At 37.3% G+C, this 209,438-nt stretch overlaps 13 protein-coding genes across 18 annotated transcripts; 9 read left to right on the top strand and 4 right to left on the bottom strand.

Moving 5' to 3' along the window:
• The first annotated feature begins 17,530 nt into the window (after window positions 1-17,530).
• Window positions 17,531-19,293, top strand: LOC105445669 (muscarinic acetylcholine receptor M1-like). The gene has a single exon (XM_030999944.1). The coding sequence runs from the start codon at window positions 17,631-17,633 to the stop codon at window positions 19,029-19,031; it is 1,401 nt and encodes a 466-aa protein (XP_030855804.1). The 5' UTR covers window positions 17,531-17,630; the 3' UTR covers window positions 19,032-19,293.
• Window positions 19,294-24,281: 4,988 nt separating this feature from the next.
• Window positions 24,282-40,697, bottom strand: LOC576399 (mitochondrial coenzyme A transporter SLC25A42). Its single transcript, XM_003723733.3, has 8 exons — window positions 40,470-40,697; window positions 35,290-35,518; window positions 33,654-33,762; window positions 32,406-32,589; window positions 31,771-31,887; window positions 29,912-30,063; window positions 26,989-28,838; window positions 24,282-26,483 (listed from the first exon to the last, which is right to left on the bottom strand). The coding sequence occupies exons 2-7, from the start codon at window positions 35,440-35,442 to the stop codon at window positions 28,516-28,518; spliced, it is 1,038 nt and encodes a 345-aa protein (XP_003723781.1). The 5' UTR covers window positions 35,443-35,518; window positions 40,470-40,697; the 3' UTR covers window positions 24,282-26,483; window positions 26,989-28,515.
• Window positions 40,698-42,533: 1,836 nt separating this feature from the next.
• LOC576460 (calmodulin-like protein 4) lies at window positions 42,534-49,219 on the top strand. Its single transcript, XM_030972323.1, has 5 exons — window positions 42,534-42,636; window positions 42,735-42,765; window positions 44,276-44,416; window positions 45,612-45,794; window positions 47,589-49,219. Exons 1-5 carry the CDS (start codon window positions 42,634-42,636, stop codon window positions 47,690-47,692), a joined length of 462 nt encoding a protein of 153 aa, XP_030828183.1. The 5' UTR covers window positions 42,534-42,633; the 3' UTR covers window positions 47,693-49,219.
• Window positions 49,220-55,328: 6,109 nt separating this feature from the next.
• Window positions 55,329-89,841, bottom strand: LOC576686 (formin-like protein 6). Of its 2 annotated transcripts, XM_030973167.1 has the most exons (13): window positions 89,515-89,841; window positions 69,142-69,193; window positions 68,307-68,504; window positions 67,586-67,770; window positions 66,458-66,560; window positions 65,572-65,592; window positions 63,308-63,461; window positions 62,351-62,549; window positions 61,739-61,997; window positions 59,907-60,072; window positions 59,313-59,407; window positions 58,732-58,813; window positions 55,329-56,852 (listed from the first exon to the last, which is right to left on the bottom strand). In XM_030973167.1, exons 2-13 carry the CDS (start codon window positions 69,175-69,177, stop codon window positions 56,665-56,667), a joined length of 1,686 nt encoding a protein of 561 aa, XP_030829027.1. In that variant the 5' UTR covers window positions 69,178-69,193; window positions 89,515-89,841; the 3' UTR covers window positions 55,329-56,664. The 2 variants fall into 2 exon arrangements, with proteins under 2 accessions (XP_030829027.1, XP_782060.3); XM_776967.4 differs by lacking the exon at window positions 65,572-65,592 and having other exon boundaries at window positions 89,515-89,837.
• Window positions 69,482-82,904, top strand: LOC115919423. Of its 4 annotated transcripts, none has more exons than XM_030973164.1 (6): window positions 69,482-69,708; window positions 73,089-73,185; window positions 74,535-74,688; window positions 77,047-80,213; window positions 80,696-80,806; window positions 81,691-82,904. In XM_030973164.1, exons 1-6 carry the CDS (start codon window positions 69,676-69,678, stop codon window positions 81,966-81,968), a joined length of 3,840 nt encoding a protein of 1,279 aa, XP_030829024.1. In that variant the 5' UTR covers window positions 69,482-69,675; the 3' UTR covers window positions 81,969-82,904. The 4 variants fall into 4 exon arrangements, with proteins under 4 accessions (XP_030829024.1, XP_030829023.1, XP_030829026.1 ...); XM_030973163.1 differs by having other exon boundaries at window positions 77,044-80,213; window positions 81,691-82,903; XM_030973166.1 differs by lacking the exons at window positions 69,482-69,708; window positions 73,089-73,185; window positions 74,535-74,688 and adding an exon at window positions 75,619-75,879 and having other exon boundaries at window positions 81,691-82,903.
• Window positions 89,842-94,360: 4,519 nt separating the features above from the next.
• Window positions 94,361-106,936, top strand: LOC576756 (methanethiol oxidase). The gene is made up of 10 exons (XM_030972189.1): window positions 94,361-94,626; window positions 96,608-96,785; window positions 100,078-100,267; window positions 100,890-101,013; window positions 101,724-101,915; window positions 102,475-102,656; window positions 103,255-103,333; window positions 103,880-104,001; window positions 104,888-105,063; window positions 105,786-106,936. Exons 3-10 carry the CDS (start codon window positions 100,154-100,156, stop codon window positions 106,021-106,023), a joined length of 1,227 nt encoding a protein of 408 aa, XP_030828049.1. The 5' UTR covers window positions 94,361-94,626; window positions 96,608-96,785; window positions 100,078-100,153; the 3' UTR covers window positions 106,024-106,936.
• A 1,458-nt stretch (window positions 106,937-108,394) lies between these two features.
• On the bottom strand, window positions 108,395-115,647 carry LOC100891732 (cholinesterase 2). Its single transcript, XM_030972187.1, has 9 exons — window positions 115,361-115,647; window positions 114,294-114,579; window positions 113,550-113,627; window positions 112,944-113,062; window positions 111,950-112,117; window positions 111,062-111,421; window positions 109,788-110,047; window positions 109,175-109,341; window positions 108,395-108,546 (listed from the first exon to the last, which is right to left on the bottom strand). The coding sequence occupies exons 1-9, from the start codon at window positions 115,631-115,633 to the stop codon at window positions 108,416-108,418; spliced, it is 1,842 nt and encodes a 613-aa protein (XP_030828047.1). The 5' UTR covers window positions 115,634-115,647; the 3' UTR covers window positions 108,395-108,415.
• A 927-nt stretch (window positions 115,648-116,574) lies between these two features.
• On the top strand, window positions 116,575-124,115 carry LOC576889 (cholinesterase 1). Its single transcript, XM_777156.4, has 9 exons — window positions 116,575-117,088; window positions 117,495-117,657; window positions 118,105-118,182; window positions 118,748-118,866; window positions 119,463-119,630; window positions 120,362-120,721; window positions 121,255-121,523; window positions 122,027-122,193; window positions 122,770-124,115. The coding sequence occupies exons 1-9, from the start codon at window positions 116,699-116,701 to the stop codon at window positions 122,892-122,894; spliced, it is 1,839 nt and encodes a 612-aa protein (XP_782249.1). The 5' UTR covers window positions 116,575-116,698; the 3' UTR covers window positions 122,895-124,115.
• Window positions 124,116-124,202: 87 nt separating this feature from the next.
• LOC115917894 (carboxylesterase 5A-like) lies at window positions 124,203-132,160 on the top strand. The gene is made up of 9 exons (XM_777219.5): window positions 124,203-125,165; window positions 125,804-125,966; window positions 126,667-126,744; window positions 128,198-128,316; window positions 129,183-129,350; window positions 129,714-130,073; window positions 130,592-130,860; window positions 131,108-131,274; window positions 131,968-132,160. The coding sequence occupies exons 1-9, from the start codon at window positions 124,794-124,796 to the stop codon at window positions 132,090-132,092; spliced, it is 1,821 nt and encodes a 606-aa protein (XP_782312.4). The 5' UTR covers window positions 124,203-124,793; the 3' UTR covers window positions 132,093-132,160.
• Window positions 132,161-134,224: 2,064 nt separating this feature from the next.
• On the top strand, window positions 134,225-144,501 carry LOC763207 (cholinesterase 1). Its single transcript, XM_030999943.1, has 10 exons — window positions 134,225-134,735; window positions 135,253-135,259; window positions 135,432-135,589; window positions 136,183-136,260; window positions 137,155-137,273; window positions 138,609-138,776; window positions 139,409-139,768; window positions 140,471-140,727; window positions 142,302-142,468; window positions 144,251-144,501. Exons 1-10 carry the CDS (start codon window positions 134,372-134,374, stop codon window positions 144,379-144,381), a joined length of 1,809 nt encoding a protein of 602 aa, XP_030855803.1. The 5' UTR covers window positions 134,225-134,371; the 3' UTR covers window positions 144,382-144,501.
• A 2,182-nt stretch (window positions 144,502-146,683) lies between these two features.
• Window positions 146,684-160,303, top strand: LOC105445668 (cholinesterase 1-like). Its single transcript, XM_030972186.1, has 9 exons — window positions 146,684-147,125; window positions 147,841-148,003; window positions 148,909-148,986; window positions 149,646-149,764; window positions 155,483-155,650; window positions 156,387-156,746; window positions 157,415-157,662; window positions 158,538-158,704; window positions 159,428-160,303. Exons 1-9 carry the CDS (start codon window positions 146,772-146,774, stop codon window positions 159,556-159,558), a joined length of 1,788 nt encoding a protein of 595 aa, XP_030828046.1. The 5' UTR covers window positions 146,684-146,771; the 3' UTR covers window positions 159,559-160,303.
• Window positions 160,304-160,347: 44 nt separating this feature from the next.
• LOC581909 (cholinesterase 1) lies at window positions 160,348-169,191 on the bottom strand. The gene is made up of 10 exons (XM_030972185.1): window positions 168,753-169,191; window positions 168,060-168,222; window positions 166,894-166,971; window positions 165,784-165,902; window positions 165,327-165,488; window positions 164,322-164,527; window positions 163,528-163,778; window positions 162,388-162,550; window positions 161,875-162,044; window positions 160,348-161,328 (listed from the first exon to the last, which is right to left on the bottom strand). The coding sequence occupies exons 1-10, from the start codon at window positions 169,134-169,136 to the stop codon at window positions 161,198-161,200; spliced, it is 1,827 nt and encodes a 608-aa protein (XP_030828045.1). The 5' UTR covers window positions 169,137-169,191; the 3' UTR covers window positions 160,348-161,197.
• Window positions 169,192-174,067: 4,876 nt separating this feature from the next.
• cdk4 (cyclin-dependent kinase 4) lies at window positions 174,068-201,958 on the top strand. 2 transcript variants are annotated; one of them, XM_011681455.2, is made up of 8 exons: window positions 174,068-174,168; window positions 180,075-180,468; window positions 191,622-191,760; window positions 192,553-192,720; window positions 195,312-195,421; window positions 197,825-197,875; window positions 198,352-198,484; window positions 200,001-201,653. In XM_011681455.2, exons 2-8 carry the CDS (start codon window positions 180,236-180,238, stop codon window positions 200,286-200,288), a joined length of 1,122 nt encoding a protein of 373 aa, XP_011679757.2. In that variant the 5' UTR covers window positions 174,068-174,168; window positions 180,075-180,235; the 3' UTR covers window positions 200,289-201,653.
• The last annotated feature ends 7,480 nt before the right edge of the window (window positions 201,959-209,438 follow it).

The following is a 209,438-nucleotide window of genomic DNA, read 5'->3' as shown; positions in this document are numbered from 1 at the left end:
ATGACGGATGATGTAATAGTGACCAGTCTAAATGAATCAAAAAATTAAAAGGAAATAATAATAAACTTGCGGTGGTACTGTTTATATTATCCCTTCCTTTCTTACAGTGTAGATAAAAGTACACGTACTTAAATTATCATACAATGGGTGCTCAGATGGTAAACGAACATTACAGATAATAGTAAAATGAATACATTTGTATATTACATACATAAATAGAATAACGAAGCGAGCAAGCACACCGTGTCAGCTGTCGCACTCTCGGATTGCGAGTAAGACATGATTTCTATCATTAAAAATGCATTTTGCTTATTAATACTCCGGATACAGCGAAGTTTTAATGGAGGAGACAAGGCTATAAAATCGATGAGCATTTTTAATGTAAAATTATTAAGAGATGCAATTGTAGTTACCATGGTTACACTGGCTGACAACATTTGCCAGCAAACCATGGATATTTCGTTATAGATGTGTATCGTGTGCGAATGTGTGTTTGTGCGTATCAGGTCAATGGTTCTAGGACAATTACCCCCTGGGCAATCACCCCCCGGAAAGTTACCCCCCGGAAAACTACCCCAAGGACAATTACCCCCCGGAGAATTACCCCCCGGAGAATTACCCCCCGAGGACAATAACCCCCTAAGGACAATTACCCCCCGGAAAACTACCCCCCTAGGACAATTACCCCCCGGAAAATTACCCCCCCGGAGAATTACCCCCCGAGGACAATTACTCCACAAGGATAATTACCCCCGGAAAACTACCCCCCGGAAAATTACCCCCCGAGGACAAATACCCCCGAGGACAATTACCCCCGAGGAGAACTACCCCCGAGGACAATTACCCCCCAAGGAAAATTACCCCCCGGAAAACTACCCCTTGAGGAATTACCCCACGAGGACAATTACCCGCCCGCGAGGACAATTCCCCCCCCCCCCCCCCGGGGACAATCAGGATTCAATAGCAAAAGACGATCTGACACGTTGAGAGATGCTGTGAAGGCTACGAGCCCATAAAATCCCGTGCATGAACCCACATTCGTTCAAATACTTGCGCGTGATCTTCCTCATTACTACACATTTTTCTTTAACTATAATGTATGCAACAACACTGTGGTTGCTGTTTTCTACGAAGGATTTCTCTTGTGCAGCGTTATTTCAAATTTTTGTTCGACACGATGCCCTCTTAAGAAATGAAAAGTTTCGCCCAATCTTAAATTCTTCACAAACTATTTATTTTGCATCACTCTGGCACTCGTCAAGTGCTATGTACACACGTATGGGCACATTTGTTTCTTGATTTAGTGAACGAGCAAGAAAAACAAGGACAAGACATTTTCAAAATGGTAAAACATAATGTTGTAATCAACACACTAGCACAGATTTAAGGTATGCAGGCGCCTCGCCGCCGAATGTACACGAATATAAAGTGAAATATTCGGTCATGACCTTGATACACGAATATGAGGATATTCAGGCCTCTCGTTGCCTTGATTCATCATGTTTATAATTGTGATGAGTTTGGTAACAATGTAATGTCGAAATAAAAGATATATATTCGCAAAATATTGTCAGCGAGCGAGGAAGAAAGACATTTTATTATTTGTTTACATTTTATTTTCTCATGAAAATAAATACTCTACCCGTTTCTGATATTTGTTTTTCACAACGTTTGCCCAAAAAAATTGTCATGTAACTAACATTCTCTTGCGGGACCCCAGTTGAAAAAACGCTGCTCTGGAATTACAAAATCATTGAGATGAATGTACCCAAGTGCGGATACTTATTTTCTTTTAATATGGCACCGTACATACCATATATTTAACTTGAAGGCAATTTTTATTTCAAAATAAATTACAGTACAAGAAAACATATTTAGTTCACCATGACAACAGAAATATATATATATATATATTACATTACATTTATAAACATGAAGAGAACCTTAATTTTGGAATAGATCTTGGATGAGGGCCCATTATACATACAAAGACAAATATACGATCAGCTGATTAGAAAAGTTACAGAGGATGCATAAATAATGATATCTTACATCCTAATTTCTTTGTTGGGCCATTTTGGGGGAGACTAGCTGTACTAACGCGTACTCATCTGCGCGCAATTAATGTATTGTTAAATTTCTAAGAAATGTAAATTCCGTACTTTGATTTGAAACATGCGTCTTCTGGCAATTGAATTCGATTTGATACATGCGTCTTCTTGCAATTGAATTCGATTTGATACATGCGTCTTCTGGCAATTGAATTCGATTTGATACATGCGTCTTCTGGCAATTAAATTTGATTCAATACACGTGGCATATTAAGTCAAACTTCACAAAGGTGGAATGGATACAGAGCGAGAGGGGTGGGTGAAATATCTTCCTAGGAGGATACATGTACGTCAAGCAAAAAGATTTGGCAGATGGGTACGAGGGCTTTGAATGTGAGCTACGAATATAAATATAATTTATACACAACTCCTGTACGAAACAAATCTATTCCGTCATAAATAACTAAGAAAATGAAAGTTCACGACATTTTCTCTAAATAGCAATTTGAAGAGGAGCTCGCATTATACGTCACAGTGTTACAAATTCCCTGGGTGTGATTGTCCTCGGGCCGCGGTAATGGTGTTTCGAGGGGGGGGGGGGGGTAATTGTCCTCGGGTGGTAATTGTCCTTGGGGATAGTTATCCTCGGGGGTAATTGTCCTCGGGAGGTAATTGTCCTCGGGGGGTAATTGTCCTCGGGGGTAGTTGTCCTCGGGGGGTAATTCTCCGGGGGGTAATTTTCCGGGGGGTAAATTTCCGGGGGTAATTGTCCTTGGGGGGTAATTGTCCTCGGGGGGTAATTCTCTGGGGGGTAAATTTCCAGGGGGTAATTGTCCTTGGGGGGTAATTGTCCTCGGGGGGTAATTCTCCGGGGGGTAAATTTCCAGGGGGTAATTATCCTTGGGGGGTAGTTTTCCGGGGGGTAATTTTCCGGGGGGTGATTTTCCAGGGGGTAATTGTCCTGATACGCAGGTCAATCACCCCCTAGAAAATCGCCCCCTGAAAATTACCCCCGGAAAACTACCCCTCTCCCAAGGACAATTACCCCCGGAGAATTACCCCCCCCTCCCCCGAGGACAATTACCCCCCGAGAATAACTACCCCCCGAGGATAACCCCGAGGACAACTACCCCCGAAAAAAATGCCAAATATGATTTCATTATGTCTAGTAGATACCGTAAAGTGAGTACACTTATTACAACATTTCAAATTCTAATGAAACCTCTCATGGGTGTCGATCCCGGGGGGATGGGGGGGGGGGGGATATATCCCCCCAATATTTTAGGTGGGGGGGGGGTGGCCTGTACAATCATCCCCCCCCCAATAATTCACCATCAAAAAAAAAAAATGAAGAGAAAAATTAAAGAGAGCCCGATGAGAGTAGTTAATGGTTATTACTCGCAAGATGACCATCAATATACACATTTTGCTATCTCATTTTCATAATACATATATATATATATATATATACGAAGTTAATGAGACAACCGTATACGAGACAAGAATAAATTGAATTCTCGCTCATAAGGCTTCATCAGGAATGGATGAATTTATTCAATTTGTTCAATCAACAGCATCATAGAAATGCAGTGCGCCAAATGCAAAGCCGCAGCGTTAAAAAGCAACGAGCTAAATGTTAAGCGCGAAGCGCAAAAGTAGCAAAGTAGCAATCTGCAATTAATGCACATCAAACAATTCTGGACAGTGTAAACATAGATGAACTCTGTGACGAATTCGTGATTAGATCGGAGACAAGGAGAAAGATTTTCGGACATTAGTATGACTTATAAAATAGTTCACTAATTGCTATGTTGTTTCCGTTCACCCTTTTTAAAATTCACGTCATTGTATCTCTATTTTTATTTTTTTCACTCATTTTATTTCCTGACATTTATAAAACATTTTTCATTTTTGGAGAAAGATTACTTTGTCACATCTTATTTTTGTTTTATTGAAAAACTGATGTAGGCCTATGTCACTGGCGTAACCATGACTTATTTTAAATTTCATACAAGTGATTTATAAATGTTCGTGATATCACATGATTTTCAACAGAATTCGCATTTCTCCATTTCTGTTGCAAACTTACTGACACATTCCCAAATAGCCAGGAAGAGCATATATTTTGTATAGTCACTAATGGGCCTAATTAGTGGCCGATAACGCTAGTAGTACACAATTCCTTTCCAGAAGCTATTGCGACAAGCACTGCCGGGAGGTAACATGATACCAACCACTCGGGCTGTGCATGCAAAGATTTGCGAACGAACGTTCCATACGTACATCATGTGGGGAAACTGAATTCAGACAAGAATTAATATAGAGAACAGTACAACGAATTGTCTTCTTTCTCTAATAATTTAGTAAAACGGCAAAGCTTCCGCGCTTTTCGCGGGAGGGGGCAACTGAATTCAGACTAGGATTAAGAGTTATAATTAAATGAAACGTCAAAGTACACGACACAACGAATCGCCTTCTTTTTATGATAATTTAGGGAAACGTGAAAGCTTCCGCGCTACGCGGGGGATGGGCGAAAATCATTTCAGACGTGGATTAAGAGTAATAATAAAATGAAACGTCAAAGCTTCCGCGCGGGAAAACTGAATTCAGACAAGGACACGAGACAACGAATCGTCTTATTTCTCTATTAATTAAATGAAACGTGAAAGCTTCCGCGCTTCGCGCGGAAGGGGGGGGGGGGGGGGACCGAATTCAGGCGAGGATTAAGAGTCGAGAATGTACATCGAATCGTCTTCTTTCTTTAATAATCTAATGAAACGCCAGAGCTTCCGCGCTACGCGCGGAGGAGGGGGAACTTGATTCAAACAAGGATTAAGAGTCGAGAATGGTACATCGAACCGTCTTCTTTCTTTAATAATCTAATGAAACGTCAGAGCTTCCGCGCTACGCGCGGAGGAGGGGGAACTTGATTCAAACAAGGATTAAGAGTCGAGAATGGTACATCGACTCGTTTTCTTTCATATCTAATGAAACGTCAGAGCTTCCGCGCTACGCGCGGAGGAGGGGGAACTTGATTCAAACAAGGATTAAGAGTCGAGAATGGTACATCGACTCGTTTTCTTTCATATCTAATGAAACGTCAGAGCTTCCGCGCTACGCGCGGAGGAAGGGGAACTTGATTCAAACAAGGATTAAGAGTCGAGAACGGTCCAACGAATCGTCTTCTTTCTCTAATCATTTAATGAAACGTCAAAGCTTCGCGCTTCGCGGGGGATGGGGGAAACTGCCCCCTCCTTGCATGTACCCAGCCTCCTAGGGAGCGCGCTCTGTAAGTGATTCGCGTGCTCACTACCGCCCCCCCCTAAAATGAAATCCTGGGTACGCGCTTGGGGAGGGATGCAACCTGCCACACGCTTCTACCTCTTGGTTGCTTTGATCCATTGCCGAAAGTATTTTGGCACCTATCATCCCCCCCCCCCAACCACGGATACAAATCGACACCCTTGCGTAGGGGTGTCTCCACCATCGTTGGACATTGGCTCTGGCAGAGGCACTCCAAGGGTTTCAGATTCAGGAGGTTGTTTTAGTTCACACGAATTAAAGGGCTCTGCATCAGAGGTTTCGTATCCGACATCTATCCACAAAAATGGCCTCGACCAGGGCCATGAGTACAATAGAGTAGAAACCCTTGTAGTTGTAAAATATTGACCCACTATCCTCAGGGCACTTGATTTCAACATACTTGCCGTCCAAAGCACCAAGGTTTGAGGAGAATTCCAGCGGTTTTCGAAGCCCTGTGCGACTGCTTTTCATTCCTGTGGGCTGGTAGGTCACCTCACCAGCTCATCACCATATTCCTCCATGATGGCAGTGCATATCTCACGTACTATGAGTGAAATGGTATTGTGGAGGTACCCTGAAGCTATACATGAGTGTCTTGTAGCTGTCACCCTGGCCAGCTTCAGCACGGGCGATAGGGCTTTCCTAAAGAAGGTGTTCCACTTATCCAGTTTTTCATGTAGTCTCTGCTCTAACTCTTTAAACATTTCAGAGGTTAGCCTCAAAACGTTCGTGAATGCCTCTTGGTCCTCGTCTTCCAGCTCTCTCATCAGTAATTGGTCGAATTGTCTCTGGTCCTTCCTCCGGTAGATCCAAGACCGCACCCAACAACTCCGAGGGATACTTCGTTGAAGCAGCTCATTCAGCAGCTTCACTTGCTCATAATCTTCATTCGCCTCTCTTCTTCCAGCTGAACCAAAAGCTTAAAGACCGTCAATACTACTGGGCCAGAAGGGATTAGACCACACAGCGAGGTCACTGACAGGTGGCTATCTCATTAACTCAGCTCTCCACTAACGTAAGATAAAGAGGATCATGGGGGACCAACAGGCACCGATTGGGGAAGTTTTCTATATAGAGGGAGCTAGTAGCTACAAGTCGGACAGTGGGGCTTAAGCTTTTGCAAAGCACAGCTCTGCTGCAGGGCCATTATTGTCATCAGATTTATTGTTCTTGTAGATGTAGAATCGTCAGAAGCTAAGATGCGTATGCCCAGTCCCGCAAAATGACTAGTATTTTTACATAAATATGCCGGACCCCGAACGAGCTGGTACGCTGTAGCGCGAGCTGACACGCATCAGTACGAACAACAGACGAGCTAAAGCGAGCGAACACGCAACGAAACCAACTGGTGCGAGCGGCTAACGAACAGTAAACGAGCAGCAAACGAGCTACATACGCAACATGGCGAGCAAACTGCGTATTGAATCGTACTGCTATGAGTAACAGCGAGCTATAGCGTAGCATTAGGCAACCGTAGGCAGTCTTTGTACGAGCGGCATACGAGCTACCTACGAGCTAGATACGCAATAATGTGACTGCTACCTTCAAATTTGCTGCGTATTGCCGGGCACGGCTGCGTATTGATATACCCCGCAGAGCGCAGCAATAGGCAGCAACATACGCAAAGGTGTGACTGAGACATAAGGGACAAAATATATGTCAGTTGGTTCGATGCTAGAAGCTCCTATTACATTCATTACACTTTGCTAATGAGCATGGTTTTAATCACCTTACATCATTAGCGCAGGTGTGTGATTGTTGGTCATGACGTAACGGACGCAATGGTCTACCGCGTCTCTCATAATAATGATTCACCTAGTACCTTAATGAGAATCGTTATCGAAATATTGTTGTAGAAGGATGAAATAATTACTTGACAGTGCCCTCGCCAACCGGGTATACACGGGGGAATGTGCCCCGAACGAACGGCAAGAAGCTCCCACTATCATATACCGCGTCTCTCATAATAATGATTCACATTGCACCATAATGAAAAACATTATTGAAATAATGTTCTTGAAGGATACAATTCTTGACAGTGTCCTCACTATAGGGGAATGTGCCCTAATCGAATTGCAAGAGAGGGAGAGAGAGGGAGGGGGAAGGGGGAAAGAGAGAGAGAGAGGGGGAGGGGGAAAGAGAGAGAGAGAGAGAGAGAGGGGGAGAGGGTGCTCACTACCGCCCCCCCCCCTAAAATGAAATCCTGGGTACGCGCTTGGGGAGGGATGCAACCTGCCACACGCTTCTACCTCTTGGTTGCTTTGATCCATTGCCGAAAGTATTTTGGCACCTATCATCCCCCCCCCCCCAACCACGGATACAAATCGACACCCTTGCGTAGGGGTGTCTCCACCATCGTTGGACATTGGCTCTGGCAGAGGCACTCCAAGGGTTTCAGATTCAGGAGGTTGTTTTAGTTCACACGAATTAAAGATTCACATTGCACCATAATGAAAAACATTATTGAAATAATGTTCTTGAAGGATACAATTCTTGACAGTGTCCTCACTATAGGGGAATGTGCCCTAATCGAATTGCAAGAGAGGGAGAGAGAGGGAGGGGGAAGGGGGAAAGAGAGAGAGAGAGGGGGAGGGGGAAAGAGAGAGAGAGAGAGAGAGAGAGGGGAGAGCGTGCTCACTACCGCCCCCCCCTAAAATGAAATCCTGGGTACGGGAGGGGGAAAGAGAGAGAGAGAGAGAGAGAGGGGGAGAGGGAGAGAGAGAGAGAGAGAGAGAGAGAGAGAGAGAGAGAAGGGGGTGGGATGGGCCGGGGTAACATGACTGATAGAACGACCCCCTTTCCACACCTGTACATCGCTAGATAATCAATATTTCCCCAAATTTCATGAAATGGAACATGCTGCGGCTAACCCTTAACCCTAACCATGACCCTAAACCTGACCCTACTCCTAAACTAATCGCATTTTTAAACTTCAACTTTGAGGAAAACGCTATTATCTAACCTAACCTTAACCCTAACCAAAACACAAACCCCCGTTGCAATCGTTACCCTTGTCCCACAGGGGCGGATCCAGAGGAAGCGCACCCCCTTTTTTTCCTTCCGAAATGTTCAGTTTACGCATTCAAAAATACCTCAGTATGCGCCACAGAGCATATTAAGGTTTAATTTTTTTCCAGGGCCCTTAAGTTGGCCCCGTACCCCATGCCGTAAAGGCTTCGCGCTCGCACTTTTCGTACATTTTACGCCACCCCCTCTTTGGAAAATCTTGAATCCGCCGCTATCCTATTATTATGGCTTCGATGATAATGAAGCCAGGAGCACAATAGACCATTTTCGTACTAATGTAACTTAATTTATGTACGTGCCTTTGGGAAGCGCCCCGATACGAATTACAATGCATTGCATTCACCAGTTACGAATAAAATATGTATCTCAATTGTCAGCATGTAAATTGCATACATAGGCTGTTATTAGGTAGGACAATCCTTATGGCTTGTCCTCTCTAACGACACGTAAGAAATGCATTTTGCCTTCCGACTACTACTGAATTACAATTATTTGTAACAGGTAACGAAATATCTTCGGCGGAAGATCCTGTAATCTTTTAGGACAACGATGAACCTCTGATGTAGAGGTGTTGTGGTCGAGTGGATACGTCGCCGGACTGTCGATCACAAGGTCCGCGGTTCGAGTCCCGCCGCCGCACTAATGTCCTTTGGCAAAAAGGTTGATCTACATTTGCCACACTCCACCCAGGTGAAGTAAATGGGTACCTGGAAGGAAGTTATTCCTTGAAATGCTAGAGCGCCGTATGGCAGCCGTGCTAAAGCCAGGGTAATAATCGGGAGCGCCAGGAGGGTCAAATCTGACTGACATGAGCGCTATACAAGAACCCACTATTATTATTATTATATGTAATGTTTAGCGTGCAGGATAATCCCAGATACGATTAGATACTGCGGTGAAGAAGGCAGCGGAAAACACTTCACTATTATTCCAAGAACAATCGTTTTTTTCCTTGCCTCATCAGAGGATTTATTGATTATATATACATGGTTACATTCAAAGATACAATACTACAAATCAAATTTACAAAATCACAAAAACATTATTATTGTCGTAACAAAGAATTGAAATTAAGTTTTGCTTTGCAAAGCAATTGAATCATAATTAACATACAAAATATACTGATAGTTTTGTTTCCCTCTCTAACCAAGAACAATCATGATGAATCACAACTCTAAAGAAAAAGAAAAAGACAAAGGCGTGACGGGGGCTCGTCTAGTAACGTCACGTCACGAGGCACTTTCGAGGTTCATTCAATTTGATTACATAACGAAAAAAACCTATTGTCGCAGCAGCAAAATGGCAGACCACTGTAAAGAGTCTATTAGCCACACCCATGGTGATAATGAATTATGGCTAATGTTATTTTGAAGTACGATAACTCTCCAGGTACGGTATAGACTCTTAATGTCACTTGCATTGTGACAAAGAGATTTGCAAAAATTTAAATACGTTACACGGCGCGTTACGAAAACAACATAAGCCATAATTCATTATTGCCATGGGTTTCCTTATGATATTTTCTGTTTTTATCCATTCTTCTTTTCCTTTTTCATCCCCTTTGCATTTTGTGGTTGTTCTCCTTTTATGACCTATATCCCCCTTTTGGAATTTTCCATGGCATGTAGCCTACACAATAAACTGCTCCGTCCTAATAATCAACAGGACGTATGGTGAGTTGAACGATTTCGCGCATCGTCCTGTTTTCAAAAGCTCACTATTAATCTAGATTCTGTTTCCTTAAGGGGCTTTCACACCGGGCCTTGCGTAGAGTTGCGTAGAGTTGCGTAGAGTTGCGTAGCGACTACGCCGATCGTACGCAACCCTACGCCGATCGTACGCAACTCTACGCAACTGTACGCGGAGGGACGCAAATGGGTACGCGAGATGAACGCAAAAAATTAAACATGTTTAATTTTTTTCGCGTACCTTCGGCGTAGACTTTTTACGCAGAAACTACGCAACTGTACGCCAAGCCTACGCAACTGTACGCCAAGCCTACGCAACAATACGCTACCCTACGCCAGTCCGACGAAGCATTAAAAACGTATACAGATTTTTTGTTGTATATACCTGGATGTAAACTTGGCAGGTATTGATCATTATTTTGAAGGGAAATGCTATTTTTGTTTACATGTGTGCGTTCTCACATTTATTCTGTTCATGAAGAAATAGTGTTTCTTTGACTTTATTTTGTATTCTTGCGTGTAATTCTGTTTGTACTACTACAAGAATTTTCAGACTGACATGCTTTGCTTGTTATGGTTTATTCAATTTGTGATGTTGACATCTCAGGCTGTTGATATAATAAACAGAGATAAGACTCACAAACTGATGCCTCTTGCGAAATGTTATTATGTTTTGTGGAAATCTGTATGTATTCGTGTCGGTATTTTTGCTTGTGTGTACGTTTATCGCCCTGTTTGTATGCTTGTAAAATAATTTTGTTTAATTGAAATGAGCAAAGAAATAATTTTGTCTCACTCTGTTAGTGAGACTGAGTGAGTGTGTATGTCAGAAGTACTAAATGACTAACATTTATATCATTACATTGTCACACACATATACGCTACGGACAAAGGACAACAGCAATCGTCTTCAAACTTTCAGGAAACTGTTATGGAATGATATTTACAAATGAGTGAAAAAAGGGATATGGTCAACAAATATCAAACTTCTGTCCACATTTATTCACAAATCAGAATAAGCGCTCTTTTGTTGGCGTTTTGAGGTATCGAATCACATCACGTGACCTTGCAATGTACATCAACAGAAAGTTCCTTTATTACCCTTGTGAATGAGTATAAAAAATGTAGTACATCCACAAAAATGTCTGCATTTTTTGGAAAATAATATCTTGAACAAATTAACATTACTGCAAAATAGCCTCAGCAGTTGTTAATACCTACTAAAAAATTGAACATATAACGGTCAAAACCGTGTACCAAATGCCACTTTTGGCAACCCTACGCCAGGCCTACGCAAGCGTACGTAACCCTACGCTTGGCCTACGCAAGCGTACGTAACCCTACGCCAATTGCCTACGCCGTAGGTACGCGGTGCCTACGCACAGGGTACGTAACTATACGCAAGCCTACGCAAAACCTACGCAGGGACTACGCCGAAGCATCAATTTATTCATGAGTACGCAGCTTAACTTCGGCGTAGTCGGTACGCAACACTACGCAACTCTACGCAGATCCGGTGTGAAAGGGGCTTAATTTGTTTCTTTCGATGTGCTTTCTTGGGTGTTCTGGCTGAAGCAGCCATGTGTTAAAATGCAAAAGCAGCCAAGAGTAAAATGAAATCGGTGAGCTCGTTCCCTCACATCTGGACGAATTTGTAATCGATGATTCTTGCAGGGAAATGATAAGTATATTTGTGAGGAGAGTATTAAAAAGGGGCCTCCAAGGAATCGTAAAAAGGACGGACGAATCGCAGGAGTTTGAGCTGTGACCCAACTGCAGCTGCGGACACGTACGTGAACAAAAAAAAAACGCAAGATGAGTTATGACCATGGCATTGGGGCCCTGCTTGCAGGCAGACTTTCTTGAAGGCGGGCGACGAGTTGTGACCGAGGCATGGCTTAGTCGACCGAAAAAAATTAGATTTTGTTAAAAAAATAATATATTATCAATATTAAACAAACTCTTCCCCATCAAAATGGATTTGTGAAGAAGTCTGATGATAACATTTTTATCATTTACATGTTAATGTGTCAGTAATGACGTGTTTTATTGATGGTTTTACAAGGAATTATCTAGTTTACAGATAGCAAATGGTACTACGTCAAGAAAACAACCCCATCAAAATGGATTTGTAAAGAAGCCTGATGCAAATCTGTTTATCATTTACATGTAAGATTATGTAAGCCATGACGTGTTTGACACAAACAAGGGTTTATAAGTATTTTTACGATGGGGCTCGGGAGTTAATCGTGACAGAAATGGGATAAGAAAGAATAACCTTGTAGGGTTTTACATGCGTGTCCAATTATTGAAACTCATCAAAAATCTATTTATTAATCTGAACAACATTTGAACATGGTGCACTATCAACGGAGAGCTGGTTTCTGTCCATTCGTGTTTTAAAGGTACTATGTCCCATTTGCAGCCGATATCAAATTCTGTAGAAATTTGCAGGAATTATGATGATGAACATGTCACGTATGTCCTATCTGTCAAATTTAAACGTTAGCAGTGTCCTAATATTCAAATTATGCAATGAAACCCTTTTACTTTCTAGACTTCACCGTCTGACACTATAGTGACTGACTGACTTTTTTGTCCTTTGGTAATAACATGCATAAAATGAGCCGTAAAGGGTACATGAGCATTAATTGTTTGTCTACATCAATAACCCAATTCTTGAGATGGCCAAAATCAAACTGATTGAATCTATGCGCAGCACAAAACGTACGACCATTCGGTAAAAGGGTCTGAAAATCAGACTATTACTTTAGTGATTGCAATCACTAAAGACGATTCGACAACTAATGGTCGTTATTTTCTCACTTTAAGACAGTTTCAAGCCCTTTCATTTTGAAGGAAGTTCTAAATTAGTTTTATCTTTCAAATGCCGTTGGAATTTAACCTTTTTTATTTTCTGGCCTGCAAATGGAACATATTTACCTTGAATGCTTCTCTTCCAGACACTGGTGTACTGTTAAGGAACATTGCGAGGAACCAATTATTTGCTCTGATGTTTCATGCAAATCTCTGAGAACTCAGTGGAAAAATACTCTAAAGATCAATTCTAAGCATGAAATTATAATGTTATTGATGAGAGGCTTAATAACATAGACTACCTAACTCAGGCTGAACTGGATAGTAATAGTGGACTGCTACGTGTGACGTAGGAAGTTACACGTAGCAGTCGACTATGTCGACGTGCAAATCTAAAAGTCCCTATTGTTGATGATATGAATAATTTATGCATTGATATCGATGCAACAGAGTTTCTCGGTGTGGTTAGACTTTAGAGCCCGACCCCCACTCCGTGAACGGAGGGATACCATGCGTGTTACCAAAATGTCCGGTAAAGGGGTACTTTTCACGCACCAAAGTCCGGCTCGTAGTACACAAAAATCCGGCCGTATTGACTTTACACACCGGACTTTACTTGTTTAGGGGGTGTTTTCAAAAGGAGGGAACATGCATATGCGTACCCTAAATAACACTGAGTGGGGGGGGGGGGGGGGAGGGGGGGGGGGAGGGGGGAGGGGGGTAGAGTTAAGGGACCCTGAAGGCACACTGACACTTGCACGATTTTGGTTCGCGGATGAGGGTCAATGCGGGACAAGGCTTGAATTCGTGGCAGAATTTTCAAAATGTTCAACATTTTGGCATAAAATCACATGCATGAACCCACATTGGTTCAATTACTAGCACGTTATCTTCCTTATTTCTACACATTTCTCTTAATTATTATTTATGCAACACCAGTGCGGTTCCTGTTTTCCACGAAGGATGTACGTTTTAGGTAATTGTCCGGCGCGTCTCAAAATGCATGAAAATACATTTCTCTGGAGCAGCGTTATATCTCCCAATCCCAAATGCTTCACATGCAGACTATTTATTTTGCATCACTCTGGCACTCGTCAAGTGCTATGTACACACATAATATGGGTACATTTGCTTCTAAATTTAGCGAACAAGCAAGGATTAAAAGGGAGAAGACATTTTTCAAAATGGGAAAAACCAACATACTAGAAACGATTTAAAGTACTCTGTATGCCGGCACCTTGCCGCCGAATGTACATTAAATACAAAGTAATATATTCGGTCATGACCTTGATACACGTATATGAGGATATGAGGATATTCGGGCCTCTGGTTGCCCTTATTAATTTTTGTTCTTTTTGTAATGAGTGTGGTAACAATTTAATTTCGAAATAAAAGATATAATATATATTCGGGCGCTTTGCTATCAAAATATCTTCAGCGAGCGAGGAACAAAGACACTATTATCTTTATATTTCTTTTTTTCTCTTGAAAATACATACTCCAACCGTTTCTGATATTTTTTTTCTCACAAAATCAACGTTTTCTCAAAAAATGTTGTTATGTAACTAACATTTTCTTGCGGCACCCCGGTGTTCAAGGAGCATTAATTAATTAGAAAAAAATACACGATCAGCTGATTAGAAAAAAGGGGGGGGGGGTGTATACCCCTCCCCCAAATCGACGTCTTTGGTTCTGCTTGCAGCAAAATGTACCCATGAAACCAGTGCCGGATATTTTGATAGTGTGTAATTTTAGATGTGCATGGTGACATTCTCTTGCCCCTCCCCCTTTCTCTTCATCATACATCCTTTTTCATTCTCTTCCCCTCTCCCCTCTCTGTTCACTCTCCCGCTATCTTTTACCCGTTCATCTCTTTTCTCACACACTCTCCCTTCCTCTCTCTCTCTCTCTCTCTCTCTCTCTCACTCTCCTATCACATCTCTCATTATCACCTCTAAAGTTATCTGGAGCAGCGCACATGAGCTTTTAAACAGCCAATCAGGGGACCGGATATGCAAGTCACAAAATGAAATATCCCAGCATCTGTTGGATATCATCCATGCATCATTCTGCGAGCAGATCGCCGTACCGCACGAACCATCACAAACCACTCGAAAGGAGGCAAGGAAAGAAAGAAGATACAATCCTTTTTAATCAGCATAATCAAACGAGTTTCAGCGAAGGAAGAGAAATTCCCCGTAAGTATATATTGCAAATTGTCAACAACTTTTAGATTTACTTAACAACTTAGTGACAGCATTAACGGACTGCAAGATTGAATATGGAGATTGTGACATCTTACATTGTTGCATCCCAATTTGTAAATGTTGTTTATTTCGTATATTTCAAGACATAATACAGTTCATTAATGATGCGATAGAATGTAGTCGAGGTTTAAAAAAAAATCAACGGATTGTGGATGCGTGGTTGTGGTTTTCGAGTCCCAGGCCAGATATTGAATAAAACGGTAAATTTACTACAGCTCCCCAATGAAACCTTAAAATAAATATGTTAATTTTTTACCTGTTTATAATTATGTTAATTTAATTGACTTCTGTACAGTTTCCTCAAAGACATTGTGCTCGAGAAAGCAAGATAGTTTCAGCTAATCGCAAGACTTTTTTCTTTTGTTTTCCTCTTTAAACCGATGATATGGTGAACTCGGGGAAATTAAACTCATATGATGCAAATTTTACTTCTTCTATAGGTATAAAGAAAAGGCTTTAAGTGCCTAAGTCAGCATTTTTAACTTCTTTGTATTCATGGCACCCTTTCGAGAAATAAAACAGTTTCGCGTCTCCTTTATTCCAAATTCATTACAGAAGATTTATTTTCCATCACTCTTTTTTTATATATTTTTGTTGGTATGGTAAAAAATTTATTTTGTAAACAAAACGTACTAGATAATTATATAAGAAATATTATTATGCATGCGGGCACCTCGCTGTTCAATGTATGAACACTAAAGTCATAAATTGTTGTTGTTTGATTTTAATTTATTTCTAAACTTGTCCACATATCAATAGAAAGTGAAACACAAACTAGGTACGTATAATTATAGTCACACAATATAAAGAAATTAAATATTTATACCTTTAAAAAAAAAAATTGACGAATCATTTCAAAATTGGACAAAAAAAACCTCAATGCACGAATATAAGGATATTGAGGCATCTCGTTGTCCAGAATCATCCTGTTTCTAAATGCTCTTAGCGAGCAAAGGGAACAAACGTGGTAAAAATGAAATTTTGATATTGAAGAAAAAATATTCGAGCACCTTACTGCCCGAATGGGACGATTTTCGGGCAGCTCGCTGACTAATGATGGGGTATTCAAGCACTTCACTGCCTGAAATCATATTGTTTTTAAAAAGTTGCGAGAGAGCGAAGCGAACGAGGAAAACAAGACATTTAATTGTCTTTAAAATTGTATTTCTTCAACAAAATACATAGCGGTTTCTGATATTTTGTTTCCACGAAATTGGCATTAATTTCAAAATGGATCTAAAAAAAGTTTTTTGATTTCAGTTCCCTCACGGTACCCCGGTTGAAAAACGCTAAGCTATACAATACTTCATTGAAATATTCATAGCAAGTTTTCCACATCAAATAAAAATTTCTAGCCAAAGAAGTTGTTCTGAAATGCATAATAACAATGGCGGGCGCATAAAACATGAAATGTTGGCACCTTGGACACATTTTAAATCAAAAATCAGTCGGTGCTATCGTTTTCAGCATCAAATTTTACTGAGGTATCCGCATGAAAAAAAAGTTAACACTATTTCCCTGTTAAAGCCGTTTGTGTACCTAACTAATCATGTTTATTGTGCTACCATCTTGAAATGCTTTCCATTCAATTTTTTATTGTGAGTACTTTCGAGTGCAAAGCGGTATTACAAAGTGAAGCGACATCTCGTTAATGTTTCTGTTCTGTTCTATACTCCGTGAAAGAAAAACGCTAGGCACGATGACGCTCGTAAATCTATAGTGTAATGTTTTTGGAAATGTTCTTCAGAGTTTTTTCCTATGCAAAATATCCATAAGTACATTTTACAGCCCGTATGAAAATGAAATTATGATTTCCAAAAGTAGAAATGAATTTCCTTTTATTCATTTCTGGCCAATTTACCCTTTGAAAAGATAACAACTTACCGTACATGGGTTTATCTACAGGGCATCTACCTCATTTAAATTTAAATTCGTTTGGATTTCCTTTCTGCGGTTTCAATGCCTAGCACCTAATATTATGCTAACCCTCTTCGAGTTGTCTTTTATAGTTATAAATAGAATTCTAAAATTATTCTTCAATTATTTGTATAACTTAGGAATTATATCCCCTTTTATAACACAGAAAAGACAAAGATCTCCTGATGAGGATGATAGTAGAGTATTCAAGTGAATTATTTAAATAATAACGCATAAAATATACAAAAATACACCCTGGAACTGAATCTGCATCAGTAGTAGACGTTGGTGAAAAAGAAAGAAAAGGAGGAACACTAAAACAGAGAAAAATCGGTAAATTTTATTTAAAGATTAAAATAACTTCCAGGCCTGTAAATTTCCAGAAAACTAAAACAATGCTTTTATTATTATTAACAAAAATATTGTAACCTTATGTTCAAGATTCAAGATATGAAGATCTTATCAATTTTCCCCACAATTTACTTATATAGGAATTCTATCCGGCACAGACGTCCTTCATTCTGTGAGCTCGGTTTACTGCACATTGGACGAACGTTATCATGGAAATCTTTCTGGCATTAGGCATCGCCTTCCGAGCTTTGATCATGACAGTTGGCATCCCAGGCAACATCCTCATCGTCCTCGTGTACGCTCGTAAACGACCCAAATCCAGTACAGACGTGTACATCCTGGCGCTAGGTGTGGCAGACCTTTATGTGTGTCTTCTGATGCCTCTGAAGATATATTCGTCTTATAACCAGGAGAATTATACCAATGCAGACCTCTGCAAGCTTACCCATTATTGTTCCCTCATCGGGACATTTCTGTCTATGTTCCTAACTATATGTATCACCGTCGACCGTTACTTCGCTGTTTGTAGACCACTGAAAAGGTTTGTGACGCCCAGCCGTGCCCGTATCACGGTTGTTGTGTGTTTGCTTTTGGCGGCAGCTGTTGGTTCAGTTGCACTGTTCTCGGCTGGTATAAGGCGTTATGGCTCCGTCTCTATGTGCAGCATAGATGCTGCCCATGCAAATATCATTTATAAATACAGTTTCCTCACCCTTGGAATGTACTGTGTGTCTCTCATATTCATCATCTTTGTATACACAGCTATATACAAAACGTTACGCAATAAAGCACGGACCTTTAGGGTGTGGTCCCTCCGATACAGTGACACCAAACTCGATGAAAGTGGTCGGAAGAAAGTGCGCATCCTGGACAAACGAGGAAGTATAACTAAAATGACTGGTTCAAGAGATTCGCGGAAAATTATTCCCCATGTTGCTTTCAAAGATCACAGGATCAAACCTCAAGTCACTCGCGTGGCTTGGAAGTCAGAGGAAATCATCAGTGATCCTCATGCATCTGGACATCCAGGTGGGATGAATGAGGATGCATCGACGTCTAGTCATGAGCAACCACACCGTACCGTTAAAACTATGACATCAAACACAACGCACTCCTTCATGTTATCGGGTGATCGAAACAAAGAAAAACTTTCATCTGATACGCAAAGTAGCCCAATCAGTCCTATACCTGAGCAAGTGATAAGCACAATATACCGATCGACCCGTGATCGAGTCCCTTTTCATCCCCCATTTTTGGTGGCAGCAAATACTCACATTAACAAATACCGAGAGCGAATTAAAGCAAACAACAAAATCTCCAAGATGATATTTCTCATAACCGTCATCTACTTCGTGACCTGGGTTCCGCTCATGGTGTTTCAGTGCTTTCCAACTTGGTTAATAATGGCCCTCTTTCAAAATAAAGCTGGTTTTACGATCGTCTATTTGCTAACTCTTGCCCTGAATGTGAATCACGCCATTAATCCTATCGTCTACAGCTTTGTTAATGTGCGATTCCGAAGAGAATGTAAGGCTACGTCTGCATGGATGAAACGTGCCTGGCCAGGGAAACAGACGTTCTTAGGGGCTACGTGCGGTCCCCGAGGCTGACATGCAAGGTCAGTCTGGTGGACCTTCTACGCATTTGTTCGAGAGTTCACGAGTACCAACGGCCCACGAGACCAACAATCCCATGAGACCGACATATCGGACTCGCTGGCCTTCCGACAACTTTTCTGAGGGTTTACGGGTCGTCCGACATTGCAGATCTCGTGGGTTGTCTACGGGGATGTCCTGGTTCTGAGGAATGCAATACGAATGGTGCCATCATGGCCATCAGGATCGACCCGTGACACGCGGGCGGCCAATTCGAATTTCGGGTCTTATGCAGACAGATAGACTTTAGATGTGATCATCCGAAAGAAGCGACTGGGTTTCAAACTTCGTTCGTAGACGGGTCGCTTGATGATGCCTTGATCACAAGCTATGCTTTCCAGTAGGTTCCTGTTTCATTTCATAATTTTGATCTTACTTTGTCAACTATATTCTTTATTGTACAAACAATTGTTACATGAAATGAATAAATATATCAATCAATCACACCACTCTTGTCAAGTATTACGGAGATGATAAAGCGTCTATACGTTGTTTTAGGGATACCTCAACTTGATGTTTTAAGGTTTACCCAAAGAGGTTTACCAGCTGGTCTGGTGTGTAGCCCTATTGAATGTTGAGTATATAACGGTCATAGGCCAGTTAAGACTTAGTCCATCTTAGCCAATAAAATTGGATTTTATTAAAGCCCAACCATACTAGCTGTCAAGTTCAAGCCCTCTAAAATTAAACTCCAAGTCGGTCCGATTTATTATTACATTCAAGTCATAAATACAATTGCCTTTTATATAGCGAAAATTCCAATAAATATTGCTCAATGCGCAAAGATGACAAATTGATGCTAATTAAAAATGTGCAAATAGAAAAGAAATAAAAAACAGAATCGTTTTCCTGCATAATCATTCGGCCATTGCAGAGGTGTGTCTTTCAATTCTTCTTAAAAGAGTCAATCAATATTATTGAAAGTGGGAGTGCTGACAGAAGAAGGGAGGGTGTTCCATATTTCGGGGCCATAACAAGAGAAACTGCATATACACTCTTTGAACAACTTTGTCAGAAGGAAGATGTATTATAGTGTTTGCTCTAACATTACCGGTTTAGGAGGATGACGGAATAGGCTTCGAGATTTTTTTACGAAGCAATTTTGTTTGCCAGCTTTCTCATCCTTTTCATGTGGCACCATCTAATCAGCGACGCAAATATTATCTCTTTCTGAACGACTGTGTCGTCTTGGCATAATATTTGAAATTTAGATGATGTATATGATAGATATTAAGGGTTGATACGAAACTTCGTCCGCTCATAAACATGCTTTGGACCGAGCTAGTGAAATTAATAATTTGATCTTCTCGAGGAGTTTTGATTTCATTATGATTATATTTTATTCGGCAAATCAACGTACAAACAGAATGCATGTACAACAAAAAAGATTTGATACCACTGCTGAAACACCTACTCTCCAAGCTGTTGAATGATTATGTAGAGGACACCTATCTCACCGGTAGCATCTTTCATTGCGCGTACGCAGGGGTGGGGGGGGGGGGGGGGGGTTGGGGTTGAACCCCCCTTTAGGTATTTTTATGAGTGTATTTTTTAGGAAAACCCCCCTCCCATGGCTGACCTAAAAAAGGTGACCTTACCCCCCCCCCCCAACGAAGAAAAATGTCAAATTTTCAAATTTCGAGACCAAAAAAAAAAAAGTTCTCTTACCCCCCGCCCTCCGCTTATTCAGCAGCTGGCTGAGTCGTTGCGAAATTTCCGGCCCGATTTCAAAATGTTAACCCCCCCCCCCCCCGCCACTGGTAGGGAAATAGGGTGACCTTTCATTCTGTCAAACATTTCTAATAGTTTCCACTAAGGACACAAAAATAATCCCGTTAGTATTCTGTCGCTAAACTCATCTGACCCCAATCTTTTAAAAGGCTTTCACTGACCCACGGCGTGCAAACATGAAGATCTGACTTCGTGTAGTGATTCATATCTGAAGATGCATGAAACATATTCAGTAAACAGCGTATTGAAGAAAACATGGTTTAAACGTTGCTAAAATAGTGAAAATGCTTGAATTGTAGACCCCGCCTTTGTTCTGCTTCATTGGTTAGAAATCGCAAAGCGCAAAATCAAGCGCGTATTTTAGCGAAAGTAATTATGAGATGATAGCAAACAAGGGTGTCGATTTGTATCCGTGGTTGGGGGGGATGATAGGTGCCAAAATATTTTCGGCAATGGATCAAAGCAACCAAAGTGGTAGAAGCGTGTGGCAAGTTGCACCCCTCCCAAGCGCGTAGCCAGGATTTAATTTTAGGGGAGCGGTAGTGAGCACGCGAAGCGCGGTTCCTAGGGGGTTGGGTGCAGGGAGGGGGAGTCCCCCCCACCCCTCCCCGCGCGCAAAGCGCGGAAGCTTTGACGTTTAAGTAAATTATTAGAGAAAGAAGCCGATTCGTTGGACCGTTCTCGACTCCTAATCCTTGTTTGAATCAAATTCCCCTTCCTCCGCGCGTAGCGCGGTAGCTCTGACGTTTCATTAGATTATAAAAGAAAGAAGACGATTCGATGTACCATTCTCGACTCTTAATCCTTGTTTGAATCAAGTTCCTCTTCCTCCGCGCGTAGCGCGAAAGCTCTGACGTTAATCAGATTATTAAAGAAAGAAGACGGTTCTATGTACCATTCTCGACTCTTAATCCTTGTTTGAATGAAGTTCCCCTTCCTCTGCGCGTAGCGCGGAAGCTCTGACGTTTCATTAGATTATTAAAGAAAGAAGACGGTTCTATGTACCATTCTCGACTCTTAATCCTTGTTTGAATGAAGTTCCCCTTCCTCTGCGCGTAGCGCGGAAGCTCTGACGTTTCATTAGATTATTAAAGAAAGAAGACGATTCGATGTACCATTCTCGTCTCTTAATCCTTGTCTGAATTCATTTTTGCCCATTCTTGCGCGAAGCGCGGAAGCTTTCACAGTTTATTACATTATTAGAGAAAGAAGACGATTTGTTGTATCGTGTCCTTCATGAATTCAGTTTCCCCCCTTACCGCGCGAAGCGCGGAAGCTTTAATGTTTCAATAAATTATTACTCTTAATCCTTGTCTGTAATTATTTTCGCCCATTCCGCGCGTAGCGCGGGAGCTTTCACGTTTCATTTGATTATTACTCTTAATCCACGTCTGAATTCAGTAGCCCCCCTAACAGCTTTGCCCTGTTCGCTAAATTATTAGAGAAAGAAGACGATTCGTTGTACTGTTCTCTATATTAATCCTTGTCTGAATTAAATTTCCCCACTGAAAATAAGTTGTGTCACAAATAAGTTGTGACATAATTATCTTTCTCCAAAAATGAAAAATGTTTTAGGAAATATCAGGAAATAAAATGAGTTAAAAAAATAAAAATAAAGATACAATTTTAAAAAGGGTGAACGGAAACAACATATCAACTAGTGAACTATTTTATAAGTCATACTAGTGTCCGAAAATCTTTCTCCTTGTCTCCGATCTCATCACGAAATCGTCACAGACTTCATCTATGTATACACTGTCCAGGATTGTCTGATGTGCATTGCAGATTGCTACTTTTGTGCTTCGCGCTTAACATTTAGCTCGTTGCTTTTGACGCACTGCATTTCTATGATGCTGTTGATTGAACAAATTGAATTAATTCATCAATTCCAGATGAAGCCGTATGAGCGAGAATTCAATTTATTCTTGTCTCATATACGGTTGTCTTATTAACTTCGTATATATGTATGTATTATGAAAATGAGATAGCAAAATGTGTATATTGATGGTCATCTTGCGAATAATAACTATTAACTAACCATTAACTACTCTCATCGGACTCTCATCATTAATTTTTCTCTTCATTTTTAATTTTTTTTTTATGGTGAATTATTGGGGGGGGGGGATGATTGTACAGGCCATCCCCCCCCCCACCTGAAATATTGGGGGGGGGGGATATATCCCCCATCCCCCCCCCGGGATCGACACCCATGATAGCAAACTACTGTAGAAGAAAGTAGAAAAATCAGATAAGTATATACTGGTGAGCAGGCGCGTACGCAGGATTTTTTCAAGGGGGGGGGGGGGTTTCAACATTTATAAATCGGGCCCAAAATTTCGCAACGACTCAGCCAGCCGCTGAATAAGCGGGGGGGGGGGGGGGGGAGGGGGGTAAGAGGACACTTTTTTTTTTTTTGGTCCCAAAAAAATCGCAACGACTCAGCCGACCGCTGAATAAGCGGGGGGGGGTAAAGAGGACACATTTTTTTTTTTTTTTTTTGGTCTCGAAATTTGAAAATTTGACATTTTGCTCCGTTGGGGGGGGGGGGGGGTAAGGTCAGCTTTTTTAGGTCAACCATGGGAATTTTTTATTTAAAAAAAAAAAAATCCAAATTTAGGGAAATTTAGAGGGGGTTTACACACAAAAAATTACCAAAGGGGGGGGGGTTTAACCCCAAACCCCCCCCCCCCCCACCTCTGTGTACGCGCCTGCTGGTGAGTGGTGAAGGTTTGAATGAAATTTGACAAGAAATGAAAAAGTTCAGATTTAAAAAAAAATTTGCAATCTCTATACGTATGGGCTCTTCAAGTTGGCTTAATCGGTAATGTCTCTGTGATGTAGTGGCGGACAATTTTCCCATTTTTGGCATTAATTTGTTCCTACAGACAAAATGACTAAAATTATTCAAAAATGTATGCCTCGGGATGGTATTTCCTTTCTAGAGGACCTGTAATATTATACTATCCATAATGCATTTTGAATAGTGTCCCAAGGGTGGAGATCCTTTCAAAGTGGGGTGCATAAACGAGAGATGGGCACTTTGTGGGAAAAAAAGGGGCACCTACAAAAGGTAACCCCAAAGTGAGCAATTTGAATGTTTTAGGGGGAGATGCTAAACAACCATGTTTACGCCATGGAGCGCCTTGTTCTATTTTTACCTAATAATTATCAACTATGTTACTTAGGGATGTTGCGCTTCAAACATTTTTTGTTTATGCATTGTTCCTACTATGTATTATATATCAATGTAACCCATTGTATTTTATTATCTGTAAATAGTTATTTTACATGGTGAATAAATAAAACAAACAAACCACACCTCCCCAATAACTTGCTTTGTTCAGAATACTGGTGCCCCTCACTGTCTAAACTCATGGCACACAGCTAGGTCTAGGTACACTTGGTAACATACAAGACCTTTGAGATTTTTATATATTGATGGGATAACAAAACAAAGATTTGAACAGAGGTGAATCAATTTCACACACTTAGCATGTATCATTTATTGTCAACCGCATTTAATGTTTAACATTGTAGAAACATGTCAATATAATCTATCACATATAAACTCCATATATTTTGTATTCGCAATATATTCATAAATACGTATTGGAAGTAACATATACCATACTCTCATTTTCAATATTCAAATCAATACTTGGCCTTTGTATAATCGTCATTCAAAGGAAACCTTTTTTTTCTCAATGAAACTTATGAGATTTAACTATTGCAAATAATCATAACGAGGTCGAACATGCAATTAATTTCCATAAAAAACACAGGATGGAGGATATTTTCAATGTCAATATATGAAGCCACATAATGGCCCGAATTCACAAAGCAAGATTGACCTCAGACCAAGGTTTGAGCTCAAACCTCCTTTTGTTTCGCCAAACCTCCTTTTGTTCTTTACAAACCAGGTTTGTAAAAAACGCGTAAAACGCGTCATATGACGTACGAAAACGAAGGTTTGTCGACAAACCTCCTTTGTGAATTCGGGCCAATAAGTCTACACGTCTCTGCCTGACGAGAATAGACCGGTTTATTGACCTACCGGTATTCAACATTTATGGATGTTTCTTTCCTGGGAACCTAGTGACGAGGTATTCCATTAACCTGTTACTAATGAATGAACTACAATACTTGGATTCCAATCTCTAAATATAACTTGTTGCTATGTCAGGCAAGCATTGGGCCAGAATTGTCAAGAACAAGAATGCATAACATTTGAATATGTTAGTTAACCGGTCTACTCTCATTCACAGTTAAGTTGATGATTCCAATTCAGGTAGTTTTTCACAATGATATACATGTACACAAATCTTTCAGTACAGAGATCCAAATTGAATAAAACACATCTAGACAGTAGACAATCAAATGCCTCTGAATAATTATCAGGCCATCTGATCAGTGAAAGAACACCACCCCCCTCCCCCTCCCACACAGTGGCATATACATGTATATATTTCTTTTCTCTTGTTTTTTGAGATTGGGGGGTACAACCAGCTCATGCCCCATCGCCCTTAAACCCAATTGGCATGAGATAGGTAAATGAAAAATTGCCCCTTCTTCATTGTGTAAACCATCCAAGAAGTGTATCCCTTAAAAAAGGGTACAAAATTAGAGAGCCTTCAAGACAGATACGATTTTTTAAATAATTTAGTTGTTTGTAGTTCAATCTTGTTAAACATGAACTCTCAATATTTTAAAACTAGGGTAAGCCCCTTGCCCACTTCTTATCCACTCCCAATTACACAATCAAGTTCATGCATAATGAAATACTCTTCTATTTCAGTCAAGCTTAAAGGTGATGATGTACAGACACTAAGAGGTGTTTAAGGCAAAATAACTGGGTCATGAATGGAAAGCAGACATAAAAAAAAATCAGTGCTATAACCTGTAACAGCAAATAACAAGGGCATCATGTAATAAAGCTGCTAACCTACCGGTAAGCTCACATTTTGTATGTAACTATTAAGAGAGTCAGATATAATTTGACACTTGCATATTGTATTTATATGTGTAGCTTGAGTTCATCTTTCTGCAGCCAAATATGAAATCCCATCCTACGAATGAATACCAAAAGAAGTTGGGATAAATACTCTATAGCTTCTATTCTAATAAAATTAATTAAATCTGACAATGGACTTGGACTTTGGTTCAAAATCTGGAAGTTAGTCCCAGGTCTGAGTTTTCATTTGTTGAAGATCATATCCGAGCTGAAAAATAAACTGGACAAATTATATATCAACGAAAAGCTTATAAGCCATAGATTACAATGATATCAATCATATGCCATTTTAGTGTCTGTCAGAGGAGTATCAGCTCTCTGAAAACTCAAAATTTAAAGATTTGAAAATCGGAAGTTGTTCAAATCGACTGGATGGCATCATCTATTATGTGGGGATACGCATAATCACAATGACTTTGCATTTATTAAGCACGGCTCATCGCCTCAGCTATATAGGTGAACCGATCGGGTCCACGTGTTATCTCATCACTGTAACTTCGGCAAATTTGACCCATAATTTGGAGGGGTGCAGAAAATGAGGTTTTAATTTGCTTTTGTGCAATAATGAAAGGGTAAATATTTGTCATTCCTTTATAATTTTATTCTACATTCAACATTTATTCAGTTTTCTATTTATACCAAGTTGTATTTTCATTGGACAGGGTCTTTAAAGGTATTACAAAGTTTTGGGAAATTTTGAAAAATGGGTGGATAGTGATTCTTTACAATTTTGATATATTTGGATGCCTCTGGGGATGAATTAAAAGAACTAGAAATTTTAGCCCCTAAAACACTTCTGCTTTCGAGAAAAATTGAATATAAAGATTTACCGGTGCTCCCGGTAAATTTTGAAAAATTTCAAATAGCTCCTACGGCCGTACAATGGTAGCTGCGACCATGAAAATATCAGAATATGTAGTTGTGGTATATAATTTCCGAACGGGAATAGCTAATCAGTCGATTTCAGTCAAGAAACATTGTTTTACAGCTTAATGAATATTTGACCTTGAGAGGGAGTTATACAACATAAAGTGTTTATTATTTACAATTTAATAACTTTAGGGTCGATTTCGACCGCGACAACGATCAGTGAATATTGTAGGATCGCATATGCTTCCAATATGTTCATTTGAACCAAATTCACGACCCCATACCAAAACTTTGTATTACCTTTAAACATAAACTTAGACCCGGGATCATGTTTACATGAATTAGTAAAAAATAAAGACTAACAATCCGCATATCACATACGTCCATATTCACAATGCACTCTTTAAACAAAAAACCCGGAACTGTCTTGCATAATACAGCATTAAGATCACCAGATTAATGGGGAAATCCACCGTGATATTCATTTGGTTTTAATAAAAGTAGAAATTGAAAGAAGTAATTTAGTGAAAGTTTGAGCAATATCCAACTAAAAGAAGGAAAGTTATGACTTTTTGAAGTTGTAATCAATGGAACACAAAAGGGCGAAACTATGACATATCTTGCGAGCTCCTCTACAATTTGCTCTTTACAGAAAATGTCATAAACTTTTATTTTCTTAGTTATTGATGCAAAATAGATTTGTTTCATATAAGGGTTGTATAAAAACCATATTGGCAAAAATTATATTTAGGGTGAATGAATGATTGATAATGTTCTTAGGGAAAGTATGAAAAACATTTAGTACAGGGAAAATGGGAGGGGACCTTACTAGGTACGTCACAGAGTTGCCAATTTGTGTTTGATTGACTGCACCTTCAAAAATTCATAGCGTTTTCTTCTTTTTTTCTTTCTGTGTTCTCATTTTTCTGCTTCTAATAAAACCAACTTAATATCAGGGTGGACTTCCCCCTTAAGATGAATATTTGCTTCTAAACCCACTTTATGACAGAAAGGGAGCTTTATGACAGGAAGGTAGATTTATTAGAGTACATATGATTAGTCATCAACTTCATTGTACATGTAGCAAGATACAAAGGATGATCAAATTTTCTTTTTATTTCCTGAGTGAATAAACAAAACAAAAAAAGGAGGTGAGATATGACTTACATTCTGGTCACGGGAAAAAACTGTAAAATCATAAGGCGTCTTTGCATTCCCTTTACACACACATGTTTTAATATGAAATTGCAGTGGGGGCAGGCCAGGCACTGATATCAACATATAATCACCACATACATAACAAGGTTGCATAGATTAACTCATTGGTTATACTGGGAGGTACACGTAACAATAATCATCAAAATGAGAATAACAGATATTTTGTATTTAGACAATTTGTGCATATTTTTCAACACTAACAATCAATACAATAAACTCACATACCCAGAGTCTGTATGTATGTATGTAGCTCCACTGATGATTAGGAAACAGTATCGCCATTCAACTCACCTGATTTCATGTTCAAAATTATTTCAATTGCATACATAACTGTAAAATGAGCGATGAACATATCACGACTGCGCTTTGGGCCTCGGCTCTTTACTCCAGCGAAACTAAATTTCTATCAAATCCATGAATATTTAATGAGGCATCTAGAAGTTCTCATTTTCAATTCACCGACTGATCATTGCAAGCAGGATGGAGAGAATGTATTTACTGGTAGATCCACTAAAAAAAAGAACGAAAATTGGCAATAAAGATGGATTCACCGATGGATGGAGAGTAAACGCACCCCTATGGCTTCCTCAAGGGTCGACAGACGCGGCATCAAGGATCGTCCCTGAAGAAGTGCCTCTGAGACAGCCATTTCAAGGTCAGGTCAAAGACCGTGAAGCTGATTCCGACAGCAACAGGTCCCTTGATCCAGTTCATACTGAGCCCCTTGTACAGACCCCCAATCACTCCACCTTCTTTAACAATGTTCCTGCCCGTGTTGAGGATAGAGTCGTACGAGTACTTGGTGATCCCGGCCGTCTGCATGCGTCGTCTGATCACGTCCAACGGATAGGAAGCCGATTGACCAAACAGACCTGCTACCGCTCCAAACGCGAGCCTTTCTGACGGACTTGGTTCCTTACGGTTGGTGTACTCTATTGAAGAATAAACAAATAGAGAAAATATTAATTTTTTCTTTATTGTTTGATCAATGGTTTATGTCCTCTTACTGTGGAGAACTCAAGTATATGCTTGTATCTGGGCATTTTTTAAATCTTAAAAATCTCATGGTGCTCAAGAAAAAGAAGCTAAAGGATATCTGTGGAGGAGGTAAGAGCATTGCCACCTAATATTGCCACCAGGGGTGTGTTTCACAAAGATCCTAAGTCGAACTTAACTCTAAGTTGGACTTAAAAATAATGGAGAGCCATTTTTAGCCTTAAAATGAAATGTATTCAAAAGCGAAAAATCAAGTATTTTAGAATTTTTATAAATTCCCCATCAAGAACATGAAATTTTCCATGATAATAAAAAATATGAATCAACATTTTATGCCTTTTTAAAAAAATAACTTTTACAAAATATTTTCATAGATGCTAATGGCTTTCCATAATTGTTAAGTCCAACTAAGAGATAAGTTCAACTTGGGATCTTTGTGAAACACCCCCCAGCTCCTCATGAATATCCTCGGGCTCCTTCTTCTGGAGCACCATGAAATGCATGACTGCAGGTTGCTGAGCAACATCCATTGACATAGTCATTTTGTTTTAAAGTCCCAGGTACTCCAATTTGAACAGCTGCTCTAATACCTAGGCAGGGTGCTACTGAACTTAAAGCGTGTCTGTACTAGTTTGGCTAGGAGGCATTAGACCACCCAGGGTGGTCACTGACAGGTTGCTATCTCATCAACTCAGCTCTCAATTAACATAAGAAAAAGAGGATCATGGGGAACCAATGGTAACCGATTAGGCATTGTTTTCTATACAGAGGGAGCAAGTAGCTACAAGTAGTACAGTGGGGCTTTAAATCTTGTCACCTGCAATGGGAAACATGAAATATTCAAAGAACATAATTACGTCACCGAATACCTGCTCCTTCATAGTCTGGCTTCTAACTTATTGTTTGAACGCCCCTCGTAAGTGTTTAATCTTTCAATGAAACAATACAAAACAGTCCGAAGAATGACCTCCTTAACCTTCCCATGCATGTAAGGATCCACACCACTCACCTCTGTGCTGTTTCTTGAGGGTTTCATATGTGAAGAAGCTGATGCCGCCATAGGGGATAACACCGAGTACCGTAGGGAGAAAACCTCTGTAGAAACTGGAAGCACCGTCTATTCTGAGTGTCATCAGGAACATGGACATGATCCCTTTGTAACTGTAAGTGCAAACAGATTTGACCAGTCTCATATTAATTCAATTCAATTCAATTCAGTATTTATTGTCTATTTCTGGATATTTGATTTTCACTGGTGTAACATATACCGATTAACATTTACTAATGTATTTACAAAAATGTAGACATTAACCGTGAATAAACAAGGTTTAACATATGATTAAGCACAGATTAACAGAGGATCGAATGTTGTTTCATAAACACTAATTCAGAACAATAGTTAACATAGTAAATGAAGCAGAGCAAGAGGAGGTGTCAGGTGATCAAACGATTTAACAGGTGAGGTAAATATAAATATACTGATATACTGAGGAGGTTTGGTATCCAATCTACCCATACATGTATTTTCGTCTTAAACCAATTTGGGAATTATTAATTAGATTAAATATGATATTAAAGTACAACACTGGGTCTTTGAGACATTCCGTTGTACATATGGATGGAGTTTGCTATGAATGATTGCCGAGTTCTCACTCGTGCAGACCTGGGCACACACAAACGAAAGCCTGACCTATTGTAATTGTAATTAGTGTGAAGCGGGTGGGTGGGGTCGTTCATGATTCGTTTGACTTTAGCAACTACTCTTTCTTCATACAGTGTGGATACTACGTATAGGCTACTGCCAATTATCCGTTGTGCTACTCTCCTCGTACCGTCTAACTTCTTCTTATCTTTTTGAGTTGCATTCCCAAAATAGCATATTATGTTGTATGTAGCTACACTCTCTATCAATGATCTGTAGAATAGAGTCAGAATTGTTTAATAATGATAATGACATTATGAACTGAAATGTTACCAAAGTAACCTGCTATCACACTGTACTTTCCAATATAAATTTCTGTATTAAACAGTTCTATCTCTGTCAACAGTTCTTAGACTAAATAACTTGCAAACCATTGGTACATCTAATGGATACATCAGTAAGCTTAAAGGCATCGTTTAACAATGTAAAATCTGAGATGCACGGCCCTACGTGTTATCACTGTCTGTGATATGATGTAATATTGAAGCCCTAAAAAAATTGCGCTTCAAAATGATCATGAAGTGCCTTAAATTTTTTTAAATGTTTGAATGACCGGTTTAACCGTACTCATTTTCCCAAAAATTGACTGTAGTGTTATAAAAACGGTTAGGAAAACAGAAAATTTAATTTTGATTTCCAATCATAAATATCTTGGCTTGAAAAATTCATGGGGTTCCTGACTGACTTAAAGGTTTATCATTATCATTATCATTGCAGCATGAGCTAAATCAAGGATTTTTTTAAAGGATCTAAGACAAAGTTACCAGATCCCTTTAATAATGATAACGACTTCACATATGAACTGAAATGTTTCCAAAGTATCCTGAACAACACACTGTATATTCCGATTCAACTTCCTTGATTAAACAGTTCTGTCTCTTTCAACAGTTCTCATACTAAATAACATTAAACCATGGGTACATCTAATAGATATGTCAGTAAGCTTAAAGCCCCACTGCACTAGTTTGGCCAGGAGGAATTAGGCCTCCCTGCATGGTCGCTGACAGGTGGTTATCTCATCAAATAAGCTCTCAATTAACCTAAGAAAAAGGGGATCATGGGGGACCAATGGTCACCGATTAGGCATTGTTTGCTATATAGAGGGCGCAAGTAGCTATAAGTAGTGCAGTGGGGCTTTAATCTATGATGCTATGTGGGTGACATACCTTGTCCTATGAGTGACAGCCATTCTAGCCCTGAGAACATCTAATGGATAGGTTAAAGATGCAGCTGTTACACCAGCTAGAGAACCTGCCATGAACCGACGAGCCGGGTTCAGGTTCCTGGCAATGGAGGAATTGGGATGGTAAAGAAGATTTAGATTCCATTTCTTTCCAATAGGAAACAAGCCAAAGGCAGGCAATATAATATGGTATTTAAAAAGAAAATAACAGAATATATTAAGAGATCACATAAATAGGAATCTTTAATCAAATAGCTGCTTGTTGAAAACTCTACAAAATTTGTTTTGACAGGTTTTCAACTTGTTCCCAACAGAGGGGCAGACCCGGCAGAGGAACATATATACATGTTTTGTTTTTATCCTTAAAAATTAACATCGAAGGGGTCTTTTTCTTCTCTTCACTGCTCAAAGTTGGTCTATAATATGAGGTTCCCTTCTTTCACCAATGGATGATTTATTTGTGATAAATAATAGAAAATAAGAATAGTGTGACCTTGTGCCTTGGTACTATCCATCGTCCTGCTTGCAAGAATTATATCAGATTTATCATCCAAAATTGTAATATGCCCAACTTGCAATCATAATATGCTAGGCAACATGTGATGACAAAGCACCTACTGTGTATTGTGCGTGTTGAGGAGTTTCTTGTACTGTTCATGCGCTGCAAACTGGATCCCAGCATAGGGGATAATTCGGACCAATGTAGCGGAGTTGCCCCTCCATAACGCAACCAATCCTTCCTTCTGGTACACATCCCTCAGGACACCCACTGCGTTCCTAGCTGAAAACTGCATGTCTGATGCTAAACAAGAAACAAACAACACAGACAAATAAACAAAACGTGTAAGACCAACTGCAGTACGAATGGGGCGTTGCAAGAAAGTTGCAATCAATTGCAAATCCCCAAAATCAAGCCAAAGTCTAGCGATCAAATGCAAATTTATAATTGACCGCAACTCAACTTTCTTGCAATGCCCCAGTAGCAAGAGAGAGAGAGAGATAGAGAAGGGGAGAATAAAAGCTAGATCTAGTTAACTTAATTATATTGTTAAAACTTCAATCCTAACAAAATCCTTAGAAATTTAGGAGACTGGTGGGGCGTTGCAAAAAAGTTGAGTTGCAACCGATTGCAAATATCAGTTGCAACTTCTTGCAATCAATCACAACTTTCTTGCAACGCCCCATAAGAGTGCTAATATACATTTCATACATGTATGTGTGAATATATACATGTATGTAAGAAATGTACGCAGGTAATTTGACAGACTCGGTCATACACTTCCCTACTACTGTATTAGTGCTACATATCCAGTCTACCTGACTTACAGTGTACTCTGATAGAGAATCTTTGTGCAGATGAAAAGATCAACGACAGACTTGGTCATACCTTACTCCTCCCTTACTATTAGAGCTACATATCCAGTCTACCTGACTTACAGTGTACTCTGATAGAGAATCTTTGTGCAGAAGAAAAGATCAACGACAGACTTGGTCATACCTTACTCCTCCCTTACTATTAGAGCTACATATCCAGTCTACCTGACTTACAGTGTACTCTGATAGAGAATCTTTGTGCAGATGAAAAGATCAACGACAGACTTGGTCATACCTTACTCCTCCCTTACTATTAGAGCTACATATCCAGTCTACCTGACTTACAGTGTACTCTGATAGAGAATCTTTGTGTAGATGAAAAGATCAATGATAGACTTGTTCATACCTTACTCCTCCCTTACTATTAGAGCTACATATCCAGTTTATCTGACTTAATCTGAAATAGAATCTTTATACAAAGCAATGGAGCAACGACAGACTTGGTCAAACCTTGCTGCAACCCTATTATTTACCATAGTCTACTTGACTTACTCTGAAAGAGAATCTTTGTGCGATCCAATGGAGCGATGACGGACTTGGCCACGGCTCCTGCGGCAGCCCCAGCCAGCAGGGAAGACACAATCTTACGCCAAACATTTCCCTGAAGTGACAACAATGATATATACAATGAATACTTACTACTGTAGTTACTAGTCAGCATTTTGATCACATTACTAATCAATACTGCATCTCCATATAATACTGAATTCTAGCAACTGGTTCTACAGTATACAAAATAACAAAATTGAATATTTGGTTGATTATAATCTGTATCACACAGATGGAAAAAATTTAAAGCAGAGGGAACTGCACGTATTAAAGGTACTATGTCCCATTTGCAGGCCAAAAAAATGAAAAAGTTAAATTCCAACTGCATTTGAAAGATAATACTTATTTAGAACTTCCCTAAAAAAGGTGGGGCTTGAAAATGTCTTCAAGTGGGAAAATAATGACTATTAGTTGTCAAAACGACTTTAGGGCTATAGAGCCCAAAAGTAATAGTCTTGATTTTCAGACAATTGTACCGAATGGTCATACGTTTTATGCTGCGCAAAGATTCAATCAGTTTAATCTTGGCCATCACAAGAAGTGGGTTATTGATGTAGACAAATGCTCATGTACCCTTTACAACTCTTTTCATGTATGTTATTACGAAAGAAGAAAAAAAGCCAGTCAGTCACTCAATAGTGTCTGACAGTGAGGTCTAGCAAGTAAACGGGTTTCCTTGCATAATTTGAATATGAGGACACTGCTAACGTTTAAATTTCACAGATAGGACATACTTGACATATTCATAATTCCTGCAAAGTTCTACAGAATTTGAGGTTGGCTGCAAAAGGGACATAGTACCTTTAAAAGAAAGGATATAAATGCATCGTTTCTGGAATATGAGAATATCATGGCAAAAGTGCATTTTCATGGTCAAATACGCAGGGTGGTTTCTCACTATTCTGATAATGAATTCTGAGATTTTATTTCAGTGAGATACCGGGTAAAGAACCCTTCAAATCTTTTTGTCAAACAGTATTTCTCATCTAAGAGAAGCCCATTTGTGATGTGCAGTAAATGTTGGTCCATTTTCTTCTTGAAATGCACCATATTCAAACTGGATGCCATATTTGACATCAGGTGAATATTTCATTCTAAGAATGCCATTTCAAATTGTAATCAAAACTAATGCACAAATCTATATAAAGTGCCTCATTCAGTGATGTTAGGTAGAACAAACCATAATGTTTGTCCTACCTAGCAACAATTAATGTATGTAATATGCACTCCCAATATCAAAATACAATTACTTGTAACAGATAAATTTGATTACTTTACAAAAATGGTGTATTAATTACTAAAGAAACACACAAGAGACATTCTTTGTATCTCTTCAAATTCAACATGGAATATGAAATAAGAATGTTGTTATTATAAAAACTGTAAAATAAAGCAAAAAACATAAATCATAGCACAAAAACATAAAAATAAAGCAAAAAACGTATGATAAACCCAAAAACGTATGATAAACCCAAAAACGTAAAATAAACCCCAAAACTGTAAACTAAAGCAAAAAAACATTTAAAAAACATAAAAATAAAGCAAAAAACGTAAAACAAAGTATGAAATTCGAACTTACATGGGATGAGGAGATCTGGCTGGCTGGCCTGCCATCACCCTTGAGACTAACGGACACCTCTACCATGTGAGGATCTTCAATGAGCGGTACGCGATGATAAGGTTTCCTAGACTCACTCTCCTGAGCTCCTATGCTCACCTCTCCACCTTGCATACTAGAACACCTTACATGAAGGCAGTTTGCTGGTGACAGCTGGCTCTCCTCTCTGAGTCCCAAGTTCGCTTTCAATCTATTGTGTCATAATTGATGAGAACAACAGGGATTGGTTTGTTATCGTAACCTATCTGATGACTTTCATAATTACCTTTCATTGTTTTGGTGCCAGACAATAGGCACTAGGAGTTCACCTACAGACTATAGCACTGATATAAGGTGAAAAGGTGTGGGGGGGGGGGGAGGGTGTGAGGGATAAAAGCCCATCTCTCATCTTAAAAATACAGAGAATACCACCTCCCAGGCAGAGTACCCAAACTACAGTAATATTCAAATGAAAACAAACACTTGACAAGATGTGTCAAATGAGATTAGTATCTCAGGGACTATCTATTTTAGGAGAAAAAAAAATCATGATACAAAAGAAGAAAAAAATACAAAAAAAAATATTTAAAAAAATTCCTTTGATTACGATAGGCAACTAGATATTGGCGCTTTATAAATTCCAGGATTGGATATCACCATTGTGGCATTGTCATTTATTATCATCATCATCATCACATCACAGCTCACAAATAATAACTTAAAAAGTAGACATACCTGTAGAGCGAAAGTGATAGACCTACAGTAATTTGCATTTGAAAATCTTACTGGTTCTATTGAAATTGAGTTATTGCACCATAGTACACTTACATTTCCATAACATCTATCGGTGGACAATAGAATTCAACCATGGAGGAAATGGCCTGGTTTTCCATATATGGAAAACCAGGCTAAAAATGATTGTAGTGGAATGGGGGGGGGGGGGGGGGGGGGGGCTAATATACATGTATATATTTTTTATCAAATTGAATTTATAATCACCTTATGGTGCATTCAGTCAAACAAACCCAAGGATTAAAGGCTGTACTGTGTCATGACTTAATTTTTTATTCTCTTAAAAGTTACATCCTAAGTTATATCCTTCTATTGTGATTCTGAACTGCATGCACTATCAAGAGCAGGAAAAGCATGCCTACCTTTATAAAGATGTGTTCTCATAAATATGTAGTACAGAATCTGGCTGGTTCTTTATCTCTCTGTATATATTTCCTACACTTGCTTTTAAGCCGCCAAAGATCAATGAACTCCTGGGTGTCCTAATTTAAGGATCAGGCCATCTTTGGCTGGCAGCTAGTAAGTAGGGGGAGGTCGCATTGAGTTGGTGGAGATTGTTAAAATGAAATAATTATGCTTTATTGCTGCAATAAATCTGAGGATAAGAATTGAGAGGGCGTACATCAATGTATTCCTTCATTGGTACACATTGTAACATGTAGGTAGATGACTTTGACTTTGAGCTTCATTGTACCTCGCACGTGTTGTAAATAATGCTGATTCACTTCAAAACTTGCCATTTCAGATACAGAGAGGGAAGTGCTTTGGACCCTGGACTTGTGCAGTATCAAGGAGATACTACACTTGGACTTTTGTAATGTAAACACACTGTTTTATTTGTATGGATCTATAGCTGTTCAATACATAAAGTCGATATAGCATTGTCTTGCCATACATTACAGGTATTAGTGAGAATTGGCGAAACATGATTGAAGAGGACACAAGAATGTCACAATGGTCAAGGTCACTCAAGCAATTGACTGCTATAATCTGTGACCTGTTGCTTGTAATACAATACAAGTTGGTACAATGTATTGTATGCTCAGAGCTGCCAACCCCAACTGAACAAAAATCCTATTCTTTTCCCCCCAAAATCCTATCTTCAAAATAGAATCCTATTTTTTAACGATTACCCATAACGGTAGTACTTTCTTTTTGTTAGACTGTGCTCGTCAACATTTTGAAGAGTTATGCATGAGTACATTTTACAAACATTTTGTTGAATATGCAAGATCGTTCAATGAACCAATGAGCCAAATGAACCAATGAACGAAAAATATTTTTTAAGGACCATTGGTAATGGTTGAATACCGGTATGCATGATTTATCATTTCGTCATGACTGGTGTGTTCGATGAACCAATGAACATCCCATAATTGCTGATGCGAGATACTTGTAGAATACTTTACAGTAAAGAAAGGGCAATTTATTGGAAAAGGCACACAAAAAATACCCAAGCACATTCAAATATCATGATTTTTTGTTTGGTTGAAAATTTTATTTTACTGAAGAAAAATCGTACGGTCGTATTTACTTCTAAAAAACGTACGAAATACAATAAAATCAAAATGGTTGGCAGCTCTGTATGCTGTTGTTGAATTGATTGAGAACATCTGTTAAGACTTGAGATTTCAAGCTTTTCACTGATGCAATACTTGTACATTGTAATTAACTCCAGTAGATCTCTGTCATGTTAATCAGTAACATCTCTCTTTTCCCCTAATTTGCAGGTACTTGTATCCATGTAATTTGTGGGCTATTTTGAGAAACCTCAAGAACTCGCAGTATTGCGTTGCAGTTTTAAATCATTCATCTCCAAGCAACACTACTTGATAAACAGGCTGAATCCAATTTTGTCAAATCACAGCACTGTTGCATTATGGAATCAGAAAAGGAACACCTCATCACAATTTTAGGTAACTTGACCTCTATGACATTTGGTCTTTGATCCAAGAACTCAAATATCTTGTTATACATTGTAAATGTTAATGCATACTGGTTCCAGAAAGTTCAATACACATGGCAAGCACTGGAACTATTACAGTAAAATGTATATATATATCCGCAAACTGTAAGTAAATATTCTAGAGATTCCATACGCTGGACCATGCATGATACCTACACACTTGTGCACACTTGTGCAGTAATAATGTTGATCAACCATACTTTGTATAAACCCTTCTAAGTGGCATTCAGAGGATCCAAATATCAGAGAATTTGAGTGTTAAACAGAATGTTTGGACTTTGGACAAGGTCCACATTCTTCTTCTAGAGTAAGAAATGGTTCCCTTGATATGAAATTTATATCCATGGAAGTTACTTTGCACCTAATAAAATTCATAAATGAAACAAAGTTTTTAAGTCAAACTGTCAATATTAAAACTAAAGTTCATTTAACAAATAATGGAGCTCATGCAGTATCACAGTAGTGTCAGTAGAAAAATTGGTGTCACCAAAAAAAATTAAGTTGATCTACTTAGTACCCACACATACATGTAGCTGCATTACTATCCTGGCTGTGTATTAAAACCTGTTCTATTGATTCTCAACATTTCAAACACCACTGTACAATAACTGATTTCACTAAAAATCGGTACTTTAGTGACAATTGATGACACCTAAATAGCAGTAAAATGCAATTTTGTCAACTTACCGATGTTAGAAGAATAATTTGAAAATTAAAATCGTGAGTGTACTGACTATTCATGTGTGCAATTGATGCCTATTATTAAAACATGTGGTGCAATAATTAAAGATAAATTTGAGTTCTGGTAAAAAAAAGAAAATGAATTCTCTCAGAATCAAACAAAACATACACTGAATGTTCAAGATTACAAATAAATCTCATGTGCCAAACAATTTTGGAAGGAAATGTATATTAGCTGAGTAATGAGCATAGAAAGGTAAGAAAATCAGGTAGTACTAGCCCCGACACCATTTGTGTAGTCCCATATACATCTCTCTCTGTACAGTGCTCGTTACTTTACCAAGACTGGGCCAAATTTATTATGATTTTGATGACTCCAGAACCTTGAAGTGGACACCAATACTTACATGCTACATGATCAACTTTTCTGATCCATTCCACATCTTTTCTTTCACTGTTAACAATGCAATTGCATTACCAGAACTCACCTTTATCTTTAATGTGAAATTGTGAATTACTTCCCTGAATTTAATGAGGATCTCGATACTACCAGTAATAATACTCTTTAGTCTACAATGTATCAATTACAACATTTCATGCGACTCTGTTTTAAAACACCTGACAGCCACACATAGATATACATTGTAGGTGCATTACTATCCTGGCTGTGTATTAAAGCTTATCTGCCATAGTTTACAGGAGGGATTAGACCGCCCTACAAGGTCACTGGACAGGTGGTTATCTCATCAACTCAGCTCTCAGTTAACATAAGAAAAAGAGGTTCATGGGGGACCAATGGTCACCGATTAAGCATTGTTGTTATATAGAGGGCGCAAGTAGCTACAAGTAGTGCAGTGGGCCTTTAAAAGCTGTGCTTTTGATTCTCAACATTTCAAACACCACTGTACAAATTACAAAACCCAACTAATTTCACTAAAAATCGGTACTTTAGTGAAAATTGAAGGACACCTAAATAGCAGTAAAATACAATTTTTTCAACTTGCCGATCAGCCGCATCGGCATGATTGTGTGCATGTGTATTGACTAGTCTATTCATGTAAATATTCAAATGCTGCCTATTTGTAGTGCAGTGCTAGAGGTCAATATGCATTAGCATTGACTCTCTATGCTTTGCTGGAGTGCTCACAATGCAGCCACACATTCACAAGAACATTAAAGTTATAAACCTAGGGTCTAGGCAGATAGGTTAGGTACAAAACACACGCACATGAATATTCTCTATACTAGATCTAGACCATGTATTGTAGAAGTTTATGTAGCTTTGCCATCAGTCATCACTAGAATCTAGTCTATATACCGTAAAAAACAGGGAAAATAAAAAGATTACGCAATACCTTTTATCTACCCAGAAAATAACTCCGGGAAGCTCTGACGTCGTCGGAGCTTCCCGGAGTTGCCCAGAAAACAGCCTTATGATCGAGCTGCATTAACGTGGCTTTATCTAAACCAATTTTAAAAATACAAAGTTTGTGTTGTTTCTGAAGGACTGTTTCTTCAGCCAAACATCATTAAAAGTTAAACTGTTGAAATAAATTTCACCAGAAGTGCCTATCGTTAGACCAGGCCAGACACAGTCAGTAGTGCAACATGTCATTAACCTTTCTTGTATGTTATCCTTATTTTTTAAAATTTTAATTAAAAATAAAATCTTGAAAGTTTATTAATTATTCTAGAATTAGAAAAGGTAATTAAATTCACTTACGTTCACTCCCGTTGATTGAAGTGTGGACTCTGTTCACAATATCTGATGTAATTATGACCTCTGAATGACAATAGCAGCTTGAAAAGATGATAATTGAGTAAGATTGTCGTACACTGCACTGACAAGTTCGTTCTTCTCTGATCTTCAGTTCACGTGCACGATTTAGAAGTGCGCTAGAGCGCTAGCGCTGAAGCGAAGGTGAACGCTATACGGCCAGACGACCTTCTCATCCCCGAAGCTGTCCCTGGCATTAATTGGAGCTAGCTAGCTACGAGCGCTGTCGTTAGCGGTAGCACAAATTCCTCCAAATAACTCGCCTTCAGATAACTCGCCTCACATCATTTGGGATTGCATCATCATAAAATGAGTCGTTTAGTTTTGTTTTGTTTTGTTTTGTTTTTTTGTTGGGGGGGGGGGGGGGGGGCAAATAGGGCATTAATGGGACAGGAACATGTATCTACGCCGGTCAATATTTACCCTAGTTCATTTCAAAATAATTTGATTTGTTTTGAATGTCTGTTCTCCTTCCATCGTGATTTAGACATCGAATTATGATTTTTCGATTTGAATGGGCGTAAATATAGGGCAAGGCCCTATCCCTATTCTAAATCTGTGACCAATTTTTCAGTCTAGAAGATTGATCATATTTCAAACATGTACTTTTCTTTTCTATCCACGACGCATCGGGGGGGGGGGGAGGAGTGAAATTGTCTTGTGGACTCTTTTACCTGGGGATCTGTATCTTATTATTATCATGTTATTATTATTATTTTTTTGTTAATAGATTATCATTATGTCAATCGTGATCATGATGCGATTGCGTATGGCCTAATATAGTCTTTGGGCATGAACATCAACAGTGTGAGTAAGATGACTGCTTGACTGCTATGAGAGGCATCGCTGTTAATTTCTATAGATTTGAGAGGACAGACTTTGCTGCGTGAAAAGTACCCCTTCAAACCGGACATTTTTTTTGGGGGGGGGGGGGGATTTCGGGGAGAGGGGTATTTGTTCTCGGGGGTGGTTGTCCTTGATTGTCCTTGGGGCAGGCGCGTACACAGGGGGGGGGGGGGGGGTTTGGGGGGTTAAACCCCCCCTTTGGTATTTTTTTGTGTGTAAACCCCCCTAAATTTCCCTAAAACCCCCCCCTTTTGGCTGACCTAAAAAAGATGACCTTACCCCCCCCCCAACGGAGCAAAATGTCAAATTTTCAAATTTCGATACAAAAAAAAAAAAAAAGTGTCCTCTTACCCCCCCCCCCCCCCCCCCCCCCCCCCCCCCCCCCCCCCCCCCCCCCCCCCCCCCCCCCCCGCTTATTCAGCGGTCGGCTGAGTCGTTGCGATTTTCTTTGGGACCAAAAAAAAAAAAAAAGTGACCTCTTACCCCCCCCCCTCCCCCCCTCCCCCCCCCCCTTTATTCAGCGGCTGGCTGAGTCGTTGCGAAATTTTCCGCCCAATTTATAAATGTTAAAACCCCCCCTTGAAAAAATCCTGCGTACGCGCCTGCCTTGGGGTGTATTTGTCCTATGTTTTAAGGTGGGTATTGTCCTTTGGGGGTAGTTTCCGGGGGGGGGGGGGGTGATTTGTCTAGGGGTAATTGTCCTGCATGATACCATATATATATTTTTTGTTTAATTGTTCTAATATTTTTTTTTAGAGTAGATCTACTGTTGTGTTCATGAATCAAATGTTACCTTGAAGACAATGGACCATCTAATCACTGAGCAAATAAAAAGAAACTAAAATAATTGGATCTCTCATTAACTATAAACCCCCTATAAACAGCCTTCCCTTTTGCCTTCGGATTCAACGAAAGATATTCGCACTATAAAACTTTGGGGGTAAAAGGGGGACAAATATTATAATTCTTATATAGTGCGTATTCCCCTATATAGGCCTACTATGAATGCATTAAAGTTTTGTTCGACTGTTAACAAGTGCCCCTTCTTGACAAAAATTACAGTAGCTTCGCCCCTCACTTCATGGTAGCCATTTGTGCATATACTGTATACGTTGCATACGATTAAAAAACTGGCCCCGCGATCGCTAGCCTGAATTGTTGGGGTGTTATGTCTGCGGACGAGTTAAGAGTTCACCCGAAAGTTCATTGACACGATCATTTCCAAACGCCTTTTTCGTCTCCTCAACATCAACCATAACTAAACATGGTAAGAAAATTTCACTCTTCATGTAATTTTAATGTTTTATTCTGACAACCATTGAACATATCATATTAATTGTATTCCTTATATCTTCCTTGTTACAGGCCCAGTTATTCACGCAAAAGCAGATCGACGGTAAGTAATTTTAGTGGATTTATTGGTTAGCTAGCAGACAAGTGGTAGAAAAGTGGTAGAATGGGAATACATTGCCGAGGCGCCGCCCAGCACACGCCAGACGTACGGGGCCGGGCGGAGCAAGTTTACTCATCGTTCAGTAATGCGTATTCGGAGCCGTGTTTTGAAATTGGGCGTTGCCACTTTTTGAACATTGTCAGTGCATTATTGTCTTTGAAAAACAATTTCAGTACAATTTTGTTGTCAATAATACCGTGTTCTGAAATATAATATGACATAATTTCTTATGCTGTTCAATAATCAACTGTCCGGAGTCCGGACAGTTGATTTACAACAGCAATTTGAAGACGTTGTAACATGCAAATATGGAATGCCATAAAAACTTTAAAATGCATTAATTATGCCAAAACTTCATAAATCTTCCAGGACTTGTGTCCTTTTAATATAGTATTTATAGTACTGTTTGACAATATTATAAAGGAATAATATTCATGATGATTAGTGCTATTTGATGACTATTTTCTAATTTTCTTTCAATCCGAAGGCAAAAGAGAAGGCTTTAATAATATGTTTTAAATACCAGTAGTGTCTGGACACGGTCACCCACCCCCATCATATACTCCTATACGGTAGTCGACTAGATCTATTTCTTGTCTGAAATGTACATGTATGATGTAGTTGTAGTGTAGCAGTATTGAAAGTTTGGTGAGTTTATTCTAGCTACTCTCCAAACATTTAAAATCAATTATTTTTATTGTACTGTTTTTTTAAATCCTAAATGTGTATGTTCTGTTCTCATAATCTCTTTTTAATGAAAATTTGAATGTTTTTGCTCTTAATCCCTTTTAATGAAAATTTGAATGTTCTGTTCTCTAATTGCGTTTTAGATGAAGTTTTGATAGTTTTGTTCTCTTTTTAATAATATTGTATTTATTTGTAGGCCTAACTCATATATTAGACATGTATGCTAAGAAGATTTTATTTATTTGATTAGAGTGCACTGTGCTTGGTAAAAATTAAATAATTTTTTTGAAGACTGCGTTTGAGTGAATTAAGTGATTAAAATGTCATAGATATAGATATAGGCCTAGTTCTTGTTCTTACTTCTTAGTGGATCTTTTTATTTTCCTTGATAAAAAAGGGGAGTTTTGGGAGCAAATTGCATTCATCAAATGTTAGTTTGTGTGTGGTTGTAACTTGTGAGTGTACAATGTATGTTGTGTGGGAGGTGGCAGGGGGGTATGACTTTACTCGTTCATATTTTCTCCAGATCCATATTTCATGAATTTGTAGATAGGAGATCTTGGTGTACAGTGTGTTCCTAGCATTCTGGAAAACTTTCTTCTTTTTAGAATTTTGACATAATTTCCTTGTCCTGTTTTCCACAAAACATCCCTACATAGATGTATATGCTGGGATGATTCAATATATTGCACATGCTAAACAGATAATTGAATTATTTTCCATTTTAGAGATTGATCATCATGATGAATATTTCCTTTTCTTGCAGAATATAAGGAGTGTTTTGCCCTTTACGACAAGACAAGGAAGGGGCATATTTTTGCAGATGAACTGACAAAAGTTATGAGGTCGCTTGGTACGAACCCTTCGATAGAAGAAATCAAAGCTTACAGAAAGCAATATGAAGCAAGTGAGTACTCCATGGGCGTTGTGTAATTTTACTGGCATGTCCCAAGCTGCAATCTTATAGGAGGTACTGACGTAAACATAGAAGTAATGTATGTGTAGATCAAAAAGTTAGTAGTAAAATTTGATTTGAGTTGATCCACAATTATATGGTTATTTCTTTTTCATTTTGTACCATTTTATAAAATCCTGTTTATTACTTTAAAAGTTTCGATGTTTTCAAGTAAAGATTGACTTAATGAATTCTTTTAAAGTATAATAATAATGACTCTGGATTTACATGTATATAGTACTTCATTGTTCATACGGAATACCCTCCCTAAGCGCTTTACAGATATTATAATTTCCCCAGTCATGGGATTCAATGAGCACAGTTTCCAATCCCTGGGCAGTATTCCTACCATATGGTCACCATGAGGGTATATAATGGCAATTTCTATCACAAAGGCTTTTCTCATCCTACTGGGTTCCTATTTCTCTCCTGGTTATGGAGTGGCAAATGTAGATTAATGTTTTGCCCAAAGACATTAGTGCCATGTCAGGGATCGAACCCATGACCTTTACATTTTTAGTCCAGTGCTTAAACCACTCAAAGCCCATATCTTTCCTTGAACCCTGCTGGGCACAGCAACAAGTATTGTATTCCAAACATAGAGTGATTAGAGATCCTGTGAAGAATATCAGTTTACCCCTTAAATGCTATAGGTGTTAATCCTGCCCAAAACTTGGGAGTGTTTTTCTATGGCTTTGAATAAAGAAGACATTTTTTTCCCATAAATATTGCACATAACGCACAGTCTATCTAAGGAAGATTTTGTTTATCCAATTTATCAATTTGAAAGTTATGAAACTAAGCATTTTAAGTGAAAATTTCACTCTTGAAAGTAGGAAAGACAACTGCCAGTTTATAAAGCATGGTGGCCCAGAAGGAGATAATAATAATAATAATAATGTTTAAAGTCCACTCCAAATTTTATTAAGTTAAACCGAAAATGGAAATTATTTTTGCCCAATTGAGCCCGGCAGCCACTGAGCAGCGCCAGTACCCCTGAATGTCAACAAATTCATAAATTGGTCGTAGGTCAAGGGGTGAAAGAATTCATAGTCACCTGGATGATGTGTACATGTATGTCTCTTCCTGAAGATAATAAAGCAACAACTTAGAATTCAAATATTTGTCACATATCTTTCCTCTGCAGATGACAAGATCACATTTAGTGACTTCTTGGTGATCATGTATGAGCAGCATAAGAATGAGAACCCTTTCAAGGAGATCATGGATGCATTCAGATTGACAGACACCCAAAACAGAGGCTTCATCTTGGCTTCAGAGTTCCGCAACATCATGACAAAGTTTGGAGAGAAAATATCCGATAGAGAAGGTATGTACATGTACAGGTATCATAGTCCTGGGGGAGGGGTACTTGTCCTAGAATAAAAAATAAGATGTTATCTTAGCATGAAAATAAAGCAAAAGCATTTGTACGCTGATTATAAACACGTCAGAAGTTTGCTAGAACTGTCACGCTAAGGTTATAACGTGACATTTTAGTTTGACCATTTAATTATATCTAAGTGCTACCGAAGCACCATGAAGGAATAAGCGTAAGATGATTCCTCCAACTTGCTTGCTTTTGCACACAGCATACAGAACATACTTGTATCACAATATCAGTGGTAGGAAATAGGACATTTTGCATTCTGTAAGTTTATGAAGTACCGTAGTCAGATGTACAGTAATTGCAGGGCCCCCAGAGAGAAGCTGAGAACAGTATTTATACTGATAAGTAGGGCTGTGCACAACAGTGTAATGAGGTACCCGAGTACACTCCCAGGCTCACAGGCGAATACTCGAGTATTCGGACGCCATATTTTTTATAATTTTTTTGAATTTTTTTGAATTTTTTTGAATTTTTTTTGAATTTTTTTGATTTTTTTTTAATTTTTTAATTTTTGGATTTTTTTGATTTTTTTTTCTTTTTTTGCCACTACCATACCTCTCGGCAGTTTCTCAGGTCCCTCGCTGAAAACGCATGCAACTTTACTTTGAGTTGCAGTTGAAGGCGCCGATTTAATAAGAATAACAACAGTAAACAATGCTGTTTTAAAAACCAAAGATGGCAGAATAATCCATTTTCCTCCAAGTCCAAACAGAAATCTGGACATTTGGTCCCAGTTTCTGAAAGGTGAGTTTGACAGTGCTTGAGTTGGGAAACATTTTACCGACGGTACCATGCCAGCGGACGCTGCTCTCCCTGGCACGGGTAAGCGTGGGCCTGGACATTTTTTTTTTTTTTTTTTTTTTTTTTTTTTTTTTTTTTTTTTTGCGGCCGAATATTCGGGTACAAGAAATCGTACCCGAGTAGTTGTCAACCGTGCGGGTACTCGAGCATTCGACTACCCGTCGCAGCCTTACTGATAAGGCTACCCTGGGTAAACAAGACATATTATTATTCATATTATTCCTTAAGACCTTGCAATGATAGGATTGATTAAACAAGATTCCAATCATTATAATTGCACTGCAGGTATCTAATCTGATACCTGGAAGATATAAACAGGGATGGTAGAAGTAATCCATTAAGTTATCTTTCAACTGATGAATTTGTCTTTAGTCTAATGCTTGAATAAATCAGTGATGAATATGTTCCCATGATATGATGGATTTGTAACATGCTGTACTTTCTTTAAAGAGAAGGTTGAGTTCTGGGAAGAGGTGAAAGATAACTTGTGATCGTTATCATTGTTATTATGCAAGTGTGGGAGAACATCAGATAAAACATGTCCCCTGAAAAGCATGGCTCTTCAAATGCCTTCATATTCTAAATATGTCATGTAACAGCATAACAAACTGGACAGATTTGTATGCCACATGTTTGTGTAGTCCTACATACATCTTTCTGTGTACAGTGCTTGTAACTTTACCAAGACTGGGCTAAATTTCTTATCATTTTGGTGATTCCAGAACCTTGCAGTACACACCAATACTTATATGCAAGATGATCAACCTTTTCTGATCAATTGCACACCGTTTCTTTCACGATGCAATCGCATTTAATACCAGTACTCAACTTTATCGTTAAGGCAATGCTGAGTCCTTTATACTTAGTATGTATTTATACATGTGCAGTTCCTTATAAATATTTATTTATCTCATTTTCTCTTTTTATTTCCAGTTGATGACATGATGAGAGAGTTTGGAATACAGAAGAATGGATTTGTCAAGTACTATGATATCGTACCGAAACTTCTTGAGCCAATTCCAGATCATTATAAATGATGACGGACTTCTCTGTGACAATTAGGTATCCTTGTTCTTGGTAAACTGTTCCCCCCTCTCCCTCCTTCCTTTCCACAAAGAAGGAAAATGTGATTGACTCCTGTATGAAAAGAAATAAAATTAAAGGTCCATTTATCATCCGTAAAATTCTTTCATTGTACATCTCATGCAGACTCGCTGATCATCTGCTGTTTGTAGATTACAATTATCACAAAAGTACTGTCTGTATATACCTCGGTCATACTGCCGAACCTGAATGGCAGAGACTGATTCTAGGCCGTCCAGGGTAATTACATTTTTGGTTTGGCCTGTTGTCAGTCTGGCGTCGATTCCGTTGGTGTGGTCGTGGTAGTATACTGCTTCTCTGCGCAGTTTTTGGCTAGGAATATCTGTATATTAAAAGCTGGAGTCATGTAAAACAGGATGAACAGGACCATTTGGCTAAATAGGGATAAAAAGTGTTTTTGACTTTGTCTTCTTTTTAAAATCCAGAAATGGTTCAGGACCTTCTAGTTCATTTGGCTGATGAATGAAAAAGCAATAGAATCTGAATCTTTTCTAGGAAGAAAGATCATGTCAATTTTCCTTTTTATTTACTTATTTATTATTATATATATATTTTCTTAATCACCCAATATTACAAAAATCATTCATTCATCTCAATGACTGCGACAGTGACTGCATATGCCTGCACTTGTGATGTGGGTTATGTAGTATTTTGAAATGTTAATAATTCAATTTGAGCCAAGTATATTTTTGTTGTTGTTGTAGTCAGACAGGGGTTACTTACACACATGTACATGAATTACATGGAGGTAGGATGAAATATGCAGTTTGTTCTATTTCCATTTCCATTTATAATTGTACTTACTATCTAAGGTGTATGATGTGAAATATACCTTTGATATATAACTTTGTTACGCATTTCTTGGATCTTGGATCTCACTTGCACATAAAGAAACGGTGTGTCAGGATTAGATTCTAATGTTTATGATTGAATAAATGTTATATTATTTGCTTTTTGAGATTAACCTATTTGAACATAAAGTCTCACGTTTCCCTTTCCTCTATTACAGACATTTCCCATGAACTATTTGAATAGATTTACAGTTTGGCCTCTGAGTTCCATATTCGAGCAAATAAAAAAAGCTATTTTGTTCTCAATCTCAATAATCCTTCCTTTGGAAAAATATGGTATTCAATAGCAACACTTTGATTAAGTCTATGGCTGGTTGACTGTTATGTGAATGCAGTCGATATTGAGGAGATGGCACCCCGTATATTAGTATGTAGCCTTAATGATAATAATATTCAGCTTTTATGTAGCGCTTATTAATATATAATGTCTCTAAGCGCTTTCATTGTACATGTATCTACATGTACCTACATGTACATGTATATTGTACATACTGATTGTAAGGATTCTCTCTTTACATGAAGTGTGCGTGGGTGTTACTAGCTTTACAATAACATGCTCTATATAGGTCAAGGGCGTGCTATTCCTTCCATTGTTTTCATTAACAATAGTACAATACCCCATTGAGGTATTCATGCTTTTTGCGAATGGCCTTTTAAAAGGGGAACTGCACTACTTGTAGCTACTTGCGCCCTCTATATAGCCAACAATGCCCATTGATCCCCCATGGTTCTCTTTTTTTATGTTAATTGAGAGCTAATTTGATGAGATATAAACCACCTGCCAGTGACCATGCAGGGAGGTCTAATCCCTCCTGGCCAAACTAGTGTAGACGGCTTTAAAATCAATGTAAATGTACTTCGTACTGATTGAAAATCTGCTATTCTGTATTTATTGTGTACATTTCTAATGATTGATCTTGATATCACTATAGTAGATAAACTTTATAAGTGTTTAAGGGATTATGAATTGAAAATTTAACTTATCAAATTATGAAGAGTTAATGATTTTAATGTTATGATAGAAATGTAATAAATGTAGTTATTTATGGTTTATATTTGGCTGAATAGATGAATATTAATGCCTTGTGAAGAGCTGTTTACAAATGAACTGTACAGTGAGTTTAGCATATCGATACATGTAGGTTAGCATTGAAAATCATTGTTGTTGTAAAGAAACAAGTCTAGAGAGAATGGTTTAGCTTATGTGTTAGTTTAACAGTTAAATCCACACAAATTAATCTAAATACAGTACTATACCTTCAAACTAGTAAGGCAATCAATGTTTGATCGCTTCAGCTAGATATGCACTGTGGTAAGCTTGTAAAATCCCACAAAGGTCTTTTGCATGAAGATAAGAGTGCCTTTTTATTTTAATCATGTACAATCTTCAGTAAGTGAAGCGTAAGTGATTGTAATCCTATGTTGTCATTAAATCTATAATGATATTCTAACAGGGGCATTTAAGCTTCAACAAAAACCACTGGTTTTTCTTACATCCAAAGTTTTGTCGGAAGTTGCTAGGCAGCAACTACCCATACACACAACAAAATACCTGAATTAAAAAAAACCCACCTCTGGGGTGTGGTTTTTTAAATGCAGGTAGTCTTTGCACTGTAAATGCTTGCCTTTAAAACGCCAGTGAATTATTCCAGTTTTTTCATCACATGACTGTACTTGCTTCCATGCTAATGTACGCTGTGCAGCAACAAGTGACGCATGCGTATAACTCACACAAAAACTGATGCTTTTTACATGCATCATACAATATATCATGTAACAATTCATGCCAAGTTCGTTATGGAAATATATTTCTTAATGCTACCTGACATTTACTTATATTTATGAATATTGGTAAATATGTTATTTCTGTATTTTTGTAGTACTTACTAGTAATTAAGTGAGAAGGCTATTCCTTGTTGTCTAATTATTCTAATCATGTGATTGCTGCCTTAAAACCAGGAAGAATTATTCAAACTAAATGTGAAGATATGCACTGTCTTTCAGTAAATAAGTTACCTTGACTAGGTGTATGTGACCAAAATGATTCCATGACGAGAAGTTATGTATTTATCCAGTTGTATTCATGAATAATATATAAAACATTAGTACTAACATCTGCACTTGTAGTGTCTTTTTTGTAACAAGCATTTGTGTGATATGATTTGGGTATAATACAGCAGTACACTTCCCTATTAGTTACATTTATTTGCAGTCTATTTCACGCATACTTCAGGGACATACAAATGTATGGTTTCAAGATTTAATTGCAATCCTCCTTAATCCTTATGCACGTGTGTTACAACTTAGAAGCCACATATCATATTCTTACGAAACCAAATTGGTCCTTGTTATATGGATTATAAGATCTGAAGGCCACAAAAACCTTACAACTAATTAAGTTTGTACACACTCATGATTGAGAATGTAATGTGACATGTATACAAACCAGAAGCGGTAATTTTAACCAGAAAAATAAGACACCATACCAACCAGGGCCCTTTTCACAAAATTTGTTATCAATAACAACTGCCACAGATCTATGACAAATCTGCTCACAGCCAATCAAATGCAAGGATTTCAGTAGCTTATAAAACAATTATCGTAACTTGTTATTGATAACAAGTTTTATGAAACAGGGCCCAGACCATCAACAACAGTGGAGTAAACTTTGCTCTTTGATAAGTCCATGATATTATTTTGCAGAAATTGATGAAAATAACATTTCCTGCCATTGTGTAAATGGGTATGAACTGAAATGTTGACAATGCCAATAAGACAAGACAAAACACTAATGCTTTGGATAGAAACTACTATAAATTTATTCATGCAAAGACACTTATTAACATGTGAATATATCAAATATAAAGTAAGAATCACACACACAAAATATAAATTTCATTTGTACAATTTTCTCAAGGTATCTTCAAAGTAACAAATATAGTACATGTAAATATTTGTGTTAAAAGTGCATATGTGCAGGGCTCTGATCAAGGGCACCTAAGTGTTACATATGAGGTGAATTTTAAAAGTCAATTATAGACTGTGGCAACATTATTTTTGTAATCTGCAAACATTATGCAACATATAGCTAAAAAATCAGACCTTAACAAATTGCCGTTAAGTGGCAATCAGTAGCTAAATATCACATCATCAAAAATGTCACGTACATAACTCGGTGTCCACTTCATGCTGATATTTCCCTTATGATTTTAATTTTTCTGACAAAGTACATTAGATGTTAAAACATACTGTAAACAAAACTTAAAACCATTGCCATATCAACTTTTTTCAATTTAGTTATTAGAATATGGCCAAACCAAATGTGGACACCGAGTTATGTACAGTACATCTTATTCTCTACATGCTTTCTCTTTGCCTCATTGTCAGATATGGTTTTGCATTAGTCTAACAACGACTTCAATTGAAGGAATGATGTGTTTCCTGAATGAAACATAATTTGCAATGTGTAAATAGTTTGTAAACTACTGAAATGTAAGATTTCTGTACTTACATGTAATCGTACATAACTGTGGACACCAAAAGTAAGTAGTTCTATATTCAAATAATATTTAACTTCTTGTTCCTTAAATTCAATAAATGTTTGTTTAAATGAAAATGCAGAAGGGTGCAATTCATGCTGTATGGAATAAATAAATTTATTTATGATAATTATTTCAAATTTTTGATTGGTAGTAACGTACATAACTCGGTGTCTTTTCATAATGGTGTCTTAGTTATGTACATGACATGAAAAAGTTCAAACTGCAATATTTTGTAATATTCTTCTCACCAAATCAGATGTGTGTATGTCTTATACATTTTTTACTACCTTACCATGAAAAATAACTAAATATAGGTGGTCTTATTGGAAAAACAAAACATGGAATATGTACATAACTGTCACGTACATAACTCGGTGTCCACATTCATTGTTGATTAAATAACACATACAAGTTAAAATGCGGAATCCAATGTTATCAGTGCTCTTCATTCACCTATATACACCATTACATTATCATTTTGAAAGAATACAATATGTTTTTGTATAGATTCTGTTGCACTGGTATGTACATAACTGCAGGACACCAAACATTTTCCATTTACAGAAATCTAAATATTTTTAAAACGATGACCCAGAATGAAATGATCTGATGGGAAATCAAAGATAAAGTGAAACTAAACATTATAACATTGCAATCTTGTAAATAAATCAATTATTTATGCACCATTCTTCAGTTAGTAAAGTTTGAAATTTGCAGGACACCAAAGTTATGTACATATCACAAAAATTGTATCACATGTAAATGGAATAAGAAAGTAAAATAATAGGAATTAACTCAACAGAAATGTTAATTATTACATAGATTCTACATCAAGATAAAAAAAAAAAAAAGTTTTGCATCCCATTAGTAAAAAATCTGGTAACCAATTAGTGCATGTTTTGAATGTAACATTAAAAGTGCTGAAAATAGGCCTTTTTACATCATAAAATTGCTCTAAAATCTTTAATTTGAACTCAATGAAGCTGAAACCTTGTTTGGAGCTTCCCCCAATGGTACTTTCTAATATAAAAATGCTAATTTGTGTCTGGGTCTCATGGTTTTGGATAATTAAACAATTTCCCAGTGTTCAATCTAAGGGTACCCTTGATCTGAGCCATGCACATATACATGTACTACACGTGAAAGACAAGGTTAGAATGACATATACATACAGATTTTGAGTGATTGAATACATGAATCAAACGAGGACATCAAGGTTATAAACATCAATCATGTGATCGATGCTCTTTACTCAGCTATATGTACAAAAAGAATGTTTTCAGGCTGCACGTTTATAATGCACCTTTCACAAATATTATGCCCCAAATCAACAAATACATCATATTTCAATGTACCGGTATCAAATAATGTACTTTCCAAAGAGGTATTCAATTTCAATATTCTTTTCATCTCATGTCCATCAATAACTGATAAATAGTGGATTTTTTTCTTCAGTTTAGATATCATTTGAATTGAAGCCCTTGCCATGCAGGACGCTGTGCACAAGTTCAATCTTCATTCAGGCTCCCAATATCCCAAAAATTAACATCCTTTTAAAATACTTTTTTCCTAGATTAATGTTTGTTTTGAACAAAGTGGCTTACTACTCAACACCGATTTAGCCAAGAGGCCGTAATTAAAACATTTATTTCAACCTTACTCATGACACAGGCTTTAACATCCTTTTGAAATAATTTTTCCTAGATCAATGTTTGTTTTTAACAAAGTGGCTTACTATATCAACACCAATTCGCCAAGAGGTCGTAATTAAAACTCTTATTTCAACCTTACTCATGTCCTGGGCTAATGCTTTAAAATTAAATTGAAATAATGTCAAGGAACATAAAAAGTCCACTTTCACAAGAAGGGAACAACAGGTATTTTCTTTTGTAGAAAAGAAACATATCTTGGCACCATTTGATGATTTGGTTTAGCATTCTCATAGAAGTGGTGGGTAATAGTAACAGTATCAAAGATCACCATTCTTCTAAAAGAACATGTTGTGATTGTCACACACACATCATATCTACCGGTACTTGTATCTTGTATACTATAACCAGAAATTCCCTAATGTATCAAATCATTTTCTACTTCATTGAGTAGAAGCATTTCCAAAAATGTTACACATTACTTTTAGTGACTTTATACATAACAAATAAAGGAAACAAAAGTAGACGAAGAAAGGAAATTAAACTGTCACAATTAGTGTTGGAAATTCCAATTTTCTATCTTTCTAAAAAAAAAAAAATGTTTTTTTTGAGGGGTCAAATTACACATTTAGAATGTGAAAATTGAGTCTGCAATTCAGAACAAAGGGGGTAAATTCATATACTGATTACACTAAAAAAAATATATTTTTCAGAGTTTAGAATCAAATACAAGTATTCTCTAATCTCTGCACACAATTTTAAATCTAAATTAGGAAATGAGCAAAGCTGCAATAATACATTATGATACAAATTATGCTACAGATCTGATTATTGTACATTAGATTAGATAGAGTTATCATGCCAATCTAATCACTAATTATTTAACTGTATTTTGAAGTCTTGTTTTTCAAGGGCTTCAATCTCCACATGGAGCAAATATCAATATTTCTTTGGCCACACACATAGCATATTTTTTTGGTTTCCAACAAAAGTGATGGGAATCCTCTAATAATATATTATTTTCAGGGCAAACCAGTACCGATACTCCATGCATGTACATGAATTCCTGAAAATTCAAAAGTTTTTCTGCATAGCACACCATATTTTTAAAACAGGTAAAATAGCAGAGAATAAAAATGTACCTGTATAATATGCTGGAAATTAACTTGACATTCACTATTACATTTCTATCAACCACATATATACACTGTACAGGTGATATAGCATGAATTATTCTAGGAACATATACAAATGTTCACTTTTCTCCCTTGATTATATAGATGAATGGAATGCTTTCAAATTGACAATAATACTGAAATTATTTGGATTGTAAAAAATATATAGGTAAGATTTTTTTTACTTTCTCCAGATATATTTACACAATTCATATATTCAGAAATATATACATAGATCTCTTGTTAATACAACAATTTAGTATATATATATAAATATATATAAATATATATATATATATATATATATATATATATATATATATATATATATATATATAGTGTCCATTCATTATTTTCCTTCAGGTATTTGAATGTAACATTGGATTTTTGGATCATTTAATGAATTTACAGTATGAGGCATGTACACATGTATGCATGTAGGTTGACTCAATTCAACCTGGTTTAACTCCATCCAATGATTTATGAAGTGCCAGATGTCAAACTCATTATTCTGTGAAAATCAATATAATTCTGTGACAAAATGAAATGAATCTGGTCATGAAATGAAAATGAGAAATGTCAAAACGATATGATTTCGATTTAGTCATGCAGTAATAGAATTATGGTGATTTTTTTTCAGGACGAGGTGGTTGACAATTGGTACTCCATGAATCAGTAGGCTAACTTTACCCATTAAACCTGGAGTTAATCATCATGAATTATATATATACTGACCTTATTGTTTGTTTAATGCATCAATCATACAAATGCCTCATGAATAATCTTTTTAATCAGTGAATACAACTTTTTACATGTAGTATTGTTCTGTGATGAAAGTATATATAATTACATATATATATATATATATATACAGAATCAGAGTCAAATATCCCATCCAACAAAGTATGATTACATAGCATTGCACCAATTATATACAAGTTAAAATCATCTGTCGAAAATCACAAATCGTATCGTATAAACATACAGAAAGTCAACTATGTGAAAGACAATGCATCAGGAATGGACGGTGTATCCAATGATTACAAAATAATTAGATCAGCAAGCTGATAAAAATGTCTTTTCCATCACTGTTCGACAGTTTTAATGCCCATATAGTGACCCAGTCTTCATCCAAATCATTCTGCCAGGACGATGACTGATATTTAGGATTCATATTTTTTTTAAACAGATGAGTTTCAGAATCAAATTTTTCGAAATTTTGGTCGTTAAGAAAATATCAATTTGACCCAGAAGAGTCTTTCGCTTGTCCATGTTTGTCAACTGCTTTACAGCGCCACTAAACATGTGTCCCAATAGAGATTCTTCATCCTGATGTCAACGAGAGGCAAATAAGTTTTTAACTTTAAATGCCTACTTCCAAGGTATATTTCCAAGGTATCATATTACAAAATTTGAGCAGTTCAGAAAATAGCTGAATACAAATAAAAATAATGATGGATATATGTACAGCTGTATATGAATGTATGTGCATGCATGACTGAAGGCAGGATCAAGACACTGAAAAGGTTGGAGAGGATCGAGAGACAATTAGGTATAAATGACTCCTCTTGGGCAGCGTAAACATCCTGAATATGGAAGAATGCAGATGATTAATCAAAACCAGTCTGTCCACTGGTCAGTGCCTCTGGTCAGACAGTGCCTCTGGTCAAGACTGGACACCAGGTACTCTAGTACGGAGTGGATCCCTGCATGGCTGCTATCTCGGCTTCCTGAGCCTCTTGGCGTTGTCGCCTGGACCGACGAGCGGCAAGCTTACTCTGTAGATCCTGGTCTGCTCGGGTCTTGTTCACCTCCTGCTGGCGTTCGTATTCCTTCACCTGCTCGTCGTGTTGCTTCTTCAACTCCTCAATGTTACCTGGTGATCGGAAGCAGACATATGTAAAGGTTACAGGTCCGGGGATTAGGAGAACAATGATAATGACTTGCACTGGATTAGGAATAGCAAGGTTCCATCACCTCTTTGCAAGATTAGAATTTTACATAAAGTGTTGTAGTCGAGTGGTTTAAGCACTTGACTTGAAATGTTGAAGGTCGTGGTTCGATCCCTGACACGGCACTAATGTCCTTTGGCAAGACATTAATCTACATATGCCACACTTGACCAAGGTGAGGTAAATGGGTACCTGGCAGGAATTAATTCCTTGAAATGCTAGAGTACTGTAATGGCAGATAGGCTAAGGCCGTGGTAATAATTAATTTGTGCACCTCGGAACAGAACTGTCTAGATAGACGGCGCTATATAAATGCCTATTATTATTATTACTGGTCCGGAAATTAGGAGAAAAATGATAATGACTTGCACTTGGAGTAGGAATAGCAAGGTTCCATCACCTCTTTGCACAAAAAAAAAAAGTAGGATCTAAGGCCGGATAAGCTTGAAGTTAGCAATATGAAGAGCCAATCTCATTATACTTTTACATTTTATTCTAGAGGGCTAAAACAAAAGGATTCAAAAACATTTTAGTGCACCAAGCAATGGAAAATAGGAAATTAAACAATTGCCTTCATGCCATAATTGAAAAGAAAAGAGGTATTTATTGAGTTTAAGATGAAACAATTTTGCATTATGGTATTCATGCAATACACTTGCCACTGATATGTCTGAAATAAGAAAATAATCATCCCATCACAGTAATTTGATTGAAAACAATACATGAAAAGTCTCAAAACTCTGTATTACAGCCCCCTCCCCCCTAAAAAAAAAAAAAAAAAAATGTATGATAAAAGTTCTCATGTGATAATATTAGTTACAGGTATAATAATAATACATCATTTACCTGAGTCAATAATAATTTATACTCTCATATTGCATTGTAAACATGATAAAGTTGTTCATGTAGGCCTACATGTAAAAAAAATTAGAGTTGTACACAGACATACTCTCACACACAACTACACACTCTCCATGTAAAACTAACTGCCTCACCCTCCCTTTTGTATAGTGTATGCGTCAATCAATTATACCCATTGTGTAGCAAGCAAAGGGAGCAATTGTGGACTTTGAAAGGAGGTCAATACTCCACTCTTTTCACTATGTCTCTGAAAAACAGGTATATTCAAGGATAATAAAACATTTATTGTGTAAAGAGCATTGTTTTCAGTTCAGCAGGATATGTACTAGCAAGCTTTATGGGTAGCATCAAACAATAACTGCTGGTTTATCCCACTTGGTCATCCCTCTCATATTTGATGCATGATAGAGTATCTACTACAAGGGTCCAGATTAATAAAATTGTTACTGGATAGTTGTTCTTTTACTTGATACTCGATACTTGATGCAGTTATCTCCTCAAAAGCTTGTTTGGTGCTGTCCAGGGGGATGTTTCACAAAGACTAGGATCGACTTAAAGTTGTTCTTAACTATGGCAGGCTATTCATGCCACTGGTTGCTCTCACTATTTGTCTCTCAATTATGATCTATAGGAAATATTTTTCCCTTCAATCATCAAATATCAAAAAATTTAAATTCTGTAGATGTGTGACCACGATTGGTACGTCCCTTGAGAAACCAATGACAATAAATGGTGAGAGCAAACAGTGGCATAAACTGCCTGCTATAGTTAAGTCCAACTTAAAATCGATCTTAGTCTTTGTGAAACACCCCCCTGGAGAGGCAGTGCCAGTGGCTAGACTTTCCCAATTATTGCATCAAATAAACAAAATTGAGTTCGGTACATGCATTGTCCATCGATCCTCAAGACTGAAGAGGTTTAATTTAACAAGATGATGCTTACCAAAGATGTCATCCATGGCTGGGGTAGGAGCAAGGTCTTCAAGCCCTAGAGGAGTAGGTGCATTCATCTCAGTACTTCCCTCCTACAGATCAACCAAATAAATATAAAACAAAGAGACAAATGAGGAATAGATTTGAGAGTATAGATTGGGGGGGGGGGGGGTGATGATCCACGAATGTTTATACCACATCTAAACTAACTGATGATTCTATTACATCATATAAACACAGTCTATCTAAATTTGTGACTGGAATAATGTACATCCTGAATAAAAGTGCACTTCATTCTCTCTTTTGTTTCAGGCCAGTTTGGCAAATGCTGGTACATGTAGAACATGGTGTAAAAAACAACCTACCTAATCTCATGCATTATTTTTTCAACTAAATTTGAAATAGTCTTTCATGTACCGTATGTAGGCCTATAATTTCACTTTCAAATCGAATTCAAATTTGAACATCATTTCATAATATAAAGAAAATACAAAGAAAACTTGTGAAAATAAAATGTAAACTCATTTCCTCTGTGCAGTGTAAGCGATTGCCAATTGGATAGAAAAAAGGAGGTGAAGGGTGACAACTTACCGGGGCAACACCGACATCCCCTGCCTGTGAGACTGAGTCTGCATCGACCAACATGGCTAACTCAGGTTCATCCTTGTCTTCTATGAGCTCAGCATCTACAACATAAACAAAAGAATAAAACACACACAAGTCAACAGGCGGTGTCAAACAGAAAAATCCCTTGAAAAATCCTTTCAATGGAGAATTTTTTTGCTTCGTTAGAGGATTTTTGAAAGGATAATATTGATGACAGACAGCAATCAAGAGGATAACTAAAATCTGGATAACTAAAATCCGGATTTATGGCCTCTGTGTGACACCGCCTATTTACAGAAATTTACTTATAACGTACCGTAATGTAACGTAATGTACTGTAATGTAACGTAATGTACCGTAATGTACCGTAATGTAATGTAATGTAACGTAATGTACCGTAATGTACCGTAATGTACTGTAATCTAACGTAATGTACCGTAATGTACCGAAAGATTGGTTGTTCAAAATAGATAGTTTACTTGCATGCATAGGCTTACATTGCTAATGAACTAAGGACAAGTATGTTACAAAGCCAACTCTAGGACATACAACGTTTATTCAAAAAAGAAATCAACATACCATTGGCTTGTGACCTTGCCTGCAAGCGAGATGCGACATCTGCACCTAGTTTCTCCTTGACCTTCTCCTGAACAAGTTTCATTCTCTCCATCTTGAGTTCTTTCTGTTTTGAAGCACAGTTCTTTGCCGTCTTCTCTAAGTCTTTATTGATTGTCTTGTTGATCACCTGTTCCGAGTACAAGAATACAAACAGGTCTAATTGCAAGTATAAGAGAGGGGTGTGGGTTTGCATCCTAAACATATTTTACTATTGTAGTAACCTTTTTAGTGCACTATGTTTGTCACTCATGACCTCCAACCTCTGACCCAATAACCCCCTAATCTACTCATTTTGTCGCTCTATGTTGATACATACTTATACCAAGGTTTAGGTCAATCTTCTCAAATGGTACTTCAGATTTCATGAAAACAAGGCTAGAAACCCAACATTTCATGGAATTGACCTTATGACCCTTGACCTACTTCCCCCCAAATCTTAAGTTTGTTTCCCTAATGCAGACCTGCCAACCTCTGGAGTTCAAAAACTGTATTCTTTAGTGTCAAAAGTTGTATTTTACTGACAAAAGTTGTATTCTTGAAAATAAACACGGATTGTTACGCGGATCGATGCCTCTTACAGTTTCTACCTACAGGAAGAATTTTTTTTATTAATCATTGGTTGAATATGCATTATTTCGTCACGACTGGTGTGTTCGATGAACCAATAAACATCCCCAAATTGCCGATGTGAGATGCATGTAGGATACTTTATTGGACAGAATAGAGATTTTGCCATTGAAAATGGCGGACGCACACACAAAATATTAATTTAAAAAAAAAAAAAAAAAAAAAAAAAAATCGTCTTTTTTTTTTTTTTTTTTTTTTTTTGAAAATCGTATTTTATTAAGGAAAATCGTACTGTCGTATTTGCTTCTAAAAATCGTACTAAATACGATTAAATCGTACTGGTTGGCAGGTCTGCTAATGCCATTGCATACTTTCAAGTGTGTAAAGTTCATAGCTTTATACATGATTCTTGAGATATCATGATTAGAAAGCTAAAGCCTGTGATTTCAGAAATTAACATTTATGACCTTTAACCTTGAATGACTCCTGGCATTATTTAGAGAAATACAGTATACATATGGGCATACATGTATGAAGTAAATTCCACTGAGATAAACTGAAAAGCATAATTAATATAGAAAAAAAATTATTTTCTTAGACAAGCATATTTTATCTATGGTTGACTCTCTCAAGATGTATATATGGAGATTCAACAGAAGAAGCAGAAATTACTTTCGACCTTGAGTACAAGAAATTGTCCTTAAGCATTACAAATTCTTAACATTATCCAAAAGAACATAATTTTGAAAGTAACTACACTGATGTATATCAATGGATGTCCATTTAGCTTTTCATAAAGTTTGCAAAAGATATCACATCACTCTAAGATATTACAAGGAAATGTAGTAATCCACAGCAGAAATATACCTGATATGCAAAATGACCCTATGTGAATTTGTAGGATGGGTTCATGTCTATACTACAGGGGTGATAGTGAGCACTTTTCCTGAAGACGTTTTTGCAACTTTTCATGCTAGGAAACCCTGTGCAGTGTAGGCTACTTTTTTAAACTTAATTTAAGAGTGTAAGATGGTAAGAGTTTCTTGTTTGCTCTAGATGTCTGAAGTGGTTAATAATAGCAATATTGACTGCCTAATTCAGGGCAATACGACTTGTCATATATCACCCTCAACTTCGGTTGGGCGGTATATGTCGTATTGCCCTGAAGGCAGTCAATATTACTTAATTATGTTTACACTAAATGAAAGGAGATAACAGTGACTTACATGCTCAAACCACTGTATGAGTGCAGCCGATCGCTTGTAGACCGTTACATAACACTCCATGGCATGCTTATGCCTGTCAGGATGCATCATGTCGGAGAAGATGTTCGCGATGGCCTTGTTCAGCGTCTCTATCTCGTCCGGTGTGCAGTAAGGAAACTTGATGGTGTTCAAGTACTGCTGGGACGTCTTGATGTTCTGCGCGGCGGCCACGAGGTTGTTACGAGCTTCAGCAGCAAACTGATATCTAATCTGGGTGTTCCTGTGTGAGTAGTAATAATTAAAATGGATAAATTCTAAATTTTGTAGCAGGTACATACTTGTATTGTATGATGGTGATATTCTCCAAATGCAGATTTATGAGTTGGCTAATGAAATTCTTTTCAATTCAATTTTATTCTTCCTCGGGAGACATGCTTTCAATATATTTCACATGTTTGTTGATCAAGATGTACATGTATACATGAGGATATTGATAGCTGAAAAATTATTTTCAAAAGAACAATTAGGTTTGCAAGAATTATTATTGTACAATGTCAAAATTGAATTATAAATCTATTTCAGCTGTTGATTTTTAAAAAACCAAACATCAATGAAACACAAGATTATGCTTACTGTGCTGGTATTTGCAGAACATCTGCCCATCTTCTAATACCAAAGCTTAGCTGGCCGCAAGCATGCTTGGCCAGGGTATGTGAGTTGTTCCACTTATAGCGTGCTACGGCCACTCTCTGCTTACGTTCTAGCAGCATGTCTAGCTCAGACTCCAGCCTGTACTCGGCATCACTGCCATACTTGCCGTCAAAAATACTTGCTGTAAAGGTAAAGGTAAAGGATATGAATTGAAATAAACAATAGTCGTGCCTTCTTCCAGGTATGCTCGCCTTCTCATCTCTGTAGTTATAATAATATTAGTAGTTCTTATATAGCGCTTTTCAGGACCGAAGGCCCTCTTAGAGCGCTTTACAGATATATATTATTACCCCGGTCATCGGATTCAGGCTTACCCGCACATAATGTATGCATTCTCCACTCCCGAGGAGCATTCCAGCCAGGCGTCATGTTATGTTATGTTATGTTTGCGGTAGCATTGGCGGTTAAGGTCACATGACACAATGCATTACTGCACACAACGCCGACTTTCCTGATATCCAGTGTACGTGGTACATTCTGTTAGCTCTGCAAATGTACAGTTTCTTGTGTTACTGTAGAAACAGACTTGTTAAATTTCAATAGGGTTTACTTTATGGGACTTTTAATACCAGGTAGACAATATTGTTACTTTCCTTGTCGCCTGTAGAAAACTGATGAGAGACAAACATTTCTTAAGAGGATGTGTGAGACCATAATACCAATAAGATATCTTGAGAGAGAGAGAGTATGACATCATAATCACATGGTAGAATAATACGTTTGGACATTTTACATGATTTAAGCCTAATAATTCCATGACTTTTCCCCCCTTTTTTTAATGTATTCACAAACTCTAACTGATTTGTGTGTCTAAATATTTTGCTTTCACTCAAAGCAACATTTTATTCCTTTTACATGATCCTAGATATATCCACTCACCAAGGGTAGCATCTTGTTTCTCATATAATCCTTGAAGGCTAGTTTTGTCTGTCTTTAATGCCGTTACTTCGTTAGTGAGCAATGTGAACTGCTGGCTTAGAGCTGCCAATTGCTTCTGGTGAATCTCCTGCTTATTGAGAGCATCCATGTATTCCTGGAAACAAAAAATAATAATAATTAAATTAATTAATTTAAAAAAAAATTAAACAAAAAAATTATTTATAAAAAAAAAAAAAAAAAAAAAAAAAAATCAAATTTAAATATCGATTTATTGACCATGATATTCAAACAGGCCGATACAAATTGTACGAGAATGTAAATTATTATAAATCATTTATTCAAAGCCAGACGGATATTATTTCTGTGTAAAATTGTGAAAACTTGTAGAAGTTGACACCCTTCTGGCTCCAAACAGACAAAATTATCTATACCTTGTTATCACTAAGTATTTTCACTTGCTATACTTGTCTCAATAGATCTTCCATATTCTTACATCACCAACACCATTAGAAAGTGTCAGTGTTAGCTTCAGAATCATTAATAATCCTAGATGCATGGATATTTCTGTATTTTGTAAGGATTTTCAAACCAGAACAACCAGTAACACATTGAATATATAGTCATGTGAACAACGGTCCTTTTTCCTGGACAGGAGGACTACACAGTAACTTGCTAACTCCTTCACTTCTTTTAAAAAAAGAGAAGAAGAAAAATTAGAAAAAGAAACACTAAGAAGAAAAAAATAAAATAAAATGTACAATGCACACTGTAGGAAATATTTCTAAGTCCATTAATATACCAAATTAAGTACCGATTCAGCAAGTAGAGTCACAACAAGGCATTCATTTACTGGAGGAGAAAGTAATAAGAACTAACTATGAAGTAATGGTTTTATATAGAAAGTGAAAGTGAATAGGCCTACTAAACAAGGCAGATACATAAAAAGAACTACATGTATCAGTCACAAGATATGTATTGTGTTTTCAATGTGTAAGGAAGTATGATGAAATAAAAACTAAGTGACACTACTTCAATGCACAAAATTGAAAATGAAAGCTATGTACATTTAGTTTATACAAATAATGAATGTAAACTTGATCTGGCATTTCCTGTTTTGATTTTAACAAATTAATAATAGATCCTATGACAAAGTGATGAAATACATGTACAATTGTTTTTTAATTCTTTTAGAGACCTTTTAACATAAAAATATATGCAGCAATCATAGTGCATTATATGGATTGCAGAATATGGTAGGCAATATGTGTTTGGTAATAAGGAATGATGATGATGATGATGATAAGCATGCATACTACAATGTGTCTCAAAATAGATTAAAGTTGGAGAGTCCCCCCAAATATTAATTTGAAAAAATTCAAAATGTTAATTTTTTGAGACGCACTGTACGTATTATGACAAAAGCGGTGTATTTATGAAGTTGAGTACTTGTCTTTACAATGTTATTCCTGAAGAGGGGATTACAACGGATTTGTGTAGTCATTGTATTAGCATTATCCTTTACTTTTTGGCACAAAATTGCATTCATATTGCTACGCCATACCATCGTTGGCTCAGTCAGTAGAGCGTCCGGTCCGCCTCACAACTGGGAGGTCGTGGGTTCGAACCCCGGCCGCGTCATACCAAAAGACGTTAAAAGACGGGAGTTGCTGCTACCTTGTTTGGCGTTCAACAATAAGGGATATAGCAACTTTGATCTGGCGCTGCTCAGTGCCTGCCAGGCTCACAATCAGTTGGGCAAAAAGAATTTCCATTTTCTGTTTAACTTAATAAAATTTGGAGTGGACTTTAAAAGATTGTTATTATTATTATTACTGAAGGTCAAATCTGATAATTCTGATAGCATGCATGTCTGATGTCTAGCATGCGTAGTATGAATCTACAAGCATCATACATCTTTTAAAGGGTCTTTCTGGGCCGCATTGCATAACACTTAACATTGATGATGGTAATGGTAACTACCATGGAAAATATCATTTGATTGGCTAATGAATGATGTTGCAATGGTAGCTAACATTGATGCCAAAGTTACCATTAGTGGAAAATTTATGCAAAGGGCCCTGGCTGTTTTACATTTACTGGTATAGAAAACTGTAAAAACAGAATATCATATGAACAAAAATAAAAAATGTATCAAACATGTGTAATCCGATAAGATAGATAATAGAAGGAAAATGATCCATGCCATGCATATTTAATAGAGGGTGATGTAGAGAAATTTTATGGCTATATCTCATCTCATATACCTGTTGTTCTTGGCCGCCGAACTTTATGTTTAAAGAAGAGATCAAGACACAAAACTACATAAAAAAGGGGCAAACATCAACTTTACATGATAATAAATATAGCAATCGACACAGACAAAACAACCTACAGTGCATGTATTCAACACTGTCAGTTAAGATTAAGTCCAAATACCAGCATGTTGGTTGAGTGCATCTCATATTACAAGGGACACATAACTTGTAAACCAAACAGTTGTCTAGTGTTACAATTTCATGTGCAAGAATAGTTCTTTAATGACACTGTACAAGCATTCAACAGTAAACCAAAAATTTACTTCTATGGTTCTATCACGTTGCACACGATAGTAGAACAGACTTAAAGGGGTGTAGCATGAGGAGACTATATATCTTTCCCATGCAGTTGTCCAAAAAAAGGTGTAGATGGCGTTAAACAGTATTTGCCATGCTACACCCCCTTTAAACGTTGATACTTTTGTAATCACTGTTTGGATAGAGTCATCTTCACACATGTATAATTCACATATATACTGTAGGTAAGAAGTGTGGGGAAAACACAAAGTAAGGGATAAGTAAAACAAGCATAAACTTCATAATGTACATGCACATACATTTAAACAGATCTCTGTGGAACTTCAGATAATGATAATGAAATGACAATTAAAGTACATGTAAGACTTGCTACATTTATGCACTAATTTACACGTAAATTGACTACAATAATTAAAGGCATATTTGCATAGGCAGTGTAGATTTTTTTTATTTTCATCATTATTTTGTTTGTGTGTTATGTGTTTTGGTCATATTTGCCAATCAAATTATAGAGGTCTGTGCTCATTAAATGTATGCTAGCAAATTTTGTGTCCCACAACTTCATTGAACACTTTACCTGTTGTTCTTTGCTCATCTGTGCATCAAACTGTTGTTGAGACCACATCTGTCGCACTGATGTGTTGTGCTGCAAGTTCACCACATCTTCATATTCTTTTTTCCTATGCAAACAACAACAAAAATGTATAAAATAAGTAATATTTGTTTCTTTTTCAAAATCAAGATCATGTTTATTATCAGTTTCAATCTCTAGCACTATTATTTCTTGATTCCTTTTAAAATTTGAAGAAGAAAGCATGGTAAAATACCAGTTAAAAAAGCGGGGGATGATAAATTTGCCAGCTAACAGTACAGATCACTTGTTACGTTACTCCGGAGTAATAATAAATGAAAGTTTGAGTGCTCCTGGATTATGCTAAATATGTACCCAAACGCTGAGAAAATCATTTTTTTTATCCTTCTTCTTGCTTTGGTTTTTACAAGAGCTGTCTCTTTTCACCATCTTATTGACATTCAAGCTCCATCTACCTTTAACCTGTGAAAGCCTTTAACTCATTTTTATTCATGCCTTGATCTTCCCCTTCCACTATCTTTTTGCTCCCCCCCCCCCTATTTTATTTTATCAGTCTGTTGATTTTGTATGTATATTGTTGTAATCAAACTCTATAAGCAATGTTGTTAAAATGATATAAAGTAATAAAATGCCTCGTATGAGGAAAAGAGAAGAAGAAAAAACCTGTAACCTGTGTACTAACATGTCATGTGACATTAAAGGTAAAGACCAGTTATGGTCATGCGATTGTATTGTGAAAGAAACGTTGTGGAATGGATCAGAAAAAGTTGATCATCTAGCATATAATTATTGGTGTGTACTGCAAGGTTCTGGAATCATCAAAATGACAAGAAATTTGGCCCAGTCTTGGGTAAAGTTACAAGCACTGTACACAGAAAGATGTATATGGGAATACGGACACGTGCGCGACACGTGCGTTTATCTCTCACACACCAATAGATAAACTAATTTACCAAATATAACAATTAGTAGGCGGTTTCCCGGCAAAATTTGTATCATCATGTATTAGTCAAAACATATTCTTTCACATGATTGGTAATAAGAGCTTCCATTTCATTTTGTGAAATTGGGGCGTTTCCAATACTGGTCTTTACCTTTAATGAAAGTACTTACGTTTGAGCATCAAGTTGTTGATGCATAACCGTCATTGATTTGACCTGTCCGTCCACCTTCTGGCTCTGTTCCTTTTTCATCTGATACTGCTTGAAGACGTTACGGCTCTCAAGCATGGCAATCTGACTATCAAGCTCAAGGAGGGAGTTCACCAGCTCTTCAGTGATGTCAGCATGCTCGGGAGTCTGATAAATCAAGAACAGAAAACAGAATGTCATGAAATGTGTCTCAGTGGGTATACATGTAGAGAGAAGGACTCATAATTAGCCAGGATTTGACTGCATTTCTATGTGATGCATGTCATTTTCTTAAGATTGTATGAATATACAATAGCTGTACACAATATCAAGGTCCAAGTCATAGTCTCTAAACATCCAAAACATCTGATAAAGCTCTGAATGAGACAGTTGCAAGTACGATTATACCCAGTATTCTAAATCGTATTTTTAAATTTGAAGACTACTGGCCGTACATATAATTCAATTGTGATTAATTTTTCAATAAAAAAGATCAATCTATTGGAAGCTTGAATGCCAATTCTTAAGGCCCATCAAGAAATAGAACAGGCCATGTAATGTCAAAGAATTAAGTATATGTAAGCTACAATCCCACCAGAACTCTCCAGATAATGCCTGTATTATTTCCTTTTTTCTCATGCAGATCTATCTGAAAAAAAGTTCCAAGATCCAACAAAATGAGATGGTGCACATGAAACACTTACTGCTGTCTGTTGTGGAGGAGGAGGTGGTGGTTGCTGTTGTACTGGTGGTGGCCCTGTCGATGTACTCATCTGCATAGATTGTTGGTGTACATGTACTTGAGGTTGTGCTTGTGGTTGTGGTGGTGGAGGGTTAGCTCTCTGTGGTTGAACTTGTTGTTGCTGAGGTGGAGGTGCCTTAGGAGGCTGTTTTGGATATGCCTGTAAATTATTAAAGGTAGAGGGACAATGAGATATGAAATGAATGTGATGCCATCATGCTGATTTTTGCATTTCATTCTTATTGTACCCTCCAAAGTGCACTAATATTTCTCTCAGTAGTACATACTGTACATTCTTCAGTGTAGGAAGATTGTACAATGATAATCTGTAAAACAGATTGCCTTATTTTCATTTTCTCTTCACTTGTTTAATATCTTCTGAATATTTAAAATAAAACAAAAATAAACTAGAATTACCAAAATCATATCCCTTTCAAATGAATTAGGGCTGCGACGTGTAGTCGAATGCTTGAGTACCCGCACGGTACTCTATAGACAGATGTAATTTCAATTGACAAATACAGTGAAAAAAATAAATGGGGGCTCGGAGCGAATTAGCCCCCAAAAGTGATAAAAGAGCCCCCCCAAAAAAAATTTGCATAGAGTTCAATGCAAAACAGATTAAAGAGTGTTATTTTCATGCAAGCAAGCTTGAAAAGTATATAGCCCCCTAAATTGTTAAAGTATTTTTTCCCTGGACAAATAGGTGAAAGAGTCGAAACTAAAGACATCCACATCACCAATGCTGTGATCTCTAGAAGATCTCCAAAAGATCAAAGACTAAGAAAACAACTTACGCTTGGGCCTTGCTGAGCTGAAGATGCACAACCCATCTTGAGTCACTGCTGCCTGTTAAAAAGACAAGTTGACACATGATATAAATAATTAAAAAAAGTGAACTGAAATTTCCTACAACCTTTGCTGCAGGATTTAGGTGTCCATATGCGTGTGTGTGTGTGTGTGCACTTGTAATGACCGTCAATCGGGGAGGTTCATATGAATACACAACTTCCAACTGTGGAGACACAGCAAACCGTGGAGCTCCACAGTTGCAGAATCATTAAAACGAGATTTAAATCAGCTTTGGGACATCTCAGTAGTACCCCATCAACGTTCGGCTGCGATTTAACCCCATCCCCGGTTTCCCACTTTGGAGTCATAGCTTGCAGCCTGAATATGTGTATTATTTTCCGATCTCAAGAATAATATCAAGTGAAGAGCGCCAGCATGAGGATACACACTGCACAGTCTGTATCTTATTAGATGCAGCGCATGCGCAGTGCTGGTGCAGTGCACCTTGCGACGTGCCTGTTAACGTATATGGACATGTCATGGCGGGATTAGTACAGCCACAACTGGCAAAAGTAAGTAGAACTAGTCTAGATCTAGAAAGTTTACTTTCATTTTTAATCCAGTCTAGGCCCATTAATATTCTATCAACTTTTTAAAGAATTCCTTAGGCCTATAGATCTAGTTCTATTCATGATATTGGGTACAAAAAAACTCATAGTCATACAAAGTCTAGATCTAATCTAGGTCTAGATCTAAGTAAGATGTAGATCTAGGCCTAACGTTAGGCCTAGACCTAGACTAGTACTACTAGTCTAGGCTACTAGTAGTAGTAGATCTAGGTCTAGTATAAGTTCTTCTTAGGCCTAACTTTAGAGTTAAACTAAAGGAATATCTAGTAACGTTAGATTCGAACTCGAAGGTCTATTTCACATCAGCCAGATTTAGCCTAAATGTGTGCATGGGAAATGTGGAGCCATAGGTCTAGGCCTATCTGTATATAACTCACATGGGCCAGATGTGTATAAATGTGTGCATGGGAAATGTGGAGCCATAATAATCTGGGTCAGATGTGTATAAATGTGTGCACGGGAAATGTGGAGCCATAACTAGATAGATCTACATGGGCAATATGTGTTTAAATGTGTGCATGGGAAATGTGGAGCCATATAGGGTCTATATATATATTACACATGGGCCAGATGTGTATAAATGTGTGCATGGGAAATGTGGAGCCATATATATATATATATATTACACATGGGCCAGATTTGTATAAATGTGTGCATGGGAAATGTGGAGCCATATATATATATATATATATAAATTATAATGGGCCAGACGTGTATAAATGTGTGCATGGGAAATGTGGAGCCATATCTCTCTCTCTCTCTCTCTATATATATATATATTACACATGACCCAGATATGTATAAATGTGTGCATGGAAAATGTGGAGCCATGTTTAACTGAACTATTTAAGGTGGATTGAAGATTTATAAATGTGTGCATGGGAACTGTGGAGCAATTATACATGGGCCAGATTTGTATAAATGTGTGCATTGGAAATGTGGAGCCATATCTATATATTTTATACATAGGCCAGATGTGTATTAATGTGTGCATGGGAAATGTGGAGCCATATATATATAGATCTACATGGGCAATATGTGTTTAAATGTGTGCATGGGAAATGTGGAGCCATATATATATATATATTACACATGGGCCAGATGTGTATAAATGTGTGCATGGGAAATGTGGAGCCATATATATATATATATATATATATTACACATGGGCCAGATGTGTATAAATGTGTGCATGGGAAATGTGGAGCCATATATATATATATATATAATGGGCCAGACGTGTATAAATGTGTGCATGGGAAATGTGGAGCCATATCTATATATATATATATATTACATATGACCCAGATATGTATAAATGTGTGCATGGAAAATGTGGAGCCATGTTTAACTGAACTATTTAAGGTGGATTGAAGACTTATAAATGTGTGCATGGGAACTGTGGAGCCATTATACATGGGCCAGATTTGTATAACTGTGTGCATGGTAAATGTGGAGCCATATATATATATATATATATAATGGGCCAGACGTGTATAAATGTGTGCATGGGAAATGTGGAGCCATATCTATATATATATTACACATGACCCAGATATGTATAAATGTGTGCATGGAAAATGTGGAACCATGTTTATCTGAACTATTTAAGGTGGATTGAAGATGTATAAATGTGTGCATGGGAAATGTGGAGCCATATATATATATATATATTACACATGGGCCAGATGTGTATAAATGTGTGCATGGGAAATGTGGAGCCATATATATATTACACATGGGCCAGATGTATAAATGTGTGCATGGGAAATGTGGAGCCACATATATATATTACACATGGGCCAGATATGTATAAATGTGTGCATGGGAAATGTGGAGCCATATATATATTACACATGGACCAGATGTATCAAATGTGTGCATGGGAAATGTGGAGCCATATATATATTACACATGGGCCAGATGTGTATAAATGTGTGCATGGGAAATGTGGAGCCATATATATATATATATATATATACATGGGCCAGATTTGTATAAATGTGTGCATGGGAAATGTGGAGCCATATATATATATATTATACATGGGCCAGATGTGTATAAATGTGTGCATGGGAAATGTGGAGCCATATCTATATATATTATACATGGGCCAGATGTGTATAAATGTGTGCATGGAAAATGTGGAGCCATATATATATATATATTACAAATGGGCCAGATGTGTATAAATGTGTGCATGGGAAATGTGGAGCCATATATATATTACACATGGGCCAGATGTGTATAAATGTGTGCATGGGAAATGTGGAGCCATATATATATATTACACATGGACCAGATGTATAAATGTGTGCATGGGAAATGTGGAGCCATATATATATTACACATGGGCCAGATGTGTATAAATGTGTGCATGGGAAATGTGGAGCCATATATATATTACACATGGGCCAGATGTGTATAAATGTGTGCATGGGAAATGTGGAGCCTTATATATATATATATTACACATAGGCCAGATGTGTATAAATGTGTGCATGGGAAATGTGGAGCCATATATATATATATATATTATACATGGGCCAGATTTGTATAAATGTGTGCATGGGAAATGTGGAGCCATATCTATATATATTATACATGGGCCAGATGTGTATAAATGTGTGCATGGAAAATGTGGAGCCATATATATATATTACAAATGGGCCAGATGTGTATAAATGTGTGCATGGGAAATGTGGAGCCATATCTATATATATATTACACATGGGCCAGATGTCTATACATTTGTGCATGGGAAATGTGGAGCCATTTATATATTACATATAGGCCAGATGTGTATAAATGGGTGCATGGGAAATGTGGAGCCATGTTTATCTCAACTATTTAAGGTGGATTGAAGATGTATAAATGTGTGCATGGGAAATGTGGAGCCATATCTATATATATTACACATCAGCCAGATATGTATAAATGTGTGCATGGGAAATGTGGAGCCACATTTATTATTGCATATGGGCTAGATATGTATAAATGTGCGCATAGGAAATGTGGAGCAATCTATATCTATTGCAAATGAGTCAAATATGATAAGATGTGTGCATGGGAAATGTGGAGCCATGTATTTACATGACCCCCTTGATGTACATCATAATGGATGTGTTTCATAATACCTCATGATTTTAACAAATAATATAATAAAATTGAGCATGGATATGAGTAGCAATATTTTGGCAAATTCCAGTATGATAAGGGGGAGGATGTGGGGGGGGGGGGTGTAATATTTAGATATTTTCTTCCAGCTTGCTCACAGCTGTGTATCTGCATAATATTACTAATATTTACTTGACCTGTTTCAGAATCGGATTCTCAGAAGTCAAACCAGACAGACAGTTCCAGATATTTTTAGTGAAGTTGATCCTGAAGGATTTACAGTGAAACAGCTGCCTGACAAAGGTGAGTGAGGTTACATACATGTACATGTAGATTGTATTAATAGTGAAAATTCACTGTAGCATAGATATCTAACATTAATATGCTCAATAAAATATTGATTCAGAGCTAGACTATGCAAGGAACGCCTGGTATGGTTCTTTGATCACACCTCATCGCCTATTGTCTGAAAATCACCAGCTCTTTTCAGAGTAACTTTGATACCCTTCGCAGTTAAACAGGTCAACTTCTTTAGTAAAATCTATACCCTTTCTGTATATTTCATTAATTTCATGCAGTAGAATATTTGATATGCTTTCCCCCATATTTTTCTGTTTTTATAATCTTAATTCAACACTTAATTGCGTGAAGCAGTCTTCAATGGCAAAGTGTTGAAAATAGAATCAATTACCACTACTGCATTTTCGTCTACAAAATACTCAATAATCTAGCCCCTTATTTAGAATCTTTTGGTCATAATCGTCCAGTTTACTTTGTTACTTGTCATTCTACCTTAAATCCCTTATTTATCCTGAAACCAAAGACTGAATTTAAAAAACGTTCTTTTTCTTTCACTGCTCCAAGCATCTATAACAATCTACCGACTCATATTCGCACGGCAACTTCACTCCAAATGTTAAAAAACCAAATTAAGTCACTCCCTCTATCACTTTAATGCATGCACTGGTACCTAATGTTATATCATGACTTTTACCATAAATTAGTTTTGTTTGTTTGTCTGTTTGCAGTTGTGTAGTCTATTTTACGGCATGTGTATTTTTTAAAATATTTTTTTGGTCATTTTTCTTTGTATCAATAATATCTTAAATGTTTAATATTTAAGGCCTTCTGTTCATTTTGATCTAGTTTTTATTTTTTTAAAGCTTTTTTTAAAATGTTTTTTACAATGTATTCTATTTTTTTGTAAATATTTGTATGTACAGGGCTCTTTTGTAAAGCAGGAGGTATTAAACTTGATTTGGTTAAGTGTTTAAAGGTTAGACCTTGAAATGAATTTTAATGCCTCCTCATGGGGTTGAATGTCAAAAAGTTTTTAGAAAATCTAGAGAAAACGTCATGTTCATCATGACATGCATGACATTGTAATTTAATATCTGCAGCATACTAATATTAAATACAATGTGTTGCTTACAAGTCTGCTTGATGGCAATGTGACCAAAAAGACACACAAATGTTATTTAAAACTCAACCAATTTTGAAAATAAGTGCCTTCTTACAAGTACGAGTCCGAGTTACTTATCACACCTGAGCATTATCTTAAATGACAGACAAATATACTTGTAACATCATATTCACAATGTTCAAACTCGCATGATTGATCTCATGAAGATTATGTATTTCTTCAATCACAGGTAGAGCAGTCTTTACCACCAAAACGTTTGAAGAGGGAGAATTCCTTTTGTGGTACAGAGGAGATCTGGTAACCAGAGATGTGGGGGAACAAAGAGATGCAGACTGTGAAACTTGCTTCAGATACTTTTTCACATGGAAAGGGACGAAATGGTGGTAAGTCTACATACTATGACGACTTGATTTATTGAAAAGTATATTTTGTAATGATAGGTGTTGAAAACAAACCTAAGGGTATATGCTTATGACGTAGTCGTAAACATGTGGGTTGACAGGGCAACATATTTTCTACCAGTGGTTTTTGTTTTTTCCCTAGAGAAAGATCGAAAGCTAGTCATATCTGTCAAATTCTATTCCGTGCTTTTGAATAAACCCGTGGACTGACCACATACAGTACACATACATTTTTCTGCAGAAAGTATCAATACGGCAAGGACAGCATAGAACAAATATGCAACTTATATTCTTCTCTATCTATTCAAACCTGTTTTAGCTATCATACAAAAAACACACAATCTTACCAATGACAATTATTCAACCTTGTCAGTCCAACAGATCATATTCCATTTTGGAGAGCATAAAATGAGAATATAAAACAATATTTGGTACAAATATTGGATATAAAAGAAAGGTGCATTACACTGAAAAGTCCATGTTTTTTTTTGTACACTCCACATTTCATCTTACAGATGAAACAGATTCGGAAATTTCTATGCAACTTGCACCACCTCCCTCTCCCTCCAGTGAAGTTTTAAATGATGAAACAGATTCGGAAATTTCTACGCAGCTTGCACCACCTCCCTCTCCCTCCAGTGAAGTTTTAAATGATGCTGGTTCATCAGTTCCCTGCAATATGTCATCGGAAGACTCTTTTTCTACTCCCCCTTTCTTCTACACCTCATCTTCACTTCAGTCTGATATTACTTCATCTGTTCATTCATTACTTCCCCTAACACCTCCCCGCACCCCCCAATCAACCCCTCACACAACCCCTCCCTCAACCCCTCTCCTAACCCCTCTCCCAACCCCTCTCCCAACCCCTCCCTCAACCCCTCTCCTAACCCCTCGCTCATCAACTCATTCAACTTCTTCATCTGCTTTGTCTCCTCCTCTCCCTTCCCATCCTCCTAATTCATTTCTTTCAATGTCTGTTGTCCAGCGTCATCCTCGCATTGTAGCTGGATTTCTCATTTCGCTACTCCTGCTTGTTGTCTTTATACATCTTCTGCTTTTAATTTCTGTTATCCTTCTTTGTTAAATGTTCATCATTCATTTTGTAATTTCCCAAATTTCCTCTTCTTTATAATCTGGGAAGATGATCTGAGATGGGCCAACATATGTCAAATGGTAAGATTTATTGAAAAATCATTTGAAAACTTGAGAACAAAAATCATACAGTTGGTAAACATAATCTTCATTGAGGATGTAGTTTTCAATGCACAATTCAAACCCTGCATTGGATTTCCTGCTTTCTTTGCTCATTCTAAAATAATATAACACTGCATACATGTTTGGTCCGTTTGATATGAATTCAGGTTTGTGCTAGTAGCCACTTTTTATATTGTATTCTTTATTTGCTTTTTGGAGCTACGTTCCACTTTTAAAGATTAGATAGATTATTTTCTTCTTTCCCCCCTCATTCTACACGTCTGTTCTTGTTTATCATAATGCTTTTTTTCCTTTTTCCCATGCTATTTTTTAATCTTTCCTCATCTCTCCCTCCCTTCTTCTCCTTGGACTCATCTTTCTTCTCCGCATGTTCCTTCTCCCCTGCCGAAGCCTTCTTCCATCTCTCCCACCCGGTGTAAACATCTTGTGGATAGATATGTCCGAAATTGTACATTTTCCCTTTAGTCTGTTGCCTCTCCTTGCCCTTTCCCCAATTTGGTCGCTTCTCTCTCTTTTTTGTTATTTTTGTTATACCATGTAATGTCTTTGGCTCTTGTATTTCAGAGGGTCTTGAGAGGATATATTTTGTTCGCAATGCTGTTGCCCATGGCTTGTAGGGCGTGTCGTTATTCGACCTTTGTGTTTTTTTTTGTTTTTTTTGTTATTTGTATTTATATTGAAAAAATCTTCCACGGTTAGTTCGTCGTCTTTTTTCGCCTCGGTACTCTTGTCTGATGCACGGTGACATTTTGTAGCATTACAATTTTAAGGCAAATCTTGTTTTATGAAAAGTAAACATATGCATGTTTAAAGTTCATGATATTGGTTATGATTTCCAATGCCTATTTGTAATGTTACCTATTTGTTTCCTATGTTACTTGTATTTCAAATTTCCTCCTAAAATTAACCATGCGTTAACAAAAATCATGACTGTAACGATTCTTCTTTGAGTGATACCCTACTTGAAAAGTAACAGTTAATCAAATAATATCTGACAACAGAGAAAACCTAAAGTGAAATCACAAATTGTAACCCACATATACTTGTATGTTTCAGTGATTCATTGTAATTTTAAACATTGATGAATCTAATGTTTTCATTTTTTTTCAATTTCATTTCCAGTAGGGATGCATCAGTCGAACCAACTAAACAACAACTGGGACGACTCGTCAACCATGGTTGGAGGGGTGAAGTCAACAGCAGAATGAAGATTAGAGAGAACCCTCACAATGAACCAGAACTGGTTCTCTTCTCATTGAAGAAAATCAAAGAAGGTGAAGAAGTGTTATATGATTATGGGGTGGGAGATAATTTTGTATTCCCAAGTCCTACTCAATTACACAGTGGAGTCCAAGATGAAAAACCTGAAATTCTGCAAAATTCTGCAAACCTCCCACCAGACCCAGAAAAAGTTTGTTCACCATTCTCCGAGCCTGCCACACAAGAACTAGTGGAACCAGATGGAAACTTTTCACAGTCCAATGTTCGAGCTGATGATGATGAAACATCTGAAGATCGATGCAGAAACCCCCCTAATAACGAAACAAATTGGGAACCATCCCCTAAGCCTGCCACACAAGCTTTAATGGAATCAGATGGTAAGATTTCACAGTTCAGTGTTTCAGCTGATAATGATGACACATGTGATGATCCATGCCGGAACCCCTCTAATAACCAAGAACATTGGGAACCATCCCCTGAGCCTGCCACACAAGCGTTAATGGAATCAGATGGAAAGCTCTCCCAGTTTGATGTTCCAGTTGATAATGATGACACATGTGATGATCCATGCATAAACCCCCCTAATAACCAAGTGCATTGGGAATCATTTACTGAGCTTGCCACACAACCTTTAATAGAACCAGATGGAAACCTTCCACTCTCCAATGTTCTAACTGATGATGCTGAAACATCTGATGATCTATGCAGAAACCCCCCTAATAACGAAACAAATTGGGAACCATCCCCTGAGCCTGCCACACAAGCTTTAATGGAATCAGATGGAAAGATTTCACAGTTTAATGTTTCAGCTGATAATGATGACACATGTGATGATCCATGCATAAACCCCCCTAATAACCAAGTGCATTGGGAACCATTTACTGAGCTTGCCACACAACCTTTAATGGAACCAGATAGAAACCTTTCACTGTCCAATTTTCTTGCTGATAATGATGACACATCTGATGATCTATGCAGAAACCCCCCTAATAACCGAGAGCACTGGGAACCATTCCCTGAGCCTGCCACACAAGCATTGATGGTACCAGATGGAACCCTTTCACAAAATATTTTTTCAAGTGATAATGAGGACACATTATCTGACCATAATGATGATAGTGATGATGATCCAGACTATGTCTGTGATTCTCAAGGAGATTCTGACTCTTCAGGGAAGACTTCATTAAATAATTCTCAAGCATCATTGCCTAAGGCTAAATGTACATCAATAAATGGCATCACTCGATCACTGAAATCTCTGTCATCAGATCAGTCATTGGAGGCATCATCAAGATATGGAGGCATTGATGCTGACCATGAGGGGATAACTGTGATGAAGACCAACAATCAAGGAGGGCGAAAATATGACAAGGTAGCTTATTGCATGATGTGTGAGAAGCCCCACAAAAAACTTCCTGATCACCTGCGGTCACAACATTCCAATGAAATAAAGGTGGCTCAATACATGGCAGCAACGAATCGAAAAGAAAAGGATAAGCTATTGACATTGATAAGAAATAAAGGAAATCACATGCACAACTACAGGGTCTTCGAAAAGGGTCATGGAGAGCTTGTGGTCGTATATAGACCTTCTTGTGAAGCAAAGCCCCGTGATTATCAGCCTTGCAAAGATTGTTTGGGATGGTTTGCGAAAGCCGAATTGTGGAAACACCGCTGCATTTTGAAGCAAGAAGAGCCGGCTAAGGAGCAAAAGAAAAAACGAAGAAGACTATTAGCACAAGGTCGACTCTTGCTTCCACCAGTGCCCTGCACATCAAGAGATTCTATAACACACAAAGTACTGAGTGGTCTCAGCGATGATGAAATCAAGGCCTGCATTCTAAATGATCAGTTGATTCTAGAATTGGCCAAGGTGTACTCTAAGAAATTGGGCCATGACGAAGAACAGCACAACCACATCAGATGCAAGTTACGAGAACTAGGAAGACTTGTACTTCAGTTTAGACGTTGCAGCTGCAATGGCAAGGCAAGTCTGACTTCCCTGATATCACCAAATGGTTTTATGACTGTCTTGAGTGCTGTCAAGAAAGTGGCAGGCTTTGATGAGGAGAACCACTTGTTCAATACACCAAGTCTAGCACTTAAGCTGGGACATACCTTAAGAAAGGCTGCCTTTGTGCTCCTGAGTAAGGCTTTGATGGACAGAGATGGGGATGACATGCAGAAACTTGTAGAAAAGTTCATCAAGCTGCTGGACACTTGTTGGGGATCTGAAATCTCTACTCATGCTCTACGAACTTTGTACCAGAGGAAACGAAACCAGCCCAAACTCCTACCCCTAACGAGTGATGTTGTGGCTTTGTCAAGACACCTAGAGGTACAGGCTGAACTTTGTGTAGACAAACTGTCATCTGGGACCGCAATCGAAAACCATAGCACATGGAGAGAACTCAACAAGACCATGCTGGCTCATCTCATTGTGTTTAATAGGAGGAGACAAGGGGAAATCAGCAAGATGACTCTTGATGACTACAATAAAATCAAGAAAGGTGAATCTCATATGGTGGAAGGACAACTAGAGATGCTGAAAGACTGGGAAAAAAATCTTGTAAAGTTTCTCTGGAGAGTTGAGGTAGTAGGAAAACGTGGCAGGACAGTGCCGATCCTTGTGACAGACTCCATGAAATCATGTGTAGACACCCTTGTATCCCACAGGGAGGAAGCAGGTGTAAACCCAAGCAACAAATACCTGTTCGCTGTAGCCAATAGTGACACTACATCTCATGTTCGAGGGTCAGATGCTCTCCGTGAGCTGTCAGAAGCATGTGGAGCACAAAATCCTTCAACACTTCGATCCACAAAATTACGGAAGCATGTAGCTACCATGTCACAACTAATGAGCTTGAGGGACCATGAGATGGACGCCTTAGCAAACTTCATGGGCCACGATATTAGGATACATAGGGAGTATTATAGACTGCCAGATGCTGCTATGCAGGTGGCCAAAATATCAAAGATCCTGTTCGCCATGGAGGGAAAAGCTGGGAACCCGGTCCAGCTGATTGGCACTGCAAAAAGTCTGGATGAGCTTCAAATCAAGTTAGATGAAGGTAAATGATGAGGGTAGAATTATACAGTGGGGATCTCAATCCAAACCCTAATGAGATGAGAAACATCATGGCGAGGGATGAGTGGGATGAATAACAAACCATGTAGCATGTACTCATTTTAAGAATCAAGTATTTCTGATTTCCACTCAACTTGACAATTATCAAATACAAAATATGTAAATTGATAAACATGCTGCAACATTATTGAATTAATGAAAAGTGTTGTTTTCAAATGAACCATGCAGTTAAATATTCCTCACTATATTGTTCACTTGTTTGTTTCAATTTATTTAGATTAGGGGTAATTAAGGCATTTGTTTGACTCGATCCACACATGTGGCATATACCTGGTGCCAATTCTACCATGTTGTATTTAGAAATAATTGATTATATTCTTTTGTTTTAAATTACAAGTATGTTTTCTTTGCAGTTGACCCAGATTTTCTTTTTGGTGAATATATTGATTATTATTTTATGTACAGAGATCGACACTGGAGAACAGGGACCTGAATCATGTGATGACAATTGTGACAGCGATGTTGATTCTGGTGATCATGATGTCGAACGTCAGCTACCTGGATGCTCCCAAAAAGGTATGACTTTAAGTCCAATGAGAGCATCTAAAAAATTTCTTTTTGCAAACCTAAATGTTAATTTTGCCTATTGTACCGCACTCTCAATCATCCTCAAAAGCCAAAGTGAAACCAAACTTTTTCCTGTTGAAATCACCACGTACCAATATTTGTGCATTTTGAATTGTTAAAAATTATAGCAATTATAATTGTAATGTAGCCTCACAAAAAGGCTGTTGCCAATGACGGAGAAAATCTATTAGTGAATTTAATTGGTCTCTATATCTAAACTTCTCTAAACTAAAAAAAAATTGTGTACATACAATAATATAGACTCAGAAAGTATTATGTGATCGTGGCCCTTTTGTTCTAGACTGGGAGTCAGGGGTTGTCAAGGTAATAAAAAATGTACTTTTTTTCATGCACACAGCAATCACTACAATATACTAGGAAATGGATGAAAATGGAGGCAGCCAGGAGCCCCTCCCAAATAAACCCAAAACTGAGCTAGATTAGCAAAATAAATGACCAATAGAAACCGGGTAGAATATGTGAAACATAACCCCATCTGTCATGACACTGTCAGATAATTTAAAGACTTGTTTGTGCCCGACTCCCCTAAACGGTAGATGCCCATAATTTCACGAAATATGAGCTTTACAAAATTATATGATGGCTTTCTTCCCGCAAAAAAAAATCGTTTAAGTGTATTCCTCCCAGGATCACACTCTATTCTGCATCACTGCAAAAGAGGATTTAAATATTCTTCCTCTCCTTCCATCCTCATAACAGTAATGCACTCTTCAAGTTCATGGGTCAGAGACTCAGAGAAACAGTATGTGATACTGCATTTATTATTCTGCATAGTATAATTGCAACATTTTTTTGTTATTGTCTTTCATTAGGTACCAAAAGGCAAAGGAAAACGCAACATGTACTGGAAGAGGTTGATGAACAGCCAATAAGGAAGAAACGAAAGACAGCATGGAGCGATGCGGAAAAGTCGGCTGTCCAGAGACGTTTAGGAGCCTTTATGACTGTTCATTCTAAGCTACCTGGCAAGAGAGCGATAGACGAATGCTTGAAAGCTGAAGCTGTGCTGAAACACAGAACGTGGGTCAACATCAAAGACTACGTAAGAAACTCGAAGGTTACCAAAAGCAGAAAAACACAGCCTTGGTAAAAACATTCCCTTTAATATCAAATCACCATTTTTATATTGAATACACACATGCTTTTGTTTTGAGTCACCAAACTGCTGAAAATGCTCATAAATTACAAGGCATGTTCTTGTTATTACAGTCTAAAATGTGTATTCTTTTATATTTGGTTTCTCCATGTATTCATAAAATGTTTACCCACTCTACTGGCAAAGGATTTGTTATTTTGAGGTTTTATTATCATTTTTGTAGGCATCCGGCAATTTGTAATTGTGTTAGGGTCTTAGTGGACCTATGCTTGGCCACTCCCAGATATCAATGACAGGGAGCATATCGTTTAGGCAACATGTACTGATTACAATGAGAATTTTGCAGCATGAGTTGGAAATATCCTATTTGAACAAGAAAAAAACCCATAGATTTTTTAACGAAATAAATCAGTGGAAGTTGTAATCAAACAGTCAAGTATTTGTATTTACATACCATAATGGCAGCATAAGAAGGCAGTAGGGGAATTGACTAGTGTAATGCTTGTACATTTGTGACACAATTAAAACTTAAACAACATTTATTATGAGAACACGTTCAGTATAGTGTATTAATATCATCATCAAGGGAGAGTGCCCTTATTATGTGTAAAGGGTGCCCCTTTTCATTTTGGACAGAACTTGTGTTGTTTCTGATATTATTATGGGGTTGTACTAAACACTCGGGTCGCGGCGCGCTGAAAAACACTCGGGTCACGGCTCGTTTGGCCATCTTTTTTTAAGTGTCTTCAAATCGGCTTTTTAATATAAGGGGGAAATCTTATTTCAAATTAGCGACTGTTTTTACACTCGGGTCGCGGCTCGCTGGGCCATTTTTTCAATGATGTCTTCAAAGGGGATGCGTGGGGAAATTTACTTTAAAAACGAAGTTGTAAGTTGTGATTGTTTTTTGTTCAATGATAGACAAATAAGAAGATTATAATTAAGGCTGACATCGGAAAAGACAAATATACTAGGTGGGTAAAGTGGATTTTAGATAAAGTGTAATAGTACATAGGTATATGATCTATTAATATGATAGAAACAAGGAAGAATGGATACAGTGAGAAGATGAATTGTGGGAAATTAAGAACTACCAAGAGAGGAATACAAAAACAAAGAATGAAAGAATGAAATGAATATTTCCATCATTCCTTGTAATATCCTATCAAGTTTTATTCCTCGCTTTATTTTCATATTTGTCAGTCTTTAAAAAATATTCTTTCTAAATTTTATTCTACCCCTTTATTTCTCATCTTTTTTCTATCATGTAAATCTTTATTTCCTCCACTCTTTTCTTTATATCTTTATCACTGTTAAATCTGGCCAATGAATTCTTTCAATTCCCTTTTTATTAAATATTTGTTTTCTTTCATTCTTTGTTTATGTAATCCTCTCTTGTTAGTTCTTAATTTCCCACAATTCATCTTCTCACTCTATCCATTATTCCTTGTTTCTATCAAATATACAGTTCATTTCCCTTGTAGTATTACACTTTCTCTAAAATCCACTTTAATCACCTAGTATTTTGTCTTTCCCAATGCCAGCCTTAATTCTAATCTTCTTATTTGTCTATCATTAAAAAAATAATAATCACAACTTCCAACTTCTTTTTTAAGAAAATTTCCCCACGCATCCCCTTTGAAGACATCATTGAATAAATGGCCCAGCGAGCCGCGACCTGAGTGTAAAAACAGTCACTAATTTGAAATAATATTTTCCCCCTTAAAAACCGATTTGAAGACACCATTTTGTTTAAATGGCCAAACGAGCCGCGACCTGAGTGTTTAGTACAAGCCATTAATATGGGATAGTGTAGAGATAGAATTTGTACACTTTTGTTTAATTAGCAATGCAGTAGTTTGTGCAGATTTAGTATAATTGTGGCAAAAAATAGAGGGGGAGTCAATGATCAGTGCCCCCTTTAAAAAGTAAACCGAATGTATGTTTGTTGTGAATTAATAAGAACAGATCTGAATATTATTCTCAGATTTCCCACATACATAAAATATGTCAATTTAGTGTTTAAGCACTAGACTATAGATGATGGTTGTAATGTGAATAATTAGTTGTGATGGGGGTCGGGGACCCAAAACCTTTTTTTTTTGTAATACCTTTGCAACAAAACAAATAAAAAGGGCTATAATAAAGGGTTGGTTCCAGTATAATCATATAAACCTACAATATTAATATGATTCACCTTACTTCTTGCTGATTCAATTTCATCCCTGGTCCCTTTTTTTTGGGGGGGGGGATTTGTGATGTCAGTGAGTTCTCCTTCATTCTTCATCATTGTTCAAAAGTTGGCTTCTCCAACAAATTTGTATTGCGTCAGATTTGTGTTAAATGTATAGCACACAACTAATGATGATGCTATGATAGGAATGTAAAAAACAGATATGCTGTGTAGCTTTTTTAACCTTAGGTACTGTTAAACTCTACGTAATTATGTTCATCAAACTAATATCTGGAATCTTTTACATCCATTTTGCCCCCAAATCAAACTCCATCATGTTAAATGGTATCTTTGGAATGTACTATTGTTACCACTGACAAATATTCATATATAATATTTGAGAAACTTGGAAAAATGGATATTATTAATTTTGTCAGACTGAAAAGGGAATTATCCCTCAAATACTAACGCATTCATATTTATATGTATCACATGATTTTACAACAAAAGAAAATAAAATGGTATATAAATCAGGACTTTCTAGCAAACTGTGTGGTGTGCTAGTACTCTACCTAGGGGCTGCTATTTTCTTAGAGAGCAGTAGTGACTCTTGACCTTCAGTTTCAGTTTATTTTCATTTATTTCACACTAAATAATTTCGAAATTACATGTGAAAAAAGGAACAAAAAAGCATATAGCTTGTAGAATTTAAGTTCCTCAAAATAATGTTGACACAGTGTCATTCATTATAAGGTAGAAGTATGATGATACAAAATCAGAGTATACAGATAAAACAATGAAATGATATGGATGATGGATGTAAGAAAGAAGAGAACTAGGAAGGGAAGGTAAAGCATGGGGGTCAGGAGAAGAATGAGGAGAGAGAAAAGGAAGTTTTTAGAATAGAATATTCAAGGTCGGGAGTCACAGTCCAGAAAAAAATAGTATACTTGTGCATTACATGTACAAATTTAATACTAACAATTTGATATGTTTTTTAAAGCTGCAACAGTTCTTAAGCTATTTGAGATTCGGATCAATGGTGCTTCAGTAGTTTGGTCCTGTGTATGAAATAGTTTTTATGGCGAAAACTGCCCTGGTTAGGGAGGATGATAGTTTGTACGTGTTGCATGTCGTGTTTGGTATGTGTGTAAAGCATCATTTTTTGTAAAGCGTTCAATTATGGCTGATGGGAGTATTGCTAAATAACATTTAATTATTTTGTTTGTTTAATATTCAAGGAGACTTTGTTTGCCTGGATCCAAGAGAGGGCTTTTGGCTTTCTTGCTGTGTGTTTACAGCAGTGGGCTCTTTTTTTCTTCATTTCTAGTTATGAGTTATGTTGTTCAAAGTTGTTACAGATGTTATCTTTTGTTTTCATTAATTGGTTGCTTAATTTCTTGTTATGGTTTGAGGTGGGTTTTGTTTTTAGGTTTTAGAATTCTAGATTTTTTTTAGAATCCCTGGGGATTTTGCGGTAGTAAACCCCATTTATTTAAGTGGCAGAATTCATTTTATGCCTCAACCTTTCATATCATTCCAAACACACAAATATACTATACATGTGTATAAATTAAGGATGGCCGGCCAAGAATGAACAGTAATATGATCTGTTATTTTAACAAGACCTCAAAGAAATCATGAAATATGCGTAGGCTGAGTTGATCAATTCTCCAAGTAAATGATATCAATATCATCTATTTTGCCTTCGTTTGTATTCTAACCTCATTTTCTGTGGCAATGTCAACTTCACAATATTGCACCATTCTTTTACCCAGGTGATGTTAGAAATAATTCTTTATTCGTAATCACAATTATAAGACATTTTTCTACTACATGCATGTTTAATCTGTAGATTTTTGCAAATGTGGTGCAATGCCTGTGGTTCAATTGTATTGATTGGTACTAATGCCCTTTTTATGTACACGTTCGGACTTAACTCCTAATTGCATATCATCGCTGGACGTGTTTAACTTGTCTCTTGTAAATTTCATGATTTGCATGTGCCTTTGAAGACTGTCAAATAATTGTATCGAAATAAAGTATATTTTACAGAAATTCAAAGAAGATAAACTATTGTTTATTACAATTGGCATTTATTTGATTCTATCTCGTCTTTTTCCTCTGTAGTACAATACACCTGCTGGTGTATGAGATATTTATAGAAATAACATGATAATTCTGTGATTTTTGTTTTCCCTCTTTAACATAAGTCATATTTTAAAATTAAGAAAGAAAATGATTTGCTAGATAATACTGCATAGTTTTAAAACTGTAATTATATCCAATTTTATAGTGGCAAGTATGTATATGTTTGCAGGAGGTGTGTTAAAGAATTTAATAGAATTCGAGGATGAAAGGAAAGAAAATATTCAGGGAAAGTGGTTTGATACCACATTGATCGAGGAATTGTTAAAACATGTTGAAAAAGATGACAGTTTCGTCCTTAAATTGAATGAAGATATAGTTAGAGAGAGAGAAAGAGAGGAGCACAGGAGAAAGTTTTGCAAACTTTTTGTGTGGTGGTGTCATTAAGTTCCGTTGGTACGTACAGTGGAATTATTAAAGTTAATTTCCTTCATTATATCTTTCCCAGCTTATCTAATAATTTCAACGTGTGCAAGCACTGTAACATCATTTGCGATATAGTGATTCCTTACAGTTAAAATAATGAAGACATATCAGTACGCAATATAGTACAAACAAGCTCAATCTTTATTTTGTATATGTGTCTTCTTTCTTCAAAAGACATAAACGTTATTCACAAAACATAACATTTTCACAAGTCGATACGTCAAAATGCAAACATGTATAAGAAAAGAATAAATGTTACAAACATATTTTGATGATAGTAAGAGAACAAAAGGAATCTCATACAAAGAAGCAATGATATTAATCCAAACTCTATACCACTAGTGATAACGATTAATTTAAAAACATTTACAAATATGAATTGTATTCTTTCCTTGAATTGCCGAAATCTTCCCCCTCCCCCCGAAAACAAAAATAAAGAAATATAAATATCCCTATGATAGAATAATGGTTTTTATATACATGGGGGGGGGGGGGCTAGAAAGAACGGAACACCTGGGATCTACAATTACAACTTCATCATTGACCTAATTCTTACTTCATTAAGAAGATCATTCTTTTTCGAAATGATAAAAAATGATGTCAAGATCATCAACTTTGAGTCATTATGTCATTGTAATTGGAAATATCCGGTTTTCTTTCTTTCTGAGCCACACAATATAGTGTGACAGTTCATGGGCAATCCCTTTAAATTACCTTGATCTCTTGACACTGATAAAAGCTAAGCCAACATTTTTATTGAACCTGAGTAAGTGGAACTGATGTTGGGATTCCTAGGATTACATTTGTAATGGCTTCCATCAGGGGCGGATCCACGTAGCGATTTTTCCGGCCCGCCCCCCCCCCCCCAGCCCCCCAAAACGATAAAAAAAATAGAATAATAACGTAAAGTTAACCTTTATAAAACAAAAAAACAAAAGCGCCCCATCCCCCCCCCCCCCCGCTTATTCGCCGGCCGGCTGAGACGGCACTAAATTTTGTATTAAGATTTGGCTACCCCCCCCCCCCCATTGACGCCGGCTGGATCCTCTGCAGGCGTGGATCCACGGGGGGGGGGGGGGTGACGGGTCAACAACAACAAAATCTCACGAATTAGGTCACACACAAAAAAATAGTGGTCTCATCCCCCCCCCCCCCGCTTATCACCGCTGACTAAGTCGGCGCAAAATATTTCCTGAAAAATTGCACCCCAAAAAAATGCTTCCTACCCCCCCCCCCCCCCCCCCGCTTATTCACCGACGGCTGAGTCGCAACTAATATTTTCTCACGGATTGGGCCCCCCCCCCCCTCTTCCCGCCGGCTGGATCCGCCACTGGCTTCCATACAGTAAATCAAGATCATATTTATCAAGACTTTTTACATGATACACAACGGTCAACTGTTGACCATAACTCTTGTTTCTAAGATTGATATTATATTGTGGAAATTAAGATTTGAAAGACAGTATTGCCTTCTTTGTTTAAATACAAGCAAACATAATAATATCCTTTTTTGCATGAGTTAGTTCGAAGTTTACAAGGAAAAGATAAAAATCGACAAACTCCACGTTTGCTAGGTCTTATGCCTACTTCCCCGATTGACAATGACTAGATGCAGACACCGCACTTTCATAGCTCAAATTCAGACGAATCATGTGTAAGAAGAAGTAAACGTTTTTTAGTATCTTTTGACATGGAATGGGCTTATTGTGATTTTCTTTCCTCAAATTTGATAAAATATTGCTTATAAAGCCTATATTTATTACCTCCACAGTTTCATGGTGTTTTGCCTACCTCCCCGATTGAAGGCGTTTACATGTATGTGTGTGTGTGTGTGTGTGTGTGAGTGGGGGGGGGGGGGTAATTAACCTATTTTAAATATTTAATCAAGGAAAAATTTAAAAAATACTATGAAATTCCTTTTTTAGAAATAGATCTAAATCTAGATTTAAGTCATATAACTAGGTACGAAGAACTTTGCGCTTTGAGCGCTGTACAGTGAGTTTACGCGCTCTCGTTGGCGATTCGCTCGAGTGGCTTCGAAATTTGAGTGATAGAGGGCCTACTTAACTTAAGCACAACTTTAGCTCAATGGCAAAGTCAATACGTAATATTACGTCACACCACAGAGATTTTGATACGTCCTGCTTTAAACAGGTGACGCACTTCACACGTAACTGACGCACACATGAAATTGCACACAAATAAAATAGAAAAATCAACGAGCATCTCAGAATAAATTTCCAGTTTGAACCTTAAATATGATGAAAATGGGAATTGTTCAAACTTTAAAATAGTTAAGTAAGACTTTAACTTAAGTGAAATACTTTTTTAGGATGCTCTTAAAGTTTGTCAATAAATAGAGTCTACAATGCCTAAGTTAGGGGATTCCTAAGTTAGATAGATACATTTAGGAAGCCAAGAGTAACTAACTCAGAGTAACACATCTGGCATTATTTATCTTAATAATGTACTGATACTTAGATCTAGGTCTAGAGTCTAGTGATACTCGGTCATTCAGTTCATTCTTCAAATATGACAGTGAAAATCAAAATCAAATGCGTACTCATTCTTCTATACTTTTTTTGAATAAATCATATAGTCTGGATAATTTCCAAATAAAGTTGTACATGTAGGCCTATAGCAAGTACTATCTCCCCAATTTGCAAGCACTAATACATGTCAAAGCATATGTAAAAATAAATACTAAAGTCAATTATTTTCAAGCCAATTGCGTTGTTACAACCTAGTAACATGAGAATCAACAGGTGGGACCGTTCTGCATGGATTAACTTACCTCGACACTAGTTGACAATGTTGAACAAAAGATACAATCAAATACTCGGATCCTTATTAGTTCCTTATATCTCGATCCAATAGTACTATACACATATATGCTGTAGTTTTATTTTCCGTGGAATACAACTTTTAGTAACTTTCGAAGAATATTCTTGTCCGATTTCGCAGTCTTTGCGGCACTTCGGAATGGTAGTGCCTGGCAGATTATTTGCATAACAATGTATGACGTCACTTCACTATAGAGATGCCTAAACAGACAACTCTTTCTATTGTCAGCATCCACGAGACGAGGTAAACAGCATCAAACACTGCATGCATGTATGCCTATTACATTATACTCGAAGATAATCCAAGAGGCTGGTACTTGGATCGATAGGTTGACCAAAAGAAAGGATCGCAGACCTATATGCCTCGAAAAGCACTTTGCATGTTTCCTGCCTACACAGTATCCACAATATAATTACGTAATAGTGCTGCTGTAAATTATATGCAGGCTTTCAGCAAACCGATATAGCATTTAGGGGCCATACCATTTATTAAAGTCCATTTTCATAAATCATTGTTATAATTAGGCCTACATCAAGTCACTCAAGAAAGGTATGTCGAAGTCGAAGGCGAAGGAAAGAACAATATGGGAGTGGCCGGGTGGGGCATATGCTTATGAAAGAGACAGACAAAACGAGAAGGGGCGGCGGAGCGTCTTTCAAAGTGCGGTATACGTGCACCAGCAAAATGGGGCACCTGCAAACGGTAACCTCAAAGCGAAAGATTACTGTTTTAGACAAAGTAATTATTAAATTGTCAGGGATTATATTCAAAATGTTCTCTTTCTGTTTACACGATACTGCCGCTTGTAGCACCACTGTTGTGTGTGGTTGTCTGAATATTAAGATTTTTGAGGTCACATATTTAGATAAGAGCAATTATCAGAGACAGAAAAGTAAAATATTATTAGAAAGGGGGAAGTGGCACTTATTAAAAGGGCCACATCTTCATGCAACATTATGGAGTGGCCGGGTGGGGCATATGCTTATGAAAGAGACAGACAAAACGAGAAGGGGCGGCGGAGCGTCTTTCAAAGTGCGGTATACGTGCACCAGCAAAATGGGGCACCTGCAAACGGTAACCTCAAAGCGAAAGATTACTGTTTTAGACAAAGTAATTATTAAATTGTCAGGATTATATTCAAAATGTTCTCTTTCTGTTTTACACGATACTGCCGCTTGTAGCACCACTGTTGTGTGTGGTTGTCTGAATATTAAGATTTTTGAGGTCACATATTTAGATAAGAGCAATTATCAGAGACAGAAAAGTAAATATTATTAGAAAGGGGGAAGTGGCACTTATTAAAAGGGCCACATCTTCATGCAACATTATGCTAATTTTTGCAAAGTATAGATTATTTTATAGGCCTACCACAAATACATTGTAAATGTCAACGAACTTGTAGGTCGGGAGCTTCCAAAGCCCAAACGGCAGAAACCAGTATTGAGTTAAGTAACTGTAATTGGGTTGTGGCAGGTAAATAATATGGATATCACCTTCATTTTCTTGTGAATAAACATCAGTCATATAAAAAAAAAACATGTTCGATAACTCCTTTCAGATAGAGACTGTAATTTGTATGTGTTATTATCAAAGACTCTGATAATAAACATACAAATTACATACGAATTCCCATAAGTTATAACAATATTGTACATAAGAAATTGCAGAAAATGCACAGATGTTATCATGTTTAGACCATTCAACTTTTAAACTGTTTAATATTATGACTTTCAAACTCTTCAACTTGTAATCTTTTAAAGGTTGACACCTTCTAACTCTTCTAAATTTATAATCTTTGAAGTTGTTAACTTCTAATCTTCTAAACTCTTAATATTCTAAACTTCCAACTTCTAATCTTATCGAGTCTTAAACGTTTTTTTAACTTAAAAAACACAAACTTTCAAGTTCAACACATAAAACAATTAACCCTTTAAACAGTAAATCTATTAATCTTCTAAACGTCGATTAATTGATCCTGTATATATTCTAGTCTTCTTAAATTCTAATATTTCTAAACTCCTATGAAGTTCTAATCTGAATAGCTTCTAATCCTCTTATCTTTTAGACATTTAAACTTGTAACACTTAAACTTTCAAACTTTTACACAATTACATTTTTAATTCATTGACATTTTCAACCATTTAAAATGTGAAAATGTTTTATATTCTTAGGCTCTAAACTTCCAAACGTGTACAAATCCAAGCTTCTTACCTTCTAATCTTAACTTAAAAACTATTAAACTTGTAATCCTTTATCTTTAAAACTTTTAAATCATTAAACCTTTGAATATTGATGTTAAACCGTTAAAACGGTAAAACTTCTTTTTTATTTCATTACTCTCAAACTGTTAATTTTCTCAAAACGGTTAATTTTCTTAATTTTTAAAATTAGAACTTTTTAACTTTTAAACCAAATATAATTATGAAAATTAATATTGTTAAACTTGTAAAAGTTTCATCTTTAAACTTTTAAACTTAACTCTTAAATTTTAACACTTGTAAACCGTTAAACTTTTTAATTTCCAAACTTATGATTACCGTTATTTGTAATCAACTTTGAATTTCAAGATTACTTATCATTGATTGTACACATTTCATATTCAGCAGTATAAAAATGTTTAATTTTTCAGATAGGGAGAATTTTGATTAGACACCCATTTCACCTAATTTTTTTCTTGGAATCTCCCTTATAAATTTTGTATGACTTCCCTCAGTTATGAAAGAAAAATCATGATCTTGAATAAGCTTATAAGTAAGCTGGTTCAAGGCATGGGAAGATTCATGTTGCGTCTAGTAAGAAATTTGTGATAAAATAAATCAAATATTGAATGGAAAATTCAGGCATTTGGATGTTTTAAAAGATATATACTGTAATCTCGAGAATGTATTTTCTATAGGTTAGCTTCATAAAGAATGGGGACGTAATACATTCAAATTATATAGACCACCAAAATATGAGAATAGGCCCTTCAATCTTGGCTAAAGAATGGCTTGAGCGTAAATACAACTTATTGCAAATCAGTGTTCGAATATTCCGTAACCTATCTTAAAAAGGGGCTCTCATCAGAGATAATGCACTTGGTGGAAAGGAAAAGGGGTACTTGTCAGAATAAAGAGGCACATATTATTTCTGGATAGGAGCATTTAAAGGTACTATGTCCCATTTGCAGGCAAAAAAATAATAAGGTTAAATTCCGACGGCATTTGAAGACAATACTAATTGTGAACTTCCCTCAAAACGAAAGGGCTTGAAAATGGCTTTTAGTGGGAAATAACGACCATTAGTTGTCGAATCGACTTCAAGGGAGTGCAGCTTGGCAAATACTGGTTAACGCCATATCATTTTAGGGTCTTTCAGATTTAATTCCTGTCATAAACCATAGTTCTTTTTTGAGATTCTTATATTGCATTTTGTCAAAAGATAAAACAAATAATTTTTCTCAACTATTTGTTTGTTTGTTAATAATTGTTGATTTCAGAATCTTTCATAGATGAAGTCCAATCTGTTAATAACTCAAAACTATTATTCTTCTAAAGGAAATAGCTTGTATTTTATTTCACGTATGGAACATAATAAGTATAATACTCGAGCCTGTACGCGATGTTTCTGTACATAATATCAACGAGGTCGGGATGGGTTGTATAATTATTATCTTTATTGCCGACCAATTCTTTCAGATAGGAGCATATATTGGTTTTTTTTTCCTTCTACTATACATGGGAGAAGGCAGAGGGTATGTCATGGTAATTCGGAGCGAGAGAGAGAGAGAGAGAGGCGAATAGAGCCGGGATAGGGCGAATAGAGAGAGAGAGCGAGAGAGAGAGAGAGGTGGAAGGGTAATATCTACTTCTTCTTCTTCTTGGGGGGGGGGGGGGGGGTCTACACGCGATAGAGATGTCTTGTTGGCTGTATCTCCAAAAAGATGTTAGGTATGCGGTTAATGGTATACTTACAAATACACAAGTCTCAATCTTGGTGAATATAGGTGAACTGAACCAGAAATGATATAATGGACTCCCGATACAGACAATTTATTGGCATAAAAAGTTTGGTCCAAGTTTTCCAGGTAGTTCTTACCCCCCCCCTCCCCCCCCCCCTCCCCCCCCCCCCCCCCCCCCATTGGAGGGGGACTTCCCATGAGACTGACGGCTAATTTTAAGGCACCGACGATACAAAACGAAACTATTAGAAAGTACAATGATTAAATAGGTTCACTAGAGTATCTAGACTGATAAAACCAAGAAATGCAGAAGATAAGATAGAAATATGCTGTCGGTCCCTTTTGCATGTTTGGTCGATTACATCAGGAGATTTAGGGTTCGATTTAGTTCAGGTCAGTTCTCATGCTGATAATAAAAATCTGTTACCAGCTTATACATGTACCTTATTGCCCTTTAAACCACTAACGCAAAGACACTTTATATATTTTTCGATTTGGAAAGACACGAACAGACATTTAATCATTTCCCATAACTTATAAAGCTTTGATATAAATCGCAACTTATTAGCGACAGATTTCAATCGCAACTATGTGCGTAAGAGATACGAGACTACAATCTTGCGATTGATTTGGATCAATCACAACTCTTTATTAGACGGGGCACAGACCTGCAGAAAGAATATGACGAATATGACACAACACTGTGTACTATATTCTATAAATCAGTCCATATACCACGCCCCCAAAACACCACGACTGTATAGGCCTACGTGCTGTTCAAACTAGGTCATAACATAATAAATTTTGTTTTGCTCAGATCATCGTATCTGCCTATACGGCGTATACCACTCACGGTAAGGATACAAAGGGCATGTTTTGGAAAAGGTTTAGTAGAGACCAATTGATTGAATACTTCTTGTTTACTGGCATTCCAGGACAATTATATAGGACAGGACGTAGCACCGTAGATAAATGTCAATGAAGTAATAAATTGAAGTTATACGGTTACGCAAGTTGCTTCCTAAACTCGTTTTTGAGGAAGTAGATCTAGGAGATAGTCAGAGGTGATCTGTCGTGTTCATCGGAACGGTACGTGCTTATAACAAGGAGAAAGAAGAATGGGTGAGTTCATTGTCTTTTAATTCTAATACTATTTCTGAAGATATGGTTTAGACGTTTGAAACCTGTAGAGGATGTAATAAAGTTGCCTCTTTCTATACAAGCACTGTATAGCTTGTCTGTGTGAAATATCATACACTTGATTTTAAGAGATCATCCAGGCTTGAACAGCAAATTAAAAGAAATCTTTGGTAGCATAGATATTTACTTAATAACTAAGTCTATATTATCAACATTCCTATATAATTTATACGTACTTCTATTAACACAGTATATCACGAAAATATCACACTGAACCAGCGGTAAGTACAAAATAGTTTTATAGTTGTGAACCACGGAAAAAACCAACCAGTGAATTAAGAATGATATGCTTACAAACGATCGTGTAATATAATATGAAGAAGATCGATAAAAACTATTTTTAGTATAATGCAAAGACACCATGCGATCAATGTAATGGATACAGAGGTCCGTTCTTCCTGAAATGATAACAAGCTGAATAATGACAATGCAGATCCTACCCGACACTGATTTTTGCAGAAGACTTGCATTATGTAGTACGCAGAGATCATTTGCATGTTTTTTTGTGACAATGTGTTTTCCTAGGGGTATAACAGTCAGGCGCGTACGCAGGATTTTTTCAAGGGGGGGGGGGGGGGGGGGGGGGGGGGGGGGGGTTAACATTTTTAAATCGGGCCGAAAATTTCGCATCGACTCAGCCAGCCGCTGAATAAGCGGGGGGGGGGGGGGGGGGGGGTAAGAGGACACCTTTTTTAGGTCAGCCATGGGAATAATTTTTTTTTTTAAATTATTATATTATTTATTATTTTTTTTTTTTTAAACCAAAGAGGGGGGGGGGGGGGTTTAACCCTCCAAACACCCCCTGCGTACGCGCCTGATAACAGTAATAAATGTTGTGGTAAAGTAGTCCATTCACTTCATGTCAATCGAGAGGGTGCAAATATATCTTACAAGTGTAATTCTCTACATTTCGGGATTTCGATCTCGACCCAGGTGTATACTGTATAATTATGTAAGACTCGATTCTTCCGTTGAAATGCATTGCTTTTACGGTATATACATGTAGGCCATTTGCACCGTCTTCTTCCATAATAGTAGGGCGCTTTAGTAACGAGACGGTACGCACAGGAGACGGTAATGCGAGCGAAAAAAAAAAAAACTGCGCATGCGCGATTCTGAATTATCTCCGTCCCGTCGATTTTCGGAACGGTACTCGGCCAACATAGCGTTCGTTCCCTAAACACGACGTAAGAGAGAGAGAGCTGACAAATAAGTTGTATCTAGATCTAACAATGCAGGGCCCTACTGAAGATAAAAACAGGGAATCTACTAGTGTTTCCAATGTCTGTTCGGTATCTATACCTCAATCTACAATAAATTGATGGTTTGGCTGTTTAGGCCTACTTTGGGGGCCCTTTTCATCGTTATGCATGACGTGCCTGCACGCTGCGCACTACAGCCCACCGCCGGGTCTATTGCCCCGGCGCTCCGGCCAAGCCTCGAGGCCCAAGAGCACTAGCACCAAAATGCAGCAGGTGTGCAGTTCAGCGCGGCTTTGCGTCCCCGTCGCCTTTAGCAGACAGCGAAAGCGCTTAAACATCACGACGGTAACAAGAGTGCGAGACCCGTCACAGTTGGTTAAACACTCCGTCTCCTGTGCGTACCGTCTCGTTACTAAAGCGCCCTAGTACCCCAACAACGTAGGCCTACAAATTGATGCACCATAAACATTCCTGCGTATAACTGAAATTGTTCCAGGACATTGATGCCTAAGACCCCCGTCACACACTAAACAGACCACCACCAGACCGATACCAGACCGTACAACATGTCATTACCTCCAATGTCCAAGGATCGGTTGGTCTGGAATCGGTATGGAGACAGTTTGGCGACGTAACTGAGGGAAATGCACGATGATGATGAAATTAAAAAAGATAAATCATCATCTCTTGTATTCTCCTAGCTAACCCCAAGTCTCGAATAAGACGTTTGTTCAGTCATCCAAGTGAGGCTATGCAGGATGGCGACAGAGAGGAGATCCTCTATGTTGCCTGTTCACCTTCTAACCCGAGGAGAACAAGGGACACCCTGATGTATTGATAACCCTCGACGTCCAGTCGGATTTAGACACATACGGCAAGGTAACGTTTCCTCCACCTATATTCCCTCTATTTCAGTGACGTGGCTACAGGGAGGGGGGGGGGGGGGGCAAGCGCGTAGCCGGGATTTCATTTTAGCGGGGCGGTAGTGGGCACGCGAAGCGTGCGAATCACTTAAAGAAGCTTTGAAAGAAGCCGATTCGTTGTACCTTTCTCGACTCATAATCCTTGTCTGAATTCAGTCCGCCCTTCTGCGCATAGCGCGGAAGAGCTTTGACGTATTATTAGACAAAGAAGACGATTCGTCGTACCTTTCTCTACCCTTAATCCTTATCTGTATTCAGTCCCCCTCCCGCGCAAAGCGCGGAAACTTTGAAGTTTCATTAAATTATTAGTGAAAGAAGACGACTCGAAGTACCGTTCTCGACTCCTAATCCTTGTCTGAATTCAGTCACCCCCCTCATCCTGCGCGAAGCGCGGAAGCTTTGACGTATTATTAGACAAAGAAGACGATTCGTTGTATCTTTCCCGACCCTTAATCCTTATCTGTATCAGTCCCCTCTTTCGAAGCGCGGAAGCTTTGACGTTTTATTAAATTATTAGAGAAAGAAGAAGACTATTCTTTGTTCCATTCTCGACTCTTAATCCTTAATTTGAACTCAATTTCCCCCGTTCGCCGCGAAGCGCGGAAGCTTTGACGTTTCATTAAATTATTAGAGAAAGAAGACGATTCGTTGTACCGTTCTCGACTCCTTTCCTTTTTTTTCTTCCTACGTCCTCTTACTTTTTTTCTTCTCTTTCTCTCTCTCTTTTTTTTGGCCGGCGTTTTTTTTTTTTTTTTTGGGGGGGGGGGGGGCGACCACCCCCACCGCCCCCCTGGCTACGCGCCTGGGGGGGGGGGACAAGGGGCGTCACGATGGTTCACGATGGAGTGGTGGAAAGGAAAAGAAGAGAAAGGAAAAATGAAGAGAACAAGAGGAAGGGAAAGGGGCCCAATCTTTCCAGTGCCCCCCTCATTTGGGGGACTCATGCTACGCCACTGCCTCTTTATAAACATATATTGCGAAACGGTCATTAACTTAGAATCATAGATACTCACCTCTTGAATTTGTATTTAAAGCTCTTTTATTATAATTTATTGCACAAAGAAATCGAACGTTTGTTGACGTATATGTGACAAACTGGGTTCTTGCCCGTATTTTGACGCGCATCATTACAAATTTCATTTGTGGATAATTCTGACTAAGGAATAAAATGTGCATTATTTAAAAGTACATGTAATATCTACCAGGCTAGGGTAGTGGTCTAGTAGATCCACTTATGATCACCATAAGTTGACTAGGTGCATTATGTCTGCATTAACAACATGCAAATGCATTCTTCTCTTTACTTTATTTTTCATGACGAGTACTGAGAAACTAGATCTTTTAAATGTTGGATAATTCTGTTTTAGGCATGACACTGCAAATAAATGAAAGAGATGACAAGTGAAAGCAAACACAAAAGCTTAATATAGCATATACGATCAAAGGTTAATGTTATGGTAAGTGCGTTCGGATGCGCTTAGTTTATTATCGTTTTGTCAACTTCCTTGAGTTTGTGAGTGGGCAATGAGACAAAACGACGGTTTCAGAATAAACAAACAAAACAACAATGGGTGTGAGAAAGCATGTATGTAAGCCGAACAAACACAATCACGGTATTTGTTGAACTATTTGTAGCCTATTACTTCATGTCTCGATTATCATGATTATCATGTTAATCAGTGGCATATTTCCATGTTTGTGATTATTGTTATTTGACTACCGAAACTGTCACTCTTGTTTTGTATATTGAATAATCTCTATAATTGGATGACTGTATGGAAAAGAGTGACTGTGATACTGAGGAGACAATATTTGTTTTATATTCTGTTCATGTTTTTAACTAAAAGGCCATTACTTTGATATTAAACATGATATATCAAATTCCACAATAAGTAAACCTACTACAACTACTACTACTACTATATGCTGCTACTTCTACCTACTATATTGTACATTAATCTTTAGGGCCTACTATAATGCTACTACTCCCACTTATATTAAAGGAGAACTAACCCCAAAGAATAACTTTAGTCGTTCTGAGAGATTTATTGCATTCTTGCCCATCAATCTACAAGATTCCCCAAAGTGTATGAGAAAGGCATAAAGCAAGAATAAAGTACAGTTCCTCAGCAAGATAGTAACAATGATATTTTTTTTGACTGCCTGACGTACTGTATGCGGGGTCGTTTATCAACTAAATGTATTTAAATTTATGGATGCGCCCTTCCCAGGTGTTTATGGTGTCGAAGCACTTCATTCACCTGCTATTATCTTTGAAATCCAATCGCCAGAACGCAAATTTCGTAAATAAGTTGTTGCTGTTCTGGGGTGAAGGTTTCGCATAAATGAAATAGATTTTTTCAACCGCAATATTTTAGTATTTTTAAATAAATTATTTACAACTGTTACCCTATTATATATTTTCACCAAATGTAATTTTACCTTCTCGGCTATGATTTTCCCTCATTGAAAAGTAAAGGTTTGTAATTGAATCAAAAAGTCTTTCCAATTAAAGCTTGGTGCATGATACATGTACAACTCCACCTGCATGGTGGGTCACATTTTCATCATGCCAACAAAATCTTCATTTAATATATAATTATCTCTTGTACACGTTCGTAAGATTTATTGTACATCAAAAGGCAGAAATTCATCTCGTTTTTCAGAATACCTATGGATTTTTTCGTTGGGGTTAGTTCTCCTTTAATATCTGTATACCTCAGTAATCACTTACTCTGCTTTAGTCATTGAGCTACCTCTAGAGTGTTCTCCTTATGGGCCTCTGGTTCATATTCGTTCTTCATTTTCTCCTTCCTTTGATCATTCCAAAGCTAAATTTCCATCATTTACATCTATGTTAATGTTTACTTTTCGTTATGTCACCATACATCTACAACTCCGTTCGTTTCTACAGATGTCGCTCTGATTTGTTCCCTTTTCACTTCACTACGGGTACATTTTAGCAAGGGGATGTTGCCCTGCAAATTTAAATTATCTAAACTTAGGATGAGAGAGAGATAGAGAAAGAGAGAGGGGCATTTTATATCACCGTAACATATTATTCCGTCATCAATTTACACTATAGAAATGACATATTATTTTGAGCACCTTGGAGCCCAACTATGAAGAAGTAGTTGCCCAAATAGAGGATCTTTAAGGAGGGCTCCAGTCTCTCCACCCCCCACCTCGTACGCCCATGTTTTCTTGTTTTTGTTTTATCATTCTCCAAATCATGTGTTGCCCATGCAGTGATCCATCAGCTGAGGATGCCTCACGTTGGCGACGAGATATCCCGTCTTGGATGGAATACCTGCATGAGTTGCTATGGGGAAGATGAAAGCGCAAGTCATGGAATGTTGGTTGTCACCTGTCTGCGATCATCCAGGATATACATCATCGATGTGGCTTCTGACCCCAAAAGCTCCTGCTATCAAAAAGGTATACATCATTGTTTCGTTCCAAATAGTTTGTTTACCGATCGGATAGGGATGTTATTGGGAACGACCTATTAATAACGTCACAATCTAAAAAGACCAGACTCAGTTTCAAACCTTGAACCTTGAACCTTGAACCTTGAAGAATTACTCTCCCAAAAGCGTGAACGCTGTCATGGAGAGGGCTGTGCTGTGTTGCGTGCTGGGGTCGGTCACATTAAATGCAGAGTTAAAAACAAAGAGCCGAGCAACAGACATCTCCAAGGACGTCCCTATAGAAAAGTTTAAGGGAGGGGGGGGGGGGGGGGGGGTTCGGACCAACTGTTGCCAACTCTCATCATATGGGATTTTTTGCTATGTGTTTGAAGGGAAGAGGTTCGCTTCCCCTCATAAGGCTTCATTCAACAAGACATTATAATCATAGCCGAGGAATTATAAGACGAATTAAATGAATAGGGAAGGGGACTATATGGAGACGCTGCTCAGGGAAGACAAAATATATTTGAGATTGGAAGTGACATGACCGGGATGGCAGATCGACCATAGATCTATAATGAGCACCCAAGGCCACAAAATCAAGTAATTATTGTTTATCATTTTGTTTCATAATTTCTTTATCATGATAGGTAATAGAAGATGAAATGATCCGTGAGAGATCGGGATTGACCAGCCCAACGACTAGCCATTGCCTGGGGTTTGGTCAAGTCATGGTTAGTGCATTCGACAAAGGAGAAGACCAATGCGATAAAGGTATTTCAGATATGTTATCACTGGCGCAACTATAATGAATATACTCCTATGATTGACTACACCAGCGGGGTGATGATACATTATTGAACGAATCTCAAAATGATTTGCCAATATATTATACGAATATACAAAAATACAACTGGTATCAATAATGGTAACGTTTTCCTCTTGTGATGACCCTTGTCATGGTCCAGAAAGAACTTTAAGATTGTGTCTACATGTTTTATATGTTAGCTGGCATCATAACTAAAGGGACAAAATTATCACTTTGATTCCATTACCTGCTATTCCAGTGGACCAAAAAAAAAATGGTGGGATATTTCTAATGTTACCATTCCGAAACCATCTTGGTGAAATGCAAATTGGGAATTTAATTGTATAACTCCTATAAGTATATTTTTCCTTTGTAATTATTGTTGAATGGCTCATGTTGTCCATAGTAACTATAGCCTTGTACAGTACTTTGTTTGTTTGTTTGTTTTATTTCCGAAAATCATCATAAAAAACAATAATAACACAATATAACAAAATCAAAGACTTATATATCAATAATAGAATGATAAAACGGTTGGATAGTCCATTTCAGTGCCATTAACCTAATGGCTCTGTTCTTCCATGGACGCACGGACCATGACAATGTTGTTGTTGTTGTTTTTGTTGTTGTTGATGATGTTGATGATGTTTTTATTGTTGTCTTTGTTTTATATCAGGTGGATTCTTTGTCCTGGATGGTGAGACTCTCGATGTGAAGGAGCGTTGGGATAGTGGTCACGATTCTAATGTCTTCTGTCATGATTTCTGGTATCAACTCCTAACACATAATGTCATCATCAGCAGTACTGGATGGGGGCGTCGTGATATCTTCAACGGTCAGACATCTATCAAGGACGCCATCTCTCAAGGTATGACACCTCAAGACCGCGATATATTTTATAACTTTTACATTTTAAAATTTGCAATATTTTAAGTGGTTCGAAACAACTCTCAAGGATGTAATAACTCGAAGAATACATTGACGCAGCAGAATTTGTGATGGTATTATAACATAAAGCCGCGATATTAAATTAATGTCCGTGACAGATAATAGTAGTAGGCCTAAAACACCCCAACGCCGTGAAAAATGCAAATAGTACGAAGAGTATGTTTCAATGCCATACCCCATCATGACAATAAACATATAATCCATTTGATTGTTTCACACACACACGAATGTTATGGCTATAGTTACATTATTGTCATCCCGAACTGATAATCAAATTCTTCGTTATTCATGGTCAGTCCTCCATCTAAAAAGTAAGCCTACCGCTTTTCTTCAGTAACTGAGGATATCAAAATACTCACATGCTCATTTCATGGCTTATTCATTTCATTGCTCATTTTAAGGCTCATTTCGGAGCTACAATGTTCATAGCAGTGGAAATAATTAATGACATCACATGAATAATTCATTAAACTTTTCAGCTTCTGACAGTCGGAACCTGCACGTTTGGGATTTTGAGAAGCGAACTGTTACTCAGGCCATTGACCTTGGCGAAGATGGCGCTGTTCCACTAGCAGTAAGATTTCTTCACGATGCCGACCAGAGTGTCGGTTTTGTGTCGTCTGCTTCAGGAAGTGCTATCTTCAAGTTCTTCAAGACGAGTGTAAGATTTATTTATTATTTCACTAACATCGCTTTCAGTAATAAGACAACTTCCACTTCATCTTACAGGTTCAAGAAAAAAAAGTTATACCAATTCAAACTAAACTAAAATTGATGGTCCAATGTTCACATGATGAACAAATTTATAAGGTGAAAATATCATGATATAAATTGTTGCTGGGTAAAGCCGGGGTAATAACATGATCGCAGGGCCCTCAATGTGAACAATATTAAAACTGGAAAGGCTAACATTATTATCATTATCGTTATTATAATTATTATTATTATTATTATTATTATTATTATTGAATTACTATTATAATTTTCATTATTATTATCATTATATTAATATTATAATTGTTTTTAATATTAAATTAACTTCTACTTATTCTTGTTATTATTATCATTATCATTAGTATTGTTATTTATGATCATCATCATTATTGTTATTATTATCATTATCATTGTTACTCTTATTATTATCATTATCATTATTATTATTATTATTATTATCATTATTATTACAAATAACTAAGTAGTCAAATCAATCATTTACACAAAAAAGGCAAACTAAATCTTAATTATTTTTTTCCCCATAGGATGACAAGTGGTATGCCAAGAAAGTTATCAGCTTCACCCCTGGAGAGCTTTCACGGGATGGATATAAATCCCTACCAGGTAAAGTGCTGCTTGAGGTATGAGGTGGCGTCTGTCAGAGTATTGGTAATTAGCATATCCTCGAATGTGCTGTAGCGCCCCCACCACACCCAAGCTAACAGCTCCACTTGGTAGGCTTATGCCTGTAATACTTCTTCGTGAGCTTATAATTTAGTCAGAAAATGCATCGATTTTAAAAACAATAAATGATTAGGAATTTTTAGGGGGATGAGAAATAATGTTGGATTTAAATTATTCTACCGCAAGATAATTATACTGGCCTTCTCTTTCTTAGTCATTCTAGATATAATGAGGAGAGCCTCCAACAGAAACTCAATTTCTTCTGATGGCCTTTTTCCTGTTATTGTGTTAATTATTGTAATTCATTTTCTTGTATTCTTTGTTATTGTTATACGGGCTCCTTTATGTTCCTGGAAATGAAATTAAAAAAAATAAAAATAGCGCTTTATAACTCGTGTTTGCGCCAATGAGGGATAGATTACTGTGCAGCATTATTATTCTTAAATTGAGTATTCCATGGATTTTTCCACATCATTTCATCGACAGCTGTGACGTCCGACTTGGTATTATCATTAAACGACCGGTTCTTGTACTGTTGTAACTGGATGTATGGGGAGGTTCGTCAGTATGACGTCACGGATACGGACAACCCCAAACTCGTCGGGCAGGTCAGTCAACATTATCGTAAATACATTTCATGCAGCTTAAAGCCCTTTAAAGTGTGTGGGAGCCCAAATTCGCCAACAATTTGATGGCAAAATTTCACTTAAATTGTATCATAATGTGAAAGACACAAGGACTAAGCATGGAGTCGCCAAGAATTTTGGGAGCTTCTTGGAGGAAGACACACTTCTGCAAAGATTCCCCGGCCCCCTTAAAAACGTGTTGAAGACAAATATTGACAAAAGAATACATAATTTGGGTTGTCTGTAGCACACAGAAAACCTAAATTCATATTCTTTCATCAATATTCGACTTCAAACACATTTGTTATGAAAATACTTGCAGAAAATTAAATGACATCGTCTTTCACATAATGATACACTTTAAGTGAAATGTTGCCATCAAATTTTTTGGGCTCCCAACACCAAAGAGGGGATTTACATTTGATAAGCTCATATGTATACAATTTTGAGCGGCTCACTGAATCGCTGATTAACAAAGGGGTCTCTTTAAAAGTGTTTTGAATGGCTGATATCTTAGGCGTATGGGCATTATTTTGCTGGGGAGTTGGGGGCTGGCGTCTCTTCCTCGAATAAGGGAGCTAAAAATACACACCTTTCTAGAGTGAAAAATGTAATGTTTTCATTCAAAGTTATTGGAAGATGTAAAAAACAAGAAGGAGATTATCGCGCTCAAATACCCCGATATGCATATAATTTAAAATTTCTTGGAGCGGGGAAAGAACAGCTGCAGCCCTCAGCCCGCGCCCCATAGGCCAATGGTTGACATAATTATCTATCTGACCAAGTTTCTACCCACCCTAAGCTTCCGTGAGTATCTCAAACTCAGTTACCTTTGATTTGTAATACAAGCTATTGCTCTTAATTACAGGTCCAAATCTGCGAGGTTTATGACAAGAATGCGAATCCAGATGAAGGAGGTGTCAAAGGTCAAAGGATCCACGGCGGCCCTAGCAACATGACGCTAAGTTTGGATGGAAGACGTCTCTATGTGACGACATCGCTGTTTAGCCGATGGGATGCAGAGATTTACCCTGACACAGTCAAGTAGGTTATATATATGTGCTTATCTCGAATTTCATTATGATTTGTTTGGCCTTTCCCGTCTCTTCGTTGTCCATGGACATTAAAGATAAAGTTGAGTTCTGGTCATGCGATTGCATTGTGAAAGAAAAGGTGTGGAATGGATCAGAAAAGTTGATCATATAGCATGTAAGTAATGGTGTGTAATGCAAGGTTCTGGAGTCATCAAAATCAGAGTCTTGGTAAAGTAACAATCACTTACACAGAAAGATGTATATGGGACAACACACATGGTGTCGGGGCTAGTACTACCCTGATTTCCTTATCTTTCTATGCTCATTACTCAGCCAGTATACATTTTCTTCCAAAATTGTTTAGCACATGACATTTATTTGTAATCTTGAACAATCAGTGTAAGTTTCGTTAGATTCTGTGAGAATTCATTTTCTTTTTTTACCAGAACTCAAGTTTATCTTTAACATAACTAAAAAGTATTAACATGATACATAAAGGAGTTTTTGGAATTATTATGAACGTATCAAGATGATGCAAAAACTCTATTCTCTACTCCTTTCAAAAACAAACAAAAGAGTACATGAGGTGCTGTAAAATATTTAATGGCAAAGTAAAACAAGTTATAAAAATGATAAGGGTAAGTGCTTCATAAAAATGTTATGTCCTTAATTTCTAGTTTGATAAGGAGCATTATAAATTATCTCCCAATTTCATTATCCTTTTTGGTATAGGAATGGATCATCTCTCGTCATGATTGACATCAATCCAGACGAAGGGGGGTTGACTCTCAACCAGGGCTTCATGGCCGAGCTCACCGGGCTGGGAGATGACGGGACATCGGTGTCCCTGTTAGCCAAGGAGATGCGATACCCAGGGGGCGATTGCACCAGTGACATCTTTCTTTCTTTGTGTTCCTTACAACCTAAGAAGGTTTTTAAAAGATTAGGCTTCATTCGTTTTGATAATTAGATTGTCAAATTCGCATCCTGGTCGATTTTTTTCTTCTGTCGATTATATGATTAAAAATATGTATAGTTTCTAATTCTAATTTGATTTGAAAATATAACAAAACTGTGTTTGGTAACAACTCGAGAAAGAGGGTGTGAGAGAGAGAGAGAGAGAGAGAGAGAGAGAAGGGGGGGGGGGTACCTTGTGGTTGATTCACATTATTGTTATAAGATAATTTTATAAGTAAATATATTTGTATTAAAAAAAACACTAACACGAGCACAAAAACACATAGGTGTGAATCTACGTATGTGCCAAACTGGGTTTTACATACAGGGTAGTGGAGGAGGGAAAGGGGGCATGTGCCCACATTTCCCTTCAACCCTCAAACGCATGTACGTGTACAACGTTCGATAGAGGCATGCAAGTCAAGAAATATATTATTCTTTATATAAATATTTCGATAGAACGCTTTCACACTAGTCTTGTTACAATCATTCTATCGGAAATTCTAACGGATATTTACAAATTTTTAATTCTATTTTTTTAACATGTTGAAGAAACTGCAAATAGTAATCAAACTTCCACGTCTTAGACATCTGCTGAATGAATATCCTACCTCTTCTTTTCTATATTTCTATAGAGTCATATTATCTTGAGAAACAACTTTGCAATGTTTACAATTTTGTCTTCTTGCTTCTATTTTGTATTTTTGTTATGTTTTGTCGTTTCTACTTAGTGGAAGGTTAGTCTCATAAGGAACTACATATACTTGTTCCTTCTTGGCTCTGTACCTCACTCATGCAATATTGTGTTATGAACATGAAATCCTTTGCTTTTGTCGATGTTGATTGTCAAATTTGGTTTAAAAAAAAATTGGAGTTGTAAAAACAATAATAAATCACTATAATGGAATGTCAGCTGCTGAAAAGAATCAAGACTTTTTATCTGTGTTTTGCTTTGTAGGACCTCTCAGCATAATGTTTAATAAACCGTAGTGTAATCTGACTCACAAACTTATCTCAAGTAAGCCTATAAACTGGCTGATTAGTGATCTAGGTATACAAACGAACCAACGATCTCTGATTGTTGGGCTGTGAAAATCTTTACGCTATCTCCTTTAGCATATATGTCTTTGTCCAAAATAGAAGTATAATCCAGGTCCCTGAGCCTGTACTGTCATATTTTCTCTATTCAAATGTGTTACCTGTTTACAGCTAGGGCAAGGTGGCGGACACCCTGACATTATTGATGAATAGTTGCCAAGTTCTGCAGTACAGTGTGCATTGGTGCTAAACAACCTGTTATAGATCTTTTCTTTTTAATACCGCGATAGTGAGGGTGGTGATTTTTTTTTGTTTTGTTGATTTCGTATCATTCCAGAGAATATATTGTAAGTGCTGGCATGGTGTTATCACCTAGCTTCAGAGGTATATCTTGTTCATTGTAGGCATGTACAGCTTATACGCCTTAAACATTTATATATATATTTAGATATAGTCCATCATAAACTTAATTATATTCAATGTAAGTCAATCATAATTGTTTTAAAGGTGAAATTACGACTGATTCTTTTTTATTGTGTCTCATACATTAGATGTGAAACGAATATTATTTTGTTACCCAAACTACTTTATTGCGATTCAATTTAACTAAGTCAGGGGCTTGCCTCATACAAGCTCTGCTTTTTTAGCAAGCCCCTCCGTTTTGAATTACTTCATCAAGGTCTTTTTTTTTTTCTATTGTTCAGTACTGTTTTTTCCCAATATTTCTTATCAGCTAAATTTTGTTCTACATAATACTGAATTTACTTTGTTTATATTATATTTGACTGTATTATATTATGTCTGTTTATATTTTGTTTGTCTTGAAACGGAAATAAATCTGAATCTGAATCTGAATCTAAATGAAAGTGTACTCGAGTCTGATATTGCATGTGTACACACTACACATACATTAACAACTAGATTAGTCATACCCTTACCAAGTTTTTGATTTTTTTTCTTCAGTATGAGCAAAATCGATTTGTCAGGATTTATGTTTCTTGACAATGTAATATATTAAAGCTTAGACCTAAACGCATTCAATAAAGGCCCTAATTCAACAGGCCCATCTTTCATTCTTGAGTTACGAAACACACAAGAAACATCAATTTACAAGGGGTATATGAATAATTAGTTATTAACTGTATATGTCATGAACAGAGATGCTGTCTCTGGCATAAAAAAATAGTTCATAATTATAAAAAATATAAAAAAGATATATACATGAATTTTACACACTCCGTTCAGAAGACATAGTAAAGTGGAATGATGGCAGTGTTCGAAACGCCTGGATGACGGTCACAGCGACAGGCATGCCGTGCTCGAAAGCCAGAAAAGCACGATCATGTTGAAACCATCGTGGTCATTGATCACGGAGTATTGCAGTCATTATTGTTCTCATAATCATCAAAGACTTCTCTCCATTCTACCATGCTAACATCTCTCCAATGTTCGTAGTCTTGCTGCCAGTCGTCCTGATTCGCATCACCAGAATCATTGTCTGAAAAGGAGAGGAACAAAGTACCCCAAATAACCTCCTTGTCCTTCCAGAAGAAGACACATCCGAAGCAAATGTAGCTCTAAGAAATACTCCCTATTTTAATAATCCGTCGGCTCTCTGCATAAACGACACTAACGCCATAATTCGTGGCTGTAGCGCCTTTTTAGCTGTGAGGCCACGAATTTATGATACATCTAAAATCATTGGAATCATGGGAAACATACGTAATTATGATTTGCATGCCGATTGCTATTTTTCTGATCAGTGAATTAAATGCAACTCTAATTCTTGGTACTATAGTGGGTAACTGGGTATCACAACATGACATAGTTTTGGAAATATATTTTAATAAGATATATTCAGTCAATCAATAGCGTTACGTAACTTTATTTTCTGTTCGAGGGTGTGATATTGTCTTGACTTTATTTCGCATTTAGAATTCTTCTTCTTCCATTGGAATACATCCCTCTTACAGTGTTTTGTCGTACTTTGTCTTTGTGCAGAGAAAGGCGCGTGGTCGTAGGAACACGTGCAAGGGAGGTGCAGTGACGGACAAATTAGAAAAAATCATATTGAAAATTAATATAATATGAAAATATTAGGAATAAATATAAGGAACTTTGTTTACCATAATTGTATAAGGAAGGAGCGTAGTCCATCCAGAAAGAGCATGTGTCCATCCTCATAGCTCGACCGTTTTCCATTGTCAGAGACAAGTTCTTGTATTCTTGATCAGGTAGTGTGTATCTTGGCCAGACAGGAAGATCACTGGTTGGAGCAGGGTCGTTAGGGTCCCTGGAAGGAAATGGATTGTATATAGCATGGGTGGATCCAAGATTTTGGAGAAGGGAGGGAGCATGATTGTTGCATTGGGCTTAATCGGGGTGAAGAGCCGCTGGTCCCCCCCCCCCGAAAAAAAAAAATCGCAAATGGATTACAGGATCGTATTTCGAAAGGGGTATATGCTCGTCACCATGAACTGTTCACGATATCGTCTGTCAAGGTGTAAATTAACTGGTCCAATTAATCATGATAATACTTATTCACTTCCTTGAATTTCGACCAGTACTCGTATTGACTATCGTTTACAATTTTCAAGAAGATGTACATGATGGAAGCAATTTATTGAACCGTGGACTGGTTATAAAGAAATTATAGTCTGCAACATGTATGTGCTTCATGTAGGCCCTATAAAGAAATCACAAAGTAAGCTAACAAGAATAACTTGATAAATTCCTTACCCATTATTGATAAAATTAGTCCAATACCGCATAATTTGTATCGACATGAGTTTCTCCTCGTGCGTCTGAGTCTGATTTCGTCTGCTTTTGATGCCCCAACCGAAGACATACTGCAGCTCCTCTCCATGCCCCGCCCTCAACCATCCTGGTCTTTCACCCACGACTGAACGAGAGGGATCATGGGTCATTTCATAGCGATACACTGTGGCTTGAGTTCCTTCCAAAGCACGAGCCGTTATTTCAGTTGGACACGAAAATACCTGGTAAAAGAAGGGAATTTTTTGTTTTTTCTTCTAGATTTGTGTAACTTCGGAGTATGAACATCACATACTTATAGTCCGAAGGACTGTGCTATTGATTACTAGCTTTCTTTGTACGCCCATTGGCGTTCGGTGTTTTTTGTAATCTCTCATAGCAGAAAAACGGTATAAATAGCTAAAGGGGCTACACAAAGAAAAATTCACTACAACTGATAATTAGAACAAATTACATATGGATGGAAATATTTTCTCTTGAAAAACACGAATAAAATGCTGAGAAATCATATAGATATCATGGAAAGGCGTAAAATGCAATTTTTCAAGACCCTTCTTAGACCCCCGAACGCCCCTGAACGTAAGCTAAACACACGAGCGTAGCGAGCTCTGAATAGTGACGTCACACACTGGACAAACAGCTCAGTACCGGCCGTGTGACGTCACAAATATTGACGCTCTACAAAGGACCGCTGAAGGCAGAAAATCTGGATCTCAAAACTATCATTTTTGAGAGTTGATTACTGCGGGCCCCAAACATATTTTGAAGAGGAGAGTTGTTGTATTTGATCAGTAAGGCTTCCCCTTCGCAATGATATGAGTTTTGCATCAATTCAAAACACTTTTGATTCTTCGTGTGTCTACTTTAAGCAACCATGGATCCGTGTAACATGATAATTATTTAGTGAGCATAAATATAATCCCAAAGAAGTATCATAGGGCATATGCAGGGTGTAAAGTAGATTGTAACGAGCTAGATTACTCAGTGACAAATCAAATGTTATCTTAAAAAAAGAAGGGGGGTTCTTATAAGACGAGAGAGTAGGTTTCATTCGGGCAGAATATATGGGCAGGCCCGCATGAGTAGACCCTCTGGAAGTTACTTTTTTTCCTCCAATGCCAAAACGGGAGAGAGGGCTAAACAGCGTTTTCCTATGTTGGATACGCTACTTGATAAATTACAGGATAGCAAAACAGTTATACTTTCTTGTTCTCTAACTTATTATAGCTAGACTTTACCTGATCGGTGTTCAAACGCACGAAAGCTTCAAGCTGATCTGCTGACGAGTCGTCTGCTACCGTCCAGTCAATATACCACTGTTCGACAGCCGACGCAAGTAAAGGTGTATAGTAGTAGAGATAATCTGGTAAAAACTCTCTGAACTCCTGTAGTGTCATGGTAGGAGGGTCCTTCCTTCTCAAATACAACGGGTTAGCACGAAGGGCTATAAGGGTCCCCTCATCTTCGTTCGTACCGAGCAGGGTTGGCACGCTGTGGAACTCCTCTCGTTTTATCATGTCGATCGGGATGTCGGGAATGAAAGCGCCGTCGACCACGGGTACGAACAGGAGCTCATTGAACAGATATTTTCCAACCAGCTGCAATGGGGTGGGTGAATAGGGAATTCATTATCTTTGAAGCAAGATATTTTGACCAAAGATCACCGAACAATACTATTTTGTTGATACTACGATGAAAAGTTATGTGTATTGATCAAGGTAAATGATTATAGCTAATACATAAGGCCAAACGTGTTGTTAATAAAGTGCATTTAAAACTGATTAGATTTATCATCTATTCCAGCAAATCAAAAGCACAGCCAACTTTTAATGATATGTAACTAAGTTATTACTCATGATCATATAGGCACATGGGGTTGTATCATCGATAGAGATCGTTCCGAACTACCAATACTCGGTCGACCATCACATTCGGGCAGCAAGGTTGTATACTTAATTATAGAACGTGCGAAAAAGTGTAATGTGTCATAACTTAATTCGTTGGCAAAAGTTCAGAAACGGTGAAAGTTAAAATTCGGACGCAAGACTTTAGCGCCAGGAGGACATCATGACCATACGTCTAGGGTTTCAGTTTTCAACAAAGATTTTACGCGGACTGTTACTTACCAGAGCCTGTGTCCTTAACAAGACAATAACATCCGTATTTCTCAAGCACTCGACCAGGGCTTGGTTGTCGGTAGTGGTACAGTTGACCCTGTCTGCGATCTCATTTGTGAATCCAATCTGTCTGTCAATATTGGTATCAACGGCCCAGGGACATAGGGCGTTTCCACTCTGTCGTAATGAAGAAGAACGAGTCACAATCAGGGGCGTACGCAGGGGGGGGGGGGGGGTGTTTTGGGGTTCAAACCCCCCCCTTTGGTATTTTTATGTATGTAAACCCCCCTAAAAAAACCTAAAACCCCCCCCCCCTTTGGTTTTTTTTTTTTTTTATTATTTAAAAAAAAAAAAAAAAAAAAAATTTACCCACGGCTAACCTAAATAAGGTGACCTTACCCCCCCCCCAACGAAAAAATGTCAAATTTTGAAATTTCGAGACCCCCCCCCAAAAAAAGTGTCCGCTTACCCCCCCCCCCCCCCCCCCCCCCCCCCCCCACTGAGCGACTTTTCGACTGGCTGAGTCGTTGCGATTTTTTTTGGACCTCCCAAAAAAAAAAAAAAAAGTGTCCGCTTACCCCCCCCCCCTCCCCCCCACTGAGCGACTTTTCGGCCGGCGCGATTTTCAAATTTTCGGGAGCAAAATATTTTAAAACCCCCCTTGAAAAAATCCTGCGTACGCCCCTGGTCACAATGATACATGTACAGAAACATGGAAATCTAAATTTGATAGACTTAATTATTCAATTATTTTAATATATCTTATGAGAGAAAAATTTCAAAAAATATTTCTCCTTTATATGACGTAGTTAGTGTTCCCTAGTTTGATGTTTATTTGACATCGCTGAGTTATGTTAAGTTTTTTAAAGTGCGAATTAATTTCATTCAATTATAAGAACAAACACAAACCTCTAAACACAAACAAATTATCGGAAAATGTTATTTTGACATTATTTTCCTTCATTACAAAATATAATTTCCTAAGTGACTCCATTCTAATTACCTCCATGATGGCTTGGTGAAAGAGTCCTTGCGAAAGAGGGGATAAGAGATGAAGACCAACGCTGGCCGCCCCGGCGCTCTCCCCCATGATCGTCACCCTACTAGGATCACCACCAAACGCTGTACATAATGGTATAGATAAAAGATAAATCCAAGGTAAATTGGGCTAATTAACCTTGTAAAAGGTACATATGGTAGATAATGTTTTGCAAACTCAACACTCGTTCAGGCTTTTATTTACTCGGCGTGATTTCTTAAAGCCATGGATATTAGGTCGACATTAAAAATACTTTTGATTTAAACCCTTTAAAATTTAAACCGTTTAACGTTTGACTCATCATTAATCAAGGTTGCTAATGATCATACTAGCTAGCCAATTGCAAATCATGATGAATGATGTTCTAAACATCATAACATAACACATAACACATACACGTCGCAATCATGCTTCTAGTTTAATTTTTTTTTTAGTGAGACAGAAGCTGAAGTATAAATAAATAGCCTATTCATCCATACAGAATTGGCTAAAATCACGAATAAATGTAACTCTTAATCTTTGTATGGGTGTTTATTACTCGGTAATTAATAAACCATAAATCAAACATACCCGCGATGTTTTCCTGGACCCATTGGAGAGCCATCACCTGATCAAGCATTCCGAAATTACCAATGGAGGCACTGTCACCTGGTAGCAGGAAATTAAATTAAATTATAAGAATTATTTTAAAAAAAATACAAAACGGTAGACGGTTGAGACAAAAACAATAAATAAACAATTCAAATCTTGTCATAAACCAAGGTCACTTTTAAACCCATATTCATGTACAATTTATTATTAAGATGGTTACAAAAAATCACGATCAATGCTTCCATGAATGAAGATTTCAACGTCGTGTCACAGTAATACCAGAAATGATCAAAAATGAACTTTTTGCAAGGGTCACTCTCTTCACAATTCGTGAAACAGATTGATCTCTGGATGCTTGTAATAATGGTGATTCGTGTCTCGCCCTATTATCGATATTACCCCTTTTAATGTCAAGGATGACGATATATAAATTACTCTATTGCTTTTTAAAAGCTCAACTGTACTTCTTGTAGCTATACTTGCTCCCTCTATATAGAAAACTTCCCCAATCGGTGCCTCTTTTTCTCATGTTAATATTGAGAGCTGAGTTGATGAGATAGCCACCTCGCTGAGTGGTCTAATTCCTTCTGGCCGAACTAGACGTATACAGATGGCCTTTAAAAGAAATATCGTCACTTAGCAATATTCAGTACTCGATACAATACGTCGGATAGAAAGTCTTGACGTTTTTCACATATCCTGAATCTATTGAAGGGGCAATACCTGTGGTGAGAAAGCCTAGCACGCCGAGACGGTAGTTGACATTGACGACGACGACGTCGGGCGAGATGGCGATAAGAGGATACGGATCGTAGGCCGTCCACGTACCTCCCCCGAGTGTGAACGCACCCCCATGTAACCAAACCATTACAGGGGCACTGCTAGGCTGGAATGAGAAAAATGAAGAAAGCAAAATTAATACAAGAGCTGGATCATAGGTTGTCCACGTACCTCCACCGAGTGTGAACGCACCCCCATGTAACCAAACCATTACAGGGGCACTGCTAGGCTGGAATGAGAAAAATGAAGAAAGCAAAATTAATACAAGAGCTGGATCATAGGTTGTCCACGTACCTCCACCGAGTGTGAACGCACCCCCATGTAACCAAACCATTACAGGAGCATTGCTAGGCTGGAATAATACAGATTAAGAACGCTAATACAAGAACTGTGTAATCATGTTAGCCCTTTTGCCTCTATATTTTAATGTACGGTAGATAGTAGTTAAGTACGTGACAGAAGGATCAACAATACAAAATAAAAGGTCTGGTAAGACACCCCGGTCGTCATTATAAGTGCTTGCATTTATATGGTGTTTGAAAACACCCCATTCAATGGCAATCGGTGTAAATGGTGTTGGCAAGCATTGTGTTTAATTTAACATTTAAAAATGTACTAATATCTAGGAATATTATCATGGAACTGTCTTTATATAACGACTTTTCTTAGAGTGTCGTGTAAGTTATAATCACGAATTTCCATAAGTTTCGCATGATACTTTCACTAATATTGAAACAATCGAGTATAATTATTATACGAGAAAATCCAGCCCGGTGTAAAAGGAAAAAATGAAGGTACCTGTGATTTAGATAATTCAGTTGGATAAAACAGGTCTAAACTGAAGTCAATGAATGCACTGAATTGAGTCAATAAAACTTGACAGTGCCGTTTAAAGATTTTGGAAAGGTGCTTTCGACAACTTCAGAGTATCAAGTGAAGAATCATGGATAACAAATCATGGGGTGTAACTGAAGACCCAATCAAACGTCTTTGCATGAATGAGGACATACCCGTGGTGATGATGTATGAACTCCAAGGTAAAGACAGTCTTCATTTTCCCCTTTATTCACTTGAGGACACGTTGATCTATCCCTGTCTGCCAGATAAAACCTCCCTAGACCACCCTTCTTTACTGGGTTCTTGAACCGCAGATCTCCTACGGGTGGCTCAGCAAACGGTATCCCCAGGAAGGCTTCGATGGTAACATCAACCTTCAGGTAGTCTGATTCATTGAAGGGAATGTAGGTGCCTCTAAGGACAGTATTTGAGGTTCCAGGAAGCATCACCTGTGGCGCTTGTGCCTCTACGTGTCCTACCAAAATGGCCAGTGCTACAAGATTCACTGAGAAACGAAGCAGATACATTTTCTCCATCCTAGCTGTCGGATTAATACTGTTCTCACATCTTCTAAAATGATCACTGGTTTCGTCTGGATTCAGAATGCATTCCTATGTCAATATAAGCATTCTGCAACGATGCGATTGCTTTTCGTTGTCATGTTTAACGATGTTGTTTTCAAACGCAAAAAATCATCACGTGACAAGATGAAATCTCGAAATGTCAAGCAATTAGGGTTCCATTAAATTTGCTTACATTGCCAAGATACCCACTGGCCTCCTTTCTTTATTTGAATACGGGTAAGTCCCGTGATCTTTGGGCGGCACACGCCTTCTCTAAATCGTATCACTGAGATTTGTTAGTATAAAGTCTTATTGTGATTATCTATTGAGACACTTAGACACAAAACTATCACAGTTTAAAATTTGGACGTGACAAAGCTCAAAAGGGAGACACTATACAATTCTGAAACAAAAAAAGAAGACGCGTGGATGTTCTAAGTTAGAAACCCGATGTGTATATTAGTAATTGTTGAGACATTTCTTTTCAACTACCCCTTATCATTCACTGATTCATTATCTTAGTTATGATCCTCCACGGTGTATAGAACTTTAACTACGTTACACAACTATTGATACGAGGTGTTTTATGCATAGGTACACTTACTTGATGGGTCGTCATTTACATAAATAGTAATGTCTTGACATTTGGAGGTTGTTATCTCCTACTTATACCACATGAGGTTGTTTGAAGAGGACCGCTATCAAAATAGTACTTAGTCTGTTATCTCTTAATAGTTGAATACCATGCGAGTCCTTCAGCTCTAGCTTTACATTACGTAATCAGTATTTTCATCTGTAGTCATAAAACAATTAAGATTCTTTTACAGTACAATGTAGTTATAAAGTTCACATCATTAACATCTAAAGGTACCAAAGACTTAAGTTATTCAAACCGTATCTCAAGCAATATTACTAGAATTCTGAGGCAAGGAACTTGACAAGACGACAATGGAGGGTATGTGGATTATCTGTGCCATGTTGCTGATAACAGGACTACTGACGGGCCAGGGTGACGCCCAAAGACCCCAAACCACACTTCCAGGAACCACCACAAGGTTAACGGGTATCTACCTACCCTACAATGAATCCCAGTACCTTAACGTCGACACGAGGATGGAGGCCTTTCTTGGGATCCCGTTCGCTGAACCACCGACAGGAGATCTCAGGTTCAAGAACCCCGTCAAGAAAGGTGACCTTGGAAGGACCTACCTCGCCATTACCAACAGACCACAGTGTCCACAGACATCTCCATTAGATGATATACCAGGCAATCCAGGTGTTGGAAGAGAGGTAGATGAGGATTGCCTGTATCTTGCAGTTCACACTAGTTCACCTCGGGTAAGACATTTTCTTCTTTGACAGTCATGTACCAGTAAAAACACATATTTTTTATTCCAATTATGAAACACTCAATATTATATGGATCATTGCTTATACGTAATACAGTCAATATGCTAGATATATTTGGCATGCAAAGATACAATATAAATACGATTAATTTTTCGATCTCTTTGATATTGAATATATACAAACAAAAATGAAGCCATTTAAAAAAAAAAAATTCTTTCTTTATATAATCATCATTTTTAAGGGTGTTATACAAAATATGAATCGGTAAAATGGACTTGATGTTTAACATACCGTTGCTGTTGTTTTATTGTTGTTCTTTTTGTTATGAGTTTTGTTGTTTTTACTGCTTTTGCTCTGTTTTGTTTTTACATTTTCCTTTTACTACTGCTTACAGCCCAGCAATGCACCTGTTGTGGTCTGGTTTCATGGCGGTGGATATACAATAGGTGCAGGTTCTGCTACCTACTACGAACCCCTTCCCCTGATCGCACTCGCTCCCGACATCGTCTTCGTTACAGTGAATTACAGACTGGGCGTGTATGGCTTCCTCACAACCGGTATGTTCATCGAAGGAGAAAATGATACAATGAGAACGAGAGAGAAAGATATATATATATATATATATATATATATATATATATATATATATATATAATGAGGGAGAGTGAGAGAGGGGGTGAAGAGAGAGAGAGAGAGAGGGGGATAGAGACAGAATGAGAGAAAGAGAGAGAGAGAGAGAGAGAGAGAGAGAGAGAGGGGGGGGGGGGGGGGGAGAGAAGGAGGCAGAACAAAAAGATTCGGACAAAGATGCACAGGCAGGCAGACAGAGAAAGAAAGAAGTGATTTATTGAGTGCATGGTAAGAACGCCCTAAATGGAAATGCGAAGGTCGAAGGTTTGTTTGAGAAAAAGGGAAAAGTGTCCGATTGAGGAGAATCAAAATGAAAGCTGATATCACAAAGAGATAATAATGATTTTAGTCTCTCTCACTTTTGTTTTATTCAGGTGACAGCGTTTCCCCTGGGAATTATGGAATGTTTGATCAGGTGATGGCCTTAGAATGGGTACAAACTAATATTGATGGTAAGTGAATATGCTTATTATGTTCGTATCAATATATTAATGGTATCCATTATTATTATTATAATGTAAATTAAGCAAACATACTGTCGACTTGACGTAATGCAAACAAACGTATGATTTCGCTGATCCCTATACATTTGATGAGCCTACATTGTAGTAAGACGGTAGAAAAGATCTACCAATTACATCCATTTCCATCGATGAAAATAATTATAATCACTTTATATAAAACCTTGATAACGTCAAGGAGCTTTTTATATCTGTATACATTAATACAAACTTTCCTAAAACATTGTCAAGATTTAAAAAATGTAGACGATTAACCATTATTATATTCTAATTGATAAAACTGAACTTAAATGATAAATCCTCTCACTACAGTTCTTCATGAGACATATAACTGGAACGTTTGTCACTGTACACTCGCTACAACAACCATCAAATTACAAAAAACAAATGGACATTTTTTCATCTGTCTCTTTTATTATATATTTTTCTTAACTCCAAAACACCTAAAGTGATATTTTTCTATTCATTTCCTGTTTATATTTGTTTGAATTCATAGCTTTCGGTGGTGACCCAAGTAGGGTGACGATAATGGGGGAGAGTGCTGGGGCATCCAGCGCTGGTCTTCATCTTTTGTCACCACTTAGTGATGGATTATTCCATCAGGTTATTATGCAGGTAAGTACAGGGCGACTATCAAAACGCGCTGTGAGCTTTAAGGTGTTTGTAATTAAGATATAGATTTGTATTAAATGAAAGTAATCACAACGCTGTGATTACAGTACATGTATAATTTAAATCATTGAAGTTCCGTTATATTACCTGTTTATGCGGGGACAAAAGTTACATTGTGATTTATCGCGAATGCTTTTAGTCACGTACAACAGATTTGATTAGTAAGTTTTTATTGTTACAATTTATCATTTCAAAGTACCGATTTCCCAGTATTGCTTTGTATCTGCTCGGCGGCAACATTTATTTTTTTCCAGATAAGTAGGATGAAAGCCTGGCAAATATATGAACAGGCTCCTATAATGCATGCTTCAATGAGAAACCCAGTTTAAAGGAGACATCAATTTTGGTCTTTACAGATGGCGGTCTTTCTATACAGGTGGAAAGTAAAGCAGGTTTGATGGGAGCGCCAAATATAAACAGGCCTAAAGTTTTAGTGCTTCATGACTAGTAAATCTCTCATATTAAAAGTAAATCATTGTAACGTCCATTTGATCAACAAGATTATAACAATTTCATCCGCCTTCTAACAAACTTTACAGAGTGGGAATGCGCTGTGTCCGTGGGCTGTCGATACGGTGATTGACCGTCAAGTCGGATTCACCAGAGAGATTGCAGACCAAGTCAACTGCACTGACCTGGACAATGAACTCGTAGTCGAATGTCTGAGAGATGTGGACGAACCTGTCTTGACACAAGCACAGGCAACGGTAAGACGGCGTTAGATATTCTTTAAAGGGATCCGATAACTTTGTCTTACCGGTAGATCCTTTAAACAAATCCTTGATTTAGCTCATGCTGCAATGATAATTGTAAACCTTTAGGTCAGTCAGGAACCCCATGAACTTTTACAAGCCGCTCGTCTGTCTGATCATCAAGATATTTATGATTGAAAATCGGAATCAAATGTTGCGTTTGCCAAACAGTTTTCATAACACTACAGTCTATTGGAGAAAGCGATTATGGTAAAACCGGTCACTCAAAGGTTTTTACTTTTTTGAGGTACTTCTTGTTTAACATTGTTAAACGATCCCTTTAATTGTGGGGAAAAAGCGCTGAATATTGACTTTTAGTTTTAAGTCATTTTAAATGACATGCCTACCATTTAAATAGTTACTTTGCCTTCAACAATCCTAATAATTATGACATACGCCATTTCCTTTATTGCTTTTACTGCATTGATGCATTCAACATGAACGGGAAGCTTATAATGTTAGGTCAGTCATTGTCATTTTAACGCTTATCATTTGAATACAACATCCATGGGATAATTTCATACACAATAATAGAGCAACAATAGAAATAGATAGAACAACGAAATGATTAACTTCACACTTATTTTGAGCTTCCATTGTCGAATTACTATACTGGTCTCCTCATTATCGACTCGCTTTCATTTATTTAGTTTGATTCTCATAGTTCGTTTTCTTCTCCTTATCAGTTGACTTTGAAATATCTCACCAACGAGCTGCTGTTTACCCCCGTTGTCGACCAAGCTTTCATTCCCGATCTCCCCGTCGAAATCATCAAACGTCAGGAGTTTCGGAGCGTGCCCACCCTCTTAGGAACAAACGAAGACGAAGGTACCTTGATAGCCCTCCGTGCTTACCCTAGCTATGTGTTGAGACAGAACCCTCCGACAGTGACCCTAGAGGACTTCATCAAGCTCTTACCAGACTATCTCTTCTATTACACCCCTATGCTAGCTACAGCCACGGAGCAGTGGTACGTCGACTGGAGGCAGGCAGATGACTCTGCAGCTAACCAAGTCAACGCGTTTATCAAATTGAATACGGATCAGGTACTGTCAAAACGAGAGAATCAGCTACATTGAAAACGGAACCAAATACTAATATAAATAAACGGTTAATTAGCGCTCAAAGTAAAATGGTTAAGATGTGTTTGTTTTGAAGCCAAATCATTTCATTCAACACACTAAGAAATATGGTTGCAGTTGGGGCGCAGATTTTGCATCCACCTATGCGTATTTAGCAGAGGGTGTTGCTGTTGTAGCAGAATTGTACCTTTATTTCTTAGTGTGAATAAAAAATAAATAAATTGAGTGGTGGCCATACTTTTTTTAAATAAACAAAATATGCCCTAATGTTGCTTATGTTGACGTTATAAACACGATTGTTTCTTATAATTGCTCCGTCATCGTTTTCTAGATTTTAGATTTGATAAACCTCTTTAAAAAGCCAATGTATATAAAATATGGGGGGGAGGGGGGCTGCAGCTCCATCCATCCTCCTCCCCTTGCCTCATACGCCTATGCATCTTATACATCTTTTCATTTTTTTTGTGTTTGATTTTGTTTATTTGTCCGTCTGTTAGATGTTTGCCTGTCCGACCGAAGCTATGGCCCGAGCGATGGTGGACACAGGAGCCCCTGTATACCGTTATGAAATGACCCATGACCCGACGATGTCCATCTTTATAGGACTACCCGGATGGCTAGGGGCAGGTCATGCCGAGGAGCTACAGTTTGTCTTCGCTTGGGGACTCAACCAGGATTTAACAGACGTCTTAAAGAGACAGTCCGACGAGGAGAAATCAATGTCGGTTCAGTTCATGCGATACTGGACCAATTTCATCCAAACTGGGTAAGGCTCACCGTAAATTGTGGAAAGAGAATATTTAAAGTATTTCTTAAGATTTATATTACCATGTTGTTCATGTAAGGGGCCCATTGGTTAGTTAACGTGAATGTAATAAGTATCGCAAAGATTGTAGAAAATCAATCTGAAGCCATTTAAACAGCCTTAATTGTCTAACACCTTTTGAAACGTGTGGACAGAACAATGACACATAATTCGGTCCGAACATGATTCCGATGGGATATACAAGATTGCATTCCAGTTTACTTTTTTTCGAAAGTCTTTGCGATCGTGTAATTGCATGATATCTTGACCGTTCATACTAAAAGATGGCCTAATTCGGCGCCCCATCCCAGACCAGTCTCCCACAGATTCAAAGCTGATTGGAGCTTTCCTGTATAATTATATACGACTCCAATATGTAATTATGCCCCTGTAATCTACCATTCGGGATTTCATTCAGTGAAATTAAACATTCATTATTTGTTCCCGTATCGATTAACTAACAGAGATCCAAATGGACTTCAGTCTACAGGTGAATACCCTGAATGGCCACGGTACACTTTACCAGAGCAGGAATACAAGAAACTATCACTTACCATGGAGAATGGTCGTGCTATGAGGGCGGATACTTGTACTTTCTGGCTTAATTATGCTCCTGCGCTGAACTCATATGGTGAGTATATCTTTCTTTCTATTCGTTACGCAAACTTTAGATTGTCAGCAAACGTTATTTTTTGGAAAGTCAACTAATACTGTCAGATGGTTGGCATTGTGGAATATAACTGTAAAAGAGGGAATTCGGATTTATTGATTTTTGTTAAAAATCTTAAGAAGTTTGGAGTGCTAGAGTAATCGTACCATTATGAATTTTCCCTCTCAGTATTTCATGTATATCATTATATACTCACAGTTCAAGTTCAAGACTAGAGAAACTTACTGTTATGAATTTCACTCTGAACCCAAGTATTTCGTTATTTACTAAAAAAATCAACTAAATAGATTTTTCCTTGATAAGGAGATGACATCATTCATGTACATGGCGATCCTTTAATTTGATGATGATGCAGATTTGATGATACAGCTTGTTCAGAAGCACGAAGATCATTATCATTAACAAGGATTATAATACAATGAGGGACATTGTTACAATTTTTATCATAACTACCATAATATGATCAGAATGAAAGAATTAATTATCGCCACGATGAGGGACTGACTTCATTATCTTGTTCACTTTCTTATTTTGTAGGAGACTTTTCTGGATTATATGAAGAATGGGGAGAACAATACACACAATGGAGAGATATCCATATGGTTCAATGGACGGATACATTTGAAGAATACAAGAATAACGACCAATGTGGAACTCCATAGAATTTATTTTAAAAACAGTATTTTGTGGGTGTTTTCTGCCTTTCATGTCGATGATATCGGTATACGTCAAACATTGTAACACCAATGATGAAATTATCATTTACATAAGCAATTAAAGGTACGTTTCATAATGAAAGATAAGGTGAAATCATGATTATGGCAAGAAGAGGCTTGCTGGGGTGAAAGCGTCCTCGATTTATTTTTTTACAAAAGTGCATGATCAGGGGCAGATCAAGATTAGGGGAGGGGGGGGGGGGGCACAGTTCCGAAAAGCATACAATCAATCATTATCAATACATAATTTTTCTTTACCCTTAGGTTTGTAAGTTAGGTCTCCAAAGAGGGGGGGGGGGAGGGCAATGGACGGATGTGTCTCCAACACAAATCTGCCAATTCAGTGATAATTGGTGGATTTATTTTAAGAAATTGCTAACGGGCTCATTTTAATCATTACTCGCAAATGCACGGCTCTGTGGAAGCATTCAATAAATAAAGGTCATACAAATGTTATCATTCGATAAACAGGCATTGATATCATTATCATCTAGGCGATATCAACCAATGACTATGTACATGGAGGTGTAATAATCGTCTCGGTAAACAGTGTTAAATGTTACAATAAGCTGAGGTCAACCATGAATTAAATTACATTTGTACGTTTGTCTGTACTCTGATACCCCAAGGGGGGGGGGGGGGGGTCAAAGAGTCAATACAATTCTACAAAATTCTACAAAAATGTCAGAACCCTGTAAATATACCGTTATGTAATAAATTAAATATGAAACTACTTCTTACGGAGTTTAGTGTATGTTTATATTTTAAGAGTAGTTTACTCTGAAAGTGTTTGGAAGGGGATGCTGACATCATTTAAGCTCTAGGACGATATGGAGTAGGCAAGGGAAGTTTTTATTTAAAAGCAAAAAGAAGTAGAAAAGTGTTGATCATTTGAACAAAAAGAGGTTTACAAGCAAAAAAGTTTCAAAACTTTAACCTTCTGATTAGCAGACATATTGGATATAGAGATTGATAATGATAATTTCCTGCCCTTTCCCCTGCAAAGTTAAGCACCACCACTTATATTAGCACACTGCAACCCAACAGAAAAACCTGAAAATTCTGGGATATTTTTACCCACATGTACAATTCTATCGGTCTCAAAAAACTTTTCACCAGATACAATTCCCAATGAACTTTATCCCCAACCAAGAGGTATCAAGTTCATTGTTGAAGCCATTCTCAAACGGACCCCCTCCTCTCTCTCTCTTTCGCTCTCTCTCTCTCTGTCTCTCTCTTTCTCCCTCTCTCTCTCCCTCCATCCCTCATTGCATTGTCTCTAGCATTATTAATAAGGGGTATTTGTATTCACCACCATTGCAGTTTAATTATAATATTGATTTCAGTCACAAAATTTGTATGTTGAAAAGGTACCAAATACATAGGTAAGTCAAACTAGTTCAACCTTACCCATCTTATACATGAGGCAAACATGGACCTCATGGTATACGTCAGGTCGGTAAGATCAGTAAGAATACTATATCTTTTTGTTATTGAGTTTAAAAGGAGGTAGAAGCACTATCACCGACTCACGCTAATCAAATATGACAACATGCATGATAAGAACGCATTTATAATTGGCTTCATCAAGGCCTGTAATAGCCAATGAGCAACATCATAACAAAAGTCCATCAACCTTGTTGAACCTTGGCCTTTTAACTATCAACACTCAGGATTCGATGATGATGGTGATATTTTAAAGAGGTGTAGGTGACAATTATTATCATTTAGCCTTCTGTTTCTCATTTCGAGGTTTTGATCAGCCTGGAAAAATTCTTTAAAAAATAGAAACAAGGTGCAGGATTTGTATGTTTTTTCCTTTTTAATTGTATTCAACAACCAGTTATGAAGGCGATGCTTTCGTGGAATTACTCGGCTTTAGTGCTGCTGGTCATGCTTGTTGGTCGACTGGTTGGGCAGGGTAACGCACAACCTCAGGTCGATCTCCCCGGGACAGACACCACACTGTCAGGCAAATACATGGACTTCAACGAATCCCAGTACCTTAACGTCGACACGAGGATGGAGGCCTTTCTTGGGATCCCGTTCGCCGAACCACCGACAGGAGATCTCAGGTTCAAGAACCCTGTCAAGAAAGGTGACCTTGGAAGGATTTACCGTGCAGCTTTGGACAAATCAATTTGTCCACAAATTCCGCTTGGCAGAAACTTGGATGAGGATTGTCTGTATCTTAGTGTACATACTTCGTCTCCAAGGGTAAGGCCATCCAACTTTTTGAAGGAATACGTTGATCTTGGAAACGCGTGTGGGACAGAGCTTCAAGCAGAGAGAAAAAACAATATTATGAATTATATATTATAGTTATTCAAATTACCAAAAGTAGAACCAAAATTGAAGCTAATACTCTGTAACTTCTTGTTTTTGTCTCAACACTCGGTATATTTTCTTCATGAATTTAATAGCAAGTCTCTAACATTTCATACCTTTTTTATTCTCTCTATGCGATATGTATATATAGGCCTATATATTGTGTTATTTAAAGATGTGTGTTAAATGTGAGCAAAGTAAATTTCCATCGGACAATACAAAATTAAACTGAGATTAATATTCATAAATGATAATAATTGTAATTTTGTGTATAGTTAAGTGGGAACGCAGTTGTTGAAGAGAAAGTGATATTAATATGTCTCGATATCTCATTTCAATAGTGAACGATAAATAACAATAATGATAACAATTAATATACCGCAGCTACTAAACCAAAACTCCTAACAATGCTACCTTAAATACACACAATAAACAAATTAAAAAAAAAACTATTCAAAAACAAACAAATGAACAAATGAAATGAGTAAAAAACTTAAGTTTTAATTGTTTTCTTTCATTTCAATCAGCCCAATAATGGAGCAGTTGTAGTTTGGTTCCATGGCGGTGCCTACTCGCTCGGTGCTGGTTCGAACACTGTCTACGAGCCTCTCCCGCTCATCGCGTTCGCTCCCGACATTGTCTTCGTCGGAGTCAATTACCGCCTGGGCCTGTATGGATTCATGACTACGGGTAATTAAGTCTCTATGATAGAAGAATATTGAACTGAATTGTGACTACGATTAGCATGAAGACAGGTATAGAATGAGAAGGTTGTGTGTGTGTATGTGTGCGTATGCGTGCGTGTGTGTGCGTGTGAGAGAGACAGATAAAGCAAGAGATAGATAGAGAGAGAGAGAGTGAGAGAGTGAGAGAGTGAGAGAGTGAGAGAGTGAGAGAGAGTGAGAGAGGGAGGAAGAGAGAGAGAGAGAGAGAGAGAGAGCGATGGGTGATGGTGGTGGTGGTGGTGGTGGTGGTGGGGGGGGGGGGGGAATATGGCTCAAATACAGAAAATATACCGCTAATATATTACATGTTTATATACTACATATTTATATACAGAAAATATACCGCTAATATATTACATGTTTGGGTATAAATCAAACGCATTGCAAATCAATTACAGATAGTAAGATATAAATATGTCACAAGAATTTATCATTACATTCTGCAATGACCAATTCCTACTAAAAAGTTGAGTTTTAAGTATTGAACCTCATTTGATTTTATTGTTTATCTCATCAAATAACATAACCATTTCAAAGAACATCTAAGACGCGGAGACAAATGAGAAGTGTGGAAATTTCCAGTTTGCTCCACGGTTTGAAATTGATATGTTTCAATGTCGAATCTCGTAGTATACGATCGTCCTAATTGCTTACTTTATCATTAGGAGACAGTGCCGCTCCTGGTAACTATGGAATGTATGATCAGGTAATGGCTCTACAATGGGTGCAAGACAACATTGCTGGTAAGACAAAACACATTCAACATCAAGAATGGAAAACGATTTCTACGGAACAAGTACAACATATTGCTAAATTTCAATGTTCTTTTATACAATGCATGCAAAACAAACAATCACACTGTGCCACATTTTTATGTACCTTGGCACCATGAAGTTGTATGATCTAATGCAAGTTAACATTTAATATTTCTTTAATCTTAAGTATGTTGAATATTAATTTTAATTATTTGAATGCGCCTTGAGCATCTCTAGAGATGGATATGTTTCGCTTTATAAATATTGTTATTATTATTATTATTATTATTATTATAAATAATATGCACCTCCCAACCCTTTCCTCGCCATCTTCTTCATCCTATGTATGTCCCTTCCGAATGTAACCACTTAGGGACTAGACCTACTATTTATAATCTAACCTTTTAAATGTTATTTCAATGTTAAAAAAATACTCGTAATAAATGATGGCATGGAGTGTTTCAGAGGATAGATGAAAAGCTAAACTATATAGCTTAATAGGAAGGAACATAATTCAGTTAGTTTCGCACTGGTACTAGCCGAAGAAAAAAAAATCTCATAATGATAATATGAATTAAATTGAATTGATAAGGTTTATTGCTAACAAAAATTAAGTCACAGCTAAAAGCTGACACATCTTGAATTTACAAATAAAACTGCAACATATAAAAGGCATGCAAATAGTACAATGTAAAATAGGCAATATGATATTAAGACATTCAGTAATTAAATTGATATAATAACAGGAATAAAAGAAGAAGAAGAGAAAGAAAGAGAAAAAGAAAGAGGAGAACAAAAATGAAGAAAAAAAAAAGAAAGAAGAAGGAAATATGGTTAACAGTAAACTAAGAGTTTACAATTTATGTTTATAAAACCTAAACTAAAATTCAGTAATGATACTGTTTCTGACCAGTTTTAGATTATTTAGATAACTTTATGATTAATGCGATAGCCTTGTCAATAAAACACGAACAGGATTTCTATTTACATAGAGTATAGATACAGGCTGCTATTTTTTATTTATACATATATACATATTGTTAAGAATAATGGTAAAGAAAGTTTTTTTTTTTTTAATTAGGCTTCTCATACTATTCACTCTATCTTTACCGTAATAAGCATAAATGATAGTTTCCGCACAATGGCGCTTGTTTTTATCTATTTGACCACCAAGTTAGAAATTAAAATTTGCTTTGGTTTAAAGTCCATATGTCAAATTTCGAGTACCAAAAATCTTATCACTCTAGAGATAATTGTTAAGTGCTCGGTATACCCTTGATAGCAATAATCGAATGGTTAAAGGGCTAAGGGTCTCGATGCAGGAATACATGCGGAATATGTGTAGGTACACTACATTAATAAATCTATTCGTTCTTTAAATGATTTTTGTTAATAAAAATATATTTGTTGTAATTGTATTTGTTATGATTTATTTGACAAGCGTTCGGTGGTAATCCAAATAGGGTGACGATCATGGGGGAGAGTGCTGGAGCTGCTAGCGTTAGTCTTCATATGTTGTCGCCTCTCAGCGAGGGGCTTTTCCATCAAGCCATAATGGAGGTGAGTTAGAGTCAACAATTTGAAAACAAATAACAAGAACACACACACAAACAACAAAGAAGAAGAAAAAACAGGGCAAAAATTACGACAAATGCATGAATGGCATATCCCTGAAATCAAATTTCTTTTCTGAAATAACAAAAATAGTATAAAATTACGTTTAAAGTCAATACGAAATTCCAAAATTACATCCCAAGAACAGTCACGCCATTCCCTAAACGTTAACATTTCCATGAGACTCCTGGAGACACAGGTTTTTGATATTTCTTGAATTATGCTAATTAGAAATAAATCTCAAATAAATGCAGGTCCCTACTGTATAAAAAACAACACCCGATTAAATCACGTTACAGTTTGAGTATGTTAAAGATATGAAGATTTTTAAAGATTTTATTTCAATTTTCTTTCAATAAAAGGTATAGACCAGTTTTGGAAACGCCCCCTTCTCAAAAAATGAAATGGAAGCTCGTATTACCTCATGTGAAAGAATATGTTTTGACTAATACGTGATGATACAAATTTTGCCGGGAAACCGCCTACTAATCTGATATATTTGGTAAATTATTATAGCTATCCGGACTGGATAGATATTGCGTAGTCTTATATACATCTTTCTGTGTACTGTGCTTGTAACTTTACCAAGACTGGGCCAAATTTCTTATCATTTTGATGATTCCAGAACCTTGCAGTACACACCAATACTTATATGCTAGATGATCAACCTTTTCTGATCGATTCCACAACGTTTCTTTCACAATGTAATCGCATGACCAGTACAGGTCTATACCTTTAAAATCGATGACATTGGCTTGATGAACTTATTTGGCAGGAAAATGTCTTAGTGTGTTGGTTTTTTATTTTAACAGAGTGGCAACGCACTTTGTCCATGGGCAGTGGATACGGACATGGAACGACAGGTAGGGTTTACCCGAGAGATAGCTGACCTCGTGAACTGTACCGAAGAAGATTCCGAAGCCTTATTGACATGTCTTAGAGAAGTTGAAGAGAAAGACCTGACTAGGGCACAAATAACGGTGAGTATATGTCATTTAAAATGTTTGATTGTGTTACCTCATGATACAGATGCTAAAAAATTGAAATTTTGGCTTAAAAGAGAGATCTCTCTGTTACAATTGGGCCATGGGCCTCAGGCGGTTCTTTCAAACGTACAGTGGAAAACATTCATACCACTAATTAAATAGTACAAGTGACTGAGAACTCAAATTTCCTCAATCACTGGGCTAAATAAGTTAGCGTTGTAGTCGTGGCCCTCTTCCATTTGAAAAATTTGCACAATGCTCAAAACTGTGCTCTTACGTATCATTATGGTGGACATCCTCTTAAGTTTCCCTGAGTAAACGCCGAATTTGTCAAATCTGTGCCCACTTGATCTCCAGCTTACAGCAAAGTACCTAACCAACGAGATGTTGTACGCCCCCGTTGTGGACTATGCTTTCCTACCCGACATCCCGATGGAGATCGTCAGAAGACAGGAGTTTCACAAGGTCCCAACCTTGATCGGTACGAACGAGGATGAAGGAACCTTGATAGCTCTGAGAGTTTATCCATTGTACGTGGTCAGACCAAATCCACCAAACATCTCTCTGAGTGAGTTCAGAGAGTTGATACCATTGTATCTCTTCTACAACTCGCCGATGATGGCTTCAGCCGTTGAGCAATGGTATATTGATTGGACACAAGCAGATGACCCGTCTGCAAATCATATTAACTCGTTCATCAATTGGAACACAGACCAGGTGAGAATTTCAAAATGGCCGTCCTTCTACTCAACAGACTATGGATATACATTTCTTTCTTTTAAATGTACACTTTCACACTATTACCGTGTGTGGTCCCCACATTTCTTATGTTACATGTGTGTGAAATGTTGAGTTACCTTTTTAATGATTTTTGATAATTGTTACGATATCCTCTGTTCAGGAGCGAACCAATATGATTGGCCTATTTGGGGCTTTCCGTACAAGAACTGCTAGTGTGACGGTTCTAGGACACCTACCCCCTGGACATCCACCCCCGGATAACCACCCCAGTCAACCACCCCAAGGACAACTACCCCCTAGGACAACTACCCCCTAGGACAACTACCCCTAGGACAACTACCCCCCCCCCCCAGTAAACTTCCCTCTAGGACAACTACCCCCGGACAACCATCATCTAGGACAATTACCCCCGGACAACTATACTAGGGGGTAGTTGTCCGGATACGGTTAATAACACGTGATAATCTCATGATCTTAATCTGTATGACTTCCAGATGTTTGCCTGCCCTGCCGAGGCGATGGCACGAGCGGTGGCGGATACCGGAGCGCCGGTGTACCGTTATGAGATGACACATGATCCGTCCAAGGCGGTTTTCGATTCAACCCCTAGCTGGTATGGTGCTGGGCATGCTGTGGAACTACAATACGTCTTTGGCTGGGCGTTCGGCCCAGATCTTCCTGGTATAGTGAAGAGGCAGACCCATGACGAAAAAGTGATGATGGTACAGTTCATGCGATACTGGACCAATTTCATCACAACTGGGTGAGTTTAAAAGGAAAAAAATCGCCAAAGATTTGTTTGTATGTATATTTGGCATTCCTTTCAATAGTGATCATCAAGAACTTCCATCTAATTAACTCAAAGCATAACGCTCAATGGATCTTAAACTCACAGGAACGTCTCATCAATGAAATTACATTCAATACATTGATCACGATTTGATCAATATCAAACGTTAAAATCTCTTGGGTTAATTCATATTCGATTTAATATATTTTTTTTCCATCAGTGACCCAAATACACCGGACTCAGAGGGAGATTATCCCGACTGGCCCAAGTTTACTGTACCAGAACTAGAATATAAGAAATTATCATTGACTATGGAAAATGACCGAGCGTTGAGAATGGAAGCCTGTGCATTTTGGCTTAACTACGCTCCTCTCCTTCACAATTACGGTATGTATGTTATTTTGTATGAGTGGCATTCCATGATATTCAATGACGTCAGCTGTATGGATATGCTATTTCGTAAACATATTGGCCCGAATTCACGAAGGAGGTTTGTCGACAAACCTAAGTTTATGTGCGTCATAATTATGACGCGTTTCGATGCGTTTCAGACCAAGGTTCAGACAAACCTTAGTCTAAAACGCGTCAAAACGCGTCATGTGATGCACATAAACCTAGGTTTGTCTACAAACCTCCTTTGTGTATTCGGGCCATAGAGTTCCGAAGTGTGACGTCATATTAGCCAAGTTGGCAAGGTTGCTGGTTCCAAACAATTTTGTGCTAAACAATATTGCATGGTGATCACACCAGCGCCAAACATTGAATTTGCCCTGATCCAGAAGGTTGCTTGAAAGTTGTCGCGGTGAACCTCATGCGTAGGCTCTGTTGTTTGGAACCAGTAACCTGAACGACGAGCGAATATGACGTTAGTACCCTCATGAGAACATATGAATCTCTGAATTATATTGTAATTTCTCATTCTTTCTGAAACATTTGGTATATAACATCGATCTTTTAGAATGCACAACATAAAACAAAATAAAGTCGGTATTTCAAAGCGAATTGTCAGAACTCAGAACCTAGCTTATTCTGACAAAATAATGATTTCTATGTGTTTTTTTTATGACCTGTGCTGTCAAGGAGACCCTGATGATCTGTATGATGAATGGAAGCTACAGTATGCCGAATGGAAGAACGTGTACATGCCAGAATGGTCGGAAGCGTTTGAAGACTACAAGGACAGCTCCGACTGCAGTGCACCTTAAAATCACTTTAAAGCCACACGGTCCTACTTGTAGCTACTTGCTTTCTCTATATAATAAACAATGCCTAATCGGTGATCATTGGTCCCCCATGAGCCTCTTTAAAAACATGTTAATTGAGAGCTGATTTGATGAGATTACCACCTGTCCAGTGATCTTGCAGGGTGGTCTAATCCATTCTGCACACTAGTACAGATGGGCTTTAAAGTCACGTTCTCGCATTGTCTGCGTGGAAGTCGTATATTATGATGGCTTGGAGCCTACAATACATGTCAGTGTCTAAACGATGTATCCTGATAGTAGATATATAAAAAGTCTCTCCTTTTTAATGCTTGATTGCAATATACAAAAATCGAGTACGGAATCTGTGAACTTTGTTCAATCCTGGCGTTTGCTTTATATGTTGGGTGAAGACTCATTTCCCCACAAAACCTCGTTAGATCAAGGTATAAATTCACAAACTTGTCAGATCTTTGAGATTATCATGAGCTTTGCTTATCAGTTTGAACAAGTATCAATACTAATTGATAAACGGATATTTCTATGTCGAGGAGGAGATGATCGAAACGTGACACTGACTGTACCCTGTCGAATGTGATACGTTTCTGTATAATACATGATGTATCAAAAGTTAAGATGGTCTTCTAAATAACCAGTAAAACAAGTAAAACGGGTATTTTGATATGTGAATCAATGAATGTCTATGAGAAAACGTAGGATTTCACTAAAATGTAATGTTGCAGTTCGACATGTAAAAATGTGTTTAAGATAAACGTGTATTTGTATATCTGAAATAAAGAATATCAAACTTTACACAAATGATTCGACCACAGGTCCATTTGTTTTAAGCTTAATTCATGTATCTAGTAAAAACGATTGTACGTAATACATTGATAGATCATGTCGAAATTATAAATGTAGGCCTATTTGGTTCCATAATTCGTAAGTATTCAAAACACGAAATAGTATAGTAGTAGTAGTAGTTTTTATTTTCCGTTCCTGACCAATAAAATGATAAATCACGATAAATACATTAAAAGCATATAACCCCCCCCGAAAAAAAACAAAAACAACAAACAACAAACAAACAAACAAACAAACATCGACTGGATAGCCCATATTCAGGCGTGCCAGGCACGACACGAATGGTCTACCATGGGGGTCAAGAAGCACGCAAAAAAAGGACACATTAATTGCAAAATAATAAAACATGACATTACATAATTATGTCATACTGACAGAGGTACACAAAACGGGAGGATAATTTGAGAGATATATAGAGAGAGACGGGAAAAGTGCGAGAGAGCGAGAGAGAGAGCGAGAGAGAAAACAAAAAGAGAAGAGAGGGTAAGAGAGATAGAGAGACTAATTTGTAGGGGAAAAAATGCCCATTCAAAGTCTCAACACCACCCTAGGCAAACAGAAGTTAACATCTTCAAGGGTTTTTTTTTCTCACAGGTAATATAGATTTATAGCAAATTAATAACAAATTAAAGAACGCGTATCTTTCTAATTCAAATCAAGCATTGTATAAGGTAGTTCAACAATACTTGGAACTTTTAGAATTTACTGGCTATCAAATGGCTCTGATCCCGATTACAGTAAAATTTACTGCAGTGAAATGAAATATTAACCATAAGTTGCTTTAAATGACTTAACGGCAATAAACAAAGCACTTTTAAACAATTGTAAGCTGATGATAATGAAAACGAAATTTCTTTTGCACTGATACTGAATAGAAATAACTATGTACAGAGATTAGATCATACCTGAGACTCGATGTCGGGTGAATGATATTGCCAGATAATAATAATTAAAGATGACTTTGCAAGTAATACCTTTAAACCAAATCTGGTTGACCCTGCATGTCCACTGCATTTAAGTTCCAAAGCTCATCATGAGAGTGCAGTCGCGTTGGTTTGGAAATGATCAAAGCAAAGGTTACTGAGCCATTTCTTATCAAACCCCCTAATTAAGGAGTTTTAATCACGATTAGTATGTTGATTTACCTACTTCTCTTATCAATAACTATGATAAATCAAAATAATTAAAAATCATTCATAAGTTATTGTGAGACAAATAGCAAAAAATTATCTTTCATATTTTAGGGGACTCTAACAGCATCAAGACGTCAACAAAAAAAGTACCTGTTCTAAAACTGAAAATATTTCATTCTGACAGAAACTTTTGAGATTTGTGCAGTCGTATTCTTTAGACAAAAAAGGTTTCCACCAGTGAATATTAAACGTGTTGAAAGTGTGAAAGAAGAACATTCTGCCACCATGGTTAGGATGGGGAGAACGCATCTTGTATTCCTGATGATAGGTTTATTCGGATGTCACGTGATCTCTGCAGATCCTCAGGTGACCCTTCCCGGAACCTCAACCACCCTGTCAGGCATCTACATCCAGTACAATGAAACCGGATATCTCAACGTGAGTGTCATCATCGAAGCTTTCCTGGGGATACCCTTCGCTGAACCACCCGTAGGAGAACTCAGGTTCAAGAATCCAGTCAAAAAGGGAGATCTAGGTACAAGTTATCCAGCTGATGCTGATAAGTCGGTTTGTCCTCAGGTAGGCAGCGGTGAAAATGAAGACTGTCTTTATCTCAGCGTGCATACTTCTTCAGAAAGGGTAAGATTCAGCCAGACATTAAAACAATGTTATAACCGTATATAAATCATGTTCCCGTATTATTTGGAAAATTCAATGACAAAATAAGAGAAAAAAAGAAAGAAACAAAGAGAGAGAGAGAGAGAGAGAGAGGGGGAGAGAGAGAGAGAGAAAGGAGAGAAAGAAAAAGATATTGAGTGAGATAAATTTTCAGAGAGAAGGAGAGATAAAGAGCGAGGGAAAGAAGGTGTGTGAGAGAGAGAGAGGGGTATGCAGAGAGACATAAAATAAGAGGGAGAGAGGGAAATGAAGAAATAACCAGGAATGGAGATTCTAAACAATTCGTCTAGAAAATTAATGTAGCCTTACAGATCTTTAAATGAATGGATTTATACCATAATCAGGCTAAGTGGAAAGGGATAAAAAAAAAAATCCCATGTACAGAGAAACTGGCAAGATTGACAGTGCTTATTGATACAAATGATAAGTAAGGATAGTATACGATGGTATGAATAATTGATAAACATGGCATAACGTTTTCTTTGTAGTTCGATGGCTCTGCATAAAATAGTCAGCATACACTAAAATTTAAAAGAAAGGGTCTGGTAAGGCTCAAAATCTGTTACTATTTGCAGCTTGAAATCGGTCTCAAATTAACTAAAAACTGCATTTCTCCTCTATACCTTGTAAGAATTAGAACTTATTATAATCACATGTTGTAGCCCAGCAATGCACCTGTTATGATCTGGATCCATGGAGGTGCATTTACCGGAGGGTCTGGTTCATCAAGCTCGTATGACCCATATCCTTACTTTGGTCTTACTGCCGACTACGTCGTCGTCCATATCAACTACCGTCTCGGTGTGCTGGGATTCTTAACAACAGGTTAGTAGATAAAACTGGGAGAAAGATATCATGATTAAATGTTCAAACAATAAATCGGAATATCCAAACTTTGTATGAAGACAAAAAACAACGAATAATGTACATCTTAACATTACACTAATCCCTCAAAATTTATTCTTTCTATAGTACATGCATATACTTATAATTGGTCTAACTATTTGATCGCCGGGGTGTAGCAGCGGCACACGAAACGTCGTGATCTTTCAGATCCCTTGTTGACCATACATTGCGACTTGCGAGACAAACGAATGTCACTAGCGATATTATTTTCGATACTATATCCGCAATGAGTAATATATTTAGCATTATACTTATCTTCTTTGTAAGTTAATCGTTGCGACCTTCAAAAAAAACAAACTTATCACACATTCCTTAAATTTCCACGTAATAAACTGCTGAAACATCGTTTAAACTCTACGACAAAACAGAGACAGGAGGAAAGGGAGAGATTCTTTTCTGTAATCCTGTTACCTGCAATTCACCCAGGAAATAATAATCTTGAATGATTATTATGATTACGAATATATCCATCTCATTTTAATCACCGATGGTGATATTTTATTCACATGAAGGTGATGCTGCTTCACCGGGTAACTATGGCATGTACGACCAAGTGATGGCCCTTGAATGGGTGCAAGAAAACATTGCAGGTAAGATTTTATGGGAGTCAGGTAAGATCTGTTGCTGTTTCTTTTAAAGGTTTAATAAAATCTGCCCCTAATATAGTACAAAGATAGGCCCCCTAGGAAAGCAACATTGAACCTGTAGTAAAGGGTTTGTCTCAAACGTGCTGCTTTACACCCGATTTGTTCTAGTTCCTTATTTGTGTCAGCCAGACTTTTCACGTTATGCAAAATTCCATCTTTGAGGATATGGCAAGTACAATTAATGGAACCTTAAGGTGCTGCTGTTTGTACGATTTTGGGTGCAAATTTGAATCTCACCTTACATGCTTTACGTCTGTTTAAGTTACGACTACCATGAATACTGTACATACTGCCAAATATACGTAGTAACTGACTAAATTTGGCATCGTTTCGAATGGCACACTTGACTCTTGAACCCATTCGAACTAAATGTTTATATCTTGAGATAGTTGGCTATGTTTTATCTGCATGCGATAAACGGGTGGAGTGTGATCTCTGCTTGAAAATTATGTCATCGCAATAACTGATACCGTATCACTCTGTTCAGTTGAGTATCTGATATCTGTGCCTTAAAATTAGAACAAGTAGGCACTCTGATATAAAATGCTTTTAATCTGTACTTTCCAACCATCATTTCAACTCTTGTTGACAATCTAGACACATGGTGGATTATTGCTAAATTTGTTTTTTGTTTTCTTCACTGAATTTCTTCCACCAGAAAATATCATAAAGATTAGATTTGCACATCGACATCGTGGACTGCTACGTGTGACGTCCTTTTAAGGCACTGGCAGTGCCTTAAACTGACATCACAGTGCCTTAAAAGGACGTGGCACGTAGCAGTCTACTATGTCGACGCGCAAATGTAAAAGTCCCTATTATGTGATTGTATTTTAGCGTTTGGCGGTGACCCGAGTAGAGTTACTATTATGGGAGAGAGTGCCGGAGCAGCTAGTGTGGGACTTCATCTCGTATCACCTCTGAGTAAAGACTTGTTCCATCAGTCTATCATGCAGGTAATGGGTTAATCAAAGAACAGATATCATCTAAAAGCGAAGTAGGACACAGAATATAGTTCCATTGATAGCCTTATCGATATGTAGCATTTTTTTGCAGTCTAATGAGCAGTGACGTAACTAGACCTTTGCTTCGGGAGGGTAAAACATCCCATCCTACTTTGATCCATTTAGTCCAGTCATGCCAGTAGTACAGGAAACCAATCTTAAAGACCTAGGTTTTCGTACAGGGAGGGGCGGGGGGGGGGGGGGAGGTATCATCCAAAATGACTTATTATGTGAAGTAAATGCAAGTATTATGACAATGTATCTTACGTTTCTTTCGTTTCCCTACGTAATCGCACACTTATTTATGTACTGGTATACGATGATGGCTACATTTTGTTTTCCTGATCGGAAATCTGTTAGAACGGGCAATTTACCCCCCCCCCCGCCCCTCTTTCAGTTCCGCTAGTGCTCGTGAATCATAAATGAGCTCTAATTTAAATTTCTCTCAGTATCATGTTGGTAACGTGGTGGGGAAAGATTAAGCAAATATGAGATAAGCAGATCGGAACCAATTAGAAGATAAGGGCTATTTGCTCTGGTATGAGAATATTCAGATGTTGCATCCATATTTCTTTACCCCTAAAAGGGCCAGGCAGAATCCACCCCCTCCCCCGACGTGCTCCGTGCTATGTTGGAAGAAACATACACATACATACATGTAGTCTTATGCATCTTGTAATACCAAATTTATTCAATATCGACCTATACGAGTACCACGAAGTGTCGAAGTTCGCCGAGCTGCGTGTGGCCAAACTGAACATTTCTCCCAAAGTGCACAATGCAGAATTGTCAATAAGATCATGATCATGTTAATAATTATTTTCAATTAATAATTTAATCACTCATCAGAAGATGCCCTATCTATGTGCCACGTTTCAGAATCGTTCGTCACTCCGTGTCCAATATCACGGTGAGAGGGCTGTCAGAGATACCGGAGAGCCATGGCGTGGAATCCACCCCTCCGACTGAGAGAGTATATCAAAATAACCCGGATTTTTTAGGGTTAAAAAAGAAAGGAAAAAAAAGGTTTTCACAAAAGGTCCATTGTAAAGATGTAAAGATAATTTATATGGGCTGAAGGTTACATGGTAATGAAGATAGATTCTGTCATCATTTACAATTCTACAATGACCCCACAAATTAGTTGCATTATCATTGGCACTTCCCATGTATTAACTGTACAGATCAAATATCTAATCGCATTTAGTCATTGTATTTGTAATATGCCGATGTTACAATTAAAAAAATGCCATATGAACTAACGATCATTTACATGGCTTTGAACAGAGTGGGAACGCCCTTTGTCCGTGGGCCGTTGATACCAACATTGACAGACAGATTGGATTCACAATGGAGATCGCGGACATGGTAAACTGTACCACCACCGACAACCAAGCCCTGGTCGAGTGCTTGAAAAACGTCGAAATAAATGACCTATTAATGGCACAAGCAACTGTGAGTAATACCTGTAGAACTGGACTTTACTTCTCGTATGGTTATCATGGCTTGTGAGAAATTGCCAAACAACAGTCACTTCTGGGGCTATCAAACATGGTAGACTATTACACATATTTCTTTCGTGCTTACGATACGGTTTCTATTTGAGATAAAGGCATATGAGATAGACTTTATCATTATTACTAATGAAGATTTAATCCACTCATGTTCTATTCTGCAACCTAATCAGGGGACGCTGTAATTATACCAGCATCCGAGCCATCTATATACAGAGTTTGGTCAACTTGGTTTCACTGGATCACAACATGGCGTATATTCTTTTGTTTTGTGCTTTCCCAACAAAGTAGTAGTCGCCATATTGTGTCAAACTGGAACCAGGTTGGCCAAACTCTGTGTATAGATGGCTCTGATGCCGGTATAATTACAGCGCCCCCTGACCGGCATAATGTGCAAGGTTACGACAGAGCAAAAATTAAGATTCTTTGGACAGAGTCCCTACTGAAAGAAACTTTGTAGAGCAACAGACAAGGAGGAACGAATAAATTTATGGTTATAAAGATTATTTTGAATGAATGTTTTCTTTCACAAAATAATACATCTCTATTTTCATTGCTGTTCCATTCATTCAGTTAACAGGAAACTACTTGCACGTTGAGCTCCTGTTTGTACCAGTCGTCGATGGCGCTTTCCTGCCCGATGTTCCACTTGAACTTCTAAAGCGAGGAGAGTTTAACAGCGTACCTACCCTCCTCGGTACGAACAAAGATGAGGGGACTCTTATAGCCCTCCGAGCTTATCCTCTTTATATAGGTCGACAAAATCCGCCTACCACGACATTGCAGGAGTTCAGAGACTTTTTACCAGATTATCTCTACGAGTACACTCCCTTGGTTGCCTCGGCTGTCGAGCAGTGGTACATTGACTGGAAGCTGGCGGATAACCCTTTAGCAGATCAGTATGAGGCCTTTGTCAATTTACAAACAGACCAGGTACGTATTTCTTGCAACAAAACGAACCGATGGACAGCACATCTGGTCTGGTTCAGTATAGCAATGGAGTAAACAAAACAGCTTTTATACTAACACCGCTCGCAACATTTAGAAACAGTATGATCTCAGGCAGCAAAGTGCCTGAATAACCACATGATTTGTTAGCGAGTTGCCATAATATATCTTTTGACAGCGAGGTGCCCGAATATCGTCACATTCGGGCGGCAAGGTGCCCAAATATATCTTTTGAAAAATATCGAAATGACATTTTTACCACGCTCGTTCGCTTCTTTCGCACAGAACATTTAGAAATGGAATGATTCTGCACAATGCGATGCCCGAATATATTTAAATTTGTGCATTGCGGTGACCATTTTGTGTTTATTCATGAATTGGGCAGCGAGGTGCCCGCATGCATAAAAATAATTTTTCCTGCAGTAGCTCTCTCTAGCTTCGCTCTCTCGCAAATTTTAGACACAAAATATGTCCGTACGTGTAAACATGGCACTTAACGTGTACCAGAATGATGGAAAATGAATCTTCTTTAATTAATTTGGGAGGGTGACGCGAAACTTTTTATTTCTCAAAAGGGTGTCGTGACTAAAAAAAATTGAAAACCGCTGCCCGGCCTAGTGAACGATGAAAGGAAAACTATTATAATTTTATACATTTTCAAATGGTTGACAATAATTTTTCCTGTAGGTCTTTGCATGTTCTACTGAAGTAATGGCACGTGCTCTAGAAGAATCTGGAGTCCCAGTCTATCGCTATGAAATGACCCACGATCCTTCCACATCGATCTGGGGGAGCGTGCCTGGGTGGATGGGTGCAGGGCATGGTGAAGATGTCCAATTCGTCTTCGCGTGGGGTCTAAGTACTTCTGGTGGAGGTCAAACCCATCAGGAAAAGTACATGTCAGTCCAGTTCGTTCGCTACTGGTCAAACTTCGTTACATCTGGGTATGTTTCATGGTTTCTTAATCTGTAATCCTGTTAGAACTTATGCAGAATGAGTTCGAGTTTGTATACATGTCGTTATGGCTTCACTTAATATTTCATCATCATCAACTTCAGGTGGCGCTGTAAAGCGCTGCTGTGGCCTTCACGAGAGCACGCCATGCAACTCTTTCACCTGCCATTTGTGTTGCACCTTTCATTCCTTGTCCAGACACTTTCTTAATATCATCAGTCCAAGATATTGGTGGACGACCTCTATCCCGTTTTTCTTCGACTGCTCCTTGCAGTATTTGCTTTTCAATACCTTCAGATCTCCTAACAATGTTCCCAAAATAGTTAAGTTTTCTTTCCATGATTCCCCTTCTGATGGTCAAGTCTGTTCCAATCTTTTCCAGGACCCACACATTTGTCTTTTTATCTTTCCATGACACCTGCAACAGCCTCCTATAGCACCACATTTCAAAGGCATCAACTCTCTTTCTGTTTTTCTATGTCATTGCCCAGGACTCACTTCCGTAAGTAGCAATAGAGAAAGAAGTTGGTTGAAGCAGACGAACCTTCAGACTGAGAGATAGGCCTCGGCTCTTCCAGATGTGGGACATATTCTGTACTATTGATCTTGCCATTGCCATCCTTCTTCTTATCTCTGTGGTGCTCTCTCATTTGTTAGTGATAATTGAACCCAAGTACTCAAACCGATTTACTTTTTCAATCTTATTTCCAGCTACGGTGAAGTCAGTGTTATCATATCAATCTCTAATATTTATTCATCATTAAAAAAAATATATAAAAACGGTCTTAAAAAAAAAAAATCTCTTAATATTTATTCATCATTATTATTATTTTTTTTTTAAACGAGCAATCACAAGGGAACTACACATATCATAATGGGACACAAATGAAATACCCCCCGCAAAAAACACGGTCTTATACTAAGAAAAATTGCTATTAAAGTTCTGTTGGAAATGAATCTAGATCTGTAATGTTATCTCATCCGGGATATTCACACATAGAGAAGCCCGCGACTCATTTAAAGTTCCTGAATACCAGCTTTTGCTCTACACGTCCAGATGTGGATTATATAAGCGGTTGAACATGTCTATGAGTATGAAACTAATCAAACTGAGGACGGGGAATTATTTTGATGCCTTTCGCTGCGGGTTTGGATGAAATGTGATATGTGCAATAGCAGGATCAAGATGATGTTGGCATAGAAATAATACACAGCAGTGAGGGCATTAGTAAGAATTACCCACACAATGGACCTTTGAACAGTCTAACACGCCCGAGGCAATAGCCGAGGGTGTTTAATGGACTGTTTTGAAGGTACCGAGTGTGGGTAATTTTACTAATGCCCGAACAAAAGGATGTGTATTATTTGTTTTATAAGATTATGTTTTATTTATTTTACAAAAATTTATAGCATGATTTTTTGTATAATGACCGGTCATTAGCAAATTACGTGTTAGGCAAAATAAATGCCTGGTCACGTGTACGCTCTCAACCAATCATTTGACTAGGATCCACGTTATCTCTTTATAATGAGCTCTATACACTGGTTTTATTTCTTAATACAGTGACCCGAACGTACCACTCTCAACGGGAGAATACCCATCTTGGCCGAGATACACACTCCCTGATCAGGATTATAAGATTCTATCCCTCACGATGAAGAATGATCGAGCCATGAGGATGGATTCCTGTGCTTTCTGGCTGAAGTACGCCCCAAACCTCTACGAGTTAGGTAGGTCATGTCTGATGCAACAATTCTATGTTAAAGCATCTGTACTAGACTGTACAGGTGGGATTAGACCACCCTGCAAGGTCACTGGACAGATGGTTATCTCATCAAATCGGCTCTCAATTAACATAAGAAAAAGAGGATCATGGTGTACCAATGGTCAACGATTAGACATTGTTTGTTATATAGAGGGCGCAAGTAGCTATAAGTAGTGCAGTAGGGGGTTTAAAAGATAGTTATACTTATGCTAGGTCCGCGCCGCTATTATGAAATGGGACTGCCCGATTCCATTATCAGACTGATAGTCTTTTGTTTGAAAGCATATTAGAGGCAACTAATACCACATTCTCATTGATGCAATTATTAAAAGATTCGTGTGCGATATCAAGAGGAAAGACCCTGTGTGGATGGTGAGTAGGTATAATGGTGAACTTTCTGGTATTCCGGAACCGAACTATATTCTGACTATCTATGTCAACCTGTACAGAGAGAAAAAAATTATATTTATGTCCAACGCACAAATACACAGACGTCACACACCCACACTACCCACACACAGACATCACACGTCCACACCGCTCACACATCATTATACTTCATTATATACCTCACTTAAGAAATCCAGCCATCTGATTGGTAGGAATTGCAGTCATGGTTTTAACCATTCCCGTAAATAAACGAAAAAATGCCAAACCCATGTAATAGTTCTAAAATAATAGTTCTAAAATCCCGGCAAAATTCCAGTTACCATGGTTACCGGGAAAATAGTTCAGTCTTGGTGAAATACGTTAGGTTTACATGTTAAAAAATGGTTTGAGCGATCGAGAATAGGCCTACGGCAATCTCGATCGTAAGTTGAATTCAGTCATTAATACTTTTATATGCCGAAAAAAACAACTAAAAACTAAAAAATAAAAAAAACTTTTGTCGAAGATGGGATTCGATCTCTTGCGTACAAAGGGTGATGTAACTAAAATCACCGCCTTAAACCGCTCGGCTATCGCGCTCTGTTACAATACATAGCAGTTTTTTCTTATATATACATTAAAATGGATTGAAAACGGCTTCGCGTGGTGGATGCTTCGCGGCTGCTCCATTAAACAGGCCCTTCTTTTACTTTTGCAATGCATATTGGCACGAATTTAGATCAAGATCTATCGGCAGATGTTGTTTTTTTGTTTTTGGAAGTTTATTTCGTCTTCATGTCATCAATGCAAGATAAAATTGTCGGTAAGATCGATCGAGATTCAATTGTATTGAAATTACCGACCAATTCTTCGCACACGTACGGTATCCTCGATCGCTCAGACCATTTTTTAACATGTAAACCTATGGGGTAACCATGGAGACTGAACTATTTTCCCAATAAACATGGTTACTGGGATTATAGAACTGTTTTAACCATGGTTACTGGGAATTTTACAGAAATAGTTGAAGTTTATGAATGCAATTTCGACCAATCAGATGGCTGGATTTCTTAAGTGAGGTATATAATTGTTTTTATACGCTCTCGGGAAGGTTACAATTGTGTTATTGCCCGAGGCGTTTCTCTCAAAGCAGTCATTAATACTATACCATTATACTTCACCGATGCCATTACTTACACCATGAAACTGCAAACATCCTTGGATTTATTGCTTACATATCGTACAAGTTTATAAACCTGTTAAAGCACTTTTTTGTATGTTCCGCATTCCGTATTGAAGCATTACAGATTCAAAAGACATATTGACAATCACGTGATCATGAATTTCCTAATCTTTATATGATTTTTTTCCTCTTTAGATGAGAGCGACCCGGACGACTTATACCAGGATTGGAGCCAAGAATACGAGCAGTGGAGAGATGTTCATATGACCGAATGGAATGACGCCTTTGAGGAATACAAGGAAGGCAATGGTTGTGATCAGCCATGAAGTAGATTCAGAATATTATTCAATTTCAAAATAGGATACAAACACTTCAACCTATAGCTTAATCTTTCGGCTTTACCTCAAGCTTAGAACTGCAAAAAAAATGGTAATATTACAAGAGGAAGCGAGTGATTCACTGCCACGCCTTAATTTCATGCAGAACTCAATCGCAGAGCTCATCTCACATTTCTTTACGCGACTATCGATTTATGAATTAGGTGCAAATTCAAATTGTTTCGAATTTTTGTTGTTCTGACATCAGTAAGGCAATATTATTCATGGTCTAAAATAATAGTGTAGAAGGGTCATAGGTCAAAGGTCACATGGCTCATTATGTATGCAAAAATAGCTTGTGATCACATTATCATTAGAACAGATGGACAGATTACCATGAAACTCAGGACATGTATATACATGTATCTTGCTGAGGCAATGAACTGATTCGATTTTGGTGCCATGAGGTCAAAGGTCATGGGGCTCATTATGTATGCAAAAATAGCTTGTGATCGCTTTATCATTAGAACCGATGGATGGATTACTATCAAACTCAAGACATGTATGTACCTTGCAGAGCCAATGAAATGAGTAGATTTTGGGGTCATGAGGTCAAAGATCAAAGGGTCGTACATGTACATGTACATGTAAATGAGAAATAGCTTATAATAATAATAATAATCTGAGAACCTTTTAATGTATTACATTCGACCTTGAATGTGAAAAATTTCTTCTGTTTTGGTTTGTAAAATTGCTCAATGACGGAGGCATCATTTTTGACTGCGCGCAGTCGAAGTTCCATCTAGTTTTCCTTCAATGAATGTCAGCAAATGACCTCGATCGAAGTTCATAATTATTCTTCGCTGTTACGTAATATAAACTATAGACTGAAATATATGTGTTTTTACCTCCCTCCCCCACCCCCGGTAATTGGATGGTGGATTTTACCTTTCCTAACCTTTATATCAAGTAAACTGTTTAACAGTCATGCGTTGTGCCAGTTAACAAGGACAAATGGGGGTCAAGAAGCACGCAAAAAAGGACACATTAATTGCAAAATAATGAAACATGACATAACATAATTACGTCATACTGACAGAGGTACACAAAACGGGAGGATAATTTGAGAGATATAGAGAGAGAGAGACGGGAAAAGTGCGAGAGAGAGAGAGAGAGAAAAAAAAGGAGAAAATTAGGGTATAAGAGAGAGGGAAAAAAGAGGAAGGAAGAGAAGAGAGGGTAAGAGAGAGAGAGAGAGAGAGAGAGAGGGAGAGAGAGAGAGAGAGAGACTGCTTTGTAACACAAAAAAACGCCCATTCAAACTCTCAACACCACCCTAGGCAAAAAGAAGTTAACATTTTCAAGTTTTTTTTTTAATCACAGGTAATATAGATTTATAGCAAATTAAGGAACGCGTATCTTTTTAAATCAAAGCAAATTGTAAAAGGTAGGTCAACAATATTTGGAACCTTTAGATTTTAAGGGCTACCAAATGGCTTTGATCCTGAGTCCAGTGAAATGAGATATTAACCATAATTTTACATTGTTCTACCAAGCCTGTGATATATACATATTTCGAAATGTTCGTACTTATTTTCCGTACATTATATTTGATTTGAAATCTCTATTTTTTTTATATTTTGTTTTTCTTGTGTGAAATCTATTCTTATATATGCCTGTATGAAAAAGAAAAGAATATAAAATGTTTTTCTATGTAAAATGTGGAATAAATAAAACTTCAAACTTCAAACTTCAATTTGCTTTAAATGACTTAACGGCAATAATAATATAACAAAGCACTTTTAGACAAAGGTAAACTGATGATAATGAAAACGAAATTTCTTTTGCACTGATACGTAATCGAAATAACAATGTACAGAGCTTAGATCATACCTCAGACTCGAAGACGGGTGAATGATATTGCCATATAATAATAATTAAAGATGTTTTTGCAAGTTATTTTCGTTACCTGGTTGACCCTGCATGTCCACTGCATTTAAGTTCCAAAGCTCATCAAGAGAGTGCAGTCGCGTTGGTTTGGATATGATCAAAGCAAAGGTTACTGAGCCATATCTTATCAAACCCCTTAATTAACGAGTTTTAATCACGATTAGTATGTTGATTTACCTACTTCTCTTATCAATAACTATGATAAATCAAAATAATTAAAAATCATCCATAAGTTATTGTGAGACAAATAGCAACAAATTATATTCATATTTTAGGGGACTCCAACAGCATCAAGACGTTTACAAAAAAGTACCTGTTCTAAAACTAAAAAATATTTCATTCTGACAGAAAATTTTGAGATTTGTGGAGTCGTATACTTTAGACAAAAAAGGTTTCCACCAGTGAATATTAAACGCGTTGAAAGTGTGAAAGAAGAATATTCTGCCACCATGGTCACGATGGGGAGAACGCATCTTGTATTCCTGATGATAGGTTTATTCGGATGTCACGTGATCTCTGCAGATCCTCAGGTGACCCTTCCCGGAACCTCAACCACCCTGTCAGGTATCTACATCCAGTACAATGAATCCGGATATCTCAACGTGAGTGTCATCATCGAAGCTTTCCTGGGGATACCCTTCGCTGAACCACCCGTAGGAGAACTCAGGTTCAAGAATCCAGTCAAAATGGGTGATTTGGGTACAAGCTATCCAGCTGATGCTGATAAGTCGGTTTGTCCTCAGGCAGGCAGCGGTAAAAGTGAAGACTGTCTTTACCTCAGCGTTCATACTTCTTCAGAAAGGGTAAGATTCAGCCAGACATTAAAACAATGTTATAACTGTATATGAATCATGTTCAACATATTTGGACAATTCAATGACAAAATAAGAGAAAAAAAAGAAAGAAACAAAAGAGAGAGAGAGAGAGAGAGAGAGAAAAAAAAAAAGGAGAGAAAGAAAAAGAGATTGAGTGAGATACATTTTCAGAGAGAAGGAGAGATAAAGAGCGAGGGAAAGAAAGAGAGAGAGCGAGAGAGGGGGTATGCAGGGAGACATACAATAAGAGGGAGAGGGGGAAATGAATAAATAACCAGGAATGGAGCTCTAAACAATTTGTCTAGAAAATTAATGTAGCCTTACAGATCTTTAGATGAATGGATTTTACCATTATCAGGCTAAATGGAAAGAAAAAAAGGGATGACCCCCCCCCCCAAAAAAAGAAGAAAAATAAAAAAACAGAGAAAACTGGTATTAAAGATTGACAGTGTTTTTCGATACAAAAATGATGATAAGTAACGATGGTATGAATAATTGATAAACATTGCAAAGTTACCATAACCTTTTCTTTGTGGTTTGATGGCTATGCGTGATATAGTCAGCATAAACTAAAAGTTAAAAGAAAGGGTTTGATAAGGCTCAACATCTGTTACGATGTGCAGCTTGAAATCGGTCCCAAAATAACACAAAATTACTTTTCTTCTCTGTAACTTGTAAGAATTATTATAATCACATATTGTAGCCCAGCAATGCACCTGTCATGATCTGGATCCATGGAGGTGGGTTTACTGGAGGGTCTGGTTCGTCAAGCTCGTATGACCCATATCCTTACTTTGGTCTTACTGCCGACTACGTCGTCGTCCATATCAACTACCGTCTCGGTATACTGGGATTCTTAACAACAGGTTAGTAACAAGATAAAACTAGGAGAAAGATATCATTATTGTTCATTATTATGTTCAAACGATAAATTCGAATATCCAAACTTTATATGAAGAAAAAATAAATCGAATACTGTACATCTTATCATGCCCTAATCATGTCACCAATCGCTCAACATTTATTCTTTCTAAAGTTATGTTAACCTCACATGCATGTATTTATCTTCTTTGTAAGTTAATAGTTGCGACGGTATTGGCAATATATTCATTATCCTTATCACATTTTCTTTCAATTTCCACGTAATAAAACTGCTGAAACATCGTTTAAACTCTACGATAAAAAACAGAGACAGAAGGGAAAGGGAGAGATTCTTTTCTGTAATTCCGTTACATCCAATTTACCCACACGCAGGAAAAAGTATTGTAGAGATATCGACTGCTTTGACAGCCAGACCTCGAATATTTAAAGCAGTGGATATGTCTTTTATATGCCGAATTGAAACAAAAATCCACCAATAATTCTTACCTTATCCTTTTATTGAGTAAAGATTGGTTAAAACATCTAAGAAAATCTGAGACACTGTCTACTAATCTTCGCTGGAAAAATGACTGAAAGTTTCAATCATTTGGGAATCGCAGACAAAAAGATAATTTTAACACGTAAACCAATGGGGATCACAGCATAAGGGCATTTTTTAAAAGACTATTGACCGGTAGGCGGGTATGAGGGCACTTTTCAAAAGACTATTGACTAGTAAGCGGGTATGAGGGCACTTTTTTAAAGACAATTGACCGGTAGGCGGGCATGGCTAAAATCACGACTCCAATTTCGACCAATCAGATGGCTAGATTTCTAAAGTGAGGTATATAATGCGAGTGTATCCCTTACACGTTAATCACCGATGTTTATATATCTTGTTCACGTGAAGGTGATGCCGCTTCCCCGGGTAACTATGGCATGTACGACCAAGTGATGGCTCTTGAATGGGTGCAAGAAAACATCGCAGGTAAGATTGTATGGGAGATAAGATCTGTTGCTGTTTCTTTCATTAAAAGTTTCAAATCTGCCCCTATAGTACCAAAGCGGGCCCACTATAGGGGAGCAACATTGAACCTATTGTAGGGTTCATCTCAAACGTGCTGCTTTACAGCATGCTTTACAATATAGGTTGAAAAACGCTGATTCCCAATATAAATTATGTACTAGACCATCTTGTTTTCTTCACCGAATTCAGAAATGATCATAAAATCGTATCATTGTGTACGGGACTACGTGGACTTAAGTGAAGATGCTCCTTGAGAATTCACATCTTTAAAACTTGAGGTCTTGATAGATGCATTTTATTGCCATAATCGATTTTCAAATGAACAAATAAGAGAACTCGAAACGAAACATGATGATCTGGCATCTGCAATGGTGCATCCAGAATTAATTGAATTCATTGTACAATATTAACTGCACTCGTAAATGTTCAGTAATTAATTTCATTTAACGGAAGACCCTCCTCGAGAATTTAAATATAACATTTCATAACGATTATACAATCCTTCACCAGTTTTTAAGACAATGCAGATTAGGATGCAAACGATGACTCACATAGTAGTCAACGACTCTCCTTCCAATTCCTTCATTATTTTGTCGAACCATTATGTGATTATATTGCAGCGTTTGGCGGTGACCCAAGTAGAATTACTATCATGGGAGAGAGTGCTGGAGCAGCTAGTGTGGGACTTCATCTCTTATCACCTCTGAGTAAAGACTTGTTCCATCAGTCTATCATGCAGGTAATGGGTTAATCAAAGAACAGATATCAGATAAAAGTGAAGTAGGACACAGACTATAGTTCCATTGATAGCCTTATTGAAATGGAGCATATTTTTTGCTGTCTAATGAGCAGTGGCGTATGCGGACCTTTGCTTCATCAGGAGGGGTAAAACATCTCATCCTACTGTGATCCATATAGTCCAGTCATGCCAGTAGTAAAGGGAACCAATCTTAAAGACCTTTGTTTTCGTACAGGGAGGGATGAGGGGTTGGGGTGGGGATAGGGGTATCGTCCAAATTGACTTATTTTGTGAAGAAATTGTAAGTATTATGAAAATGTTTTTATGTTTCTTTCGTTTCCCTATATATATACGTGATTGCACACTGATTGACTTATAACTACTGGTATACGATGATGGCTCCTTTTTTTTCCTGATCGGAAATCTCTTAGCAGGGGCAAGTTACCCCCCCCCCCATCCCTGCCCCTCCTTCAAATACGCTAGTTCTCGTGAATCATTAATGAGCTCTAATTAATGACTCTCATTGAGTTTATTATCATGTTGGTAATGTACACTGAAAAGATTAAGAAAATATGAGATAAGCAGATTGTCTTCATGCACTTTTTGACAGATATTTCAAAGTATACCCAATAGGCCTATACTAGTTTGAAACTTGACCTCTTCATCCCGATAATTATTAATAAATAAACATTGTAATCAGTCGATGGTACAGCGTCACTTGATCTATCTGATTGCAGGTAGCCTGAACTAATTAGAAGATAAGGGCTATTTGCTCTGGTATGAGAATATAGTGCAGCGGCTTAGCAAGAAAATTGTGCACTTTTTGATAAAAGCATGAAACTTCTAGCATAGTTTGCTTTCACCATAAGATTTATTTTCAGATGTGGAGGGAAGTCAGATTTGACCTCTGATGACCCTGAGAGGTCAAATCCAAAATGGCCGCCAGGCCGCATGGTCTAATGTACAAACATGCTTAACTTTTGAACCAAATAGTCCAGAGAAACGTTTAAGGTGTCATTTCCAACTAACTTGGGGATGCCAATTCATTTGGTAATACTTTTGAGATCGCCTGAACTCAGGGTTTTGCATTTAGGTCAAGGTCAAGGTCAAAATTGACTAAAAATAGCAACTTTTGAATGGTTACAAATGGTTAAATCTCATTTATTTGTCATTTGTTCGCAAATTTCTTTAGGAATGGTTCCCCTGCATAGTCCTCCACCTTAATCCTTTTCAGGTAGTCTATTTCAGTTTGATTTGACCTCTGATGACCCTGAGAGGTCAAATCCAAAATGGCCGCCAGTCCGCAAGGGCTAATGTATAAACGCAGTAACTTTTGAACCAAATAATCCAGAAAAACATTTAAGGTGTCATTTCCAACTAAATTGGGGATGCCAGTTCATCTGGTAGTACATTTGAGATCGCCAGAAGTCAGGGTGTGGCATTTATGTCAAGGTCGAGGTCAAAATTGACTAAAAATAGCAAGTTTTGAATGGTTACAGAAGGTTAAATCCCCATTATTTGTCATTTGTTCTCCCTAGCTATGTTCTCAAATTTATTAAGGAATGGTTCCCCTGCAGAGTTCTCCACCTTAATCCTTTTCAGTTAGTTTATTTAACAGTTTGATGTGACCTCTGATGACCCTAAGAGGTCAAATCCAAAATAGCCGCCAGTCCGCATGGTCTAATGTACAAACGTGGTAACTTTTGAACCAAAAAGTGTAGAAAAACGTTTGAGGTGTCATTTCCAACTAACTTGGGGATGCCAATTCATTACGTAATACATTGAGATCGCCAGAACTCAGGGATTTGCAATAAGGTCAAGTTAAAGGTCATATTAGGCCAAAAAAGTGCTGTTTTCTTTTTAAAAATAAACTTTGCCTCTATTTTGACACTTAAGGTTTCATTATTTTAAAAATTAATAAAAAGACCCGTGTACCACCACTTTGACTATCCAGGGCCAAATTTCATAGAGCTGCTTATCGGCTGGTTCTGTGCTTACGTATTAGTTTCTACTTCAAAGCACTGCTAGCCGTAAGCACACGAAAATGCATTAACCTTACGCTGCTTACTGGACGAAAATGAATTTTGTAACAATGCAACCCATTGTGAATGTACAAGGTGGACGCCTTGTTTTCTTGCTAACCAAATTTGTCTGCTACAGTTATAGCACGAAAATTTGCTTACCGGTTAGCAGCTTTATGAAATTGGGCCCAGAAGACAAAAAAAGCTATTCCAAATACGACCTAAAACCTGTTCATAACCACAGCTATAGATATCTACATGAATTTAGCACTGTCCACAACTTATGCATATCCTAATGATGGTAACGATCAAAATCTAACAGTCTCCAGAACAAGATCACAGTTCAGTGCATCCTTTCTTGCAGCGACAGTGGATTATTCATGCCACAATTTTTATGCTTCCGGGAGAGTGGTCCAAAGAGGCTGCCACCCAGTTGTTTCGTTTGTCCAGCCCAAGTCAGATGGCTCTGCATCTCTGGATTCTTGGCCAATATCTGGTTTCAACAGTTGGCCTGGTAGCAAGTGCGCTTGAGGTGCTGCTTGAGTGCTGCCTGGGATGGAGGAAAGTTCTCCAGGTTTCTAGACTTCTGTGCGAAGAGCTGTTTCCTGGCATCATTCACTAGCATGCTCTCACTGGTTCGGTCGTATTATCACCACAAATCGCTCTGGCAGTAACAATGATCCTTCACTGACCTCCCTAGGCATGCACAGGAGTTCATTGAAGGAATCATTCACCTCTGGGAAAGACTTCTAAGTTTTTCCTGTGAATGTAGAAACAGTGTGACGTACACCCAGTGAACGCATGAAAGATTGGAAGAGTCATACATTGTGTCAGACTCATGGTGGCAACTATCATGATTTTATGAAAAGCCTTGTACCGAAAGCTTGATCTGACACCAAAAGCGATCCCCAGCATCAGGAGCTGTCTTGCTGAATGAAGCCACGGTCAGTTCAACCGCATCAGTACCAACAATACGTATGGATACCCTTTTACACCCATGGGACAAGGCCTGCCAAGTGTGACTCAGCAGGAGAGCAGAGTACTCCACTTCCATCTGTTGCATATTATACAGTTCCTTGCCCTGTGGTAGAGGAAGGTAAACGGCTTCGCATGACATGAAATCAAACAATTCGGTTTTGTTCTCATTGAATCGAAGGAAGTCTTTCCAGCTTTCTGGCAGCAAAATAGAAGGAGCCACCCTTTTCCTGGTGCCCTTTCCCTTTTCCTGCCCTATTGAGGCTTTCAGGCTAGCAGGTAAGTAAACACCATAGCCAAGGTCGATGCGGATGCTTTTCTCGAGTTGAGCAAAGATGTATGGGGCAAACACTTTTTCTCCATACTCTTGAAATGTTCTTGATGTTCCAGGGTTGAGCATTTGAACCACAGCTTCACCATCAATAATTATTGCTTGGGCCACAGGTGCACTATTGTTTTCGAGCAGATTTGATTCCAGGCAGCGAAGAAGATCTGCTTTAACTCCAAACCGCATTTACCTCCAGTTAACAAAGCTGGCGGGACTGCCTGGTTTTCATGAGAGAAGAAATTGTCCATATCTCCATCCCTTGTCTGACACGAGATGTAAATCCTCAAAAAGAGACCACAGTCACTCTTAAGTGCTGCAAGCTGTGCCTTCTGTTTTAACATATATATAACCTTCGCCGGCTGCCGACTGAAAAATGGCAACTTGTTCGTATGAAGTGTTTGTGTGACAGCTAGGTGTCGTACACTGCTCTAGCCTTTCTGTCACAAACTTTGTGTACTGCTCACCTAGGGTCTCAATCCTTCTCCCCGTTTCAGCCAATTGGATGTCCATGATATGTCGCTTGTGCCAATGACTAGTATGTCTTGACTTTGTTCTAGAGATGGATTCCCCATCTCTTTCAGTACTGTCAGAAGTTCCCATCCCTCAAGAATGCTGCCTGCACTCCAGGTTGCTGGTCAAGGTGATGTTTGTATAGTGTTAGCGGAAACGTTAGTTTGCTTTATGGCATGTTCCTCAAACTCTGTAGCGATTATTTAAATTACTTAAACCAAATAAAACACAAAGTAACTTAAAGAACATCTTACCAGTATTATTGAGCAGTAACGGAAAGGAGCAGTTTCCCTGACTTGAAATGAGGTTTGTACCGTATACTGCCTAGCTGCCCACTGACCATGCTATATGCATATGGTCAGTTACAAGACAACTACTGGTTTGGTGCTATAATTAGTGAAATAAACTAACTGACAGGGATTACGATGGAGACTATGCAGGGCCGGGAACCACTCCTAAAGAAATGTTAGAACATAGGGGGACAAATAAATGGGAAAACTTTTTGTAAACATTCAAAACTTGCTATTTTTTTAGTCAATTTTGACATTGACCTTGACTTCATGCAAAGCCCAGAGTTCTGGCGTACCCAAAAGTATAACCAAATGAATTGGCATCCCCAACTTAGTTGGAAATGACACCTTAAACGTTTTTCTGGACTATTTAGTTCAAGAGTTAAGCGTGTTTGGACAATTATTAGACTATATGCGGCGGACTGGCAGCCATTTTTTATTTGACCTCTCAGGGTCATCAGAGGTCAAATCTGATTTCGCTCTACATCTGAAAATGAATCTCATGGTCTGCAGGGGAACCACTCTTAAAGAAATTTGAGAACATAGGAGCGAACAAATGACAAATAAATGGGATTTGTTTCGTTGTAAACATTGAAAACTTGCTATTTTTAGTCAATTTTGACCTTAACCTTGACCTAAATGCCAAACCCCGAAATCTGGCGATCTCAAAAGTATTACCAAATGCATTGGCATCCTCAATTTAGTTGGAAACGACACCTTAAATGTTTTTCTGGACTATTTGGTTCAAAAGTTAAGCGTGTTTGTACATTAGACCATGCGGACTGGCGGCCATTTTGAATTTGACCTCTCAGGGTCATCAGAGGTCAAATCTGACTTCCCTCCACATCTGAAAATGAATCTTATGGTCTAAACTAACTATGCTAGAAGTTTCATGCTTTTATCAAAAAGTGCACAATTCTCGTTATATGGGGAGCTAATCCGCTGTACTAATAGTCAGATGTTACATCCGAATTTCTTTACCCCTAGGCCATTAACAAAAATATACATGTTTAGCGTCCGCCCGCTTCCTTTTGGGGGCCGCCTCCTATTTTATTTTTATTAATTTATTTTTTTAATAAATTTTTCTTCAATGAATTAAAACATGAAAAAAAAACTGCTAAAGTGATCTATTTCTGATTTAAAAAAACAAAAACAAACAAACACTGGCGGCCTTCTTGAAAATAGCCCGGCGGCTGTCAGGAAAAATGTACCGAGCGGCCATTTTGAGCGGCCATTTTGAAATAAAAAAGAAGAACACTAAAAAAGGGCCTCCTCCTTCCTATTTTTCAAAAAGGCAGGACGCTAAAAATGTTTTTATTTGAGGGCCGGGCAGAATCCACAATTTTTACAAAAGGTCAAGTGTAAAGATATAAAGATAATGTATATGGGCTGAAGGTTATATGATAATGAAGATAGATTCTGTCACCATTTACAGAGCTACAATATGACCCCACAAATTAGTTGCATTATCATGGGCACTTTCCGTGTATTAACTGTACAGATCAAATCAACGAATCAAATGTCATTGTAATATCCTGATGTTACAATAAAACATGCCATATGAACTAACGATCATTTACATGGCTTTGAACAGAGTGGAAACGCCCTTTGTCCATGGGCCGTTGATACCAACATTGACAGACAGATTGGATTCACAATGGAGATCGCAGACAGGGTCAACTGTACCACCACCGACAACCAAGCCCTGGTCGAGTGCTTGAAAAACGTCGAAATAAATGAGTTACTGGCGGCACAAGCAGCTGTGAGTAACACTGGTAGAACTGGGACTTTACTTCTCGTATCGCTATCATGGCATGTGAGAAATAGCCACCCAACAGTCACTCCTTTGTCTATCCAACATGGTAGACTATTACACATATTTCTTTCGTGCGATACGGTTTTTATTTGAGATAATGGCATACGAGACTGACTTTATCATTATTACCAATGAATATTTGAACCACTCATGGTCTATTCTGCAACCTAACCAGGGGGCGCTGTAATTAAACCGGCATCCGAGCCATCTATATACAGAGTTTGGCCAACTTGGTTTCATTGGGTCACAACATGGCGTATATTCTTTTGTGCTTGCCCAACAAAGCAGTAGTCGCCATATTGTGTCCAACTCGAACCAGGTTGGCCAAACTCTGTGTATAGATGGCTCTGATGCCGGTATAATTACAGCGCCCCCCTGACCAGCATAATGTGCAAGGTTACGACAGAGCAAAAATTAAGACCCCTTGGACAGAGTCCCTACTGAAAGAAACTTTGCAGAGCGACAGATAAGGAGGAACGAATAAATTTATGGTTATAAAGATTATTTTGAACGAATGTTATCATTATTTGTGACTAGGATATAATCTCAATAAATCTAAATTCATGGTATTGCCGGAAGTGTGCCATGTTGTGCCACGAAGTTGTTTATAGATGAAGTGTGTATTATATTTTCTTTCACAAAATAATACATCTCTACTTTCATTACTGTTCCATTCATTCAGTTAGTAGGAAAATACTTGCACGTTGAGCTCCTGTTTGTACCAGTCGTCGACGGCGCTTTCCTGCCCGATGTTCCACTTGAACTTATAAAGCGAAGAGAGTTTAAGAGCGTACCTACCCTCCTCGGTACGAACAGAGAAGAGGGGACTCTCATAGCCCTTCGAGCTTATCCTCTTTATATAGGTTCACGAAATCCGCCTACCACGACACTGCAGGAATTCAGAGACTTTTTACCAGATTATCTCTACGAGTACACTCCCTTGGTTGCCTCGGCTGTCGAGCAGTGGTACATTGACTGGAAGCTGGCGGATGACCCGGAAGCAGATCAGTTTGAGGCCTTTGTCAATTTACAAACAGATCAGGTACGTATTTCTTGCAACAAAACGAATAAATGGACAGCACATCTGGTTCAGTATAGCGATGGAGTCAAGCAAAAGTGAAAACAGCTTTTATACTGACACCGCTCGCAACATTTAGAAACAGTATGATTTCAGGCAGTCATCAAGTGCCCGAATAACCATATGAATTGTTAACGAGGTGCCCGAATATATATTTGTTTAAATATCGAAATGACATTTTTACCGCGCTCGTCCGCTTCTTTTGCTCAGGAAATTTAGAACTTGGATGATTCTGCGCAACGAGATGCCCAATCTTTATATTCATGCATCGACGTGACCATGTTTTTGTATTCATGTATTGGCCAGCGAGGTGCCCGCATGCATAATATCATTTCTTACCATACTAACAATCTCATTGTTTTATGCTCACTCATTTCGCTCACTCGCAAATTTTAGAAACAAAATGTGTCCGTACGTGTAAACACGGCACTTAACGTGTACCAGTATGATGGAAAGTGAATGTTCCGTAATGAATTTGGGAGGGTGACGCGTAATGTCTTATACCTCAAAGATAACGTCTTGACTATACACAGGTTGAAACAGGTTGAAAAACGCTGGCTTAGTAAACGATTTAAGGAAAACTATCATAATTGTATAAATGTTTAAATGATTGACAATAATTTGTCTTATAGGTCTTTGCATGTTCTACTGAAGCAATGGCACGTGCTCTAGAAGAATCTGGAGCCCCTGTCTTTCGCTATGAAATGACTCACGACCCTTCCACGTTGATCGTGCCCGGATGGTTGGGTGCAGGACACGGTGAAGATCTCCAATTCGTCTTCGCGCGGGGTCTAAGTTCTACTGGTGGAGGTCAAACCCATCAGGAAAAGTACATGTCGGTCCAGTTCGTTCGCTACTGGTCAAACTTCGTTACATCTGGGTATGTTTCATGGGTTCTTAATATGTAATCCTGTTAAAACTTATGCAGAATGAGTTCGATAAGATTGTATGCATGTCGCAATGGCTTCAATTATTGTATTTTTTTTTTACTACACAAATCATAATAGGACACAAATGAAATCCCCTAACCCCCGCAAAAAGGCACCCCCAAAACACGGTTTTACTTAAAAGAAAATTTCTGTTGATATGAATATAGATCTGTAATTTTACCTCATCCGGGATATTCACACAGAGAAGCCCACGACTCATTTAAAGTTCCTGAATTCTAGCTATTGCTCTACATTTCCAGATGATGTTTGAGAGTCGATGCGGATTATATAAGCGGTTGAACATGTTTATGAAACTAATCAAAATGAGGACGGGGAATTATTTTGATGTCTATATCGCTGCGGGTTAGGAATTGTTTCACAATATTATAACACAAGACAGTAAGCAAAATATGGCGGTCTTCAGGAAATGTGATATGTGCAATAGCAGGATCAAGATGATGTTGGTAGGCTCTACACATGGGAGGGGAGTGGGGGTGTTTCACATAGATCCTAAGTCGAACTTTACTCTATATAAGTTGGACTATAACATTATGGAGAGCCTTTGTAGCCTTAAGATAAAATATATTCAAAAGCAAAAATTCAAGGGTTCTCGACTATTCATGAATTCCACATCAAGAACATGAAATCTCCTTGATAATAGAAAATATAAATGATTTGAATCAACATTTTATGCCTTCAGAAACAAACTTTTACAAAATATTTTCGAAGATGCTTACGGCTTTCCATGATTGTTAAGTCCAACTTAGAAAAAGTTCAACTTAGGATCTTTGTGAAACACCCCCCTGGCTTTATTTATTTATTACAGTGACCCAAACCTACCACTTTCAACGGGAGAATACCCATCTTGGCCGAGATACACCCTCCCTGATCAGGATTATAAGATTCTATCCCTCACGATGAAGAATGATCGAGCCATGAGGATGGATTCCTGTGCTTTCTGGCTCAACTACGTCCCAAGTCTCTACGAGTTAGGTAGGTCATACGATGTCTGATGCAACAACCCTATGTTAAAGCCCCACTGCACTACGTATAGCTACTTGCGCCCTCTATATAGCAAACAATGCCTAATCGGTGCCTGTTGGTCCCCCATGGTTCTCTTTTTCTTATGTTAATTGAGAGCTGATTTGATGAGATAACCACCTGTCAGTGACTTTACAGGGGGGGTCTAACCCCCTGGCCAAACTAGTGCAGACGGGCCTCAAAGGATATCATGGACCTACTTCGTAGTAAGTCTATGGTTATACTAGGTCCGCGTTGCTATCATGAAATGGGAATGCCCGATTCCATTATAGTCTTTTGTTTAAAAGCATATTAGAGGCAACAAATACCGTATTCTCATTGACGCGATTAAAAAAGATGAAAAACCCTCTGTAGATGGTGAGTGGGTATGATGGTCAACATTCTGGCATTCCGGAAACCGAACCAGTTCGAATACTATATTCCGACTATCGAAATGTATCACTAAAAGTCATCCTATATAAATTATAGAGAACATTACATTATAATATGTCCAACGCACAAATACACAGATATCACACGCACACACCGCCCACACCCCCTTAAACTTCCCCGATGCCATTATACATTACTTCACTTACACCATGAAACTGCAATCATTTTTACAAATTCAAAAGTCATATTGATAATTACGTGATCATGAATTTCCCAATCTTTACATTATTTTTTGCTCTTTAGATGAGAGCGACCCGGACGACTTATACCAGGATTGGAGCCAAGAATACGAGCAGTGGAGAGATGTTCATATGACCGAATGGAATGAAGCCTTCGACCAATACAAGGAAGGCGATGACTGTGGTCAACCATAAAGTAGATATATGTTAGTTAATTATGAAATAGGATACAAACACTTCAACCTATTAGCTTAATCTTTCGGCTTTATCTAAAGCTTAGAACTTCAAAAGAAAAAGGGTCAATATTACAAGAAGAAACGAATGAATCACTGTCACGTCTTAATTTCATGCAGGACTCAATCGCAGAGCTCATCTCACATTTCTTTACGCGGCTATCGATTTATGAATCAGGTGCAAATTCAAATTGTTTAGAAATTTTGTTGTTCTCACATCAGTAGGGCAACATTTTTCCTGGTCTAAAATTTTAGTTTAAAGCGTACAGAAACTTTTTTTAAAATTGTAAACATACTTCAGAACTTTATCGAGTCTTTTCTCAGAAGTTGAAATCAAAAGTTTTGGCGTGATTGTTGACTGGTGTCTATTGATGGCGCTCTTGAGTCGGTCCAAGATTATTTGCACCATATATACATTGTTTCATTCAATGAATGTCATTGAATGACTTCGATCAAAGATCATAATTATTCCTTTTTGTTGCCTAACATAAACTAAAGACTGAAATGTAGGTGTTTTACCTCCCTCCCCCACCCCCGGTAATTGGATGGTGCATGGATTCTACCTTCCCTAACATTTATATCGAGTGAACTGTTGAACAGTCATGCGTTGTGCCAGTTCACATTAAAAAATAAAAACACTTTTGTAACATGATGATGTATTGTTATTTCTTTTTACATGTCATTCTTTCTTCAACTTCATCATTGCCAAATGTATAAACCAACTAACGAAGTATTATAGACTATTGATTGAGTTATAGAATTCAGTACACATTTATTTTTTCATCCTGTTACAGAATAGCCATTGAGCATTGATGAAAATAAAAATTTGATAAATGAGAATAAATGCTCGAAATATTGAAAGCAAAGAAACATATATAATAAAACTATATAAGGAATGAAAGTAAGTCATGTGACTGTATCCCGCCACATTTTTTCTCTTAAAAATTAAATGCTTATTATCCCTCTCTCATTAAAAGAAAAATCAATGCCTAATGCTTTTGTCCCCGTATTAAAGAAACGTTAGCATAAATGGAAACATGGTAAGCTTTACCCAGAATATGGATTGATCAACAAGGAACAAAATCGGTTGCCCGGCAAAACGTCGCGTGGCGCTACACTATCTTTTGCCGGGAAGTAAAATTTCGCGTTCGGGCTTTTTTGTTTCCAGCGAAACGTAGTGTAGCAAATGAAAGATATATTTGCAAATTAATTTGAGAACATAATAAATCAGGTAAATATCTTTCTCTAAGAATAGGTTTTGGCTACATGAAACATAGAAACATTGTCGTTTATAGCACTTGAAGTAGGTGTTAAAACTTCAAAAGTGTTTTTCTTGGTCCCCCCCCCCTTTTTTTACCAGCGCCCACGCTACGCGACCTTTAACGGGCAACCGACGAATATGGAATCATTGATGACACCTAAACTTGGATTTTCAGACAGTGATTATTTTTCAAGGCAATCAAATAAAAAATAATAGCAAAAAACGAAAATGATGACTGAATTTGAAATCATATATCAGATACCAGTAAAACTTGTCGCTGGTTTCTAGAAAGGTTCGTGGACAGGTTTGACGAAGACAAATGGCAATAATGTGATTTCGTTTATGGCACTGCTGTTGGACAAGAGTTACTCTGTTTATAATCCTCAAACTCCGTCATCCAGGATGGTACATCAGTAGTCTTCCATCTCTCATACTGATCCTGCCAATCTTCGTAGATATCATCAATAGGATCTGGGTTTGGAAAGAAAAAGAAATATTTTTTATCCTAAAGTGGTAACAAAGACATGGACTTCATAATGAATTAGTTCACTTTGGAATCACAATAGATATATGCCATATTGAAGGAAGTGAAATAGAAAGATGAAAAAGTCACCCCATTTAGTCTATTTGGTCTCACCAGCATCCACAGGATCTCAATGTTGGTAAAATATACCCTACTACTACTACTACTACTACTGCTACTACTACTACTACTACTACTACTACTACTACTACTACTACTATTACTGCTACTACTACTACTTCTACTACTACTGCTACTACTGCTACTACGACTACAACTACTACTTCTTCTTCTTCTACTACTACTACTATTACTACTACTACTGCTACTACTGCTACTACTACTACAACTACTACCTCTACTACTTCTACTACTACTTCTACTTCTACTACCAATCGTATTAATAAACAATATAATAATAATAATAATAATGAAGATAATGATGATAATTGTAATACTTAATAATGCAAATAAAACAGGGATGTAACATTTACCTGCTTGAATACGGAGACCAGGAAGAAAGTTCCTCCATAGCGAGCATTGCGATGCTCTCATAGCACGACCGTTCGCCATATCTAGAGATAACTTCTTGTATTCTTGTCCAGGCATCGTGTATCTTGGCCATTCGGGATAATCTCCATTGTCTAAAGGTCCATTAGGGCTCCTGGAAAGTTATCCAAAAACGGATGAATTAGAGATTGAAAACAAACAAAGTATTGCAACCAGATTATTATGGAGAACAAACGCTATTCCTTTCTTCCTCCATCAACATTGGTTGGTTGGTTGGTTTTACCCGACTCCTAAGAAAGCGTGGGCTTTTAAGTAAGCAACTAGGGAACGGACGGCTTCAAGTCTTTAGGGTTGATGGCTTACAAAAGGGCACTAGCGCATCGACTTGATTTCGAACCCGGGGCCTCCCGGTTACGAGACCACTGCTCTACCACTGAGCTACTACACCTCCATAAAACACACAGACTGTATTATGAGGGGAATCCCTTCATACCTACCCCGATATCACAAAGTTGGCCCAGTAACGGATAAACTGGACGGACATTGCCTTTTCTTCGTCCGATTGACCAACGATTCGGGCAACAGGTGCAGGGTTCAGACCCCAGGTGAACACATATTGTAGATCCTCTGCATGTGCTGCGCCCAACCACTTTGGTATACCTGTAATCAAATTTGTAATATTAGGCCCAAAACTTTAGTTCTACATCAATTTATTTATTTGTGACCACAAATGCCCATATAAGCACAAACCCCATTACAAATTTAACAAAAGCACACAAAGCAAACCATGACTTGGATTTCAAGCGAATTCGTTTCCACTGGCTGCCTGCCGTAGCAACAAACGGAATTGACATAAGACCTAACTCCGTTTCGTTGACGATCAGACATAGATGAAAGGCTTCATGCATGGCTGATTGTCAATGAAACGGAGTTAAGTCTTTTGTCAATTCTGCTTGTTGCTACGGCAGGCAGCCTGTGAAAATGAACTTTTAAAATCAAATTATGGAAATGCAAGCATCACTTTAAACCAACAGAACTTTGTTATTCCTTGCTCATTTTTCCTGATTGAGGTGTCATATGAAAGGGCAGAAACTGAACTTTCTAGAAATGTGAATTTTTCTTCGAAATTCAAATACCGCCGCCAAATGATTTTTGGGTTTCCTTCCTTCAAATTGCTTTTAATCACCCATGCGTGAAATATGTATCACAAGAGTTGCATCAAAATGAAAGAGAAGGAGCTTAGCTTTACAAATATATGTCATTTATTAATCATAAATGTGATTAAGTTATGATAAAACATCGATAATTCTCGGTTTCGTTTTTTCTGGGTCGCACTGTATATGTACTCGTGTACGATAAATATACCCTTTATCTAAATTCGAATCTGTTTAATTCTCGTTACGAAGATTGATTGTATTTTTAATTTCGTGCTCTCTTCTGTATTTTTAAATTTAAAAAACGTAATGAGTTTCATAAACAGGGTGAAGGGTGAAGAGCACCCTATAGCACCCAAAAGAAATAAATCAAACATATTTCTAACCGAAATACAGTAACGGTCAATATACAAAAGTTGTAAGAAGAATTATACTGTAAGAGATATAAACAAGGAAAAATAGATCATAATTCTGTTCATATACCTGCATATACCGACCATGATGGGTCATGTGTCATCTCATAGCGATAGATCTCGGCCCCGGCTGCTTCTAATGCTCGAGCTACATACTCTGTCGGACAGGAAAAACTGATGTCGGTATTCAAACGAATGAATCCATCGATTTGATTCCCATCAGTGGGGTCATCAGCGACGGACCAGTCCACGTATTCGTTCTCGATGGCAGCAAGTTCGATGTCAGTAGCGTCGTTGTATGTCTGAGATGGTATGAGGCTCCTGCAGAACAAAACGTAACAATCAAATGGGATTATCAAAACGGCCTTAATATACATGGAAGAAGAAATAGTAAAGGAATTCATGAGGAAGGTTACCTCATGATGTTCCATATAGTTTATTCTTTGTACACTCTGCATCAATCGGTTATTCTCCTTACTGACAAAACACAGTCAACTCTCATTACATTTGAAGGCCAGGTTGTCTTTTTCACAGAAGATTACTTCATTATACTTCAAATTAATATTATATTGCATATCAAACTCCTCTCGATTACAAGGAGGGGGTAATTGAGGATTAATTCATTTATACACCAGCTGCCTTCAAAATTCAATGTCATCATTAATCATTCCACAAATCCATAAACGCTATAAATAATTTCGTCTTCTTTGTGTAATGCGCTAAATAGTTTAATTGAGTGTAGAATATCACATTATAAAGCACATGCGTAAACTATACTTCTCTCCATAAATAAGTCACGCTAGGTTGTGCTGATAATGACTACCAGTAACAAAGAACGTGTCAAGTGATTAATTTCCTATATACCTGAAGAATGAAATGTTCATGACGGGAGGTGTTTCTGAACGAGTTGAACCCGGGAACAGACTTAACGCATTCCCTGCACCCTCGTCTTCGTTTGTGCCCATCAGGGTTGGTTGAATCTTGAACTGACGACGGTTAATCAACTCCATTGGATGGTCCAACAAAAAGTAGCCATCTACTATAGGTGTTGAGAGGACTGATGACAAGTACTACGAGGGAGTAGGTAGTGTTATGAAAGGGAAAAAGGTAGGAAAAAGTTAGAAAAGGTAAGGAAATGGTGATTTGTTGAGTAATGTGTTAACCATCTAATTCACTACAAGACTTATATGTGCTTGTAAATTTCCTCGTTTAAAATCAGTGCTCTGATCTGTGCATTATGATATCTTACTCCTACAGGAACTTCAATTTTTATTATTACATAACTACGTTATACAATACTACTACTACTGCTACTACTACTACTACTACTACAACTACCTCTCCTACTATTTCGACTACTACCACGACGACTACTACAACCACTATTACTACTACTACTACTACTACTACTACTACTACTACTTCTACCACTTCTACTTATACTATTATACTACTACTACTACTACCACTACTATCACTATACTTCTACCATCACCACCACTTCTGTTTCAATATAATTTTTATGAACAATGATAATTATTAACAAAGGAAGTAAGAGTATATTCAACTGTATATACTACGAAAAATTATATATAAAATGGGGAAAAAGAAAAAGCCCATGCCATGTTTTATTAATATGCAGGGGAAATACTTCAACTACTACTACTACTACTACTACTACTACTACTACTACTACTACTACTACTACTACTAATACTACTACTATTAATACTGCTACTACTTCTACTACTACTACTACTACTACTACTACTACTACTTCTACTACTACTATTACTACTACTACTACTATATACTTCTATTACTAATATACTTCCAGACTACTAATTGCTACTTCTTCTACTGCCTTACGAGCTGAGCCTCGGTCAAGCTTCGTTCAGGTACTTGGCGCAGGCAGGCAATCATTGCCGAACTGTCCTCGGTCGGACATCCAAAAGTCTCTGCTAGTTCTCGTCCTACTTCTGTACCACGTTCTTGCGTTGCCCAAGACCAAGGGCAAAGTGCGTTACCGCTCTGTTGATAATGAAATAAATAAAAACAGAAAATCATCCCATATTATTTCTTTGAACCTTTACGACTTACGGTCATGACGCTCATGTCAGTTTTTTTAATTCACAGACAAATAATCTATGAATAGTTAGTTGATCGGTTAGCACATGGAAACAAAATTCAAATAAAAGATCATCGTATTTTAAGAGCTTGGAAATGTCAGGCCCATTAAAGAGATAATCTAATATTCGATGTAAATTGTTTAAATCATTTCATAATCATTCGTTTAAATCTTGGACTTGGCCCTCATACAACATACCTGCATGATGGTCTGATGGAAGAGTCCATCTGTAAGGGGTGATAGGGACAACAGACTGACACTAGACCCACCAGCACTCTCTCCTCCGATCGTTACCCTCCTGGGATCTCCACCAAAAGCTGTATAATAATACAAAATGTTTAAAAGCGAGGAAAGTTATCAAAGATGTAACACACTGTACGTGTACGGAACACAGGCTAAATTAATTAGTATCCATTTCATAATTACTTGGGAAAATGAAACGATTCCCTGCTCATCTTAACTAGGTTTGACAGATGCAGTTTGAGATGAAGAGAAAGTTAAACAACAACTTTTTCCACGGACTCCTTAATTACGCTTTCATTGAGAAAACGGTGTTAGAAAAAGCAACAACGGTTGGGCTATTATATAGAAAGTCTTTATTGACTGAATTAACGTATATACCAGAAGACATGGTAGAGGTATATGGCGGTTGTCATAGATTTCGATTTAACGAAGAAGTATCTAGATCAGCGTTTTTCCCCCAAAAAAGTCAGTCATGGCACCCTTTTCAGAAATAAAAAGTTTCGTCACCCCAATCCCAAATCATCACAGAATTTAAATTGAGTGTCATGTACACCCCTGTACTGTGTTCTTAATTTTTTAAAAGACACCTTTAATATGTTAATAAAATATGTTGTAATCAACGCACTAAATAAGATATAAACTAAAGTGTATGCAGACACCCGGCCAAAAAATATACATAAATACGAGAATATTATTTTGGGCAACTCGTTTTCCGGAATTATCCCGTTTCTTAATGTTGCGAGCGAGTGAAGCGAACACCGCGCAAGTGGTAAAAATGTAATTTCGATATAAAACATCGGGCATAAACCAGCGGTTCCTAATATCTGTTGTTCAAGTTCACGAATTCGACGTTAATTGTTCCAAAAACTATGCATAGTGACGTTCGCATCCTACAGAGTACGCATTTAACACATGGGTAGAGAGGAACAATGTAAATAAAATGCCTTGCTCAAGGAAAGTGCCGTGCAGGGGCTCGAACCTCCTGACCCTTGCCTTAATTGTCATTCATGTGGTAAACCACTAAATCACAGCACATCTACAACGAATGCATGGAAATATGCCTACCCTCAATGTTGTCTTGCACCCACTGAAGAGCCATAACCTGGTCCAACATCCCATAGTTACCTCTAGCCACATCATCACCTGTTGGTTAAAAAATAGTTCTACTTTAATCTTTATAACAAAGTACTATGTAACAATCACGATATGAAGTAAAATATGTCTAACATATTGAACAAGAAATGAAACACCTAGTGAAATATTTTCAATTCAAATGTAAAATAGAATGCTTGAAATAGCCACTTAGAACTTCAAAATTTACTGACTGCAATTCAGGAAAGATAACACAGAAAAAGTATTTTTTTCAAAACTGTTGACAGGTATTTATTTGTTCTTTTTTTTTTTATTGTTATTTTTAGAAGATGTTTCTGCATTTATTGATAAATCAAATATAAAACATTCAAATAACAATAACAGTATATAATATAATTGATTTACATAAAGAGTGACAACTTAAATACACACACATAAAAATGCATATATACATATATAATTATAATTGAAAGCTTGAAAGTATGGAGGTAAGTAAAAATAAAACAAGATAAATGCAAAGGCCAACTATCATAAGCAAGGATGCTTGAGTCGATAGCAGCCGGTTTTCATTAAAGTCATTCATTTTCTTTCTGTCAAGTCAGCGTTCCGATGAAATAAACTTTTAGTTTGTTGTCAAAATACCTTTGAACTTTGAAACTATTATCTAGTTTGGTCCGATAATCTGCATGCATAATTTGTTAACGGTGTCCTCGTTGATAGTTATCGAAACGACTGTTTGTGATAAAAACACAAATACTACACCCCCGCCCCTCCCCCATATAAATGTAAAGGAGGCATACAATAAGATGGATTTTTTTCTTCAATAGCGAAATGGAGCATTAAACAGGTTGATTCTTATTAACTTCATAAACTTGATTATTACCTTGCAGTATCAAAGAATATTTGGAATAAGCAAACTATTCTGAATTTATAAAAAGTTTTTTCCCTTTTCAAAATGATAGTTTATGGTATCTTTAAACAGTAACATAGCCTTAAATGAGTTTTGTACCTTTAATATTAATGAATTTAATTCAGCTAAATTTAGAAGGAGCATAAAGTGAAAGAAAAAAAGATGAAAATATAGTGCAGTAATCCTATAATAAGGATACGATCAATTTGTGACTTGTAATGTTCCTTACCTGTTGTCAAATATCCGAATGCTCCAAGTCTATAATTCACATTGACAACGATAATATCAGAGAGAACGACCATCGGAAGAGGCTGATAGATCAACTCTGAACCACCACCGATTACATAGCCACCTCCGTGTATCCAGACAAACACGGGAACCAGAGATGTCGGCTTTACAAGATGTTTGAAAATGAATACATGTTATATTGTATTTGCAGCAATGAGACGTAGGGCCAACAGAAGGATGAGACCAACAGATGTCTATATTTCTTTGATTTATAGTAAAATGAAAATACAGATCATTTTGAATAAAAAAAGATAAACAAGAAGAACATCATATCATAAACGAGGGCGAAAGGTAAGGATAACATTATACAGAAAATTATACTTGTTATGAAATTTTAACAAAAGTCACCGAAGCCTATCTAAAAGATGTTATCGAATCGGGGGCGTTGCATCCAATAATTTCGGATTTACTTGTGTATCTCATGAAGTAACTTTTTTAATTTTATTTATGCGTTTACCTCCCCTTTCTAGTCCCAAAACGGACTTTTATCAAACTATTGTTTGCGAGGGGCATGTAATATCTATTGTACGTTCACTCGATCTGCCCACCTCCCCCCCCCCCCCCCCCCAAAAAAAAAAAAAAGAGAGAGAGAGAGAGAGAGAGAGAGAGAGAGAGAGTAATTCATCACATCTACCTTCGGTGATGGCGTATAAATGCTCAAATAGAGGCAATCTTCGTTGACTTCACGACCAATCTCAATCCCTGGTAGATCAGTAACGGGTGTAAATTGAGGACACTCCGCCCTGCTGTAAGTAGCATTGTAGTTTCCTTGGATGTTGGTAGCTTTGGGATAGGCGAACCGGAGATCTCCGACGGGAGGCTGGGCGAACGGCACTCCGAGGAAAGCATCCACAGATTTACTCAGGTTTAAGAACTGCGATTCGCTGTATGGAATGGTGACACCCGTGATCATACCCCCTCCAGCAAGGGTAATGACAGGGTTATCATCACTCTGGGCAGAGACGCTAGAGAGGAAAACTGAAACAAAAAATACCATAAACCATGAAACTGACGCCATCTTCACAGGCACACAAAACAACTATACGATAATATCGACAAAATCACCGTTTACAGATTTCAAAATAAATGGCATGGAAATCAGATTAGGGCCTATAGTGGATTGAATTGTTGATACAATGTAATAAGCTTTAGTGTAAACGTATCTGTAATGGTGATAAAGCTATAGGCTTATACCATTTATCAAAACTTCGTGACTGTAGTTTTATCATAACCGGACCCCGTCTTATAAACAGTTGCGATTAAGCGCAACTTATTGGCACTTGGATGATATCAATCGAAATTTCGTTTCATCTCGGTTCTTTTTCATCTTCAATATTAGATTTCTCTCTCTGCCCCTCCCTTCCTTCCTTGCCACTCAAGGAAAGGGGGAGGGGCGGGGCGGGGGGGGGGGTTGCCACATACCGGCATAATAACATACCCTGTAACTCTAACAACAGTCAATAAGATACACTAAAGCATAGCGCCGTCATCATGGATATATTATATATCAAATTTATACAAGTAATTCCTTTCTTCTCTGAAAAAACCTATTTTCGTAGTAAATTGCGTTTGTCAGAATTTACTAAAAACGATGACATTGGAGATTTGCTGGTAACAGTCAGTCAATGAATTATCCTCAAGCATATAGCGCCGTCTACGTTTCAGCTGATGTCATCTATGGGTGAGACATCCATCTACTTCAGGGAAGTAGTATCGGGTCGCGATCCCTTTTTTGTGATCATGGAAATAAAATATGTAATTTATACAAGTGTTTCCTTTCTTCTCTGAAATAATAGATATTTCCGTAGTTAACTGAGTTAGTCACAATCAATTAAAAAACGATTGTGTTGGAGATGCGCTGGTAGATCAAAGTAATTAAGACAGACTCGATTAACATTACCACCCACGTGTTCAAAGATGGGAGTGGGCGTGGCGGCCTGTTGTTTGTTCAGGACGTAAATAATATTAAGGTATATAACCTTGTGTTCTGTGAATTGTCAATAAGGATTACGGAAATGGAAGGGGAATATCAACAAAGTTCCGGGTGGAAAGGAGGATAAGATTGTCATTTTAATTAAGCAATAATAAGGATGCGTAGGAATCAGTCGGAGATGGAAAAATAGAATCGGTTGTAGGGCCAGAACCCTGTAGGGGCATTTTGGAATGGTTTAAATATAAATGGGGAAAATTCTAAATGTAATTGACCAAGGGAATGGAACTATTCAAGATATAAGCCACAAAGAGGATAGCTTAATAATTATACATCGAAACTTACATCTAAGAAGAAACTAATCCCTTTTTTGAGAAGGGAATCTCTTTGAATTAGTGTTGCCCAATTAATTACTTTAGACCTTTCGTCTGTCGTAAGGCGCTATTGGGATATCGAGCGCCGCATTATGTCTTACTTGCAAAAACTGAGGGGTTTCTTCTACACATAACAAGCCAAGGTTGGAATTTACGATTACCAATTTATGTAACTAAACTTAAATGCTTATTATTCCCGAAATGATTGTCATTTATATTCATACCTGAATTTATTCACTGGATGTGATTCAGAATTCCATTTAAAATTCTTGCATGTATAAAATAATTCTTGTTACATTATGTGCTGAGGGCTGGAGGACCTTACCTACTCATGGACTTTTTTTTTTATAGAGTCTTGACGCCCTTCTAGCTTTCAGCACACGACACCATGTTTTTGTCTTATGTTTCACATATTACATACACCAAGGGAAAATAAATTTCTGTATTATATATGGACAATGAAATCTTGAATCTTGAAATATATATATATATATCTCTTGATATAATAATTCAAAACTAAATTCTGTATCTTACAGTTTAAGTCATGCCTTTCACTTTCTCCAAGAAATGATAGCTAAAGAGACAAAACTATTTGTCATGACAGTGTAACTTATTTTTGGATCACTTTCAGTTATGAGATTTATTTTCTTTGAGTGATATAGCTTGTTATTATTTGTTAGTTTTTGCTACTGTCATTAGTAATTAGTATTGGCATTTGGTATTTATAATGTTTAGTATGCTTGTTGTGTACCACTTGAAGAATGGTAGGCATGGTAATGTCTCAAACCTTTGGCTTGTATTGCCAAAAAGTATTACTGTAAACGAATTATGGTTGTAATTGCCTTTTTTTTAAATTAAACTATCATACCCTGTAACTTGGTGAACCATGCAGAAATAAATAAATGAATATCAAAGCAGATAAATCTCTGATCATGACTTTGTGTGAAATTGATTTTGCATCAATTTTTGTTTCTGTAAAGAAAGCCTTATTCTCCCCAAATGATAGCCAAATCATAGACGTGCGAGGCATGGGGAGGATGCTAGGGGCTGCCGATTGTCAGAGTTTCGAAAATTCGGGTAATCCAAGGTTCATATTCGGGCAACGCAGAGCAAGAAATATCATGGAGGGAGGGGGTGGCAGCGGGGCGCCCGTCTTTGCATATTCGGATAGTGATATGCCCGAATAGTCTCAGGAGTTGACGAATATTCAATTTCTGCAGCTTTAACTACAAAAGTTGTGGGAAAAAAATCAGAGCGCACGGAAAATTTTAGAATCTGAGTGATATTATTCGGGCAAATGGCGTCAGCCCTCTCGCGAAAATATGCCTATATACGCCTGTCAGCTAAATAAGTATACTTTTATATCATCATGTACATCTCAATGATATTACATCACTTTCATGTTTTAAGTTTATTTTCCTCTCCATAATGAAAGCCAAATAGTAAATAGAATTATCTCCCATCAAGTTGTTTAAGAAGTTGTTTTTGCATCACTTTCAGTCATGAGGAAATTTCACAAAGATAGCTGCATATATCCACATGTCAACATATAAAAAGAAACGGTACTTGGATGGAGAGAGAGAGAGAGAGAGAGAAAGAGAGAGGTGCGGGGGAGTGCATAACAGAACCGAAATCGAAAATTTGTAATTTTTTAATTGAACCACTTTTAGAACGAGAGGCTTTAGGGTTTAAAAAACATAGATGGTTGCAAGTAATAGAATTAGATGCAGTCATAAACTTCACCATGCAATTAGAAGTTTAACACACTCATGTTTGTTTCCCGTTTTTTAATAATAAACTTGTAATTTTAACTGATTCGAATGTTAAAAATCGATGCGAACCGGATGTTAATCTACCGAATCTTGCATGTCTTCAAAAAATAATATCGTAAATGTACGGCTTACCAAGATGATCAAGCGTCTTGTAGCCCCTTCTAAAGTTCTAATGGATTCGAGAGTTCCGACCCCTGATCTTCGGTCGGTTGCGCCCTTGTAGTCAAGGCACTTAATTTTCATCTCAGGCCTAAAAAAAAAAAGATTTTTGTATTGCCCTTTAGGTGCCAAAACCTGGGTTGGTCGGTCGGAAATTCTTCTTTAAATATATATATATATATTTTAAACTCCCTCTTTGGGTAGATATTTCTCCGTTTTGAATGCTTGAATACATTCTTCAAAAAAAAAGTAACACATTTTTTTTATTTTTTAAAGCCGACCGTAGATTTCAAGATTTTTGGGTCGGTCGCAAAGGTCAATAGGCCTACAACATCTCTTTTTAATGCCTCATTTGAAGCTCTCGTCCCATGACAGAAAACATTTTACAAAAACGTTTCAAACGGTTTTCTCTCAGACTCACGCCTAATCGTTACCCTTTTGCTTACCTGAACCCTCCAAATTTACGAAACTATAGTTTCGTATACGCAACTATTTTAATATGTTCATCTCCACCACTGACGATTACCCCCCCCCCCCCCCCCCCCCCCCACACTCAGTGTTATTTAGGGTACGCGTCAGCATGTTCCCTTCTTTTGAAGACACCCCCGAAGTCCGGTGTGTAAAGTCAATACGGGCCAATTTTTTGTGTATAACGAGCCGGACTTTGCTGCGTGAAAAGTACCCCTTTACCGGACATTTTTGGAACATGAATGCAGGGAAAAAATTAATATTTATTTTTCGGGGGCTACTTTTCGACCTTGCCGGCATGAAAATAACATTCTAAAATTTGTTTTACATTGAACTCTATGCAAATTTAAAGGGGCTCTTTTCTGATTTTCGGGGGCTCTTTTGGGCATTTCGGGGGCTATTTCGCCCTGAGCCCCCGTGTATTTTTTTCACTGCATGAATGCGGTCCCTCCGTTCCCGAAGTAGGGGGTGGGGGGGGGGATTAACCCTCTCCTCCCTTACCCCTTATTTTTGTGCGTTGTCCAACATTTCTCCACTGACTATTGCCCAGGGCCTTAATTCGTGTGTGGGGGGGGGGGGGGTTACAGTTAGGGTGCTAGCTGGGAAAGGTATACCGAACTATTGATGTGTTTGTTCCAATTAGTATTTCGATTACGTTAGTGTAGAGTAATCGACCGCGGAGCAAGACAAGATAATTTGTTTTAGTTGTTACAAACTCTAGTTTTCACACAACATTTTTTAAATAAAAATCTTTCACTAATTGAATTTAAAAAAATCAAGGCTTGGGAAAACGTGGATCAATGCCCGAGGAACTACAAAGCGCACGTTTTGCAAAAAAATGTCGTCGTTCAGTGGTATTTGTTCGTAGCAGGCTTCGTTCATGATTTTACAATGCTTTTTAACCCTCTTTGCCTCAAATTTCCTATGACACCCCTCCCCTCGATTGGGAGAGGGGGTGGGGGGTAAAATGGGCCATTGCACCTCGCTCTCTTAACTGCCTGGTAGTCTTTTAGACAGACTCTATCATAATTCAGTGATATAATTCAACTGAACATGAGCCAAATCTATTAGCCATGTAAAATCAAGACACGACTCATATATTTTGCTGCATTCTCCATATATCAGTACGAACGAAAAAAATAGTTTGAGATGATACGAACTACGAAGTCAATATTTCAAGATGATATTATGTAAATTGGGCCCACGGATCGCGGATGAGACTGCAATGCAATGAGCAACGTAGTTTTTTTTCACGCAGCAGCCCACTGGCATGGTTCGTCAGTGTAGAACTTGGAAGCAGAGAAGTTGCAGGTGGGGAGTTAGTTCTGTTCCGATGAGGGGGCCGGGGTAAGTTAACTTTTCAATACTACCCTGGTTTGAAAGTTTGTCATTTTGGCAATGTGACCATGCTCTTCCTTATTTTACCTATCTGCATGATTATTTAGTTACGTAAAATGCAAATCTTGATTTTGGAAAGAAATATTGGAGAAAAACTGTGCACGTGTAACTGTGCGCTGAGATCAGCTGTGCTTGAACAGTTTGTCAACAAAGAATATCTCTATGCAAGTAAAGGCCTTCGTGTACATATGCTAGCTAAACTCTGTGCACGTGGTTTTATTGCCAAGCTAGTTGGTCTATTTTATAGTGTGGTAACGTTCGTGTGTAGGTCTAGAGTTACTCGATGGAATTTACTTATTGAACATTGCATTTCTTGCTCATTTGGCCTTTGGTCTGATTAGCATTTTGTAGCAATGTTTATACTATAATATCAAGCAAGTGTATTTGTAACGATTTTGGCAAGATCAGAACTAGACCAAAGTAGAATCGATCAAGACTAGACTAGTACTGGTATTTTTTTAATTTCTATGTTTAGAAACTCCGTCTAGATTTTAATGGTTCATGAAATGTCAGGAGGTGTAATATCCAACTATTTTCATTTAAGAAATTTTTAACATGGTCACATACTTTCTGTGGTTATGTTAATCAATTATTTATGGAGCATTCAATGTCTGGGAATCATTTTTGAAATGAGCTTTTGATTTACTTTGGAAATGTATGTTTTATGTCAGTTAATCTCTATTGTTTTAAATTTTGCAGGCAAATAAACACCTGCATATTTAATGGCAGCAAATCATTGTGATGTAGAATTCTTATGTGACATTGTTAAAATGATATGTTTTAAAACATTTTTCTTCTATTTGTTCAGTCACACTCCCCCTCCCCTCCCCCCCCCCCCCATTCCCTTCCCCCTCCCCCTCACCCTTCCCCTTCCCCTTAAATTGAGCTTTACTGTGTCTGTGCAGCGCAAAACGTGGTGGCAAATGTCAATTTTGAGTACCGGTAGACCAAGTTCTGGGATTGAAACTTCTGTATAAGTATGTTGTATAGTTCTTTAACAGAATAGACTTTGCACCTGCCTTTCTCGTAGATGTGTGTATCAAACTTCAAATAGAGGTGCCGTGTAAGAAAATGAAACTATTTTGTGGAGGTCATGGGTACTCAAAGTTCACAATCACAATGACATATTGTGATCTGCAACTGTGTTCAGAATCGTAATTATGGAACCTGTGGTGTAAGCCTATTTTCGTGCTGTTGAAATGTCGGGAGTAAACAAAAATTGTTCACTGTTTACAACCAACAAATATGACATCAACTTCAAGGTACATCCAACTTGTCTGTTGCATTCGGTGACTACCATTATATTGATGTTGCATTGGAGAGAGGAGAGAGAGAAAAATGTTAAAACTTTGTGTTGTCAGTAAAGTGCTGGACAATTAACTTTATTCCAACTATGAAGTATGATAACAAAATATATATTTAGAAAATATCCTATTGGCAAGCATGGTTAGGTAAATGTGAAACAGAATTAACAAGTTGACTATTAAATTCTCCTATTACCCTTTAGCTGGTTCCAGATTTTCAGTAGGCAAAGGATTAATACAATGAAGGAATATTAAGCCAGTAAATATAAGGAGGGGCGACCAAGCCATAACACAACAAATGCTAATAGATGAAACATGTTAAACAGGATGAACGCATTAACTATCAAGCTGTACAGTGTAAAGAAAAGAAGTACATGTAACTTTCATATTTTCACAGTTTGACTAGAATACAAGTTTTTTTTTGTGGCATACCCCCATATGACCCCTGTGAAAAGTGAAGGAGAAAGGTTGAGAGAGAGGATTTCATTCCTATTATGCGATGTACAGCGGTATCGGGAATCCTTTGTAAAGCAAAGAAAAGTGAGCATTGATTGTAAGGAAATACCTTTCACTTTGCTGCCATTGTTTTGTGAGGAATGTGGGAGACTCAAAGGGCCATTCAGGGTCACATACCAAGCACTATTTACAGGGCCAGGTCCTTTCTTTTTCAACTGTGGGAACCTGCAAGACCTCATTTAAAGCGAAAGGTTCGAGTAGTAGGCCCAAGTGCTGTGCGTATACAAAAAAAAAAGAGCTCTTTAGTCTTGCAGTCTTTCCCCTGTGAACAAAGCGAAAGGCAAGACTGGAAGAGCAGCGAAATCATGAGCAAACTTGCAGGGCATGACACCCCAGAGCGCAATTGCCCATATTTTGATTTTCACCTTCACAATTGATCTGATGAATAGATAATTCTAGAGCTTACAGAACCTCGCATCTCAACGATGAATCATTTGCGATATGATATGGAGAAGAAAACAATCGTAGAAATTCAAATCCTGGTGGATAGTTAAATACAGGACTGTTTGAAAGAATACTACCCCCCTGAGAGAACAGGAAACATCAGAGACATCAAAAGAAATAGTGCTTTGTTTGGAACCTGTGAATACATACAAGTTTTTTTTCCTACAGGTGGTAGACTTTACAATGACAGATCTGAATTCTAAAAGCATTCAAGTCAGGTTTAATGATCTGTTCAGTGCCTTTGTTACCATTCAATCGAGCGTGACATGATATTCAATTCATCTGCAGAAAGAATGTAACCATCGTGGCATTTCAAGTTCGATTGATCAACTTTTATTTGATGGCTGTTTTTCGGCTTGAATATTTTGATTTTGGATAATTTGTTTATATAAAATATCAAAGAATAATTATACATTTGTAGTCCTTTGTCATGTCAAATTGTCTTGATCAGAAGTTTGAGGTTATTATGCCAAAATAAGAATGATTAAAATTGCTTTTAATTTGGAGAAAATAATTTTTTAAATGCTGAGATAGCATCATGTGAAATTTAGGAATGTCTGTCATTCATTTTCTTGTAAAGTTTTAAAATGTCATTGGGTGAGGTGTATCAAAACAAACTTCATATTCTAAAGATCACAATTTTGTGGATTTTATTTGATTTACCCATTAACTGCTGGATAGACCAGTTTATTAAGATATATTCAAATTTATGCATATTTTTAATCAAAGGTTCTTGACAATCTGAAAGCTATTTAGAGACTTAGCAACAAGTAATGTATGCAGACTGGATTCCAAGTATTGTAGTTCATGCATTCATTGATAACAGGTTAATGGAATAACTCGTCAACTAGGTCCCCAGGTGGCTATCTCATCAACTCAGCTCTCAATTAACATAACAAAAAGAGGATCATGGGGGACCAATGGTCACCGATTACAGAGATGCCAACCCTCCCGATTTCATCGGGAGGCTCCCGATAATTCACCCCAACTCCCGACCTTACGATCACCATCCTTATCCTCCCGATTTATTAAAAAAAAAAAAAAAAAAAAAAAAAAAAAAAAAAAAATCATTTTTTTTTTTTTTTTTTTTTTTTTTAATTATGTTTTTTTTTTTGGCGCTTATCAGTATAAAATATCGTCTGCTAACTTTAGCATGTAGTAATTCCACTATGTTAAAAGACATATAAAAGACAAAGAGTAGCGAAAGATTGTTTCAGCATATGGATCGCTGTAACCAATGCGTGGATATTGACACAGAATCCAAATGGCGGAAAATCAGCAAAAGAAGACCAAGAAATGGTCTCAGAAGTATAAGACCGAATACAGTATCAAGTACCCCTGTATTCGGAAGTCTGAAAGGAATTCATCATGCATTTTGTACAATTTGTATGTTATTTTAAAAAAAAGTGGGAATTATTTAACTAAATACACATGTAAAATGCTGCAAAATAAGGCTCAGATTGCACCAGAGAGCATCTAGAACCCCAGAGCTTCCAGGGCCCTAAGGCGGGCCCTGGACCCCGGCCGCATGGGTTGGGCGCTACGCGCTCGAGATGTGCGCTACGCGCACATTATTTGGTGTCGGTTACAAATCCTCCCTATTTCTGTTTTCCAAAAGTTGGCATCTCTGCGATTAGGCATTGTTTGTTATATAGAGGGCGCAAGTAGCTACAAGTAGTGCAGTGGGACTTTAAAGCTTATCTGCCATAGCTTACAGGAGGGATTAGACCGCCCTACAAGGTCACTAAACAGGTGGTTATCTCATCAACTCAGCTCTCAGTTAACATAAGAAAAAGAGGATCATGGGGGACTAATGGTCACCGATTAGGCATTGTTTGTTATATAGAGGGCGCAAGTAGCTACAAGTAGTGCAGTGTGCCTTTAAGGCTGGTCAGCCACCTGTTTCCCATATGCAGTATGATAAGATGCCGCTTTGAATATAAACACTTGAATGGTTTTATAAATGGAACGTGAGAAATATGTGAATTTTGTGAATTTCAGAAACATCAACAATTCAATCAATTTCATTCAATACGTGATACTGTTTGTTTATCCACTCAGCGTGAAATTTATTTCATTTAGAAAGAGAAATGAACCCAAACATATAATGAACAATATTTAGACTGTTATTTGTTTATCTTCCACACGAAAGGGTTATGGTAAAGGAGCAGTATACGGATCACTGTCATTTTTACTTAAAATGTTTGAGGAAAATCGTAAAAGTAAGAAGAAAGATAGCATTAATTTAAAATTATTTTTGATGATGTGAAGATCCTTGTGGTGGCCTCACTATTTGTATATCTTTAATGTCCATCTATGCCCCCCCCCCCCAACAGGTGACATACAAATTCAGCTATCAAACAAAAAGGATAACAAGTTATGGCATTTAGGCCTATAGGTGCACTTGAAGAAGAAAAAATGAAATAAATTTATGAATTAAAATATTAACGAAAAGAGAAATGAATAAGTTAATTAATGAGAAAATAACTTTTTATTTATTTCAGAAACATTAAGAAATGGTATTTTTGAATATTTGGGAAAATTTCCCCTGTACCGGTACTTCCCTTGTTTCTCTTACATACATCTACATGCGAGTAACAATCTTTAGTTTGAAGTGGGCAACAAAATTACCAGCTAATGATCAGGGTGGGCTTCCCCTTTAAAATAAAGATTATTATGGCTCGCGTGTATCCAGAACTTGCCCTATACCTGACTGCAAAAACTACTTACACACACATTACGTAATACATTCTAAGAGGAGTGATATTAAAAATAGACATGCTGAAATGATACAGGTTTCAGTGGATTAAAATAAAAATATCTATATAAACATGGTTTAATTTCTGATCCAAATATAGTTTTCTCTCTTCTCCGAAGGTGTGTACTTTTCCATTTTGGAGGATGTAAAGAGGACGCAGGAATTCCAAGAAAAAACAACAAAACACCTTGCTTTTGATAATTGAGAATTGCAGTTTCATACATTTCACTTTATTTCTGTATTTGTATGTTGAATTAAATCGTTGTTATGCAATATCAAAATTACAGGATGTGGAAATATACATGTTCTGTTTTTTCATATGTACATGTATTTAATTTACAGAATAAAAGCAATAGTGCTTGTCATAATCTATTTCACTATTTTATGAGCAAAATTGAATTCTATTTCTCTTTTAAAGGCTCAAGGGAGAGGATGCTATTGACAAGATGTGGATAGGGTATTCTTTAAACTACAAATAGAATTTGCCTCAAGAAAATTCCCCCCTCCCAAAAGATCCTGGTAAACTTAGTTTAAAGTCACATGAGCATCGAGATCTTGGAAGTTAATTATCCAATTAAAATGCAGGAAGATGTACCAGCAAACTGGGTATTTTTAAAAAACTCAGCAGTGGAAACGCCATACTTAAAGATATGATTAATTGATAAATCACTCACTTATGTCTCATCTGATTTTCTGTTTGCATCAGCTCTCATTTTTATGAACCTTGTAGAAGTTTGGTACTGGTATATTTACAGGGAAACACGATTTATTATTTATCATCACCTGTTCCTGAAGAATATAAAGGTTATTTTACATTTTCATTTTCTTTGTAGACTTTCAAAGTACACGTGAACTCTGGTGAGACAAACCAGTGGACTTATCATCCAGATCATTGCCATGTCTGTGGAAGAAAGATGATGACTAGAAAGGCGATGATGATGATGATGTCAAGGTGATACTTGCCTAGAACCTTTGACACGAGGACCTGAAGAGGATGGCATCCTCTGTGCCTTCCCGGTCGACGCCCGAGCGTTACGTTCAGGCCGCGGAGATTGGAAGTGGAGCTTATGGCATTGTGTACAAGGCCAGGGACACGGAAACGGGCCACTTTGTGGCCTTGAAGAGCGTAAGGATACCTATTGGTGAGGAGGGCATGCCGGTATCCACCATTAGAGAGATATCCTTGCTCAGACATCTCTGCCAGCTAGACCATCCTAATATTGTCAAGTGAGTATCAGCCATTGTGGACATTAGTGGATCTTCAGATAGTTCTACAAATTAAACGCTTTGCATCCTTTGCAGGCCGTAGTCAAAAGTTAAACCTTCTGTGATCTCTTTTAGTTTAATTACCATGTACTGTACAAAATGATAGGTAAATCTTAGTTCTGCTTTAGTCTTTAAACAACTCCCTTGAAAGGTCACCAGAGAATAAGATCGAAGACCCCATCAACAGTATTCCCATGTGGAAGCATTTTTTGTGTCAACCAAAAAGTATAGTTTTGTGTGCAATATTTGATAACTCCGTTGGAAATCTGGCAAAACTAATTCTGAATTTGGTTGGAAGTGTGAAAACAACTATTTGTTAACTGTTTTGTGGATAGGGGAGTACAAATCTTCTTACTTTTTATGAGATCAGCCTAGGTAGAATTGTTATCAACTTTGTTTCATTTTTTAAAGATTATCAGATAGGCCAAAGATTCTTTGTTCTTTGTTTATAGAGAGGCCAAAGATGATTTAATAAAATTTCCTTTTTTTTATTTTGGATCTGTTTGTCATTGCCAATCCAATAAAGACTTTTCATATGATTGTTATTATTGGTACTCTTTGTGTTAATTAGCAAAAGTTGACCATAGCGCTCGGTTGCCTGTTCCATAAGATAATTATAAGAGCAGGTAAATTCTTTCTTTTCAGATCATATCTCAATAACATTCATATTTTCAGCAATTAGGAGTGATAGCAGCAAAATGACCAAATACTTGTAGTGTAAAGTCCTTCTATATTTTTGTAACCTGCACATTTTGAAAAAGTTGAAAACCCATTTTCCAGCAGCATATTACTTAATTCCTTTGGTTTTGGTAAGGCATGTTTATTAACTCTTTATATGCCACACTAGCAATTTCTCTGTGCCACATGGTATTTGTCATGAAATAGATGAAAGGCTAAAAGATTATTTAACTGTTCCCAGTGCAAGATTAATCTATTAATGTTAGAATGGTTGTCCTGGAGTTGATCAAGACTGAAAATGAGGATTTGCAAAGCCATGGTATTGCACAAAGCAAATCCTTCTGTCAGTCGATGCCTACTGTTTTGTGCAAACTGGCATGTGTGGCAAACCGCAAACGTACAACCACGTAGATAGGTGAGAAGGCAATCAAAGTGTTGGTGTAGGCTGGTGTAGATTTTTTTAAAGCCCATCTGTACTAGTTTGGCCAGGGGGATTATACCACCCTGCAAGGTTACTGACAGGTCGTTATCTCATCAAATTAGCTCTCAATAAACATAACAGAAAAGTGATCATGGAGGTCCAACAGTCACCAATTATGCATTGTTTGCTTTACAGAGGGAGCAAGTAGCTATAAGTGGGCTTTAAGTTAGAAATGTGTATCGTCTCTTAATTCTGCTTGTGGTTGTTGACCTAAAGAAAAGCTGGAGAGAGAAAGAGATGACCTTGCTGTTCGTTGATTAGCTGAGAGATACCAAGAGCTTTGTCAAATGAACTGACTAAACCATTGAAAAATATTGTCTCTTTTGTTCATGTGTATTACAGTGTACTTGATATTTTGAAAAGAAACATTTAGGAACTCTAAAATCAAGAGCCACATCAAAAGGTTTAAAGGTGTACAGTAAGTGAATAAAAATGGTAATAAATTCAACAACCATTGGATGTTTCTTTCTTTCCAGTAACTTACATGTGATTAATGTATGTACACTTTAATCCTTACACAATTCTAGCAGTGTTACCTTGACCTAAGTTCACGATTGTTGTTTGGCAACATTGTATTTGGTGTTAAAGCAAGAGAAAATGGCTACATTGATCATTATAGTGATATTATTTTTGATGTTTGGGTGTTGTTACGAATAGTTACAAGTTAGTTACGAGTTATATAGATTCTTTCAACATTTTGAACCTCAAATAAATTGGTCTTTTGAATTTTGACAATGATAACATAAATTTGTCATGATAGTTATCTTAAATTTGAAGAAATCCTTCCATCCTTTTTTCTTGATCTTGTTCTTGTTTCCTTCCAAGTTAAAATATTCACCCATTTTTTTGTTTTTATTTTTTCTGTCTTCCTTCAAAGCAATCTACTATCTACATGTATAGGTAGTCCCTTTGACCTAGATTTGAAGTATTTCTTAGGATTGTAGGTAAAGTTTTCTGGGTTACACAATGTAATTCTTTCAGAGGAATAAAATCTCTGAAAGTGGAAGGGGCTGGTGTGCTCCCTCCGCTAAGATCTCTTGATTCTCATCATCAATCCTATGATCGTTGTCAGGAGAAAGAAAATACTCTCCTGAAGATGATCAGAGCATACTGATCAAAATGTCAAAAGTTATCAGGGTTACACCATGTAACTCTTTCAAAGGAATAAAATCCCTGGAAGTGAAAGGGGCTAGTGTGCTCCGTCCGCTAAGATACTCTTGGTTCTTGTCATCAGAGCATACTGATCAAAATGTCAGGAACCAAAAGCTCTTAGTGGAGCCCACTTTTACAGGTCAATTCAATAATGGTTTACTATGCAATTTCAAAAATACTTGCATTGTAATTGTCATTTTACATGAAAAGCAGCAAGGCTGGATTGTTCATGTTTACATATATATTGGCATGATAAAGTGATAAATCACATTTTTAATATCGGGGCTCTCATTTCTTTGCAAGAAGTGTGGAGTACGGTAACCCTAAAAAACTTAACCTACAATATTTCTTAGAAGTCATTGATCAATGAAATATGTGGGTATACAATAAAATATGTATTATGTAAGTGGGACACAAGTGAAGGAGAAAGAAAGATAGGGGGGGGGGGGCTGTGGGAGAGAGAATGACTGTAAATGCTAGAGAGAAGGAGAGAGGGAAAGATAGAAAGGGATGGGTTGAAGGTGAAGTGGGAACTGAAAAGACATTATTATTTGATCATGGGCACATGACTTTTAAAATGAGTGAATTTTGTATTAAATTGATAATCACTGAAGCATTTCCAAATTAACAGGATTGGTTTAAGGGCAAGTCCACCCCGATGAAATTGATAGAGATGTATTAGAGATACAGATCAATGAAAGTTTAAGCAAAATCCGTTAAAATCAAAGTAAATTAGAAAATGTTAAAGTTTAATTGATCAACCACAAGTTGGCAACTCTGTGATGTGTCTTTTAAAGGTACTATGTCTCTTTTGCAGCCAACCTCAAATGCTGTAGAACTTTGCAGGAATTATGAATATGTCATGTATGTCCTATCTGTGAAATTTAAACGTTAGCAGTGTCCTCATATTCAAATTATGCAAGGAAACCCGTTTACTTGCTAGACTTCACTGTCAGACACTATTGAGTGACTGACTGGCTTTTTTCTTCTTTGGTAATAACATACATGAAAAGAGTTGTAAAGGGTACATGAGCATTTGTCTACATCAATAACCCACTTCTTGTGATGGCCAAGATTAAACTGATTGATTCTTTGCGCAGCATAAAACGTATGACCATTCGGTACAATTGTCTGAAAATCAAGACTATTACTTTTGGGCTCTATAGCCCTAAAGTCTATTTGACAACTAATAGTCGTTATTTTCCCACTTGAAGACATTTTCAAGCCCCACCTTTTTTAGGGAAGTTCTAAATTAGTATTATCTTTCAAATGCAGTTGGAATTTAACTTTTTTCATTTTTTTGGCCTGCAAATGGGACATAGTACCTTTAAGCTCTTCTCCCATTTTCTCTGTACTTAAAAAAATACGCTTTGATATCAAGAAAATGATACAACCCCCCCCCACCCCCCCCCCCCCCCCCCCCCCGATGTTATAATTATTGTTTCTCTACACAACTCCTGTGTGAAAAAAAGAAAGCAAATCCTTCATGAGCTACTAAGAAAATGAAAAGTACTGAAACTTTCTGTACAAAGAAAATGGGAGAGGACCTCAAAGCGTAGTACACAGGTTTGCCAATTTGTGTTTAATTAGTTGAGATGGTGACCTAAGGGATATAAATACAGCCACTTGTGTTGAACTGGATACTAGCTACTGTTCTGTTTATTTTTCCTTCATAGTTTATACCAAATTTCAGGGTAGACTTTAAAGTAGGGGAAAATAACCTACAATTGTATGATTTTTTAAAATCTATTTGTCAGACGTACATATATATTAATGCCTTAATGGTATGCCATTGCATTGCATTTAGTGGTTCTGTTAAATTTCAAACAGTAAAATACTGTAAAAAGCCCTTTTACATGTTGATAAAGTTATGTTCCTCTTGAATTATCTTCTCTCATGTGAAAGTCAGTGGGCTAGCCCCTTCACCCCCCTTCCCCTCCCCCACCCAGTTCCCTTTTCATTATGAGTTAACAGTACACACTTTCTTTATTTCACATCGTATGGAAACGATTCTCCCTAGTGCAATATAAAAGTATAGCTGAAAACAAGCAAACGTAAGTGGCGCTATATTTTTACTAGCTAATTTGCCAAGATTTTGCAGTCCCATGGATTTCTGGTCAAAACGGGCCACACAGTATTGGACTCATACTTCACTGTCAATAGCACTAAGAATGAGAAAATGTAGTTTTACCTAAATCTTTAATGATGTAAATTTAGAAAAAATGTAGACATGAGGTATCTTCAAATATGTGACCCTGTACACATTTTGAAAAATTCTTTTAAAATTAATGACATTAGCACACAATAATAAAAGAAGCCACTTGTGTTGCAGTGTGCCAAATGTTTTGAAGAGAATTTCTCAGAGCGCTGGTGTTTGCCATTAAGGCTGGTACATATATGCTTTAATACTGCTTGTGTATTTTTCAAAATTTTTAAATATCGCGCAAGATTAAGAATTGCAAATAATGGATTATTAGCATATATTGTAGTGTAGCAGAATACATGTTTTAGAATCACAGGAAGTAAGTGTGTCTGCAACATCGCTGAGGTATCAGAGGCGCAATCAATTATGGAAATGTATATATGCGGTAGTGAGAATTGTTGTCTTGTCATTCATGCAACAAAATGTGTGTGAAACATGTGCATAACTACTGTAGTACAATAGTACAATAATTGAGATCGTAATGGAGACTTGAAATTAAAATAAAGAGGGCAGATCAAGGCGTTTGGTCATTTCAGCTGGTTCCCTTGATAATCTTGGTGACCTAAGGGTTATAAATACAGTCACTTATGTTGAAATGGATACTGGCTACTGAATTACATGTACACATAGGTGGCTAAATGATGGCATGTAATGATATAAACTTTGTAATAGTAGAAGAAATCCAACCAGGGGGTAGTTGTGGAAAAGAAGGGTTTAGTGATATTTTCAAATTCATCAATGTTTCTTTCCTGGGGACCTAGTGACAAGGTATTCCATTAACCTGTTATGAATGAATTAACTACAATACGTGGAATCCAGTCTACATACTAAGTTGCTATGTCAGGCTTTCAGTTATTCAAGGACAACTTTTGTTTAAAGGTGAAAGAAAATCACAAATATGTCAACTAATGTATCACTAGAAACTGGTAAGCTAACTGATGGCTATCGGACAAGTTTTAGGTCAACTACATATCGGGTGATTTATAAAAATACAAATACAACCACCTCCATAGCAGCTGGGATATACGAGAGATTCGCCGGGAAAATAACGATGTTTTAATGACGTCACTAAATGGACCAATACTGCCCAAGCAGACGACATCCCATAAAGAATGAACATCATTGCAAAGCTATTATTTGTCAAATTATAATGAGTTTAGTGTATATAAATGTAATAGTATGTCAAACCATTTAAAAGGGGGTATGACCCGATTCTGATAACTGAAATCTTTTGCTTGCAAATACACAGGATAGGGGTTAATTAACAATCAAAGAAACCAGACTTTCAAATTAAAACCCCCCTGAATGATATTAAGGACGGCATTTGTTCCCTCTTGAAACGCCGAACATACCGCGGTGTGTGCAGCTGAATATACAATGGCGACTTATTTTGTTTACGAGCGACAGATTCCTTTATTTTTATATATCAAAATGGAGTTCATTGCTCGGCAGCTTCTCGAGAGGGATTCAAATTATACACATTCCCAGGACTGTCAATTGTCAGGCCTATCTCGATATTGTACATTTTATTTTTTCTGCTATTGTAAGGAACACTACATGTACAAGCTAATGAAAGTTTTATTGTCAATGGATTAAACAAGAAATAGGAAAGAATGATGAATTGTGTTTTAAATGGAAAGGACATTGAGTTTGAGGATGATGGGGGCAGGGGGCATTTGCCAAACACTTGCTATCAAAGAGTTATGTTGGTCTCTTTGCAGTGGGGTACAAAGTATATCATCATCATCATCATCATCGATTGCGAGGTCTGTTAAGATGTCAATAGTCATGGCCCTCCATTTCTATCTATTATCTGCTATTCTTCAAAAGCTGGTATTGCTGATTTCATGTTTGGTTGCCCATTGCTCAGGCTTTGCAAATATGTGAGGCGTTGGCTTCCCTTGCTTCTATAATTTCCAGCAATCTTCTCTGTTAATACATGTATATACATATTTTTTTATAGATTATCCTTTCTGTACATGTGACCAACAAATTGAATTTGCATCTTTGTTGTTCAGTTGATGAGTGAAGGTTTCACTCTTGCTTGTGTGGGCACCTCTTCAAGTACCAAAACAATAAACAACAAAAACAGAATCTGCTGTAGACTTCACTTTATTAAACATGCTTCAATTATTCCCTGATCCATGCCCCCCCCCCCCCCCACCCTAGTCCCGCTCTCTCTTGCTTTTGCGGCCTTCTTTCCCTTCTTCCATCCCTCCCCTTCTTCCATCTCTCTCTCTCTCACTTTCTCTCTCTCTCTCTCTCTCTCTCCCCTATCCTGTCCTCTATCTCTTCTATCCTCTATCTCTTCTATTTCATTTTTGAGCGGATCTGTTAGTGCTATTACTGACAGACAATTACGTTAGCAAACATTTTTTGAACCTCTGTTAACATTTCCTACTTTAAAATTACGTATATGTTTTTCTCTGAGAAAATGACAAAGACAGATCTAATCTTTGTCAGCTGTGGTTCACTTGAGACCCCCTGATGACAACAAACGATTGAGGATGGCCAATAAAATTTTATTGCAGGATGAAATAGGTTGTAAAATTTAAAAAACCCAAGGTTATTTTAATTTCCTTTGGAAGTCATTGTCAGATGACAGAGAACAATAATGAAAATTAATCCAAAGGGGAAGTACGAAGTACGGAGTTAAGGGAAATGACCATGAATCAGGACACAGAGGGGTATTTCAGGGCTATCATCTTGAAACATCCTTTTGCAGACATTGGATAGATTGAATATTTCAGCCAGCCTTTATCATGATCAGGCAATTGTCACTAGGGGCATTTACACTGTCATCCAAACACGCCAAAAAATGCCAAACCGGAGCCTGACCGCGATGTTTCAGTAATGTTACCAAGGCAACTACGCTTTACCGGCAAAAATGCCAAGCCCGAAACATTCCATATCGAAGTGTGATCTTTGGGCGTGTTTGGCAAGTATAAACGCTCGCAGTTGTAACATCGCGATGTTAGGTCATGTGACTTTAGGAGCGGGCTAGATGTCGTCCTTAAAGACGATAGAAAGATAGAACGATAAATACAAAGAATAACGTAAGAGAAGGCGATAGAAGGAAGAAACAAGAGAATAACATAAGAGAAGGTGATAGAAGAAAGAAACACAGAATAACATAAGGAAAGACAGAAAGAGAAAGTGATAGAATGATGAACAACAAAGAATAACATAGGAGAAAGTGATAGAAGAAAGACATAAAGAATAACATATGGAAAGACTGAAAGAAAAATGATAAAGAATAGATAATGGAAAGATAGAAGAGAAGATGAAAGATGGAAAAACAAGGAATAACATAAGGGATGGTAGGAAAAAGATGATAGAAAGAAATAAACAAAAAGTTCACTGGACTGCAGCAGCCACAGCATAAAACAGCTGATCGAAGGAGGTTTTTGCATCGGAGTGCCGCGCATGCGCATTACCACCTGAAACACGCCAAAACACCTCTGAGTTTTTCAATCTGTGATGTTTCAGCACAAGTGTAAACAGGTGCGCGAAACATCGTGATTTTCAGAAATATGGTATTTGACAGTATAAATGCGCCTACTCTTGATTTTTAACAAGAAGGATAATGAGTTTATTAGAGAGCTTGTGATTTACAGTATAGCCCAAGAATTTCTTTTTTAGAGGTTCAGAAAGACAGCTTTGCGCATGAATTTTAATATTTATGTCAGGGATAGGAGTGATAATGCTAAAAATGTAATGTAAGAGAATATTTCATTTATTTCAATTTAATAAAGATATTAAAAGACATTACATTTACATAAGTAAAGCATTTACACATCACAATGGATTTCGGGGGATTGCTGACTCGTATATAATGGTAAAGTAGCATTAGGGGATTAGGGCAACAAAAATATTTCCATTCCATGTGAAACTTGCAAGATCACAAAAGTAATTTCTCTCATTCCATTTCATTTTATTGGCAAGACCAAAAAGATGTCTCAGATAAGGAGGAATGATTTATCAAGGGAAATTATTGCAAGTTTTTTTAATCATAATTATTTTTTGAGGGTTTGTTTTGGCAGTGTTGGGTTAATTAGAGAAAGTAAAACGACCCTCATATTTCAGTCAACCTTCCTGTTCTATATTTTTCATAGCAATAAAGTTTTATGAAACACTCATCACAGAGCCTAGCCATAAAATTTAATAATTTCTTTGAATTATGTTGCAATTTTTTTTTTGTCCTAGAGTTTGCAGATAACCTATTGGCAAGGTATTGTGTGGGTGTTTATCAGCTACATCCACATGCAGATCCTGTAAACTTCCTTGAAATATTATCATTATTTGCTTGAAGTGGTGTCTCTATGGGAATTTTCTTTTATACAGTCCTACTTACACCACCTACGATCTTTTATGAATGAACAAAAACAAAACAAGATAGCCTGCATGTATAAAACTCACTTCAAAAACCGAGTCGAGCATACTTGAAGAATAACATGGATGCATTTAATAAAGGATTGCATAAAAGTCTTGAAACGTCATGTTAATTATTAATAATGTATGAAAAAATAGGAACAATGGAGAAACTTACCAGTAAATATAGTTGCCTATTGAGATTGTAGTAGCTAGCAGTAGTGATCATTGCAAGCTTTGAGTACCTATAAAGCTCTCTTTAGTTTGGATGGCAGATACTATGAAAGGCCAAACAGGCCAATATTTGTACAACACCCCTTCCACAACAAAACAGCACAACTGGCATTTTAGTGTTTCTGAAATATAGGAAGAAACATGCATTTCAATTTGCTATTAAATGTTTTTATTCAGTGTTGACTATCAAAATAGGTAATTATAGTATGTTTTAAACCCTAATTTTTAGTTTAACATGCGGAACTTGGATGTTCTGAGTATTAAAGTCACCCACACTAAATAACTAATTTTGCAAGAAATGTCAGTTATGCTGTTGTGTCAATGAAGGGCAGTATAGTCATATAGTTTCCTGCGTTCTGATTGATTAAAAGTATATTCAATGGCTGTATATATAGTCGTATAGTTGTACAGAATTGTGGCACTCCTAATAATTGCATAGTTTTATATTCGTACAGTTTCATGCATTCTGATTGGTTAAAACTATACACCCATTCTATAGCTGTATAGTTGTACGAATATTGGCCTGTTTGGCCCGTCATACATACTGGTTCCGCATATCCAAGTTAAAAATAGCAATATGGATTATTTGCTCAAAGACCAAAATAGAAAGCACTTGAGGTGATTCCCCTTGCATTGAAACTGATCCTCATCTATAATTAATCAGTGTCCTGAATCAAACCAGGAAACTCTTTCAAGGAGCTGATTAATCATAAATGCAGGTGTAACATGATTGCTTTGTTATTGGTTGTCAAAGTGAGCACTGCATGTGTGTATGTTTTGAATTGAAGACTTCTCGGTTTCATGGGCATCAGTATGCCATTTCACGCTTCCACATACACCTCATAGGGAACTCATTTGAAGTCTATCTTGAATGATATACTGTTCTGTCTCCTCATTAATATTCCATTATTAGGTACTTTTAGATTTGCACAACGAGAACGTGGACTGCTATGTGTGACATCCTTTTAAGGCTGTGTGACGTTCATTTAAGGCACTGGCAGTGCCTGGCAGTGCCTTAAAAGGATGTCACACGTAGCAGTCCACGTTATTGTCATGCAAATCTAAAAGTCCCTTATGTCAATTAATTAAAGCAAAAGTACTTTACAAAAGTTATTTTAAATATTTTTTCAAAAGTAGATTATTTGAATTGAAAAAGTAAAATGTTTATGCAGGCAATGAGCCCATATCAATTATTAATAAGGTAAAGGAACAAGTACAAGTAATAGATGATAGCCTTGTAAGAGAGCTTTTTGTAGTTCACTCTTAGTCTTATATGTATTTGAATGCATCTTTTAAATGTCCAGGCCCATGTAATTTACCCACTTTTTAAAGGAAACCTCACCCCAAAGAATAAGTGTATGTTTTTCTGAAAAATGTTGCCCTTTGATGTAAAAAATTCCTTACGAAAATGTAGAGATTTATAAATAAAGATATTCTTGGCAAGATGTAATGCCTTTAAGTGAAATTTGGCAACCGCGCCACACTATATTTCCCTCTGAGGGGGGGGGGGGGGAGGGGGTTGTGAGAAATGTTGCCCTTTGATGTAAAATATTCTTTACGAAAATGTAGAGATTTACAAATAAAGATATTCTTGGCAAGATGTAATGCTTTTAAGTGAAATTTGGCAACCGCGCCACGCTCTATTTCGCTCTGAGAGGGGGGGAGGGGTTGTGAGAAATTTGAAAATCGCGTTGGCCGATATTACACTTAATGGGGGGTAGTGACCACTATAACTTTCGTTTGTTTTATTTGCCCCCCAAAATTTGAAAAATCGCACCCTTCCCCCCTCCCCCCCCCCCTTGAGCACCAGGGGAGGGGGCCCGTCTTCTTTTTTAAAACAATTATAAGGTAAAATTGATGTGTTTTTACCTGTTTCTTTTCCCAGGGGAGGAGGCCCAGGCTCCCCCCCCCCTGGATCCGGTAATGCACCTTTCTCATAATGGTTATGACTTCTCTGTATGTTCTATTAATATATATCTTTAATATATCTTGCAGACTTCTTGATGTTTGTGATGTGATGGATGTTGGTAGATCAGAGATGATGTTGACTTTGGTCTTTGAGCTTGTGGACCAGGACCTGGCCCAGTACCTTGAGAAGTGTCCTCCTCCAGGATTAAGTTCTTGTACTATCAAGGTTAGTTTCAAATGCTGTGACAGAGCTGCCAACCACTACGATTTAATCATATTTTGTACGATTTTTAGAAGTAAATACGATAGTATGATTTTCCTTGATAAACTACTATTTTCACACACACCCAACAAATTTTTTATTGGTATTTTGTTTTTGTGTGTGCCATTTTAAATGGCAAAATGCCCATTCTGTCCTGTGAAGGATCATACAAGCATCTCACATCTGCAATTTGGGAATGTTCATTGGTTCATCTATGAACACCAGTCATGACAAAATCATGCATATATTCAACCAATGATCCATAAACAAATTTCTTCCTGTATGTAGGAACTGTAAGAGGCATTGATCTGTGTGTTTTTGGGGGGATACAATTTTTGTCAGTAAAATACAACTTTTGGGATTAAAGAATACAGCTTTTGCTGTGATGGTATATGAGAGATGAGCCTTGTTCTGTTTTTTCAGTAATAGTGAATCAGGACTTTACATTGCAGATCTATGTAAAAATGAAAACAAAACTAAAAAACAACATAACATGCCTCTACTGGTGGCAGTTGGAAACTCAAAAAGAGCTACATAATTTTCTAACAGTAGATCTACATGTACATGTATGTCAAAAGTGAAATTTGCTATTTCTGCTTACCCCAGAAATTTTACTTGTACATGTATTTCAAAAACATAGTTTATTCTTTGAAACCTATCAGTACTGCTATTTGATTTGCAATTTGCTGTCTTTAACATTTTCATTATTTATCATCCCATATTTAAGAATGGTACCATTTCTTCTGTTCTCTCTAGTTTTTGATGCATCAGCTTCTAAGTGGTGTAGAATACCTTCACTCTCATCGTGTCACTCATAGAGATCTGAAACCACAGAACATTCTCGTCGCTAGTGATAAGAAATTGAAGCTGACAGACTTTGGTTTGTCTCGTGTCTACAGCTTCCAGATGGCTCTAACTCCGGTGGTAAGAAACATTAAAGTGACTCGGTATCATTGTTGAAGGTTAATGAAAAAACCGTGTAATTTGTTTGTGAAATGTTACTTATTATATTCCTTCTACCGTACTAAATCTCTAACATGCAAAAAATCCTGAAAAAATTCTCAAGCCACAAAGATATTTATGGTTTTCTTTGAAGGCATCACTGTGCAATACCCTCTAACAATAGATGCTCCCAAGCAATTTTTGAATTTTCCCAACCGTTTTTCCATGAAAATAAGACATAAAACTGGTTTTTTTAAATGTCTTAAATGTCTGGAATTGTATTTAGAGCCAATTCATTGCTTTTTGATGATTTACATTCACCTCAAATTTAACTAAATTATAAAAATAAAGTTGGGAGAATTCAGGAATCGATCAGATCAGTTTTTCCCAATTTGTATCATTGTTTAGATTATCTTTAATTGTACATCTAGCATTGAATTCACTACCTTAGCACCGTTTTCTCTCATATTAACAATGTTACCAAGTCCCTTTAAAACATTTCCAGTCTTTATCTTTGAATATCTTTTAGTTGGTTTACTCTATAACTTTGTACAATGTCATCAAAGTTTGTTATTCTTTTAGTTGGTTTACTCTATAACTTTGTACAATGTCATCAAAGTTTGATGAAAGGCTTGTATTATAACAAAGAATTAAAACCTAGATTACGATACTGGTAATTCAATTTTGTGACAATAAGTGTTTGGTTCCATGCAGTGTGATTAGGGAATTTAGTGACATGTTCATTAACCTTCTATTCTAATCATAGGATGATGTAATCGTCAGTCTTGTAGCAGGCTTTCAGACATGGTTGTTTGGATAAATATTTGTTTATTTGATTAGACAATCTTGACTTTGCGCATGGAAACATGTAGGTCATGATATCTTTTTCTGAAGTTTTAGAAACTTGGCCCAATGCTTTGTAGCAATATTTAGAAGTAAAGTATTAGTGTAACTACCGGGTAATTTTTTTAAACCTTTTCATTTTTGTCTCGCCTGCGTAGCAAAAAGCGAGACATAGGCGCCGCTTTTCCGGTGACGGCGGCGACGGCGACGGCGGCGTCAACATCAAAAACTTAACCTAAGGTTAAGTTTTTGAAATTTTGATATAATTTTAAAAGTATAAGTTCTTAGTCAATGAAACTTTGACTATAGGGTAATCAAGTATCTCCAATCATGTGAGTAGAATTTCAGATCACAAAGTCAAGGTCAAAGGTCATTTCAGGTCAACAGACTTGGACTATGTTGTAGCATCATCATCGAAAACTTAACCTAAGGTTAAGTTTTTGAATTTTTGATATAATTTTGAAAGTATAAGTTCTTAGTCAATGAAACTTGGACTATAGGGTTATCAAGTCGCCCCAATCATGTGAGTAGAATTTCAGGTCACTAAGTTAAGGTCAAAGGTCATTTAAGGTCAACAAACTTAGACTTTGTTGTGGCATCAACATCAAAATTTTCAAAATGCTTCTTCTTCGTTATTTTTCAACCAATTTTGATTCTGATTGTTTCATATGATAGAGCTAGGAAAGGGATTTATAATTTCTACACAGAATCGTGAAATTCATTATCTATGCTAATTTATGCAAATTTATTCGAAATCACAAAAAAGTCTTCTTCTCCTTCATTTCTCGATCGATTTTGATTTGGTTTGCTTTATATCGTACAGCTAACTTTGGTACACTAAACTTCTACACAGAATTTTGAAATTGTTCTCCATTAATTAATTATGGTAATTTATGCAAATTTATTCCAAAAATAACTAAAATTGCTTCTTTTCCCTCATTTCTTGACTGATTTTGATTTGGTTTGCCTTATCTGGTAGAGCTAAATTTGGCACACTAAACTTCTACACAGATTTGTGAGATTTTGCTCCATTGATTATTTATGGTACTTTATGCAAATGAAATGGAATTACTCCCCTTCCAGGGCATCAAATTTTTTAATTTTTTGACCAGTTCAAAAGTGTACTACATAAAATTCACGATATTTGTTGTTGCGAGATGCGGATGAGCGCTACGTCATTGATGTTCTGGTTTATCATATTGAATTGCGTTATGCAGGCGAGAGCGCCGAGAGCGTTTCCCTTGTTTACTAATAAATGTTGTACTATTGTGGGAAAATGCACAACTCCATACCGGTAATATTGATTTGCATTTTAGCTTTGTTTTTTTCTTATTTTTAAAAATATATTTAACTTTGCACAACATTAGTTTCAATGTTGATTTGATCACAGCGCCATGATGGGGACTGCCTATAATTTCCTTCACAACCTTTTGAATCTTGAGAGAAGTGTAATGCTGTCCCTTGGATAGGACATTAAATGGAGGCCCTGTGTAGAGGAGAGTCACCACCTTTGCACTTTAAGAACCCACTGATTTGTATCAGAGTAGGAGGAAACCCTGGTGTAGTGGACCACCTACACACTCCCAATCAGTTACACCGGGAGGAGAGACCCGAGGGTTACAGTGATTCAGTTCTCTTTTCGCCTCCAAGGCACAGGTGACGCCAAATACTAAATAATGTAAGATTATGCAGGCTCTAATTCTTACTGTCCGATTGTTAACTCCATCCAGGTGGTGACCATGTGGTACAGGGCACCCGAAGTCCTCCTCCAGGCTAGCTATGCCACACCAGTCGACATGTGGAGTGTTGGATGCATATTTGCAGAGCTTTATAGGAGAAGGTTGGTATATTATATCAAGAGACTGTTCACCATCTAAACAAATGTTCTGTCCTTGATTGTTCCTTCATAGATGACTAATTTGCTTAAAAATACCTACACGTCATATTAATTTTTTTTTTTAAATTTATTTATTTTTTATTTATGTGATACATGTACACATATGTGTCTTTTCCACATACTTTGTTTCTCTTTTCCTCAAGCGAGGTTTTTATTTCCATAATTTCAATACATATTTACATTAATTACTCAATGATTGAATGAAAAAACCATTGGCTAAAAATTAAAGTATATTCAACAATTCTTCCAGCTTAGAATTATTTCTTTGTTAACACATTCATACCTGAAAAACAATCTTAGCAACGACTTGAATTTAAAAAAAAAACGAAGCATGCAGGTGAAGAACAGAACCATTGACAAACTTTTTGACATAACATTTATAAAATATTAAAATAATACTTAGGAGATTATATTTCTTGTTTCCCCATGTAATACCTACAACCAATATCTTTTGGTATATTTGTAGTTCTACTTTAAGTGAAATATCAAATTACATGTCATTTTCCAAAAAAATAATCACATCTTTGCAATACAACATAAAGTGAATCGTTGAATCAACTTTTCCACAAGTGTTGCATGAATTATTATTCACAACTTTCCATTTATATAAACTTTTTTTTGGAGGCAATAATCCTGTAAATCATCTTGAAATTAAATTGTTTGACTCTATTATTACAAACTTTCTTTAATTTGAATGAAAATACATCCTTCGAAACAAAGTCATTATCTAAATCTAGAAAAGAATTACAAAGATAAATGACAATTGGTTCTCTTGACTTCCATATTAACAGAAGCATTTGCTTTATCCCCTGTTTCCATGCAAATATCCCCTGTTTCCATTTCCACATATATTTTTAGATTCTTTAGTTTGCTTCTGCAGAATCTGCTAAAATATTTTGTTGTACTACTGGCATTAACATCCATTCAGAGATATCATCCTTCTATAGATACTAGGGTACTAGGGTGTCATTTTTTTCAAAACCTATTGGTGATTTTGTGTCATGCATAGCAATCAATGCACGTGAATGTGATCGAAGCGACCTGAAATGTACTTACCACAAACTTGCAGGCATTAGTCATCGTTTAATGTCATTTTGAGAAAGAGGGAACATTTTCTTTGCCCTGCAAGCACAGTAGCGAGAAGTCGCAGGTTCTCATCCTTCATGACAATATAGATGATTAAATGTGATCCACAAATTGTTGAATTTGACCACAAGTTACTAAATGAATCCATAGCATCCTGTTGCGTATATCTTAATGGTCAATTTAGTTCACAAACAAACTGCATGATCATCGCTGTTCCATTCAAAGAATCTGACCCCTCCATTGGTTGATCCTTTCAGCCAATCATGAAGCAAGTAGACAAAGTCATGCATGGAAGATACTAATATGGCAATGTTTCACCTTACGGATCGAGATATTAATATGACAATGCTGCATGCACTAGAATTATATAAGAAGTGACGGGCTGGGTAACCTCATATGCTCTCTCTGCTAAGAATAGACGTATATATATATAATTGACATGTATTCAGTTTCAAGAGTGATTGAAACCTTAATTGCATCAAAGTCACGTCATGTATTTCACACAAAATGGAAACTTTGTTTTAAGGGAAATGATCCACTTATTAATCAGAGGGTTTGTTTATCACTATATGTCTCTTTGGTCAGGGTAGCAACCATAAGCTAGAGAAAGATCAAGTGCTTACGTTTATGTAAAGGCCTCTGAAGCATGTGGTTTAAAGGTATAGACCAGTTATGGTCATGCAATTGCATTGTGAAAGAAACATTGTGGAATCGATCAGAAAAGGTTGATCATCTAGCATCTAGCATCTGCAAGATTCTGGAATCGTCAAAATGATAAGAAATGTGGCCCATTCTTCGTAAAGTTACAAGCACTATACACAGAAAGATGTATATGGGACTACCCTATATCTCTCACAGACCATGAGAGAAACAAATTTACCAAATATATGAATTAGTAGGCGGTTTCCCGGCAAATTTTTTATCATCATGTATTAGTCAAAACATTCTTTCACATGATTGGTAATGAGAGCTTCCATTTCATTTTTTGAAATTGGGGCGTTTCAAATACTGGTCTTTACCTTTAAGAGAGCAATGGAACTAGATTCTATGGAACAGTGTCTTTTCTTCTGTTCAAAAACAGACAATTTTTTAATTGATGAAATCAATAATAAAATGTATCATCTGAAATCATTTTTCCAGCTAATTTCTGTTGTTTTAATTCCATTATTCTTAATGTTTTGAGACAAAGATATTTCTCTCACTTTTTGTCTTCCCTTTCGCCTCATTAAACCAATCACCTTTCTTTTCCTTTCTCTGCAGGCCTCTATTCAGGGGACAGTCGGATAAGGACCAACTTCATAAAATATTTGAGTGAGTGAATCTAATTGTCCAACTGTTATACACTTTTCTGCTTCAATATAGTTCATTTAATGACCATGGTGAAGACATGTGACATTACATTTTAGTAAGATCACATCAACAAAACCCCTGTTGTGTACATTTTTCAATGATTCCAATACAAATCTTTTACCAACCAATCATAATGAAAGTCTCCACAAAAACAAAGAACATAATTAGAGGCTTGGATCATAGATTAATTAGACTACTTCAAGATTAAAGTATTTTGCTTTAAAATTTGCCCCTGTTCATGCAAATGCTGCCCCCGAATGCTCATGGTCAACTATTTTGTTTTGTAATCTATTATTCTTTGTAGTCTATTTAAAAGGTGATTCGGAGGGAGAAGATCCCAAAATGATTTGTATGTTTATGTTCATGCAGATTAAAGTGACAGTGGCACAGAATCTTTGCAAAAAGGCAACAGAAAATGAAATTTCCTTTTCTTTCAGGGTTATTGGGCTTCCACCCGAGGACCAGTGGCCAGATGTTGCTCTTCCGTGGAGTTCCTTCCGTCAGACTGGACAGAGATCCTTCCTAGACCTGGTCCAGGAGATATGCAATCAAGGACTGGATCTACTAGAGGTAAGCTAGAGAAGGAACTCACAAATCAGTCTGAAAGATGCAATGTCCTCATCCACACACAAACATATTACTATCATTAAACTTCTATGCTAGTGTGAAGAAATTAGATTCTAAGGGGGAAAATAGGAAATTTATATTATCAATATAAAGAAGACAATTAGTAGATAGTGAGGACATGACGTCATAGACTCATGAGTGAATTTCCAATTTGTCTTGTGATTTTCATTGTTCCATAGTTTTACAGACTTTTTCAAAATTCATAACTTTCTTATTAGATATCCGATTTTGCTCAAACTTTTTTTTATTGGTTATTTGTCTGATTTTTCTTCTTCTATTGAAAGTAAGTTATTTTTGGAGTGGACTTGGCCTTTATTGAGCAGAGAGCTCTTTGAAACAGTTGTGGAGGGTGTATTTAAACTGATATTCAAATGTGATCCCATAGAATTATCTCCAGAATTTCTGCAGGATCTCTTTTGGAACATTCTAAATTAATTAAGTTTCTATAGAGAAGTTTTTAGCTCCAGAAATTACTGAGATATCACATCAAATATATTTTTTTCTGGTTTTTCATAATGAAGGTCTAAAGCGTAAAACTTCTCCTTAGCATGAAAAGTTAGGAAATATATTCCTCTATCATATGATACCAAACTTATCTCAAATATCCAATAGGATCTTATTTTTTTTGCAAGTTGGAAAAATACTTGCACGTTATAAACGCATTCCATTTTTTTTTGCTGTTTCAGCATAAAAACAGCTGACACTTTTTAGCTGACCTTCAGACACCCTAGCCATGGGAACTACCTCATCTTTGACCTTTTTCCAAAAAGTTTGTGGTGTAAATTATTTCCACACATTTCAAGGAATTCTCAGTAGATATACTGGTAATACAGAAGTTCCCTCCATTTTATTCTATTGTCAAACAAGAACTTTGTTGAGATAAACTTATCATTAAATGACTAGGCGTGCAGCAACGATCCATAGGATAATGTAATGTCATTTCCCCTGTGGGTTAAAGGACTCAAGGTGGCGCTATTGAAATTTAGACTTGGTGGAAGATGGAGTCAGTCTTATGGTAGAAATTAAAACAGGATCTCATTTTGGATAATATAACTTTTTGAAAGTATCGGTTATTGCCAGGTCTGGTAGTTCATGCAGAAAACCTCATGTGTGTATTAATTTGAAATGCAGCTGATTTTAGAGATATTTGGAAACTGTTGGGCCTCTGTTCCATTCAGGGTACCCTGAAATATACCTGCTTTTGTTCTCAGAACACGGCTTATAATATGTTCTTCCCTAGGGCCCTTTACCTTTTACCTTAAAAGAATTGTATGCATGTTTATAAGATCTATTGTTTAAAAATTTAAATTTGCAATTAGAAAATTGAACCAGTTATTTGATAATCTCTTTCTTTTTCAACCTCTAGAATAAACAGTTTTCATTGTTGATAAGATAAAGATAAGAACTATTTCCTTTTAATCAAGTTTTTGCCCTCTTTCTTTTGTTTTTGCTATTGTAGCGAATGCTGTGTTTCAATCCAGACCATCGGATGACGGCGGAGCAAGGCCTGTTACATGGCTTCTTTGGTGATGAGGAGGAGGATGATGAGGAAGACGACGACACCGAAGTGGAGGATGACGACGATGAAGAAGATGAAGATGATGAGGGAGTGGATGTCAGTCAGGAGCATAGTCAATCCGCATCGACTTCAAGCATGAGCCAAGCTACAGATGATTCTGGTTCACATTCACAGTTTTTTAGCGATTCCTCACAGTCTCAAGACGTCACACCAACCAATAAACGATGATGCGTATCCCATGGATACAGATGACATTCTGTTGATGTACATAAATACCAAGAGGCCACTTAAATGCTGGAATTGTGGCACTTCATCCAACCAGTGCCCTGGTCGTTTCAAACAAAGCATTTCAGAAGTTGCAGGCTGATTTTCCAGAAACATTGCATTTTGATCCACATGAAACCATTTTGCACTATTGCACAATTTTAATGTGATGAAATTTGTGTGGGTTGTTTTTCATCTTTATGTTTAATAAACTGTAAACTGTAATCTAGGATATGCAGTGGTGTTTGCCATGTGGTGATAAGCAGCTGATATATTTTCCACTGCATTCCTAGACATTTTCAGCTCATGACAAGTACTGTTTCAGATGCATTTCCTTTTTTTTGCAGAGCTGATTTTATTTTTGTTGTAGATGAAGATCTTGCAAGATAAATGCTTGTTTTAGACTTTGCTTCCACGTTAATCACCCAATGAAATGTTTTCATTGATCATCGCTTAAATATAACGCAAGATATACATGTAGGAGGCAAGAAATACATGTGTGTAGAAAATGAAACTAGTTGATAGATAACAAGACGGTAGACAAACTTCTCACTGCTTCACACATTGGTCAGTGATGTTAATATTGAGGTGAACAAACCACTAAGGCAGGAAGGTGCCAATTGCGGTGAGGGGTTTTCATGGACCAGTAGATCTGAGATTATATTATCAACAAAAAAAAGAAGAAAAGAGTATGAATTTACAAATAGTACCCAAAAAATAGAAAAAAAAAAAAAAAAAAGTGAAAGGCGTAAATATTCTAAAAAAGAATGAAACGCCGATAATACCAAACAACAACAACTAACATTGTGTAAGCTCTCAAGGTTCTTGAACCACGAGGGCGCCAAACACACAATCCTCGCGATACATGCCAGAAAGCTGAAAATACAAGGACCTTGAATATATATATAAGTTCACCATGGTCAGCACGCATCCCTTCAATTTGAAGAAGAAGATTGTATGCTAGGAAAAAGCACAGGTACAATGACTGCTCCTGAATGAGTTTCTTAACTCTGCACATCATTTGATCTGCTGAAGAAATTTGTAAAGTATGATGCTGAATTTGAAGAGAAATGAGTAACACTCTGTGGGTTTAAGGTGGCTTCTTTTTTATGGCTTCCAGATTCAAGAGCACTATGTCTTAAAATTTGTAGGTCAGTAGAAATTTAAATTTTTCTTTTGATATGAATTAGATGCTAATATGAATTGAATTTTATAAAAACCATGTACTGTAATTAAAGTTTTGTCTTATTAAGGTTGAATGCTCACTGTAAAGAATACTTACGCACAATAACTGTCTGTAATTGACAAGAAAGTACTTTAATTTTCTTATTTTCTATTTGGCTGTTACCATGGAACACATTTCAATATGTCTCTATTCCAAATAAGAATTTCATTATGAAGTTGTTCATAAGTGGATGGTTTTTTAAGCTAGAATATTGATTTCAAATGTATTTCTGCAAACTGTTTCTGATCATTATATTCTAACAATGAAAGTATGAGAGGGATCAGTAGAGTGTAATCCTGCTGTATTTAAGTAATCTAGTAGAGAATATAGGTTCTAAAACAGATCCTTCATGACATTGAACATTTAGTAAGATGAATAGCAGGTTCCAATTTTATATTTGCGATTTGTAGCGGAGGCATTATGTTTTTGGGTTGTCCGTCCATCCGTACGTACGTCTGTACGTCCTGTTCTCGTGATCACGTTATCTCAAGAACCAATTGATGGATTCCCACCAAACTGTGGTCATGTGTGTATCTTGCAGAGCCAATGAACTGAATAGATTTTGGGGCCGCGAGATCCAAGGTCAAAGGTCACAGGGCTCATTATGTATGCGAAAATAGCTTGTGATCGCGTTATCTCAAGAACCCATTGATGGATTCCTACCAAACTTGGGTCATATATGTATCTTGCAGAGCCAATAAACTGATTAGATTTTGGGGTCGCGAGATTCAAGGTCAAATGTCACAGCGCTCATTATGTATGCAAAAATAACTTGTGATCGCGTTATCTCAAGAACCCATTGATGGATTCCCGCCAAACTTGGGTCATGTATGAACCTTGCAAAGCCAATGAACTGATTAGATTTTGGGGTCACGAGATCCAAGGTCAAAGGCCACAGGGCTCATTATGTATGCAAAAATAGCTCGCTTCTGTTTTAGTTTGTAAAATTGCTGGATGGCGGAGGCATCATTTTCGACTGTGCGCGGTCGAAGGTCCATCTAGTATTGAATATGTATTCATGAGTACTTATTACAATCTTCTCAGGATAGAATAATACAAGTAAGCATTAAAGGCAAATAGTAAGAAACTGTGTTGTTATCGCAAACTAGAGCACAAAGGTAGGGTTCTGTCCACATTTTAGATTGCATTTTGCTTCTTTAATCCAATTTTTAGTGTGTGCCTGTATTCTCCTAAAAATTTGAACCCGACACTGGATGTAGGCTTTTGTCTAAATCATGTTTAGCAAAGGTTTTCCTTTTGTTGGACTTGATTTTAGACCCAGTGCTTAAGTGAATTGGTAGACTACAGACCACTGAGTGAGATGAAGAAGTAACTAAATGATATTGCGATTTAAAGAGAAGGTTGAGTTCTGGGAAGAGGTGAAAAATAATTTGTGAGCGTAATAATTCTTATTATGCAAGTGTGGAAGATCATCAGATAAGACATGTTCCCTGAAAAGCATGGCTCTTCAAATGCCTTTATATTCTAAATATGTCAGTAACATCGTAAAACTCGGGGGGGGGAGGGGGGGGGGTAGGATTTTTACGCCACGTGTTCGTGTAGTCCCATATACATCTTTCTGTGTACAGTGTTTGTAACTTTACCAAGACTTGGCCAAATTTCTTATCATTTTGATGATTCTAGAACCTTGCAATACACACAAATTCTTAAATGCTAGATGATCAACCCTTTCTGGTCGATTCCACACCGTTTCTTTCACAATGCAAATGCATGACCATGCAGAACTCAACTTCATCTTTAACTCTTGAAATAGCATTGCTGTTACACTCCTGACTATAATGAGAATGTAGTGAGTGTGTCTATATTGTACTCTGCAACATTTGAAAGGTGCTGCTGTCTATAGCATATTGTAGACTTTGTTGTAGCTAATATTCTAAACACATGTTTTTCTATTTATGCACATCCATCATTGTTCAGTTCGTAGTTATGTAACAAAAATTACATAGAGAGCAGGGTCTAAAAAAATATTTTAAAATATCACAAAGCTATCAATTCATGCCAAAACACAGTGCATCTATTTTTTTAAAAATCATTGGATAGTGTATTTGCCACATAAAGCCTAATGCCAATTTACTCTGAGAAGTGATATTTGAGTACTAAAAACTAGGCCATCAGAATTCAGCAAAAATTCACCAAATCATTGACGCATATTGTTAAAAAAGTGGTTAAAATGTAACTTTTCTTAAAGACTGTGGCCCTATTTTTTATAGTTAGAGACATACATTTTTTTTTGTCGCACTGCACACTGTAAGCTTGTTAATTAAAGTATTTCTAAAAGTGTATATTATTCAGACAGTTGAACCTGGATTTCTTTGCAGTATTGTGTTATTCTAAAGATGTCAGGCAAGTGAATTAATAAGGCCAACGTAGATTCTGTGTAGATACTTAATATATTGTGCAAGTTATTTAAGAAGAAACAGCTTTTCTTGATTAATACACAAACACGAAAATTATTCTAGAGGAAGAAGTGGACTAACTTCATGTCAACATTGTTCAAAATGTACTAATAATGAGTTTCACTTGAAAGTTGAATGCTATTGCTCGACATTACAAATGATGTTTCTCCCAAGTATTTCTCAAAACTGAGAAGGTATTTCATTTCTGTACCTCTTGTGCAATCTTTTCATTGATGGATAATCATAATTCTTACTATTTATGTAATCCTGCCATCTTTTTTCCTCAAACTTATAAATGTGCCAAAAACATAATAACTTACAGCTTGGAACCATTTCAATGTAAAGGATGATTAATATGTTTACCTCAAAATGACTGTTTTGAATTTCAGCAAAATTTGATTTGTTTATCAATGCACAAAGGATATTGTTAATCTGTAATTCTATATCCATTTCGATGTATAGATATGATTTCGTTCTAGAAATCGTGGCTAATAATCTAAGTGCAGGTAATTGCCGAGAAGATCAAACATGTCAAAAACACATTGTTTAAATGAGCTACCAATACTCCAACTTTACTCCATCATCATTCTACTAGCTGCAGATGATACAGACTGCCTGTTTTATTATGTGTATGTAATGGAAGTGTCTTCATTGATATAAACCTACCAGCTGTGATTCAAGATTGTACTTCAGTAGTGATGCACTTTAATGCAATTCTCTGTGCACCTGTACCAGATCCAGATCCAGATCCAGATGATGGTAATAATGATAATAATTATGAAATGTATGATGTCTTCCTTAACTTTGCAAGAAACTGAAAAAAAGAATTGCAGTTTATTATATTTGTAATACTTTTGTATCTAATTAAAGTAGAGCATGTCAAATGTATTAACAAATTCTTGGACACCTTGATCATCATCGTATAGAATCGTGTATAGCCAAATGATTGTTTTTTTAAATGTGAATACTGAAGAAAGCTTGTTTGCAATCAAATTGAACGTATTCAAACTCTATGCACAATTCGGGTCATTTCTGTAGGTATAGCCTTGTGACAAGTCTTCCAAAAAATTAAGGCATTACCATTCCTTCTTGCAAAAACCAAGTGCTAGTTATTGTAAATGCTTGAGTCTAGCTTATAAGAGTGCTATCCAAACTTCATTAGAATCTGATCCTTGTATCAACAACACAAAAATCATGTTTTCTTTTTATCAAGCATCTGGTATTGTGTCATATAGTGAGAAATATTGTGCATAAATTCAAGATAATCCGGCACTTTCATATCTTTTAATATGAGAAACCACATTGTATATAACTGGTTTTCGTTGCTCCTTCTGTCTTACTCTATATGCCTATGCTTGTCGATGGTGTGTATAAAAAGAACCAATACTCAACTTTTTACTGGATGTGAATTTTACATGAAGGCTCTTTTTTTCTTCTTCATTTCATTGTCAGAGTTTGATCCATTTCATTGTCGGAGTTTGATCCCAAATGGTCAAACGAGGTACATGTAGAGTGACCGTCTGTTGGTCAGGTATAAGTGTACTCTTGGGTCAAGGAAAATAGTAATGGCCAGTATTCAATTCCATGGTAGTCAAGCTATTTGTTTGTCATTCCCTTATTCTGTTCCAATAGGTAAGCTACAATGCTTGCAGGATAAAATTCAAAGTGAATAGACAAATGATCAACTTGATGAAAATTTTGATCAATTTGAAAAACTTACAAGCCCAAAAATGTTCACTAAAAGCAATTATTTGTTATGATTTTAAGATGCCAAAAGAAGAGCAGATTTCACATCAATAAAAGGTCTTGCCCATTCTTCAATCTTTCAAATATATTTTTCTTTGTAGAGCATTCAATCTTTTACAATCTTTCGAGCACTACATGTGATGAAAAACTACATCATGTTGAGTACATTTGTTTAAATGTGTGAGAATTAAGTCTAAAGCCATGCATGATCAGATGCAGTTTCCAAACATCAAAATTGATATTCATAATTTTTAATATCCTGTTTTCAGTCACGCTTCCTGCCATATTAATCGAGGCAAATGCTGCATAATGTAAAGGGTTATTACCTCAACAAGCATATGTGATTCTACTGATACCACAATGGAAGGTGGTATGCATTGTGGTTGTTGATGATTTGTGGTTAGCACTGAGATGGAATTTAGACTTTGTTTTGTGTGTTGGTCAGCTTGCAGTACTAAGATTTACCCACAGTATTACTAGTCATAAAGAGCACCTTGTCCTTAGGAGGATTGAGAAAAATTGTAAAGAATGTCATCTTGAAATATGGTTGAATTCATGGCAAAAGTGATTGAAATATTGCAAATTGCAAATTTGATATCCTTCATACATTTTGACAGACTATTGTGGTTCAGATTTTTGAAACTTTGATGCTGAATATGTTTGTGAATTAACTCCCGATCATAAAACTTGTAAATGTACTGTGTATGAAGAAATCGTAGTATTTTTCATTTTTCAATTTATAAGCATATATTTTTGATGTTCTAGTTTTGTACATTATACACCATTCCACATTTTCATGTCATTTCATTCCTGTGCGTTGCTGTTTTGAAGAATGAAGATGAAAATGAAAACACAATTTTTGTACTTTTTTTTATAGATGCATCATTAAAAGTGGTAACAGCTTATTTTGGTCTACATATAACCTTTTTTTTCAGTGTAAAGTAATTTACTCCTGAATAATCCTCCGTCATACATGTAAGCCTTGAAAGTGACCAAGCATGATACACTGTAAACATGTTACTTTAAGTCCATGCAACTTGAGAATCAAGTCATGAGGCACTTTCATATAAAAAGGCCAGTTCACACTGGCAGCGAAAAGCAATGATTTTAACATCGTTTTATGCGTCCAGTATACCATGAAAACAATCAACGCTGAAAGATAGAAAATATCATGTGAGAGTCGGAAGAAGGGACAAAACATATTCCTTCTTAATAAATGACACATGATTATTGATCTCTCAACGTGGACCCACTACTCGTGTTGCTTGTTAAACCAAACAAATAAACATGATGAAAATACATAGAGAAACCCATGCTGTGAATTAGCGTGTCATGGGAGTAGAGAGGAAGAATGAAGATATTTTTGAGAATATGAATGTGAAACTATTAATGCTTGCAATACTACTTAATTGATATTTGAGACAAGGAAAGTGGAAGTCTCAACCTCAAAACTATCATTTTGATAATGTTAGTGGTTTGAAACATACAAATGGATGGACTGAATTATAGTGTAACTTGATCATTTGGCTTTTGACCTGTATTCAACCACAACAAACTTGGTTTCAATTCAATATTGCATCGTTACAGAATATGACAAAATGAAACAAAGCAGATTATCAATTACCTCACACATTTTAATCATAATCAAACATATACCGGTACACATTACAAACGTGAACATAAACACATTATTAACAATCATGATTTGATCTGCACTCGATAGCTTATAAACTAAGTTTATCATATGAATTTGCTTCCATGTACATACCGCTATAATAATCTCATAAAGAAACATTAGGTCTACATGAATAAACATAACAAACATAAAAAATGCTTTGCAGACTCCTTCATTACTAGAAGCCTACTGAACATGATTGTGTAACACATAATGAAGGATAAGGATAATTAGAAATAGTGTTTTAATACTTTTCAATGACATTTCTTGGACATGACATTTATAAAGTACATCAATTCAAGGTATACTCTTTTCACATCTTTCGAGCATTGTTTGCATGTATGAGGTAATACTAAAATGAAAGAGCAATTTGGCTTTAAAAATTATATATTACAGAAATTGAATGGTAGACCTGATGAATATTAAACAGATACCAAGATTTATAAAAATCACCCCCCCCCCAAAAAAAAAAAAAAAACTTTACCCGACATTCCATAGGTGTATCGTTAACTGATTATAAAAAATATAAAAGATTAATAAAAACTATATGATATGCATCAAACCAAAGTTGGACTCGAGCTCAATGCGAGTACAGGTGCATGAAGTAGTCTGCTAACAAGTTGCTTCTTTTAACTGGTTATTTCTCTTTACAAAAGTTTAACTGAAAGCCAATATTTTTAATACAGTATAGATAGAACCAAGACTGAAACGCAACAAAAGACTTTGTATAGCCCTTTGACAAATAGGGCGAGGCTTTTTACTGAAATGCTGAGTTTTTGGAGGAAACTTCCCCACTTTTTATTATCGTTGCTGTATGGCAGTATACAAAAGAACATGGAGTACAGGTGCATGAAGTAGTCTGCTAACAAGTTGCTTCTTTTAACTGGTTATTTCTCTTAAAGATGAAGTTGAGTTCTGGTCATGCGATTGCATTGTGAAAGAAACGGTGTGGAACCGACCAGAAAAGGTCGATCATCTAGCATATAAGAATTTGTGTGTATTTCAAGGTTCGGAAATCATCAAAATGATAAGAAATTTGGCCAAGTCTCGGTAAAGTTACAAACACTTGCACAGAAAGATGTATATGGGACTACACGAACACGTGGCGTAAAAAGCCGGCCCCCGATTTTTACGATGTTACATGCATATTTAGAATATGAAAGCATTTGAAGAGCCATGCTTTTCAGGGAACATGTCCTAACTGATGTTCTTCCACACTGGCATAATAAGAATGAGTAATGCTCACAAATTATTTTTCACCTCTTCCCAGAACTCAACCTTCTCTTTAACAAAAGTTTATCTGAAAGCCAATATTTTTAATACAGTATAGATAGAACCAAGACTGAAACGCAACAAAAGACTTTGTATAGCCCTTTGACAAATAGGGCGAGGCTTCTTACTGAAATGCTGAATTTTTGGAGGAAACTTCCCCACTTTTTATTATCGTTGCTGTATGGCAGTATACAAAAGAACATGGATATGGTTTGACGTAGATGACTGAAATCTTTGTGATAATGTGAAGTACCTACTGGTACAATGCAGAAGCAAGGAAAACAAAGGCAGTACGTGGCATATTATGGTTGGTAAATTTACATGGCATGATGAGGAATGCATTCCCTTGAATATACATGTAGCTCAGGAAAGAAACCATATCCCAAGATCTAGTATAAGGGGTAATTACTGTTGAAAAAAAGGATCATTTTATTGCATAGAGAAAGAGTGTTGATATGAGGGTCAAGAGCTAAATAAGGAATGTAACCATAATAGGGAGAAATTCTACAGAGGTCTGAGATGCATGTATGTTCTTATACATGTACAAGCTTTAGGAGGCGCGATAGCTCAGTTGGTAGAGCAGTGGTCTCATACATGTAATCCGGCGATCCGGGTTTGAAACCAAGGTGATGCACTTATGCCCTTTGGTGAGGCATTAATCCTCATTAACGAGCATTTATGCTTCCTTATCAGTCAGGTAATATAACCACCACTACTGCCTACATTATTAGGGGTAATTTTTTTCGAAAAAAGACCATTTTGCACAATTGAAAAAATGG

The sequence above is a fragment of the Strongylocentrotus purpuratus genome, unplaced genomic scaffold, assembly GCF_000002235.5.
Source record: "Strongylocentrotus purpuratus isolate Spur 01 unplaced genomic scaffold, Spur_5.0 spur5_scaffold_6, whole genome shotgun sequence".
Lineage (NCBI taxonomy): Eukaryota > Metazoa > Echinodermata > Echinoidea > Camarodonta > Strongylocentrotidae > Strongylocentrotus > Strongylocentrotus purpuratus.
The sequence above is the reverse complement of the archived record's forward strand: the minus strand, read 5'-3'. Positions and strand labels throughout refer to the sequence as shown.

Excerpts from the sequence above, each read along its gene's own strand:
- LOC576460 (XM_030972323.1), top strand. Across the intron at positions 44,417-45,611 it reads CAGAAAGCAATATGAAGCAA|ATGACAAGATCACATTTAGT; the intron begins GTGAGTACTCCA and ends TTTCCTCTGCAG. Across the intron at positions 45,795-47,588 it reads GAAAATATCCGATAGAGAAG|TTGATGACATGATGAGAGAG; the intron begins GTATGTACATGT and ends TTTTATTTCCAG.
- LOC115919423 (XM_030973163.1), top strand. The coding sequence starts at position 69,676 with ATGGCGGGATTAGTACAGCCACAACTGGCAAAA. Across the intron at positions 69,709-73,088 it reads TACAGCCACAACTGGCAAAA|AATCGGATTCTCAGAAGTCA; the intron begins GTAAGTAGAACT and ends GACCTGTTTCAG. Across the intron at positions 80,214-80,695 it reads TCAAATCAAGTTAGATGAAG|AGATCGACACTGGAGAACAG; the intron begins GTAAATGATGAG and ends TTTTATGTACAG.
- LOC763207 (XM_030999943.1), top strand. The coding sequence starts at position 134,372 with ATGGTTAGGATGGGGAGAACGCATCTTGTATTCCTGATGATAGGTTTA. Across the intron at positions 137,274-138,608 it reads TCCATCAGTCTATCATGCAG|AGTGGGAACGCCCTTTGTCC; the intron begins GTAATGGGTTAA and ends GGCTTTGAACAG. Across the intron at positions 139,769-140,470 it reads TCAATTTACAAACAGACCAG|GTCTTTGCATGTTCTACTGA; the intron begins GTACGTATTTCT and ends TTTTTCCTGTAG.
- LOC100891732 (XM_030972187.1), bottom strand. The coding sequence starts at position 115,633 with ATGCTTCCTGGAACCTCAAATACTGTCCTTAGAGGCACCTACATTCCC. Across the intron at positions 114,580-115,360 it reads TTCATACATCATCACCACGG|CCTAGCAGTGCCCCTGTAAT; the intron begins GTATGTCCTCAT and ends TTCTCATTCCAG. Across the intron at positions 113,628-114,293 it reads GCTAGGCTTTCTCACCACAG|GTGACAGTGCCTCCATTGGT; the intron begins GTATTGCCCCTT and ends TCCTGCTACCAG.
- LOC105445669 (XM_030999944.1), top strand. The coding sequence starts at position 17,631 with ATGGAAATCTTTCTGGCATTAGGCATCGCCTTCCGAGCTTTGATCATG.
- cdk4 (XM_011681455.2), top strand. The coding sequence starts at position 180,236 with ATGGCATCCTCTGTGCCTTCCCGGTCGACGCCCGAGCGTTACGTTCAG. Across the intron at positions 195,422-197,824 it reads GCAGAGCTTTATAGGAGAAG|GCCTCTATTCAGGGGACAGT; the intron begins GTTGGTATATTA and ends CTTTCTCTGCAG. Across the intron at positions 197,876-198,351 it reads CAACTTCATAAAATATTTGA|GGTTATTGGGCTTCCACCCG; the intron begins GTGAGTGAATCT and ends CTTTTCTTTCAG.
- LOC576889 (XM_777156.4), top strand. The coding sequence starts at position 116,699 with ATGGAGGGTATGTGGATTATCTGTGCCATGTTGCTGATAACAGGACTA. Across the intron at positions 119,631-120,361 it reads TGACACAAGCACAGGCAACG|TTGACTTTGAAATATCTCAC; the intron begins GTAAGACGGCGT and ends TCTCCTTATCAG. Across the intron at positions 121,524-122,026 it reads ACCAATTTCATCCAAACTGG|AGATCCAAATGGACTTCAGT; the intron begins GTAAGGCTCACC and ends ATTAACTAACAG.
- LOC576399 (XM_003723733.3), bottom strand. The coding sequence starts at position 35,442 with ATGCAAGGTGGAGAGGTGAGCATAGGAGCTCAGGAGAGTGAGTCTAGG. Across the intron at positions 30,064-31,770 it reads GCTGTCACTCATAGGACAAG|TTACAAAGGGATCATGTCCA; the intron begins GTATGTCACCCA and ends TTGCACTTACAG. Across the intron at positions 28,839-29,911 it reads CCTCAAGAAACAGCACAGAG|AGTACACCAACCGTAAGGAA; the intron begins GTGAGTGGTGTG and ends ATTCTTCAATAG.
- LOC581909 (XM_030972185.1), bottom strand. The coding sequence starts at position 169,136 with ATGGCGTCAGTTTCATGGTTTATGGTATTTTTTGTTTCAGTTTTCCTC. Across the intron at positions 168,223-168,752 it reads TTTATACGCCATCACCGAAG|CCGACATCTCTGGTTCCCGT; the intron begins GTAGATGTGATG and ends CATCTTGTAAAG. Across the intron at positions 165,903-166,893 it reads GGTGCAAGACAACATTGAGG|CTTTTGGTGGAGATCCCAGG; the intron begins GTAGGCATATTT and ends ATTATTATACAG.
- LOC576686 (XM_030973167.1), bottom strand. The coding sequence starts at position 69,177 with ATGGGTTGTGCATCTTCAGCTCAGCAAGGCCCAAGC. Across the intron at positions 62,550-63,307 it reads GAAACAAGATGCTACCCTTG|CAAGTATTTTTGACGGCAAG; the intron begins GTGAGTGGATAT and ends TTACCTTTACAG. Across the intron at positions 56,853-58,731 it reads AGCCATGGATGACATCTTTG|GTAACATTGAGGAGTTGAAG; the intron begins GTAAGCATCATC and ends TCCGATCACCAG.
- LOC105445668 (XM_030972186.1), top strand. The coding sequence starts at position 146,772 with ATGGTCACGATGGGGAGAACGCATCTTGTATTCCTGATGATAGGTTTA. Across the intron at positions 155,651-156,386 it reads TACTGGCGGCACAAGCAGCT|TTAGTAGGAAAATACTTGCA; the intron begins GTGAGTAACACT and ends CCATTCATTCAG. Across the intron at positions 157,663-158,537 it reads TCAAACTTCGTTACATCTGG|TGACCCAAACCTACCACTTT; the intron begins GTATGTTTCATG and ends TATTTATTACAG.
- LOC115917894 (XM_777219.5), top strand. The coding sequence starts at position 124,794 with ATGAAGGCGATGCTTTCGTGGAATTACTCGGCTTTAGTGCTGCTGGTC. Across the intron at positions 125,967-126,666 it reads GTATGGATTCATGACTACGG|GAGACAGTGCCGCTCCTGGT; the intron begins GTAATTAAGTCT and ends CTTTATCATTAG. Across the intron at positions 128,317-129,182 it reads TCCATCAAGCCATAATGGAG|AGTGGCAACGCACTTTGTCC; the intron begins GTGAGTTAGAGT and ends TTATTTTAACAG.
- LOC576756 (XM_030972189.1), top strand. The coding sequence starts at position 100,154 with ATGGGGAAGATGAAAGCGCAAGTCATGGAATGTTGGTTGTCACCTGTC. Across the intron at positions 103,334-103,879 it reads TGGATATAAATCCCTACCAG|CTGTGACGTCCGACTTGGTA; the intron begins GTAAAGTGCTGC and ends TTTCATCGACAG. Across the intron at positions 104,002-104,887 it reads ACCCCAAACTCGTCGGGCAG|GTCCAAATCTGCGAGGTTTA; the intron begins GTCAGTCAACAT and ends TCTTAATTACAG.